The following is a 256,991-nucleotide window of genomic DNA, read 5'->3' on the forward strand; positions in this document are numbered from 1 at the left end:
AAACTACCATAAGTTATATCATCAGTGAGTAGTTGCAGCTCTCTTGATTATTTTGCAAGGGAAATCTTGTTCCCTTTGAAGCTGGTGGCAGAATAATTTTGTGAAGGTCTTTGATCTGGCACAAGTTGTTTTCAGTATAAATAATCAGCATTGCAATACTGACTGAAATAGCAGAGTAGCTTTCTTATAGAGGGGAGGGATTTGGTAGCTTCTATGGGAGTATCAATGCCATCTTTTTCATTTCGTAGCTAGTTAAAGAAAGTTTACATTTTTCATCTACTGTGTTTCATTAGAGCTAGAGTAAACGCTTTCTCATCTAGAAAATGTAATTCTTTAATTGTTATTCCTGAAGTGACAAATATATATATAACTGTTACTAATTGATATCCAGCTTTCCTCATTAGTTCAGCTGGATTAACCTAATCTGTAGGAAGTTGTATACTTAATTTGCTCTATGCAGTTTCTTCTTTAAAAAACAACACACAACTAATACATTGAAATACGTAGGGCATTATATCTAATATATTTCTCATACTTAAAAAAAGATCTTACAAAATTCAGGCAATTATTAGAGGATATTAGGAAAGGAAAACTAAAACACAGGGTAAATACGTAAGTCATCTGTGTGCAAAACACCTTTGAGGAGTTAAGTGCCTGCAACTTCTTTTCCTTAGCTAGTTCACAATGGCTGAAAATCATGAAATTTGTTTTTACTCCTTTAGTGATGATAAAATGACCAAAATGTTGATTGTGAGAGAATCATCGAAGTTCCTGCTAAAACAGGAGCTGTTAATGGAAGATAATCCTTTTTACTACTCAAGTGGGACTTCCAGATGCAAGGTGAAAAACAGTATTGAGATATTTATGGCTGAAGCGTTGCTGCTTTGTCAGGAGTTTTACCCTACTCTGAGAACAGCTGTTTGGGGATAGGAGCTAATGCAACTTGCTGCTTTCTCTTCATTTGAGAAATCCAAGTTGACAGAGGGTAGAGTGAAAGCAGCCCTTCTTTCTGCAGTGGTTGAAGTGCCACCTTCACAGTGACTTGGAAGCTTGTGGAGAGCGCTTGGTTCCTTTTTGTTGTTCATATGGGTAGATGGAAGCTCGGATGATTGATCTAAGGGAGTAACAGAGCTTTCTTGACAAGCATGTTACGGATATCTAGGCTAAATGCAGCATCTGCAAATCTGTTGAGCTTTAGGTTGCATGGGCAAGAAAACTTATTGCCTCACAGAATTTGTGGGTTTGGGAGGTAGGAGTTTCATCTGCTCTGCAAAGCAGCAGTGAGGCAAATTAAGGGTAAGTGGCGTGCCTTGTCTGTAGATGAGTGTCAGGCTCTGGGGACACCAGCAGCTCTTACAGTCCCTGTCTGGCCTCTCCCCAGCACCCCACATCAGCCCCAGCCCTGGCAATGCCACAGCAGGGCTGGATCCAGCTCCCCACGGCCCTGCCTGACCACCCTGCTCCTGGCTGCCCAGGCCCTGTCCTGCTGCCCCTGGGGGCCTGCACCACACGGGTGAGAGCTGGGTTTTGAGGTGCAGGCTGAGACAGCATTTCAAATGCAAAACATGAGGTGTTCAGAGCTTGCATAACCTGTGTTTATTGTGGGGAGGCTGGAGTGCATGCGCAAGGTCTCAGGTGGCAGGAAGGGATGCTGCCTTTCAGGGACTCCTAACTCCTTTTCAGCTGTGTAAATTGTGCCTGGTGTGAGAGAAAGCCAGGCTGCTGGTCCTCATTGTTACCAATGACCCCATTGGCTAACACTTTCCATTGGTAGACCTTAAGCATTTCACAGAACTGGCTGGTATCTCACATTTTAACAGCTGTAGGAGCAGAGGTGTGAAGCAATGCGGTAAGGTCATGCTGGGAGCTGGTGGGAGAAGCAGGTCCCACTCCAGACATCAAAACGCTGTGCTTGTGAATAGGGTGCTAAAAATGAGAACTGGCCAAAGATGGATTTTTGTGGTGCTGGGTCTGTTGGCATTGTAGCTACACAATAAACACCTGGAAAATGGACCTGGGTCTTCACAAATGCAGCCACTGGTGATGACTACAGATACAAACTTCATGTGTTTATCAGTCCCTGGGCAAATTGCTCAATGGAAGCTGGAGCTTTAAATTGTTGATTTCACTTTGGAAGTGGGCTTTGTTTCAATTGACCTGCAGGCATTTAGCATGAAAATGCACATTCACATTAAATGGCTGACATTTACTTTTGTTGCAAAAGCATTTCATTAGTGCATACAGAAATATGCCCTTAAATTGTAGGGAGGGGAGGAGCTAGGGTGTTCAATTACTGCAATTTAGGTTTTATTTTCTTAAAATGAAATGCTCTTAATGCTTCAGCCAAGGAGAATCTCTGCCTAGAAACCTTGTGAGACTTGGAAACATCGCACTAATTACAACCTTGCACATGGAATATTCTCACACACACACCCACCCCAAAGAGCTCTTAAGTTTTGTAGGAGGGCATCTGAGCGCAGGAGGCTTTAAAGAGATGCCATTCCCTCCTGGCATGCACACGAAAATCCAGAGTGAGTAAAAGCACATGCAGACAGCAACCCTTCCTCTTCCCACTTCCCTCCTCTGCCCAGGCTGCCCTGTGCCCTGTCCCTCCCATGCACCTTCCCTTCCCGGGGTCCCACCTGGGGCAGCGCTTGCCCCATCTGTCCCTCTGTCTGTGATGGACTTGGTTTGTCACAGCACGTATGCAGCTGCTCTCTGCTTTTGCTGCCGTGCCACAGGGCCACTGTGTTTGGATTTGGAAATGCTAAATCCTGTTCACACTTCTCAGATGATGGCAGAGCTGTCAGAGTTGCACAACTGTAACTGAATTTTCAAGCTTTTACTGAAATTTCTGATCTTATTTATATTTTGGCTCCAGTCTAAGGGTTGGTGCTGTTTGCATGGGTGAAAATAGCTTAGAGAAGGTGAAAAGGAAAAGATGCTTATAATTAAATTGTCATAATCCCCTGCCTCTCTGTTCCCTAGTGCTCAGCTCCTGCCCTCATGCTGTCCACCCTGCGCTTAGTTACCCATTTGCACTGTCAGTTGAAGTTGGATGTGCAGCACGATGACAGTACTCTGGTCTGGAGAGATCTCTTGTTTATGCCGGAATCTGCAAATAAGCTTTTAAATTGTCACTTTTAATTTTACATCTATCAACTGCTAAACCTACCCAGAGGCCATGTGAAGGGAGTGAAACTTGGCAATAATGCTTTCACAATGTTGTTTCTGTTGACAGTGCCAGAGCACCATTTGTTGAAGGTGGCTTTTACTTCTAATGCTGTTATTGCTGTTGATAGTCTCCACAAAGAGCAGCAGAGCACATCTGCAGGCCAGCTAATGCCCAGGCAGGGTTAGGGTTTTCATTTCTCTAGTGCTATTGCAGAAGAAGGGCTGAGATAAAGAAGGGAAAGGCAAGAGATGTGTTAGATAAAAAGCTTAATGTAGACAGAAGAAACAAGGGAAGAACACAATCAAGTTGAGTATCTGCTGAGCAAAAATGATGGGAAGGAAAATAATTGGTTGAAGAGACAGATAAATAATGATTCCCCTACCAAAATAAATGAGAAATGCTGAAAATAATGTAATGATAATATGTTGTTTCAGCAATCAATGCAGTAATGTCTCACTCTTGCAAAGCATTTCATCAGTAGGCCTTGAAACACTGCAAAGACTTAGATCGATGTTGGGCCTTAAGGTGAAGGGGCATGGCTAGAAACAGACATTGCTTCTCACCGTGGCCTTGCCTGCAAATAAAATGACATTGTTTTAATAATGTGATCAGACTGGTGTGAGACAACATGTCATTAATGTTCCTTTCCTAGGAAGAAAGGTTTATCATGATTTGGCTGAGCTCATTATAGAATTTATCCTTTAAAAAAAGGCACAAACAAACAAACAAAAACCCTCTGAAATTAAAAGGTTTTGTACTACAACAGTTAAACCCGTGTCCAAATCATTTATGTTAAATGGGAATGGGGAAATAGCCTAGATGGAAGCTTGGATGGATCCTGGTGATAATGTCATTTCAAACACATGTACATAAATACAATCTATTCTGCAATAAACCAACTACATTGTCTCATTTAATTTAATTAACCACAAAGTCATTATTTCTTACAATTAAAAAGGTGTATGAGACAAGCAGCTGATCTCTCAAGCACCCTGGCTGTACTTAAGGGAGAAATTTCTTTGACAGGAAATGATTGGAGACTTTTCAAAGAAATTGCCTGAGCCATTAGGCAGTCTGACATCAGAGGTTTCAAGTGATTAATGACTTCAGTGGTTTCACCATAGATTTATTTGATACCAAACAGCCACTCTGTGAAAAATACTAACAGAGCGTCATTAATTTCTCCACAGTTCATTCTATTAAAAAATTGCATGGCTAATGGTTCTCAAATACCTGCTACGAGACATTTTGGGCTGCTATAAAATGAATATAATGCCAAATGTGTGTTTCTTTTCAAGTGATTGTGGCTGTGCAGTAAACCCCCACGATGGAAGAAGGCTGAGGAGAGATGGGCGAGGGCACTGTGCACATGAAATTCAGGGAATAATGCAAGGTGTGACTGACCGTGGCTGTTGCAAAGCAAGCTGCCTTTATCTCAGCACAAAGGGGGAGAGGATGATCTTTGTTTTACATAAACAGCCACCGTCAGTCGAGTGGATCAATTGGGGATCTGTTTCTCCCTGAGTTAGCACGACCATTACAGGAGAGAGTGAATACATGGCTCAGCCCAATCTAGAACCTTAAAACAACAACAACAACAAAAATTAACAAAAGGATTTTGAAAAAAGCAATATGGTCTGATTTGGCTTTAACCTACATATTCCTTCCCTGTGACTGGTGATGCCCAGTGTCATGAAGGAGAGCACATTATAGAGACCAGTAATGTGAATCATGTTGGTATTGTAACTGACCTTTGTACTGCAACTACTGTATTTTGCTAAGTGCAACTTACATGTGTATTGTGTTTTCAGTATGTTTTGTATCACTCTGTTAAGTCAGAAATCTCTTGTAACATCAAATATCTTCAAATAAGTAAATTTGATATTAAACATTTTGCCCTCTGCCTGTGGTATATATAAAATAATCTTGTCAGAGAGCATTGGGCTCTGACAGTGATAAAAATCAGTGGCTATTCTGGTCAGTTTGCTTCTTTTGAAACCTTCAAGTGAGTTCTTTTTGACAGCATTCAGCAGCAAATTCAAGCCCAGTCATTGAAACATCATTATAAAAGCTATAGTACAGTGCAGGGGATTTAAAGAAACTTGTAAGACAGTCACACAAGACCATTGCAGCTTGGGCAAAATGGATATCACAGCTGTAGTACTATTTCTAGCTTAACGATGAACAAGTAGGCACCAGGTTCCTACTTTTCTTGTTTCCTGCTCATTTCACTGTGACGTTTCCTTAGCTTTGAGCTAGATAACATGGCTCATCTGCTGGGGGTATCTCTGCTATTCAGAGTGGGCTGCTTGGCTTTGATGGTTTATTTTGTTTAGAAGTTTGTTCAGAATGAACTGTCATGTAGGAGCTTCAAGGAAATCAGAGTAAATATTTCACCAGAAGTAATGTAGCAGGGATATTAGAAGGTGGTAGTTAAAATGGAGAACCGTCTGAATGTAAAGTAATTGTTTGTGGAACGTAATCACATGGGAGCAATTTTTCTACTGTCTTGTGATTCTACTTTGGGAGGAAAAAATGTACACTCCAATGACAACCAAAGATATTTTTGGTTGGCTAGACAGATTTAATTCATATGATTTGCTTGAATGGTATAATTATGATATTAATTTTCATCATGTTGCCTAAATACAAGTGCCAGAAACAGAAGACTGAATTGGCAGCCACTGAAATACAGTGAACCCACAGGAAATGTCTCAGACTAAAGCAATCTACAGATTAAGAGTGAGTGGGAGTGAAGCATCAAGATAAAAGAAAAATATAATCTATGGCAAGGAGAGGAAATCAAATTAAATACAGATCTCACCTTCATTGCATTTTACTGGCTATGCTTACTTTTTCTCCCAAGAAAATCTCAAAACATATTAGCCCTAAATTTCTTAATGACAGGGAATTCAAATATTTCTGATCATTCTCTGGCATAATGTCTAAAAAAAAAGTCTTTAGCTGCTGAAGAAATCCTGCTGTTGTAGATAAGTGGGACTGAAGACTCCTAAAGACTCAGAATAGTCTTAAGGCTGATTAATTAGTGAAGAGAATGTAGAGCCACACCAAGGATGGATAAAAGTGTGCATGGCTATTAAAAATGAGGCTATATATCCAAGTGCTGGTATAGCTTCTAAGAGTACTGGGATCTTAGCTGTAAATTTTCAAAAATATTGAACGACGTAAAAAGAATGGAAATTCATCATTTGTAGGATGTAGGAAACTTTTAAAGATTTCATGCTTAGTCTTAGTTCTTAGTCTTAGTGTATGAGGGACTGAAAAGATTCTCAAAATCTACTTTCTTCCTCAGCTTTTCTGTTTTATCAATGGATATCAAGTCTATCTGTGGTACTTCTGGAGTCAAATAATTGTAACATGTACAAGCATACTCTAGAATGTGCATACATATCGTTGCTGTGGGAATTTTTACTTAAGGATGTGCAAATACATCAGTCTGACCTCATTTTTTTTTTAACTGATAAATAATCTAGCTAACATTTGAAGATTACACGGTAAGCATGTTGAGAGGCACAGCTGGATAGCTTACAGACAGACAAAACACACTGCCCATGAAAAACAGGTTATAAAATTTAAGGAAGACATTGCAAATTGAATATGGGTCTGCTACAGAGATAACACAGAAGCCAATAAAATAGTGACTCATGGGTGTCATGGTAGTCACTTTATTTCTGAAATGCTTAAGTTTATGCTTGAGCTAATTCCTATCATATTAGAAAACTGAGATAAATGAAGAGATTAGTATACCATTTTACAGTGCCTGAGTGCTCCTGAGAATTATCTGAGGACAGTTTGGTCCCAGGAGGAATATTCCTAGGTTAATGGATAGAACCAGGTGAATGTTGTTAGTGGACAGGCTGTAAATATACAAAAAGCTGAATTTCTCACTGCATTCTTCGAAGTTAGCAGTCAGTAGAAAGAATTTCATAGAATATTAGGGGCACACTTAAAAAATCAATGTAAACTTTAGATCTCCTCAATTATTTTTTTTTTTACCCCACACTGTAAGATATGTTTTGTTCCTTATGAAATTAGATAATATGCTTGCTAGAATTTGGTCTACAAGATGCTTGTTTCATTAAAGGAGTTGATGGGTAGTCAGTTCAGAAATGTCTTGCTGAGTTTTTCTGGGTTTAATGTACTCTTTCTATAGTTTTATAATGATATTTTAGAGCTACTGTGAATCATTTGAGTTTGTGAGTAATTAACCCCTCTGGAAATGTGACTCTTAAGGATGTCTCAGGTTGAATAATCATAAAATGAGTCATTGAAATTGGACACATTGGGAATATTTTGAGTTAATCATCCAAAAATCTGGAGTCACTGTTAGAGCAGATAATGACCCAAAACATAAGTGTATGTGCTTCTATGGTATGTGTCATGCAGGAAAATAAAAAATATCTGAATGAATCTAAATTAGTATTGTATCCAAGACAGAAGACTGAGGACTGCAGTTAAATTCTAGGACTGAAATTTTGCCAAACAATAGCCAAACCTAGTAATCGTAAAGCATTCAACTGCAATGAATAGAACATCCTTTATTAAATCATTTCTGTACTGATATAAAATGCTATTTGAAGATCCACTTAACTGTTTTTATGCATTCATTCCCTTTTCAGCTCCCAAGAACTAACTTATCTTTCTAAAACTACAAACACATAAAGAAAACACTTCCTGCATCTGAAGAATTATCTGCTTATTTGGCATTTATGGATTCTGAAAGTCTGCAGGAGAAAAAATGCAGACTTTGCAAGATGTTTGACACTTTATAATTATTGTAACTCCAAAACATTATTTGTACGAATAATAAGTCTAAGCAGCAATAAAGTATGTCTGTTTCCTCTAGGTTTCAGCTCTGGAAGTATTTTGACAGTTGGATCCATGGTACGCCTCTACATGTGGGCAGAGTTGTTTTTCTTTTGCTGCCGAAGCGAGGCTTTTAAGTTTGCTACAAATCTCATCTGTATGAGCAGATTTTCCTACTAAAAATCCTTTCTTATGCTCTCATTTTCTTCACACGGAAGGAGAGGGTTGCTATCCTGATTTGTATTTACTAGTTTCACCCACCCTCTGGAAATGGTTTCACTACTATTAGAGGGGTACCACAATGTCAAACACTACTTGCTGTAACAAAACTATGACAGCTGGGTCTGCAAGACAGAACTCTCCTCTAATCTTGAGCTAGCACACAGCCTGACACCACTTTGATCACTAATGTCCTTTTGGAGGCTATCAGCTAGGCACTGAGCTTGTCTTGAGCCATTCTGAGGGCAAGTTTCCCCTGATTCTGGTGTTAGCTGTTATAAATCATGACCACTAGAAGAAGGAGATCACCCCAACAACTGATAAGGTTGTAACAAAGCCTCTTGGATCTTTTCTTTTTTTTTGTTTGGGAATAGAAAGTATGTGATGATCTGTTCTGCCAACCAGGGGAGCTGCTACCTAAATCACCACCAGATAGCCAATATGAGAATTGTGGGAACTCCTGGTTACATTATAACTGTGACTTAGAAAGAGAAGTCACATCTCAAACCAGTTCAAGCCCAGAAGTTGAAGGCAAGTATCTGGAGAATTCAGCATCAGCTCCAAGATATCCACTGTGGAAATTTCTTTCCTTTGACTGCTTATTTGTGATCACAGGCTTTTTCACTTTTATACTCTTCAGAGGATAGGTAGCTACTGTATAAGGAAGGATTCATAGATAAAGTTTTCTGTCTCTGAAAAGGAACAATTCTAAAAGGGAGATGTTTAGATCTTTTTTATTTTATTTTATTTTTCCAGTTTGTGGTAAGATAATTGTAAGTAACAGCTTTCACTGCAATTCAGAGCTTACTGGTGTCCTGACATCAAAAAGCTTGATGGTTTCATGCAGTTTGGTTAAGTGGTCTACATTTCAAAGCTTTTCCAAGCCCTGTTAGGTTGGGAAGCTCATGAGCACAGACTTCCCTGTAGTGGCTGAGCAATTGTGCTTGTCCTGCTACAATGGAGGAACATGTAGAGGAAAATCGAAAGTTCATTTACCTCACCTTGTCAGTCAAATTTATATTTCTGGTGTATTTTTCTAAGCTACTTATGATAGGTATTAATATACAGACTTTTTGAGTAGTAACTTTTTGCACTTTAGAATGACCATAATTGTTAGGGGAAAGGACCACTCCATATGGCTTTGTAGAAGAGATTTTAGGTGAGATCATGTGCAACTTCACAATGCACTTTTTGCAAACACTTTTCAGGAATATCAGGTCTGCTTCAATCCTCGAGTTTGAAGAAAACAAACAAACAAACAAAACACAACACAACACAAACAAACAAACAAAACAAACAAAAACCTAAAGTAAGGACTTTATTTATTTATTTTTAAAAATGTCACTCAATAATATGTTACCTGAATGGCTTTCACGACCATTTTTTACACTCCTACCTATATTTTGGGCCTTTCAACTCAGCAGAGATCTTTTTAATGGTGATACAACTGCACTTTAATCTCGCTGTAAGGGGGCACATGAACAGATGCCTGTTTAATAGCAGGTCAAAGATTTTGTTCTTAAATTCTGGTATACGGGCAACTGTTATCTTCTCTGAGCCCAAACAATTCTTTGTGCAGCAATATTAAAATGTAAGTTAAAACTGTTTGATGTCACATCTCCCACAAGCAAATATGTAGGTTGGAAACTATGTTGTGTCTGCAAAAGAGCCTTTGTTGATATTTATGTTCCCATCCAGCTTATGTTATCTATTAGACTGCACCACCATCTGGTTGAATTAATGACTTGTGAAACTCGCCTTCTAGATGACAGACATCACAATGTGACATTTTGTAAGGCAAAGTAATCCATCTCCTGTGTTCCTTCTCAAGAGAAAACTGTTATTTCTTTCCAACTCTTTTGCAGAACTTGCCTTGAAATGGAGCGAATGTGTGGTCCTTAAAATGGTTTAAAACTTATTTGCATAAGTAACTTCAGAAAAAACAAACAAACAAACAACATGGGGAAGTTCCAGAATTAATAGTGACTGTGTGTCCAGGGTCTATGCAACCTGGATAGCATGGGAGAGATCACATTAATAAGTGGCAAGTGTGAAAGAACTGCTGTGACTCAAGACTGCAAAGTGCCCCTGAAGTTCAGCAAAGGAACATGCAAGTTGCGCTTGTGATGTTTCCCATCTTCTTGATCACTAGAGATTTTAGTGATGGTATTGATTATTTGGGCAATACTACAGACCTCTATATGAGGTTGCTTTTCCTCAGAAACCTTATTGAGTCATACAGTGCTTCTGTCTTCCTTTGCTAGTGCTTTGTGCTTTCACTCAGCACAGAGAACATTTTTTTTTTTTTTCTAGCTTCACCTCTGTCCTTTGGTAGAAAATCTCTTGCTCTCATCTTCATTATATTTGTGAAGAAACAAAATAAACTTTAATTATTGTTTGCACATTAATGAAACTTTCATTTTTTGCCTGGGCCTAGTTGAAATGTGCTGCATAACTTCAGAGGCCTTACAAAATTCCATAATAGTTTTGAAACACTTGTCTTTGTCTGATATTACCTGTTGGTACATCCAAGAGTTTGAATTACAATTGAAGTTGTCTTTGCAGTGTGTGTCCTACAGTACTACACTAGGCTTGAAGAATTCTCAGTTACAAATCTACCCAAATCTACCACAGTCATCAGTCAAGCCTTTTCAGCTGTCTCTCTTTCCCCTGGGTAATAATGGTAACAATAACCTTCCTTTGGAAAACAAAACAAAACAAAACAACAACAAACAAAAACTTCTGAGACCTACTTAAAAATGCCAGAGTGGTTCTGGTTCCTGTATATAAATATTGTTGTATGCATATTTTTGCTATTCACAAGTATGTTTCAATTAATGTATTTGGAAAAGCTCTCTGGAGGTCAGCATGTGAATTTTGCTTTAAATAAATGGGCTAATGGAAGATGTGGCTAATGTAAATCTTACAGATAACCCTAGCTCAGTGTGGAAGTCAGCAGTTTTTGCACGGTTTCTGCACCTGTAATCTCATCTAGAAAGGCTGTTCAATTTCCTGTCCCTGAAGCATTGCTTTTTCTCCATTTTAAGTCAGGTTTCCATTGATGCTGTGTATGCTGGAGCTGGTTTTACTCACCATCCTGCACAACAGCTTCTGCTCAGGGTCCACACACTTGCCTGAGGAGGCTGCAAGCAGTGAGCATTTGTGAGGCTTCCTCTTAGATGGTTTAGGCTTTGAGGGTTGCAACCATCCTTGCTGAAACTTCTCTTTAAAGACATTTCTCTATTGCCCTTGTTCACCTTAGAGGTGGACAACTGAACAAATCTCATAACCTAGGCCCACTGCTAATTCTCAGCTGGTCCCAAAAGCAGAGAGGAATTTCTCATGCCTCACATGAAATCATGCTTTTCCTTAATGATAGCTAAGAAGTATTTGTTACAGGAAGAAGAGGCAGCGACATCAACAAGCTCCTTCCTCTCTTTTGTTTTTATTTCATTTATTTTATTTATTTAGAGTGATTACTTCTTGCAGACCAAATTTATTATGTCCCTCTGTATATCATGACCTTCTCATGAACAGGCATTCTTAAACAATGCTGAATTATGAATGATGGCTTCCTGACAGCAACAGCTCAGATCGAAATTTCAGCAAATGTCAGACATGAGGTCAGAATCTATCCGAGTCCTCAAGGAAAAGGAACTCTACTAAACAGGGTAAGTGCCTACTCACTTAAGCAATTTGTTTGAAGTCTGTATGCACGTACATGTGCATGTTCCAATGCTACTTCTACAAACATTTTCTTTCCATTTTAAGTGGTGTATCATAAAAAGATCCCTCCAGCCATAATGCTTTTGGTGTGACAGAACTAACACATAATTGATACCACTCCAGCAAGTCCCTGACTCTTCTGAGTAGCCCTTCTCCTTGTGAGTAACCCCCCTAACTGCAGTAGAAATTGCTTTCACTAGTAAGGACAATGCATATGGCCACATGGGGGTTCACATTCACTACAGCATGTTCATGATTAATTTTCCCTATGGAAGATTTCAGAGAGGCTGCTGAACAAACCTGTCTCCAGTAATGTATGCTTATGTGTGCACCATAATTTTTTTCTCTGCAACTTTACACTATTCTTTGTAACTGATCTCTCAGAATGGAGGCAGTGTGCTTTATAAAGAGAGCTTCTTCTAGGAATTCTAGAAGAATAGCTTCTTCTGGAAGAATAGCTTCTTCTATTTAAGTAATAAATATTGTAGTGGTCTGGTCTGGAAGCAGATTTCTTTCCCTTTGTTACAGTAGGCCAGAACAACTAGATCCAATTGTGCATAAGGTCAAACCCTTTAAAGATTATAATAAGCTTATTGTGCTTATAGATGCATCTACTTCAATTGGATAAAATTATACTAATCGTGTGAGCATTAGTTTTATGGGTGAGGGAGGAAGATTTGGATATGTACTGTGAAATTCACTGTACTCCCATATTGTAAAAGCAGTGGAGCTCCTGACCACCCATGTCTTTCGTAGACACTTTCACATGTTTTAAAATGTACTAAAGAGGTGTCCTAAAGCCAGTGCTGTACAATACAAGTCTGGTCGTTATGACTTTCCTAGAGATACCTTAGTGATGTACAGCAGTAATGGCAAAGTTGTGGAGAAAAAAAATAAAAAGGCTGTGCTCATCCGTTTTAAATACATCCCCTCCCCCTCTCCAATTTCCCTGCAAAACCCAAAAGCAAAATTCCTGTGGTTAATGGCTTGATACAGTCCTTGTTACTGAAGCCTGTAGGTTTTTACTCCTTTTTCCACCTTGGTACTAGGTAACATTACTGGCCACATACAAGGATGTTTGGAAAGTCCTTTCAACACTGCTCATAATAGAGGTTCTCTGTTTAGGAAACAAACTCCGTCTTTGATCAGTAAGATCCTTTTCGCCATTTGATGTTTCTTCCCTGTGCATTCCAATTTCTCTCTGCAGCTGAAAAGATCATTGTACATGTTGTCACAGTAATAATATTATTACAACATGGTAGCTGAGGAGCAAAGATACGGCAAAACTTCTAAGGAGAAGTGACATTCTTTTTTTCCTAGGCCAACTGATACAGCCAGGTAAAAAGCAGATTAGATTTAGACAACATGCTTTTCCAGGAATATTAATTTGATATTGTTCTTGGCTGTAGTTAAAATTCTCCCCCTCTAATAGGATTATAGAAAACTGTCTGTCATAGTAGGGCTTAAAATGTTTTATCAGTGAGAATACACATTTGTTAGGGGTTTTAGCAAAGCTGCAAAGTAAATCCTGATAGAAAGAAGTATTATGGGAATTTACTAACTGGTCTTCGTATGGACAACTCTTTGTCCATTCATAAATGCATTCTCATTGTTTGTGTTATTCTTACAAAAGAAGATGTAGATGTTAGTTTTTCAAAATATATCAATTAAAGGAATGCAAAGAAATCAGAATGTTCAAAGGTGACATCATACAAAAGCTGACCTAAAATAACATGTAGAACAGATGATGATTTCGGAACGTTTTGCTGTTGAACATTTGGCCAAAACACATACAAAATGAGCACAGAACATTTATAGTAGTGGGGAATAAGGGCTGCCATTATACACTAAATACCAATGTTTTTCTCAGCTCCCTTCTTCCTTAGGAAAAAAAAATAAATCCATTCTTCACATAGACTCTACTAATGGAGCATGAAATACTTGCAGAACTGACGGCAGTGCATAGAGTGAGGTATTTCAGTCAGGTGGTAACTGAGTGCATTTGGAAGATAACAGATTTATCTTGTAGGTATATGACACGATAGCATTTTCATAGAAAGGGTGGTATAGCCTAAAGGCTGATTCCAATGCAACTGCTCTGCTAAAATCTGCAGAGCAGAAAATGAGTGGAGTGTTGAAGTGGAGGGGTAAAGCCCTGTCATTTTGGGAATGAGAGGGCTTCAAAGGGAGCAAAGAAAATGCACCAAAGGATACGTGTAAGAATTTCTAAATGAAAGCACTTAAAAACTGGATTTTTGAACAGAGGCAGCTCTATTCTTGATGTGTGCTTTGGGTTGGGGGTAAGGGAAAGAGGAGCTGCTCAGAAAAGGTCTTTACCCTGCTCTCTTGAGCACGGCTTTCTCAGATACAGCAGCAGCATTAAGTAACAGCAGAGTTTCAGCTCCACCCACAGGGCCAGAAAAGAAAATGCAAAGCCATCAGATGAGTACAGCTAGCTCAGGGATGTTGTGAATGAGTCTGCATGGCTGTACGGTTTGCACTGTTGTGGCAAATAAACAGGCAATAGAAAACTAGAAGAGAGGTCTGCTGATGGTTTTTATAGTGAACCCAGGAAAATCATAACACTGTTTTCCTTCTGATCTGTGGATAGTAACACTATTTCTTCTTAATGTTCAAAATGCTCGTTATTCACTGGTCTCACCCATTGCTTTTTCTCTATGTTTCTTTCTGAAGGCATCTATCTCTCTCTATATATATTTGTCTTTTCCTGTATTAGGCCTGTTTACGAACCTCATCCAGAATAATTAGCCTTTGTGCTTGTAGATCTTAACTGTGACCAAAAGAATGAAGATGAGAATAAATCTCACTATTGAAATTCTCACTAATGTGAAGTACAGCAGAGAGGATAGTTCCATCTTTTGGCTTTGATTTAAAGGCACGGATTGTCAATTACTACATCTTCACAATGATTGCAAACTGCCTTTGAGGTAGTTAAGACTGTTTGCTTGAAAGCAAGATTAATGTTTAGCAGTTTATTCTCCACCTGAAATCATTACCCACAATGTAAAGCATCAGTACGCTTCTCTTCAGGGCTCACTGAAAGAAGGTAAGGAAAGAAGAAATTTCTACCTGTATAATAACAGAATGAGGCCAGACATTTTCAGTTCTTTGTGCCATGTCAGCAACAACATAACAGGCTCTGCCTCATCTCTGTCTTGGTACATCTGGCTCCTTGTGCGCTGTAGGCAGGAAACGATGAAGGAGTTAACAGCCATTGCACTAGACAGACTGTGGACTGTTATAAATTCAGTGAACAGCCTGGGGGCTTGAGGCTGAAAGATAATCAGGAAAAAGAAAAAAAAAAAAAAAAAAGGAAAGGAAAGGAAAAATAAGGCGAAAGGCTTGGGAATACCTTATAGGTTCACACATAAAAAATATCCCCTAATCCTGCATCTAATTGTGTAAGTGATAATTGTGTAAGTAATAATCCTTTATTAAGGAAATGATCCCTCCCTACTCTACTTAAGGAGGGACTACGTTAATGAAGAAACTAGCAAATAACTGCATCTATTTAATTTCTACTTACTTCATTGCATCCAGTTTGGACAGTGAAATAATAAGCCATTTCTACTTTCTCTTTGTTCCTTTTTCCACTTTCTGGTTTCCCAAGTGACATCAAGACTCAGGCTTGTCTCTCTTTTTGACTAAAGGTGAGCAATGAGGCAGAATTTAATCTGGAGTGCATGGTTTTGCACATTTACACAAAAATGCACACAGTTTTGCATGTTTTTAATAATTTTTACTTTTGATAAGTCTAGCTAACTACATTTTGAATAAGTCTCCCTAAAGATCACAGAATCATAAAGGTTGGAAAAGACTCCAAGATCACCCAGTCCAACCAATATCCACTACCAATATCACCCACTAAACCACGTCCCCTAAGCGCCGGGTACCAGGTCCAACCTTTCCTTGAACACCCCCGGGGACGGATCGATTAGTTCTGTTTGGTTTTAGTAGAGTTGATTGGACAGTTTTATGCTACCGTCGGTAAACAGCTTCCTCACCAAAAACGCAAGTTTACTTAGGGAGGATGCAAACACCTGTCCTGCTCGGAAGGTATTTGCCAGGTGTTGGCCAGGGACACAGTGCTCTATTTCTTTTCCCATTTGCTCTAGACAGCTGTGCTGTGTAAGGCGTGAGTGAAAACAACATTTATTCCGCAGTAACAGGTCTCGGACAAGAGAGGTTGTGAATGGCCCCCCGCATCCTTGCATCTCCCGAGTTACAGCGCCGTGGCTACACGCGGACAAGACGGCGCTGCCAGTCGGCGCCCGCTCCCCTCTCACACGGGCCGCTCCCGGCGGGCTCTGTCACCCAGCGCCCCCAGCACCCCCGGCTCAGCCTCGGGGGCCACCTCTTCCCTCCCAGCCGCCGCCCCGAGCCGGGGGCTGCTCCCCGGCAGCCGGCTCCCGGCCGCAGCCTGGGGCGGTGCGGCGGGCAGGCCCCGCGGGCCGCAGATGGCCGCCAGGGCGCGCTGCGGGGCCGGCCCCGGCGGGAGCGCCGCTGCCGGGCGGTGCGGCGGCTCCCGGGGGAGGAGGACGGGCTGCGGGGGGCTCGGCGGCGGCTCCTCAGCCCCGCGCAGGGGCCGGGAGCTGCCTCGGCCCCGGTGCGAGCGGAAGGAAGCTCCGGCGCGGGGCCGAGCGAGGGAAGGGTCCGGGGTGGAAATTTACCGGGGCGGCCCGCGGTAAAGAGAGCGGGCGGGAGGCGGAGGGAGGGGAGCATCGCCTCGCCTCGCCTCGCCTCGCCTGGCGGGCAGAGCGGGGGACCAAATGCCCGTGAGGAGGGGCGGCAGCAGCCACCGCCGAGAGAGGAGCCAGCCGCGGCGCAGCCCCCGGGAGGAGCCCGGCCGGGATGCGATGGCCGCGGGCAGCGGGCGCCGGCCGGGCCGCCGGGCGTAGGGCGGCGGGGCTGGGCGGCCCCCGCACGGCGAGGGCCTGATGCAGGAGCGCAGCCCGGCGCCGCGGCGGCGCTGCGGGAGGAGGAGGAGGAGGATGGCGGGGCTGGCGTGGAAGTGGCCGCGCACCCGCCTGCCCGTGGGGGCCAGCGCCCTGGGCGTCTTCGTCCTCTGCTGGCTCTACGTCTTCCCCGTCTACCGGCTGCCCGACGAGAAGGAGATCGTGCAGGGGGTGCTGCTGCAGCAGGGCAAGGCGTGGAGGAGGAACCACACTGCGGTCGCCGGCTTCAGGTACCGCCGGCTCAAGGGCGGCCGGGGACGGGCAGCCCCTCGCCGCCCCAAACTTGGCGCCGTCCCTCCGCTCCTGCCGCCCCCTGCCCGGCCCCGACCCCTCCTGCCCCGCCAAACTTTCGTGGGGGGCTCGCCCCGGGCCGAGCGGGCGAAGGGCCGGGCTGCAGCCGGGTGCCCCTGCGGCAGGGAGGGCTTCCCGGGCGACCCTGGCCTGAAAGTGGGCGCGGAGGAGATTTGCCTTCCCCTGAAACCCGCTCGAGCGGCTGGGTGAAATGCAGACAGCCCGGGGGTCTCCATTCCCCTACCCGCCAGGTGGGAAGCTGGGTTTTCTCCCTGTCCTCTGAGCAGCAGGCGAAAGGTCGGGGTTAGTGGTAGCCGGAATGCCTGCAGAAAGGCTCCCTTTCTTTTGTAAATGCCAGAGTGAATCAGATCCCGGTTCCTAGGGGCTTCTGTTCTGGCGCACGGCGCTACTTGGCGTTCTTCGTTGTTTTGCGAATGCAGCTCAACTTGTGTTTGCTGTGAACTGGAGCCGGTGTGTGATTGCTTAGTATGTTGTCCACTGGGATAGCAGAAACTTTGCAGCTTTTCAAAAGCACACCCTTCAGCACCTGGAGCTTGCAGGAAATAAAAGCAATGAGAGATGTTAAATTGGTCTGTGTTAATAGAAGCTAGGCCTGAAAGAAGTCCTCCCTTAAATACAGAGCTAGCAAAAAGGTTCTGATGTAGAATCCTTGTTCTAGAGCACAGGGTAGAAAACTGGAAGACACTGGGTTGGTCTCAGTTATTAATCTATCTTAATTCTTTTGTGCCACAGATTTACATTTTTAGGTAGATTAATCGTTTTTAAAAAAATTACCCTGATAGGTGATATAAGGGAGAGCTTGATGCATTGTTTTTCATGTTTGTAAACCAAATGTTGCTTTGAAGGTTGACAAAGCTGCTGCAACTTCAGTTTAAAAAATATTTTTTAGTCTATTTCAGCCACATGGTTTACAAACAAAAAATGTGTGGCTTCTCAACTATTCCACCTGCCCAGATGTTTTTTTCCACTGTCTAGGTATAGTGGTTATCTCAAGGATGCTTATGGAAGAGAATATCTTTCAATAAAGTGAGTTGTGGTTTCTCATCTGTGTCTTGCTCAGTTGGCGCAGTGCTAAATACAATGAACTTTAAATCAATCTGCTTTAGGAATTCACGCTTTTTTAAAGGAAATTTTCACTGGAGATATGTAGTGAATATACCAAAATAGTCAAACAATAGTGATGTAGAACTCTGTATTCTTGCTGCATAGATTTGCTGCTCTTAACATGGGTAGAAAGCTAGGAAATTGAAGTCCTCATCAGGTAAACTTCTCTATATTGTAATACAATTAACAGAAACAACGACATTCTTTGCTACCATTCTTTTCTTTTTATGGAAGAGCATTGTAAAAGCTCCAGGTTTCAGTTTGTACTGGAACCTCTATGAATGCAGGTCTCTGTTTTAACTGGTCAGCAGGTATAGAGCTTTGTAGACAACCTGTGTGTGGGCTTTGAAGTAATACCGCCTTCCACAGTAGCCTAATATTGGGTGGGTTTTCATAAGATAGTATCCTTATTTAAGAAGGACATGGATTGCTATTCTCCCTACCACTCCTGCACGCAGGAGGTTGTGAAACAATTTTGGCTGTGCACAGTTCTGAAGAACAAATCTGTACTTCTGCTAAAAATCCATATGAGGAAGTAGAAGATTTCCCATTACTGATTTGTATTATACAATGCTTGCATGTATTTCTTTGTATAATAGTATATTCTATAACATGGTACTGGATAGGTGTTCAAACAGCCAGGTTCTTGCTACTTAGTGAAAATATCTGACACCTCTGCATCTCTCTTCCTATAAACTCACTTGGCTCCTATTGTTGAAGTAGATGATTGTCCCCACATAGTTAACTTTATCAAAATATATTTTTCAAAACTAGGGAGTGCTGTTCCCTTTGCATTCTGTGCCAAATTCAAAGAGCTCTTCAGTGTGTAGCTTAGCAAGGTCAGAGAAAGCACCTCTGCTAATGTGGGCTGAACCCTGGCAGATGAGTGCCAGCAACTCCTTAATCTCCACAGAGGCTCCTTCTTCCTTCAGAAACCCTATAAAAAGGTCTGGCCGATGTATGTTCTTGTTTATGCAGGTACATGCGCTGTCTGGGTGCTTGTGGGATGATTTACGTGAGGGTTTTGTGTTTGAATATGGACTCACTGAGTTGTTTTCCAAATCTAAACACCTGTGTAAATAGCCATGTGTTTCTGAGGCTATGTCCTTCACTTGCAGTATGTGTTGCCTTCTGCATCTGTGAATAAGGACAGGTTGTGAGAGTTACAAAATGAGCAGGATTAAGCCTTTGGCTTCCGAGTGAATCTGTGTTTAATGCATGCTTTCAGCCTTGACTCTGCGTACACGACTTCTGTGAGTAATTCTCGCATGATGTTTGTGTGCTTGGTCCTGCTGGCATCAGTGCAGTGGGTGTCTGCGTAGCAGTTGCCTAGGTTCTTAGATGAAGGAACAAATCCTGAAAAGCCTGAAGATAGAGTTGAGGTTATTAAGAGCTCTTGGTCCAAATCCTTTCCACAGTTGACAATAGCTTCCTGTAAAGCCTTCAGGTTCTGGGCATTCAGGGGTAAGCACAGCCTGACAACAAATTATTGCTATTAGCATCCTTTAAATTTCAAGTCACTACTGGCTGAGGGCAGTCAAACTCTGCTGTGGAAATATCTTGTCTCCGACGAATGCTGAATAACAGTCTGTCAGTCAGACGGCAAACTGCTTGATCCTGGGCTGCCCGCACTACAAAGCGGTCAGAATAGGAATGAAACTGTCATTAGAGTCACTAATGGCTAACGTGTCTAATTTACCTACAGTATAATGGCTTGTCATCCTCTGAGGTGTTTAACGTTATTGCGCACTAATTGTTTTTACAGATTGCTTAGCTTTTTTAAGGTCTTAGTGCTGCTTAAATTATTTAGGCAAGAATTTTGTTAATTGCTGTTTGTTATTAGTGAAACAAATTACATTCAAGAATACCTTTAGGATCATTTTATTTAAAATTATTGCAGTTGATGAAAGGCAGAGCTGAATCTTCCCATCTGCTTTATGAGCTCCATACAACCACACATCCCAAGTGCTGTGTGTGTATCTGACACTTCTTCATTTGTCAGCCAGGGCGGACTCCTCTGAGCAGTCAGAAACCTTGTGTGGAAAAACTTCTGTCCTCCTATGAGGACAGATGAGGGAGCTGGGGTTGCTCAGCCTGGAGAAGAGAAGGATTTGGGGAGACCTTATTGCAGCCTTTCAGTGCCTAAAGGGGGCCTGCAGGAAGGAGACTCTTCACCAAGGGAGTGCAGTGATAGGACAAGGGGGAAGGGCTTTAAATTAAAAGAGGGGAGATTTAAATTAGACATTTGGAGGAAATTTTTCACTCAGAGGGTGGTGAAGCACTGGAGCAGGCTGCCCAGAGAAGCTGTGGATGCCCCATCCATGGGGGTGTTCAAGGCCAGGCTGGATGGGGCTCTGGGCAACCTGGTCTGGTGGGAGGTGTCCTGCCCATGGCAGGGGGGTGGAATCAGGTGGGCTTTAAGGTCCCTTCTAGCCCAAACTGTTCTGTGAACCGGCTTTTGACTGTCAGAGCTCCCACTGCACTAACTTACATGGTTCAACGGTGTTTAGTGACTGAGTTAGAGGTTAGAGGCTTCCTCAGGAAGAGATGAGACAATTGTGAGATGAGGACAATGAAAATGATACCCTTGAGATTCGGATCATGTTGTTACTTCTGCTGCAGCAGCTTTGTGTGGTGCCAAAAGGTTCTCCAGGGTTTATTCTGGGGGTGGCTTGGCTGAGCTGGTGGCAGACATCTCCTGTGAACTCACCATTGGTGACCTGCCTCCAGTCCAATGCATCTGCTACAACTTGGCTCTGCTCCCCAGTGCTGTCCCCCTGTCCCTAGATCCACACTGGCTCTGCTTATCTTTGCAGGTGGCTTCTCTGCTCCATTTTCCTCAGGTTTGGCCTGTTGTCCATTTTCCAGGGACAGAGAGGTGAAGCTACTAGCTTGAAATCACACAGAAGTGGCTGAATATCCAGGCAGAATATCCAGGCTTGATGGACTGTGGTGCTTTTGGTCTCTGCTCTTAACGCTGTGTAGGTGTGAACAGAGTGCGTGAAGGTTCTCCTATGGTTAGCTTCAAGTGCCATCCAAAAATAATGCTGTGTCACCATCATGTGTGGTGCCAGGTGGGTCTTCCTACTGTGATCTGTCAGCTGCTCTCTGCCAGCTGTTAATAGCTGTACCTCACATACAATCACAGCAAACACCAAAGAACATCCTCTCCTACAAATCATTTTTCATTTTTAGGTCGTGTTAATGCAGAGCTGGTATTCCAGGTCACCTCCCAGTCTGGGTAACATGAATGCTATTGCCAAGTCAGCAGGAGTTCCTTCAGTTCAGCTGACTCTTCCTTCTCTTTTGATGCAGGCACTGGAAGTTACATAAGAGGTGTGATCCTTACTGGGATAATTCGAGGCAAATCTGAGATAAACCTTCATATTGCTCAAGTTGACTACATAAGAGTTTTGCCCTGCTTAAGCAGCTTTATAGGATTCTAAATTATTGCTGCTTGTTTCACTGAGATGTGAAAAATGAATTTCGGATTGGAGCTTGGAAATGCTGGGTTAGATTACTTCTACTTCTGTGGCTTGTGGAGCTCTATCCTAAAACCATCGGGTTTGAACCGTAGGTTCAAATGTGCTTCAGCAGTTGCCAAATCCAGCTTGGTTTTCTCTCCTGACTAGGTGTTGCTACTGCATGCCTATATTTTTAACTTACTAACATTTTGAGTGACTTTTTTTTTTTTTTCCCCCCCATTATGTTTGTTGCATTTCGTGGCAATTGTGTATTTGCAATTTGTAGTTTCTTAGCATCTCCATCTGAGCAGGGAAGTTGTTTTGGCAAGGAGGTACCAGTTTGAAAAGCAGGTTAAAGGTGAGAGGAAAGAAGTGTTCTTGCCCCATACTATTATTTGGAGGCTGTGGTGAAGAAAGCAAGTTGCAGAGAGGTCTAGGACCATACCCTCAAGGTCTTTACAAGTCTTCGGATACCTAAATTACTTGAAAACAGTAAGGATTAGTTGTCTGAGTTAGTTCAAAGTGTCTTTGCAGTTTAGGGCTGTGGTGGCAAGATTGAATTAAATTCAGGATTCCTGAGTTCTTGCTCGTGGTATCCTTCCTTGCCCATAAATAGTTTTTTCTTACAGACTTTGAATCTGTCTTCCACAAGCAACATACAGTTGAGTTCCCTGGTACCAGTATCTGCTCTTGCAGAGATTTTTGCTTGTTTGAATTTGTAAAGATTGTAGTGCTGCCAGCATTTCTGGGAGGGTGTAACCAACTAAGACTTTTGCTGTTAGCTGGGAGCATCCAAAGGCCCAGTGCCAGGCACCAGGGAACTGGAGGAACAGAGACTTCAGTGGAATTTTGGTTACCAGACTAGGGCCCTGAATGTCTGGTATGTGCGTACACAGATACTGCTGGATGTACATAGTTTCACATCTGTGTTTTCCCCTTTCCTACCTTGTAGTGAATGTAATGGTCACTGAATACCAACCCAATATATATCTTGTGATTTATAGCTGTGCTTGTAATTTTGGTATTCACAGCAGTGAAGCAAACAGCATATTTGATGTATGTTCAATGACATATAAAAAGACTTATTTTTGAGACTAGCTCCTACTAGATAAATGCATGGGAAATGAATTGTGTGTCCCCCTTTAGAATTTATCTTCCCACAGTGAGGATGAACCTCACTGAATTGATGAGGCTGTTTGGACTGCAATCTTCTGTTTTTCCAGTTTCTAAATATCTTAAAAATGTTTAATTTAAAATCTTTGTATATATTTTCATCTTTTTTTCTGTATGCTATGTGTGGCTTTGAAAATACAAGAAAATTGCTCTTAAAGTTACACACTACTGTCAAATCATTTTAACTTAGCTGTGTGCAGTTAAATTCATGCTGAAGCACGTTATCTGTGTTATGTAGTATTTGCAAACCTCTGCAGAGATTCAGGTTTCACTATGTCACAATTTTTATGCATAGAAAGCCAGGGACAATTCTTTTCTTGGGCCTTACAATCTAAACTGATTAGATAAAGGGTGGAGTGGGTGATGGCATTGGTAAGTCACTTAACCCTAGCGAAGACTTCTTCCAAAAGAGTAATTATTACAGAAGGTCTGAGCTTCAAAAAGAAGCTATACCTGTTGCTCTGGCAGTTGTTTTTAAATCAACAGATTGAATTGTTTTTACTTCTCCTTCTATTTCATCAGCCTCTTGAAAAGCCCTCTTGAATTTCTTCAGTTAACAATTATTTTTTTTTTCAAGCAGAAATGTGACTACAGTGAGGTTTTAAAACCTGGTTGGAATGGCTGCACAGGAATGGTTACCACCTTTTTGTCTTCCATGTTTGCTCTGAGCATAGTTTCATCTCCTGAGTGACCATTTTGTTTATCTTTGTTTCTTTTTGCCTCTTAAATATCTTCCCAGCCTTATGCTGCTTGAAGTCCTTCTCAGCTTTCAAGGGACTCCCAGACTCCTTGCATGGCTCCTGTTAAAATCATCGCTGCTTTGAATGCTAATTGGATATAAAGAACATGTATGAAATTATTTGCTCCTTTATCTCTGTCTCCTACTGAGTTTCCAGTCACCTTCAGACTCCTGAATGTCACACTGATGCTCATGGCATGTGTCATTCTCCATTTTTTAGGTACCCTATTGTTACCTATCACACTTTCAAGATAAACTATGGACTTTATGTTAATGTAGTAGCAATATAAGAGATCTACTTACCAGGTTTCCTCTGCTCTGAGGGTGCATTTAAAAGCTGCTATGTAACTTGCCTGTATTTTAAAGAGTGCTGAGAAAACAGATCTGCTATTTTGCTTGCTTTCTTGTGGGAAAACTTCCTCTGTCTATTTTTGAAATGTGTGGAGTGGCCAACCTTGTAATTGAGGAGTAACTGCTTTGTATTTCCTGTCGAAGATGAAAGACATACAAAACTTTTTTTTTTTTTTCCTTCCAGTGAAGAGGTTTTAATGTTGTTCTATGTGCTTTGCCTTGGCCGAATTTCAGCTCTTGTAATGCTGTTTCATCTGCTGCAATATCTGGAGTTTCCATCATATACGATGTTCTACTTGCACCATCAGCGATGCTTTATAGCATGTCCCAGTGCAGGGCAAGGAGGTATCTACCACTATAAGTAATGCTCAGGAGTGCCACAGGGTTTGAGAACCAGTCCTCAAAGCACTCAAATATGCACTTAAAGGGTGATTCTGAATCCAGGGCTCACCAATGCCTGCCTCTCTCAGTGAAAGTCAGTAAGACTAGGTTTAATGGGATGAAGACTCTCAAGTTACTCAGCTGTGTTTAAATCTTTACTTTTGATTGCCAGGAGACTTAATTCTGTTTCCCCATGTACTTTTATACAGGTAAGGAAATAGAGTTATAATGGAAGTTAAGGAAAAGTCTCTGTTAAAAGGCTATCACTCTAACTGAACTTCCTGTCCAGGTCACAGCTAAAATCAGTGAGGGAGTTTTAGGAGTAATTGCTGTTCTCTACTGAGGTTGTTTATACTGTGCCACAAGCTTGCAGAGGGACATTCCATGCTCTGAAGGATTTTCAGTCTGAGAACACATATAGTGAGATTTATCCCAGTTATGCAGATGAGGAGTTTTGATTAATGGAGTAGATTTCCTGCCTGTTACTACAGTTCTTCCTGCAAAGAAATACCTGGGCTGTTTGCTAGTGACATGCCATCCAACTGCTCTCTGGAAGAAAGATCCAAGTACTTGTGCTGGGGATTTGGTGAGTAGTGTTCCTTCTTGCCACTCATGGCATCATCTAGAGGTACCAGCTTACTACTGGGAAAATGCTTAACTCTTTTCTGTAAATCTTTGTCATCTCTCTAGGGCTTCTACTGAAGCATTAATTTGTTTAAAGGGAATAGAATAGGTCTTTATTCAACATACAGTATTGACTTGAGAAATGAATATTTGTTCTCAGGTAGTAACTTACAGTTTACATTTGTTTTCCCTAACAAGTTGCAATGTTAGAAAGCAGTGATGTAGTATGGTTCTGAAGCATGGAGGATGCTTTTGCATTATATCACATAGGATTCTTTGAGATGCATACTACTGCCTGACTTAAGTCTTTCCAAAGTTTCTGCAAATGTTTGCTGCAAGTGGGAAGTAGTGCACGTGAGTGTTTGGCTATGCTGAGGATAGGCAGTTCTGTGGTGTGTGAGTGAATCAAGGTGCAGGGAGTTCCTCTAACACTTCGATAAGACCATGTGGGCAAATAAAATGCTAAAGACATTGCATAAGCAGAAAGCTGTATGTTTCTGCTTGATCCAAATATTTCTGCGGAGCAACAAGATTTCTGGAAAGGTCATTACAAAGAAACAAAGCTTTAAAAGGGAGGGAAACAGACGGGGAATCTTCAATGAAATTGCAGCTGTGTCTTGAGCTGGCAAGAGGGAAGAAATGCTGTTCTGCTAGGGAGGGGAAAAAGGACTCTGCACAGGGGCTGAAAATACCGATTTGTGTTAGTGGAATTGATTGCAACCCAGATAATACAAGGAAGAGCAAAGAATATGTTTGAAAAAAATGCATACTGGGTTTATTTTTTTACTTGCTTTTTATTGGACCTTCGTGATTTTTATCACGTTAATTAAGAAATACTGATGCGATGAGAAACTTTGCACACAGTGTCTACTTATGTCTGCTTGCATATGCATTTCCAGCACTTCGGAAGAATTATCTGTAAACCAGATAGCTCATCTGTAAGTTCTGAGAAAGTTTATACTTTAGACATAGCTGTTCCTTGTTTAAGCAGAAAGGAGTTTAAAATTCTTACTCTGGAGGTCTTCAACCAAGAGTACTAAGAAACCTTTTGCCAAGGGCCAGGGCTTCGACTTTTTTTCTGTCTCCAGTCTCCAAGACTCAGCAGTGAGGAGATGCCCACGTGCAGAATTTCACCTGGCTTGGTGGTGGCTTCACCCACCTAGAGCAATGCAGGAACAGATCCTGAGCCACATATGCTTGCAGTTGATATAACATTGGGAATACTGCAGAAACTGCTGTTGCCCACCCTTTTAACAGTTATGTTAAAAGGGTGGGCAACAGCAGTTTCTGCAATCAAGTGAAACTATGATGGTCTGGATCTTTTCTGCAATCAAGTGAAACTATGATGGTCTGGATTTCATGTAATGAAAACAAAGAAGGAGTTTTTTATGCCTCAGCTACAGTGAGGGGCTTGGAAGCATGAATGGGGGTTTATATGCCAAAAGGTAAATATAAATCCATTGTGGGTTGTTGTTTTCCAAATGCCTAATCTCTGTGCCTTAATCATAATTCTGGGGGCCTGACTCATGGCTTCTAAATTGTAGGGGTTTCTATAGTGAGAATTACATATTAACCTATAATTAGATGCACTTTTTTTTTTTTTAACAGAAGAAGCTGCAACAGTGAAATGAAAAGGAGGAAAAAAATCTGGGCATTCCTTTATAGGGCATGCTATTAATTGAACATTTTGTCTTGGCACCCAGTAAACATCTAACACAAACACACTTGCTGAGCCTTATGGACAAATGCTGAGCATCTCAGGGGTTTAGTATGCCCAGTTGGAAGAAGCAGTAAAAATGCACATGAGATATTTATTCTTTCTATCCTACTCCAGTCATTGCCTTTAAATGCTTAAGCATGTCCAGAAGGGAATGGCAGAGCGTAGCACTTGAGTTGTGGATCCAAAAATGGTAACAACAACAAAGAAGTAAACCTATCATTAGAGAAATCATGTGTTTCGATAGTTCTGTTTAGACAACAGAACAAGTGAAAATACTTATGTAGTGTGGTTCAGTAAATGCTAATGGATCCAGCCTGTGACAACATGTTTATTTTTGCCTTGTGTGTTTGCTGAGTGAACATAGTGCTTTCTCTCATTTTGTTTAAAAATCCTGTTTTATGCTTCCCTTGTCAAACAGACCATTGCTGGTAAGAGTCTTCTACTAAGAGGCTTGAATCTCTTCTTCCCCCACCTCACCTGTGGAGGAATGTATTGGCTTCCCTGAGCACTCATAACACAGATGATTAAGTTTAGTACAAATTCTGCTTTCTCTTCTGCTGTGGAACTAAAAATCTACATCACGGAGAAAGGCAAAGTTGCCTCTACAGTCTCTGGGGTGAGTGGTTGTGGTAGGGGGTTTAGTGGGGTGAAGGCTCTTTTCTCTGTCACATACCCACAATGATGCACAATGTGTGTGTGCAGCAAGCCTTCACTTGAAATCAGGGGCCAGCCTAGAGGAATAGGGGTGTGCTCAGGACTACAAATCTTAAGTTCTTTCCTGAATTTGACTTGATCATTTGGTTTCAGGTGTTGTCTTGTGTTTCTCTGCAGTGTGTCCTTTGAGACTCTTCCTCCTTTTCATTTAAGATCAATAACTTAGTTTGCCTTAGATGAGTTTAAAAGAAATCCTAAAAAGCCTGAAAAGTAAGCTGTTTCCTCTCATGAAATGCACCTCAGTCTACAGATATTTCTTAAGCAGTATGATAACTGCTAAGAACAGATTAGCTTTCAACAAATCTGATGAATATATAGCTAGGCTTTGTTATTTCATTTTCACCTTTTTTGGTTCTAAAGCAAGTGGGTTGAGTGTATGAGGAAGGAAAATCTCCTGGATTTTCCCCGGCTGGCTCTGGAATAGGCACCAAGCACATAAACTTGATTTAAAAGTATTTTAGAACCAACTTTCAAGCAGTATTCCTATCTTAAGATGCCTAGTTGAAGACTGAGTAGGCTGAGTGTGGTTCAGAGGTCGGTGCCAACACAGAAATATTTTTTTTTGACCATGGGGCACTTTACTCGGCACCTGGCCTGATGGCTGCAGACGGGTCCCACCTATTTCTAAGAGGAAAACAGATCCTAGCCCAGGAATTGGCAGGGCTCATTGAGAGGGCTTTAAACTAGGTAAGAAGGGGGGGACAGGGATGAAATAAGGCTCATTAGAGGTGTACTGGGGGAACAGTGTCAGGGCCAGGGGAGAAGGCAGTGGTCCAGCTGAAGTGCATCTACACCAATGCACACAGCGTGGGCAACAAACAGGAGGAGCTGGAAGCCATCGTGCGGCAGGCAGGCTACGACTCGGTTGCCATCACTGAAACGTCTTTAAAAGACATTTAGATATAGAGCTTAGTGATGTGGTACAGGGGAGAACTTGTTAGTATTCGGTCAGAGGTTGGCCTAGGTGATCTTGGAGGTCTCTTCCAACCTACATGATTCAGTGATTCTGAGTGGTTTATTTATTGAATTTTTACCTTTATACTCAGAGTTAGCAGATTTTTCTTGCATTAATTGCTCAAAGAGTTTAGGATTTTTGCTTGCTTTGTCTAGCAGTGTATTTTAAATATTGATACTAAAAATTGATAAACAGAATGTTATTTGAGAAACACAAAAGCAAATTGCTTTATATGTTTTATATATACACATTTTATAATGTAGTATAAACGTTGTCAGCGACTTGGGCATTCTGCTTGAAAAAACTTACAAGTTTATTTACTATGAAAAATATTTTGGGTACTTTCCCTGAGGAAGCTGGTAAACCCTTCTTCTCAGAAGAGTACTAGCTAATGTTCATCATTTATCCAAGCCTGTATGTTGTAGTGTGCCTTGATAGCAGTAATGTCTTGCCATAATATCTGGACCCTCCTGGTCTCAGAAAGGAAAAGAAATGTTACGCACCTGCAGGCGTGGAGCTTCCTTCAGGGTTTCTTGCTTCCTTTCTCTCCCCGTGCCCTCAGGTCCCCCAGGCTGCTGTGATGTTGTCCCTTGTGAGCTTACTCGGAGGCGGCAGTTCAGGAGCTTCTGGCTCAAGCATAACTGAATTCTTTGGACCAACTCCAAAATGACCCCGGTAGACACCATAATCTCTTCCCATTTTAAAGAGCAAGTTGTTCTATAAACAGCAGTGCTAATTAGGCTCAGTCTGTGTCCCAGTTCCCTCCACTCCTTTTCCCCCCGTGTTGTGTCCATCACGCAGGGGCAGTGGGTGCTGGCCAAGTAGCCGCTGCTCACAGGCAGGGTGTGCAACATGGGGGCTCGGCCGCTGTGGGGAGCGTATGCCTGGGTCAGCTATTTTTCTATTAGGAAGCGTGTCAGAACCCTTTTGCCACGTGAAAAGAAGGGATTGTGGAATGGGGTACTCCACCAGGAAAGAAAATATATCTGCTTGGAGGGCAGGGTGGGTGATGGTGAGGTGGTGAGAGGGTGATGGTGAGGTGGTGAGAGGGAAGGGTCCTAGGAAACTGGAGGGGAGAAGGAAGGTTGGTAGGTTTCAACACAACAGAGGCAAGTAGATTTTAGCAGCAGGGGCACTGAAGAAGAAGAAACAGTAAAAACAGAGAAAGTAAAGAAACACTTAGGTGAAGCAATATATCAAAGGAAGAAAGACTGTGGTTAGGAAATTTGAGAGCAAATATGTGGATAAATCAGAAAGACAATCAATTAAGAACAAAACATTCAATGAAGCGGGCAATTTAAGAACAGTTCAATTGGGCAAGACAACCCAGGGAGTACCAATTAAATCAACATGGATTAAATTACTGTAATCTCAGTTGAGAAGATCAAGTATCAGATGGAAGCAGGTCACTTAGGTAAATTGTGGATCCAGTTTGAATGGGCTCTGCAGTATAAGAGAGGATATGAAACTGGAATAGGAGAGGGCATTTTCATGCCACAAGATAGGACATATGGGAATCATTTTTCTCTAGAGATGGCTGTTAAAGCAATGAGATTTGGAAGTGGAGTGATGAAATATGTGGAATACAGCCCACTCACTGCAGCTATCTCTGGTACCTGTCCTACTTCAGAGCCATGGTAGGGAAAATGTCCATATGGTTAGCAATAAGGCAGCAAAACAACATTTGTTGCTCTGTTTTTTTTTTTTTTTTTTTTTCTTTATTTTTTTCCCCCTCCATTCTGTGTTTGCATGTTGCCTGTTGCCAAGCAGACAATCCACAAACTTGGCATCTAGTGAACTGTATGTATGTTGAGCTTTAGACTACCTGCTGGAACACCAGCAGCTCATGCTTGGGGACGATGAATTGATGGACAATTCTTTGCTTCGTGTGTCAAAAACTGGGGATTGTTACTACAGCTTGAGGGTGAGACTTTACAACAGAGGCACTCTTTTTTTCTCTTTGGATGTTATCCTTAGCATTTCTGCTGAACTGACTTCCTACTTGGTGCTCTAGTAGAGTCAAGCACATGGTTGACATTAAATTGATGCCCAGATAGTGTATATTCAGCACTGTGCTGAGCAGATCCAGCTTTTCTAGAACTCCTACAACACCTGCATTTGGATAGTTTTGGCTCCAAACTGTGGGACAGCTCTGGGAAGCAGAGTGTTTTGGAGCAGACATGGAGCTTCCATGCTTTTGGTCATCAAGACCCAGCATATTCTCCACACTGAACTTGCTGGGCAGGAGGCAGAGTGGAAAGCAATGAAATTCTGTGTCTCAAGTCTTGTATGCCTGTGATTTTTGTTCTGAAATGTTTACTTCATCTAGCTTCTGCCCCAAATACAGCAGCTTTCCCATGTCTGTGAAAAGACACTCTTTGGGGCACTGCAAGGCAAACTTGTGAGAAGCTTGCAGCATAAATCGGTCCATAGCTTTGATTACAGCGTGTAGGAGCACAGAAAGGTCTCTAGTAGGACTAGTAGATCAGGTCCATTGAGGTTCCTGTCTCTGTCAAGGGCTTGCACCAAATGTTGCGGAGAAAGTGATGCAACAGATAGGGGTATGTAGTAAAATCTCTCCCCAAAATAATATCTCACGTTCTTAGAGTACTGAGGCTATGAGTAACATAGTTTAATACCTTGTTCAAAATTACTCTCGTCAATGGTAACATTCTTGGTGCCTGCATAAACAGCCAGTCCCTTTTTGAAACATGATTATGCTTTGAAAATTCAGGTGTTCTCAGAGTGCTCAGTGTTCTCTCATCCTTCAATATATGCTTCATTCTTAGACTGGTATTTAATTGCTTTAAAAATGCATTTCCTTTTCTGTTGGTATACACTTTTGTACTAATTTGTTTATTTCTTTGGTTTATTTTTAAATTGTTACATTGCACCATTAAACAAAATGCCAACATACTGTTGAAAATGAAATAGCCCATCTTCAGCCTGGCAGTAAACAGTTTAATCACTGTGGAAATTGAATTACTGCTCTTTAAATTTTTTAATTATTACTTCTGAAATATGATTCTCCTTTCTAAATAACTGCTTGAATTTCTTGATACGAGTAGCATGGACCAACTAAAAGTCATTCCCATGGTTAAATATGACTCTCTGTCCTGTCTTCTAGACTTGAAAAGGTAGGAACTGGACTGCCCCATTGCTGGATGCTCTCAAGCACTTGGTGAATTTTCACCAGGTAGTTTCAGGGCTGGGAGCTCTGAATGTAATGACAAGTTCAGTCAAATGCGTTCCCAGAAAGCAAACGTTACTTCACCTTTTGTGCAGTACACGTCATGTGGGTGTGATTGCCAAAGTTTTCTTACAGCAGTCATGGAGACTAACATTTAGCTGTGTGACAGGACACGTTTCTCATGTTTACTTGGTGGCAGGAAGAAAAGCCACAAAGCCAGCAACCGTGCTGGAGTCTGTTGTCACTTCCTTGTGAAATCAGTCCACAGCTGTCCCAGCAAAGCGGGCAGGAGGGGCTACAGAAAGAGAAGGCACCCCCAAGAAGGGCTACAGCATCTTTGGGCTCCATCTCTGCTGAGAGACCCTCATTCTTGACATGTAGTCACCACAATAGCGATAAATGATGGAGCTATGTCTAGTCCAAACTGATGAGGTCCAGACCAATCAGTACATTACAGTCACAGGATGATTTGGGTGTTTAGGGGCTTCTGGAGGTCTGTAGCCCAACCTCCTGCTCCAAGCAGGGGCAGGATTGTTCCTCATGGTGATTACCTAGTGAAGATAGGGTGATTAGGTGATTACCTGATGAAGGTAGCAAGTTGGAGTAGATACACTGGACCTCAGCTTGCCCCCGAGTTGCTGTTGAGTGGGGCACTGTTTGTTGGAGTTGTGCAGATACCACACAGTTCTCCCCGAGCAGCGCAGCTCCTCTTCCCCTTTGCAGGTCAGTGGGATGTCTAGCCTGAGAGACAGCGTGGCTGTCAGGGTTTCATGTCTAGTTTGTAACTGTGGGTTTATGAATCTCCCTTTTAGCTCTTGTCAATACTTAGTTCCAAGCCTTTTTTTTTTTTTTTTTAATTTAGTTGTCTTTGGATTATGGATACTCTGTGGAAGCCAGTGAGGCTAATTAAATGTAGGATTTCAACAGTCCTTCAAGCAAAAATAGTTTCCTGTGATATGTGTGGCTGTATATGTCAAACACTTCAGGTTTTGCTTTTGTTTAGAGCTTCATGATGTTGCACTATATATAATTCTCAGAGGCATCATAAGGTAGCATGTTTTGCAGCACTGTATTATGCCAGGCAGCTATCTAAGCAGCAACAGTTCACCTATTTACTGCTTGAACTCTAATGCATCCTGTTACCAGGTGTTTGGAAATCTAAGAAAAACAGAAAATTCTTGACCATTAGAGCAGAAAGAGGAGGGAAAGTGAAACCCCAAACTTAAATTCTCTGACAGGAACATTTCCAATAGCTGTAGGAAGCTGTTTCATAGCCCTGGGATCCTAAAGTGTCTCAAAATTGTTGCCTCGCTGGGAGTGCTTGAGCAGAGGAGAAGGGGTTCTATAGCTGGGGGCAGGTCCAGCAGATGGCAGAGGCAGGAGAGGTAGATGGAAAACAAATATCTTGGCAAAATAAGGCAGGAGTCAGAGCATGTAGTAATCTCCATGATTTTGTGTTTGACAGGCTTCTAGGAATTCTTTTCTTGCATGTAGTGTTTAACAAACTTGCTGAAGGCCACCAGATTAAAGGGGTGAAGTTGGATACATTGCTTACATTGCTTTTATTTTATTTATTTATTTATATTGCCAGGACTTCAGGCCTTAAAGAACTCAGTACATAAATCATGTTTATCCCCAGGGAAGCTGTTTGATTGCTCCAGGTAATGGAGTCTGTGCATTCCTGACTTCTTCCCAGCAGCAAGGAGCATACTGCAGCAAACTATTTAGATTAGGATAGACAGGGACATAGTTCTTGTCCCCTCTTCACCTGTTCTTTTTCACTGCCAAGCAACTTCCTGGTTTCTACTGCTACTGCTTCTTCTATGTTTAACCAGTTGTGTCCCCCAAAACACTGAGTATTGTGGTCTGTTGTGCAACCATGTTTGCAGCGAATGCTGCCAAATATGAGTTGTTTAATGGTAATGGCAAAATAAGGTGCAATAAATTGGAAGCTGGAGTTGTAAATGTGGATGACCTTGGTGGCTGAAACTATTTGAATTATGCCAATACTATTTCAGAGCCCTGACAAGATGTAGTGATATGCTTGGGAAATTCTGCGTGCTTTGGAGATGGGACTTTTGGAAACTGTGCTTTCAGTGCTATTTGAATTTTTGTCCTGAAAGGCCAGATTTATGTTGTCTGATTACACTGGCAAATTCTTTATAGCTGGTTTGGGGAAGTGTTCAGGGGAGCCCTGCCAGCTCCTCTTAAAGTCTGGAGTATCTCAGGTGATAAGCCTCTGCATGTCCTTTGAAAGCACCACTTCACTAACAAATGCAGAATATGTGTTTAGAGGACATGCAGAGTGCTTAGGTCCTAGCTAGCAAGTGTGACCTGGGAAATTCTTGATATTTTATTTACTGTGGAATCCAAACATACAGCTGCAGTGGCAAACAGGGAACTGGTGCTGTGATTCCAACCAAAGGGAACTGGCTCAGGATAGGTTGCTAGTGAAAGAGTAGCATGACTCAGAAATGAGGTGTTGTGGATGGGAACTGGGAAAACTTCTGCTGGACTCTTCCATCTCTCCTGGTATAGTCTAGGCTATTTTGCAGTAGCGAGCACTGATGAGAATGGAGGTCTGAGCATGAGTTAAGTGATCACAGGAGATGTTTTAGGTAGAGTTGTCAGTAAGATGTTGTGGGGAAATGGCAGAAGTTTACTTCTGCATTTGTATATAATCCTTTCTAGTAAAGTGCTGAAGGGAGTTAGGTATGATGGCAATTTTTGTTCCTGAGATATGTTCAAAAAAACCCACTTTCCTGTGACTGTGCTCTATTTTAATGATGCATAGTTACCTTTATATATGGCAAATTGAGATTCATCACACTTACTTTAACCATCTGAAAGACAAATTTCTCTGTTAATACTCCTACAATAGCTACCTCCTGCTATAAGTAATAGAGGCACTTGCAAACATGGATAGCTCTCTTTGGCTTTAGGTACCTGTTTGTAGATGATGAGTAAAAGCATCTCAGCTGACCTTCCCTGTAAGACCAGACTGAGAATCTCATTCCAAGTCAGAGTTGATAAGATCCTTTCTCATTTTAGTAAGCCTATGAAATAGGGAATAGCTTGAATTTAAATATGATGGAATTAGATGAGTGTAAGATTTCCTCTAGTGAAGTCAGAAAAAAAGTGGCAAAGATAGAAAGTACTGGAATTGGAGCTTCTAATGAAAAAAAGTTCTAAACTGAATGTGCCTTTCCTTTATTTGAACCAGTTTTCTACATTTAGCAAAGGATTTGCGTCTATGAAAACTGATTTAATAACACCTAGTGGTCAGGCAAGATTTAAAACAAATTAGCAAAACTGCCTCAGAAATTAAGCTTGTAACAGCAAATAGCAGAAGTGCAAGTTCAAGATACACTTCAGTTAAACTGGCTCTGTTTTAATCTGTGATTATTCTACCTTTCATTTTAATCTGCTAGAAGACATCTGTCACTACACAGAAGGATGGCTGATTTCAGCTCAGTGATCTCTCTGGCTACTTGGCCAGACTGATCATCAGCTGTTTTCAGAAGTGGTGTTGATGGCTGCAGCAGCTCAGGCTGTAAGTGAAGTCCAGTGTCAACGCTTCACAGTGCATTAAGTCTTGGCCTTGATCCAGAATTGGACAATTACAGCTTAACTGGTGTATAATTCTGGGTATACAGGGGCAACAAAGAACACAGTTTTGTTGATGTTGTCCTTTTCAAGATACCTAAAGCAAGGTATTATTTGGAATTTATTTATTTATTTTCATCCAGTAGGAAATGTGACTTACGTGATTGAAATCTCAGCCATACTCCACCCCCTTTCTGAAATGTCTCATTGTCCAATTTTATCCAAATTTGGATAGTAGGTAGTTCCTACAGCTTTCATGAAAAATAGAAGCCAGGTAGAAGAGGGAAATCAAAATCAACATTTTCTGTTTTGTTTGGCTAATCAGCTTGGACTGCTAGGTGGCAGGGTATCAAGAGTGTGCTTCCCAACTGGGCGAATCTTGCTTTGTTTCCTAAACAACTTGAGAGTTACAAGATGTGGGAAGCAGTTTCTGAAAAGTGAGTGGAACAAGTATCTCTTCTAAACTGGACTTCATTCAGCTGTCTATTCACATCTTTGACAGGTTAAAGCTTCCCCCCAAGCATGCAACTTCTTTTTGCCTTTGAAGATACATGTTGCTCTTTCATGTCGGTTCATGTGATACTTCTACATTTTCTTCTCTATCACATGCATAGGCAATGGCTGTCTGGTTACCTGCAGTTTTTGCATCAAAGAGCAATCTGACTGACCAGCGATGAATTTTTTCATTCCCCTTCATATGTATGATCTTGGTTTTGGACATTTCAAGGTATTTAAGTCTGTTTCATGCAGTTAAAATAGGTTTCCCTGGTCCTCCTTTGAAGGTCATGACTTTAACTGATCAAATTAGTAAAATGCTCCCTATGGACTTTCTTGGATTAAAGCACAGAGATGCTTTTGTGAGCAGCATTATGTAATACTTACCAGGCTTTTATCTGGGTTGCAGAAGCAGGTGGAGAAGTCACTGTAGCGTGATAATTGATCTAGGTGGTGTGTATCATTGTTCTAGATACTGCAAGCTCAAATGTAAGATTAGAGTGGCTCAATTTATTTTTAGTGAATCTCCTCCTCCTGGAAGAATACAGTTGCCTTGCATCCTTGCTGGAGCCGAGTACTACTTTGTGATTGTAGCTGGGCAGAGCAAGCAGCAATTTTGCTGAAAGAAACCTAGAAAGTGGTAAGGCCAATGTGCTTTTACCCCCTGTAGCAGCGCAGTCATGTATTCTAACTTGCTCACTCAGAATTTCTGACAACTGCAAGACAGCAATTCATTAATTTCACCTCATCTCTCAAAGTGGCTCTTCTCACGACAAGTTTATAAGATGTGAGGAAAAAAAAGCATATAAAGCAGTTAATCCATTCCCCCTTCTGCAGTTCAATTTGCCTCTGAACTCTCTCTGACAAAAGTGCCAGTTCATGCACTAATACCATATCATCTTTCTGGCAGTCTGCTGACAGGGCTGTATGAACAGAGATGGACGACCATCACATGATGCTGCTGCCAGATAGCTTTCTTGTGTGAGGTGCTGCAGATGGGAGAAAGACCTCCAGTCCCTCCCTTGTGGCTTGTGATGATTGCAGAAGCCTTGTTAAATTTCCTAGGGCCTGGAGCAGTAGTTCTGGCTTCCTGGCTTGAATTCATCTACCAAATGTAGATGTCTCCGTCCAAGGTAGTCAGTCTCTTTATGGTCATTGGAGAGGAAATCAGTGTGTTTAGCTTGAAATGAATCACATCTTGAAAGGAACTATCTCTGCTGAACATGAAGCCCTAGAGTGACTTGCATAGAAGCATTTACATTTCAAATACTATAAAAGAAGTGAGATGAACCCTGTGTTTTCCTGGGATGGGCACTGAAATGCAGCTGTCATGTTTAGGGGCTGCTGATGGTGGTATTAGCATTGTGGTCTGGTGCAAGGCCCGTGAATACCACTGTCATGTGAGGTCATTTGTCTTGAGCAACCCATGCTTCTGGCCACTGCCCAGAAACAGTCAGCACATGAGCAAATTCATCATTTCTCAAGGAAACGTGGCTGTTAGTCACAGCGCCTAGGCGAGAAGACAAGTCACTGCTGCTGTCTCTCCTGGATGTGGTTGAGATTTCTTTGGGAAGAACACATGCAACTTGGAGGCAGCCTGCGTTCCAGTAGCTGCATAAGTAATAAAGCTGTGTTACAGTACTGCTTTTGCTAATTGCAAGTCAGAACTTGTAATATTGTGATGGTTTCCTTTTATATAGCTCTTTATACATCTGGTATAAAAGTCTTAGAAAAACTTTATCTGAATGAATACCAGAATTCATACATTATATTTCATACGGTATGATTTGTGTTTCCAAGCTCGTAGGTAGTGCTTTGTGCATGGCAGTTTGAAGCCAGTTTACATGAATCAAAATGTAATTCTGTACAATATTTCGGGGAAAAGAAACTAAAAGTTCTGTTTCAATAGCTTTCCAGATCAAATCAGTTTGTAAGTAAAAGAATTGACAGGAGGAAAGGTAAACTTAAATCTTGTTAGATGTTTAGGTAGACCTCTATTCTCTGGGAAATATCCTGACTACTTCTAGTTTGTGAACATCATTCAAAAACCAAGGTAGTCCATGGCAAATTTGGCTTTATCTGAGTATTGTGCAGTTCAGTCCTCTTCTTCACTTGAAATACTAATGAAGATACGGAATACATTGATAGGATGCTATTAAAAGAATCAAGTCTGTTTACAGTAGTAGAAAAATATATCCTTTCAATTACTCTTCTTAAAATGTAGGATTTTGATCAAAGAGAGAATGCATAATCAACTAAAGTGACTACCTTCACAGCTGAGCCACAGTTCAATTTGGATAGAGCAGAGTATAGGCAAGTTTGAGAAAAAGAATAAAAGACTTCAGATCCTTGATGGTTTAAACACTAAATCTATCTTTCTTTGCTTTGTTTGTTTTGGAGCGTAGAGGAAAAATGTTTTCCTTGATACTCTGTACATTTCTTGAAAAAAGAGATCATTTGTTCTAAGTTACATTAAAAAAAAAAAAAAAAATGGGCAAAACCAATAACAGATTAGGGTGGTATGATGCTAGGTGACAGCTCAGATTTTGCCTTGTGCAAGATGGTTTGCACTGTGCCAGCCTTGTAAGGATACAGGGTAGCCCAATACTCAACATTAAAAGTCAGTTTTACTTTTCTTTTTCAATCTGGAAAGCAGAACCGCTAACTGTACTGTGCAGGTGGCACCAGATGTTTTGTTTAGTGACTTTAAAACAGTGAAAACCCCAAAATACAATACTCTAAAGTTACATAAAATACTTTGTTTCCCTTTTGGGCACCTCAAAAAGACTTGGAAGAAAGTTCTAAAGGAAAAGATACTGATGATGCAGAAAAGATGGAAGTGTTTAATTTCATAATTCCCCCATTCCACTTCCCTATTAATCTGTCTGTTTCAAATTATTCAAATCTTTTGTTATTAAATTTCTCACTTTAACAAGTCACAACTCTACTACTAAACTAATGGATGTAGTTCCCATGAACTGTACTTTTTTCTAAGAAGCACCCATGGTTTCTGCAACCTTTTTCTTTTCATGCAGGTTGCAGGTCTATGCAGTTTAGTACCTGGTTTGCTTCTGCCTGTGATTTTATTGTCTTGATCTCTTTCCTCTCTTGAGGAATGCAGGGAAAATGTTACATGACCATTGTAAAGTCCAGAGAAAAGGAATTGATGCAGGGGGCATTGAAATAGTCTGAAAGTTTCATAACAAGGAAAAATATATCCATAAATATGAGGACAAAAACTGCTGTGATTTCAGTCTTCATAAAAATTTTATACTGTAGAAATCTTGTTTGGGAAGTAGGACATAGAGATAATCTGTTCTGCTCTGTGGTGTCCACTCCTTTTCATATTTCCTTTTCATTGCATGTTGACCTATTCTTCAGGCTTAGGTAACCGGGGACTTTTCAGAAATGAAACTCTACAAAGTGATGCTCTCTTGATTTAGATGTCCTGTGCCTTCAAATGTTTTTGGCAAATATCTTGATTTTAGTTGTAACTTAAACTAGTGTTGCTTCCCCACCCCCAAAATAATAATTTGTTGTGTTTTTATGAATATACAAAGCATTTGCTTTGGCTGTTCTCTTGTTTATTTTGGACTCTTGTCCGTGATGTTCTTTGAAAAGTGATTTTAAGATCATATTCTTGAATTTATTTTTAAATTTTATCTCAGGTGGGATAAACTCTACTATAGAGAGCAGTGGCAGTCTCTCTAGTGGCAAGAGCCAATTTTGTTTTTGATGTGAAGGAGAAAGACCATGTGGCTCTGTGTTGTGTAACTTGACGCGTTGAGTGCACCCGTTATCTGGTGATAACAGAAAGGCGACAGCTTCTTCCTTCCATCTTCCTAATAAATTCATGGCTCTTACTCATGTTCTTACCACAGCTTTCATACAGAGGCAGTTAGATATATGAAACAAGAGCTTCGTGTGTGGGATATCTACCCTGATAAGACAAGACTGTTACATTCCACTCAAAGATTCTTCATACCTGCTGTCTTCTATCCTTCCTAAGGTGCAAGCTAGCATGTTTTGAACACAACAATATTGTAAACCCCATTTAAGCTTTGAAGCTTCAGTGATTTCTTCAAGTTAACCCCTTGTTATAAGTGTTAGGTTGACCTTGTTTGGAAATAAAAATACAGTATGTGACCAAACCCAACTAATGATGTTTTTACAGAATATTTAGAAGCTGAATGCAAAATGCATCCATGAGCTCATGCAGCCACACTGACTGCAAACAAATCCATGATTTTACTGTTACTGAATGGTTTATGTAGCCTTCTGTAGAGTCATAAAATTCTCAGGCTGCCAGCTCAGAGCAAAAACTGGCCAAAACTGTAGCCTTTATGTGACTATACGAGAGGACTCTTTTATGTCTGTAAGCATTAGCCACTGCCTGCTGTTGGAGATGGGATGTGGGGCTAGATTTTTTTATGTTCTTGAATGGCAATGGTCGTTTAATGAATGAATTCAGAATGTGTCCATCTGTTAACTTGCACAGATAGATGCTTGACCCTCCACATTTCTTTTAATCAGTGATCTTCAAGTGAACGTTAAAATTTCCACATGAGAAAAGGAGCAGGGCAGTAGCTGATCCAGGAGGCAGGCCCAGAGATAGACCAGTCTGAGTGACCTCCTAAGCTTCCTAATGTCAAATGTGAAATCTCATTTTTAACAAATCAGAGTGCAGGTTGCAGTTACAGATGGATGCCCTCATCCTGGGAATCATTGGCAGTCACAAGGAGCACTGAATAGTTCATTGGATAAATGTGTTTGGACCTCAGATATGGGATGCATGGGCAATAGCAGGGAAGTCATTTTGTCCCTGTAGTTGTCAGGGGTTGACTACCCTAAAAATATTATTTACAAGGCTTCATATATTTAGAGGTAGATTTTGAAAAACAGAGAGTAGCCACGAGAATGATGGAAGGAGTGAAAAGCTTTGTTCAAAGTTGAGAAATTCAGGAGATTATAGCTTTTCCACTCATCACAGGGGAGGGTGAAATCCTAGAAGTGGAGGGATTTTTTATTAAAAAAAAAAAAAAGAGAGAGAGAAAAGAAACAAAATTGAAGTGACAAAAATTCAAGCTCTGAGCTGGGTGTAAAATTGTAAAAAGAAAGATTTTCACTATTTAGCAACAGTTTCACTATTTGTGCTCTCCTCTGCCACCAAAACTTGGAAAAATGCGTGCAAATATTATTCTCATAGAAACATTACTTTGAAGAATTCCTGGTTTAGAGAATATCAGGATTAGATTTTGAGCCTCACAGTGTTGGTGAGACCAGTTCAGTTTAAGAGCTGACAATGATGCTAATCCCTATGGGATTTCTGATGGGGCATTAGTGCCGGGTTCCTTCAGCATGCCTGTGCTGGCAAGTAGGTGCGGATTGAGTTCAGGAGTCTGAGATGCTATCGAGAGAGGTGTCCTCCTGCCTCTGCTGTGGGATGTGTCGATGGAAGCAATTAAACAACTACACTGAAAAGGGGTTGTGCAAACCTTTGCTACAGAACCCAAATGACCACCTGCACGTTGGATGTCAGCAGGGCTGCCAGTCTTTGGCTGTGTGTGAAGGCCCTGTTTTGAGTAAATAGCAGCTGAAACTCCAAGGGCAGATTTTTTTTTTTTCCCTGGGTATACAGATTCATATACTCCCAAAGCAAAACATGGGAAGTTGAGGCAAATGTGAACTGAAATGCGAACAAAAGGATGTTTTGTCAGACCAAATGCTGCAGTCCTGTGCTGTCATCTCATGGCTCTGTTTTCCAGTCACCAGATGTAGGCTTGTACTATACCAGTTAAATCCCAGCAGCTGAGCAAAATCTGACTAAAGCAGTTGGTTTGACCTGTTATTTGTATCTCAAAGCAGAACCTGAACCTCAGTCATAAATTTTTGCCTTTGCACTGGTGCACTGCTCTGCACACCTGGCTGGGGACCTGTGTGTGGTTCAGCAAGTGTGTGGGGAGGATTTGCTGTAAAAGTGCTGTCACCCTGGGGCAGAAAAAGGGGTATTGGTAGTGTCAACAATCAGGGCACCTGTAGGCTGTAATAATCTTTGTCCCTTCTTCTTTCCCCTGTATGCCATGCTGTGCTGTGTCACCTTTGCCCATTGCTCTATTTAAGATCAGGCCTAAGCCCTTAACTTTAGGCCTGTCAAAGAGCTGGAGAGGTTATAGTGTTGTGCTGGGTGTACAGGAGCTGCTCCACATGTGGAGAATCACAGAATGGTTTTGGTTTGGAAGGGACCTAAAAAGTCATCTGATTCCACTCCCCTTCCCCCCTTCATCATGGGCAAGGGCACCTCCAACCAGACCAGGTTGCCCAAAGCCCCATCTTACCTGGCCTTAAACACTTCCTGGGATGGGGCATCCACAGCTTCTCTAGGCAACCTGTTCCAGTGCATCGCCACCCTCTGAGTGAATTTCTTCTTTATATCTAATCTAAATCTACCCTCTTCTAGTTTAAAGCCATTCCCCTTTGTCTTATCCCTATACTCCCTGATGAAGAGTCCCTCTCCAGCTTTCCTGTGGAAGGCCTCAGTAAGGTCTCCCTGAAGCCTTCTCTTCTCCAGGTTGAACAACCCCAACTCCCTCAGACTATTCTCACAGGAGAGATGCTTCAGCCCCTTAATCATCTGTACTGGGTCTGGCTGGAATGTTAACTTTCCCGGCAGCAGCCCATACAGTGCCGTACTCTGTACTTGTAGCTGGAACAGCAGTGTTATCACACCAGTGTTGTGTCTACTGCTGAGCAGCAGTGGCACAGCATTGAGCCTTTCTCTAACCCTCCTAGGGGGTGGGCAAAAAAGTGAGGAGAGAAACATCACTAGGGCAGCTGAGCTAAACCAATCAAAGGGATATTCCATACCATGTGGTGTCACACTCAGCAATAAAAGGTGGAAACAGGAAGAAGAGGGGAGGGGTGGGCTCTCATTGAGAAGACGTCGGTCCTCCTCTCGAACACCGGCTGTGTGCATTGAGGCCTTGCTTCAAGGACGTGGTCAATCATCGCTCATTTGTGGGAAGTAGAGAGTAATTTCTTTCCTCTGCACTTCCATATAGCTTTCATTTATTTTGTTTGTTTGTTTTCCTCCCTTTTTTCCCCTTTCCTTTTATTTCCCCTTAGTTAAATTGTTTAGTTCATGGTAGTCTTTATTTAATTATTATAATTATTTCCCTTTAATGAAATTATCCTTATCTCAACCCGTGAGTTGTTCTTTGCTTTACTTCTCCCCCTCCTCATCTAAAGGAGGGGGAGTGAGAGAGCGGTTGTGGGGTTTAGCTGCCCAGCACGGTAAAACCACCACAGTCCTTTTTGGCGCCCATTTGGGGCTCGAAGGGTTGAGATAACAATAGAATTGATTAAACGCATACAACTAACACGCTTGCTAGTAACCATGTTTCTTGCCCTGTTAATAATAATGGCTTTGTTCATATGTCATGCAATTCGTGTCATATTCTCCTTTCTCCTCTATATCCGATCCGACAAAGTGCTACAATCTGTGTTCACTTTTTTTAATTCGTTGTGCTGCCAAGCACTGACCTTGGTTTTACTCTGGAATTCAGGCTCTGCACTGTTATCATTTGGGTCCCATGGAAACTATCTTTCAGAGAATATTCAGAACTACACTGCCTTCCTTTTCTCATCTGGACACCAGTTTATTAATAATATCAGGAATGGTACCTTTCCCTTCTTTCACAGTGGGCTAATTACAACAGTTTGGGAGTATTTTGAAGATCCATCTGTAACCCATGTATTGCTATTTCTAATTCTGAATAACAGGTTTCATTTTCTCTCTAAGATTAGTCGATTGTTTAGAAAACTTATTTGGGAATCTGTCCCGAAACAGTCTTGTGGTGAGTGGCACGGTGTGTGGGATGATGTTAGCAGATACCTGTCACGAGTGTCTCCTCCAATAGTTTTGAACTTCACCCCTGAGCAAGTGCTAAATCCTAAAAACTTGGTAGAATGTTTGAGAGTTGTATGTCCTGACCCTGATAATGCCGGAGAACAACAGCTTGCAGCATTGTGCTGGGTCCTGGCTTATTCCTATCAAACACTGTTTAACATCATCCAGCAACTTGAAGAGAGGGAGGAAGTCTCTGAATCTGATGACCAAGTAACACATGCTGTGGCTGACCCAGAGGACCAACCAACTATGGTATCAGTCGCCCCCATAGTCAAGTCAAAACAATGGAAACGGAGGTCAGCTCGTTTAGTAAGGGAAGAAGGCTCTCCTAAGAAGGAGGGAGAAGGGGAATTGGCAGGCACCTCTAAAGCAGAGCCATCACAAAAACAGCAGGAAGATGAGACGGAAATCATAAAGGAATCAGAAATCACTCGATCCATATCCCTGAGTGAGATGCAAGAAATATGAAAGGATTATGGTCGACGCCCAGGTGAACACATCCTCATTTGGCTGCTCCGATGCTGGGATGCTGGGGCCAATAGCATACAATTAGAAGGCAATGAAGCCAAGCAGCTAGGATCCCTCTCTAGAGAAAGGGTAATCGACAAAGTCATCGGGAGAGGAGCACAGGCCCTCAGCCTCTGGAGACGACTCCTGGCAGCTATCAAAGAAAGATATCCCCATAAGGAAGATATTGTATATCACATAGGCAAGTGGACCACTGTGGAGAAAGGTCTCCAGCATCTGCGGGAATTAGCTGTGCGGGAGATGATTTATAGTGATTTGGACAATGCCCAGACACCTCAAGACCCCGATGAAGTCCAGTGCACAACATCCATGTGGCGTAAATTTGTGCGGAGTGCACCATCAGCACATGCCAGTACCCTGGCAGCAATTCGCTGGGACGAGGGGATGGGACCAACAATGTATGATGTCTCCTGCCAGCTTCAACAATATGAAGACAATGTCTCTGCTCCGCTACAGTCCTGTGTCTCAGCTGTGGAGAAACTGTCTAAAGGACTTGACAAGCTCGTGGAGAAAGTATATTCCCCCTCATCTAGACAGAGTGATACTTCAGCCACTAAGAATCAGCATTCGCCTGCTTAAGAGAGAGAGTACCCAAGACGTACACCACGTGGCACCTTGTGGTTTTATCTGCGTGACCATGGGGAAGATATGAGGAAATGAGATGGTGTACCTACTTCAATCCTAGCTGCTCGGGTACGTGAACTGAAAGGAAATACAGCAGCAAGAAGAGGGGCTCCTAAAAGAAATGCTGCTCCGGTTTCTATTGGGCAGTACCCCAGAGGCAGTAGAAGAGCTGATGTTATTCTTGACCATGATGAAGGGACCTCTACCTCTCATTTGCAAGAATTAAGTGGCAGACACTCCAGCTAGGACTAGAGGGGCCCTGCCTCTGGCCAGGTAGAGGAGAGGGATAACCGGATTTATTGGACTGTGTGGATCTGATGGCCTGGCACATCAGAACCACAAGAATACAAAGCTTTAGTGGACACTGGCGCACAATGCACCTTAATGCCATCAGGCTACCAAGGGACAGAACTCACCTGTATCTCTGGAGTGACAGGGGGATCCCAACAACTATCTGTACTGGAAGCTGAAATGAGTCTAACTGGGAATGAGTGGCAAAAGCATCCCATCGTGACTGGCCCAGAGGCTCCGTGTATCCTTGGCATAGACTATCTCAAGAGAGGGTACTTCAAGGATCCAAAAGGATACCGGTGGGCTTTTGGCATAGCTGCTTTGAGCACAGAGAAGATTAGGCAGCTGTCTACCCTGCCTGGCCTTTCAGAAGACCCTTCTGTTGTAGGATTGCTGAAGGTTGAAGAACAACAGGTACCAATTGCTACTACAACGGTGCACCGACGGCAATATCGCACCAACCGAGACTCCCTGATTCCCATCCATGAGTTGGTTCACCGACTGGAGAGTCAGGGAGTAATCAGCAAGACTCGCTCACCCTTTAATAGTCCTATATGGCCAGTACGAAAGTCTAATGGTGAGTGGAGGCTAACAGTGGACTATCGAGGCCTGAATGAAGTCACGCCACCACTGAGTGCTGCAGTGCCGGACATGCTAGAACTTCAGTACGAACTAGAGTCAAAGGCAGCCAAGTGGTATGCCACAATTGATATTGCTAATGCATTTTTCTCCATCCCTTTGGCAGCAGCATGCAGGCCGCAGTTTGCCTTCACTTGGAGGGGCATCCAATACACCTGGAATCGGCTGCCCCAGGGGTGGAAACACAGCCCTACCATTTGCCATGGACTGATCCAGTCTGCACTGGAGCAAGGGGGAGCTCCTGAGCACCTTCAGTACATTGATGACATCCTCGTGTGGGGCAACACAGCAGAAGAAGTTTTTGAGAAAGGGAAGAAAATAATCCAAATTCTCCTGAAAGCTGGTTTTGCCATTAAAAAGAGCAAGGTCAAGGGGACTACACAGGAAATCCAGTTCTTGGGGGTAAAATGGCAGGATGGACGTCGCCATATTCCAATGGATCTGATCAATAAAATAACAGCAATGTCTCCGCCAACTAGCAAAAAGGAAACGCAAGCTTTCCTAGGCCTCGTGGGATTCTGGAGAATGCATGTGCCAGGCTATAGTCAGCTTGTGAGTCCTCTATATCGAGTGACTCGAAAGAGAAACTATTCTGAGTGGGGCCCTGAGCAACAACAGGCATTTGAACAAATCAAACAAGAAATAGCTCGTGCAGTAGCCCTTGGGCCTGTCCATACTGGACCAGCTGTGCAAAATATACTGTACACTGCAGCTGGGGAGCATGGGCTCACCTGGAGCCTTTGGCAGAAAACCCCAGAAGAAACTCGAGGTCGACCTCTGGGCTTCTGGAGTCGGGGCTATCGAGGATCAGAAGCCAATTACACCCCAACTGAAAAAGAAATACTCACAGCATATGAGGGTGTTTGAGCTGCTTCAGAAGTTGTGGGTACAGAGGCACAGCTCCTCTTGGCACCGCAGCTACCTGTGTTACACTGGATGTTCAAAGAGAAAATTCCCACTACACACCATGCAACTGATGCTACATGGAGTAAGTGGATAGCGTTAATTACACAGCGGGCTCGAATGGGAAAACCCAATCGCCCAGGAATCCTGGAAGAGATTATGGACTGGTCGGAAGGCAGAGATTTCGGAGTGCCAACAGAAGAGGTAACCCGTGCTGAAGAGGCACCACCATACAATGAGTTGCCAGAAGACAGAAAGCAGTATGCGTTGTTTACTGACGGATCCTGCCGTGTGATAGGGAGCCATCGGAAATGGAAAGCTGCTGTGTGGAATCCCATACGACGAGTTGTGGAAGCCATGGAAGGGGAAGGTGAGTCGAGTCAGTATGCAGAAGTAAAAGCTATACAACTAGCCCTAGATATCGCCGAAAGAGAAAATTGGCCAGTATTGTATCTTTATACTGACTCATGGATGGTGGCAAATGCTCTGTGGGGGTGGCTGCAGCAATGGAAAGAGAGCAACTGGCAGCGCAGAGGTAAGCCTATCTGGGCTGCTACCCTGTGGCAAGATATTGCTGCCCGGGTAGAAAACCTGGATGTTAAAGTACGTCATGTAGATGCCCACATGCCCAAGAGTCGCACTACTGAAGAACATCAGAACAACAAAGAAGTGGATCGAGCTTCGAAAATTGAAGTGGCTCAGGTGGACCTAGACTGGGAACGTAAGGGTGAGCTGTTTGTAGCTCGATGGGCCCATGAAACATCAGGACATCTAGGGAGGGATGCCACTTACAGATGGGCTCGTGATCGAGGGGTGGACTTGACCATTGAGGCCATCACACAGGTTACTCATGAGTGTGAGACCTGTGCTGCAATCAAGAAAGCCATGAAGGTAAAATCTCCCTGGAACAGGGGGAGATGGTTAGGGTTTCAATATGGTGAGGCCTGGCAAATTGACTATATCGGACCACTCCCAAAAACTCGCCAAGGCAAACGGTACATACTCACCATGGTAGAAGCAACTACTGGGTGGCTGGAAACATACCCTGTAAACCATGCCACAGCCCAAAACACTATCTTAGGCCTGGAAAGACAAGTATTGTGGCGTCATGGTACACCAGAGAGAATTGAGTCTGACAATGGGAGTCATTTCCGAAACAATCTTGTTACCTCCTGGGCAAAGAGGCATGGTATTGAGTGGGTGTACCACATCCCTTACCACCCACAAGCCTCTGGGAAGGTTGAGAGGTACAATGGACTGTTAAAGACTATGTTACGAGTATTAGGTGCTGGGACGTGGAAACAATGGGACACAAATCTACCAGAAGCCACTTGGCTAGTTAACAATAGGGGGTCTGACAGCCGTGCTGGTCCTGCCGAAACAAAACCCCTACACACTGTGAAAGGAGCTAAGGTTCCCGTAGTGCATATAGGAAGGTGGATGGGGAAGGCAGTGTGGGTTGCTCCTGCCTCGGGAAAAGGCAAACCCACTCGTGGGATTGTCTTCGCCCAAGGACCAGTGTATACCTGGTGGGTCATGCAAAAGAATGGGGATATCAAGTGTGTGCCTCAAGGAGATTTGACATTGAGAGAAAACTAATCTATAATCTAAGTTATATGTTGTAGGAAGATGCTGTAGGATCAACGACAGGTCAACTTTGCAAGGAGCCGGGCAGTGCAACAAGGACTTGAGCTAAGCTGGTGCTGGTGTCCAGACATCCAACTCCGCCTGCCTTGAGTGGCCACTTTGGCAGATGAAGACCTAATCATCAACAGTTCTTATGAACATTTTCCAAGAAAGACCTATGGAATGAAAAGATACACCTGCCTATTAATCCTGTCCTGTTAAATCCTTGTCCTGTTAAAGGACAAGGGATAATGATGAGAATGCTTGTATGCTAAAGTATGGGGATCTGAGTGTGACACAAATGTTATGGAATAAGGGGTGGAGGTTGTACTGGGTCTGGCTGGAATGTTAACTTTCCTGGCAGCAGCCCATACAGTGCCGTACTCTGTACTTGTAGCTGGAACAGCAGTGTTATCACACCAGTGTTGTGTCTACTGCTGAGCAGCAGTGGCACAGCACTGAGCCTTTCTCTAACCCTCCTAGGGGGTGGGCAAAAAAGTGAGGAGAGAAACATCACTAGGGCAGCTGAGCTAAACCAATCAAAGGGATATTCCATACCATGTGGTGTCACACTCAGCAATAAAAGGTGGAAACAGGAAGAAGAGGGGAGGGGTGGGCTCTCATTGAGAAGACGTCGGTCCTCCTCTCGAACACCGGCTGTGTGCATTGAGGCCTTGCTTCAAGGACGTGGTCAATCATCGCTCATTTGTGGGAAGTAGAGAGTAATTTCTTTCCTCTGCACTTCCATATAGCTTTCATTTATTTTGTTTGTTTGTTTTCCTCCCTTTTTTCCCCTTTCCTTTTTATTTCCCCTTAGTTAAATTGTTTAGTTCATGGTAGTCTTTATTTAATTATTATAATTATTTCCCTTTAATGAAATTATCCTTATCTCAACCCGTGAGTTGTTCTTTGCTTTACTTCTCCCCCTCCTCATCTAAAGGAGGGGGAGTGAGAGAGCGGTTGTGGGGTTTAGCTGCCCAGCACGGTAAAACCACCACATCATCTTTGTGGCCCTCCTCTGGACTTGTAATAGTACTTCCATGTCCTTCTTGTTCTGGGGCCCCAGAGCTGAACACAGTGCCCCAGGTGGGGTCTCATGAGAGCAGAGCAGAGGGGGAGAATCACCTCCCTTGCTCTTCTGGCTGTGCTGCCTTTGATGCAGTCCAGGACATGGTTGGCTTTCTGAGCTGCAAGCGCACATTGATGGATCATGCTGAGCTTCTCGTCAACCAGCACTCCCAGGCCCTTCTCCTCAGGGCTGCTCTCAGTCCATTCTTTTCCCAGCCTGTATTTGTGCTTAGGATTGCCCTGGCCCAGATACAAGACCTTACACTTGTCCTTGTTGAACTTCATGAAGTTCACACAAGCCCATCTCTCAGGCCTGCCCAGGTCCCTCTGGATAGCATCCCTTCCTTCCAGCCTGTCAACCACACCACGCAGCTTGGTGTTATCAGCAGACTGGCTGAGGGTGTGCTCAATCCCAGGGTCCATGTCACTGACAAAGATGTTAAACAGTGCCAGTCCCAGTACTGACCCCGGAGGAACGACACTTGTTACTGATCTCCACCTGGACATTCAGCCATTGACTACAACACTTTTTGAAGAAGTTGCGATAGCGAAAGGTTACTTCCTGTTTGACAGCCTCTGGTTTAGAATTGCACATTTCCACTATTAGATACTATCTTTGTCAGTCTGAAGATGTTTGGTATGCTTGATGTAGCCACTCAGTCATTTTTCACTGGGACCAGTGTGAAATCAGGGTAAGATTTAGCATTAAGTGGCTGCAAACTGAAACCAAACTGAGAAGTTTGTTAGCTTAAGTTCAAGAATTAATAGTCTAGTATTTTTACCTAAGATCTTTCACTGACGGTGCATTTGAATTTTGGTTTAGGTTTTCCAAGGTTGTCTGGCTTCCTCTCTCCTTTTAGGTGGAAAAGGGTGCATCTATATTAGCCCTTTGGTGAGAAGTAGGCTTTTCAGGCACGTTTCCTGATTGTCTCTGTTTACCATGCTTTGGTTAGGCACGATATGCCACAGCCACTCACAGGCTCTTTGTGGAAGCAGACCAGAACAGGTCTGCAGCAAATCCCATGAAAATCATATAATGTGGGTGTAGGATCCTTGGCACCAACTATTTCACTCTGCTTCTTTCAGTGTGCAATGTCTGCTGATTTAACCTCAGCAAAGTGTACCGGATGTGGCTAACATCTCAGAAGTGCTGTTCAGTTCCCACCTTGAGCAGAGGTTGCTGCTTGAGTTGATGTGCAATCACTTAAGTGCTAATAGTGCCTTGCAGTTAATGACCTGCTTGGTGCCCAATTCAGCCTGATGTCTTGGATGCCTGAAGTGAGATTCACATAGTAACTTTTATCCTGCTTCTCTCACAAGTGGGATTTGTCCCTAAGTGCTCTCAGGTCTGAGCGTGCAAAGTGCCTTTTAAATACCAGTATTCAGGTCATTTAATTCCTCTCATATGCAGGCCTCCTCTGAACTGGAGATAACTTTGAGTCAAAGTACATAATTTATGTCCTGCTAATGAATCAGTGCTTGCAGTGAATTGAAATCCTTGACTAAAATCTGCTACAATTTTGCAAATTCTACTGTAACACTTTAGCTGAATCAAGTTCATCAAAATTTGTCCAGACTCCTTCAACCTGAAATTGCCCCACTTCAGTTCCCCTTTGAATACCTTTTTCCTTCTTAATGTGTATGTTTATGGAACATCTCTCACTTTATAATTTTTGGATTTGGATCAGAAAGAGAGACTGAATAATGTGAGACAGTTATAATCATTCTTTTGTGATAGAAAGCATGTGTGTTCACAAGATTTTTTGTGCTAATACATGCAGGTGCATAATACTTGAACTAGTGACCTGCCTATCTCTGGCCTTTGGGGAGACACCTACTGCTTTTTCATAATAGATTTATTAATGAAGAATGAACTGGAAGAATGCATTTTTAGGGAGAGGGAAGAGTGTATATATATCTCTAGTCAGATGATTAGGGAAAAAAAAACACAAACACATACAGAGAGCTGTTCCTTAGCTTATCCATTTACCCTGGTTAAGGAAAGATCCATTAATATCCATTAATATAGAACATTCCCTAGTTACTTTTCTACTGGGTTATCGATTATTTTTGTTTCTTGTTTAGATCGGATTTTCAATGAAGATATGAGTTGCAGGATTTCAGTTGGAAATTTTAATTTTGCTATGCAGTTGTACTTGGAGGCTCCAGATGATCTTTGATTACTCTATACTTTCTTGAAAAGCTGCAGTAGTAATAGAAACAAACAAACAAAAACAAAAAAAGGGAGTGAAGGGAAGAGAAGCAAAAGTTATTTTCTTTCCTAAAGCTTCAAACTAGAGTTTGTTGAAAGCCAGACAAATCTCTGTGCTCAAATTTATTTGGAAAAATACTCCATGCCTGATTTAAGCTGCTTTGCAAAGATTATATGGCAAGCGATTTGAAATTGCCTTCAGTTTGATTTCTGTGTTTCGGTAATGCAGGAGGATGATGGGAAGCCTCTCTGGTTGCAGGTTGTCCTGGTGGTTTTTCTGGGAATTGGGATTGCCATTCTGGCTAAAGCTCTGCTCTGCTCAGAGGGAAACAAGACAGCTCTTCAAGGGGTGGTCTAAGGGTAAACAGCTCCAGAAACTGTGTAGTCTATCAGTAACTTAAGGTCATCATTTAAAGTTGACTTGCCCACTATTGATTTACACAGATGGAGGAATTCAGGTGCAAATATAGGGCAAACACATGGAAATGAGTCTGCTCATAGCCCTATGAGCAGAGGACGCTCTGCAGGCATGTGCCTCGTACCCTTGGTAGATAAGGTGTGGGTATTTGACAGTGTGTTGCCCTGAAAGGGACAATATATTGAAATTTTGAGCCACAAAGCACCGTGGCATAAGGTTCTGATTGAGTCTTTGTAAAAAGCTTTTGATTCTTTGGCTAATTGTGGGGATGCAGGGGCTGATTGGGCTGTTAAAGGGTAAGAGCTTCCTTGCAGCTATTCCTAGAAACTGGCTGCTGACTTACAGCAGAATGTGGCCCTTTGGTGATGGCGGGGATAGAGCTGCTGTGGAAGATAACCAAAGCAAATCACTAAACTTCACAAGAGGGAAAAGCTAATGAGTGGTACTAATTCCTATAGATTGCTGCTTGTCATGCAACATTTTCAAGCTGTTTCCTGTCCTGCAAATATCAGAATGAGTATGCTCTATGGCTTTCACCACATTTTCAGTTGAAATATGTATGTAAAATAGTATTCACATAGTTGCAGAAAAGTATTAATTTATGGCAAAATCTGTTTTTGACAGGAAAAATACTGATCATTTCCATATCACTTTATAGAGGAGAAAAAAAATAGTAACAGTAAGACTTTGAGAAAAAGCTGGAAAAAAACACGTATTTGTGTGAATGACTTTTTCATTTTGAGTAAAATCTCCTCTTTTGCAAAGGAGGAAAGTTATACAAAACATTTAAGTAGTCACTAATAACAGATATTTTTCTTCTGCCTACCATTTGCAGCTCTTATACAGCCACTAGAAATGGCTTCAGTCTTGTTAGGATTCACTTTAAAATAAACAGTAAATTAATATTTCTTATTAATATAATAACAAACACCAATACATTAAAATACTCTATTGACATAATTGTGCAATGTATGGTTTCACATTGTATCTATTATATATAAAAACTAATATGAGCTTCATCCTTCCTTTAAAGAGCTACCCACATGCTGGCTTTGGGATATTCTTGCTCTGCAAATGTCTAGAGTTTTTCACCATTCTGTATTTCAGGATAATAATTGCTGAGCTTGCAGCAATTTTTACAGAATTTTTGCTAAATACAACCTCATCAGCTCTTAAATTGCTACTCAAGCTCAGTAATAGCTATTTAGGGAAGTGTAAGTGTAAGAGGATGAGAAAAGGAGAAGTGTGTATATATATATGTGTGTGTGTGTGTGTCTGAGTATATATATATATATGTATCAAACTGAGATGACTCAAGTTGGACTTGAATCAGGCACTCCAGGCAGACTCTAATACTGCTGTGAAAGTTGCACAAGGATATTTAATAACAGGAAAGAGATGCCAAATTTTTCCATCCTCAAGTTTATGTAACTGCAGGGTTTTATATAAGGCCTACCGTTCATGAGTAAGGCTGGGTTCTGAATTTTCATATAACTCATATTTAACTTTGAAAGGTGCTTCTCTGATTCGTGTGTGTGTTGGAGAATCTAGTTGTTTATTAACTTGAATTGACTGAAAAGGATGGACTTTGTTTTGCTAAATCTTGTTTTTATTTCTGTGCCACTCAAAAGTGAATGGAGGGTTTAATTTTTAACTGGATACTTTTAAGATTTTCTAGAAAAAAAAAAAAGATTGTTGGCCCTTCTTTAAGTAAAAATTAAAAATTAAAAAATGAGGAAGTTGCTAAATTCTAGATTCTGGTTTCTGAATTCTCTGTTAGCATCTGTTAACTGATGTGCAATGTCACCCATGGCACATCACATTGCTGTGAAAATGAAAGGTTTGCTCTGTAGCACCCAGGAACTGCAGGCTCTTAGATGCCTGAGTCATCACATAAATATGGGCTTTAGATATGGATCTGCTAGAGCTCTAACTCATTTCTTTCTCTTTTATTTTATTTTATTTTATTTTATTTTATTTTATTTTATTTTATTTTATTTTATTTTATTTTATTTTATTTTATTTTATTTTTTTATTTTTATGTTTCTAGGAAATTGCTGGAAGACTGCTGTGATCCTGGGCAGCTCTTTGTGATGACAAAGCTGAACTCCCCCATGGGAAAGAACCTCTGGTTTGATGGGGAATTTTTGTATTCTTTCACCATTGACAATACAACTTACTCTCTCTTCCCACAGGTTGGTAGTTTTCTTTTCTTCTCACTTTAAGTATTAATATACTAAATGGTAATGTGGTACAAATAAGTTACCTAAATATTCATCAAGAAATAGGCTGTATCTTCATTTGTCAATTCAAAACAGATTTTTTACTTCTGTGCTCTGAAAATTGCAAAATAGCTGCAATATTTCCCTGTCCACTTTCCAGATGTATAAATATATATATGAGTGATGAAATAGGCCCACCAGTCTTGATTTTCAAAATTATAAGTTCTGGCTATTTTTAGAGTGTGATTTCTGGTTTTCTGGCAGTGATTATGCTCATGGACTGTGGTTTCAAAAAACGAGAGCCAGAAACTTCCTTCAGTTCAACAAGGACTGCAGGTCTTGCATAACCACATGTCCCAAGAAGCTGTCACTGTAAATACAACATCAAATCTGGCAAGATTGACTCTGATACTGTGTGAGCTGTGTGTGTGCTGTATGAGACAGGGCTGTGAGGTTCATGGAGGTGCATCCTGAGGAAAATTTCCTACCATAATATTTAAATATCTGCTAGTGTCATTGGCATATGCCTTTTTTTTAAAAAAAAAAAAAAACCTTTTAAAGGGCAGCTTCTGGCCTGTGTTTGGATCCAAGTTCAAACTGGATCAGTTTCATTGATGTTAGTGGATTTGCTGCCACATAGTATGGCTGAATTTGCCTGGCTTAAATTAGAATCACAGAATCATAGGATATCCTGAGTTGGAAGGGACCCACAAGGATCATCAAGTCCAGCTCCTAAAAGGAGTCTCCAAAAGGAAAAGGTTTGTAGAGAACTAGATTTTCATCTTGATTGCCGTGATGCTGATTATCTGGAATAATTCCTTCTACCTTTCCAATTCTTATGTAGGATTGCTTCCCTTTTTGATCAGCCTGATAGGGTGTGAAGGTGGTTTGTGTGAAGTTGTCCGAGTTAACTCCAAATAAATGAATTTTGTTGATGGCAAGCAATGTAAGCACAGTAACAGAAGCAGACAATATTATTTAGTTGATTCTTGTTGCATTATGAATACTAGAAATAGTTTGTTGTTTTTCAGCAAAAGTGTTTTGAGTTAGGTGCATTCTTATTGAGTGCTGAGAATTTGTAATATTGATCTAAGCTGCTTGTATTTTTAATATATGAACTGATGTTAAATGAGTTTATGAGTTTATGACTTTTGAACGTGGAAGGAGAGAAGTTTTATGTTGCTATAGGTTTAAAGAAAGCCAACCATCTGAACATGTTCATTGATTTACATGTTACTTCAATTTCTTAGATTAAAGGTATAGGTATTTTTTAAGCCTCACAGTCAATGTTGAGTCATTCACACCAGACTTTTCGTTTATTGCTGTTTCAGTTACATGTGTAGCAGAGTTCTTGTTTGTTAAACTCATGGTGTGAATAAACATCAAAGAGGTTGTTACATATATATACCTACTTCTACAGGGGTTTCCAGATCTCAACAAAAGGGTTATGACTTTGAATTAGTTTCTTTTGGTGGATAAAGAGTGACAGAGATCTAAGATATAGGGAAAAGAGACCAGAAGGGCCATTTCCTGTGTTAATGTGGTGAAACAGCGTGAAGCTGCATCCTCTTCAGGCTACTAATCTGCTCTTGTGTCATTTTGTTGTGTCTATTGCAATGAACCAGGTAATGGACCTCTGCTTCTCTTACACTAAGCATTCCTCAAGTCTGTTCCACTGCTGCAGGTCCCTGTAAGCTGAATAAACAAGTAAATGTCTGATGTGTGCAGAGTGTTTTTGCTGTGGTATAGCTGGGAAGAGGCAGCCCTGCTGGAATGGGCTTTTCTTCCTGCCTTTGAGACTTGTAGAAAGCTTATAGTGTGTCCTAGTGTAGCAGCTGTAAATCTTTTTTATGATGACTATTAATGACTGTTCTACAGTGTTGCACTGTTGATTGGAGAAAACGAAACTCCTTGGTAGAGCTTTAAGCTCTGTGCCACACAGCTGTTGACAGCAACCACTCCAAATACGTATATCCCTTTCAACAGTTTCGAAAACCCTTACCTGGGCTGGTATAGAGAGGTCATTATATTTTGTGATGGATTTGAAATTTCATATTTGGTTTTGTCAGGATTAAAATCTAGCACTCTGCCCAGTCACAGTGGTATCCTACATACTGTCACAGAAAATTGCAGAGTACTGGATGGGCTCCTTTGGAGAGGTAAATGCTGGTTAAAGAGGAGTCATGACCTTGGGAAGTCTAGTGATTCCCCACCTCCCAAGCCTTTTCTACAAAGATTAGCAGTTGGCCAGATTGAGAGCAAGAGTCTGGGAAGCCCTGGAGAGACATACAGGGGGACAGCATGAACTAAGGACTTCAGTGTCCCTAGGTCCCTTTGGCTTGACAAGCAGGCTGCAAAGAGGATGGTGAGGTGCTGCTGGGGTGGTGGTGAGAAAGCTAAATAGTTAAGATGTTCCAACTCCAGAACAGTGCTAAGGACAGGTTCTGAAAATGTTACTCAAATGAATTGGCAGGCAATTCATTTCTGACATGTGCTACTCACTGCTACTTCCTCTTTTCTTGTAAGTGCTGCTTCCCATAACGTAATGTATTATTCCTGGAGGAATTTTGTAAACCTTTATCAGATGAAATCTGGCCAACCTCAAAAACTTAGGAAGATTTATTTGCAGTAAATTCTTAAATTAAGTATTTTTCTACCTCTTTCTTTGTTTAAAGAAAAACACCAGACTATATTTTTCAGGCCTCTGCTTTGAAGAATGGTGTCTATTAGCTTAGTAGCAACAGGCAAGCAATTTTTGTGTAGATGAATATTCCTTTCAAAAGTATTCAGAAGCTTAAAACCACTTACAAAATATGGGTAATACTCTAAAACACTCAGGGGACGCAACAGGAATGTAAAGGACTGCAGCTATGTTGATATAATTGAAAAAATATTTCCTCCAGAATAAATAATAATAATAAAGGCTCCATCCACATCATTCTGCTGGGCTTAAGCCTTTTGTGCTTGCAGAAGATTTCTCAAAACCTTAACTGGTTATTAACTTAAGGATAAAGTAACTCAAAAGTAAATAAACTTGCTCTATTTGATGGAATGGAATAAGCTGGCCATGCATCAATACAGAATTATACAGCACTAAATATCACAGAACTTAACATGCAAAATGTCAGTTATTTTTGAATGTGAGCGATTCAAAAAATAATATTTTTCTTCTGAGGAATCTGTAATTCTTCAGTAGATAAGATAAAGTTCTTATAGCTGGTTCAACATTTTTTGATAGATTGCTTTTCCATTGGAAAAATGCTATTTTATCAAAATATAAATATCAGTTAAATGTTTTTTTTTTTTTTTTTCCCAAATTTTCTCTGAAGTGAAAAGGTTGAAAGGTTTTGGTAGTGTTATGGTATTTGATTTTACCATTGTTGGAACGTAATATTTCAGCTGATATTTTTGTCAACTCTGTTGCTAGCTTTTTTTTTTTTTTTCAATCTAGCTTTTGAATGACCCAAGAGGAAATATGAAAGAGGAAATTAAAAAAAAAAAAAAAAAAGTGGAAATTGAAAGATTCAGAGTTTCATTTCAATTTATGAGAAAGAAATTTGATGTTGCAGTGTTTTGCATGAACCAACAATTATCGTTGCCAGTAGTGCCTCCTCCCTTCTCTCTCTGTGCCATTTTCCTCTGATTTCTAGAATAAAAGTTTTTGTATTTGCTTGTTTGTTTCTGAAACAAAAATGTTACACAGGCTGTAATATCTTTCCCATGCTGGAGAGAAAAGGCTAATGGTACATTATTGATACCCAACAGAAGAAGGCAAAGGGTAGTAAGATGTATCTTGTCACAGAGCATGACCTTAGGTACGGTGAGGGTGGAGACCTCACCCACATTGAATCTCCCAAAACATTTTACAGTGGCACTGTCTGGAGCTTTTGGGTAATGCAGTATGCATTCAATTAAACTGAATAAATGGAATGCTGACATTTCTTGACAGCAACTTTATCATATTGCTTGGTGTGATCTACAACATTATTTCCCAATCTTAAGAGACAAAAAACATGAAGTCTGCATGTGACCATTGCTATAGGCTTAATATTAACAAAAGAAGGTTATTTTAATGTGTACGTACCAGTTTTCTAAAGCATTTCACATGGGTGTAATGTTTCAGCATTAGCTGGAACTTTCAATACCTAGCTGGGGGCACTGAGGAGTCAGAGATGCAGATGGTTCTACTACAGGCATCATGGTTGGGTAAACCTCTGAATAGCCAGGCTGTGGTGTCTCAGGTTGGCCACTAAAGGCCATGGGTGACTTGTAAATGTGTTCCTCCCCATTGTAGTTCAAATATTATACAGAAAATGGAACTGCGTGTTGTTAAGTGCTCAGGAGTCCTGTCCCTGGCAGGACAGAAACATGCACGCTTCTGGATCTTCAGCCTGGAGGTTCCATCATGTAACTCCTGTTGCATTGTACCAAGGCATGACAGAAGCTATAACCAGCATTTTCCACCCTTTATCATCTGACTAAAATGGAAGAAACCAGCCTTCCATATATTCTACCCAGTAACTTTTAGTTGCTGTGAGTAAATGTGACCATAACCACAGGAGCAGCTGGGCTGTAACTCTAAGCCATGGGAGAGGAAAGTAAACTAACAGTCACCTGCTTTTAAGAAAAAAGCAAGCCCTTTTCAAATATTTTCTGAAAGAATTTTGCACTCCTTGAGGTCTTTTTCTTCCTCAGAGTTTCAGAACTGAATTTCAGACCATCTTTACTATTAGGGAAAAAAACCTCACCCTAGTATTTATCTGTCTGTGCAAATCATATACTTTTTTGCTTGATGTCAAAAGCTTATATTAAGATTTTGAGTAGAACTGAGATGAATTTTTGAGGTCTCCTCTCCCCTTTCCCAGAAAAAAAAATAAAATATTTAAATCAAATGGGACTTTTAGCTCTGCTATGTAAGGAATTATTTTGGAGGGGAGAGAAGAGAACAGATTTCAAAAGAAGTTTCAAATCTTAAACTTCAACTTTTTAATTTGAAAAAAATAGCTCATTGATTTTTTTTCTTATTTTATTGTATTCCACCTGAAGCAATTAGATATACTTAGTACCAGTAAATTATTTCAAATTACTATAAAAATGATTCCCCACCTGTTCTACATCATTTCTAAGTTTCATCTGCAAAATATTGTCAGACGAAAGAATGGCTGCTTGCAATGAGTGTCTCATGAATAATCATCAAAAATGGCTTATGAGAAATCCAAAGGAAGTAGCTTCAAACCACAAATAAATTTGGGAAAGCTGGCAGCTGTTTCCAGATATATTGCTTTTCTCCTGATCACAAGGTCTTTCAAATTATTAATTGGAGTTTAATGTTGAAATTCTAGTACACAGTATAAAGGCAGGTAAAATGTTACTGCTTTACTTGTAAAAGTGGCATGGAGACATTCTCTGGCACTTTCTAGGTTATCAGGGTGCATGTTGTATTCTGTAACAGCTTAATGATTAGGGTCTGTGAGTTGTTTTGACTGGTTTTTGCCCCAGAAGGTAGACTTGATCCAAAAATTGTGTCTAAAATGGCAAGCCACTCAAAGGAAAAGGTTTAGAATTTGATGGACTGCACTGCTGCCAGAACATATGAAATGACTAACTTTGGTGTTGACTTTGGAAATGCTCTGTTCTTCCGTTAAGTGTTCTGTATATTTTCACCAACAATCCAACTTACTGAAGTACGCTGTTCTTAGCAAGCTCTGTAATTAATTGCTGCTTGGAGAAATAGATTGATATATGTGATTGATTGATTGATGTCATACGTGTCCTGATTTTTTTCCTTGACGTCCTGGGTAGGGAAATGAAATGCCCGCAGACCTAACATTTATTGAGCCACTCTTATATTTTCTTCCATTAATTCTACTATCTAAGTGGTACTTCCCTGACTTCTTTTGTGCTGCCTTTAATTAGTATTTGGATGAGTTTCTTGCTAGTGTCCCTTTTATTTTCCTCCTCTTTTTCTCTATTTTTTTTTCTTCATCAACTTTACTGTAATATAAATTGTCTGTCTTGCTTGGGTCTTACATTCATTTAATCAAAACAAAAATATTCTTGCAATATATGGAAAACATGAAAATGAGTAAGGGTAGTTATATCTCGTGAAGAAACATGCCCACATTATGAATGCAATTAAAAAAAGAGATCTGAATTGTTGGCTTCTGAATAGCCTAAGCAATTGTGTCAGATAGTGCCTGTCATAAACTGGGAAATGAAATGCTAAATATAGAGACCTGACGAATTTTGGCCTTTTAGAGCATGAGTCTTCGCTTCAGTGCTGGGTAATCTCAGTAACATCAGGGTAATTGAGATCAAAAATCTCGATTAGTATTTAGTTAAGTGAAACCCCTACCCTCACTTTGATTACTGACTAATTAAGAACTGTGTAATTGGACCATTTTGTGTAGCCTGTTGGCAAACCAGGAATATGGCAGCATCTGTTATATCCGGTCAGTTAAGCAAAAGCCATGGTCCATCTGAAACTACTCCATATAGACGAGATGCGAACATGCCTACCGGTGAAAATTAAAGTTATGCTAAAAAGACTGTAAGATGCAACATACATAATTTTAAGTAATTATGAGAGGCTGGGCAATGTGCTCTTGTTGAAGCAAGTTACAGCAGACCAATGAGTGGCTTTCTGGCCCCGTTGATCACCACATGTGTGCTTTGGTCTCTCTCGGCTTGCCAAAATGTGTTCAGCCAGCCACTCAGCCAGACTGCATTTGGTGAGTGTGATTTATCTGCCTCGAGTTTGTTTGTAGTGGAGTTTATCTGCACATGCCAAACTGGCTTTATCTCAGTTAACGTAAGTACATAAATAGACGCTGACCTTTCCAAATGTAGCAAATGGAAGGGAAGGGAAGGATGGCGTTTGGTTGCAAAGTGTTAGTTTGGCCCAAAGGCAAAAGCAAAGGGTCCAGCCACCTTAGCTCAACATCCGTTTCCAGCCTGAAGTGACAGGGCATCAATCACTTTCTGTCCTAGGTAACAGAGGAGCTGATCTAAGCACACCCCAGTGCCTTTTACAGACAGGCCCTTGGGTGTTCAAAAAACCACATATCAATCCACTGCCATTTGGGATTAGGGGGATGTGAGGGTGTGGAAGAGCAAATGTGGTTCATCTTCTGCATTGATACTGAGCAGCGCTTAAAATAGCAGTAAAACCAGTGGGATTGTCATGGAGCCTACTTCAGACTGAAGGGATATGAGGTATTTTCAACAGGGTAGTTCAGCCATGAGAGTGTTTTAGCTTCGAGTGATTTTTGAATATTGGAAAACACTTGAAATAGCACAGCTGATTTATTCATTTCTATTAGCACCCCAGGCTGTATGGTTACTGAGTTGTCAATACAGGCCTACTGAGTGTGAAGAGGCCGTGACAGGGCTGGGAATGTGGGCAAGGCTGGGTGATGTGGGGCTGTGCTGTCCCCAGAGAGGGGGCCCCATGGAAGTGCATCCCCTGTCAGAGGCAGTGAGGATGCACAGCAGAGTGTACTTGCACACGTTTCTTCTTGTTTGCTGCGCAACTGAGCTTTTCTACTTCAGGAGATATTTTTAACATCTGGAAGACACCGTTATGAATAAAGCCATGTTATGTTGTGGGACTGCAAAGCTCAGAGCAAAAAGACTCTCCTGAACCCAAAGAGGAAGAGGGCAGTGTGGGCTAGGACAACTGGAGAGGCTGTACTATACCATGGGGATTTTATGGACTTTTGGTCAGTCTTCAGCTGTTTCACAGGAACATAAATTTTCTGCTTCATAAGCTAAAAATGTCATAAGCAGAAGAACAATTAAAGGAAGTGGTTACAGATGAGAAGCTATAGGAGCAGTGAGCTTCTCATGGCTACAAGTAATTACAGGGCATATGATCTGCTGTGCTGAGGGATAAAAATACAAGTAAGAGTTAGTCCTAACCTGCCCAAAGGCACAGCAGTTAGATTTGGTTTGTTTGGTTTATGGTAGCTCTATATAATGGATGAGAAGCTAAAAGGAAGTTTTTCTCAATGCATTTCTTTTTTCCTTTTTCTTTTTTTTTTTTTTCTTCTGACAGTGATCTTTTTAATATACTAAGACTTCCACCCACAGGGCAATGAAAGCTTTGCTTCTTTGGAAGTAGGTGTCTAAACCTTGGGTAAAATTTATCCTTTATATTCTGGCCACTTATTATATATGCTTATTATCAATACTTATTATCGACAAATTTTAGTATAAAGAGTCACCTTGTTCAGTCTCTAGACTTCTTAACATAAATGTGACTATACATTTTGATTATTCAGTGATTATATTGGATTATATTAATTTGCTGTATTTGGTAGTTAGATTTATTTTGGGGTGAAATACTTCTAAAATAGGCGTAAAATCAATACTGGTTTGTTTGAGACTAAGGTTTGATTCCATTCCTTACCACTTGGCAGAAGCCTGAGTAGGGATTGATGAAAACAATACGTAATTGCATTTTTCATATAGTAGCCTGGTTTCTCAATGTGACTCATGTAAATTGTACCGGAGTGTAGCAGTATATCAAATGATGTTCAGAAAGCATTTCACCTGCAACAAAGATGTAGTACCGTTGTTCTTCCAAGTGTTCCTAATTATGGGTGGAAGAGCAGCTTAGCAGAGTCTGAAGGCTTGAAGAAAATCAGGGAAGGCTACACTACTACAGAAGCTATTAAAAAGGGGTAGCATGGTTACAAATCTTGTAGGAGGATTATGTAGTGACTTTCAAAAGAACCTTTGTGCCTTCTTGCTTAGGGGGGAGTGTAAGCCCAGCTTTCCATTTAATGAGAAATCTGCTGCAATGCAGTTGAGGAGTTGACTTATGTCACTGGGCATGGTAGATTTAAAGTCCTTGTTACCTGTTATAGTATGGAGGAGAAGGACTGTTGTTCTCTTTCAGAATAAATATTATCACGTGAATGGCTCCTGGGAGGCAAGCATTGGCTTCCAAATGGTGTTTCAGGCACTGGAAAAGCAACACAGTAGTATTTTTTGTACATCAGGATGCACCAGAAAAATCCTGTGATGCTGGACATGCATGTGAAGTAACATTTAGCTTACTGTTGCTCATGTGAAGAATTCAGGCTGTTTCCTTTTTCTTGATCAACAGTCTTTTTCAGAGTTGCTAGGGGAGATGTTTTTGACAATGAAATTGGTGCTGCAGATTGTCTAATGGCCAAAAACTACCCATATGAGGTGATAATTTTGTGTGTGCTGGCTAAGGGGATGGATTGTAGTGGCAAGATAACTGAAAGCACTGGTGTCATTCCAGTTGAAATGAGTCCTATTACAATGTTTAACAGCCTTGTGAATCTGGACTTCAGTAATATAAATGAGTCCCAATGCAGAATGCTGTGACAAATAGTTCTTTCCAGCACAAAAGTGGTATCTCTCTTTTTTTTTTTTTTTTTTTTTTTTTTAAAGACTATCTTAGACACTTCCATGAACAGTGGGCCTTTGGGGCTGGTGACATTTAGCAGTGGTAGTTCAGGTATGCTATGTGCAAGGGCAGCTTACATATATTCTGTCTGGCTTTGCAGGTGTTTTCAAGGAAGAATACTTAAGAATACCAAGACTATGGTTGAGGCTCACTGGCTTTAGTGCAGTCCATCAATCCCAGGAAGGCTGCTGCAGGTATTCACAGGATGTTTTCTTATAAAGTACATTTTTGCCAGCAACATATTGCACGTTTCTAAGTGAGCCATTGATCTATAAGCTGAAAGTCAGTCACAAAATCTCAGGGTCAGGGTTAGGCTGGAGGTTCAAGGTTCCTGGATGTCAGCAGACTGGCTGCAGCACAGCTACCTGAATATTGCCTCATATAGACTGTGTTTCCAATGGCTGTATGTTTCTCTGTGTAAAATTACTGGCCTAATCATCTCCAATTACAGAAAGCTCAGATGGAAGGCACTGGATTCCAGATGGTCATTTGATCAGCTGGGAATTCCCTGAATTATATCCCAAATACTGCTCTGTGAAAGCAGTAATGTTTTCTAAGAACTCCAAGTCACACAGATGGACTTAGGTATCTTTGTACTCTGGTGTGGGAATTGCACACTACAAAAAGAGCAAAACATACACATGTTGGGGGGCCTGGCTTTTCCCTTTTTTAAGAAAACATGCCTATGTGAGAAAGGGTAGAGAGGTTTTCTTCATGAATAAACTACCTGTTTTGGTGTGAAGGAGTAGTACCTGTGGATGGAAAAGCCTGATGTAAAACAGCTCTTGGAGGTCAATTGTCTTAGCAAGAGCCTACTGCCTCTGTCTACCTACTGCTGACCCAGCTAGTCTGCCTAGCACAGAAGTTGTATAGCTAAGGGTAAGCAGATGAAGTCCATAATTCCTCACATCCTGTGCTTGATAAGTGTTTTATCAAGCTTTATTTTATCAGGCTTTTGTTTTAAGACAACATCTAGATTCATGGAACAATTTAGGCAAAAGTGTATTACACTGAGAAGCAAATGTGTTGCCATCTCATGTTGATGGGGCTATCTAGTCAGCCATTCAGTCAGATAGGGATTAATGTACTACGTAATGCTGATAGAACAATTTCTGATGTGTATAACATCTTCTTACTTACGGTTTTATGGGGTGTAACCAAAGTGTCTGCAACCTATTAAGTCCTATGGTAATGAGGCTTTCCTACAGAGACCAAAGGAGAAAAGTCAGTGCGGTGAAGGTGATAGCAACGACACTAACATTCCTGCAACCATCTGTGGTATACATAGGCAGGGCAGTGCTCTCAAATATCCCTCCTTGCTCACTTTTTTTGTAACACCTCACTGATTTTGTTGTATCTAGTTAAGTACATAGTTGGCTGCAAACTTATGCTGGGGAATGCCTAGCAACCACACATGTTGACTGGGAATATGCTTGTTAGCTCCATCCTGTACCTGCTGTACTAGGACAAACAGCACCAGTTATAAAAGAACAAGTGCTCCAGATGTATCCCCTCAACTCGGAGACACCAAACAGAAATCAACACGAGCAAGCCTGTTTTCATACAGTTCCTTTTGCACTCAGAAGCCCACGCAAAGAAGTGCATTCAGTCACAGCACGTAATCCAGACATACAGCACCCTTTATAATTTTACTTTTACAAAGCTAGGTTTTTAGGGGAAAAAGCCTTGCATCTTCACATAGGGATTCACTAGGCAGTGCTACACCAAAATACAGAGGTACTGATGTCGCGTTCTGATGGTATCATGTTGAAACCTGCACAGAACAGTTGTCTGTTGGGGGGGGGAAGGAGGAGTATTCAGAGGTCACAGCCCTCTCGCCTCTGCCCCATGGCAGACAGCTCTACCTGGGCTGTACCTGAAAGATATTGTCTAATAAATGATTACAGCTTCCACTAATGGGAATTTCACAGACAGTCCATTCCACTACTTCTCCGTCCTAACATGTGGGACGCATTTCCTGATGTCTAACTTAGGGTTACCCCATAACATAAGATTTTTTTTCTTATCTTTTCCCCATATGACTGCTAACAAGACTCCCCACAGTCTTTTTCTCTAGGCTAAACGACGTCAACTTTTTCAATCAGACTATTTATTCTAACACACTGAACATTTTTGTTTTTCTGATTGTTTGTAAGGAAGATGTGTGACAACTGTGTGGTGATGTTAAAAAAAACATCAAGGGAAAAGCACTTTATACTCTGAAGGGCAGAACTTACTGGCACCTTTTTGCTGTAACAGGCTTGTGTTTAGTGTTGCTGTTTATTCCTGTAGCCAAAGATCACTGGGTGTTGCTACTAATGAGGAAAATCTAGTGACCTGACAGACACGCACAGCTTTCTCCCTGATAATAAAGATAACTCAATAACTGAGGTGTCATCATCTTTCCAGGGTAAGATCTCTGCAATCACAGCTCTGACAGTCTGTTTCAGCTGATCTTGTCCATCAATCCACCTCAGTAAATGTTATGCTGCTGGAGACAGACAATTGTTAATGGTCAGTGCTCTACCCAGGGGACACAGTGAAGACTGCATGGAGCTGCTATTGTACCTCTATTTCTCAGTTTATAGAGTCAGACTGAGTTAGACCTGCCAGCAGGGCATGAAACAATAATAAGCAATACTTTGTTAATAATTTTTAATTAGGTTGTGACTGTGACAAGAATGTAGAATGGGAATGCGGAGCGTGTTCTATATTTTAGGTAGGCTAGTCTTTTTGTAGGCAGACCATTTTATAGCTATTCATCCATTCAGACATCTCCAGCCTTTTCCTTAATCTAAAATCCACTGGCTTGTCTCGCATCCTTTCCCTTGCTGCAAGACTTGGCACATGCACAGTGTAGCTTGTTGTTCAGAAGCAATGCTGCGAATTTAAGTGATGGGATTAGGCTTAATAGCAGACAGTTTAGGTGAAAGGAGACAATAAATGCAAAGGCTACACAGATCTATTCTGTGATCCAATACTATGCCAGAAGGAGAAATGAGAAAGCCAGAGATAAATAATCTTTGGTATGACTATGATGCTCTTTATAGCAATTCCCTCAAGCACTTCACAGTCATTCCAATTCAATGTATGGTGTTGCTGCACAGTAAAATCTATTCCTAGAAACCTCTGCAGACAATTAAAATGATCAGTTTTGCATAGGGAATATGTGGAGAAGAAATACTGCAAAACTCATTCTTCCTGTGCAATAAACAGATATACATGATGATCCACTATCCCTTTTGCTTTACACATGCAAAGAAAAGAAGAAAAAAAAATAAAGGAAGAGGCCTTGAGGACCCTTGTGATATTCTGGACCATATGTGAATATAGCAGATAGGAGCTCTTCTCTACTCCATGTCATTAAGCAAGGCCTTTGGAAAGTGGGACCACATCAGTTTAAGATCTTCAGCAGTGCTTTCCTAGCTCTAGTCTTGACAGAATTTCTGTATTTTCAGTTGCTCAGTTTAGGGCCTGTTCTTTGAGTGTTATCCAGGGCTGGTACGTCCTCATCCTAGCATGGCAGCTGTGACTGTGATTGGCACAGCAGTTGCACTCATCTTTTCAAGGCAGTCCCTCAGTGAGAAGTGTGGGTGCTGGATTGTTATGCACCCAAAGACGCATGGTGGGGAAACTACCTATTTCGCAACACAGATTGTTGCTGAAGTGAAACATGGTTGTGTCAAAGTCAATAGCAGAACTCCAGTTGACTTCAGCATAGCCAGGATTTAGTCAACAGTATCCACTTACAGAGTACAGTTCTTCTAGGGACATGTAGGTTTGGTTTTGTGGCTTCTTTCTGGGTGACATAAAAAAATACTTTTTTTTTTCTTCCTCCAGTTCTTGGCTTTTACTAGCTTTTCCTTTCACTGAATGATTTATCTTGTTCATCTAGTCCAACTGAAAAATATTGTTTTTTCACTCACCTTGAGTGAAAGTGCAAGGCAAATTAGAATCAGCTCTTCAGATGAGGTAAAACGGAGCTTTTTGACATTATTCTTCTTTGTGTCCATCCCAAAAGACAACATCCTTTATGTTACCCATGCCAATAAGCAGGGTATTATCGTTGACTGATGGTTCAATGAGTCACAGAATCATTAAGATTGGAAAAGATCATCTGGTCCAACCATCACCCTACTACTACTACTACTGTCACCCACTAAACCATGTCCCTAAGCACCAGATCCAACCTTTACTTGAACACCCCCAGGGACGGTGACTCTACCACTTCCCTGGGCAACCTGTTCCAATGCCTGACTGTGCTTTCTGAGAAGAAATGTCTCCTAATTTCCAACCTAAACTTCCCCTGGTGCAACTTGAGGCCATTCCCTCTAGTCCTGTGACTAGTTACCTGTGAGAAGAGGCCGACCCCCAGCTCCCCACACTTTCCTTTCAGGTAGTTGTAGAGATTCCTGGCAAACAGTCTACGTGCAAGTCTTGCAGAATCTTTGCATGCTTTTCTAGTTGTCTGTCTCTCTCAGTGAGCTGTTCTTACTCTAAAGCTGTTAGTTTTGTAGGGCAAAGGCAATATTTTTTGTATGCCTATATGCTGGCTGGAACCATGGAGTCCCAGTCTGTGCACAAGGACAGTGCATGTAGTGATCAACATTACCATATTAAAGTGTGGTCGCCCATAATTTTTTTGACTTCTGTTTTTCATTTTGGTTTTAAGAGGTACAGAGATCCTTGGCATGTGACCCAGTGAGAGAAGAGAAATCACATCTAGGGCCCTGGTTTCCTGAGGTAGTAGTGGAAATGTTATTTTTCAAAAGCTTTTTCTTCAAAGTGTCTCAGATACTATCCTTCTCAGGTGTGAATTTATCCTGAATTTTCATGAGGAAGCTCAGATTGCCATGTGTTTTTTTTTGTTTTCAAACTGAATATCTGATTGCTCTGGAACAGACCATCTGAGAGTGAAAAAGATGCAGAGGAAAACTATGTAGTGATAATTAGCAATGGTTGCTTTTCTTTAAAGTTTGATATCTGCTCCCACTGGACACTTGTAAGGCTGAATACTATTCTGAAACCTGCTGTTGTGTGAAGCCTACAAAATAAATAACTTCTTCAGTGAAGCTCAGAAACTTTTTTTTTTTTTTTTTTTTTTTTTTTTTTTTTTTTTTTGTAATTTCAAAGGTGCTTCTTTCATCAGAGATGAAAAATGTGGAGGCAAAGTCAGAAAGTGTTTGGGGCGGTTCTGCTCCAATGTAAATGAGAGTCTTCCTGATGCCTTCATTGCTAGCGTTTTGATCCTTCAAGGAGCATAGCTGTCAAACTCCTGATTCACAGTAATTAGGCATGCAAGAGATTATCCCTGTTTTTATTCTTTTAAATGTAAGCTTTCAGCCCTTCTTTCCATTTTACAAGCACTCTAAATATCCAAGCATATCCAATATTACTCTTATTAACCATGTACACTTGAATTTCACACTGATTTGGTTTATACAATGCATGTTAATAACTACATTCGTTATCCTACTTTTTGCCTACTTTTTTTTTCTTCTCCTACTTGTGAGTACTTCTGGGTCTGCACTTTGTGTAGCTTTGCACTTTATTCTCTTTGCCAGCCTTAGTTGAGGATAACATTTGTGTAGGATAAGGTAAACTGAAAGGCCGACTTGACATGACAGAGGCAGTAATGACTTTATCAACTCACTTTTGGGGATTCTAGCAAAATGCTGATTGGACTGGGAACGAAGATTTATTGTAACATGCTCTCTGTGAGTGTATATTTACAAAAAAAGTTAACTTGTAAAAATGGCACCTTCTTACTCAACAGAAATTGAGGACTTCTCTCATTTCCCCAAGATTGGTCTTTTCACTGAGAAAAGTAAGTTTTTGTTCCTGTCATTCCTTCAGAGCACATACACGTACATCTACAGAAAAGCAAGTTAGATTGTGTATTTTGCCATGCTCCTAACTAGTGCTGCCAGCTTGATAGTTTTCTTTTCATCATACATTTGTTGGGTGCTAAGATTTTACATGACTCTGTTATCTACTCCATAGAGAGAATCTCTGTACTCTTCTCCATAGAGCTGACAATGCACAAAGCAGATCAAAATCAAACCTGATTTACAAAGTCATCTAACGCAGGTCTTGATTTCAAAAATTATGTGTTCTAATAATAACTCACTTTGTCTTTAAGCTTGTAAGAGCAAAACTCTGTCTTGCCTGTTGAAACAGGATCCTTCTGTGCCTGGTGTCTGACTGAAGGGGAAAAATGTAAAACCACTGTACATATTCCTTTGGTTTGATAGCAGCAGAGATTTTCCTAATATAAAAGTAAGGTGAACTAGTACATATGCTATACTGTAGACATATCTGTGCTTAATCCTATTACAGGTAAGAGAGTGAGACCAAATCTGTATTTTAAAAACCCTATGTGTTCCAGTGTACTCTTGTGTTAGCTCAAAGAGAATTGCCGTCTAGCGTGTCCCCTTGGACCAGTGTCCCCTTTTCTGTGTAAGATTTCAGTCTTCTTTCCTGCTTATTTTACAGCAGTGTAACTTTTCTGGAGACTGTGGGGTTACATCTCTTTTATACTGCTGCAGGAGTTTGGATCCTGTATAAAAATGAGACAACCTCCTTCTGTTTAAGTAGATTAGCCAGGTACTAGTGTAATTTGTATACCTGGTGTGAAATTCAAAGTGTTTATTCATTCTAGAAATGAATTACAGCTTTTCGTTGTCAATTTTTCAACTATAGAGTGATGTACTCGTGATTGGTGTCAGATAGGGTTTGCAGTTGTTTTCCTAGTGCCTATTCCTTTATTGTGTGTTTGTTTGTTTGTTTTTTAATTTTCTCAAGGTAATAATGTGTAATAATGTTCTCCTGTTATTTTGACAGCTTTATTGTGGATTTGAAGGTATAAAACCACAGATAAAATAAACTTTGTAAAGGGAGGTAATATATATATACATAGGTATACATAGATATATTTTTACTAAAGCAAGGTAAGTGTAGCTATTGTAGTGCACACTTTCTCTGCGGAGGCCACAATACAGACTTTACTGTTGTCCTCTGTTTTAATTTTTGGATGGGGAAACAATTTTCTAAGATGATTAGTAAAAATTAGAACAGAGCTACAGGTTAATTCACATATTTTTAATGCTTTTTAAATATTGGTACATTCTTCATTTACATAATCTAAGCCACAGAGTTTACAGTCTTTCCTGGTATAACTCAGCAATTAAAGAGGGACTCTTTTCCCTTTCAGATTAGTGGAATTTCAACTCATCTTCTATGCTGGATGCACTAACTTCTGAAATTTAACTGGCTAGTTTCTAAATTTCATCAAGCAATGTAAAGTCAAAACAGGCAGAGTATTTACTTATCACAGGCAATAAAAGGTGAAATGAGGATTCTGCAGAATGACTACACATTCAGTCAGGGCTTTTGATTAGTTGGCATTTACCTAGCTTCAGCTGAGTTATGTGTTTCTTTTGTTTATTGCTCCATAATTAGAATCTTGTTGCTCATACATATTTTGTGATTTTTTTTATTTTTATTTTTTGCCTGCAGTGAGGCGTTCTCTGTTATGGCATTGCCCTATTTTAGTCATTGTTTCTTCTTGCCTGCCTGAATGTGCAATATCCCCTCTTGTCATCCTTCTCCCATAACTTTTAAGATTATAGGTACATTACAATTTCTTTCTCTAATTTTCTCTCTTTTTTTTTTTTTTTTTTAATATTTTTGATCTTTTTTTAGATCATGAAACTACCATGCACAATTCTGAGTCCTTTCAGTTAATGTATTATGATATTTGTCTGTGGAACTTTGAAGTAATTTTGATATTATTTAAATATTCTGCAGATAAAATTTTTGGAAACCATATGAAATTATTTTGTTAAACATCTCGTTGGCAGGCCACTTATGGCTCATGTTGAAATCTCCTTAAAGCTTGAGTAAATACAGAAAACCTAAGATGTGTAGCACTCACAGTTTGACAGTAATCCAAATCAGTCACTGTAACAGCCCTTTTACCTGTCAATTTAAGAAGTTTCTTCAACCTTCTGGCAAATGGGTCAACATCCCATCATTTATTGTTGTACTTCCAAGGAAGCTAAATGCATTATAACTTGCAAAAATTTGACAAGTATGCGTGTGGCTTTAATGAGTAGCCTTTTCACCAGAATTCATGAAAGTTCTCTTTCAAGAAGCATTTTCTCTGAAATTACGCTTTTAGGGCCTTTTTTGTTTCACTAACATATGCCTAAGTACCATTTACTGGCACGGTTCTCCAAATTCCTGTCAGAAGGAGTCAATTTAAAAAACACGGTTTTGTACTTTTAAATTTGTCTTTTGATTGCTATATCTGTGTTTTTCCTTCAACAGATGTCTAGCTACTTAGTCAAGGGAGAAAAAAGCTGTCTCTGCAAAAAAGATGAGCTGAGTAAAAATTATTATTATTTTTTAAACTTTGACTGAGTGTTAAGAGCAATTTACACTGTGCATTGATATTCTTCCCACATGTTTGGGACTTGTAGGGAATCATCTGTGATAGTTTCATTTGAATGAGGAATAGGAACTTTAATTTGAGGAAAGGAACAGAGAATAAATCAGTTCCAATAGAGTCTGTCTTGCAGCTTGTAGGTTCCCTGTGATGTCAAATTCCTATTGCCTGTGCTTGGAGCACCATGAAAAGGCTGCTTGCAGATCCTAAGCTGAGATGTGATGATTATTATTCTATCAGCCACACTTACTTAACGTCTTTCTTCAGATATTTTTGACACCTACAGGTGCAAAGTGCTCTGTGTCATCATCTCGAGTGCAGGAGACTTTTAAAGGCAGCAGGAAGCCTTTAACCCAACCTGACCTCCTGAGTAACTCCAGCTGTAGGGTTGCATCGAGCGATTCTTCAGTACAGGGGTGATGCTTCAATTGCAGTGTTACTGCTATGAGGCTGCAGTTGCTGTGCTGCAGCACAGGCACTGCTTCTGGATACAAAAGTCTCTTTATGTTTACCATACCCTTAGCAGTATGTTCCAGTAAATAACTGCTGCGTTCAAAAGTCTGTATCTTATTTCCACCATCCTTGGGAATAGAAATGTGGGAACAGAACTTCTGGCTTTGCCTGCCAGACTCGCAATAACAAAATACATCACGATAGATTAAAACATAGATTTTTAGAAAGTTTGCTATCAGGGTCTACCATGCAAATGAGACACATGAAATATATTACTTTACCAGATCACTCAAATGCATGAGCAATCAAAATATAAATGAAATAAAACACACATCCAGATTGCAATCAGAATACTGAGAACATGAGCCATGATCCTAAATGTAAAGTTCACTGTAGAAAAATATAGTTTTTATAGAGAATACATTTACATTTATATTTCTACCCACAGGCTGCTTGAGCTGTTTACTGAAAGATTGATTTTCCTTCCTTTTGTGCTTTAGGTTCTTTAGAGCGCTACTCTGGCTGTGCAAATGGGTAGGAATTACATCACTGTCTAGAGACATTGAAAATCAGGATCTATTGGGTGTACAATCAGCTGTGGGTAGCATATTACCTCATCTGCTGGGTCAACAAAGAAAACTTGCTTTTCTATTATGTTTATTGCAAAATCATTGCAATATTTGTTCCTTCATTTATGTTTGTTGTCTCAACTTCATTCATTGTAATTTCAACTATTTACTGCTTATCTCTAGCCATAATAGTAATAATAGTCTCTTATCATTACACACTCTCTCTCTAGGTATAAATATTTTTTATATATATATATATATAAATATAAAATTACATCATTCAATACTTTGGAAGTAATTGACAATATTGTATCTAGCAATGAAATTTGTATTAAAAGCTCTCCATGTTATGGCTTGATATTTTTTCCTTATGTACACACGCATCTGTTTAGGAATTACAGATTTTTATTTTATTTTTTTACCTAACTAAGGTGTGAGCTTTACATTAGAAGTTTCCTTCATATTGACCAGACCTACAGGCCTCAGTCAAAATCTAAACCTATTTTCTTTGTTTTTTCTTGCTTTATTTTTAACTTTCTCTTTTTCTTCATCTTGGAATACATTTTTGTATGTTGCAAGCAGGAAGGAAGGGAAAAATGCCCAATGCCAGCTGCCTGAGATCATGCTTCCTGCTCTGCGATGCTCTTTGAAAGCTTGTCTTTTCACCATTTACTGACTCAATGTATGAAACCATGTGCAACTCTTCCCTGCGTTAATCAGTGTGAAGAGGCAAGGGGGAGCTTGTGGGGAAGTTAACTGTACAACAGTAGCGTATGTGACTACATGTGGTATTAGTGAGAGGTTTCTGGGAGGTGAGGCTGCAACTCCTGGTGGAGTGGTGTTTCACTGGGTTTCTCTGAGCACAAGAGAACGTGACACACAGTCATGACACACAGTCAATTGGCAGCTTCTCTTTCTCTTTAACACCCCCTTTGCTTGTCAGGCAAGCTCACTAAGGATGAAAATTCCTAAAGCAGGAGGATGGCCAGCTTGTATATTGATGGTCCCATAGTGGGGAAATGTCATGTAGGAGGGGACATATACGTGAGTCACATTTGTAATATCTGAGGCTTGAGAAGCCTGAGGAAATGTTTCATCTCAACCCTAGATGACATGATAGGGTATGGCTCCTGCCCTAAGACACGCGGATTTTGTTCTTGTTCTGTTGTGGGATGAAATCTCTGGGTGTGCAGTGAGTTCTTAGCTCCATGTAGCTTAGCTCCTGTTCTGTATCAATTACTGCGAGTTCAAATGGAGCTGTAGCATTTATTTGAGGTATGGAGTTTAAATGTCTGAATTGTAAGCAGGAATAGAAATGATTTAAACAAAATACTGTAGCCTGTGACCCACAGCTTTGCTGAACTAGATGTGAAAGACTTACCCATTTTGAATCCTAATGTGGAACCATTGCTAATTTATCTTTAGCATAGTGTTTTAAAGCAACCTTCTCCTTGTTTTTCTGCAATACTTGGAGTGCAGTATCTGTCAGTCCTGTCTACAGGTATCTTCTTCAGGCTTAATGAAAAGTGAATTTTTTTGCTGCTGAAATGAAAGCTGTGCAACTAGACTTTGTTATGAACAAAACTACAGGCTGTTAATTCATTAATATCCATATTTTTCAACTGAATCCTAATTATGAAACATTAGGAATTTAATGGGCTTGGAAGATTTTCATGCAAAAACTAAATGAAAATCAGTAGTTTTGGTAAAGTTTTCCTTTGGGATTTAATTCTGAAAGGAAATTGCTTTTGAAAGGAATGAAAATATTACATGTCTGAACTTCTATATATTAAAACTGATCTCTGTTATCAGACTCTCTAGGCAGTTTTCTGTAGTGTTTTTACTCTGCTGGATGTCCAAGGGTGTAAGGGAGTTTGTCTTGTGCTGAACCAGTATCTGTATTTTCAGGTTGTCTTTTCTGTCATCAAAGGTGGCAGGTCTTTCACTGCAGCTCAAGAAGGGACATTATCTTTCCTCTTCTCAGTGTGATAGCATGAGGCAGGTCAGAAACATGGTCTTCACCATCAGCTCATAGGCTGGATTATGACCATTGCTACTATCATTCCATACGCGGCCATAGGATGTTTGTTCCTTGGCCTATATACCCAGGTGCTCTTCTGTGCTGGCCTGGATGTTTTGTCAGACAGCATCCTTCTGCAGGTGGGTATGCAAAGAACTCCTGGTACAGTTAGATCAATGTCGTGGTTTAACCCGGCTGGCAGCTAAACACCATGCAGCCGTTCGCTCACCCTCCCCCTTCCTCTCTGGGACGGGGGAGAGAAATGGAAAGTGAAGCCCGTGAATTGAGATAAAGACAGTTTAATAAGACAGGAAAATAATAACAACAACAACAACAACAACAACAATAATAATAATAATAATAATACAATGATGATAATACTACTACTAATAATAATATGTACAAACAAGTGATGCACAATGCATTTGCTCACCACCCGCTGACCGATGCCCAGCCTAACCCCGAGTAGTCCGGCCCCCTCCCCCCAGCTAGCCACCCCTATATATTGTTTAGCATGACGTCAGATGGTATGGAATACCCCTTTGGCTAGTTTGGGCCACCTGTCCTGGGTCTGTCCCCTCCCAGCTCTTACTGCACCCCCAGCCTGCCCGTTGGCAGGACAGAGCAAGAAGCTGAGATGTCCTTGGCTTGGTATAAGCACTGCTCTGCAACAATTAAAACATCGGGGTATTATCAGCACTCTTTTCATCCTAAGCCAAAACATAGCACCCTACCAGCTACTAGGAAGAAAATTCTGTTCTAAGTCCCGTACCACTCTAAGTCTTCAAGTGAAAACCAGACCTAGCGCCATCCTTCCATCATGCCAGCAGCTCCTTGGGGTAAGCTCTGATGGTTTTGGAGTGCCCTGGAGCTGGCAGTGTCCTGACCCGGTGGGTGGTGACTTGGGCCAGCCCCTGCCTACCTGCCCCAGGATGTCCCACTGCAAGAGCAGCTCCGAACTAGCATAAGCATGTGAGGAACAATATATATTGTGCTGTTGTGGGTGAGCCTGCCTGGAACAGGAAATAGGACTAGGTATCCTGACATCCCTCCCAGCTTGAATTACAGTGTGATGCTGAAACCAACGGAAGCACCAACTGGATGAAAAAAGGTGTCCCTTTAGGTGAAATTTCCTTTGTTCTGTAGTGCCATTCAATAGGCATACCATTTCACCAGTGTGTATAATTTAATGGACTTCTAATGTTCAGATTCTGATATATATACTGCATTACTGAGACTTCAGTCATAGGTTGGGTTTAGCCCCTGAGGTCTATAGCTGTGTGGAGGAGCTAGCCCCAAATGCTCTTTTCTGTTGGTTTGCAATAAATGTCCTATTCTGTTTGTTTGAGGAACCTACACCCACATATAATGAAATGATACTTTCCCCATTTTAATCTTACATCACTAGGTATTTTACTGCTGATGTAGAAAAATGTTATTCAGACAAGTTCATGAATTACTCCCATGCCTCTGGATCCATGCTATACTTTTGTCCAATTCAGTAGTGCATTTAAATGAACCCACAATTTCTGCAAAGATTATATTACGTTGAATTTTTTTTTTTAATGTTTCCAGGCAGCCCAATATCATCAAGCTTTTTCTTCTGATCATTACCTACAGCATACTCTTTGAATGCTTTGAAACAGTAGAGCTCCTGAAATGGCTCCTAGCTAACCTTTCTCTGTTGTGGTTTACTTTGCTGTTTATCTCAAATTACCAAGCTGGAACTAGGGGGTAATTGTGTTTGTTTTGTTTTACTGAGAGAAATAACAGTAAAAATATCTGCATATGTTTTGTAAAACTTGGAATTTTGGGAGTTTAAAATTTGGTTTAGAATATTTAGATAATTCCTTCTTACATATAAGATAAATGAAACGTTCTTAAGAGGCTTAAATTTTTTTCGTTAATGGAGGAGAAGAAAAACATCTGGTAGAATTATTAAAGGAAGTCAACAGTGCTTCCATGCTGCCAGAAACCAAGTTCAGTGTTTAAATTCCACTCATATAATTGGAAATTTCGTAGAGAGATCAATCCTTGCTGGTTGTCTTTGATGTCTTTTTAACTAGTGATTGTCGATAGATGTCATTGATTTATCAGAACTATTTAGAGGTAAAGCAAAGGCAAGAATAATTTTTTGATTAGTGGATCTTTTCAGAAGCACATTGTTTAATATGGCAGCTAAAAGAAAGTGTATTGTTTTTAAGACACCTTAAAAAATAAAAGCAAAAATCTTTAAACTTTTGTACCTATCGCATGATAACTAAATCCATCTTTTGGTGCCAGCAGAAGTTGAACTGATTTCCTATGCTGCAGCTCTTTATTCACATTAATGGGATCAGAGGGCCCTCAGGAATGCAGAGAGCCATGCCTTTAACTGTTATTGTCTTTTATACAAAGAAGTAGTATTGGAAGCCCTTTATATTTTTTATGGGCTGAAACTGACCTTATTTATTGCATATACTGTGTGCTACTAATAGGATTTAAAGAGATTTACGAACTTTTTTTTTTTTTTTTTTTCTTTTCCCTGTAGCAGGATGGGCTTTTGGTAAATCAGCCACATATATGCAGTTGGGCTTCCTGGCACCTTCTTCAGAGTTCTCCTGCTTGCTGTCTTTCCTACCCCCATCCATGTTCAATGCAGGCTATTATTGCATTTCACAATTGTTTGTATTCTGCTCGTGCTATTGCAGCCACATTCATCCTCTATCAGTTCTACAGGGTTAGGAATGATCTCAAAATACTTAGGAACTGTGCGTTTGATTCTGGATTAGTCTTTGCAATGACCTTACATAAGTATGAAACAGTGTTGTGAGATCCTTTGCTACTCATGGAAAATAAGTGGGTAGTACCTCTTACTAATCAATCAGTTGGTCTTGCAAAATTCCCGAATATTTTGCAATCTTTAACTGCGCGTCGTTCCACCCTCTCAAAAGAGAATAATTCAACATGTGAGTACATTTTCTACTTTTTCGTACAACAGGTTTAAGGGAGCAGATAGAATTGGAGGACATTGTCACTGGGCAATCATATTATTTGCATTATGTATGCATTTCTCTAACTAGAGTAATATAGTTAATCACTTTACTAAAAATTTCGTGCCTGAAAGTTAAAATGAATGCCTACATACAATAACTTCCTTGGCTAGGAAATGGTATACTGCAATGCAGGAGATTAATTTAAAATTTTTCTACTGCATTTTTTTTTCAGGCTTGCAGAAGAACTCATTAAAATCATATAATAACTACTCTTGTTGTTTAATAGATGTGCATAATATTAAAAAAGTATTTTTTTCCCCTGAAGTGATGATGTGTGCTTGTTTTCGTGGAATATCTAGTCAAAACTCCAAAAATTTTTAAATTCTTTTTTTTTTTTTTTTTTTTTTTTTTTTAATACTTGAGCCTAGAGGCATTGTATCAATGTAACCATGGCATACAGCATTTGATATACTTGACTTTTTCTTGTATGCTCAGACTTGGAGTAGATTAAGAAAGGAATGGGAAAAGTGGAGGATCAGCAAACCCTTAAAAAGCAGCATCTGAAAGTAAAGTCTCCAAATTCAAAAGATAAATGGTTTCTGCCAAACAGTGTTCTGCAATATTAAATAACCACTGGAATACCTGTTATGTTTAAGCGTCTTTCTGCTGTAGAGTGCCAGTGAACCAGAAGATGAATTGCTGTCCCACGTGTATGTGCTGTAAAGTGTGAGCTTGTTAAGACTGAGTCAGATGAATTCTAAGCGAAAAGGTGTTGGCTGTGTAGCTTTTAAGGTGCTGGCAAAACAGAGCAGGCTTGAGAATCCCCCACAATGGATGGTGTTTTCCTCTAAGCTCAGCATGGCATCTGATGTTGTCAGGTGGTCAGGTGAAAGAAAGGAATTGTTGAGTGTTTCTGTGGCTGCAGGCAGAGTTTATTGATTCATCCTACAAATAGAATTTTATCCTTATTGTCACACAGGATAAAAAACAGAGTTATTCAAGTGTGTGGAAAAGTGTTTAGGGAAGCCAACATAGGCTTTTTTATTTATAAATTCTGGTCAAGATGCTTTTGAAGAAAGTAGTACATTATTCTTCCATTTTGTACAGTTTACATGGAACTGTGTTTCTCCATAGAAAATCTAAACACAGCTATGTAGAACGAAGCCTAAGTTCTCCCTGTTATGGAAATCATAGAATTACAGAATATCCTGAGTTCAGAGGGACTCACAAGGATCACAGAATCACAGAATTTCTAGGTTGGAAGAGACCTCAAGATCATCGAGTCCAACCTCTGACCTAACGATCATTGAGTCCGACTCCTGACTCCACACACCACCACCCAAAAGCCAGCCCCGACGTCTGAGAGCATTGTCCAAACACTTCTTGGACTCCAGCCAGCTTGGTGCCATGACCATTGCCCTGGGTGCCCTGTGGAGCCTGTCCCAGTGCCCGACCACCCTCTGGGTGCAGAACCTTTCCCGAACACCCAGCCTGACCCTCCCCTGTTGCAGCTCCATGCCATAATGTTGGAAGCTATAACATCTTTCAGAGTAGGAGAAACCCTCCCCACACCCAATAGGTTGAGTTCCTTTTTGTAATTAATCATATTTCCTTTTTCTTATTTTTATTCAAATTTTGGGGGTCCTAGTGCATTGCAGGTTATAAAGTTTGGATCCAAAAATCTTACAGAACTTTGGAATTTTTCAACCATTAATATTACCTAGTCATACAATTCACACAAAATAGAAGCACTCCCTTCCCATTCCTGGAGTATTCACTGTTTAAAATACTGTTTATGATACACCCTTAGTAGTCTGTTTTCTAAAATAAACCATTACAATTTCCAAATATGAAATTTTTCATAACCCTGCATTGTGCTATCCTGACTGCATGAAGGCTTATTCAATTGAATTAAATGCCATGGTAGCAATTTGAAATGTTCTTTTAATCCACTGCAAGTGAGTACTTGCAGTGACTTCATGCTGGGTGGAAAGCTATTAGAGAGCAGACCATTTTGAAGTTCCTGCTAAGTACAGCTTGGACTAAAAGTAACTGCCAGCTACTTACTGGCAGTACATATTTTTTTGTGTGAATATGTAGGCATGTTGCAGAGTGTTCTTTTGTATGTGACTGCTCTACAGTTAATATTCCATGTATCCTTTTGGATATAAGAGGTTTCCCTGCTGCGGCAGAGCACTGTGTTCAGTCTCCTAATTGGTCTTTTGCAGTCCCATGCGCTCCTGTAAATACAAAGTGGAATACTAATCTCCTGAAAAAAACATACTGTCTGAAGTAGGTATTTGCAAACAGCACAAAGTTTACGTGAAATCTAATGTTTAATTCCACTTGGATCCTTGATAAAGACTCTGCTGTTACGGCTGAGACATGCTTGCATGACATTACAGAGAAGCTTGTTCCACCTGGACCCTTTCTCTTTTGCATGAGCAGTGAGTTTCAAGTTTCATAATGTGTCAATTGGCAGTGCCTCTGTGGAGCAATGAAGCTATTAAAAAGAAAAAAGAAAAAAAAAGCAGTAGCTGGAGGTTCATTTTAGGGTTTCTTTCCCATCTCCTAAGGGGATTTCATAGCCACTGTAACAGTTTCTTGCAGTAATTTCTTTGTAATCAAATATTAGGGTTTGGTAGTACCTGAGTCCAGGATTTGGAAAACCAAGCTCAGCTTATTTTCTAATAATTAGCATGCACACAAAAAGTCAGCGTGTTACATACCTGCGTCAGTCTGGCAGGAGTTTCATTCTGATCAGTTGCACAGAATGAGTATGCTTATACCTATCCCTCTATTTTGTGACAGTATTACCTTATGGAAAACGCTTTTGGTTTGCTTCTTGCTTAACATTTCACATATTAGTGGAGCACAGAGAGCTTTATATGAGTTTAGTAATTCTCAGTGGAGCATACATCATGATTCTGACAGATTCTTTGCATGCAAAATATAGGTTTCAGCAGTTTCACTAATGTGCTTCTGCAGTAGAACTTTGCATGAACACAAAACAATTTAGATTTCCTGAATGCTTTATAATTCCTACCAGTCACTGTGGTTTCTTAAAATGCATGCATCTTCCAGGCCCCAACATTCAGTCAAGATTTATGATAAAGATTTTCTGCCCTTATGGCACTCATACACAGATGCTTTCATTCTAACCCATTTTTCTTCTGCTACTCTATGTAAAAAAGACTTCTAAATTACTATTAAAATATTAGATGTCTTTCCAACTTTGTGCAGTTATTTCAATCAGTAACTATAAACAGAAAGGCCAGGTGGAAAATAGGGGTATGATAGAAAATGTCTGAAGTTATGAATTACTACCACACATGAGACTTCTTATGTAACAGCACAACCAATTTTAATAAAATCTTCCTGGAAAAAAGTTCATCTTTTATTTTTCAAAAATGATTAGATGGTGTTTAAGGTCCTTTCCAATCCAAACCATTCTGTGATTCTATCATCACAGGACTGTGGCAGGTCAGCTGAAAGGGACAAGTGAAATGCTGGGGAACATAGCCACTGTCCCCATTCCCTTATAGAAGACACACTATCCCTGCATGAGTGATGCTGATGTTTTTTGGAGAGTTGCTGTCAAGCTGTCATGTCTTCCTACTTGACAGCTCCACTGGAGGAAGAAAGGGCCTATCGGACTGGGAATGATTTGTAAACAATAAAGAAAGGAAGAAGGAGCATTTGGCACCCTACCATGTTTTACAGTGTAAAAACCAATGCCACGTTACCTGTAGCTGACACAAAGAGAGCTGTCTTTTCAACTGTCATACTCTTCCTTATGCAAAAGTGCAAGAAAGCAACATTAAGGGCTAAATTTGGCTTCTTGTTAATTTTCAGTATTATGTTGGCTCCTTAGGAACACTGGTAGAACCAGGCAATTTTCCTCAAGGTGCTTTATTCTCAAAAGGGACAGAGAGCAGCCCCATGCTCATGGCAGCGTGGCTGGGAAGAGCCAAGCATGATGAGCTGCACCCCTTGATCACCAGTACTGCAGTGGTGAAGAAATGTCCAAATCTCTCAGCAGAAAAGCCTCCCAGCACCACGCCTGGGCCATCTCACGCTCCCCACATGCACAGCTCCCTGAGCCCCCAAAACCCACCACAGCCACCCCCCGGGGCACATGTCCCTGGGGCACACCTCACCTCTGCTGCAGCAAGTGCACCTTGTGGGGCCCCAACTGCCTGATGTGGGCAGGGCCGGGGAAACACCGGGTGGTGGCTGTGGGGATGGGCCCTGAGAGACGCTCCCAGCAGTCCCAAAAGCACAAGCCAGCACCCAAACCAACTGGTCACTTGACCTCCAAGCCTTGCGCACCCACGCAGTGGGAGTCTAGGCACAAGACAGGCTGGGCTGGGTCAGGCACCCAGATATAAGCCGTGAGGGCCACACGACACAGTCCGTCGCTCGGTCACGTCACAGCCTGTTGCTCAGTGGTGTCACTGTGATGACGCTTCTCTTGTCTGTTTATGTCACAGTATGATTGTTTAGCAGACTCAATTCCCCAACTGAAGTCTACTTTGAGGGCCATTCTGTGTGTTAAATCTGCATGCTTTTTTAAAATTTATTATTGTTTGGAGGTTCATTGTTGATTTAAAACTGTCACATTACACGTCTGAAGGTGTCCTCCTGTGCACCTGGGGCTACCGCAATGCCACTTCCACCCTCTCCCCTCTCCTTTTGTCTTCTGCTGGGTACCGGCATTTCCTGGCAGGCCACGAGGCCTGAGCCGTGTCTACCCAGAGCCCTGTCGGGTGCCCTTGTATCTCCCCTTGTCCTGTCCAAAATACCAGGAGAACTTCTTTGAAAGCAGTTTCCAAAGTTTCAAGAACTCCAGACATTTCTTGCTGTCCTGGTTTCAGCTAGAATAGAGTTAGTTTTCCTCCTAGTAGCTGGAAGGGTGCTTTGTTTTGGATGAGGATGAGAATAATGTTGATAACACACTGATATTTGAATTGTTGCAGATCAGTGCTTACACTAAGCCAAGGACTTCTCAGCTTCTCGCTCTGTCCGGCCAGCGGGTAGGCTGGGCTTGTAGCAGGAGTTGGGAGGGGATAGACCCAGGACAGGTGACCCAAACTGGCCAAAGGGGTATTCCATACCATCTGACATCATGCTGAGCAATATATAGGAGTAGCCTAACAGGAGTGGGGGTGCCGGCTGCTCAGGGATAGGCTGGGTATCGGTCAGCAGATGGTGAGCAATTGCATTGTGCATCACTTGTTTTGTACACATTATTATTATTATTATTATTAATTTATTTGTTATTTCTGTCTTAATAAAGAGTCTGTCTCAACCCACAGACTTCATTTTCCTGTTTCTCTCCCCCATCCCAGAGATGGAGGGGGGAGGGTGAGCGAATGGCTGTGTGGTGCTTAGCTGCCATCTGGGTTAAACCACAACAGTCCTGGTGCCCAACGTTGGGCTCGAAGGGTTAAGATTATGACAGATCTGACCAGAGTGTGTTAAACATGAATTGGTAGAAGTATTAGACCTGCTTAATAGTTGCTAGTCACAATGTTGATTGCTTTGATCTTAGGTCTGCTGTGCCTGGTTTTTTGGGCTCAGTGCTGGGGCCGGTCCTCTTTAATATCTTCATCAATGATCTGGATGAGGGCATTGAGTGCACCCTCAGTAAGTTCGCAGATGACACCAAGCTATGCGCGTGTGTCGATCTGCTTGAGGGTAGGAAGGCTCTGCAGGAGGATCTGGATAGGCTGCACTGATGGGCTGAGGTCAACTGCATGAAGTTTAACAAGGCCAAGTGCCAGGTCCTGCACCTGGGACGCAATAACCCTAAGCAGAGCTACAGGCTGGGAGATGAGTGGTTGGAGAGCTGCCAGGCAGAGAAGGACCTGGGAGTGATGGTGGATAGTTGGCTGAATATGAGCCAGCAGTGTGCTCAGGTGGCCAAGAAGGCCAACAGCATCCTGGCTTGTATAAGAAGCAGTGTGACCAGCAGGGCTTGGGAGGTGATCGTCCCCCTGTACTTGGCTCTGGTGAGGCCGCACCTCAAGTACTGTATTCAGTTTTGGGCCCCTCGCTACAAGAAGGACATCGAGGTGCTTGAGCGGGTCCAGAGAAGGGCGACGAAGCTGGTGAGGGGCCTGGAGAACAAGTCTTACGAGGAACGGCTGAGGGAGCTGGGCTTGTTCAGCCTGGAGAAAAGGAGGCTCAGGGGCGACCTTATCGCTCTCTACAGGAACCTCAAAGGAGGCTGTAGCGAGGTGGGGGTTGGTCTGTTCTCTCACGTACCTGGTGACAGGACGAGGGGGAATGGGCTTAAGTTGCGCCAGGGGAGTTTTAGGTTAGATGTTAGGAAGAACTTCTTTACCGAAAGGGTTGTGAGGCATTGGAACAGGCTGCCCAGGGAAGTGGTGGAGTCACCATCCCTGGAAGTCTTTAAAAGACGTTTAGATGTAGAGCTTAGGGATATGGTTTAGTGGGGACTGTTAGTGTTAGGTCAGAGGTTGGACTCAATGATCTTGAGGTCTCTTCCAACGTAGAAATTCTGTGATTCTGTGATTCTGTGGTTTTCCAAATTGAGTTATTTGGCATATTACTTACTGTATGTGTTCCCTGTTGTGCTGTTTATCCTTTTGGGGGCTGGTTTAGGATCATTGTTTTATTGTACTGTGTTACATTGGCTTATGATATGATAAAATGTCTGGTTATGAGACTAACCTAGTATTAGTACTCAGCAATGTCATCAACTCTGTACTTTGGAAACCATTACTCAGAAACTATCAAGAATTACACGTATTACCTTTTTTTTTTTTTTTTTTTTTTTTTTTTTCAGGGAGCCAATCTATGGAGGGAACAAGGGGAGATATTTTTTCTTACTTTTTCACTCTCCCTTTCTCCTTCACCCCCCTCTTATTCTCTGGGGTAGTTACGATAGTTCTTCAAGATTTTGAATATCCTTGGGATGTTCAGACCAGCATGTTGTTATTGTTATGTCTCCTGAAAGACCTTTAGATTTTGTTTAAGGATAAACAACTACTTAGGAATGCTATCCAGGGATCTGCCCTGAGGCAGATGAGCGGCAGGGAGCATGGGACGATATGGGCAGGTATCTAGAGCAGTGGGCACCTCCAGTGCTTTGGAAATTCACCCCTGAACAACTGCAAAATCCTAAAAAAACTGGTAGAATGCTTGAAAAAGAGGTGTCATCACTCTGGCAAAGAGACACAGATCACTGCAATGTGCTGGGGTCTGGCCTATGCCTATCGAGCTGCGATCAATGCCACTATAAACCTAGTGACAGACCCTGTGGCCACTCCAAGTCTTGTGACAGGCCCAACGGCCACTCCAACCCCTGCAGCCACTCCAGCCCCTATGATGGACCCTGTGGCCACTGCAGCCCCTGTGGCCACTGCAGCCCCTGGAGCCACTCCAATCTCTGCAGCCAGTTCAGCCCCTGCAGCCGCTCCAGCCTCTGTGGCCACTTCACCCCCTGTGGCCACTGCGGCCCCTGTGGCCACTCTGGCTCCTGCGGCCACTCCAGCCTCTGCGGCCACTCCAACCCCTGTGATGGGCCCAGCAGTCATCCCAGCACCTGTGATGGGCCCAGCGGTTGTTCCAACCCCTGTGGCGGGCCCTGCATTTAATCCAACCCCTGTGGCGGGCCCTGTGGCTGGGTCAGAGAAATGAACTGTAGCAGTGCAAGTTGCCCCTGTAGCCAAGGTGAAAAAATGGTTTAGAGAGTCAGATCGTTTAGAATGCAGAGAAACTCCTGCTAAGACTAAGTATGGAGAAGACGAGACTGGGCAATCAGAGGAACAAAATGAAGATGATGTCGCAAAAACAACAGTAACTACCCAAACTGTATACCAGCATGAGCTACGAGAGGTGCAAAAAGATTTTGGTCAATGTATAGGTGAGCAGCTTGTCACCTTGCTGCTTTGGTGCTGGGACACCGGAGTCAATTGCCTGGAATTAGAAGGCAGGGAAGCCAGGCAGCTGGGATCCCTTGCTAGAGATGCAGGCATCGACAAAGCAATTGGAGATGGAGCACCAGGTTACAGCCTCTGGAGGCGTCTCCTGTGAGCTGTGAAGGAAAGGTATCCCTTCAAGGAAGAACTTGTATGTCTACCAGGCAAGTGGACCACTGTGGAGAAGGGAATCCAGTACCTGAGGGAATTAGCCCTACGGGAGGTGATTTATAGGGAGCTAGACAATGAACAAATATCCACGGATCCAGATGAAGTCAAGTGTACACGACCCATGTGGCAGGAGTTTGCACAATCATCATATGCCAGCTCATTGGCAGTAATGGCCTGGAAAGAAGACTAGGAACCCACAATGGACAAATTGGCTAAACAACTCTGGTAGTATGGAGAAAGTCTCTCTTCTTCCCTACAGGCTTGTGTCTCGGCTGTGGAGAAACTTTCTGAAGACTTCCACCAACTTAAAGACAATTTATTTTCCTTCTCACCTGTACAAATCAGTGGCCATCAACTGAAAGAGAATAATTTGGAGAAACTTTCTGAAGAGGTCCACCAACTTAAAGAGTTTATTTTCCTCCCCACCTGTACAAACTGCTGTCTCAGCTATCAGGGGTAAGCATACTTCTGTGCAAGAAAGATGATATAATGGGTACACACCCCATGCCACCCTCTGGTTTTATCTACATGGTCTTTAAAAGAGGTTTAGGTGTAGAGCTTAGTGATATGGTTTAGTGGAGGACTGCTCAGTGTTAGGTCAGAGGTTGGAATAGGTGATCTTGGAGGTCTTTTCCAACCTAGATTATTCTGTGATTCTGTGAAAAATTGTATAAACATGATAGTTTTGTGGTGATAGGATGATGGTAGATTTGGTGGTGGCACTCAGCATTTGGTAGAACCAGGCCATTTTCCTCAAGGTGCTGTATTTTGAAAATGGACAGTAAAAGCTGAGCACCTTTTTGAAAATTCAGAAATGCTTATTTAAAACCCATTTGATTTTAATTTATGCTCCCAGTGTTTTCAACGTTTTTGACATCTTCAGCATTAAATCAGAGGCTGAACATTGTAATTTTTCCTGTTTTCCCAGTGAGGACTCAGTTGCTGATTAACGTCTTTGGCAGTGAGTGGGCAAAAATTAATGCATTAACAACCTAACAATGAAATCAAACTGAATTAGAATAGCATTATCTAAAATAAATTTTATTTTGTTAGTACTATGTAATGTTCTTTTAACTGATGACAATGATTAATTTCTACTTAGATGAATGATGAAACTAATCAGGGAATTGCTGGATAGATGCTCCATTAAATTACTCCTATATTCAACTGGGAGTCTTTAATCTGTTGCTCTGTGTGCTTATTTGTCATTGAATTTGTAGGGGGATGTGCAGGTTCTTCTTTCATTTACATAAATAGGAACTAGAACATCTTCATTGGTTATCAGTAGAGTTTCATTGTTTTGAACCAGGGAAAATGAAACAACAGACCCTATCTATAGTTTTCTTTCAAGAGATGCCTTCTCTCTAAAAACCAACTCATGAACCTTTCCCTCCCCCCCCCCCCCTTTTTTTTTCTTTCTAATTTTAGTTAAGGGTATTTGCAAATTATGTTGTAATGATTGCTTAAAAGTGGGGGTGGGCTGATGGCTTATTTTTACATTTTCTCTGTTACACCAAATAAACAGATGCTGCACTACTTTTTCTTGTCCACCCACGAGAATCAGGCTGATAATTAAAATATTATTAATGAAGAAAAATAACAAATGTGTTGACAATCAAAATAACACAGTTTCAGGAAGCTAATATTAATGGAAATGTTTTTGTTGCAACTTTGCAATCCAAAGCAAGAATTTGTCAGGCCAGTTACAATTCAAAGGAGAAAAGCAACTGAGCTTTTTGTGAGTATTTAATATAAATGACAGCTGGGTCCCCAATATGTGAGAACTTCTATTGCTGTTAAATTAAGAACTGACAATTTGCCTAGGAAAGAGTTCCACTGTGGGAGGTGAAGAGGGAAAGCATTAGAAGTTTTTTGTAAGTCCTGTGAAACATGTTTTGCCAGTAATAGAAACCTAGAAGCAATTTTGGTTTTACTATATGGAATTCTCTCCAAATAGCACCATCACCTTAAAAATGTAACATTAAAAATTGCCTGCTACTGAAATTCCAAGTATCTCCCTAGAATATTTTACAAAAAAGTAAAAATCGTTTAATTCTTGAGCCAGTTGTAGCATTGTTCTACCTCTTCAATCCTAAAACAGCATGCAAAAAAATGAAGATGGATTGCCCACACTGTGAAGATGGCATAGGATTATTTGGCATGGGGAAAAAAACAAATCATTATTGGAGTCCATCTTCAGTGTTTTTCACTTATAAATGAAAACAAAGCTAAACAAAAACACTCCAGGTTTTGATAATAAAAGGTTTGATTTCAACCTTAAATCCACAGTCTGTACCCTGATAAACCAGTGGTAGGAACAACAAGTGGATGCATGGAAACATCTCAAATGCCCAGTAGTGGGGTGGAAAGATTTTAACAAGGCTAGTAATTTGACCATGTTAGGGCTGGAGCTTCCTTATGGTTAATTGCATTGCAATTTTGCGTAAGCTGTCTCCTCCTCATATTTTGGTCAGCCTCAAGGAAGGAGTGAGCTGAATGCTCATGGGAAGTCACAGAGGAAGCCCACAGCACCTTGGCTTTGAAGAGTCTATAAATGTCTTTATCTGTGCTGTCTGTCCTGTGAGCATCCTTTTAAATATTAAGCGTTCCTGCTGCTTGGAGGCATTTCAGTTGCTTTTACCCTAATGAAGAACAATTGCTTAGCGTGATCTGGGAGAAACTCATATTTTTTATTTTGCACATGACTGTTCTTCAATGTTTTTCAAACCAATGTTTAACACTAGTAGTAGGGTGATGGTTGAACCAGGTGATTTTGAAACTCTTTTGAACCTTAATGATTCTGTGATACGGAGGGAAGTGTGCCATCTGCACTACCATCCTGCAGTGCTTTGAGCATGCTGCTGCTAACTGGATTAAAAAATGGTGATTCCCAACAGTTTCCAACCCAGGAGTTGGTTTCTTCTTCTTTGCCTTTTGCAGATAGACAACGAAGCCATATGTTTTGGACTTGCGTATAGGCAACACTTAAGTCTTGTATGATTTGTGTATGACCAGACAGTTTGTTTCTATAAATGGGCTCAGAACAGAGATCCTGAGTCTGCAGTTTGAGCAATAATACAGTTTGTAACTTGAATGCCTGAAGAACATTCAATGTGCAAAATAAAAAAATACAAGTTTCTTCCAGAGCATGCTAAGCAATTGTTCTTCATTAGGGTAAAAGCAGTTCAATTGCCTCCAAGCAGCGGGGACACAATTTTATGCCAGGTTAGGCCATAGGTGATTTTTGTTTGTTTGTGTGTTTTTCTGCGCCTTCTGCTTTCCTTTAGCTCCCTCAAGTCATCCTGGCAGGCCTGATTTTGCTCTGTTTTCTGTTGGGCTCTCCTAAGGGCAAGAGTTTCAAAGCTTCATGTGCTTTTGGAAATGAAAGTATATATGAAAATGAAAAAATATATCCAAATGACAGCTAGCATTATCATCTCTAAGCATAACAGGATATAAGCATCCCTTGAGGGACAGCAATTCATCTCAAGCAATATCAAAGGCTGTTTGCAACTCAGGATTCTGAAGCATTTAGTAATTCCTAAATGTTTATTTTGGGGGTATAAAGACATTCAACATTTACTGAAGCCACAGAAGTTATGTGACAAGAGTGTTCACAGCTCTTAAGTTAATGGCTTCTGCCTTTGTCTGTGATTTGTCATAGCCTTGCCTTTGCATAGTTAGCTGTCTTGGAAAGAGCTCTGACATACCTTGAATAAGAAAGATACTGTTATGTATAAAAACTTAACCCCCAACACAGCATATGAGCGCTCATTTGGTCAGGGTCACCTCAGCAATGAGAAGTCCTTTGAATTTCAGTATACACTCCGTGTTCGCTTACTGGGTAAACTCAAAAATGTTCTTGGTAAGACAGATGTGGGGTCAGAATGCAGCTGCATACTGAGTATTGCTCTGCTGTGCTATCCCTGGGTTCTCAACAGTGACTGGGCCTCAGGAAACTACAATTGATTTTTCTGTTGTAGCATATGTTAAACCAGAATTAGGATATGCAGAACGCTTAGATTTATTTTGTTAGAAAGCAGGTTGTAGCTTCATACTAGCTGAAAGGAATCTAATTTGCTGAGAAAAGATGATGAAACAAATACATCTAAGAAAGAAAATAAATGACAGTAGAAAAAGTCCTAACAAATACAGTTTGTGCTGTAATGCTGGGTCTGTTTTCTAGACCATGTACACTGTTACAATGCTTGGTGAATACATTATGCAGTGTTAGATGTTGCCCTGTACATTTAAGTGACAATAAGTACTGCTACCGTTCCAGCTTGTCCTCCAGGACAGAATAATTGTTTTGCTGTGCTGCATCCTGTCACTGTGGCATTTGCATTCTCAGAGACCCAGGCAGTAACTTCTGTCTGTGCTGCAAAGTCAGGTTTTGACAGGTTTGATAAATAAAAAATCCCTGCACAATATTTTGCATGAGGAGAATATTAACTGTTGTATTGTGGACAAATGCCATTCTTATAACTATATCATGCTACTTTAAATTCCCATACTGTTCCCCCCCCCTTTAAAAAAAAAAAAGTATTTGCTGGGCTGCACTGTGATGTATTTACTGGGCTGCACTGATGTACTGTGTGCTGTTTAAATGACTGTCCCAACCCCACTAAAGATGAATGACTTGAAGCTGATGTGTAGTTAAGATCCTCTGAAATGAAGGATATACAAATCTCATTTATCACTGTATTTGATGCATAAGATAGCACAACAACTTGACCTTGCAATTTAATGCCCGTCTAACCTGCTACAAGAGCTCCTTAGTTAAAATGATTCCTTTCTAATTTTAATTTATGTTATGTTTAAGATGCTGCTGTCAAAGCTCTAAATATCTTTGCCTAATGCTTCAGAGTGACCAGTCCCAGTGACAGAATGATGGAGGGATACCAGGCGACTCCTGAGGCCCAGTGCCCTCCTGTAATCATGTTGTTCCTCCTTCCTTCCTTTATTCTCCAGAGCTGTCTTTTGTGTATGAGCTCCGGAATGTCACTTTCATGTTGTTTTTTCCCTGGTAATATTTTTCCCCATGTGTCTTTGCAGCTTGGCTAGAAGACATATTTGGACTGCCGTCGTTGTCATTACGTGCATCATGACTTTAAAACTATGCAGTTTTGCTTATGCAGAAATGTTATAATCCTTTGTGTCATATGTTTGTTGCATTCTGGTTTGGGGAGTGGGGATAAGAACTATCCTGTGTCTATTTACCACCTAATTTCAGGACTTTTTTCCTAGCTCCTAATTCTGCCTTTTCTTTCTTCATTTTGAGCCCTGCCAGCTCCCTGGGTTCTCCAGGAGTGGCTGCTACAAAGATGTATGTATTCTACTCAGTAAAACTGGTCCTTGTTTTGTGTTGCTAGGCTACACCCTTCCAGCTGCCACTGAAGAAATGCTCTGTGGTGGGAAACGGTGGGATTCTCAAAAAGAGCGGCTGCGGCAAACAAATAGATCAAGCAGATTTTGTCATGCGGTAAGACAGAAACCTCAATGACAAATTGTCTCCCCTTCCCCCCGCTCAATCTCTGACTTTTCAAAGCTATTCAGTTGTGATTAATCAGTTATAATTTGCCTTGGGTACTTTCTTTCTTCCCTTTGCAGGATGCTTTACACAAGTGATTGGGGAGTGAGGAGAGGCAATAGAGAGTTTTGGCTGGCTTCTGCAGATACATGTGTACTGTGGGGGTAGTGTGCAGATGGATGCATTGAGGTTGTGACGGCCTCTACAATGTCATAGACAGGGACTTAAGAGTTGCTTTTCTTTTTAATTATGCCATAATAGACAGGGTCTCATCCTGTACTGTGCTTCATCCTCCACAACTCTAAATGCCATCATATGAAACCCACTGAATTAATGATGAGTAGATACTGATTCATAGGGCAAGGCTTAAGAAAAAAGATAGAACAAGCTAAAACGTTTCCATGTTTTTCCTCCCTCCAGATTAATTTCTGGCTGACTGGCTGACAAAAGGCCAAACCTCTTTTCCTTGATGCCATTTTGTTTTTAAGTTCTCCACATATCCTTTCACTCTGGCCTTTGTGAAGTTATCAGAATCTGTCAGGAGTAATGCTGAATCAGCTACAGCCTTCTTGACTGAATTTGGCACTTTCTAGATCTGCATTCTCTAAGGAAGAAAGACAGAAATTAGCTTCTCTTTGTTAAACATGAACAAGAAAAATATTGTGAGGGAGAAACTGGAGTACTGCTTCCAAAGAGATGAGAGATGTAGTTTCTTTGGGTTTTGAGGTACATACATAATGACCTCCCACTTTAGCAAGTCTCCTTGTTAAATCCTGATAGCTTACTACAAACTCATACAAATTTGCTGTAAACTAAACAGTACTAATGTAATTTCTGGTTTGGATCTCAAGGAACAAAAATACTTTCAATGTTAAACAAAGAAATACAACAAACTAAAGACAAAGAAAATGTATATTTAGAACCTTCACAGAAGAGAATATGTAAGGCACAGGGGGAAAGACTGTGCTGATTGCTGTTACTGCAAAACACCTTGGGTGTTCCAGAGACTAAATACAAGAAACTGTTGGGTATGCCATGGTAATTTTATGTAGATGCAATGGGAAGTTGAAATACCATAGGAGGAATCAGTTACAAAGACAATAGAAACTTTTTTTTTTTTTTAAACAGCTCTTATCACTTGATCAGAAAAATGATTTTTATTTTTTTTTCTCTCCAGGAAGGGTAGACTAGCCATTATCTGTACCAAACTTATTTTGAATTGTAAAGAAGTGGTAGGGAAAATCCTGCAAAAATTCCAGTAACTGCTGGCAGGCTGTTTTATATTAGTGATACGCAATCATGTTTATGGAAAATGTTTCAGTTCTTTTGGGTAGAAGCTAATATACCACTGGGAAAAAGTATTTTTGTAGCATGTGGAAGATAGGATTTAGCAGATCTTTTCTATATCTGATTTCTATAATCTGAGAGCTGAGAGAGAAAGAACACAACAACTTGTGTAATATCTTACATTTTTTCATAAGAAATTTGTGTGATGTCTTTTAAGTATTTCTGCAGTGTGAAATAATTATGCTAGGTTTTGCCATTGTTCTTTTCTTCTATTCATATTGTTTTTGATTTCACTTATGACAGAGCTTATGGAAATACAATTGCAGCCATCTTCTTTGATAAATTGTAATCACTAGGGCTAATTAATGAGTTTAAACTGCATCTCGTTGATGAGAATCTTCTACAAGCACAGTTGTGCCGACATAGAGACTAAAAAAGCAGTAGTTTTCAGGCCCTAAGGCACAGCACACTGCATCTGCAATAAAAAAGGTACATGACATACGGTCTACATGTTTAGTTAGTGTGGTTATCATAGGCTTTTCTTGAGATACCTGGCTGTTTTTCAAGTTTGTAATCCTTATTTTCAGGAAGGTTTTTTTGATTTGCCCTCTCTCTTCATGCCAGCCTGTATTTTAAGAGAAGTGTTGGGTACTGAACTATAAACAATGTTTTTGTCTCTATTTTGACAGAAGAGACATGTTTTCTTGGCATTAGATCGTGAAGAAATATTTCTGTGTCTAATGATTCTTCCTGTCCTTCAGCTGTCTCTGCTGTGGTTTGTACATCTGCCAGAAAGAGGGTTTCATTCCAGGGAACTTGGGGGGAGTTCTCCAAGCTGTTGTTGGTGAATTTGTTCCAAAACTAGAAGCCACTGACTAGTGGCTGTCACGGTTTGGGGAGGCCAAACTGTTATCTTTTCATTACAACGTGATGTGCCATCTAGCCATACCAGCCCTGGTGGAACTGGGGATATTAAATATGGTACAACTTTTGGGGTTTGTAGACAAGTCCAGAGAAACATTGTGTTCAGTTGCTGTAGGTATTTATTGTCTTGATAATGGCCAAGGTGCCACAAAAGAATAAAAATGAATATTTGAAATCGTGTATTAAATTCATATTAGTCCCTAGTGTTTAGTAATATGTGAATACACAATATACAAAAAGCTAGATAACCACATAGCATCTAACAAATGCACATGGCATTTCCCCGCTAGGCTGCCTGGATTCTCTGCACCTGTAGGAGATGGACTTTTCTCTGGGCCAAACCCAGAAGAGGCATTTCTGCCCTGTGAAGTTTGAAGGATCCCTCTCATTTCACTCCTGAAGGTGTTGCTACCTAGTGAGCTGGAAGTTCTTAGATGTCAAAAAGGCACACATGGACAGCTGTGCTTGTTGATATATTTTTTCCCCCAAAAAAATCTGTGTCTAAGCAAGGAGATACAAAAGACCAATATGTTCTCCTCTTTCATTTATGCTCATGTCAAAAATGCTGGCCTCAGACACTGTCCTGGTACTTCCTTCTTTCATGTACATGTACATGCACACTCATGTACTTACTCCTTAGTACCAGGAGCAAGAGTAAGATAATTAAAAAGGTGTGTTTCTTAGGATGAATCTTCTACTTGATGCATTCCTCAACTACGCAGGGCTCAGCATGCTGCTGACGTGTTAAAGAAAAGGCCAAGAAGTTTCTGTTGATCAACTGAATTTGTGATGAGTTTTCAGCTAGATACTTGGGCTACTTCTTAGTATTTCATGCAGAATAAGCTGGGAAAGAGATTTACTGCTAAAAGGAATTAGATGTGTTTAAGTAATGCATCTGGGACTGGTTTGTGAAATAAATTTCTTTATTCATATGTGAAGATGATAAAACTAGAGGCAGATCTCAGTCCTTTACAGTGCTTTTAAATAAACTTCAATCAAAAATCAAAAGCTTCTTTAAAGCTTGCCCTAAAAGTTTGTGTTTATTCAAATCAGAGACCATTAAATTGTAGCCTAACAGAGGTCATCTATTCCATCCCTTTCCTCTGAGGCAAGATCTTGCTTCACAAATATTTGTTTGACCTGCCATTGAAAACTGCTACTGAGAGGGTTCCTACACACAACCTCTGCAGATAGTATTATGCTGATTGATTTGTATCCTACTCAGTGCAGGTATAGAAAACAACAAATTGATATCTTTTTTTTTTTTTTTAAATTATTATTATTTATTATTATTATGTAAACCTTTCTCAAATTCTAAAGTTTTATCACTCTTTTTTCTGGCTTCATTTTAAGTTTTCTAGCTTCTCTTAAATTGTGGTAGATCAAATGAGAAGCTGTTCCCCAGCTTTTTGATTGTGATGCCTCATGCACATCTTAACAAATACGGTCATGAAAAGGAGCAAAGCTTTCCTGGAAATTTTATTTTTCATGATGAACATGGTTGAATTAGTCTGTTACATATACATAGAATCATAGAATGATTTGGGTTGGAAGAGACCTTAAACATCATCCAGTTCCAATCCCCTGCCTTGGGCAGGGACACCTCCCACTAGACCAGGTTACTCAAAGCCCCATCCAGCCTGGCCTTGAACACCTCCAAGGATGGAGCATCCACAGCTTCTCTGGGCAACCCGTTCCAGTGCCTCATCACTCTCTGAGTAAAGAACTTCTACATTATATCTAATCTAAACCTACTGTCATTTAGTTTGAAGCCATTACTTCTTGTCCTATCACTATACTCGTTTGTAAAAAGTCTCTCCCCAGCTTTCCTGTAGGCCCCCTTTAGGTACTGCAAGGCTTCCTTAAAGTCTCCATGGAGCCTTCTCTTCTCCAGGCTGAACAACCCCAACTCCCTCAGCCTGTTGTCACAGGAGAGGTGCTCCAGCCCTTTGATCAAATTTGTGGCCCTCTTCTGGACTCACTCAGAAAACGGGTCTGTATCCTTTTTATATTGAGAGCCCCAGAGCTGAACTCAGTGCTCCCAGTAGGGTATCACAAGAGCAGAGCAGAGGGGGAGACTCACCTCCCTTGCCCTTCTGGCTGTGCTGCCTTTGATGCAGTCCAGTACATGGTTGGCTTTCTGAGCTGCAAGCGCACATTGATGGATCATGTTGAGCTTCTCGTCAACCAGCACCCCCAGGTCCTTTTCGTCAGGGCTGCTCTCAGTCCATTCTTTTCCCAGCCTGTATTTGTGCTTAGGATTGCCCTGGCCTAGGTGCAAGAGGACATACATTTGACTTTGCTGTCCTTCATGGCATTTTCTGATAAAGTGAATTTAAGAATCTGGTTCTGATGGCTGGTATTTGACTGTATTCTAACACATGCAATGCACTGTTCTGGTGTTTTTAAGGAATGTGGGATGTTTGGCATTAAGAAAACTGTATGAAGCATACTGTGTGCACACACTAGCACCCTCACTGGGCACCAATACCACACAAACAACAGCACGTGGAGGTACAGCCTTCAGCCTGAGTAGCTCCTTTGCTGCTCACTGCCACGACACTTGTGTGGAACCATCCTGCCGCTCCTGCGGAGGCCAGTGAAAATATTCACAGGGCAGCAACCGCTACGGGAGCAAGGGCTTGCCTTGTCATAAAACATGTTGTCCCAGAGTTCCTGGAGTAGCACCCAGAAACAGCCCTAAAAACTGAACCATGGCTCCACAGGTCCTGCTTCTCACTAGCTTAGGAAACGGGCCTTTGATTTAGTAAGATTAAAAACTAAATGGAATAAGCAACTGGTTGTTGCTGGACTCGAGGGTGACCAAACCGGTCTGCCTGGAAGATGAACACAGAGATATTGCTGGAGAAGAGGAGTGCCAGAGAAAGTGTAATGGTTTACATGGTGAGAAATGAGGTTGACTTTCACAGGAGTATGACCTGCAGCAAAGAAACCTACGTCTCCGTAGCAATGGGAAGAGACATGGTGAATTTGAAATAAGGGCTCCCTGCAAGGCTGCGGGCCCAACCGAGTCCTGGGCGGCCTGACCCTAGGCCTAGGGCAGCTCCTGCCCAGCATGGCAGCAGCCAGGTGCTGGCTTCCTTCCTTGCCTTGAGCTCTGCTCCTCTGGACTGTGCCGCATTAAGGCAGGGAAACCAGCACAAGTGCATGGTGATCTCTTGATTCTGTGGCTGAGTTTAAAAAATCGAGGGCAAATTTGGTTATAATACAGGCCAAAACAGTTTTTGTTTTTTTTCTGGGGGGGGGGGGGGAGAGGGAGGAAACACCTCAAAAACAACCCAGCAGCACTAAAACACAAAAGACTTGTTACAGAAAAAATCCAAATTCTACTTTTCTCTGAGAATCTGTGTTTCTTTTTTGCCCTTTTTGCATTAAAAATATTATCTGTATCCTTGATTTTAAAAAGTTAGACAACTTTGAAATGGAAAATACTGTTTTGACATCCATTTTTGGTGTCAATTTAGTGACCATTTTAGTTGCAATTTGTTGAGTGTGTTTCTCCTAACTGTTATTTCTACAGCAGTGCACAGGCTTGGATACTGCTTGAATGTATTTTCACCTTTATCTATTGCTCCTTCCTTCTTCTCCCAGATCTTTACTCAGAAACATTTAGGACTGTGCATTGTTTGGAAACTTCTCTCCACTTCTGTTTTTCAGAGTCTTGTCTTTCTGCTTGCCATGGTAGATCTGCTTAGTCACTTAATGGTTTTATGTTATCACCTTTCCCACCAGAACAGGGCTGTGAGAGGACTGATATGCACATATTAGATAGCCACTTACATTTTTTCTGTTTTCTTTGTAAATTCTAGTATGCTGAAGACTACCCCACAAAGTTAAAAAATTCCAGTTGCCCATTGCTTACAGAACATATGTAATGCTTGTAAGACATATGTAATGCTTGTGCTGCTACAGAGTGATAACAGTCATGAGTGTGATACTGGAAAACAAAACAAAATAAGTAAAAACTTTTCAGAACTTGAGAAGAGGTCAAAAATGTTTATGCTATAGATAATAACAGTCTCCTTCACCACCTTTCAACCTGTCAGAAATGCCAAGTCACTGTCTTTGTTTTTGATTAGTAGTTATATAGGATAGGATCATCTCTGCAAAAGGTTTTGTTTCTACAAAAATCTGGTACAAAAATGTCCTACAGATTGTTTCTACCCACAATCTGGTACAAAAATGTCCTATTGTGCTTATAGATGTGGTATAGTAGGGAACATTGGTAGCTTGGTCTAGTATCTGTACAGCACTTTCACATTTTCTGTCAGCTTGCAGTTTTTGTTTCTGAGTACTGCAAATTTTCAGACTTATAAAGACTGAAGTGGAAGCCTGTCAATCCTGAATGCCAGTTAAAATCTTGAATGTTTTTCTGTGCACAGGTGCAACCTTCCTCCACTATCCAGCGAATACAGCAAGGATGTTGGAACAAAAACCCAGCTGGTGACTGCAAATCCCAGTATAATTCAGAAAAGGTAGGGAGCATATTATTCTTTCTCTGGACTGGAGAAATCAAAAAGAAAAATGCTTCATCTGTGTTATAGATATTAGTGTGCCAGAGTTACGTTCTTCTCGTGGAAAAGGTTCTGGAAAAGATGAAATGCACATTGGGTTGTTGTTAGGTGAAATATAACGAGATCTTTTCACTGTAAGCATGGAAACTAAGGGAGAATGGCTTCCTGCAGAGTTATTTCTCCTACCATACTCCCCTCAGTGCTTGCAGCTCCCTACTTTTAACTGCATGGCTGGCTACATGCCAGAGGAGCTTTGGCTACTTGTAGTCTGGGCACATATTAATGGGTGGTCCAAACTAGTATGCTGGTGGGGTCAGCTGGCTGCTGCATCCCACGGTTAATGAAGAGGCTAATGAAGGAGTCACTGATTACTTCTGTGTCCTTACTCTCTGTTATTTGATATTGACTTATGGGTACAAAAAATATTAGAATAGAACTGATCAGCAGGTTGTGATCATACAAGCTGTGCTTCTTAGGAGACTGGGATAAAATTTTGTTGATTATTTGAGTTGGTTGAAATTTTCAAAATGTCAGTAGCTGATGAGAGAGGGGAAGAGACAAGGAAAAAAAAAAAGTCGGTGCCATCTCTCTGATTTTGCCTTGCTGAATTTTAATTGCCATGTTACTTGTTTTATCACCTGGAATGAGATCTGGTAGTAACCTGCCATGCTCACTGAAAAACACAGAGAAAAGGCAGAAACCGAGAGTGAGCAGGAAATGATTAGGCATAAGAGAAATGTATAATGGAGGTGCTGGGAGGTGAGAGATTGTGAAAGGAAGCAAAGTAGTGGAATAAAACAAATACTAGAAAGCCAGGTGTTTGAGAAAGAAAGGCACACAACAGACCTGGAATTTGATGTTTGTTGGTATCTAAATGTAGTATTTTTCCTCTGTCAGGAACTGAAGCGTTGTTTACTTTTGTGTGTGGAAAAGATGGGTTGTACACCAGTCTTGGACATATGCCTTTTCTTGGAACGGAAAAGGCAGGGTGAGCAAGAGGGAAATAGAGAAGTCATCAACTTCAAGAGCTGATTCCAAGCAGAGAGTGTCTGAGCAGGGGAAGGCACAGAAAGGCTGTTGGGATAAGAAGAAAGCAAAACGAGCAGAATTGGCAGAGAATGGCACCACGTGCCAGGCAGGAAGAGGGAGCTGCTCAGGGCAGTGGGCCCTGAGGGTGGGGATTCTGAAAATCCTATGGAAAGTACACAGCTAATGATGTTGATTTAAAAAGTGGGTTGAAACGGACAGAGGATCAAATGGAGGAAAGAAGATTATCTTTGCAATAGCATCATGGGTAAAATGAAGAAGAGCAGTGGGAAGTACAGAGCTTGCAAAGGGTTTTACAGTTGCCAATGCAGGGGATTATTAAACTCATGGACATTTTCTGTCCCTCACACACCTCACCAAGGCTTAAAGTGGAAAGCATACCATACTTAATATTTTTGAACAGAAAATGAAAAGGAAAAAGATTTTTATTGATGTTAGAGGAAAAATATGGAACTACACTAGAGAGACTGTGGAGTTAACCAGCAAGGAGGAAAGGAAGGAATGAGTAGACGTGAAACAATACTCTGTGAGAGAGGGATATCAAAGGGGGAGTGGATGGGGAAGGAAAATGGAGAAAGTGAAAGTGAGGAAAGAAAAAGAGATCAGAAAATGGGATTGTTTCCAATGTCAGTTTTCAAAATGGATGATAACAGTGATGAAAGACCTTCGATAAGAAAGTAATGTGGGATGTATATGTGTGTGTATTGATTAGATAAGAAGATGTATAGACAACTACTGAGAATGAGATAAAGAACAAACCCACAGTGCTGAAAATTGGCAGAAGCCTCCTCAGGCTTGAAGCTCTTGAGAGATCTGACACTTCCTCTGCCTGTTCAGAAAGAGTTTCTTTTTTTTTCTTTTTTCTTTTTTTTTTTTTTCATTTTAAATTATATTTGACTAATCTTTCTTGTAAACTTATTATTTTGCCTTCTGCATGTTAAGTTAGAATTTGATAAATGGTGCAAGCTTGGAAGTTAAAACACAAGAAAGGCTACTACTCTCAAAAAATAATCAATTTCTATGGAAAGAAGCTTTTTAAGGAACTAAGACTGCTTGTAAGTCCAGACTTTCATGATATTCAAGGACTTTCAGACTGGTGACTGATATGTATCTGTTTCTAAGCTGTAAGTTAACTAGCTTCACATAATGGTATTATTCATTATCATTCTTCCACTGTCCTCTTGTCCTTACTTTGAGTAGGTTGATATTGATGAGGCTTGACATCTCAATTATCTCTCAAGTGTGTTATGGCAGATTTAGTGAATTGGTCCTGCAACACCATTCGTTGCTTCTAAAAGATTTATCATTGCTAGATAATTTATGATTAGGCATGTTGGATAGGGCAAATTTTTCATACCAGGGATGTGGAGGCAGTTTTCTCTGTTGTTTTAAAATCAAAAGGATTACCTATAGGAAACTAAATTGTTGCCAGTAATTATTGCTCAGTGATATCTGAGCTACCACTGTTCCCTCTAGCTTAGAGCCATAGGATGGGACAGTAAAAACTTTAGTCTGGGAGTACATCGACTTTAGTTATACTTTCTAAATGCTGCCTTTTGCAAAACTTGAAGTTGGCAAATAATAATAACAGACATAGAGATCGAGTTCCTACTTGGTTTTAAGCAGGAAATATAACTGTGCAAGTAGTACAGTTTTACGTGTAAAATATGGTGCTCAGTTCTAACTTGGATTTTAAAAACTCTGAGGAATTTCCTACCCTAACTTTGCTTCATATTATACATGAGCACTGACAATAGAATTATCATAGAAATTTCCTTAGCTGACTAGAGGACTCATGATGACTGCCCTAATTTCTTTTTTTATCTAAAATGTGTCACAGGCATCTCCCTTCAGTTAGTGCTTTGAGCTTGTGTAAAGCTTCCGTTTCCACTTTACAGTCAAAATTTACTTCCCTGTCAAAGCCTGGATTGAGGTTGTAATTGGGACTGAAATGTTGTGAAAAGCTACTTCTGGGATCACCACAACGTTCCCCCCTCAATCTCTTCTCTCCCCCTGCCCATACCTTAATCAAATAGAGGACTGTAAATGGGTTGATGTTTCCGATTTTCCTTGATGTTTCCAGTTCATTCCCCTACCTCCCTAGTCAGCTATGAGTAGTGGCTGCATATCACTGCTAGGAAGAAGGCAGTGCAGTAGTGAGACCTGTGATGTGCATGTGGCTGTTTTTAGGCTGCATGAAAAAATGAACAAAGTAACGGTGTTTACAGTGATGGTTTTATGTATTCTGAAAACTTGCCTACAGTTGTGGAGTGGGACTAGTTAGAAGATCACATGTGGACATAAAAATGCTTATGTAGATAGTGGCGATCTTTGATCAGTGGTAGAAGATTTTGACTAAGTGATACAAAGGGTTACTGTTAAGGATGTAGATATTACATGTTTCTGAAGTCACTGTTTTAGGGCTATTTAAGAGAAGCAAATTCTAGCTTTCTTATCATATTCAACATCTTTGGCAAATGTCCTCTAATAATACCCTTACATTTTGTCTAATGTTTCAGTTAAATCTGCAAACAAATGCTGTTTGCAGCAGTCTTCCTAGTTTCTAGTTGCCATGCCTTCCTACTCTGTCTAACCTATGCAGACATATATCATCATTAATGTGGATATAGCTGTCTAAATAGATGTTTTCCCAGCATTCACTGAGTTTCAGATCTACTGATGTCTGTTGGTGAGTATTTTATCCACAAGCTGTGTGCGTTCCTGACCTGTGTAGTAATAATCTTATTAGCAAATGGCAAATGAACATAGTAACATTATTTATGATAATTCAGCATTGTTATAACTAACAGAAGTCCCTGAGTTACGTAACACACTTACTGACACTGTCTTTGGGACATAATACAAAAACCAATTGGATTGTGTGAGGCTTTTCTCCCTTGTCCTTTCAGGGTTTTGTGTTTTATAAGCATCAATGGTGCTTGAAGGAGCACACTTTGCACTCATGAGAGCACAGACAGCCATGCAGCTGCTCTGTGGGCTGATGCTGTTGTCAGCTTGAGCAGCAGATTGTGAAAGGGGACTTGGAGTCATTGCCCTTGTAACCCCCTCTGCATGACGAGTGATTAGATCTGCTCCTTTTCCTGGAGAAGACCCTCCCTAACTCCTGCTGGCCTCAGCCCTCCCTGATGGATAGCGGTATGTGGTAGGAGAATAGTGGGGATTAATGCTGCTGGTCTTGTAAGAGAAGACAGCCCTTCTGTTGAAAGGAAGAGACAAGGTGCCCTTCCGTACCTCCAGCTTCTCTGTGGCTGGCTCGGTGCTGTGGTCCCAGGTGTGGGAGCTTGGTGTGTGCAGAGGCTGCAGGGCTGGGCTCTGAGGCAGCACTGTGCTGTCCCTGTTTGATAACCTTTCACTTCATTGAGAATAGTCACTTGGATGAGGACTGGGTAATATCTGTATGTGTTCAGGGCTTTGGAGTCACCATAATTAGATTTGTTATGAACATTTCTGTGAAATACCTGCACTGTCTGCTGTCAGAGAGGGGGTGTAGGCGATCCGTATGTCTGCTACTGCAGTGTGTCTTGTTGCTTTGAATACAGAACACACTGAAGAGTTAGCTGAGGTGGTATTGACCTTCACTGTTTGAAATGTGGATGTTTTTATTTAAGTCTTTATAGTGGAGTCTCTCAATAGTTGTATAACATTGCTAATGGAAATAGTCTGACTGAAACTTTAAGAACTAGCTTTAGGGTCACCCATCACTCTTGGCAGCTTGGTATGAACTTCTATTCACTGGGTGTGAATATTTTTTTTTTTCAGTAAATTAAATCACTTTTTTCATCTCTGATAATTGACAATTTTTTTCTGCCTCCATTTCCTGCACTGAAGCAAGATGAAGGAATGAGACTAATGGCTAACAAATATAATGATTCTGCCTGGAAGCTTTGAAATGTCAGTTAAATATCGCAGTTGTTTATTAGGTTCCCACAAAATTTGAGTGGGATTAAATTGCTTTCCAGTTCTCCCTGCATCTAAGAGCCAGCTAATAATCTTTCTTGGATTCAGTCCTGAAGACAGCTTTGAGTCCAATTGACTTAAGCCATTAGGAATAAAAAGACTGAACTGAGACAATTATTTAATTTAATAAAAGCTTCCTTCATCTTTGATTAAACAGATGTACAGTTTAAGCCCTGTTGTTCATGGCCCTGTTGCTCACATTCATAAAAATGATGCATCAGAACTTCTCGAGTATGTCTCCATGTAAAAACAATATAGGAAGGAAGGAAGGAAGGAAGGAAGGAAGGAAGGAAGGAAGGAAGGAAGGAAGGAAGGAAGGAAGGAAGGAAGGAAGGGAGGGAGGGAGGGAGGGAGGGAGGGAGGGAGGGAGGGAGGGAGGGAGAGAGGGAGAGAGGAAGGAATGGAGGAGGAGAAAGAAAGAAAAAGAAAGAAAGAAAGAAAGAAAGAAAGAAAGAAAGAAAGAAAGAAAGAAAGAAAGAAAGAAAGAAAGAAAGAAAGAAAGAAAGAAAGAAAGAAAGAGAAAGGAAAGAAAGAAAGAAAGAAAGAAAGAAAGAAAGAAAGAAAGAAAGAAAGAAAGAAAGAAAGAAAGAAAGAAAGAAAGAAAGAAAAGAAAGAAAGGTATTGAAGGGATATCCATCTTGCTCATCTCTTGTTCTTTCTTTAGCAATCAAGGGGATGAGAGGTTCTTTCCCTGTGAACTCATTTAACTACTGGATTTTAAATAATTAACATAGTGGTTCTTCCTTCATTCCTGGTACCCACTGTTGAGTATAGCTCAGGTTATTCCACTGAGAAGCACTCCAAAGTGTTAATGATCATTGTTTCCATTCACATCACAAAACTGCCCTTTTATGTTCTACAGGAGTCTGAGAATGTCTCTGCCAACAGCAACGGGGTAATATTTCTGGGAAACAGTTCTTATGGGCAAGCTACAAAGTACAACAAACATTTCTGTATAAGTGGGTGCTTGGAGCCTCATTGGCTTTTAATCAGTCTTTTCCATAATATGAAATTCACCTGAAAGCTTCAAATTTGTTAGCAACTGAAGCCGTAGTTTTTGTCTCTGAGGAACACTTATTTTTGTCCTCAGCTAAGCAGAAAAGGAAGCCTGAGTGAGGTGATGAAAAGGACTTGCCAATGTTGCCATCAGGCCAAAGGCAGAACCAGGAAAAAAATCCAGAATTTCTGATTGTCTTTTGTGGTTTATTAGCTGGTACATAGAAAAATGTGGACTTGCAACAACAATTCATGCTGCGACGAGGATGATTTCATGTTATTATAGCCATGCCTTGAGCAAAACTCAGTTTGTTCTCACTTTCTGAGATGCCCCATTTAAATCAATGGCTTTTGCTCTATTTTCTGCCCCCTCTCTCCTTGATTGCCAGTGTGGACAGGATTATAATCTATTTTAAAGTAAGAAAGAGATATAAAACACATTTAAAAAACAGTAATTTATTGTGTATTTTCTTTTGCTTCTCGCAGATGAGTTTTAGATGATTTTTCCTCTCAAAAGCTGCAGAGACTGACTGCAAAGTTATACTTTTTAGGTATCACCAAATCCAAACCCATGTAGGAAGACATAGATGGAACAGTCTTTTACAGTGTAATCAAACATTCCTAAATAATTTGGTTAATTTGAGTTAAGCCCCATACATACAGTTACAGTTTTGAAGTCAGCTTTTGAAATCATAGCAGTAGATTAGTCACACTGAAAGGCATCTATTTTCTCAATACAAATATGCAGCCATGCCATGTAAATCGGCATTGCAATTTAAATTCAAAGCTGTGATGAAAAATTAGAGAAGCATTCTGAACTAAACAGAATGCTATCCAGAAGAAGCAAATGCAGAGGCCTCCTCTCAGTAAGGAAAAAGCAAAAAAATGGGTGAGTTATTGGCTAGGTGGCATTTCTGCAGAAAAGAAACATGTCATCTTTGGTCAGTGCCTGAGCATGAATAAGCAGTATCCTACTATTTAGATGATAGCAAATGCTATGTTTGGTTATCAAAAAAAATGTAAGACATGGAGAGGTACATTTAAGCCCAGCCATGCCTCGGCTAGCGTACTGTGCTCAGATTTGGCACTTTGTGTTTGGTAAAACCCCGAATACCAAGTGCCAACTGTAGAGTGGAGTGAAAGCAGAAGCAAGAAGATCTCTGAAACCTGAGCCCCAAGGAAAGGATTGCTACATCTAGAGGTATCTCAAAACACATCAGTGGCTCCAAAGAAAAGTTTCAATTGCTGTTGATGAGATGAGAAACAATGGGATGAAATTTTGAGGAAAATGAGAAATGAGAGGAAAAGTTAACCAACAATCTGGCTGTGGAGAAGGGGAAAATAGGAAAGACTGAGGAGAGCTATAACAGTTTCCTGGGGTGCTGCTAGCTAAGGTGACTGGAGGTGAGGCAATACTTCATCAGGTGAAATGATTACTAGACATTAGAAAGAACATCACAGAGCGTGCTGTGAAATCCATCTAGCTTGTGTTTAAATGCAGGTCTGATATGTTTGGCTGACCAAGTAGAATTTCCCCTGAGACGTAAGGGCAGGCAAGATGATATTTGGGGGACCCTCCATTCAGTTAGTCTTCAAAAGGTTCCATGCTAAAATAATTGAAAGGACTAATTGATAATGGGGTGAAATGAGACACAAGTGAAATGTCATGAAATCGTAGTTTGATGCTCTCTCTTAAAAAAAATTCAATGTTTTATTAATGATTATCATAAAGCAAAAATAGAAGACACGAGGTTTAAAATAATCCATTTGGATTTCTGATAGGAAACTCCTCAAATTTCGTTGCTAATGCATATTTACTGTAGAAATAGAAAAGCACTATCTTACATATGTATTTGTACATCTCCTAGTTTAATCTGGGATTTTGGTGATAATTATAGTTATCAGTATTGCAAATAGCATTTTAATTGCAAATCTTTGTCTTACCAGAATCACCAGTACTTGCCAGGATGTGATGATATTCATTAACACATTGTCTCGCACATTTTCATTTTCTTGGCAAGCCATTGCAGGACAACTTGCTTTTTCTTTTTCCCTACCTCCTGCTGTCTTAAGATAACTGTATTGAAAAGTCTACCAGCAGTACCAAACAGAAAGACAACCAGCTGTCTGATTTTCCATTATTAGGTTTGTGAAATGCGAGAGGTAATGTATGTCCTTGATCAAGAAATGCTTTTAATTAGGGTGATTTTCTTCATCCTTGTACTCCTGTGGAAGAACTTCATATGAGAGCTGCTAAACCTATCGCCTGTATGTGGAATAGTGTACCCAAGTACTGCTATCATATATAAGTATGCAAGTAATTTTTCAAAGAAAGTGAAATAACTTGTATTTGTAATGTTTTTCTGTATCAAGCAATTTAATGTCATGTATGAGCAACCCAAGTTTATTCAAGGTTGCATCTCAAAAGTTTTAAAGAAAATAATCCCTGTTTAAGTAACTAATCTTTCTTTGCAGTCTGTGGGTTTAACCCAGATTTTTCTACTGCTACTCTTGTATTTTTTCAGATATTGATTGGAAAAAAAAAAAAAAAAAAGCAAGTGTATCTTTTAAAGTGAAGATACATGACTTCCTGCAATCTAGAAGAGAAAAATAACGAGAACACAGAAAACCACTTTTCTGTGGTCTGTCAGGTTGACATCCCCTCCTCCTCACCACCACCCCGGAAAAAAACAAAAAAAAAAAAAAGAACTTCCACTTTTAATAGTATCTGCTGCAGTGTGATACCATAAACTTCAGAGAAAGACTATATATATATATTATATATATATATATAATATTCAAGAGACTGTCACAGGAGTGCAAGAATTATCCTAATGTGCTGAGCCACAAGCCAAAAGCTTTAGGTAATGTATAGGCATCAAAGAGGCAGGGAGAGGGGTTAATTATCTATTTTCTCATTAAACAGTGCAGGGGATTGCTGGGAACGAGATAATCTAACTGATGAGGCTGGTGGGTTTTACTCATGTAAATCTCAGCTGATTTGTGAGATTCCAGCACTGCTGGCCTCCAGCAGAGGCTGATGGGCAGTAGGGAAATTAGTTGCTAGGTTGGTCAACAAGAGCTTGTACCATAGAAGCCTCCTCCTAGATTTTATTTTGGCACTCTCAGCTGGGGAGGACAAGATCCAACCAATCATTTTCAGTTAGAACTTGCTATAATGAATATGAAAGTATTTGATTTTTTTTTTCCCGACATTTTGATGTTGTTTTCATAGTCAATACTTCCCTTCCTGTAAACTCTGGAAAGATTTAATTTTCTATTGCCAAAATCATTTTTTTTTTCTCAATAAACATGAATTTGCATGGAAAACCTAAATCAGTATAACTTAGAATAAATGCTACAGGAAAGGGTGAAAGGAGAGAGAAAATCCTATATGGAGTCTTTTAGAGGTATAAATGATTGTAGCTCCCACTGCAGTGCTTTACACCAACCAAAAACTTGACACAGTTTTTTCCTTGTCAGGGAAGGTTTGTTATTTTGTTCATGGATCCATTGGCTGGACTTGCCCTCCAAGGTGAAAAATCGCAGGGGGTGTGGATGAGGCACTCTCTTCTTCCCTGTCTGCTCTGGGGTCTAGGTAGCCTTTTCTGCCCACCCTTAGTCCTGGAAGTATAGCCTGTCCTTTAAGGAAGAAATGTAAGCAAGTTGATTTATTGGAAAACATCAATACATTTGTTGTTTTTTATACTATAATGCTTGCCCTATGATGAATGTGCAGTTAAAAAATCTAGGAGTGTGAGGTTGTGATTCATTAAATAGTTTTTATAAGCAAAAATTGAGCTGAATAAAAGGACAATTCACTTGAGTCAGAATGTTAAAAACTTCTCTGTTTTTCTTACAAGAAGATGTTGTTGAATTGCTAGAAATGAGTCACTGTAAGCATCAGAGAACATTTTTCATCAGCAGCCTTTTATGTATGATCTAGAAACAGAATAATTTTTAGTGAAAATACACCTCCAAGTAGAGTTGGGTTTATTTTATTTTATAGTGAAACCGCTAGTTTTCTGAACAGAACAGTTGTAAAAATTGGTATTTGCATTTTATTGCTTTTAGTTTACTTCTGTATAAATTTTGGGAAGTTGACAGCTGTCAGATTAGTGTTTTTCTTTTATTTGTTTAGATAAATGTTTAGCTGTGAAGATCCTTGGAAGGTAAGTGATACACTTTCTTCAGATGTGACTGAATACCAGATCACTTTGTACACAGGAAGGTTGGTTAATATGGCATAGGGCTTTCAGTGAGGGTCAGCTGTCTGTTAGATGGGCAGACATGGGGGTCGCAGTCTGTTTGGCCCTCAGGGCCTATTCCCGGTGCTGGCTCTGAATCATGAGTTTCTCATGGTTTCTCATCATGGTTTCTCATCATTTCATGGTTTCTCATCAGAGAAAGGTCTGTTGTCAGAAATTTGAAGTCAATTGTAAAAGGATGCCTGTTGCTTTCTGCATGACACATTTTTGTTGTCATTTTGGGTCAGATGAATACTTAACAGTTGGTCCCATCTCTGAGATTTTATGAAGATTTGATGCTGAGCACTTCAACCCTCTCTCTTAAATCATGAAGAAATTCATTATTGGTTCTAAGGGAAAGGAAAGCATAATCAGAAAACTTTCCAGAAAAATAAACAAACAGTCCTTTGGAGAGGAACTGCTGTAAGAAGTTGAATCTAAAGGGATGAAGAGAGGATTAGAAAAAGGAGGCTGAGCACTTCTACCCTATCTCTAAAATCATGAAATTTATTATGGGTTCTAAGGGACAAAGGAAGAGGGAGTTACTTCCCTTTCTTGCATGTAATGTAGTAGTAAAAAGCTGTACGCTTTATCTTACTGACTTGGACACTTGTCTTGTTTTATCTCTGTAGTTTCCTGTGAGTTACAGCTGTTAGATTTTTTATTTTTTTATTTTTTTTTTTTTCCCCAGAAAGGTTGATGCTACTTAAAACAGCCTCATCCCCTTTCTTAATGCTCCATATTAAAAGCTGGATGTTGACCAACTATATTTTACTTGCTTATTGTTTACCATTTCTGTTCCTTGGATTTGCTACTCTAAGTACAAGAAGCAAACTGTTTTAGAGGAAATGTACTTGAAATGTCTAAAAATAATTGGAGAGGTAGGGGAAACAGAGCACTAACAGCAGAGGGGAAGAAACAATATTCTAAAAACACCTACATGCTACATTGAATCTTTTATCTTTTATAGTTTTCTGTTTCCATTGGTTTCTTTGTGTAAGGACTGAAGGGCACCGAATCTAGAAGTTGCAATCTTGCAACTGCAAGACAATACTGTGACATCATTGATGAAACTAGAATTTGACTGTAAATACACTGAAAGAATGAGGAAGAGGTAAGCTACAGCAGGTCTAGTGCCCAATAGTGAAGGAGTTAATGCAGAAAAGATGAACGTTTAGTCCTGACAAAGGGTTTAGAACGAAAGTGAGAATGGAGAACAAAAGGTTAAGGGATCCCTAGGTAAATCAGAAATTAAAGGGATTGTGAGATCCTTTCTGGAGTTTCTAAGTAAGTAGCCAGAGCATTATCAGAACCACTAAGGAAAGATCTTTGGTACTGTTTTTCCACATGTCCCCAGAAAATAGGGAAAAAAAAATATTACCTGTATTAAGAGAGCGAAGAAGAATGAAGGTCAGAAGGAATTAGTTACTCTGACTTAGTTGGTTAGTGTACTACATGGAAAAGGAGTGGAAGTGATTAAACATCGAAGGAAGTATCTAGATGTTCAGAAGGCCTTCCACAGAAAGCAAGAAAAAGTTAAATGACATCAAAACTGATAAAAAAGTATAATGAGGGATTAAAACCTGTTTCCAAAGCCATGGTGTATAAGGTATGAAAGTCAAATTTTCCAGTTGGTGTCAATAATTTATGTTTCATGAGAAGAAGTCTTTAAAACTGTAAATAGCTTATTGCTGAGAACTCCAAAAAGTGAATCTAAACTCTGGTGGGGAAAAAGCATCAAACAGCTTTACTGAGACTCATTACTGTATATTAAAAGGTCGTCAGAAGAAACATTCTGACTTTTTTTTGCAGAGATGTAGTGGGTTTACGTGGCAAGGTTTTGGTAGCAGCGGGCCATATGGGTGGCTTCTGTGAGAAGGATCTAGAATCTGCCCCATGTTTGGTAAGGGCCCCACTGCTGACCAGAGCCGAGCCAGTAAGTGATGTTGTTTGCACCTCTGTGAGAATATTTTAGACAGGGAAAAAAATGCTGTGATACACAGCAGCTGGGAGAGTGAGAGGAGTGAGGAACAGCCTTGCAGGCACCAAGGTCAGTGAAGAAGGAGGGGGAGAGGTGCTCCAGGCACCGGAGCAGAAGTCCCCTGCGGCTTGTGGTGAGGACCATGGTGCTTGGCCACCCACCCAAGTTAAACCACCACAATTTGTACGCAGGCCGACAGAGTGAACAATTAAGTGTACGTGTATATGTGAAATTGGTAGAGTATTTGTGGAAGCCAGCATTTCAAAGCAAGATGGCACAGATAAAAAGACAGATGACTTTTTTTTTTTTTTTTTTTTTAAATGAGTAAATTATATTTGCGAAGAAACATAAACTCAGAACTGAAGGATTTGGTAGCATATGACCAGGTCATGGCTTATTCATGGAAAACTCTGGAGACCTTCCAGGTGTAGCAATATGGACAATATTCTCTCAACAAAAGAGGTACAACAGGTAGTTTCCTCTTTATTCATCATGTCCAGAAAAAGTTTTGCTTCTTTTTTTGCTTCCTTCTAGGAGCATGTACAGTTTCTTCTAAAAAGCAATAGTAGTATTTTTGTAGCTGTTGTAGTTTAGGGGCATAAGAAGTAAGGTCTGTAGGGAGAGAGAACATTAAGTCAAAATATAGACAAACATTTAATCATACAGAAGCTCTTCCACAGAACATAAACAAGAAAAAATGCCAAATGAAAAACCATCAGTTCTGAGAACTATTTCTATTTTTCAAGATGAATCACCTGATCCAAGATACTACCTCTCCCTGCAGATCTCACCTTGTTTATTTGCTGGAGAGGTAAAGTCATAGGTTTTATATTCATTCTCTTATGCTCTATCCATACCCTGGAAGTGTAGCAATAGTAATCCTCTCAAGAGTTGACCTCAGACCTACAGAAGGCAATGGAGTCATGACTGCATTGCTGTTACAGGAAGAACAGCCAAAAGCACAACAGACACCAGTATGGTCAGATCATGCTCCATTTTATTACCCAAATAGCCTAGCTTTTATAGTGAACTTAACAGGGGCAGATAGTGTCTGGCACTAGATTATTGGTCAAAAGCACTCAAGCAAACAACTGCAAGAAACAACCCCACCTGCAAGAAATCAACCCCCTTGTGATTAGCAGTCACGTAGACCTTGTCCTTGAAGCCAGCTGCTGGTAACAATGTTTTTCTAAATTCCTCAATTGGGCGATATGGGAACACTGTCATGGGAACTTCTGATAGTTGCCCTGGTAGCTTGGTTTGCTCAGCTACAGCAAGCCGTGGGATCTTTGCTGTTTCAAAAATCCCTCAACACATTGCAGTGGCAGGGATGGCTCCAAACCAGACAGAAGCCAAATGTAAGGCCTCTGTCCTGGCAGTCTGTGTCTTGCCTTCATGAGTGATTTGGTAGTGCAAGCCTGATTTGGTTCAGAGGACGTGCTTCAGCTACACCTGAAGTTGGACTTAATGGATTCATGCCATGGGAGAAAACACAGTTCTGTTTTTCATGGTGTCTCTGGAGTAACCAGAAAGAAACAGTGAATCATAGTTGTAGAGTGTTCCTTTAAGGGTTTCCCTGGTCTGTGGGGATGGTGCAGAGGAACTCAAAGTGTAATGTGTGTGGTACAGTGGCATCCGTTAATCTGCCTCATCCACCAAAGAGTTTAGCAGCAACAAGTCCCCTGCGATATTATAAGAGGATATTAAACTGTGGTTGCTAGTGACAGGGGAGACAGTCTAGTGATGAAACAAGTTTTAGTCTCAGTGGAGCTCCTGGTTTCGTTTTGATTGTCCAAATAGAGAAAATAACAGAGATGTCTACATTTTGGGGAGTGATAGGAAAGACAGCAGAGGCTGTCATGCTTATTTGTAAACATGTAGGACTGTTTTATCAGCCTATGGTTTAATTTTCTGACTTAGCTAGAAATACCTTATAAGAACACATCTACTGCTTCTATGCTTGGGCTCAAAGCAGGTTTATATACTGGTTGATAGTACCAAAGGGTGTGAGGGTCTGTTGAAAGAACAATTCTTCCCTGTTCCTTAATTTCTGAGTGAAATGAAATGGAAATGAGTTTAACAGCTCATGGGCCATATGTTGTGCTTTAATTTTTATGCTTCTTCTATCGTGAATTTTTAGGCCCCTTTCTTGTAAGATGGTCTTACAGGCTAGCAATAACCCTCACTGACAAGAGTTTAGGGAGGTATGCAATATATGTGGAGAGAATGTGAGAGGCCCTGAGGAAATCTTTCATTGTTTTTGCCTCATTTTTTCCCTCTTATGCAATCCAAAATTCTTTTACTTTTTAGTCCCATGACTGAGGAGTTGCATTAATTTTGGACTAGTAGGAAAGATAGGGATGAAGTAGAGTAGGTGTTTAAGAACAAAGGCTGCAGTGTAAGTTGGAAAATGCTCAGAATATGTGACATTAGCCACCTGACTAGGCAACGATTCCCCTTGTGTTCTCTATCTTCCTTCTTTCTTTTTCTTGTGCAGTGATGAGCTCAGCTGGACAATGTAGCCATGTGCTTGAACTAAACAGTGAAGACTTCCCCTGATTTCCATCAGCTTGCAGGACTAATGAAGTACTATAGTTTGTAATAGAGTAATATAGACTTACACCACATGGTTGTATATACTACCCAAGAGAGTTGCTAATGAAATATTACCTTGCCAGACAAAGATTTGTCTAAAACCTGTAGGTAGATTTTACATACCCAAGTCTAAGCATGTAGTTCCTAAAATTCTGCTCGCTCTCTGGAGAGCCTGAATGGATGCAGATTTTCATAGCTAAATTTACTTGCCCAAGTATTAAGTGAAATGCTGCAAATATGCAATTGAAACAGCCACCACCTTAGCAGGATTGAGTTGAAATCTTTTTTTAACAGCTAAGCCTGATTAAGTTTCACAGCAACACAGAATGAGGTTGTAGTGGACACTTGGAGGTCATCTTATCCTATGCCCTACTCAAGTGGGGCCACCTGGAGCTAGCTGCCAAGACAATGCTCAGTTGGCTTTTGAGTATCACCAAGAATGGAGAATGCACAAACACCCTGGGCAATATATTCCAGCATCTGACCACCTTTACAGGAAAAAAAACAACAACAACAAAAAACAAAACAACAAAAAAAACAAAACACAACAACACCTCTTTCCTATGTTTAAATAGAATATTTTGGTTTCAAAAATCAGGTGTCTGTATCCTTTGAGGTGTCTCATTTGATAGGTCTGCTTAGATGTGCATAGCTGAGAATGCTAACAGTATCTGCTAGGACTTGAACAGAAGCTCCATGATATAACCATGCCTTCTGTGTAGAGATTTTAGTATTCTCCTTCCTTTTCTCCCCTCTGCTGACACCTGTATACTAGTTCTTTCTTTGTACTTGCTCTTCCATTTTGTATACAAACATATATCAAGGTGGCATTCTCCTTGTCACTGATACTTTAGGTCATGTACTCTTTCAGAGATGTAAAAAATAAATAAATTGAAATCTAGTCTAATGCATGTAGAAATACCCACAGTGCTTCTTCCACTCACTCCCAATGACGATATTAAAGACAGAGCTGAGGAAGCCGACCTGTGGAGCAGCGAGTTGAGTGGCACTGCTCTGGTGTATCCTGACTGGAGATAAATCGAAACTGACTAGAAAGAGTAACTGCCAAAATGAGTGAAAGACAAAATTTAACAAGCAGAATAAAAGGGCAGAATGTAGCTTGGTTCTTTGTAATTTATTCATTATTATTTTTACAAAGGTCAGTTCAGGAACTGGAAGATCTACTTACGCTGTAAAAGGTAAAAGGGAGTGTTTCTTAGATTCACTAAACTAAACTTTGGTCATCACGTAGATATTTGGCTTGCTGTTGATATGCTGAAGGGTTGCTGTTCAGATATTTCTGTACAATTTATATCCTACCTTCCACTGTGTTTATTTCAGACTAAGCTCTGGGGGAGGTAGCTAGATTTGTATTCTGACAGTAGATTGGTTGAACAATAGTCAGGGCAAGAAAAGAGTAAACATTAAGCCTAATTTTTTAGGACAGGAAGTGAATTATAAAGCAAAGCAAAACAAAAACACACACATACACCAAAAAACCCAACACACCAACACACAAGAAAATCCTACACATCAACAAACTAAACTATTAGTTAATAGCAGGTGTATTATTCAATTCTGTGAGACCTGGGACTTAGAAGATAGAAATTTAGTCAGTTATATATCTATTTGCCAACTAAAAAACAGGCCAGACTCAGGATCAGTAGCAAGTTTCTTCTTAGGCTCCCATTATTTGTAAAAGATACAAAGGATGAATAGTCAGGAGGGTAGCCTTGTAAATCTGAATCAGACTGGACCTAAGGTGTAATACTGAGCTAGATTATTGATAAGAAAATTATCATCGTACACATAACAGCCCTTTTCCTGGATGCAAAGCACAGCTGTGTGAACCAGTAGAGCTCACTGCTCTTTAAATGATTCATTACAGGAGAAGGGCAGCTCATCATCTGCACATGATCTTCCCATCAGCTGACCTAGCTGAGGCTTTTGCAGGGACACGCTAAATGGATGCATATCCCAGGACTTTTAGTCACACTCTGTCCAGCCGTATGTCTCCTGGTCATGCTGATTTTCATCATGCTGTGGTCTAGGCCAGTAAAAGTTAATGTAAATGCAGAACAGACTTAGATCACTGACTGCAAACTGCTTTGAGGTAGAACAGAAATAAAAACAAGCCTTTGGATTGGCATGAAGGTGTCTGGATAGTGCTAACAAGTGAAATGTGAGGCAATTCAGAAATGTAGTTTCTTCACTGGTTGTCTTCTGGCTCGAGTCCCTTCATGCCTTGTCCCAAACAGCCTTGCAGTGACTCACGATGTAGGCTGTTCTCATCCTCTGTGTCAGGCAGGAAGGAGCCTTTGGAAAAGCTGCAAAGTGTGAGGGTGGTACTAAGGCATGTTTGACAGCCAGCTGCAAGGTTTAGAGATGGCCTTCAGGAAGGGTTTCTGACTGTTGAACATGAACTGTGGTGGAGAGCAGGAACTAATAGGCTTGTTTGTGGGGCATGATATAAAAGTTTTCATCTCTGTCATCACTTCAGAAGGTGTTTATTTGTAACTGAAATAAGTTTAAGTCAAGCTGCTGTTTACAAGCTGTTGTGGAGCAGTTAGCAAGGCAGATGAAATATCACTGCCCTTTATTTTCACCTAAGGTAACAGGAGCGTGAGGAAGCAATCACAGCCAGAGTAAAAGTCCCGAGCAGCATTTTCCTGGCTCTTTGCCAAATGTTCAATCGTAGTTGCTTGTTGTAATACCTGGCATGCTAAGCAGGCTTATATTCCTGGCTACTCATGTGATCTCTTTTACGAGTATTAAATCTGCATAAAAAGATTAATGGGACCTGCCAGAGAACCTGCCTCTGTCTACAGAGTTGCTAATTGCTGTTCACACATTGTCACAATATTGTAGGGTTTGTTTCTCATCTGTGATGCTTATTCCTGATATAAAGAGGCACCCACCAAGTGGCAAACTTACTGTCCATGCAATTTTCATCTCACATGGACTGGCAGGACCCTGAGCATCCCACTTTCCCACAGACTGGATAGTATCCATCAGTTAGTTGTTCAAGGACAACAGCCACAGCGCAGAAAGACCTTCACCATCCTCCTTATTTTTGTTAGTGTTCCTATTCCTGAATGTTGCTAGGTCAGCTCAGTTCTGGAGTAATGTTTTCTCTCCCTCTCATTTTGCTCTTTGCAACCTTGCTTTTAAATGCATCTCTGTGAAATGAAGCCTTAAATAACCACCATTAGCAACAGTCCTGGACACCCATGTAAAAAAAAAATATAAATTCATCAGCGGTAGTGAATGTTATTTACTTACTTGAAGTCAAGTAGGTGTAAGATATTAAAAGACATATATATATATATATTTAATTTTCCCCCGTGTGTGCTTACTAGTTGCAAATAATTCTCTCCTATACAATAAACTGTTTTGCAAGGGGCTAATTCCACCTCCAAATGGAACAAGGCCTGCACCCATAATAACCTTCAAATTATGTTTCATTGTCTTCAGGTGGCTCTCATAAGGTTCTGCTGTCTCTGTTAAGATAATGGAGGCAGGGCAGCTTAGGCCCTGACCCACAGTTTTCAGTTTGAATTTTGCACTACTCAGAAAGACTTTTAATTCCCTGAAGGACAGTTACTGTTGAGTGTGAAAGGATCATTGCAGTGGCTAGGGCAGGAACTAGAAAGTGAGATTTCTGTTACGTGCTAACTTTCTGATGTCAGGAAAGGTTGTTTTGCTCCAGATCACTTGTTTGAAAAGTTGTCTGCAAGGCCAAAAAAGTTGTCATAGTAGGAGTTGATTTTAGAATAAATGTGTACAGAGTTCTGGTGACCTCAGTTAGTCTGCAAGTGACATCCTTTGGCTAAAGCTGAAGCGATACTACTTTTGCTGTTGCAGTAGGATGTTGTTCTTAGCAACCAGGGCAGGGATATTAAATAATCTTGTGCCAATTTTCTATTTTATGCTTTATTCTACTTTTCAATCTGGTTTTATATGTGAAGTAGTATTATGCAACTGGAAGGGTGTGTGAGGGATGAATCTAACCTTTAGAAAGTTTCCGTCCATCTCCCTTCTCTGTGGATGAGATAGCGAATAGCTGGTCGAGCAGCAAGCACAGTCTGGCTAGCCAAATGGCTCATTCAGAGCATCCTTACAGCCTGACAAAGAGATTTGTCAGCAGTGGCTGTTGGTGCTGAAACCAGGGAAGTATGGGAGGACCAGCAGCTGCTGTATGGTACAGGGAAGGGAGCTGGAAGAGAAGGTGGCATGAGAGTGGTTGAGAGATGCAGAGATCTAAACCCTAGGTCCACTTCTCATCTTTCGTGCTCTATTTTTCCCCCTTTCCTCACAAACCATTTAACATACTGAACAGATAATACCACCTCTCTGCAGTTTGAAGCAAAACTATGTAGATACCATAGAAGAGTTTGCAACTATAATGCGTGTGACTGATGAGGGGCAACGTGTGCCTCTGGTGAAGCATGTATTCCCTCTGTTTCTCTGTATTGCATGCCGACAAGTCATGAATATCCTGTGGCAGCTGCCTGAAAAGGACTCACTGCAAATTTCTCAAAAGGTACTTTGCAACTTCCTTTCATGCCATTTGCCAGAAGTTTGAGTCATGCAAAGTGACTGAGTGGCTGCATCCATAGACTGTAATCGTGAAGTGCAAGCTGTTCAGGCAGCTCTGACAGTAGCAGCCTGAAGAAAGAGGACATGGTAGTACATGATGAACTGACTGCTTTCAGGATGGTGGCACACTAATAGAGCCAGGCATATGTTGTCACCATTTTTTCTGTGCATATCCTTTAACTTGCTAAGCAAAATTTTTCAGACCTAGATTTTTCTTCCCTCATTACATTAACTTATAATGCATATGCACATTTCTTCTTAAAACATTTGCCAAATCTGTAAATCTGCCCTGAATTCTGTGGGGTTGGGAAAAAAAAAAGTTGTTAAATAAAGAATTTTAAGATAAAGCTGTTTATAGGGCAGCAATACTTAGGCTATCTCCCATCTTGCAGCAGCTTCGGACATCATTCTCACTGAGAACAACTTGAACATGGAGGATTGAGTGCTCATAACAAAGCGCTCACAAAATGCACTACACAAGTCATTTCAACAAAAATACATTTTGATCACACTTGTGTGTGTGTGTGGACTGCTATTGGCTTGTTTAGCAGTCCTATCAAAAACTATGCTGTTGGTTTACTTGCTGTGCCATATTCACTTAGCTCTGAGTCATTGTGAGTTCAGGCAGAAATTATCTACACACATCTTCTTTGTATTTAAATCATATAAAGCAATCTGCTTCATGGCATGTAAGTCTTGACTCAAAGATCTGGCTGGATTAGCAATGCAGGCACAGCTGGAGTTACAGATAATGGATAACATCCTCAGCTGGTGTATTGTATTCACTCTAATTCCAGTGAAACCAACAGAGCTATACTAATTCCTACCATCTGAACAGCTATACTTTTTTTGCAATTGCTCTCTTTCTCTCAGCTGCCAAAGCTTATGTTTGGGCCTTTGTGCCTCTCCAACAGAACTTAATGATATCCCTTGTGCCTGAATAGGGCAGAGTGCCCTATAAACAATAGGTTTTCTTGCAAATGATTGAATATTAATGCTAGGAGGTGCTTTTGGTTTTCCTTCAAAGCGAGGTGTATGCAGCACTTCTGGAGTACCAGATCTAGGTCACTTGTGAGGTATTTGTGATTTTTATGAGAGTTTTCTTTTGTAATGAAGGTAGCATTAAACTAAGGATTGCTATTTAAATTAGTAATTCATGAAACGGTGTCATCTTGTAACCCTTAATTAATCAGACATTTCCTGCTTCCTTTACCATTTTAGTTAGTTACACTTATGTATCTGCTCTCCAGATGTCTGTCTACAATCAAACACAAACAAATACAAATTACTGCCGAAATTTATAACATACAAGCCTATCATTCTTAAAGACACAGGATAATAATTTCTGAATGATTTCCAAATGGTGGAAAATTTTCAGTGCAGAAAGTGACACTCCAGCATTACTTCTGTGTCTATTAGAAAGAGTAGGATTGAAGTAATATGGACAAATGAAGCACTTGTTCCAATGTAATTTAATAGCCTTGCATTCCATGTGATAACATAGACAATTTCCTATTGTAAGTGCAGTTGTTCAGTTGGGACAGCTGTAGAGCTTTGGATCCAGCTGCACTGCAAGTCATCTCACCTAACTGTGAGCATCACAAAGCCTAGGGTATCCTTGAGGCTTATGCAGCTGATGGGAAGAGAGAAGAGCACCCTGTGGAGATGAACTGCTCTCTGAAGGTGCTTTATTGCTCTGAGCAGACAACGGGTACTTAAAATGACCTGTTTAGATTAAGATTGGTATTAGCCTTTCTCTCTTGTGTTAAAGAGAATAGGCAAGAGCATGTATGTTTTGGCTGAGAAAGTGCCAAAAGGAATTGGTTTGAAAAGCAGTGTCCTTAATCCAGCCTAGAAGAAAAGCAATTTATAGACAAGGGAATAGGAGATTTCCACTGTCCCAAATACTGGCTGGGACCTGAGGCCTGATCCACATGAATTTGAACTGAAATGTTAGAACAGTTCCTTAGCCTCCCTGCTGCATATTATCCTTCTTTCCGTTGCAGTGACATCTAAAGAGACAAGGATGCAATCTGCTAGGCAATGTGTGAGTAAAGAACAAAAGGTAGTTTCCTCCCAGGTTGCTGGCACTCTCCATCATCTCTGGCTATCAGAGATTTAGGTTGGCTTTAAACTGATAAAAGAAAGGAGAAGCTGCCTTGCACGTGAACAATGTTTACAGCTACTGGGTCACATTTTAATTAGTATGTTTGATAACTACCAGCAGCTTTCAATTTAAAAATCCTGTTCTATATCACAAATTTTGATTTATTACTGTTGTGCAATAAACTTAATGTGGCTCTTGTTATCTGCTTGCTAGCACTGTGGAAACAAAAAATTGTTTGCTAATGATTGTTACTGCAAAGAGACCAAAGCAATCAATCTGCACATGCCATTCCAGGAAAGAGTATAATAAACCCAACTCTTTCTGTTATATGAGTATATATGCATGTCTGACAGAGTTTACTTCTGACAAACCAGCCTTGTTGCTGTGCAAATAGCTGGTTATTTTGTTACCTGGAAGGTCCAATAAATAAATAAATAAATAAAAATAATTATTTTGAGTTGCAAGAAATGTTTTGCAGGGATCAGACCAGAGAATTTCATTTTGTTTTGAAGCAATAAAAGTATTTCTATTTGAGGAAAAAATGAGAACTGAAATACAATTTAAAGTGAAACCTTGGCTCTATTTTGTTTAGAATATATCAAAACAGCTTGCTATTTTTCCCCTCCAGCTCTTATTTCAATTTCTTCTCCTGAGTTATATTGTTTACATCTACATGAATTTGTGGGATGATTTGGATCTAATAATTTTGGATAGAAAGTTCCACCAAAAATGTTGCCTAATTCCCATCAGTTAAGGTCAGTAAACAGAAAAAACAAAAATCTGATTCAAACTCTTAATAGTCTTTTGTGCTCGTAGTAGCAGTTTATCTCCCAAATCTTACTCTGCATTTGCAAATATGTCATTAAGAGTAGAATATGGGTCTGTTTTATAGGAAGCCTAAAGCTAGTAAGAACAAGAAGCTTTTGTTCAAGAAGCAGTTGAAGTTGTAATTTCACATTATTTTTATTCAGCAATGAAGAGATCCCTTCTAGCCATGATTAATATTAGTAAATATCCCAATGTCTCCAAAAGGCTGTCACTGTTGTTTCCTGTGTATATTGTGGTGTCTATACCTTTAAATTCATGTGATTTCTTTAGAAAGTGTAATCGGACATTTTTATTGTGTATAGCAGGGAATGCTGTCCAGTATTTTGAAAGACGATGTTTTGACGACTACCCATAAAACAGCAGTCTGCTTCTGGCCAACAGAATTCTAACGTTCATTTTTCTAGGAATCAGCCAGCCCATAATACACACGACAGCAGTAACATAGTATTTATTAAAAAAAAAAAAAAAAAAAAAAAAGAGGCTATACTATTCCATTTTTAATTCATTGCAGTGCATTTACAGACTCCATAAAAGCTTTAAGCCATAGTGCACATTCTTCTAAAAGGTTAATGCTATGACTAAGGAGATGTGCTCTAGTAAAGCAGCCTTTGCTCTTAGGTGCAACTTTGCAGCCTTACAGAACGAGCACTGCTACCTGTTTTGCGCTAATGTTTTTAAGTGTTGTGCGTACAGCAGTTCCAATATTTGAACAATAAAACTGAGGAGTAGCCCTGTCACAATAGTGACAGTATAATTGGTGTTGCCCATTATGGTTTATGACTTTCTCCTGCAGCTGAAGGTAATTACTGATATATTGGTCACCTTCAAAGCCAGTCTCAGGTATAGATGCAGGCACCATCAGTTCTGAGCTTCATTGCAGCTCAGCTCCATGATGAAGTTTTCTGCGTATTTGTGGTATGCTGCTAATTGATTTGCTTTTGACTGGACGCTTTGGTCAGTTTGAGTGTGAGGAAAAGCTCCTTTCCCTGCTTTGTATTTAAAGGGACAGAGTGGGTGCAATCTCTGCAGTTTAAAACTACACTAGGAGTGAGAAGACAATAGGTTAATTGATTATAGAGAAAAAGTTCAGTCTTTTAGCTGAGCACTAGAAGTGACACCTAGTAAAGAGAGTCTCAGACTGAAAAAGCCCATACGGCTGAGCTGGGTGGATGGGTTACATGTGGCAGCACTGCCTACTGCTTCACTGTGTTGTAGCAGAATTGAAATATGAACCTATATTCTCTTGGCAGGGCATTACGAGGTCCTAATCCCCACCAGCTTGTTACTGAATTATGCTATGAACCAAGAAAATCAGCTTTTCCTTGTTTGCTTATTGTTCTAATGAGTTAAAAATAAGCCAAATAAGTTTACACTTCTGAAACTTTTGATGTTTCAAAAAATAAACAAACAAACCAATTAACAGATAATCAGCTTATTTACAGATTTTGAATCACTGACTCAGGTTAAAGCATCTTTACAGTAGTTGATGAAATCCCTCAGGTTGTCTGTTCTTCAGGTAAACTTTACATTTCTGGCCCTTTTCCATAGAATCACAGATTCAGATACAAACACCTTATGCCTTAGGCATGTATTTACTTAGAAAACACTTGAGGTAGATTTAAGGGCTACCTGTCTTATCTTCTTGCTACTGATGCGAGGCAAAACTTGTGGAATTTGGTGCATTTTCTGTGGCTTTTGCTTAATTCTTCTCTGAGTGCAGTGCTAGCAAACTGGCAGAGCTTTGCACTGAAGTTTCATGTTACTGACTTTCCTTGGAAGTAGTAACTCCTAGCAGGATGCAGGAACAAACTGGAGAAGAGGTCATTATATTTTAAATCACCACATTGAATGTGAGTCAAAGCCTGCAGCAATTCTGCTAATCCATCCAACTGTTTCTGTTTAGCTTTCCGTGGTGTAATGTAACCCCTTTTAAATAATCATCCTTTTTTCTTGTCCTTCCTATAGGGCATCAAACCTAGAAGTGTTACTCTTGTGTGGCTGATGGTCATTTACCTCTATCAGCATCAGTCTCTTGTTGTTGTAACTTAACCAACATCATCAAAAAAAAATCAGCCCTGAGACGTAAGTGATTTGTGATGGGTATACATTGCTTAGGGGGAGGAAAAAAAAAAAAAAAAAAAAGAAAATAGGTACTGGGAACTCATAGTTGTTCAGTGTATGATAGTAGGACAGTTGCAATAAGCCATGCTGTGATGATATCTGGAGGCAACATTATACATGTAGTCCACAATTTTGAACACTCTGCAGAGATCCTCGCTATTTTTCAGTATCCACCATCAGTCTGTTTGCTTCAGCACTGTAAAAGCTTACATGCTCTTACTGAGAGTTCCTGGTATAGAATGAGAGGGAAGAGCTTACAGTAAAGTTTTTTCAAATCAGCAGAAGTGAGAAATTGATTCCTGAATTACACAACAACCATGCTAGCTAGGGATGGGTAGGAAACAGCTGTTTTCAACATCAATGATTTTCTCCCCAGATAACCCTTCATAAAAATCAAAATACCACTTTTTGTTATTCTGATGATCTTACATAAACACATGAGTCAGAGTGCTTAAGGACTAAAAGGGGAGTAGAGGTGGTTTCCCTCTCTGTTACACCAAGCCCTTGCTTTCTTCAGCCCTAGGCTAGTGCAATATTCTGGATTCTGACTGTCCAGACTTATTTAGCAGAGTCACAGAGGAAAGGACTGTGTGTCCACCTTGCTTCTGGCAGTACATCTGCCCCTCAAGAAAGAGATACTTTGAGCAACGGTTTAACAATGAAGGTGAAACCGTTAAAAATACTTGGCCTTTACATTTTGTTCTGCACTCACTTTTCCTTTACCTCAGTACAAATTAAATGAAAGAAGTTCAATAAATGTATGCTGAAGAGATTTGGGAGTGAAAGGTGTTGTTTGAAATCCCTAAGATGATTAAAGCTTATTTCCTAACTTATCTTTGACTCAATTACATTAGAGTTTGCTTCCTGTTGGACGTTGTTGCCTGGGAAGCAAAAGCAAATGCCCATGGGTCCACAGCTAATAAGTCAGTTCCTTATTGGTTTTGGAGGCCTGTTTTCAAAGCAGTCAACAAAATCAGTTCATGAAAATACTGTGTGTGTTGCTGTGTATTATTTTTGTTATAAGAGGCACCTGTGTGTTGTCATACTGTGGAGGATGTCAAATCATCAATGAAAAATGGGGATATGAAGAGGAAGAGGAAAGCACTGGGAAATGAGGTCTTGTTAACTTCTGGGTGTTCATGAGATGCTCTTGGAAGGTAAGGAGGAAAGGCAAACAGAGGAGAGAAAAGAAAGGGAAGCTGTGTGAAATACTGTGTGGTGTAGGTATAAGCTCCAAAATAATTCATTAGAAAATGTTACGAAATTTCACTTTGTGCTAAAAGTCAATTACCAAGGGTTCCCTAGAGAGGTGTGAGTTTTTCTGGATGAGAGCATGTTACTGAACTATCTGAGTTTAATTGTTACTTTGCTGGTGTTCCCGTAAGCAAAATAAATGGTTTTGCTGTCATGATTGCAACTCCGATTTCCAACTGAATGAAATGTGAGAAATAAAAATGGGATTTATTTACATAGATATAAATCCAAGTCCAGCAGAATTAGACATTTGCAGTAATGGTTAGGCTACGTTTTCTTCCCCAGAGCTGTGAGGGGAAGCCATTATTTCAGAATCTTAAATCTTTGTGAGCGTGTTGCATTATTTAATTTTTAATTCACTGACATTTGGTCATTCGTGCAGCCTGAAATCTCTAACAGACCACCAAAAAATCAGTCTGACATTGGCCTAGCTACAAAATCACTTGTAAAGGCCTCTCCTCATCTACATAACAACAGAGGACACCCTTGGCATATCTGGCTATCGATGAGGAAAAACACTCCCAGTCAACCATGATGAAGGCTAGATCAAAGGGCTGATCAATATTTACTGTGAAGTCAAACCTGCTCAGGTAATGCTCTGCAGTACTGACCAGGAGACAGATTCTCTCATTTTTATGGTTTGCTTGTTTTTCTTTTAGTGTGAGTGAGGCAGGTTAGGTAGACAACTTTCTAAACTTGCTGCTGGGGCTTTTGGCATAGATGGAGCAAGTGGACTTTGAGAATCTTTGGGAGCAACTCTGATGGCTATTGTTACTCCTTGTTAAATTCTGCAGAAGCCACTTGGTTCCGCTGGACAGCAGGTCTCCTTGGGTGACATAATGAATCAATAATCGCAGATGTATCCCATTTATTTCACATCAGAAACAGTTGGATGCAGTCTGATTTTTTTTTCTTCCCTGTTTCTGCCCTTTAAACCTGCCAGTCACCGGTGACCATCCATCTTCAAATAGTTTCCCGAGGAACTTGGCTGGTTATCCTTTTCCTTTTCCACGTATTGTGCAGTGTTTAAAATACACTGCCCTTCCTTGAGGCTGTTTGTTGCCTGTGTGCATTTTAATTTGTTTCTCTCCCCTGTGGCTTTAAGGACCCTTCCTCTGAGGAGCTGAACATATCCTACAATGTGCCATGCATTTCCTTCCTTCTCTTCCCCTTATTTCACCCAACAGTCTCAAAGAGAGTAATGGGAGTAGAGGATGTGTAACAACACAAGCAGGCCCAGGTCCCCATTTGTAATCAGTAAGCTGCATTATGGGCATGTACACAAAATACATGAATAAAGACGTGAAAACAGCAGATCTACAGCTGGGGTGAAATTGTCACAACTGCAAACTGGAGCAGCTGTTGTATAAAAACAACTAAACTACCTCATATTCTGTGGCACTTTAGTTATAGCTGCATGAGCTATGTTTGTTCTCTACTGTTTGGTGTCTCAACAGGACAACAAGAAGGACTTCAAATGCCTGAGCAGCAAAAGAAAGACAAGTAAAAATGTGGGCCCTCTGCTGAACAGGGTGGGTGTCCTTGTGGTGAAGGCTAGAGAAGGCAGAATTACTAAATGTTTTCTTTGCTTCAGGAGTACCAGACCCTGGAGACGAGAGGAAGTCTGGAGATAGGATTATTTTGCCTTGGTTGAGGAGGGTCAGGTTAGAGTTTAGGTGAACTTGAGACCCACAAATCCATGGGCCCTGAGGGGATGCACTCACGAGTACTGAGCAAGCTGGTGGATGTTATTGCTAGGCCATTCTCCATCATCTTTCAAAGGTTGTGGAGAACAGGAGAGGTGGCTGAGGACTGGAAGAAAGCCAACGTCACTCCAGTCTTCAAAAAGGGCAAGGAGGACCCAGACAACTACAGGCTAGTTAGCCTCACCTCCATCCCTGGAAAAGTGACGGAACAGCTCACCCTGGTTGTCATCTCTAAGCTTGTGGAGAAAGAAGATGATCAGGAGTAGTCAGCCTGGATTCCTCAAGGTGAAGTCATGCTTAACCAATCTGATAGCCTTCTATGATGGAATGACTATCTCGGTAAATGAGGGGAGAGCAGTGGATGTTGTCTACCATGACAAGGTAGGGCTTGTCAAGGCTTTTAGCAAGGGCTAGGCAAGGCTTTTGACACCGTCTCCCACAACATCCTCATAGCTAAGCTCAGGAAGTGTCGGCTAAATGAGTGGACAGTGAGGTGGATTGAGAACAGCCTGCATGGCAGAGCTTGGAGGGCTTTGGTCAGTGATACATCCCAGTTGGAGGCCTGTAGCTAGCAGTGTCCCCAGGGGGTCAGTGCCAGGTCCGGTCTCATTCAACTTATACATCAACCTGGATGAAGGGTCAGAGTGCACACTCAGCAAGATTGCTTATGACACAAAACTGGGAGTAGTGGCTGATACACCAGAAGTCTGTGCTGCTGTTCAGAGAGAACTGGACTGGCTGGAGAGTCAGACGATGAGGAACCTTGTGAAGTTCAATAAAGGGAAATGCAGGGTCCTGAACCTAGGGAGGAATAACCCCATGCGCCAGTACTGGTTGGGAGCTGACCTGCTGGAAAGCAGCTCTGTGGAAAAGGAGCTGGGAGTTGTGTTGGACAATGAGCAACCACGAGTCAACAGGGTTGGCCCGACACTTTTGGCCTAGAAGCCCAATGGTATCCTGGGGTGCATTAGGAAGAGTGTTGCCAGCAGGTCAAGAGAGATTATCCCCCACCTCTACTCAACCCTGGTAAAGCCACATCTGGAGTATCTGGTTCTGGGCTCTCCACTACAGGGGAGACGTGGAGCTTCTGCACAGTCCAGTGGAGGACTACAAAGTTGGTTTAGGGGACTGGAGCATCTGTGTTATGAGGAAAGACCAAGAGAGATGGACCAATTTAGCCGGGAGAAGAAAAGACTGAGAGGGGTTCTTATTGATGCATACAAATATCTTAAGGGAAGGTGTCGAGATGAGGCCAGATTCTTTTCAGTGGTACCCAGCGATGGGATAAGAGACGACAGGCACAAACTGAAATACAGGATGTTCCACCTGAATGTGAGTAAAAACTTATTTACTGTGAGAGTGACAGAGTGCTAGAATGTCTTGCCCAGAAAGGCTGTGGAGTCGCCTTCTCTGGAGATGGTCAAAACTCACCTGGATGTGATCCTGTGCAACGTATTCTAGGTGACCCTGCTTGAACAGGGCGGTTGAAGTAGATGATCTCCAGAGGTCCCTTCCAACCTCAACCACTCTGTGACAGTGTCTATAAGCATGCTTTGTTTACCTTCTTCAACTGTAAAATTTTTATTGTGTAGGCTATGTTGGGGACATTAACAACCATTTCAGACACAACTTTCTAAGCGTGATAATAGTGACAAAGCCAGAAAAAAAAAAAGAAAAATGTCTTAATCATTAATGATGTTTATAGGATTATAGGCACCATGTTGTCCTGTTCTTAATTATAGTGTCAGCTGATTGGCCCTATGGTTCTGTTTACTGAATTTGGCAGAGGCTGGATGAGTGGAGCTAACTGTTCAGCATTGGGCCAACATGTAGCTTGTAGAGACAGCGGTGGAATCCCGGGTCTAGATTAACGTTCATTGGTGCTAGGAAAGAGAAAAATGATTTTGTTCAGCAGAGGTTAGCAAAACATGGAAAGGTTCAGAGAAGCCCTGCAGCATCTGAAACCTTTGGGAACAAACCATAGCCCAGAGAAGGCAATGGAGAGATTTTGAAAAGCATTCATACTTGCATATAAATCTGTGTCATTTTAGGTCACCTTTGTCTTTCTCACCCTCTCACAAACTAAACTCAACCTATGACTCCCTTCTGCTTTGCACATCACTAGTTTTATAAATCGATTTCCACATCATTTCTTTTTAATGTTTTGTTAGGAATTTGCTCACTGTGCTTTTACACAGCATCTCTCAAAGCATCTTTTCTCTGGCTCTGACCTCAGCCTGTTCCTAAGTGGTCTACATAACCTTTGCATCTTTTTTTCTCTTCTGCTTGTTTCATTATATGACAACCCCAGCCTTGCAACAAAGACAAGATTAGCAATATAAATGGCCTGCATCTGTGAGTTGATTTTATTCTGTGTAGTTACCTCATTTCATAACATGCTCAAAGCGCTCCAAGGTAGAGATAATTTTGCACTTTTTTTTTTTTTTTCCACAGTTAGGACAGTGTGTTAAATAGATCAAGTGATGTATTAACAATGAAAAAGCTAGAGGATGGGCCATCTGCTGTGCAAGACCTTGCCTTAGGGAATTAAAAATGGCGTGACGTTATTATACCTGATCTTTGACCACCTGTGCTTGTGCTGTACAAGCAGGCTTTCAGACTGTGCTGACGGGGCTTTGTTTTTATTCATGATTGCAGCTGCGATGTCTTCATTGCATTCATGGTGGAATTGTTTGTTTTTGTGATTCCTGCCACTTTCTGCATGATAGGCATCTCCACACATGTTCTTTCAATATTAATTTCTGTGTCTAAGTGGTTAGAGGTGAAGGAGATTTTTAAATGGCCATTCTTCAGGAGCAGCAGCTGATTCTTTGCACGTCTGACAGACTGTCATTGACTCCAAAGGGTTTGGATAAGGTCCGAGACGCCTCTTCTCTTTCATTACTCCTTCCCCTGACAACCATGCGTGTTTCAAAATGCTGCTGATGGACTAATTGTGCGATAATTGAGAAAAATTCTGGAGTGTGTCCACTGAAGTCAGACATGACATCAGCAGCATTATTCAGGCAGAGGGAGCTGGGTCTATTGTTCTTCTGACACCGCACACTTCCCTTGTCCCAAATTAGTACAAGGTAACTACGTCAAATGTGTGATATGTTTCAATACTAGGTGCAGACTCGGCAATTTAGGCACAGCACAGGGATTTGTATGTGGTCAGTGTTTGCACTGGCAGACGTTTTGTCCTTTTCAATAATTCTGTTGTCTATCCAGCTCATTTGGTGTAAGATCCTGGCACTAGATAAGGCAGTTCTTTGCTGGCAAACAGATTACTTGTCATAATATGCTCAGGCTGCACTGTTGCTGCATAATATACCTATCCATCATCTCTTAAATTTATGAGGATAAATGCCATTTCTCAACCTAAGCTGATATTGATCTTCTCAAAAGTACATTTACCTGGAATATGTATCAGGGTAATATTGAATTAATCTTTTTTAGGTTTAGATAACTTCATCCCAGTGAATTTCTTGTTGTGACAATGATGCAGCTGGATAGTAAGTCCACTTACATCAAGTGATGACAACCTCACTTTCCGGGGAATTGTTACCATATATTTGATTTATGCACTGCTTTAGACAACAGGAATTTCTCGTTGGGATCTCTGGGAGTGGAATCAGACCCTTCAATTTGCAAAACGTTATTGTCTCTTTTCTTCTATATCACCTGTTTTTAGAGCATGACAGGGTGTTTTCCATACATCTCTGTCTCTGAGCTGTTGGATTCTACATGCATTTTAATGCCCGCTTCTGGCCATTTTCTTCTGGTCTCATTATAGCTTTCTCTGTCTTTCTCTGAGCTGATGAGGCATGTTTTTTATACAGTGCTTTTTTGCTCAGTCACTCTGAAGATGCAACCTGCTTCGGAGATCTGCTCCCTGCCATACGGCCAACAGAGGTGAGCCTGCATCTGGGGTCAGCAGTTCAAGGGTTATGAGGACTGCTTGCTCACTAACAGTCCCTGTTCATACCCTTTTCATCACAGATGTGCATGATTTGCATCAGTGGCAGCCTTAGTCTAAAATGCTTCCCTTTTGCTTCCTCCAATTGCAGCACATCCACTTTTAAAGGTGTTTTAAATCTGCACACAGTTTCTGCCTTTGATTGGCACGTCTGGAGAATTGCATGGGGGTAAGCCTGTTACCTCAAGTACCAAGCATGTTTTGCTGGCCTTCCTCCTCATTAACTATCTTCATGAACAGCTTCCATGCACATGTTGCGAGGCTTCTCCCTGGCTGTTACAGCATCTGTTGTTTAGGGCAGCAGTGTTTTGTTTTGGAGCATGCTTTCCTCCTGGTGTGTCTGTGCGTGGAGTAAGGCAGCTGTGTCCTCATCACTGACCAGTCTTTCCTCCTTCTTACTCTGATTTTCTTAGTCTAGTGCTCTTAGTTCAGTGTCTTTGGAGTTTAAACTAAATTTTTGTGTGTATGTGTGTTCTTTTTCAATACAGTGTTTGTAATTTGGAGAGGGTGGGTCAGAAAACAAGGGTCTGTTTTTTCATCAGAGCTCTGAAGCTGTGTTCATCATGCACCAGGGAATCTACATGTATGTCTTTCTTGTGCCTGTGATTATAAAGCATTAATATATAATAAGTGTGATTTTGAATGTATCTTCTTAAAAGGATTTCCAGAACCTGGATTATTATTGCTCTTCTTGTTACAGGAAGTAGGACTGGGATCCATAACTCTTTTGTTTTGTTTTGTTTTGTTTTGTTATGAAAAGGTCCTAGGCTTTGGTGATGAGGTTGCAACTTATGGATAGCCTGGTGGTACATTTTCCAGAAGATTAATTAATTAATTGAAAAATACAATTTACTACATTTCTGTAGGTTCCTTTCAAAGCTGATTTCACAGTTCTTATGAAGACAGTAGTAGTTTATCCAATAGACAAATTGGTTAATTTTGGTGTTTTCTAAATGGTCTACAACAAAGATAACCAAAAGTCCAGAAACATGCATAAAAAAGACAAAGTCAAAGCATGAACACAGAAAAGGAAGGCAGTCAGGAAATGTTTTGTATTGCATCCCTCTCCGGGATGTACTGAAGACACATCTATAGATAAACATGACACGCAGGGTAACAAATCCAAACAGAGCATTTTTTGTTGGCTTCAATTAAAAATATTTTGGGAAGTTTTATTCTTTTCGTTTGTCTCCATGTTACTTTGTCAGGTCTGTGTCTCAATGTGTTTTGATTTTTTTATCTTCCTCTTTTCTTACCATTCCACTTTAGGATTTCTTCCATCAGGAAACCTTGCTGGAATACCCTTAGCAGTCAGTGTGACCTTTGTTGGTCAAGTTTGGTTCCTTCCCTATTCTTGTTTATGTCTTTTTCCTTTTCCTTTCCCTTTATCTTTATTATTATTATTATTGTTATTGTTATTATTATTATTATTATTATTATTATTATTATTATTATTATTATTATTTTTCCCTTCATTGAAAATGTCCTTGACCAGATAGCCTTAGAGGTGCAAATACTGTCCCTCCACGTTTACTACATTTTGCCCTGTTTGTCCAGGAACTAAAGAATAGTTTTTAAATGAAATAAAACTGTGTAGTGTCTTTTCTCAATATAATCTTTAAAGAAGAAAAAGCTTTTATAAAACTGGTTGCTGAAGTATTTATTGAATTAATATGTAAGAACCATATGGATGGTATACTAAGGAATAGAGAAGCACAGGCGGCGTACACAGACTTGTGCGATTGTTCCAACAACACGAGAAAAAAAAAAGTAGCAGCTGAAAATAATAGATTGGAGTAGAAAGAGGAAATAATATTTTGTGTAGGCTAAGATAACTGAAATTCTAGACAAAAATATCTTAACACGAGGGGAAAGAATGTTACGGGAAGTATATGCCAGAAGTATTTTCTACCAGAAATGAACATCCCTTCCTGTACCTCTGCACTCAGAGTTGACGATGAATTGTTCACTTTGCATTTGTCTCAAGCTAGCCTTCAGGATCCTCAGTTTGCTCTGCCTTGATATTACCCATCCAGATTTAGTACCAAGTGCGGATGGCATTCATATGGGCTTAATCCTGTCTTTCAAATCATGTATCCTATCTTAGCCCATTAGCTTCTTTCAGTTCTTCAGCACAGTAGGAAATTGAAAAATCCTTTGAGGAAAACATCATGCAATCTCCAGCACATGGAGAGTGATTTAAATATGTTGGCAATCTTGTTTTTATCCTCTTCTGGTACTCTGCAAGAAGCATAATACATTTTAGCTGAGCTCTGATCCATTGCCTAGAAACATCAAAATGGGAGGTGAGGAAAATCCTTACTAAGAAACTGAACTGCTGGTGTGCAAAACATAAGAAAGCTCAGCTTCCCCCCTGTCTTCCTACCATAAAGAAAAGGCAGTAAAAAGAGAGTAGCTATACTTACAGAAATAAGGAATTATGATTTCTGTACATGCTTTTTGGGTAGAACTTTTATTTTTAAGACAATTGACTAATTGTGGATTTCTTGTTAGCTAAACACATCTGATTTTGTCTTTGCATTTTATATCAGCAAATGCACTCATCTGTAAAAGTAAATAAATAGTATTCCGTCCCACATGAATCTCCCCAGCTAAGTTAGACAAGTTCGAATTTAAAGATTGAGTTTCTGTATCATATGTAGCTTCTGGGGAAAAGCTGAATGATTGAAATTAGTTCCGACTGTTTTATTTGGATTACATAGCAAATGGCACAGACTGCTTTTGTACCAAGTTCAGCTACTCTCTTTCCAAGGAAGTTTGTTTTAATTAGTTTTTCATGGCAGTTTTCTACCATCTGGTCTGGAATGTATTACAAACATAACTTCTACAGGATTAGTTAAATGAGAGTTGTGCCACCCTAATGCTTGCTTTCTACTTCCTGTCTCCTTTTTTTTTTTTTTTTTTTCCTAGCAGTGATTCTTTTTTAAATTTCTGATTTGAAAGAGTAAATAGTGAAAGCACAGTGATATTCAACATATGTGGAATATCAACATATGTGGTAGGTTAAAGCCGATTTACAGCTTTTTTTCATTTTGGTTTCATCTTTTTTCCACAATAGCTGGTTTGTTGGAAGAGGAAATGGAAACTTGCCAAAAGCTCATTCTGTTGAGACAGAACCAAATGGTACTTCTGAAAGATAAAGCAGGATGAAGAAAATCAAGCTGTCAGTATGTATAGTGCGGTTTAACAGAGCAGAGATTAATGTAGTTCTCATGGAGGACAAATTTCCCCAGAATAAATTAAGAGTAGAATTTGAATCCACACATTTTATTTTAGTAGCAATGAAAAAATAATAGCAATTTCAAGTGACTCTGAGAATAGAGGGAGAATTGGGTGGAAAAATGGATTAAACCGCTTCTATTTATCAATGAAGTCAATTCCTGGCATGTGGATTACACAGAGAAATTTCCTAGTGTACCAGCTAAGAAGACTTAGCAAAATTATCTCTTAAGCCTCAATTGATTCTTAGCTAATTTATACTTCACTAACAACAGCCAATAATCTTTAATCAGATGTGTAAATAGCAAGGCAGATGCTTAATATTTTTATGCCACTGAACTATCAGGATTTATATGAAGGAAAATGTGAGAGTGACTTGTTCCTTCATTGTATGTAATAACCTACTATTAACTACTGGATTTCTTGGTGAGTTGTGGCTTGTCTATGAATTCTCAAGGCTGATGTTAGAGGAATGTAAACAAGGAGCTTTTCAATACAAATTAAGATTTTAAGTTAGCTGGAAGCTTTACAAAATCTTGCTGTATATTGAGAAGTGGATAACTGGTAACCACTCTTCTTTTTTTTTTTTTTTGTGAGCTTGTGAGTAAGTATTGTGATCCTAGAATTTTGTTGTTTACCACCATTAGTTTTCAAACACTACAAAGGATTTTTTTAGTGAGCTTTCTGTGTGGAAGGTAGGGGCTGCTGGTCTATCACATATATGTCATAAAATATAGCGTGTTGTGAAATTTCAGAATGTTGTTGTAGAAGAAAATTAAGGCTTTTTTTCATGATTCAGGGCATCAAATCTGGAAGTGACTACTTGAATCTTGCAGGAATTCTCCCCAAGGAAACAAAATGCAGGAAGATGATAGGCAGGATATTTTGGGTAGGAGACTGTATGCATATGGATGTTGTGAGCATGTGAATGCATATAGCAGTACACTCAGAATAAATGTAAAAATAAAAAGCTGTTGACAATGAACAGATTGTGCTGTAAAGGATATTAGACAATACTCTGTCCCCTTCTGCTACAGTGGGGAATATTGTTGTGAGGCTCCCATTTTCTATCCTGCCTAGGGTCCTTCCTCCCTGAGATAATAGCTTGGGGCAGCCTGAGTGAGACTGGTGCACTTCCCCTTCCTCAGCATTTAGTGGCCTTCTCCTGTTTGTTTCCTGCAGACAGAATCTGAAGCATAAAGTTTACTCCCATTTTTGTATGTGAATCTGGCAGGAAAGCCAAGTGGCTTGGCTGGCTCAGCTCAGCACATCTGTATATGTGCTGTACCCATGCATAATCACAAACCTTTTATAAGTCTGGGAACTTGCAGTAGCAAGGTGTTCAGGGCTTTGCTTTTAATTCCCCCATAAAATCCAAGACTGGCTTTTGTAGGCATCCCTAAGGCAACCACATTGGTTGTTCCTGGCCAGTGAAGTTACATCAACTAAAGACAGGTCCTCTGGCTCCCTCCCTGTGCTGTGGTAGACTCCCAGTTGTAGTCCGAGAGCTAGCCTGTGACAATGGCAAATTGTGGCTTGTTTCTCATTTCTGCTGCTCCACATGAATGTGCTTCTCTTATCCGATGTGCGTTGGAGATATAGCTACACCTGTAAATAAACGAGGGCAGGGACCAATTCATGGCTCCAATGCCAAGTAGCACAGAGAGCACAGACTGACCTACAAGGGCATTGACTGAGTCTCTGCAGCATATTTGTCTTGGAGAGAAGTAGCTGGAGCACTTGAAACAGAGCCAAAGGGTGAGCTAACAGCATTATGCTATGTGAGCAATCAGGAATCCAGTACTTTTACTTGATTTGGGGTCGTTTTTAATTTAACAGAGACGACTAACCTCTCAGTACTATTACAGCACTATGTCCCCAGCAGTTATTAGGTATAACTATACAAAACTGTCATCCTGAAATGATATTTGCACAGGTTGCCAGCATTCTTTTGGGTATATGAATGTTCAGAAGGTGGCTTAGGTGGTTAAGGTGGTAGTGTTGCTCTCAGTTTCATCTACATTTGGCTTTCAGTGTCTCAGCCTGTGTAGGTCTGAACCAAAGGGGCACTTAGTGGTACAGAGCTACACCAAACCAAAAGCATGCATCAGGTCTTATAAACCGAGACCACTGAATTTGAAGCCATTTTGTCTGGGGTCTGAGAACTGGAGTTTGAGTGTCCTGGACTGTAAAGGAGAAAAATCTAACAAAAGTGTTGGAAGAAGAACTGATCTCTGCATCTGTGCTGAGCAAGTGTGAACAGTGAGTTTGCTCATAGCTTTTGAATTGCAAGCTACAGATGCCTTCTTAAGATTATCTGTATTTTTTTTTTTAATGGCAAGCATCATCTTAGTTTAGAGGCATGAAGACATTGGTGATAGCCCTGATTTCTTCTGCTTTTTTAGCAGCATCTGACAGTTGTAGCATTTGATTCTTTATTACAGGTTTTATGGTGGTTACAGGATATCAGAAAACATTTCAGGGCTGCTGGAAGCTCCTATAGAGCCTTCTGAAGTTGTCATTTCTTACAGTGAAGGATCCACTGCAGGATTTCCAACAAATTTTGCTCTGCAACTTCTCTGTTCCTCTTGCTGTTCCCCACTGGCATCTCAGCTCTGCAAAATGTCTGCAGTTTACCCGTGTCCCAGCCACAGCAGAAACTGTAAACCCAGGCCATCCCTCCACTCCTTTGTTCCCATGCCTTTGTTCCACGTCTGTTGGGGAAATTTGTACAAGTTACTACATCCAACAAAGTCGTACACGAACAATTGCAGCTAGATTTTGCTGAAACAGGTACTTCTGCTGGGCTGTCCCCAGAGACCTTGGTGGTTGGTATACTGAACTAGGTCAGACATCTGCCCTGCATATACCTCTAGCAGTACTTCAGCACTTGAGGCTGCAGAGAATGGTACTGAGAAAAATAAATCAGAGAAATAGCTGGCATATATTGGGTGAACTATTTTTGTCAACTGGCTTTCTGGACAGAAATTCATTAGGCAAATTAGTATGCCCTCATGCAAATTGTTTATGCTTTTGACTCCATGCTCCTAGGTACATTGAGCAGAAAATGGAACTGGGTATAGCTGCTGAAACAGAGTACATGAGACTTTTCTGTCAGAGCCTGTGTGTTCATGCAGTGTGCTGTCATATTTTTTGCCACTGTATACTCCAGCACTGTTACTGCCATCCCTCCTTTCTCCTGGTACATTAAACAAGCATGGCTTGGGAATGCAAATGATTATGCTGAATGAGTTGTCTCTATACTCTTGTGCATCCAGGTAAGATCATAGTCTTTAGTTGTATGTTCACAGTGTGCTTCTTGAATACTGCAGTGTACTAGTGGTTTCTGAAATTTTAAATATCTGGTGTATGATATCATGAAGTGAGCATTTGATAAAAAGTAGTGTAAATCCATGGATATCAATGCAGTTGTGTCAAGCATCAAAAAGCATCTTAATATTTGTACTTAATTTTGAGATATTTTTCAAAATAGAGAAACATTTTAAAATGTGACATTCCTGAGGTTGTTCTTTTTAAAATAAGAAATGCAGGTTTGGAGGGAGGTGAAAGAAATGTTCTGATTTTTCTGACAAGCAGGACCAATTTGAGAAGAACTTCTTGGTATTAGAAGCAAAGTGCTAGAATGCTGGAGCACGTAAGTTTCCTGACTCTGGTTTGGCAAGGCAAAACAGCACTGTGCACTGTGGCTTATTAGAGTAACGGCAATCAGGGAAGGGAAATTTGGCCTTGAGGCAAATTCAGATAAAAATATGTTGCTTGTTGAAAAGTATATTTGTTCTTCAGATCATTATCTGGATAAAGAGAGCTTCAACGGTTGCTCCCAAGTGTTGCACATCACTGTACAAGGTATTCTGGCATATTTCTGTAAAACAAGAGGCTAAATTCCATCAATTTTACTGTGTGATTAGCTGCTTTAGGAATATCTTACTGAGCTGCTAGGGATGTGAAGGTATAGCAGCCAGAGCAACTGATGGCTAAATGAAAACCGTTGGGGAATGTAACCATTTCTGCACCATTCCTCAAGGTAGGATTTATGGACATGACTTTCTTTTGTCCCATGTGATTCATGACTAAGCTCAGGTTCTTCAGAGCCACTGGCAGATCTGACATTTACAACTGCCTTCAAACCTACAGTAGGGCCTTATCTGAAAAGTGCTTTGACCTTATCAAATGGATGCCCTTAAGACATCCTGTTTTCATGTCACTGCTTTGTGCTGTGGATCCCTAGCCATTCCTTCCTCCTCACTCCAATATACCCTTTGGCCTGGTTGCCCAGTTCAAGTCTAAGGGTTTTTCAGGTAATGTGTTACTGATGCTTCAGGGAGACAAACCGCTAATGGATAGCTTTTGTTCCTGTTTGATTATTCACTAATGATTTAAAATAATGGCTCAATCTATGTTCACATCTTTGGTGTTTTTTGTAATCGCATAAAGCATGTGGAAGTCATTTAGTATTAATGTGATTGTCAGAAGTCCTTGGATAGAATTTCTATTGTAATTCAATATTAATTGCTCTGAGCATTAAAGAAAAGGAGCTTATTTTTTGTGCTGCCTGAATCTGAAAGAAATCTCCTTAATTCTGTAGAAGGCTGAACTTGTTTTCCTTAATCATTTGAACGTGAACGCCTGTAACAGCTGATGTTCTTTAGGTTTCAGGGAGGCAGGTAAGCTCGATGGAGTACAAAAAAAGGAGTTTACAGCTCGATTGTTGTTTCACATACAGCACTTGTTGGGAAGGTACTTACCATCTCCTCTAAAACCCATACAGTGTCACTTCAATCTAGCTCCTGTTGTAGTAATATTTTGATACATCCTTGAAGGGAATTGGTGCGAAAACCTCAGTCAAACAAAGAAATGAAACTAGAGCTGGATGTATTTTTTACTGACTAAAACTTCCCGATAGTATAGTTTAAGTTGTCCCCAAGCAATTTACAAAATCAGGCTGAGCAGTTTCAGCTGAATGACATAGAGCTTGGTTCAGAAAACTGCCCAAGGCAGATGTATTTTAAGTGAGAGGAAAATAGTCACCCCAGTCACTGAAGTTGTGTTAGGTCCAAGTTCGGTTTCCTTTCCAGTCTCTTATCTGGTAGGAGGTAGTCCTAACCATCAGGAAAAGGGTATGCAAGGTTTTCTTGTCTGGTAGTTAAGAATATGAGAAGGTAGGACAACATCTGTATTAGTGTATTATGAAATATAAGAGACGTAACACTTACAGATATGTGACACAGGAAGAACATGGACTGCATTTACAAAGCTGCTCCTATATAATGCAGTCTGGATGCCACTGATCCTTCTCTGACATTTGAAAACAAAACACTCTCCTCCACAAATGCAGAGAGGGCTGTAAAGTAGTCAAGGACAAGAACTGCCTTTCAAAAGTATTACTCTTCTCCTAGCAAACAAAATTAATTTCCTGCTACCTTAAAGGAAAAAAAAAAAAGTTAATTTTTTAATTTATTATTTGATTTTTTACTTCTTTTGCACTGTATATCCTTTGAATTAAGTTAATGAGGAGAAGAAGATGAAGGAATTCTAGCACTTTCAAAAATATCAGAACAGTTGAAGAGATTAGCAAAAGCTCTAGCATATTTCAGCTATGTGTACTGTGCTTCTTTTTGAGACTGTTCTAGTTATTGCAATTTAAATTGAGTACAGGCTGTACTACCAGACAAGGAGAAACCTTGTCAGTTTAATCATGTTGAGAAGGAATTTAAGCAGCATTCTTGGCATTAAACACCATGCATCTTAGAAAATATATCTGGATGATTACTCAAAATAGTGGACTCTTTAACATATCCCATACTGGAAGGACAGTGCTAGGATCTGTCAAGCCTTAAGAAAAGGTAAAATAAAGTTGACATCACTAAGTGGGGGAAAAAAAAAAAAAAAAAAAAAAAAAAGGAGATTACTGGAAACACAGAAACATCCTACCAAAAGCTGAAGTTGTTTCCAAACAAAGGAAATGGAAATTATTATAATATGGCTGATTAAATATTAAATATACATATATGTATGTGTGTGGCAGGCAGAAAAACTTTTCAAAAGTAACTGACTAGAGGAGTTAAAATCTAATGCAAAATCCTCCTTGCAGCAACAGCATGAGCCAGAAAAGCAAAAAAAAAACCTACAAAACCCAACAACCCCATCCCCACCTGCCATAATATGTGTATGGTCAATTGATGATCAGGTAAAGAAGAACTGCTTAGAGAAGACACATCCATTGCAGAAAGGCAGTTTGCATTGCACTGTGCCTAGGTGGCCAAGAAGGCCAACAGCTTTCTGGCTTGTATCAGGAATAGTGTAGCCAGCAGAACCAGGGAGTTGATCGTCCCGCTGTGCTCTGCTTTGGTGAGACCGCATCTCGAGTACTGTGTTCAGCTTTGGGCCCCTCAGTACAAGGACATTGAGGCCCTTGAACATGTCCAGAGAAGGGCTACAAAGCTGGTGAAGGGCCTGGAGCACAAGTCCTGTGAGGACCGGCTGAGGGAACGGGGGTTGTTTAGTCTGGAGAAGAGGAGGCTCAGGGGAGACCTTATTGCTCTCTACAACTACCTGAGAGGGAGCTGGGGGTTGGCCTTTTCTCACAGGTAATTAGTGATAGGACTAGAGGGAATGGCCTCAAGTTGTACCAGGGGAGGTGTAGGAGACATTTCTTCTCAGAAAGAACAGTCAGGCACTGGGACAGGTTGCCAGGGAGGCGGTGGAGTCACTGTCCCTGGGGGTATTCAAGGAAAGGTTGGACGTGGCACATACGGACATGGTATAGTGGGTGCTATTGGTGGTGGGGGGATGGTTGGACCAGATGATCCTGGAAGTCTTTTCTAACCTTAATAATTCTGTGATTCAATGCTTCTATGCTTCTAATTACGTGAAAGTAAACAGCAGGACTGGACTCACCCATGAGTATTGAAGGAACAGTAGTGTGTGTTTCCTCACTTAAAACTGCCTTGGTACTTGAAGATAAGTAGGTATCAAAGGAACACTGATGTTTAAAAATAGTTCAAATAGGTCTGTAAGACCGATATTTGTACCAACCCAATTGGTACAGACTGTATTTTAAGATATTATTAGTGAACATATGGATAAATATACATGCTCTTGTGGAGAGTCAGCATTGTTGACTCCAAGGGAAATTTTAGCATGTAAAACTTTTAGAGTTCTTGAATAGATCACCAAGTATGTGGATAAGGATTGTCTATAGCCAGTAGAAAAGTCTATTTGGATTTTCAAAAGGCTTTTGACAAAGGAATCAAGGCAATCATGTTGTAAGAAAGAATGTACTGGTAAAATAATTGGTTACAAGGATGAAGAGAAGAAAATATTAGGCAAGTACTTGGAATTAAGATTCACTGGGCTTACTACACAGATAAACTACACCTGTATCAGAAAATCTTCGGAGCTGAAAATGCTTGGATGTGGACAGAGTTCAAATTTACTTGTCATATTCTTAGTCTTTCCCAGGTGTTCATGTATGAGTTGCAGAGTAAAGGAGAGGTGCTTTCAAAGATCTAGTGTGCAGCAAATCAACACATTTCAAACATCTGTTGAAAGCCTTGAGAAACATCTGCCAATGTTTCTAGGCAGAATTGAACAGCACCGGAATTGTGGAGAAATATTGCTGTAAATTGACATTAAATGAAAGTGAAGTATTTTTTTTCTTCAGAAGGGACATTTTTAAAGCTCACTCACTGAAGCTGGTGCCTTCAAAGTCTAGTGGCACCTGCAGTCCTTGGACTGGCTTGAATTCTCCTGGCTCATTTCTAGAGATTTCAATGATGGCATGGACTCTTGTGCCAAGATCTGGAAGGGGTTTTGTTGTCCATTGGATTGTCAATGTGTGTTTCACTCTTTTTCCATCTTTTTTGCTTTGTGTCTGGCCTCCACTAACCTAACTGCTCCAGAGCAATTTCTCACCTCTACTGCTTGTATTCAGTTGACTGCTAGTTCTCTGCTCAGTAGCAATGCTTATTGTCCCAGGGATGCCAGAACAGGTGAAGTTGCTTAGGGGAAGCAGCTAGTAAAGGAACTATTTTTGCAGGTTTTATAGTTTTGTAAATTTATTTTACCCTGTTTAAAATATTGTAGATTCATCCCATATTCTTGTGGCCTATGAGCAACTAATTATCAGACTTTTAGTTGACAACATTCTTTAATACAGATCTTCACTCCAGCTGCAGGCAATGTGACATGACCTCAGGGACCACCAGTGATCCATATACTGTAGTTTACAAAACATTTCTTAGGTGATCATATTCGTAAAAACAAAACAAAACAAACCCCACACACAAACAAACAAAAACCCCAACTATCCTAGCTACAATTGTGTCCTAATGCCTATCAAAGCATTTACTTCTTAAAATAATTTCTCTTCAATCTGCACTTTTTGTTGCACAGGGCATTTTAAGAAGAAACATTTTAATTCAAATATTGTTGGTTTTCTATATTCAAATTTCTTTGGAAAGAGCTATAAGGGGTTGAAGAGAAGATATAGCTGAATGTCAGCTTCACTGACATACAAAAATTATTAATATGCTAAGGAGGTCATGATGTTGAAGGCTTAGTAAACAATCAAGTATACCTGCCAGAAAGTGTCCTCACTTATGAATTAGTCTTACATCACTGTAAACATAGACGTAAAAATATATGTTTTATATTTGGGTTATAAAGCATTTAAGGCCAGAATGAACAGACAGGAAAGCTTAATGTTACTAACTTTGTATTTGCTGCAACGCTATAGCAGGCAGTGATCTCTTGAGACTCAAGTCTGGACAGCACTGGGGTTAGAGACCTAAAAGTACAGGGGATACTGCACTGTTCTTTTCCTGTTTGGTTGCTCTCCATAGACAGAGTGGACTGTTTGAGAGACTGCATGTTAATAAAGAGTAAATTTTCCGAAGACTGTATTTTCAATATTTTTATGTTGTAATCCTAAGATGTCTGGAGCTATATAAAGAGGAAACAAAAGTGATCAGGCCAAATTTATTATTCTAGAACTTAAGGGAAGGATAGCAGAAATGGCGTTGCTATAGGATTCATGTTCTGTTAGAATTCTGTTTTCCTTTAAAACCTGAGAAAATGTGTGATCTGATTACGTTTCTTCTCAGTGGCTCACTCTGGCATGCAATCCAGTAAAACTGAATGCTAAAATATCAGGCTTAGTTCTATAACTTTTTTTCTGGTTGATTTCTTTGGTTCTCATTTCATTGGTTTTCTCATTCTCCAGAATTTCAGTTGTAAGTGCTGTGAAATATTCAGAAGATTTAGAAATACTAGGGAGCAATTTCATTTCTACAATGCAAGTAGTTTACAGTCATGCTGTTCTGCCTATCCTTTTATATTACTTCCACTTCTGTGTGATTATAGCAGCCGCAATCTTCAAAGAGTCAAACTAAGATGAACAGCTCATCTTTTGAAAGCTAAGATTCAAACTGTCAGGCAACAGAATGGATTGATGTTTAGCTCTACTGGTTTTGGAAAGAGTAGCTATTAAAAGCACATTCTAATTTGAGTTGGCAGAATGAGGATCACACACAGTCCCAAAATACCAGTGAACACTGATTTTAATGTTTCATTGCTTTGGTGTATAGGATAGCTCCATGTTCATTGAAAAATAGAGTCAGCTTTCCCTTGGCACTATATATAGTATTCTCAGCATGACTGTGTAAAAGCAGTAATTGGTGGAGGTTTAGGAAAAAAATACCACAACTTTAATTAATACAGAATCCAGTCCTATGAGCTTGCATCTTCAAAGGGATTAGAGTCTACATCTGCAATGTCTAACTGGACTTGGTGTGCATCAGATTATTCTGAAGGTCATCTGGTAAGGACAGCAAGTCGTTAAAAAACAGCCTGTCTGAGAAAAATATATTCTGCAATCAATGTTGAAAGAGCGTGTCTCCTTGCTTTGGGGATTTTGGAGCTGATGGTGGGAGTGAACGTAATCCCCGACCTGGAAAAAAGCCATTGAAAAGGTCTGCAGAAGGAGAATCAAGCTAATTTGTTTGATTTTAATCTTTGGGAGCGGAGATGAGAGCATAGCACAGGTTTGTCAATGTTGGAAGCCTCTGTCCATATGAAAGAGGAGGCAGCATGGAGTCTTGGCAAGCTGTGTATAAAGGCTGAAGTAACATGAGTTCTGGGAGGAAGGAGCATCTTCACTGAGAGTCTGAGTGGAAGATTTTCTGCCTTTGGGTCTGTAAAGGGCAATCAGGTGTGGGAGGGAGGAGAGCAAAGGGAAAGGAAAAGATGGGAATAGCATCACCCCAGCAGTGTGGTCAGTTCTCAGCTGGGTGACCATGCTGCTTGTGGAGGGACCCACAGTGAGAACAGGGGAGAGCTCCTTGTGCAGAGGCCATTTGAAATGAAATTAGGCAAAGTATAGGGATCTACCACCAGAATAAAAGCTCCTGTATTGATGAAGAATATTTGGCATCTCTGATTTTATTGATTTAATGATCAGTCTTTATGATTGATCTTGTTACTTCATACAATTCCTAACCACTCTCAAGTGCATTGCATGCCTGATTTTGTTGTTGTTTTATTTGAAGCTCTGAGCGTACTACCACTGAGATTGGAGCTGGTTTTGCCACTGACTTTAATGGGATTATACTGAATCTTAAGTAATGTAGCTTTCCCTAGGCTAAGTAAACAAGGGTTTGTGTAGTTGGGGAATTTGGGATAAAATGAGAAATAGGGTGAGTTAATGGTACTTAAAGTGTTTTTTTCTGTCTTCCTGTGTGGACAAGTAAAATAGTCTACCTTGCATGTAATGCATGCCAAAAGTGCCTATGCGGAGAATGGGTGCATGGAAACCAGTGTGCTGTTAATTCAGGCACAATCCATGGTTCAGTAACATTGGCTACAAGAGCCCTGAAGGGGTGAATAATCAAGAAGTGCATGATATGAATGAATGTGTAGGGCATTAAAAGGGGCACCACTATTTGAAAGCACAAAAGCACTCAGAACTGAGTGCAGTAAACTCTCGTGTCACAGCAGTATGGGTTCAGATGTGTGCTTGCAAGCTGACTCGTGACACCAGCTGTAAGCATATTCCAACAGCTGCAGCAAATTGCTTAATCATTCCTGGCTAATGCTGACATCAAATTATCTAAATAATATCTGTAAGGTTATCCTTTGACATAGGGATAAATACACAAGTCTTTATGGGCCTTATGCTCAATTCCCCTGAGTTCTATTTATCTTAATTCTAAAATAATACACTATTTCTTTGGTGTTTGAGCTGCTGCTCCCTTCATAGCTCTTTTTTTTTTTTTTTTTTTGTAAGTCAACTTGCAATTAATCCAGAATGCTGAACTTGTGATTTTGCAGATGCCAACACAGTAAGTGACTGAGATATCATCATAGGCATGAGACAGCGGCTCTCAGGGGAGATGAAAAAGAAACTGAGATGCGAGAAAATGCTGCCGTTATTAGCTGCAAGTAGGTTAGCTCAATATCACTGCAGCAAGTTCTTTGTGGTTATGGAAGTCATGTCTTAGTACCAGAGAGCAGTCGTGTCCCAAATATCTTCTAGAGGACATCAATAAGAACATTAAAAACAGACTAAGAACAAAACAAAACAAAACAGTTAATGCTCTTAAGTCTTTGATTGTACTGTCTTAACAATGCACTGTCTCTGGCAGTTTTCTCTTGGATGCATTGTTCTCTCTGAAAAAGCTAACCACATCTGAGGGAACCTTACAGCTCGTATAAAGGAATTTGTTTTTCTTATATCTATGCAGCTGTGCCTACATGTGCCTTTTGCAAGTTGTGCTTTTTAAGTTGATCTGTCATATGGACCTGACAGCGAAAATGTGTTACTGAGGCTTTCATGTGCTTGCTGGCCATTACTGCGTGTAGTGGAAGGGAAGCGCCCAGGCTGAGCAAGCTGTGATCTGCTTTCACCACTGTTCACAGTCATTGTCGCCTCTCTGGGCTGCCGTCAAGCTGCCGGGACACATTACTGCAAATTTCCGAACAGCTCTTGTCTTCTTCAGGTGCTGCTCAGGGCTCAGGAGATTCCAGCTCCAGTATTATCTAAATGCTGGCAACCTGCCATGAGTTTGTAGGAGCTTGACTGCAGAAGGTCAGAGGATGACTTTGAAAGCAGTTTCACTGCTTCTTGGTCACAGCCAAGTTGTCGTCTGAGATGCACTCTTGCACAAGGAGCTGGATCATTTGACAGGTTTATTCTGAAGACCCATGAATGCAGAGGAACTGCACAGCTGCCACTGAGAATACTGAATGTTCAAAACATGTAAGATAGAGGTAAGCAGATATGGACTGGAAGTTGAACAGAGAAGCACCAAGGCAATGAAGAGACTGGAGGACCTCTCCTATGAGAAGAGGCTGAGAGAGCTGGGACTATTCAATCTGGAGAAGAGGAGGCTCAGAGGGTTCTTATCAATGTGCATAAATACCTGAAAGGAGGATGCAGTGAAGATGGAACCAAGCTTTTCTCAGTGGTGCCCACCGCCAGGACAAGAGGCAATGGGCACAAACTGGAACACAGGAGGTTCCACCTAAACACCAGGCAGCCCTTCTGTGCTGTCTGGGTGAGGGAGCACAGGCACAGGCTGCCCAGAGAGGCTGTGGAGCCTTCCTTCCTGGAGATCTCCAAAAGCCACCTGGACGTGGTCCTGGGCAGCCTGCTTTGGGTGGCCTAGCTTGAGCAGGGGTTGGACCAGATGGCCTCCACAGGCCCTTTCCAACCTCAACCCACCTGTGATTCTATGAAACACTTAACTAGGAACCGGTGGCTCCTTACTCAAAGAAGGCCAGGCAAAAGTATTGGCACAAGGGAGGGTGTCTGTGCGCCCATCCGGATGCAAGGACTGTACCAGGATGGCAGCATTCATGCCAGGTCAAGCAGGAAGAAACCATATCATCACATTCACGCATACGCCTCAGAGCTGATCAGATGCAGAGGAAAAGCCCTCCTGGTCTCTCTGTCTTCACTGTCTGCTGAGAAGGATGTGGTATTGTGCCCCAAAAGCCACTGCTGGAATGGGATTGCCTGCAGGACTCCCTGTCTGCATTGGTTATTAAAGGAAAATATGCTTGAGCTTCAAGTACAGTATCTTAAAAACTTCTCAATGTGTAGCATTTGTTCCTAGATTTCTCAGTTTCTAAGCAGCCTGTGAAAAGTCAGAAAGCTGGACAGAGCTCCTATTTTTACAAACAGGGAACAGAAAATATCACTTGCTTCTGATACCTCCCCTCATGAGGAGTGCAAGATGGGCAGCAGCTTTTTGGCTGTTTTAGGCTATCAGACAAGCCATAATCAGCATGTTTTATGCTTCTGCATGGGCTCCTGGCCACCCGTATAATGTCCATCTGTTGAACGGGGCATGACGCCTGGCAATGGGGCAATCTAGATCACTTGCAAAAGGCACGGTTTTCCAGGAAGCAGTGTTCCTGAAGGACAGCCTGCAATTTTGCGACAAATGCCTTCCCTCCTGCGTGAAGTTCCCCCCTATGCACCATTATCATAGCAGTGCCATTCACTTCTTGTTACTTCTAAGGCATATTGGGAAATTCATGTAGAATAAATGTAAATGTGTTGTGGCAATGACGGCAAATGAATATTCAGAGACAGCCCTGTCTTTCTATGACTGTATCTGAGCATTTTTAATGTATTCATCTTTGAGCTGAACAGTGCTTTTCTGTGAATAGTAAATTTGCTGAATAATGCAGCTGTAGAATAACCATATCTATTTGCCATCTGAAGTGAAAATTGTTAACCAGCTGTAAGTGGAAAAGGACATGATTAAACCCGACTTCCAGGACTGGCGGAGGGGCTGTCTCTTTTCCCCTGCACCAAGGAGAAAGGACCCCATTGCTACAAGACAGTGGGAGTTGTGTGCTCAGGTTCCCTGTGTTGTGAAAGGAAGTTTGAACCTGCATCTCCCACCACCCAGTGGGCTCCCTGCATCATGGAGAGTGATACTTCTAAAACCTGCTACAGACCCTATTCTACCTTTTATAAACAACTAGAGAGTTATAAGGACAGGGTCTGAGTGTATAAGTGAATATTGAAAATATTAAGCTAGAGATTATTTTCCCCTTCGGTGACTGTGTGTCCTGATGAAAATGGAAATGCTTTGCTAGGATTGGCCCAACTCCTAGACCTGATGATCTGACAGGGTGTTCTGGGAACAGAGAATGGTAAAGCTGTTTGGGGGAATGCTTACTTAAAGGTCTGAGAGGGCCCATACAAGAAGGCAGAGCCAGATAATGAATTTTTGCTAGGGCACTTAGGTCTTGGCTGGCCTTCTACTTATCTTATCTCTTTCTACAGAAAAGAATGCCAAATTCAATGTTATGAAATTATTATTTTTATTATTGTTATTATTATTAATATTTATTAGTAATAACTAATATTTATTAGTATTATTTGCTTTGTATGTTCAGGTTGAATCAATTTCTTTGAAGGGGTTTTGTTAAGTTATCTGCTCCGTGCAGTAGGAGCTGGTCTATAGAGAAGAACACTTAGTAATGAAGATCCATGCAGATCTCAGAGGGTTTGCTTCAGAACATCTCTACTTTAATTCTACCTGAAGGAACTTGGGGCAAATCCGGAGACCAAATATTGCACTTTGAAAATGTCAACAAAACCTTTTTCACTTCCTATGAATATTTTGAGTTTGCTGCCAGAGCAAAGACTTCTAAGAACTTGACGTGTTCATGAGACATTTCTATGCTGTGGAAGCTGTATTTTTAGTTGGCAATTGCATTCAGCTGTAATTTTATCTGGTGCTTGTTGTGGTCATCTGGCATCCTATTCAAGCCCGTGTATCATGACCTACTGGTGCTTTGAAGAGTATGTGGATTCTGGAGAGGAAACAGGTAATCAGGGGTGAATCATAGTGAATTTCCCATGCAGAGGTATTCTCCAGTGTAGCCCACACCTCAGAACAGCAAATGCTCTGGTTACTTAACAAGTTTGTGCTTTAGGTATTGTATTTTATCTGTCACTCTGGTGACAGTTCTGTCAGTTACTTCCAATGGTGCTTATTCAGGGTACTTTAATATTTTACTGAAGGTGGTTTATTTAATGTCAAACATCAGTGAAGGCCTTGGTGTGTGTGCACAGCCTACAGTTTCCTGCCAGATGTCTTGTGCATCTTGGCATGTCCAGAAGTATATGGCAAGGAAAGATTATATTCTTGATAAAATACTGGTTTTGGACTAAACAAATTACTGAATTTTGTCAGGACTTTCCCTGGGTTCAGGAAAGATGTGCAATGAGCTAAAAATCTGTGTATGAAGAGCAGCTCATAGCTGGATTTTGAAACAAGCAGAAAATGTTTTGTGTTATCAACATGCTTTTCTCTCTTGTTTTACAGGTTCCAGAATCTGCTTTGGTCTCGAAAAGCATTTGTGGACAGCGTGAAGGTGTATAATCACAGCTACATCTACATGCCAGCCTTCTCGATGAAGACAGGGACAGGACCCTCCCTACGTGTCTACTACACCCTGGAGGACTTCGGTGCCAAGCAGGCAGTGCTTTTTGCCAACCCCAATTTCCTGCGTGACATTGGCAAGTTCTGGAAGAGCAAAGGTATCCATGCCAAACGTCTTTCCACAGGACTTTTCCTAGTCAGTGCTGCCCTTGGTCTGTGTGAAGAAGTAACAATTTATGGCTTCTGGCCATTCTCAGTGGACCTGCACGGGAAGTTTATTAGCCATCATTACTATGACAATGTCTTGCCTGATTCTGGATTTCATGCCATGCCGGAGGAATTTCTACAGCTCTGGTTCCTTCATAAAAGTGGTGTACTGAGAATGCAGCTAGAACAATGTGAGGACCCTTTAGTCACGTCTTCTGCCTAAGGATTGTAGCAGTCAGTTTGGAAGATCCAATAGTTTTTAATTTCCATGCTCTCCAACAGAGAGTTCTGTTTTTCTGTTGATTCTTTTTAAAGGGAAAATAATCACGGATCTGCATGGACCGTACAAATGCTACTTGAAGGCCAAATGGAGTACGTCCTTAATGTATAGTGTTTTATGGAACTGGGGTGGGGGGAAACAAATCTCTCCATCAAGTCCATTCAGCAGTATTGTGAAAATAATGTCATGAGCGACACAGCTGAACTTTCTGGGTGATATTTTTAAATGACCAGTGCAAAAAGGGCATTAAGGCTCAGAGAGATACAGGGCCACCCACAAGCTTTTGCTGACAGTGCCAAATATGACTGTCTGTACAAAAATCCATTTCATTCCAGATTGGCTCCTCATACAACCTCCCTTTTTTCTCTTTATTTTCCTCTGTGTGTGTGGAGTGGGGTGGGGGGCAGGGGTGGCTATAGAGGAAAGTGTGTGTGTTGTCAAAATTCTTTGTTTCTTTCTTTTTCCATTTTTCTGTTTTCCAATGGAAGAAAGGGGAAAGGTGTGAAAGCCAGAGGAGCTGAGTACCATCAACTGCTCCAAAAACTTGGGAGAGTGAAGGGTGTCAAGAATCTGGTAGAAGAATGTCCTGGGAATGCCCTGCTACTGAGAATGGATGTATCTCCCTGTTGTAGGCTTTATCAGGATAGTTTAGGTCATTGCACTTTCAACTATGCTAATGCTATGCTATGGGCAAGAGCTGGCTAAGGGAAATTGGTTTGAAAATAAAACTTGTGTTACAAAAGCAGAAGTGAAGTGCAACAAGATTTCAGTTGACCTGCTGCAAGATTTCCACAGTGACTTTTGTAGCAGGGATTGTTCCTGGCCTGTTTTGCTGTCCAGCCTTTGGGATTAATTCTGTGTTCATTTGGACTCCAGATGTTCACCGACTATCAAGGGGATTTGAGGTCTTTAGTGGAATGCAGAATGAGGTTCTCCATGTGCTTGAAGCAGAAAAACTGCAGAAATGAATGTGTCATTTAAAATGAGCTGAAACTTTGAAAATCCTTTCTCTTTGTGCAACTAGCTCTTCTGTTTGGATTGTAACATTAGCCTTAAAGACTTGTACTTTTCTTGCAAGATTGTCTCTTGTTAAAGAGAGTCTGAAAAATAAAACAGCCTTTGGGAGCACTAAAAAAATACATAGCCAGCAAGAAACAAACAAACAAACAAACAAAAACCAAAAACAAACAAACAAAAAAAAAAAGCAAGGAAAAGGCAGGCACTTACATAATGCTGCCTTTCTCCTTGCAATCAGTGAGTTACATAAGTGTGCACATTCCACTCCGGCTGCTCCGGTCAGTGCAGTGCCTAAAGGACTGTTTTATTTTTGGGTATTACTTGGACAGCAGATGATCCTATTGCCATATAAATGAGAAATCTTTTGGCTTGTTTGCTTTGGTTTAGCACTGTAGGACAAGAAGAGAAAACCAGCTCAGTCCACAGTGCGATTTCAGCTGCAAGATGTTATCACCATTAACTTTAAAATCCAAACTAATGTTCTCTTTCTTGTACTTCTATCATTAGTAGCTGAAATTCTAGTCAAAGTGTTGAAACAACAAAACTGTCATCAGGTTTCCACAACAATTTCCTCTGCTACCTGTTTTAGCTCCAAAATGCTAGTGTTCTGGGGGATGTGTCCTATCATATGTTAACAACCTCTCTCTTTGTAGACTACCAGCTGCAAGTTATATAGATATAATTAAAAAACAAAACAAAAAAAAAGAAAAAAAAAACAAAAAAAAAACTTGGCTCTTCTTTAAATATGAATAATTTGACTATTTATGTAGGACACTGAAACAAACAAAAAAATTACTGTTTTGCTTTTTAAATGTGTTTCAGAATAAAATCTTTCTAAATGTGAATATTCCAAGCATAAAATGGGCATTGTTCCTCAGGATTACAGTGCAGTTCTAAACTGTGAAGTGGAGATTTGGATTAAATGCTGCTTTAGAGATTGTTCTGATAAAATCTGAATGTGCTTCTATAACCCATTTTATTACAGTCCACTTTTGCTTATGCTTGTTTAAAAGTACAATTAACAGACCAATAGCACATCATTTTATAATTCATTCACTTGGGTTATGTTTGTCTTGTCTATAATGTGGATACTCAGCAAGGAAGGATTTGAAAGCAAAATATTTTCTTTACTGGCAAATTTTTACTGAGCTGCCTTTCTTGAAGAACAGGTGCCTATATGGTTTTTATTAGATGTATCAAGCTTTGCACTTCCTGGTGCTTTAAAGATGTTATCTGTGAAAACAACTGTCAAAACGTGGTGTTTTAAGATGGCACTTAAGAAGGATGACAATGTTCCCTTGGGTTTGCAGGGGAATGAGGAGAGTAGTGAGAACTGCCTCTCTGCTGGTCACCATTTGGCATTTGTACCAGTGCTTGGGAATTCAGTTTTGAACCCCTCTGATGGTTATCCAGCACTTTGGAAATCTTTTTTCACTTTGGAAATCTTTTTTCCCTTGTTCTGGGAAAATAATCTGAGTAGTAGAAGAAGAGAAAGTGAGGGTTTTCACAGGAATGACTTCATACTCAGTGCAGTATTTCATAACATGTCTTGTTTATGTGCAACCAGTGCCTTGGGTATCTGGGGCTGTTTCATTCCCTGTCTCTGTAAGACTGAAGCAGACTGAACCTGTAGCCTGTGGTCTTTGTGAGTCTCTTTTGATGTCTGCAATACTGAGGTTTGCAAGATGATAGGTTTAAAAAAATCATGGGGACAGAAGAGACCCAAACGGTGTGTGATAAGTGTGGCTGGTGTTGAAGAAATCAATAATTCTCTCTGTATTTGCATTTACCTATAGTGAATATAACTGCATCTTCAAATGACAACCTTATTTATCAGGGAAGTAAAGGCTTCAAGGATAAATATTTTTCTGTAAATTTCAGAAGACTGTCAACTTAGGAAAGAAGAGAATCAAAAATAAATGTCCCTTTTGAGAGCAAGTCTACAGTGTGAACTCAAAAAATACCTGCTTGGTTGATTTGTCAATCCATGCAGACACTGGCCAGCAAGTAGACTTTTAACCTACAAGTAAAAATGGGATACAGGAGGGTACTGTAAGTATTTTGTGGCAAGAGCAGTCACAGAGAAAATGAAAAAGCATCTGGGAATGTGAAAGTGGCAGCTGCCTGACAAAAATCTCGGAGTTAATGCACTGCACCCTTTCTGTTGCTTAGGGTGAGACTTACCTGGTTTAGATCTAGGGGAAGTGGGTCATGTGTATAGGATATGAAATGTAGAATTACATGTAAGGGATAGAAAAAGTATCCCATTTTGGGAGGAAGGCTACACCACAGAATAAGACTACTGTTCAAGCACAGGTGCAGTCATACCCAGGAGGCTAATATAGGCATTAACCAAGAGAAATCAGCATCTCACAATTATAGCAAACTTTGGACAGAGTAATTACATAATTCTGGAATTTTCCTATTGGTTGATTTCAGCCCACTGATAATAGTGCCCTTAAGTCTTGTGTTGCTATATTTTCATAGAATCATAGAATGGCTTGGGTAGGAAGGGACCTTAAAGATCATCTAACTCCATTGCCCCTGCCATAGACAGGGAGGGATTCCACCCACTAGATCAGGTTGGCCAAGGCCCCATCCAGCCTTGCCTTCAAGTGAATTTTCCTTTAAGTGAATTGAAATCTTAATTTTATTGGTGAAATTCCCCGCTCTATCGCCTTTATTTCTACTGCTAGCTGCTGAGTTTCTCTGGAAACTTGTGCAGCTAGAGCTGCACAAGTCTGTGCCAGGTTAAAAGCTACTGCAGTTCATCTTCGATAAAAACTAGTTTGGGCTTGCCAAACAATTTGCTAAGGTTCTTAGTTATTAATTTTATCATAGAGGTGCCAAGATACAGAAATGTTGGAATCATTGCTCTGCATAGGAAATACTGCCAATTATTTGTAAGATTAGTGAATTAAAACCCTTTACAAGAACTGTGCATGGGGGATATTTGGCACTGAAATCACTCTAGGCACAATCTTTTTGGGTACTTGTGTGTTTTTGAGTAAAATAAGGCCAATGTACAAACTTGTTCTAAAGCTATGTAAAACTCCTCCTTTCTGTTTATTATGAATATTTTGAAGCTCACTCTAAAACAGATAATCCAGCAGACTAAAATCATAAAAAATGATTATATGTGCTCATGAGAATAAAAATTTTTATAAATTTCACACAGACCTTTCTAAAATTTAAAAAACTCTTCTTTGTGAATGCTGTATTTCTGTATTTTTGCTGATATGAAAATTATCAAGTTTGGGGTGAAACAATTACAGAAGCCAAAGGTCCAAGCCTTTGTTACAGCTTAACTTCTGTAGAATATAGCTTTTTTTTTTTTTTTTTTTTTTTTGACTCAAACACTTTCACTGTTTGTTTCACTTGTGACATCGGAGTGGTGTCATAGAATCATAAAATCATTCAGGCTGGAAAAGACCTCTTAAGATACCTAGCCCAACCTTTAACCAAGTACTAAAGCCCACCACTAAACCACTCTACTAAGTTCTATATCTACACGTTTCTTGAAGACCTCCAGGGATGGTAACCACTTCCCTGGGCAGCCTGTTGCAGTGCCATACAACCCTTTGAGAAAGAGAAATTTCTCTTAATATCTGACCTAAACCTCCCCTAGTGCAACTTGAGGCCATTTCCCGTCATCTGTTGTAATATTCACTGCTGAGTTTGCATCTTTGTGGAAACTGAAGCTAAGCAAAGAATATGCTATTTTAAACTGAATTTCTGTACTGTGGTAGTTGCATAAAATCCTCCATACATATTCATGGAACTGGCTTAATATCTGGCTCACTCTATCCCCTAATTAACAATGAGAATAGGCATGAGGAAACTTTTGATCTAGAAAAGAGGACAGTGAAGGAGGTGAATGCTATCTCATCATCTGCTGCCTGCTTTGGTTTTCTTCTTTAGCCTGATAGATTAGTAAGTATTGGAACAAGTCCAGGTTATACAAAGGATAAGCAGTTCCTGAAGAGCTGGATGAGGATGGAAAAAATGAAGATCACATCATTGGTGTAACAAATTGGACTGTAGCAATTTTTGATAAAGATCCCCAGTTCTAAGCAACTTTAGAACATTTTGTTTTGTTAATGACTTTGAAAAATGGACTGCCTATGACCTACCTAAGGTTTTCTGCAGGAAGGCAGCAAAGCAAAATGCGATTGCAGCTATTGCTATGAGATAGGGAAAATTATTAAACAGAAAAGGAAATACAATGGAAGTATGATGGCAAAGAATCCATCTCTCCTTCCATTCCCCTAGAAACAAAAGTATAATGGACTATTATCCTGAGTCACCATTTCCTTCTTGAAAGGATATGGTGAGATTTCTGTTAGATTATGTTTCTTACTAAAAAAAAAAACATCAAACCTTGTTCTGAAATGCCTGGTCCCCTGCTCTGTGGCTATTTAGGGGATGTTCTGGTGGCTGTGGCTGCACTGGTGTGCTGTGACCTCTGTAATGGGATCTGCATCGAATATCATGTGTTCCCTTCAGACCTCCATCTGGGATCATCTTGGCTTGTATTTATGCCCCAGGTCATCCTAAAGGACCTCTTTGCCATCTCCTTTCTACTGGCCATCCTCACTGGGCTTAGAAGTGTGATTAAAAAAATCAGCCATGAAGTTAGCTAATATACTTCATCATTTTGAACCATGTGTTCTTCAAAAGCGATTGGTATATCCAATAAGAGTTAGCTGCAAGTTGAAAATATGACTTCTATTAGGTAATGATAATTCTATCACTGGAGAACAAACAGAGGATTGAAGAAGGCTGTGTTTTTCTTACCAATTGTAGAATAACTTCTGCTCCTTGAATTCCCAGAATTTGTCATTTGGAATTTATTGTATGTTTGACTGTTTAGTAGTTTTCGAACAGAACAATTAGACCTAGTGGCCTGTTTGTTAAATATCAGCAAACTAATTTTTCTAAAGGAAATATAAATACCCAATAGGAGGCATAACCTATTCTCCCTAGCTGATATTTCCTTGGCAGCAATGAGAAGTTAAACAGTTACTTATTCCTCCCTGATTATTCATTTCCTTCATTTTTTATTACAGCAGGTTGAGCCCTAGTGTATTCAGCCTCTTTAGCTTAATGTATAGACTTAAAAATGAATCTCACTCTGTCTTTTCAGCTGTGAAAAGAGGTTCAAAAAAAAAAAAAAAAGTGTTCTTAATTGAAAACGGTTATGTGGGTTCTCTGCAGTCAGGAGAGAGATGGGCACCTCCAGGTGGTGATTCGTGCTTTTTCTGAACATGGGCTGTATTTATTGAGTCTCCATAGGATTGTGAAAACGCCCCAGCTGTGTTTGTAAGGCTAAGTGGTGAAAGGCAAGACATAAGGATTTTTTTATTTTTTTTTTGCCAGTGCCACACAGTTTGCTTATAAGCATATATTGCTGTGGCTTTGTTGGGCATCTGAGACCCGTTCCCCACAGCCTGCATAGATGAGACCAGCCTGGTCTGAGGAGTTCAGCTGAGTGTTGAGTTCAGCACTGGCAGTGTTCAGCAAGTAGTCCTCGCCTGTGTGAGTCAGCAGGCATGGTCAGGACAGCATGGACTGCTGCTTGCAGCTGGTGCTGGGCAGTTACTGGAGCGACTCCATTTGGTTCTGCTGTGGGTGCGATTCAGCAAGTGCTATTGCAGAGCAGGTCCTAGAGGACTGCAAGGTTAGCATTCTCCTTCTTCACAGCCAGAAGTGCTGGGCTTGCTGGAAAGGATCCATCTGGAAACCAGCCTGCTTCTCACCCCGAAACACTTTTGATCCCTTGCAAATCTCAAAAGTTCTTTAACATAATCCCCAGGTACACCCTGCTGCTGTTGAGTCCATCAGCATTTTGTTGAGATGAACATTTATCCTATTTTGGTTCCTCTAAGGAAAATTAAACAGTAGCACACAAACCACCTAGAATTTGCTGTGTTGTTTGGTGTCTTCACCTTTCAAGTTTCTTTCAGACTAGATAAAACTATTGTGAGTGAATCCAAAGCAGCTTAAGAAAGCATCACCACAAATAATTGTTTTCTGGGTTTATGAATAAGCCTCTGTTCAATAAAACATGAAAGTACCTTTTGAATAGTTCATGGTGATTTCTAATTGTACATTCAATTAATTGTTTTGCTCAGATGGGGCCCATAGCAAAGATGAGTTGCCTCATTTTCTGCTTATTGGAAGGGGCAATTATGAAGGCATAATGTATTTTAGACTAAATTCTTAACAGGAAGCTAGGAAATCTACATATTCCATGAGAAGCTTTGTTTTTGTTTGATTACCTTTGTAGTAAAGGAAACATTTTCACTAAAAGCAGATGCACAGAGGAACGGAGATTTTGATTGTAAAAACGTTATCTGGAGGACTGAGACCCAGGTTTGAGGCTTGGAGATCTCAAGACCAGGATCTCACCATGCTGCAAGAGTGCTATAAGCCCATTTCTTTTTCTTCTCTGCATACGTATATATTTATATATATATTTGTAGAAAATGCTTGAATGCTTTATTTATCCCTACATTGAAAATAAATGCTCCTTTTTTTTTTCTTTTTTTTTTTCAAGAGTGCAGGTTTTCCTTTTAAATATTCATAGCATTTAGTATGCTCAGCAAATCTTACAGAAGATGTCTACTTTATAGGAGAAAGCTGTTTTGGAGTAGTCTGGCAGGGCTCCTGCAAACATGCATGTTGAGTGCTGCCTCTTGAGTTGCAGAGTTTCAGCAGGCGGTATGGAGTGTGTGGCACTGGCAGGAAAGAAAAGATGTTAGTTGCAGCTCTGCCTGCTCAGCATCTCCTCTATCCTGAGTGGCTTTTGTCAGTTATGTGAGGGCTCCTCAAGTATGGACTTCAATCCTGAAGATCACATGTTGATCAGCTTTAAAGGACTGGGCTTTGAATGTGCTGGAAACTGAAATGAACATTGAAGTGACTTAAAATGAGTCTTCTGTGGTCATACTGTTGCACTATCAGTATATTAAAGCCGTTTTATCTGAGTATGAGACTTATATATGTGAAGGGGACAATGAAAGGTGAACATCTGATGATGCATAGGGCAAGGACTTCCAAAAAACACTGTGTTTTTATTTATATGAATAATGAAATCTCCATTGAGCCAATATTGAATTAGGTCAGCATTCAGTGCTCTTGAAATTACTAACCCATAAGCATTTTCAGAAGTTCTTCCCTGTGCAAGCAGAAATAGGAGACTTTTGCTTTGTTCATGCTCTTCACCTTGCATTAAAAACAGACTGAAACATCAATCAAAACTCTTATTTATCCTTTTTAGAGGTGTTTGTAAACTATCCAAATAATATATAGGCACACAGTTATACAAATATAAAACAAATAGATAATAGACTGAAGTTTATAACTCAAACACTACTGAGTATATTTAAGAATTACTTTTAAATAATTTATTGAAAAAAAAAAAAATCACCCATTTGTATATGAAAAAGCCTCCCCCCCCGCCCCCCAGCCCTTAAAATTTTTTTTTTTTGCTATAACACATTAGTAACTGACCAAGTGGTTTTCAAGCTATTCAGCACTTCCAGCTTTGCTACTCGAGTCAAGAAAAAAAAAGAGAAAACAACTCAGGAGAGTGGTTCAGGTCTTCTGAAGTCTGTTACTATTTATGTGCTGCCATTTAGTAGTGGTGTCTAAAGAACTAGATGAAGATCAGAACCGAGATAAAAAAGAAAGAAAGCAGTCTCTGTGGTGAAGAGGAGATACAAGCTTATATGTCAATATCTTTGATGAATTGAGACCCAATCTTATTAACAGATATTATGACTTTATTCTCTCGCTTTTCATTTTCTCAGTTCTTATGGTACTGGGGAGGAAACCTGCTAAGTCCACAAGTTGTTTCAGATTTCCTCTGCTCTGTTTATTGACTGCAGTGAACTTTCCTCTAGGCACTAAATCTAAAAACACAACACAGAAACAGAACATTTTAGGTTTATTAATGTTGAGTGTGACTAAGCTTGTATGCAGTATTTCATGTCTTTCTAGTATTAATTACTGTATTAACTAGAAAGTAAAACAGAGTCTTTCTTATTTCTGGTGGCACTTCTCTGAGTGGTTGATATCTTTCTTCCTGCTGTGGCTGCTCTCTCAGGTGAATGGTGATTACATTTAGCTCACTAAGAGATGTTCTAAGAGTTAGTTAACTTACATTCTGAAAGTAATGTGAAAAAAAAAAAAAAACAAAAAAACAAACACAAAACAAAACAAAACACCAAAAACATATTTTATAAAATAGTAAGATTTATCTTTTTTGAACGCTAAAGCAAGCAAGCAAACAGTGATTTTTCTTTGACTGAATTTATGCTTCCAGGTTAAAATCCACCCTCATGGTTAGTAGGTGCAAGAACGACATTACCTTCAGATAATGCATAGCTTGTAAGAAAGTGAAAAACTCATGAATTTTAATGAGAAAAACAGGTTTTCTTCTCTCTGCCCAGACCCTAATTTATAAGCCAAATTCTCCACTCTCTTCTACCACTCCAACTCCAATCAAATCAATAGAATTGCATAGATTTTAATCATCTGTCTGTTCTCAAACCTGAGGGAATTCATCCTATGAAAATTTTAAATAAAGCTGTTTTAAAGTGGTGCCAGGTTATGCTGCTTAGTTAAAGGTACCTATTCTGTAAGCTACTGTTTTTTGCTTTTTTTTCCTCCCCCCTACAAATGCAGACCATGAGTGTTTTCTACTATTCCTTGATTGTTGTTGTAAGGCAAATATCTTACTGCATTTCAAACATCTGCTGCACTAAGGTATCACAGTCTGAAATCAAATTATAACCTTAGTCATGTCCTATATGAGAAACCATTTCTGTAAGTTGCATAGAAGTGATGCGTGTGTTGCTCAGTCTGCCAAGTATATTGTGTGAGCTGGATGAAAATGAAAAAAGGGTTTTGCTTCAGTGTGAAACCTCACCATTGAGTGACTGTATCTGAGAATTAGATATCCTCTGGTAATTTATAGTCTGTGGTGGATCTGAAGGCTACTGATATTTCCACTCATTGTCAAATAATTTTTTTAGACTTTGATGATGCAATGATATGATCTTTTTCCTTCTGCTATTCCAATACAGTTTTTATTTTCTGATAAGTTTTGCAGGGAAGAAATTGTCTTTCTTATTTATTTATTTCAGTCTGCCTGTAAGTGTCCAGGTTTCAGCTTAAATTGCCTGCAGTCAGATCTTGAATTTTTGCATTAATCTTTGTGCACCCATAGTAAAATCTGGCATCAGTAAAATGCAAACTCATTTCCAAATTTCAACCTCAATACAAAAGGATTCTTTAATAAACCTTCATAATATTGGCCTGTCACTACTGAGATATGAAAATGTTTTTTATTTTCATTGTATGTCTCACAACAGTTACTAGATTAGAAAAGGACGTAAACAACTGAAATTAGCATGTCTACTTCTCTGTGTTTTTGGTACATGTATTCATTGACATTTTTGTTTGTTTTTTGTTTGTTCAACTCTGACTGTCTTGCAGATTCTCATGAGAAATGTGTATCAAACACACAATGTAATGTCATATCTCTAAATAAGAAGAATGCACATCTATCATCTGAGAGAGCACTTGCATATTTTTTTTCACTTGGGAATTAGCCTATGCTTTCTGTGTGTCCAATATGTAAGTTATTTCTGAGTGTAATGTACAGGAATTGCACTTTGTAAGATTTCTGTTCCTCTCCAGAGTTACTAGTACTCTGCATTTTAAATGAAGGGTGTTTAGCACTTTTCTTGAGTGATTGACTTTAACAGCTGTGCTGGGGGGCTGACTCCTGGCTTGTAAACTTCTAGGGCTTTGGGCAAAGCTCAAGAGTGCTGCTGGGGCTGCACCTTGTGTTGTGCAGAGGTTGAGGTAGTGCTAGGGGCTGAAGGCTGGTATGAGCAGCTCATTTCCAGCGCCAGGCGTTGGGGACCAGCCCTTGGCCAAGAAAATCCTCATCCTGCCCTGGGACCTGAGCTGCAGCCTCCTGAGCATGCTGAGGGACAAGCCAGCAAGTGTCTGGGCTTCTTTTAACAACAGAAGAAACTTCATGTGCAACTGCTGTGGTAACCAAATTACTACCCTTCTTCCTTTGTTGTAGAAGGGAAGATGGTGCAAAGCATTTACATGCCATGCTCTAGCCCCTTACAGGTTGAGGTCAAGAAGTTTGAATGTGCGAATTTCAAACGTTTGCTGTGAGCTCTTATTTTGCACTCAAGCATAGGGTAGATACGTCTCCTCATTTAGAAATCTACATTTTAAAAAAATGTATTCAAGGACAAACTTGGGTATCTGAGTTAGCAAATGAAATATTGTAGAGTCATTTACAGCTCTGGCAGTTCAAGGTGACACAGAAAATATGCCTTCACGTGTAACTTTCAGGACTTATTAGATATTATGTTTCCTATTTATACAACACACCTTGCTTTAACCTGTGCCAGTGCTGGTTCCATCTGGCTATTTCTGAAAGCTCAAGGGAAAAGCAAACAAACAAAGATATGAAGGAAATTAAAGGTGCCTCGCTGTGGTATTTTTCTAGAGTGGTACATTGACTTTGATAATGAACTGTGAAATGTAGCATGTGGATGCTGAATGTAAAAGACTGCATGTGTTTTTCTTTTAATGTTGTGTCCACGAGGTGGATTATTAGTATGAGCTCTGTGTTGTGAAAACACTGAAAAGAAATGTGTGAATGGAAAGAAGATATTTCTAGAAATTTATAGACAACTGTATTCTCTTTGCTCTATCTCCTTTTTCATGACCAGACTCAGATTCTGGTAATGTAAGCTTTACCATTACAATGGTAATAAACAAACTCACAAGAGGAGTATCTCTCTTCCTAAGGTCAGATATGCTTCCTGTTAGCATTGTAAGGGAGTATCTGCACTTCCATCAGATCACACCTCTCAGGCTTGGGCTGGCAGGGATGCATTGGCTGGGACATCAGTGGGGCTCACTAATGATGCCATGTCACGTGTCTCCTGCCTGCAGAGTTCTAACATCTGCTGCCAGACCAAGAAGTAAGTGACAGTGGTTTATTGCAGTCTTGAAATACTTGCCTGGTCACAGGGGCTTAGGGTGCCTGCTGCAGCCTCTGGGGCCTAGGGAGCCTCTGGTGTTTTGCTTTGGGAACAAAGTAGGTTGTTTGAATGAGAGCAGCGGAGAAAGCATAGCTTGATAGGCTTCTGCTTGCCTCCCCATGTAGCTGCAAGGTCCCTGCTCTCACTTTCTCTGTTACACCATCCGTACATCTCAGACCTCCTGCTAACATATGTATCCTCCCTGGTAACATCTGACCCTACTTGCAAGGCTGGTTATGAGGGGAGGCTTGTTTGCCCAGGGCTAGCCTTCCTTCTGGTGGACTGCTCAAGTATGTGACACTTGAATCAGTGGTGAAACAGAGCTTAATTTGAAACACCACACACACATGTTTAGCAGGAACTCAGTGTTTGGTTGGCACAAGTTGACTTGGGATCAGTCTGTGGCAATTACAGTAATGCCGGTGTACAGGAGCACAGGGAGGACAAACAAGGTGTCTCCAGTCTTTTAGGAACTGGGCATAACTGCAGATTTTGTTCTCTCGCACAAGACTGGCATCAGCTATTGATGACATCACTTCTAAAGGAGCAATGTGGTGTGGGACTTCAGTGTTAGCTGGTGATTTTTGCCTTTGGGTTATGCTAGTATTTTGATTTGCATTCCTTCTTATCTTACCCACTTTATTGAAAAATGTGATGGTGATGTGGTAGTTCAATGTCTTGAAATGGTTTTAAAGTGGATAAGCAAACCATTATGCCTCTGAGGCTGTGTAATTTCATGGATTTGTTTTACCTCCAGTGACTGACATGTAACATTTATTGTATCATTTAATATGTATGTAAGCTTTACAGGCTGAGTGGTGTGTCAAAATGATGCGAGCACTTGGGTAAACATCTCTTTGAATCACCATCATTTTGGCACGCTCGGGGCAAAGGTACTTGTGTTGAGTGTTTTAAACATCACAAAGTGTGTTGCTGTTTAGAGTCTTGTGATTAGGTTTTCAATCTAATTCTCTCCAATGTAGCAAATGTTTGCTGATGGCTAACACTGTTACAAGGACTAAGGGGTTGAATTTCTTTGCCTGGCAATAATGTATTTTCTATTATGTCAATAGAATATGTTCATTTTCAAGTAGTGTGCAGTGCTCCTTTGAAGAATGTCTCTTTTTTCAGGTGGTTTCATAGTGACTGTACCCCGATATGTGTAGATGTCTCTCAATAGCAAAGATTGCTTTGTTATTGAATGTATTATTTATTAACAGTACCTTGTTGTCTTTTTCTAGTCACATTTTACAAAATATACCACAAGCATCTCATGTGATTTTTATAAGGAAATCTTATTTATAATATTCATGCTAGCGGACAGAAACAAATCACAGTTTTATAGTAGTTCATGCCTTTTTTCATAGCTGAAGAGTCTTAATGAGCATGATCAGAAGGGACAAGCTCATTGTTTTGTTTAACTTTGATGGAACTTTTCAAAGGTAAATGTTATGCTATTTATAATTTGGACTTACTTAACAAATAAATATCTCCATTTTAAGAAATGAAAATATCACTCGTGGGACTTCTTTTTATTCTTTTTCACATTCTCTAATTCAATATTTCTAAACAATGAAGGTCATTTCCTCCTCCTCTTTATTTTGTCCTGTATTGTCACATCAAGATTTACATCCCTTGTCCTCATCTGATATTTCTGTCATGTTGGTTATTCTGTTTACTCAGTTCCTTCTCTTTTTAGCTTAGTTAGTGAAAGACAACTTTAATTGCAGTATGTCTGAGGATTAACCTGGGACTAAACTTTTTACTTTCTCAGAACAACCCCCAGAAACAACTTCAGGCTCACATCGAAATCCCAAGTAGATTACAGCCATTTTGTCAAAGAGGTTCCCATTCTACGCTCAAATCAGTGTAACTGAACCGCACTTGCTTAGACTGGATGTCCCCATACTCAGTCTAATACTTGCATAAGATATTTTTACTACATTTCAAAAAGCAAATGGTGGTTCTAGATATCTGAACATCTAATTGACCAAGTTTAGATGTCTTTAGATTTTCAAGCCAGATTTTCTAAGTGCAAATTTTCTGTGCACCAGCCTCTTTGAGATAGGTAGAGTTTGACTTCAAGATTGTTTTGAGATTACGAAAATGCCCTGTCTCATTTGCACCCCTCCTTTAAAACCAATGGAGGATAAATGATGAAATGGTCTTGACCATTCCAGGAACAGCTGGAGTAGGGTTTCTTATCAGGTAGAAGTAATCAGTTGATCATCTCTTTATCTTCATTTTATTGCAAGATTTATCCATAGAAAAGGTGGTCTTTGCTAAGAGAAGATGAGAAGACAGAAGCTACTTTGCCTTTAGCTGTTTATTAGCTATGATTGTTCTATTTCAAAAAAAAAAAAAAAAAAAAGCTAACTGAAGTTGTATGAGAAACAATTCAACTTCCAGTTGGAAGGAGTCCCAGTGACTATGGTTGTATTAGAAATCCTCACATAATGCTGTAATGCTGTCACTTATCTTGACTCTGTAGCACTTTTACTTCCTTTCCCTAAATGCATTTTCATACCCAGTGAGTATGTTCATTTTGCTTACAAAGTGAGTTCTTCATTTCTCTCATTTAGTATTTCTCTGTTTTCAGAATACACCATCTCTCTCTAGGTCACTCACTAGATTTCTCTAGTGAGAGAATGTAGAGGGACTGCTTGTTACGATGAGGGGCAAATGTCAACAGAGGCTCACAAGATGACATCTTCTTTCATACGAAGACTTCTGCCAGGTGAGTTGTCAGTGGGTGGCAGCTTCTGCACAAGGGCTCTCTGTTGTTTATTTGCTTGTTTAGTACACATTTGCAATACTGTCTTGGACAGTGTGAAATCTAGGTCAAACCTCCATTTCCTGAAGCTACATTTCCCTTTCAGCTGGTGAAGTGTTACTTGAGAGCTTTATCTTGCAACTACTGTTTTTTTTTGTTTTTTTTTTTTGTTTTGTTTTTTTTTTTTTAATTGATTTTTTGTTTTTATTTTTCTTTGCTTGGTATTCCTTCCAGAATGGAATCATACCTTAGCTATACCCATGACAAAGCTATTTTTTCAGACCTGTGTCTCTTCTTCCTAGTCCTTTAACCTTGATAACCCCATTTTCATTCCTTGTATGAAAAAGTTCTGTGGAAAGGCAAAATGACTACAGTAACAGTACCTCAGATGCCCTCCATCAGGCTATAATAGGAGATGCTTGAATGTCATAGAGAATGTTGTTGCTGCTACAAGACAAGTTTGCCAAATTCAGGAAACTTTCTTGGTATCTTACACCTCTTATGCCCAGAAATCCAGCCCAATTTTACATTTCCAGATTGGAACAGGTAGGTGAGGGAGTTCTTTAAGCACTTTGACTTCTGAGTGTCTGTTTCCTTTACATATGTTCCCAGTTCACCTCTTCATGGCATTTTAGTGGAAGTGTTATGCAGTTTCTATTACTTGATCTCGTCGTCTAGTACAAAATACACTTCAGAATGAAAAGACCATCTGTCAGTGAGAACTAAAGTGTAGGTATAATGATATTAAGGAATGCAGCTTAAAGATGTTCCCATCTGGTATAATTCTGCCTAACTCTAACTCTGTTCTGAAGATATAGGAAGTTGTTACATCAGACTTTTGCACAGGGAGCTACCAGTTGGCTGGAGCACTTTTGTTAAAGTTTGTTCAGCAATGAAGATATTTTAGCCTCCATCAGGTAGTAGATGATGCATGTAGTGCGTTGTCTTCCTAATGACCAGAAAGGTGCTTTGTATATAACAACTTCAAATAAAGTTTTTCAGAAGACATTCACAGGGGACTTCAGAAAGAGTTCTTTAGTGATTTTTGTTACAAATTGCCTGCTTATGCCCTCATGCTGTTTAACCTCATTATGTCAAATGGCTGCTGTCTGTCAACAAGGACAAATTCTTCCCAGTCTCACAGATGTTAAGTTAAAATATTTTTAACATATTTTGAAAAATGCTAGAAGAGAGAATTGGGCTCTTGAAAACTGAATATGGTTGAGTGCTTGTCACAAGTCACCATGACTTTGTTTTGCTATAGCTGGTTAGGGAATATTTCAAGTGTACTACAGCCATAGCAGATTGTGTTATGAACATGTTGTTTAAACTGATTCTTCATAAAGCATTTCTCTGTGTTGCCCATTCAGTGTGGTAAATATATTCTTATCGTGTCCTGCAGCTTTTTCTCCATCTATCAAGCCAAAGGCCCTGAATCCTTCTCCAGACTAAGACTCCTTAGCCTATTTAGTTGTTCTTAATGAATGTCATCCAGTAATCTTGATTATATTTGTTGCCCTTCCCTGTGTTTGTTTCGGGTTCTACTTCTTACTTTTGAGATGCAAGGATTAGAACAATATCCAATGGATATTAAATTAAAGATGTGTCTTTTCACTCATCTGAGTGTTTGTTGAATTAGGTTGGATCTTAGGAAGAACTTCTTTACCGAAAGGGTTGTTAGACATTGGAACAGGCTGACTAGGGATGTGGTGGAGTCACCATCCCTGGAAGTCTTTAAAAGACGTTTAGATGTAGAGCTTAGGGATATGGTTTAGTGGGGACTGTTAGCGTTAGGTCAGAGGTTGGACTCAATGATCTTGAGGTCTCTTCCAACCTAGAAATTCTGTGATTCTGTGATTCTGTGAATCATCTTACTCATCTCCTTTTTTTTTTTTTTTTTTCCCGGTAACATCAGATCTGCAGGTTTTGCTAGGATATCAATTGAAACTAAGTTTTTGTCTTTTTTGTTGTTTTGTTTGTTGGTTTGGTTTTGGTTGTTTTAACGTTAATGTCAATGTTAATGTTCTGTTTCATTTCTATGCACATCCTGTTCTGCTATGAGAAAGCTTAAGATAAAAGTAGATTTCTGACTAAAGAGAGATCAAAATTGAAACATTTTCTATTTGGATGTTTGTAGAAAGAAATTATTTTACAAAGACACAATTGTTTTGTATCAATACATTTGCAGGGCTTATTTTCTAAAGAAGAGAAAGATTAAATTTCTTTACCATGAAAGATACTGTGAGATGGAGTTGTTGACTCTAGTTTACTCTGCTAAGGCCTACTTTTATTTTGTAGCATTTAACAGTAATCAGACTGTAATGTGTTTTAGTCTTTACCAAACCAACCTGATCCAGTTCTCAAAGATCTTCCTGTAGTATTTTCAATTCTTGATCTGTCAATTCATCCATTTTGTATTTTTCCTTTATTACATGTCCAGAAATAAGTGTAAAAAGTAGGAATTTTAAGTCTATACCAGCAATGTAGGTAACTTGCAAAATGTTAAAAAAAAATTGTCAAGAGCATGTATGTACTACCAAAGAAAATTCAGTATTGCAAAAAAGATGCCAGATAAATGTCAGCCAGGATATACACATAGATTTCTTGGAAATTTGTAGTCATTATTTTGGATTAAAACTGCTGATACATATGTACTTGTTAAAATTAGTCTATAGCCATTTTATTATACAAAAATATTTCGTAAGCCATAGAGGAGTTTCACAAGATACAAAACATTCTTTTACTGTGTTATGCAGGCTTACTACAAGAAAAACATTATAGATCATGAGGATATTCAGCAGATATTCAGCTGCTTCAGAAATGATCTGTCATAATACTAAAAATAAAGCGCAACAGTGTATGCCAAATCATCAGTGTGTGTGGTGTCTAAATTTAAAAATAAGAATTTTAAAATAAAACAAAACACTTAAAATCACGTGAATGTAACACTTTCCAGTAAAGAGATAAAACTCAGAAAATATGCATGGGAAAGACAACAGAAAGTTCAAAACAGTTCTATCACAATCTCCTTTATAATCCCATGCAAAAGCTGAGCATTTTTATCTTGGGTTGATGTATTTTCTAGAGTTCCTTTTAGAATACAGATCACTTAAAAATTGTTTCATTCATATGATTAAAAAAAAAAAAGCTTCAATTTGAAGCATGGTACAGGTTGAACATGTATTTTTTGCAAAGACAAATTAAAAAATCCCAAAACCCATCTAATGTAGATGAGATGCCTTGCTCTCAGCTGGGTTTCTTCAAGTTCTCTGACAACAAATCTACAATCCCTTGCCATTGCAAACACTCACTGGCTACTGACAAATGCTCTACGAGAAAAGTCACCCTCAGCGACATATTAGACATGTCTGGGAACAGGCAAATGACAAAAACATGACAACAAAAGGAAATTATGAGCGACAGTGGTATGGCCTTAGGTTCATGGATTGACGTACCACTTTTGGCTTAGATTACATGTGGCCTGTCAAATGAGGTTTAGCTCTTGGAATTATTAACTGTCTGGATGAATTATTGTTAGAGATATCAGCCATCAGCAAAATTATCATTACGGCTGATAGAAAAAACGCAAATGCAATGCTTTTCATACGGGACAGACTCCAGCAGGCTAGAGCACAGCTTTTGTAGCAAAAGGGCCTGAGCTCCTGTGGTCAGCAAACTGAATGTTAAGTCAACAGCATGTGCTTGTTATGATGAATGCCAACATCACGGTGTGGTAAGGAGGATGAGAGAGGGGATTTTTCCCATGTGAGGCAATTTTGAGTCTGCTTCTGGAGTATTGTGCCCAACACTGGACTGCCTGGTATAACAGATACTTAAAAATTGGAGTGAATTCATGGATAAGGGGTGGGAGCACAGGACACCCAAAGAGAGCGGAGGTGGCTTTGTTCATCCTGGAAAAGAGAAGTCTGTAGGGGCAGTTAATGGTGCTCTTCAGCTTCCTGATGGGACAGCGAGGGGCAGGATAGCTAGATGCCTCTCAAAAGTACACAGCAAAAGGATGAAAGACAGCAACTACAGGTTGCTGAAAGGGAGCCTGCTATTAGGTATAAGAAAAAAAATCACTGTGACAATTGTCCAACACAGGGCCGGGCACCCAGGCAGGCTGTGGGGTTTCCACCCTTGGAGATGTTCATCCAGAATGTGAGTGGGAAAGGCCTGAGCAACCTGCTTGAACTTTGAAGATAGCACTGAGCTCCAGATACCCCTTCCAACCAGCGTTATGCTGTGAGCAGTGGAGTTGGCAATAATATTATTGTGTGACAAAGCAGGTCCCAGAGGGAAAAAACTAAAACTTTTATGGATGTAGGGTGCTACAGCAAGCTCTGTTCCTGTGACATGGGACTGCCAAGAGAAGGACTCGTGTTTTCCATGAACTGCACGAGACCAAAGCAACTATATTTTACCAATAGTGTTACAGAAGAGGGCAGAATGCCTGCCTGAATCTCTTTGCCATTTCAGCTGGACTTGTGTAAGAGACTTCTTTGGATATTGTAGCCTACCAGTGTTGAAACAAACTGTGATAGGATTGCTGCTATTCCTTCAACAGTCTGTTGAAGACTGACAGACAATGAACTGTCTGTTCAACAGCCTAGGGGACCTTGCTGTTTCCTTTTGCAAACCTAACTTTTGCAAACCTAACTGGTCTTTTGCTCAAGCTGGACACGGAGGAGTATGATCAGGTGGCTTACTTCTTCCATGGGCAGTATGTGCTGGTAGGAAAGCGTGTGAGAGTGGCTGGGACTGGGGAAAAGATGCTGTTTCCTCTGAGTTTCTGTGGGATTGGGGCCTTGGTGGGTGAGGGCTCATTCTCCATTTGCCTGTCATTTGCTGTGTTCACTGCTCACTTTCCACTCAGTTCCCATGCTCTGACCACAGGCTGCACATCTTCTCAGCTCCCCACTTATTTCCACCCAGATCCCCATGGGTGCTGCTAAAACTGCCAATCTGCATTAAAGATATTTGACACATCAAGGCAGATGCTACAGGGAAAATGACACAAGTAGCCTGAAGGAAGAAAATTCTGTTTCATCGGTGTGTATTTTGATGGTATGAACTGTGGAAAGCTCAGGGCACCTCCACTGCACATATACATACATATATAAATATATAACTGTTTATTCAGTGTACAAAGCAGAGAAAAAAAAAAAAAAAAGAAAAAGGAAAAATTATCCAACTCAGTATAGACACAGGGGAAGTGGAAGTGGAAGGAGCTGAGGAGTGAAGTTACATGGACGAACATAATTATTGTATTTTCTAATTCTGAAGTGCTTCATTTCATGATTTAATGTTCTTTGAATGTAGTCTTTTGTCTTTTTGCATATAACTTTATGTACATTTACTCAGACATACATTAGTAATTTTGAGTACTTGTTAGGGAGGCAGGTATAATAAGTAGAAAGCAGGGGTAAATGCGTAACCTTAGCTTAATGTAATCCACTGACCGTTCCTGTATAAAATTTCACAGGTACCCAGCTGTAGGTAGGTTGTGAATCAAATCTAATTATTCATACTAAGGCTTAGCAGTGTTTTATCTGCATGCACTCTTCTCTGACAGTCTGTACTCAGGTCTTTAGACTAAAACAGAAGAGAGAGCACACTAGCCACAAGCATATGAGGGTGTGAAGAAAATGAGAGCAGATAAGACTAATTTTGATCTTCATTCTGCACTGAGTTTGTCCTCCTTTAGAACTGCTCAGCAGCCTCATCAGCTCCCCTTCCCCTAGATTTAGCCTTGTAGTGATAGAAATTCATGCAGAATCTTTAGGTGAAACTCAAATACAAATAATATTGTTTAATAATACTAATGTAATATTATAATAGTGTAACATGAGATGCTCTTGTCCCTTTAATTTTCTTCCTTTGACACTTCTACTACTTCTTGAAGCAGTTTATCCATTAGAAGTACAGATATACTTTCAGCATTGTGCAGTATAGTGTATCAAAATCAGCATTAAGTGTGCTCCTCTTGCACACATTAGTGCCTTATATTTTAAAGTTCACTTCATGTTTGTCTCAGTGAAGTGTGTGGTCTTCCAATAAAAAGCAACATTGGGAATGCCAGAAACTGCCAAAATTAAATATGACACCCTGGGAGGAAATCTGCCCCCTTCTCTCTCCAAATAGAATAAAGCCTAGCCACCAAAAGAAACCCAGCCCTTACTTATTTTTCAGAATATTTTGCTCTTTATTTTATCTTGTAACAATAGCTGGTACTACATATCCTGGGCTTAGAAACACAACTGAGTTCTGCTTCTTCACAGGCACTCAACAGATTAGGTGTCTCGTAATAGCACCTAACAGTAACTGGGTCCAATACTCCAGCTGACTTTTGTAGTCTTACTGTATCTCTCCCAATCAATAGCTATCAGTAGAAATGAAATATATTGAAGTATTAGCTGTCAAGAAGCATCACCGGTAGCTGTTGTGATCCCATTCCCAAAGTAAAGTTATCAGATAGCCAGACCTGGGCTGAACTGACTTTATTTGATGGTTGTGTTATCGATCACAGCCATTGAAGTAGACTACTTCGAAGCTATGAAAGTGATGCTGGAGGCACACAGCTGTGGGATGGAAAGTCACATGATGGTGCTGATTCTGTTTGTCTTGCCAGTGTACTGTACATCTCAGAGGGTCTGGAGATTTCTGCTGAAGCCCCCTGAGAGTCCACTGCTATTGCTGTAAAAGCACAGCACACCTGATGCTTGTGAGCTCCTCCAGTGACTCTGAAATCAGCTGCACCTCAGCATTCACCGTGAACTTCATTCTCTTTTGTGTTTGTATGTCTCACTGCAAAATCTCCAAAATCATTTCAGGCACCTGTCTGTATACGGTGTGCTAGAAATGGTCGTGAAAGAGAAAAGCAATACTGTTTCTGGTTTACCACTGCCCTACGTCTATGCTACACTGTGGGCTGCTCCTCTTCATCCTAACTCCGTAACCTTGTGTGGCAGCAGCCCTGAGTGAGTCAGGACTACAATTCGTGTGTACCAGAGTGTGCTGTGCAGTGTAATAATGGGGAGAGAAAGAGGAGTGCAGAAAAACAATCCTGTTAAAAGGGTGCTTTTGTAGATGATGACAATGTCATGCTTCTGACAAATATTGTTATCCATCCATAATCCAGATGGGTATTAGCGGCTGTATGAGCCTGTCATAAAACTTAATATTTATAAAAGCATGTGCAGTTCTGAGTGCATAGATCCCCTGGGCTTAATTTTGCAAACCATGCTGGCACCAAGCAGAGCTCAGAGCAGATGTATTTAGAAAGTGAAAACAAATATTATGCAATTTTTTCCACAAATGCCTGGCACAGGCGGACCACCTCTAGTATTTACTGACAGCAGTACAAACCAATTGGACAGAGCAGGATAGCTGATATAAAATACTCAATGGCAGAAGGAAGCCTTGTAAATAAAAACAGTTATCATACGGTATCATGGGTGGCGTCTCGTTGAACAAGCGCATGTCCTCTGCCAGGACACCCCTAAAGCAGCGTGTCTGACAGAGGTGTCACAGGCAGCCAGGACGGGGCCTGGAAGCATTGATAAAAATTTCTTTCATATCAGGTGAAATCCCATGCACAGTAATTACAGTGCTGCCATGGGATCCTTCAGAAAATCAGATATTTTTTTTTTGCTGCTCCCCCCATTTCAATGCCAGTGATATTAGCATTTCAAATAAAGGCTATATACTCAAAAGATAGCTTGGGAAGCCAGCTTGGATAAGGCCCAGCGGTCTCAATGTGTGTTAGTGAGTTGAGCCAGTAATATTTTTATTACGATGTTAGCCTTGAAGAGATTGCTGTCTCTCATGTCTGCTGTTGAAGGTTGTCACTGACTCTCACTGTTGTTACTGCTCCATCAAAGAGACTGCAGCTCTGTAAAGAGGGATGGCTTGAAAAGGTCAAGGGAAAAAGGATTTGCTGGCCATGGAAGTGTCCTGTCTGTGCATGGGGGAATCATCACTTTACTATACATGGTAACAGACTTGACTGACTTCTGTGACCAGGGTTATGAGCACTTGAAAAGAGGTAGTTTCTTCCATCTCTTCCATGTAATTCAAGAAGAGTCTCATAAGCAAGGTGCAAAGTCCTCAGCTGAACAGGTGTCACTTGATCATACTGGAGAAATAATATATAGTCTCTGGAGCCAGCAGGTTAATATCTGGAGATTAAGGAAGACAAAGTTTATGGAGGTGGTTAAATAAACCACCCAGCATAAATTTGGTGGTAAAATTGATTTGCTTATGTAGGCAGGGTTTGGGAAGGTATCTGTGCTGCAGATGAGACAGAGAGGCTGTTAATAATAAAGCATTCGGCCAGTTCAGAATATGAAGCTGGTTGATTTTTGTATCTTTTATTTATTTATTTATTTATTTATTTATTTATGTTTCAGGTAGCTGATTTTCTGGACTGAAGTAATCTTTGCTTGGTACAGGTTCAAGCCAGAAAGAAAATCATCTTTTTGCTGTTGAAATAATGGCCCACTATGCACAGCGATAGCCTCTTGTTTGACTCATTCCACCAGCAATACTCTGGCAATATGGAAGCAAGTAAAACAAGGTCTTTAGATCTTTGCTTCTTTTCTTCTTCCTTTTGTTTGAATTTTTTAACTTTTTTTTTTTTTTTTTAATTCGTATTAACTAAATGTCTTGCTATTATTTACACATTCTTTAGACTTACTAAGGAGCTAAAACAAGGACCAACTACATTCTGAGTCAGTTTCCCATCTGTGTTGAAAAGATTGGGTATTCAAGGCTCTCACTTGGCTCCTGTCCCCAAAATGCATTTTGTGTATATTCTCAGATGTGTCTCTGTCTTGAAAATGCTGAACTTGAATCCAGTTAAAACTAAAAGTTTCACCAAACAAAATTTCAGGAAGAAAAATTGGATATGTTCCTTGTGTGGTGGAAAAGCTGGACCTCTTTTTGCACATTTCTTAGAGAGCAGGGCATTTGCTATTTCATAACTTGCCAGAGTAATGTTTTCTTCTGCTTCTCATTAAGAAGTATGATGGTTGAAGTCTGTCTCAAGGTATAACACAATTAGAAGGAATGAGTTCATATTTTAAACCATTTCCAATAGTTCATAAGCTTTTTGCCATGCAATTAATGAAACAGAATAAGAACAAGATACTTCTGATTTCAGTTTGATCACGAACCATATAAATCTGACGTGAAAATGCAAAAGTTCACTTCTGTGCTAAAGCAACTTGTAGACAGATGGTTTGGATTTAAAGAGTAGCAGAATTTCTGGAAAAATTACACAAGATTAATAAAAATGCAAGTTGAGTTCAAGCTCAGTTCATGAAAAATCTAAAGGCAAGAGAATTAGAAACTCTACTTCAGTTTGGTTTGTAAAGAACAGAAATGGAACTGCCAAGAAACATATATTGAAAGATCTTGTTTCTCATTTATATTTCTGTTAAAATTTCTGGGAGTTATACATATCTTTGTAGGCACTTAATATTGATGTTATGTTCAGATTATTATTTTTTAAAGATTAGTATACATTTAACCTTCAGAGACAGACTTCCAGAGTAAGATTTAATTGTACTCAGTTACTACCAGAGCAGAGTTGGAGAAGCACATATGAAACAGAAATCATCAGTGGAGTTTAAAGTTGAAAGTTATTACTTTCTTTTAACTTATCCTTTTTCAGATTTGAGAAGCTGAGTACTAAATACATGATCTTAACCTATTTTTTAAAAAAATAATAAATAAATAATTACATTAAAGTCTGGGTTTTCAGAAGGATCCAGTAGTGGTTTAACTAAGTTCTGTGCAGCTTCCAAATTCAGCCTGGGGCTTTGCTGGGACCTGGTTTTCAGCTGATATCTGTTTTACTCTTTTTAAGAATGCTCTTGGACAGGTTCCTCCACTAGAGCTCTCAAAAAAATGATGTTTCCAAAATCACTAAAAAAAAACAAAAGAAAAAAACAGGTGGCTTTGGGGATGATGTTTTGTTTTCTTTTCCTGAAAAACAAAACAAAACAAAAACCAGATATCCTCTACAGAGCTCTTACATCGTTCTGCAACAGTTAGTACTTTAGTAAATGTAGGGGTCTCAGGGGGCAAATCCCACATAACTGATTAATTTAACCATTATCCACAGCCATTGACACTGGCTGACATCTGAATGCCAGTGGGAAGTTTGTATAACACAGGGCTATGCAAAAAGCTTTTTGTCTAAACACGTGAGCTGTTTGGCAGCTGTGCAATGACTGCAATGACTTGATGGTAGCAGTGGATGCCAGAGTAAGAGATTCATTTCAGTAGGTTGCGATGGGTCAAAGTGTAGCACGACAAAGTGGCTTGTGGTGTTTTGGGTTCTCCTCACTGGATTCCCACACTGGAGAAATGAGGATGAGTTATGATCTGCTGTTTGTCATTGCCAGAGACTTTATGGCTGCCTCTGTGCTAGTAAGCTCCATGGTGCCTGCGTTGGCTCCCAGACATAGGAACCTCATCACTCATACCAGTAAGCTGTCAGTACAATCCCACACCTTTGCCAGCTGGGGCCCTCCCAAATGGTTGCCAGGCACAGTTGAGGAAATAGAGCAATCCACGGATCATTCCTCAAAACATTTTTCATGTCATGTCAGTCTCTTGTTTTGGGCAGGATTTTCTTCATATGGATGTGGGCAAGACCAGTGGGAAATCATTTGGCATAGTTCATTGGTATAGATGTAGTCTCTGGGCCCAAAAGGTTTTGGAAAATGATAATGCTTTTAGTTTCTTTGTGAGTGTGAAGAAAATTGTTGCCAGTAGTTATGGTAGGCATAAGCGAACCAAAAAGCATCTGTAAAACTCTCATATTCTTTGAGATCAGAGCATGGGAATTGGGTCACTTACAAAAAGAGGTGAAGTAGTTTGGGACTTGTGTGAAGAAAAAGTGGTGGATTGGTTGGGCTTTTCTTGTTATTGTTTCCACACCTGACTTTTGACACTGACGTATTATGGTGTGGAGTGCCACAATATCAGCCCTGAGGGGTCACACAAATTACGGGCTTTCTGTTCGTGGACCTGAGGCACAGTGCTCTGAGTATGGGAGCAAATTAAGCTGTACAGTCACACGCGCTGTCTCCAACTACATGATTATACATTCTACCTCAAAAGAATATAAAAATAAATCAAAATCAAAATATTGCTAGCATTTTCTGTGGTATATGGTATATACCAGCAGGTACCTCAGTAGCAGTATTTGAGCTGACAAGATACACAAAGGTGTCTTTCTAACTGCTGGGAGAACTTCTTGCACTTCTCCCCTAGACAGACGTGAACTACAATGTGGAACATGGAGTACAGTGCTGTAGTTTGAATTGGGTCAATGCAGAGCTTACCTGCTTCCCCCTGCCTTACTTGCGTCAGCAAACCATAGACTTAGCAGACTTTAGATTTCCTGCTCCATCCTGCCAAGAGGGTCCTTGGGCAGAACATGGGACGTTCAGATATTTGCAAGATGCACATTACAGAATCACAGAATTGTCTAGGTTGGAAAAGACCTCGGAACTGGAAGATCACCTAGTCCAACCTCTGACCTAACACTAACAAGTCCTCCACTAAACCATATCACTAAGCTCTACATCTAAACTTCTTCTAAAGACCTCCAGGGATGGCTGACTCAACCACTTCCCCGGGCAGCCCATTCCAGTGCCTAACAACCCTTTTGGTAAAGAAGTTTTTCCTAATATCCAACCTAAACCTCCCCTGGCACAACTTTAGCCCATTCCCCCTTGTCCTGTCACCAGGCATATGGGAGAACAGACCAACCCCCACCTTGCTACAGCCTCCTTTAATGTACCTATAGAGAGCAATAAGGTCACCGCTGAGCCTCCTTTTCTCCAGGCTGAACAATCCCAGCTCCTTCAGCTGTTCCTCATAAGACTTGTTCTCCAGACCCCTCACCAGCTTCATCGCCCTTCTCTGGACTCGCTCAAGCACCTCCATGTCCTTCTTGTAGTGAGGGGCCCAAAACTGAACACAGTACTCGTGGTGCAGCCTCACCAGAGCTGTGTACAGGGGGACAATCACTTCCCTAGCCCTGCTGGCCACACTGCTTCTTATACAAGCCAGGATGCTGTTGGCCTTCTTGGCCACCTGAGCACACTGCTGGCTCATATTCAGCCGACTATCCACCATCACTCCCAGGTCCTTCTCTGCCTGGCAGCTTTCCAACCACTCATCTCCCAGCCTGTAGCTCTGCTTGGCGTTATTGCGCCCCAGGTGCAGGACCTGGCACTTGGCCTTGTTGAACTTCATACAGTTGGCCTCAGCCCATCAGTCCACCCTATCCAGATCCTCCTGCAGAGCCTTCCTACCCTCGAGCAGATCGACACATGCACCTAACTTGGTGTCATCTGCAAACTTACTGAGGGTGTGCTCTATCCCCTCATCCAGATAATCGATAAAGATACTAAAGAGGACCGGCCCCAGTACTGAGCCCTGGGGGATGCCACTAGTGACTGGCCTCCAACTGGATTCAACTCCATTCACCACAATTCTTTGGGCCCGGCTACCCAGCCAGTTTTCAACCCAACAAAGCATACTCCAGTCCAAGTCGTGAGCAGGCAGTTTCTTGAGGAGGATGTTGTGGGGAACAGTGTCAAAGGCCTTAGGAGTGTGTAAACAAGCCATTAAGAATGGAGTTGTCACAAGAAAGAAGCTCTTTCTGCAGCAATTAAGATGACCTCTACAGAGCAGTTAGATATGAGAGGATTGCACTGGCATTCATTTACTATGACCTGATAGAAGAAGGTCATCTCTTGCAGTGTGCACTTGTAGCTACAGCTGGTAGTCAGTTTTGGTGTAGGGGGGTTACTCTTAGTTTTGTAGTCATGCTGTTCACAATTACAGCAGTGACCAGGAAGAAGCTCTTAGGATCTGTGTTTCTGCAGACGTGGAAATTATAGCTAGAGATTCTCTGACAAAGGACATGGATAAATCTGTAAAAGGAAAAACATGGCTAATAAACACAGTTCTGTCTGAAGCAGGTGTGTTCAAGACTAACTGGAGGAACAGCATCAGTGAAATGTGTGAAGGCAGAGCAATGTTTGAGCAAGTTAACCTGTTTTGGAGAAGATCATGTTTTTGTCTAATCAGCACTATGATTTATTTTTTTTCCATTTATTTATATATTTTCATGAAATGCAGACTGAAAATATCGGGAGGATAAGTCTTTGGACAATATTCCAAATATGTCCTAGCTGGAGCAAAGCAATAATGCAGGGACCCACCTTTGGTGTTTCCCCTCTTCCTTCTCTACATCTAGCTGGTGTCAGCCCTGGCTCTAGTTTTGGTCAGCAACTGAGGCTGACTCAGGACTGGCTCAAGGGAGAGATCCTACAGGGATGGAAGTGATCACCTAGTGACTGGCTTGAAAATGTTTCAAGCAGTTGAGAACAACACATTTCAGTTTTGCTGAAATATAATTTTTTTTTTTTTCAACAATAAAAATGAGGTGTAGTGGGATATCCTATTCCTGTGAGGAGCTCAGAAGAAAATCAGTGGAAATCGTTTTTTGCTTGATTTTAACTAGCTTTGAAAGAGTGAAGGAGGACCTATATTCACTTTCTCTCTTAAAGTCACCCTCCTGCAAAGCTGATGCCATCTATGTCAATCTATCTGTAATTTAGTCTGCAGCTCATTTTTTATGTGGATAGGTACAGTCTCTTTCATTTTTTGGTTTACTATTTTCTTCTCTCGCTCTCTCTTTTTTTTTTTTTTTTTAATTGTTGTTGTTTGTATCCACTTCAATCATAGTTTACAGTTAAAAACATTTTTTTTTCTCTTCTGAAAAACAAAAACAAAACAACCAACCAACCAAAAGAATGACAGCTGTGGCATGATGTTCTGAAGGCTGCAGGGAAGCAGAGGTCCGCAGCCGGTCCTCAGCCCTGCTACCGAGGTTGCAAACTCATGCTACTGGCACCCAACATGGGGTGGGCGGCTGCTTGCTGGGGTCTTTAGTTCAGCTGGTAGCAACTCTCCAGAAACTGCACCTGGTGGTGATGCCTTTGGGTTAGCACGATCTCGTGGCTGTCAGTGAGGGTACAGAGCTGCACAGGAGGCCACAGATGCAGCAATGTGATCCAGGTTTTGAACCAGAAACAGTAGATCCCATATTTTCTCATACTAACAGGTTGCCTTCTGCAAGTCTTCCACTGTGTCTAGGTTCCAGGCTCAGAGTTCTGATATTATGCATGTCCCAATGCATCTGGTGCAATTATTTCTCTCACTTCACTTTTCAACTGTTTTTGGTTTACTACCGTGGCTTTTCATTTACTTTTCCTGTATTTAATGCTTTTCAACACAAATATCTTCTTAATTTTTATTTTATTTATCTAAGGATTTTTTTGGTCATTCATATTCCTATTTTATTTATCTCAATTTACATTAAGACCATTTTCCTGTTTGCAACATCGGTTTATTTGTAGCATACCATGACTAGTCTGCTGTAAGTAGTACTAGAATGATTTATTTTGTGACCAGAACTGCAATTTGCCTCCTTCCAGTTCCTAAATTAGCTGCCATCTTTAATAAAGTCAAATGTTTTACAGCACAAAAATAAAATATCTTCACATCTATTCACCTCTGGGTTATCCTTAGTCCTTTCCCTGCAGCTGCTTTCCTGGCTGTGGAGCTCCCAAGGAAATACTGCCACCCGATGTTGCAGACAGGACCAGTTTTGCTAGTCCAAATCCAAACTCTGCAGTTGTGCTCAGCCAGATATTTTATTTTATTTTATTTTATTTTATTTTATTTTATTTTATTTTATTTTATTTTATTTTATTTTATTTTATTTTATTTTATCTGTTTGGAGCACAGATGTTGAAACTGCCTGGGCATTTTTCAAAGCTGGCTCCTGTCGTGTAGCAGCTGACATTACCCTCACTGGAGCATAGGCAGAGCAGTGAAGATCTCTAGGGAGAAAACTGCTTTCTGGGGAGCACGTGTCCACATCAGCATCCTCTGCCAGTGAAAAGCACCTTACATGGGACTGGAGCAGGAGCAGAAAGAGGTGAACTGGAGCAGCCCTTCACTGCTCTCATCATATACTTAAATACAGCCATGCGACTGACAGGGATTTTTCTTCCTTTCAAAGGACAATTAAGCCTTTGTTCTTTTGTTCTTGCTCATGTTAGCCTAGTAGAAGTGGAGAAAATAGTAGCAAAAGAGTTATTTTTCTGTATATTCATTACATTATCATGAAATCAAAGTTACTCACAGGCCCAAACTGCCTGTAGGTTACTGCAGGTTATTGTGAGGTTATTGTGCTCAGACTGACACTGTATCTCAGTACACAGCTCTCTCATGGGAGCAGTGCAACAGCACCCACACAGAAGTGTCTTTCTGCAGCACTTATTCTACTCTCCCCTCTAAAAGGCAGAGTTGAAAATGTGGGAGTGGACATTGAACAGCCTCTTGAAGACAGTGGAAATTAAGGATCGTTGGGCTGCTTGGTGAGGTTCCTGTGAATGTGAGTTCAATGCCATCCTTATGATGCATGTGTGTGGTAAGCATATGATCCTGGAAAAGAGGAGTTGTCTTTACTTGGATAGCATGCCCTACTCAGGGAAACATGCTTTTATATGTCCCAGTGCCAGTGTCTCCACAGGAGAAGGTGCTGCTTTGGGAAGAGCTGGTGGCCCTTGTATACCCCATCTGCGCTGTATTTCAGGGGCTGCCGAGTGCTTTGGAACAATTTTGAATGGAAAGTCATTATTATTTTCCAGGCATTACTAGAAGGATGAGAGAAGCACCTGGTTCTTACTATATAACAAACAGTGATACATACTGCAGGCTGGGTGCCATAGCTTCAAATGCCTTGCTCTGCAGCCGAGATATATCTTTTAATAGTATATGTTTTTACAACTCCCTGGAGTCCTGCTGTTCACTTATTTGATTTGTTTTTGTCTCTCATTTCTCTCTCTTTTTCTTTTAATGTCTCAAGACCTACTTAAAAGAGAGAGGAGTTTTTGTTGATTTCCTTTCTAGAACAAGCTGACAATCCTATATACCAAGACATTCCCCTGCACAGGTATTCTTACTCTTTGAGTCTCTTTTGGTTCATTATGTGTTGTTTGGGAGGAGGTCTGAAATAAAATGTGATAATCCCCTGACTATCATCTCACAATACAGGTGTTGACACTGAGGCATTCACCAGCACATGTAGCCTACCCCTACTGGCAATGTTTTGCTGGGCTATCGAATATCTGGGGTCCCTTTTTTCCTCCATCGTGCAGCAGTGCACAATGAAATAATTCCTGTAGCCATTTCAGATGGCATTTTCAAGCCTTAGATTGTGATCTGCAGGGAGGTGGGATCTTCCCCTCTCCTGTCACTGATGTTGAAAGTCTCTGCCTTGCATGTTTCTGCATGGCTAAATTAGCAGGTCCCTCCGCACTCAAGCAGGGCCAGCCAACCCCAACATCCCTGCCTCTTTCTGCACTCCTTGGACAGAGGTAATTTTTGATTTGGCAAAGCATTAAATTTTCTGACTAAGAAATCTGTGAAGAAATTGGAGTGTCAGCAGGTAATTTTATAGCTCTTAGGTTTCTTTCTGCAGCTGTAAATAGCAGAAGAGGCAGACCAGGACTTGTCCCCTCTGAGGATTCTAAATCCTCAAGTGATAAAAGTCAAGACTGTAAATCCTACCTGTATGTATTTTCAGCTAATACTGAAAAACAGATTAAACCAGTATGTTATAATTAAAAGAGATATCTAACAAGCAGAACCCTCTGGACAAAATGTGGTATTGTACATTGACTAGGAAAGCCTGCAGAAATTTTTACTTTTTATAACTTCAGTGACAGGATAACTTGTGAGTGGTATTTATTAAAATAGTGATCTTCTAGATGCTCTGTTCCAGAACAATAAGTCAACCAGCGTATCAATCTAACACATTTTTGAGAATCGACCGACAAGTTAATAACTTGGGTACCTTATTTTCCCTATAAGGGAGAAATAAATATTCTAAGAGGTCTGGAAAAGGGTTGACTAGTTTTAATGTATTGAACCAATTGCTTTTAGAGGTCACCTCCTGTGTGTGTGAAAACAGTTGGACTGTTCCACTGTGTTCACTTGACACATCATCTGTATTGTTTTACTTTCATGCCTGCAAACAGGAAAGTACCAAAAGTGCTGACCTGAGAGCTGACAGTATCTGACTTGACCAAAGAGCGGCAGGCCCACACGGCCCTTTGAGGGAGGGGAGGCCTCTGTGGGAAAGAACTGCATCGGGAGGACCACAAGCAGCCCTTGTGCACACAGGAAACGTGGTGGCCATGTACATCTTAGGCATGATACCTGTTGACTGCTCACCTACATCAGGAAGGAGCTGATGTCATGATCATTCCTCACCCTCCCCTGCACCTTAACCCTCACTGAGAGCTTTTCTCAAAGAGAAGACAAATCTCCTGACTAAATCCCACAACCTTGTTAGGATGGATGTTACTAATGTGTTACTAATGAGAAAATTATCCAGAGAAGGAAGATAATGTGTCAGGTTTGTCTGAGCCACAGTGAAAACCAAGGTCACAGCTGAAATAAAAATATAGTCTCAGTTTACATGCCACATTCATCAGTGTGAAACACATAACCTCAGCAACTGAAAGCAAACCAAACACCTGGTTATGGAGTGTGCTCTTCTGCTTTCCTGTGCTACCCTGTAGATTAGATGCAGGAAAGCCTCACCAAGTATTTGCTCCAGAGCCACAGAAATAGTCTTCACACTTATTGTCTCAGAAACTGTGGTCATACGAGAGCAGATAGTGGTGTCATCAGAGGTAGAGGCTGTGTGCAAGTATTGTGAGCAGCAATTCTAGCTCTGCTGGTGACACAGCAGCTTTGGTAGAGGAAAAAGATCAACTATAATTTTCTTTCTGGCCAGTCTCTTTGTAGTAGACATTACAGAATAGATCAGTGCTCTTATTCTCTTAGTGCCATGGTTTACACCCTACTTGAATTCCTGATTTGCTGCCTATCAAAAAGCTGAATTTAAGCACTTTTTTAAAAAAAAAAAAAAAAAAAAAAAAAACATCTTCAGGGGTCTGAACCTCTTGAGTGTTCTCAACAGCCTGTGTTGGGTTGGATCCCTGCCTGTCCAAGACTTCTGCATAAGGCACTAGGAACATCTGAGATCTCTGCCAGGGAAATTGGCAATGAACACTGAAAGATCCTGCTGTCCTATTGCAATACTTTGTTTAAAATTGGTCTGTAATGGCCTTCATCATGTGGAGACCTTCCCCTGGGAGCTGTATTAGAACATGATGCTCCCCAGCATTGTCCTGGTTGTACAATGGAGAAATGATACACAGTTGAGAGGCACTGCTCAGGCTGTGTCCTGTTCCCAGTGTTGTATCCCTGGTGCCAATTTTAGTCTTTTACAGTGCTCAAAAAAAACAACCAACCAACCAATAAAAAAACGGTTAGGAAACCAACAGGAAACCTGTGAGTTTACTATTTCCAATACTATAATGGGTAACTTTGCCCTTCATAAAGAAACCTGAAGGAAAGAACGGCTTAATTAAGGTATAGCAATTATTTGAGGCAATACCAGTTTTAGCCACGGAACCTTTGGAAGGCATCACAGTAGGTATTACATGATATCTTATATTATCATGTCATGATCTCAGTCCTAGCTGACGGGTTGAAGGAACCATAAACCCTACCTTAGTATGATGGTTTTTATTTTTATTGTTATTATATATATATATATTTGTATTTTTAAAGATGGCCTGTCAATGAGAGTAACAATAATTCTTGGAAATACATGTGGTGATGAAATAATTTCACTGATGATGTTGTGCACCTCATTTTAACTCTGAAGTTATCTGACTTCATGGATTTCATGGTCATTGGATCTTCTGCCACCTGCTAGGTTGAAGAAATCAGGATCACTGCCTGCCTGTAAGGTTGAAGAAAGCTATATTTGTACTTATTTGCCTCTACATAAATATATGCAGACCTATGATCATTATTCTCCTACTGCCTGATGAAATTTAAATTTGAGCTCCTCAACAGTGTCTGCAGTATGTATTGTAGTCCTTTAACAACTCAAGATAGCTTTTTCTCAGCCTTTTACTTTTTCAAAAGCTTTCTTGAAATGTGGGCAGCAAAGCAGCTTGTAGTATTCCTAAATGATTTGTCCCAGTACTAAATGCAGATTTAATAAAGTATGAACCATCATTGTCTGGATTTTATCCTAACAGAAGGTTATATTTTAATTACATCAATTCATGAAGAAGTTTTTACTTCCTTCTTCATAGGGCTTATTAAATCATTTCATATACTGAGAGTCTAATATTCTTATAGATCTCAAATGTCACATCAACTTTAATGGGTGTGTTTAGATTGCAGTGCTGTTCCACAGACTATGCCTAGGCCTCAAAACATGATCAAAACTTTATTAAGTTAAAATGTAGTCAGTTACTCTAAGCATGCTTCTTTTTGCTACCAGCTAACTGAGTCAGTTGAACGATAACTTTGGTTTGTACAGTGCAATCACAGCAGCCACACTAATATAGGCAAAAATCACAGGGCAGAAAGCAGCCTGTGTTTCAGCATAAGCAATCTTATACTCTTATAGTATGTATGGGAAATTCCGTCCAATAACTTAAAATGATATTTTTATTTTGTTCTTTGGATTTTCCACATGGTGGATGTTTGGCTATTACTTTTAGCTAGTCAAACTGTTTTGCATGTTCTCCCTTTCCCATGCAACGTGACCCTCCATGTAAAACAGAATTTATGGTGCAATAGTCAGCTGTGCAAATCTGTTGAGATAATCAAAAATGGGAAACTTTTTCAGCTGTCAAAAACGGTTGACAACAATTGTCTAAATGGGTAAATTACAATTCTTTTGGTAATTGTTATTAGTTTAGCCTAGAGCAATGCAGATGTTCTGCTGTCATGAAAAACAGATACTTGGAGATGGGAACAATGGGCTCAAATTAATTGTCTTTTCAAGTGAAAAACATACTTGGGAAACATCAAACATTTAACTAATGTCACAGAACAAATAATGAAATCCCTTATTCCAATGTTACTGCTACTACATATGCTGTAGATCTAATGTAATGATGTTATATTTTATTCATCCTGTTACTACCTTTCTTTCTTCCCAAAAATGGCTTTTCATTGTTTTATGTTCTGATTAGCTGGTCATTTAACAGACCTGGAGGAGAGGACAAGCTAATCAGGTGGTGTAAACTCCAGCTTCCACCCTGAGCCACAATACTAGTACTTTGATCCCTTACAGATGTCAGCAGGCAGCAGGACAGTAATGCTACCAATTTCCTTTCCTTGTTAATCATGGCTGCAAGCATGGAATCTAATCTTTGTGGCAGTAATTCCATTTGAAACAGGAAATTTTCCAAATTAATAAGTTTCTTATGAAATCTCTCCTTTAGTTAGAGTATGGCATCAATGCTTAATGAATTGACATGTAAGAAGAACACATTTTATGTGTGACAGGGCTGAAGAAAATATGAATTGCTGTTTCAGATGGTTATAGCTGTGCCTCAATTCCGCTGATTCATGAGACAACCTACAGCCAATGGGTCATTGTTTCACACAGGCAGGCTTGCGTAAGTTCATAAAGAATTAATCACTAATGATTTTACATTATAAAAAAAAAAAAAAAAAAAAGGAAGAACAAAAAAGCCTAGTAGTCAGTGGGAAATTATATTTACAGGCACCCAGCATGCTTCCAAAGGTAAGTGAAGGGGGACTAGAGCCAGGGGACAGAAATGAAGTCTGGCAACATTGTTTTAAGATTAAAAAGATTTAGAAAAATCTACTATTGGCTAAATATATTAATTTTCTTTTAGATTTTAAGCAGAAATACAGAAAGTTTACTGCTGTCAACACCTAGACACATCTCAAAAGTCAGTTCCAAACCTGAATCTAAAGAGAGTTTTACTGAGAACCACTTGTTTACCTGGTTCATTTTTATTCATGAGTTTTCTGGTATATTTCTTACAGAGGGGTTTGATAATAAAGATATAAAAATATACTCCAAGTTTAGTTCATAAATGGCCTTGACAGTATGACGTAGCGTCAATCTACCATGACAGAGCGATTGTGCTGGTTTCATAAATATTTTGGGCTACCACTTCTACCTTTTTTTTCTTCTTCCATTTCTCTTTTTTCTCTGCATTGTGAGATCCTGCATCACATCCTTAGTGTTTCCCTGTGGAAAAACATGTTGAGAAGTCCTCCCCACCACAGGGGCAGTCAATGCTCTCTTGTATCCCAGTTTCTGACTTTTTTTTTTTTTGTGCTCCTCAGAGACAGTTACAGCACTATAGTGCTTCTGTCTGTTAATGTTCTTTAGAAGGTGCTGGGATAATTTCTTCTTTTTTTGTTACAACCTAGAGGGAAGTTACATCAATGGAAATATAAGAGCACCAGCTATGCTTTTCCCTTATCCTCTACTCCTGTCTGTATAGACCTCATTTAGAGTCTTTCTACCAAGCTCCATTGCCATTGGAGGAATGCTTCATTGCCATTGTAGTCCCACATTGTGTTTTTTTTTTTTTTGGCAACATCAGTTAGTTTTTTGGCCACAGCTGAAACTCAGCTGTGGTATGAAATGCAAAAGAGCTCATGTGACAAATTCACTTTTAGCAATAGAGTTTGTATATATTAAGTCTTGCTTGGTCCTGGTGCCCAAGATGCAAAAGAGAAATAACAGGGAAGATGAAACATGGTGAAATACAGATGAAATAACAGCAGTTGGGATCCATGCTTTGCTAATGCATCCTTGGTACAGAGCCAGACCTACACTGCAATACTGAATCAGTGAGTAAAAATAAAACCTAGATGCCACAACATCCTCATGATCAATGTGCTCCTTTGCAAAGACCTAGCTTTTTCTACAATAGAAGTAATGATTCAATTTCTCTAACACCAAACCATGAGCTGTCTACTAAACAAAATTAAGTCAAGGAAAGAGAGAAATCTAATTATCACACATATAAATCTTGTTTTCAATAGTCCATATCTGGAAGTTCAATTTTAAGTGCAAATAGCTGTAGGTCTAATTTAGTGATAATACAAGCTACTTACGAAACAAAAACAAACCAACAAAACAGACCAGATGAGTCATGCTCCTTAGTGTATGAAGTTACATTTAATTTTATATTGAAATTATTGCATTATAATCACATTAAATTATTTTGTTTTAGCCAAAAAAATACAAGTCTTCTGTGCTGTTACTGGTTAGTAAGCAACAGTGGTTGGAAATCACAAAACTGCAAGAAATCATTTCCAATTTTTGAAGCTTTCCTAGTGCTTATAACAGAGGTAATATATTGACTACTCCGGTTTATCTTAACACTTGATCATGTTGCAAGTGATTTCATAACTCAAAAGGGATAAAGGAAGGTTTCTGTAGGTCTCAAACATCTGAGTCACTAGATGTGTGTGGTACATACAGAACTTCTTATGGGAATAAGTTTAGTATGGGTGTAACAAGGCATGAAGTCTTTCATATCCATTGAGGACAAAAGCTCATTTTGTAATCATTTATTTTGTAATCAAAAGTATTCAATGCATGGTTCAAAACCACTGTGTTGTACAGAAGCAGAATATTTCAGTTATGATACAAATAGGAGGCTTTGATGTAGAAAGAGAAACTTCAGTCAGTGCAAAGTAGCAGCTTCACAGTTCTAAAAATATGGTAATAGAATAATTGAACTGATGCATTGCAAGCACTAACCCTTAAACTATGTTTCTGGAAGGGGGCAGAGAAGTCAACATATTTCACTGTGTGTTGCTGGTATTTAGGCAGGTGGGTCTCTTGTGTTTATACAGGTCTAAGTTATTCATTGCTTAATGCACATCCCCTTGTCATTTTGATTGATCAGTCCTGATAATTTATTATGCATGGTTACTTACAGAACTCAATTTGAAAAACTAAGACAATGAGAATTAAAGCAAAATAATTCAGAAGGTGTCATGTCAGTTTTTTTCCTTGAAGTAGTCTTCACCCATTGATCTTTTCTTTCCTCCTTAACTAGTGATTTTAACAGACCTAATTATTTTTTTTTTAGTTCTTTGTGAAAAGTGGTGAATTCTGTCCAGAGAAGGAAAGCATTCATGTTAACTTGTCTCTTAGAGCTTACCAGTGTAGAACATTAACTCTGTATTATGAGTTTTTGGCCCCACTTAAATGAATGCTGAAATCAATACTAAAATTGCATCCACTGAGTGTGATTAATACAAAACAAGCAAAGCGCATCAATAGTGGTGTTCCTCTTACATCAAAATATAGAAGGCTGAGGATATTAATGCCCAGAGACAAGAAGTAAATGCAGTTCTTTCAAAACGCATGGGAGAAAATAATCTTCTATGTGTATTATAAAGTAATCTCTAATTGTCATTAGTTCAATTACAGGAAGCTTTGTGCTAATCCTCTTACTTCTTGTCCAGGAACTATTCATCCAAAATCTGTGAAGAATCATATTCAAAAAGTGCAATTCTTGTGTCACTGGCATTTCCTGGGCTGCTCATTATACAGTGTTTGAAAATCCCAGGAAAAAAGAACATCGCTGAATATCCACAGGCATGTTTTACCACACTGCTGCTGCTGGAACTGTCTCAGCAAATGACAATTGTAACAAACAGAAGATGCATGACAAAAAGTGTCAGAACTAGAGCAAACCAAAGCTGGAGAAAGAATAAAGTCAGAGGGACAAGCAGGAATGGCAAATGCATGCATAGGTATTTAAGAAGCGAGTTTCTTTTCAAACAGAGACACATTAAACAGGACTGATATATGCCTGGTTTACACTATTGTCCCACATATTCCAATCCAGCTCCAAGATCTAGTTTCTAAATGCTGAATTTTCCTTTTTCTTAAAAAAAAAAAAAAAAAAAGCTGTGATCTGCAAATGGTAATATCTTCTAGCCTTACAATGTTTTTTGCCTACTCTGATATTATCATGGGGAAAATAAGGTCTGAATCCAGCCAAACAACGTATGTTCAGCTAACTCTCAACCTCCAGACAGTATTCAGGACTCTTTTGGAAGGGATTAGTTTTAATGGATTTTGCTACTTTCTGCAGTGATTTCATACTAATTGTTAGTTGTTTTCACTTTTTTTTTTTTTTTTCTCTCTCTCTTTCTAATTGAAGTTCTCTGGCTTTTACTTTTATCTATCAGTTCTTACACTGCCTTTTCTAAGCAACATTAATAAGACTAAGAGGACATTGTCTGAGATGAATGTAACATCTAGAAGACTCCCTCCTTCTTCAGCATTCAGTTCTGAATTAATCCACTGATTGCTTCAAGGTTTAACTCCTTTATACATGGATCTAATACAAAAAAATCTACATGTAAGTATGGTTGAATTCATATTGCTAAACCTCTCACTTTTTGGGAATATGATGTATAAAAGACTGGTGGCAGGCCTACATCTCTTTTATTTTATTTAAAAGAAATATTGATAGAAATGTTGAGGAAATATGAATTTTATCAACAATATTACCTATAAAGGAACAGTGGTTTTGGAAGAGAGTGGAGAGACAGAAAAATATGGTCTTCATTACCCAGTAGGTAAGATGGACTTTATATGTGTGAAACTGATGAAGAATCACAAGAAAAGAATCAAAAATCAAAAGAATCAAAGAAAGTGACAAGAATGACAAGTTCAGAAAAAAAAAAAAAGTTTGTTTTGTCTGTATCGATCCACTATATAAACCCTATCTATGTCATCTTGTTAATAAAAATTCTTGTACCAGCTGAATGTCAAATGAATGTTCTGAGATGGAGAAAATTAATTTGTCCTATACATATTCTGGACTAGATCCAAAAAGAGATTTGGTCACTGCACTGAACTTGTGTTGGCCCCATTTATGCTCAGATAGTGCTACCTAGTGCTACTTACATGTGAATATTAAGTAGCTCTGAAGCACCTGGGTACCTTAGTTCACATTGCTAAGCAGTAAAAGCATCTCTCAGTTTTTACCGTCATTACTCACATTCATCGTGCAGTGCTCTGCTTCTTCCCAAATCCCCAGGGAATGCTGACATACTCCCAGCCGCTGCACTGCAAAGAACCTGCCTGCGCTTTCCCTTCAGAGCAGCAGCCCTGGCAAAAACACTGCCACACACTTACAGAAGAGATTTTGGCTCTGCTAATACAGGCAAGAATAACTATCCCAGGTGACACATGAGTAATAACACTCTGCTTGTTGCTGCTTTCAAGGCTTACCCATACTCATTTCCATCATCTTTCCAGGAAACACTAGGAACCACAGATGTGAGAACAATACAACAGGAAAATTCCAAACCAAAGCCAAAAGACCTTCCTCAGATCATACCTGCTGTCCCATCTCACTGCCATGAGCATTAGCAGCTGGATGTGGTAAGGTGGCAATGCCAGCAGCAGCAGGGAGGCAGGAGGTCATGAGAGGAGGGAGGGAATGGCTAAGTATAGACAAAGACCAGAATAGCATTACCTCCCTCTCCCCTTGAAAAGTTGCAGAAACTTTGATATCACCTTGAAGAAGGCCTTCCAACCTTACAGAAGTAGAAGTAGTAGTTACATCCATCTCCCAGGGAAGATGGATGCAGCTAACAGACTACTCACTTAGATAAAGCAGCACAGCTGTCTAGCATCTCTTTGCAGCATGCATTAAAGTAATCCACTTTAATGACCCACCATCAGGCACTTCCCTAATAGATGAGAGAGGAAGGCATTCAAGGTGGGAAACAAATCACTACAGGTGCACAATGAGGATGTGAAGGACAGCAGCATAAGCTCACTTCTTATTGCTAATTGCCTTGCCAATAATGTCTATGTTTGAACCCTGCACAAAAAGAACAGTTTATACAAGTGTGCTTTCATCCATGAGAAATCTCAAAGAGCACTGGCAGCGTAAGCTTTTGAAAAAACATGGCTAGTATTAGAAAAATGTCGTGGTTTAACCCGGCTGGCAGCTAAACACCATGCAGCCATTCGCTCACCCTCCCCCTCCCTCTCTGGGACGTGGGAGAGAAATGGAAAGTGAAGCCTGTGAGTTGAGATAAAGACAGTTTAATAAGACAGGAAAATAATAATAATAATAATAATAATAATAATAATAATAATAATAATAATAATAATAATAATAATAATAATAATAATAATAATAATAATAATAATAATAATAATAATAATAATAATACAATGGTGATAATAGTACTACTACTAATAATATGTACAAACAAGTGATGCACAATTGCTCACCACCCGCTGGCCAATGCCCAGCCTAACCCCGAGCAGTCCGGCCCCCTCCCCCCAGCTAGCCACCCCTATATATTGTTTAGCATGACGTCGGATGGTATGGAATACCCCTTTGGCTAGTTTGGGTCACCTGTCCTGGGTCTGTCCCCTCCCAGCTCTTACTGCACCCCCAGCCTGCCTGTTGGCAGGACAGAGCAAAAGGCTGAGATGTCCTTGGCTTGGTATAAGCACTGCTCTGCAACAATTAAAACATCGGGGTGTTATCAGCACTCTTCTCATCCTAAGCCAAAACACAGCATTCCACCAGCTACTAGGAAGAAAATTCTGTTCTAACTGAAACCAGGACAAAAAAGAACCTGAAAGCACCATCTGGTCCATTCTCGTATGCCAAAGTCAGATCAAGTCTGACCTGAGCTATATACATAGGCAATTTTTCTTCTCCATGGTCACCTCTGTCAAATCTATTCCAGTGGTTTACTGTCTTCATGATTAGAAAGCTTTTTATTTATTTATTTGTTTGTTTGTTTTTGTAATGGCTACCATAAATCCCCCTTACTGTAATGCAGTCCCATTACTTCTTAAAACTGATGAGCTCTAAACTTGGAGAACCAATTATCCTCATCTACTGTATTTGTCTTTTGTGTGTTTGAACACTGTCATTGCAGTGTTCTTCTTTGATTGAACAGTCCTGATTCTTGCCTGGAACAACGCTGCATTTTAAAATACTTTTGTTGGCAGGGATCAAACTCCAAGAGACTTTCATGACTGAGATGCACCTTCCCCTCTATTATTCTCAGTGAGTTGCAGTTATCTCTGTGGTTTGAATAATAGGTTGTTACTCCCCATTTAAAAGGAGTACTCTCCTTTGCACTCTCATTTTATATTGTGTTATGTTGTTTTATATTATGCTATTTGTGTTTGCACTCACTAACTCTTTTTGAGCAATTTCTGGTCAGTTCTGCATGGCATTTTTGATACTTCACACACAGGGCTGCAATTTCCTGCCTGCTGTAGGAGCGCAAATGCAATGGAGATGCCTCAAGGCAAATTGGATTTCAGAATTTTAAAATTGCTGTCTATGTCCCCTTTCTAGGAGGTGCAATATGAAACCAATGCCAGTAAATCCTATGTTATTTCTGTAAAAATAGTCAGAGGAATTTTCACTACAAGTAGAGTCCATGGATAGATTTGTTTATTTTTGTATAAAGGGCCTCAGTTCACTTACAAATGAAGTTCAATCCCATTTTGTCAGTGTATTGCAGGGTAGTAAAATGTGAGCAGAGTGGCAGTAAATTCTCTCTAATATATGCATATTTATTTAGCTTTAAGTAGCTTCATGGTTCCTGGTTTCATAACCTCCCTTAGCTGCTTATTCTAATGGTTATAAAATTTTTCTCTCATTTAATCTAAATTTTCCCAACTGCAGTTTAAGCTCATTACTACTTGATCTGTCTTCAGTACTAATGAGAAAATGTTCCTGGTCCTCTTTAAAGCATATTTTTGTCCATTAGGAAAATATTAATGTCTCTTCCCAGTCTTTGCTCTCCTCTGCTGAAAATCCTCAGTCCTCAACATTGCTGGGCCTTTTCTAGGTCCTTTGTTTCTTTCTGTGAAGTCTTTAAATTGTGTCCCTTAAAGCAACACACCCAGACCGTAAATGCAGTACCTGCTGGTAAGTTCAGTACTCCTGTCTGGGAGCCAGCCACCACCATGGAGAAGTAACTTGTCTCCTGGTCTATCAACACTGCTCCTCCAGGCAGCACAGCAGAGTGCTAATGACTTGTGTGACAATGCCAACTTGCCTGGAGTTATCCACTGGGATAATAAGATCCTACCGTGTTACCATTTGCTATCTGTTGGCCAGGAACTGACTATGATATGACTGCTTTTGGTATGAGTATTGGTTGTTTCATTGTTCCACCAGTTATAGATTTCTGAGGCTGAAAGAACAGATTTTGTCCAGCTGGAGCAGGTAAATCCACCTATCTTTAATCCCTTAAATAAAGGTGATCTGGGACCTGTGAAATATCCAGGGTGAGAATTCTACCTCTATGCTCCTCCACGGGACATAAAGGACATTGTGGTGACCCGCTGGCTGGCTGGAGGAATTTCCTGAAGGCCTGGTGTAGGACCCTTCAGGCAGTAAGCAGGGGCACATGAGAGGTGAGATCTTGGGGCAGAGCCCAGAAGCAAGTGAGGAAGCAGACCTGTGGTGACTATTACGGTGTGCATCATCAGAATGGTTGAATAGAATCACCTACCATGTCTTTCAAGACTGTCAAAATGACATGAGAGGCCATTACCAGGGCAGCCTGCAGAAGGGAGAGCTTTGCTTTGTCTCAAGAGGAGTAAAGTGGGATAAGAACCCAGCAGTTTTGCAATGCCACACTGCGGGCTACGTTTCCGTCTGGCATCACTCAGCTTTTATCTTCAGATATTTAGAATGGCTGAAGATTTGGACAATGTATATACCTGTTTGTGCATGTACAAATGCATTAGGTTCACATAAGATGTCTTAATAGTGATGCTTAAGGCCTCTCTTTTATAATATCCTCATTTCATATGAATTCATCATCTTGTTGGATGGTTATCTTTACAGCAGTGGTTACTAAAATGTGGCAGTATGCTAAACTGCTAAGAGATTCCATGGTGCTGTACTCTCTTGATATCCTGGCTCAGCCTTGGACTCCTGGCATATTATTTCTGTGTATAATTTACAATTCATCATGCTTTGTCCTTTGGGAAAGGATTGCCATTAAAACCAGAAAAGTTGCAATTAAATTTATTTATTTTCCATTCTTGGTAATGGCTCACTTTTAGTTAATGAATTGGGAAAAGTACATGAAATTAATGGGGCGAGGTGTAGTCTAACTGGAAAGCAGGGAATGCGCTTCTGCTGGTCCTGTGATTTCTTCACAGGTGAAGGTCAGGGACTTGCTGACTCTGGGCAGATTATGCTTTGTAATTCTTGTTCCCAGCTGGAAAATAGCACAATCAGTCCCATGACTTGTGGGATTGGAAGATATTTTCAAAGCAATTGGGCCTTTAACATCCATTGCACAATAACAGATGCCTAATTCACATTTGTCCTTTAAAAAAAAATCTCTCCTAATTACTATCTTACTGCCTGCTAAACCAGAGATAAAGATTCAATTTATTAAAGGATAAGGAAACATTAGGAATCCTAACCCTAAGAGCTGCTCGGCAGCTAAGGGTGTACAGTTTTGGACAGGGACACCAGATCTGCTCCTATTTGCAGCTCTGCTAGCAGTGCTATAGGGCACTGAGCAAGCCACATTTCCTTCCTGCTGCCAGCTAGGGGGTAGGCAACTGACAAAGTAACATTTGATGCCCATATTGTGACCTCTCTGAAGTTAATAGGTAACAAATACATTTAATATTTTTGCAGACATTGTCATTAGTCATTTTCTTCAGCACAGTTGGATTGTACTGAATTTTTCAATCATTTTATCAGCTGTTGGCTTTGCTAAAGTTTATTGTGTCAATTCAGGTGTTTTAAAAATAAAACTTTCAAGTATTGTTTTGGCAATGGCTAAATAGAAGTAGAGAAAAAATGGGACAGTGTTCTTTAACAAACATTAGCCCCTTTAATAAAATTGAACCTACCTGTTCTACTTAGAATATGTGGTTAGCTTGGAAACATGGCTGCAGCTGTGACATGCAGAGTTAGGTGAGTTAAGGCTCACAGGGGAAGTGACTGCCTCTTGTCACAGATGATCCAGTATGAGTCTGGGAAGCAATGCTGCCAGCAGAGCGCCTGCCTGAGCAAGAAGTAGTATGCTATGAAGTCTATGTTTCTCTCACAAGATTTCATTATGCTGCTTCCCCAGCTTTATGGCTCTTCTTAAGTATGGATCCTAGTGGACAGGGATCTGTTTCATGAAAAAATGAAAAAGAAAAGAAGAAATTTCTTTGGGAGGCTCGGCTCAGAAACGAGACTCATAGCAGACATAGCATGTCTTCCAGAAACAGCCCTGTGAGGCTGTTTTAAAGTACTTATACAAGATTGCCTGTGAAAACTGATAGTGTACCTGAATCAAATAACAAAATGGTTTGTTTTGTATCCACCCTCTCCCTCCATTTTATCCTTATAAATACTTGTTGTGCGGGAACAAAAGTGAAGGAGACTTATTGAAGTCTGAAGTGATTAAGAGATAAGAATATACCCATAACTGGGACACAAGTTGAAACAAAAACCCTTCCAGATTGGAAAAAAAAAAAATAATGGGGTGGAGACTCATCTATATCTGAAGGCAAAAAATGTCTTTACCAGAAACTTTAACCAGGTTTTGAAGTGCCCCTGTGACTGGTGATACTGTTTTCATTTGTGTGCTGTGTGCTTTATGTTACCGCCCTTTTAAAGGCTGCCCTAGAAGTAGGGATGGTCTGTGTTGTGGTTTAACACAGCAGGCAACTGAGCACCACATAGCTGTTCACTCACTCCCCTCATTGGCATGGGGCAGAAAATCAGAAAAAGGTGAAAAATGTGGTTGAGGTAAAGACAGTTTAATAGAACAGGAAAGGAATGGAATAATAATGATTATATTGATTAAAAAATATACAAAATATACAAAACAAGTGATGCACAATACAATTGGTCACCGCCTGTCAACCAATGCCCATCCCATCCCCAGAAAGCAGCAGACACCCTCCAACTTGGCCAACTGCCCCCATTTTTGCTGCTGAGCACAATGCCTGCTGGGATGTGATGTCCTTCTGGCCAGATGGGTCACCTGTGCTGGCTGTGCCCCCTGCCAGCTCCTGGTGCACCCCCAGTTTCCCTGCTGGCAGGGCAGCATGAGGAGCTGAAAAGGCCTTGGCTCTGTGTGAGCCCTGCTCTGCAGCAGCTGAAACATCCCGCTGTTATCAGCACTATTTTCATCACAAATCCAAACCATAACACTGTAACAGCTACTAGGAAAAAAAAAAAAGTTTATCTCAGATGAAACCAGGATACTTTGCCTTATCTGCTGACTCTGAATTTTTCTCTGTTTTAAAAGTTAAGTTTCTAACATTTATTTGAATACATTTTCGCTTGAGTTTCAAAGCCTTTTGACCCCCCCTTTTTTTTTTTTGAGAGAGAGCTTATTCTAGGGTAAGTTCAACATGAAACTGATTTAAAGTATGTCAGAGCCCCAAAGACAACCTTCCCCCAATCTGTCCTCCTCCCCTTCTTATAGTGTTATTGTTCTGTTATTGTACTGTTTTCTAAGACATTAACTGATGAGAGAAAACACTGCTGAAACTCCATTTGTTGCCATTTGGCAATGTCTAATAAACAGTAGGTGAAAAAGAAGATGGTGTGAAATATCGCTTGCGTTTAGTGTGATAATTGCAAGTGGGAGTCTGATCTTGCTTCCTTTAAGTCAATGGGGAAGCTATGATTAACTTAACTTAGACCAAATACTATTTTTATTTACTCAGTTGGCTTCTTGTAGATAGCTTTTCATGAAGCACTTCTGGGAAGAGCATTTAGAAACCTCTTCAGCTATGTAGAAATTACTTTTCTGTTCCCTAGTGGCTCTGTTTTTGACAGAAGCAGACGTGGGAGCTGGCACTCAGAAGCTGTGGGAAGAGCTGAATAACATCTATCCGAGGGTGACAAATTTTGGTTAAGTTTTGCTTAAAGACACGTGTTATCTAGATCCAAAGAGATCAGAATTTGAGGTCTGATCCACCTCCAAGGTCCTAGAAGAGGAGACTCTCTGAGAAAAGCCATGCCCTGCTGTTTGCTTGGGGAAAAGTTTGACCTGTGTTTATCAGCAAAATGTCTTTTGTATGTCAAGGTTATTGCAGTACACAGAAGAAAATGAATCACATAAAACCTGCAGTCCTTCCTGCCTTTTCCAAACTACATTATGAGAATGTCTGGACATCAGAAAATATCTCATCTCCATTGTATTTTCAGAGGTTGTAACGTGTTCCTAACAGCCTAGCAAGATATTTTATCGTTGACTCATTTATTATTTAACATTGATACTTTATCGTTGTAATACTTTTCTTTAGACCTCACACCTGAAAGAGAAAGCATCCAAAGGTATGTGGTATCTGGAAATAAGAAAGTACTGCCTGGAAAATCCAGAAATAGAAATTAATATTAATTATGGCACTGATTAAATTATTAGGAAGGTATAGGCCATGTTAGCAATGAATGTGCATAGAATTGTTTTTTAGAGAAACAGTTATATAGAATATTTTGAAATCTGTTTATCTATACTTTAGTGTGGCTAGGCCAGGTTTTATGTCAGTCTAAACAGAAAACACAGACCTGCTTAGTATAGCAGAGATGTGATTTTCAAATATACCTCAGTTTTCACATGATAAGTTCTAAAGTTCAAAGCCATGTAGCAGCTTAGGGTCATTTCAGGCAATATAAAGACTGTATAGAAGCTTGCAACAAAAACGAATATGAGGTGAAGAGTGACAGGTGCCTGTACTGGTATATGTATATATAAACTGGAAGTTAGTGTAGCAGTAAGCACAATTTTCCAGTAGTATCCCATTATGTTTTGAAGAAGTACCCAGTGGCCTTCCTTCCCACATATTTGAATATGTCTCCTTTCCACAGGTTGCTTTTCTTTTTTTTTTTATTCCAGAATTTTAATATATGACACTTTCTGTTTCCATCTTTCTCTGACTTAGATGAGACTGAGAACTGTGTCAATAAAATATTTCAGGAAGGAATGGCCTCCTTGATTTAAATTTATGTAGCTATAACCCGAGAGGTAAAAAATAGCATAAAAAAATATCAGTATTCTTGTGCCAGCAAAAGTAGATCTGGAAAAATGGTCTGGGCCTGAGGAGGTGGCTACAAAAAGGAGCTGTTGGAAACTGTCCCTTAGTCCTGGTTGAATATACTGCAGCAACTTCCTAGCTTTGTCATTCCATTTTTGCTTTGAAAAAGTCCCAAACCAGTTATACTGTACCATAAGCAGAACATCTGCTTTAGAAGATACATACCTTTTGGTGAGGGACTGTGTGTTACTCTCAGATTTTATTTACCTATTTATTTTTTGAAAGTACCAAGATTTTTGATGTTCTGCACTGGAAATAAAAAGCTGACTACTACTAAGCTTTCCCTATCACTTACAATATGAACCTCTCAATATCTACCTTCCAGCTAAATGTTGTTATTTTGTTTCCCCATCACACTCCACCATGAAATTGTTACATAATATTAATAGATGCTTTATATAACATTTCTGAAATGCTAGAAAATGTGTATATTTAATAGTTGCCATCAGAGGCTTCAATATATTATATAAATGAGGATAATGGCGATCTGGTAAGATATATTCTTCAGTAAAGTTTCCAATTCCTCGCTGGTTTAACAACTTACAGTAGCACAGATTTTGTGTTTGATGTACACTTTGAGTAAATTATCACATGTAAAAAGCCATCCATCATCTCTCCTTCTAATACTACCTTTACATGGTATTGTCTTTTGAGAAGAGCCATTTACGTACTGATTTTGTACTCACAGAGAGCAAACTGGTTTGTGTCATGAAGCCCAAAAATGTCTTTTTAGTTGACATTATATGACTCTATATTGATATTTGCAACAGAAAATATGTGAATGTGAGCTTGAGATTTGACACCAAATTCATATAATTTGCAGTTAATCCTTCCATTGTAGTAATTTATTCAGAACAAGTGAAAAAGTTATTGCAAACATCCCTGAAAGCAGAATAAATAGAAAAATATCTGGATGTTGAATGTGTAGAATTAAAATTCAGATTCTTGATTATCATTTTGTCATCAGCCATCTGATAGGGATCCTCAAGCCACTTATTACTGTAGATTTCCTTCAAGATCCCAGTGACCAGTCAGCTACTTCTGCTTAGGATAAATCTGTGGCATTCTTAGCTATTTATTCATTTTCAATATATTTTTTTTCCTGTTAGCTATTCATCTGAAACAAATTGACATTTCTGAATAATTTGTTTGGATTCTTGTTGCACCTGCTGCTGTTTAGAATAGTTAATTTTCCTGTATGAGCAATGCAAGACTTCTTATTGATCACATCAGTGATCAATATCACTGTCATCATTTCTGATGATATGTCATCATTTCTGTAGGTCAAAATGGGATACAAAACAATAATAAATATACTTTTAGGATGTATATTTTTGCAATATATATTTTAAAAACAGTATAATTCTAATACTCTTAGATACATTGAAATTCCAATGAGTTGTGATAAGGTACTTAAATAGGTATTAAACGTTTTGGCAAAAAGGATCTTCTTCAGATTTCAATCTTTTCCAGTTTTGCTGTGTAGTGAAATGAAGAATTTTGGAAGCTTCCCATTAAACAAAATAAAAATAAAAAATCTTTGTTTCAGATTACTCAGGGGCTTGAACTTGAAGCTCTCACATTGCAGTAACAATGTGCAGAAAAGGGATGACCAGCTAGCTCCAGGATTCTTTATGCAGGAGGGCAAAACTGCTCTCTTGGTTCTCGAGGCACTGGTTTTGTATCCTGCTGTTAGCTGACCTGGGCAGGGCACCCTGGCTATGCTTTTTTCTAGCCAGCCTCACCTCCATTTGTCCTCTCTTTCCTGATCCTTCTGTGGATCTAGGCCGCTACTTTCTCCACAGTCTGTCTGTGAAGAGAGGGTGCACAAGGCACTAGGATTCAGCTGTGCTGCCCTTCCTCTCCTTCTCCTTAAGGATGCTCTTACTACCCTGAACAGGAGGGGAGCAGGGCTGGTGCTTGGGGCCCATGGCTTGGTGGGGCTCAGACGATGCTGTGTTGGTGGAAGGGTGCCCAGGCCCAACTGGTCGTGGAGCAGGGTCTGCAGTCATGGGTCCCTTCAGGAGGTCAGATCTGACAAGCAGGGGGAAGAGATGATTTGGGCAATAGAAAGAGATTTGTATTACCCATTGCCACTGTCCCCTCAAACACCATTGGGCTGGTGTCCAGAGGTTTAATGGCACTATACCTAGCAACGAGACGTTTCTTGATATTAATCTCTTGAAAAAAAATATCTATCATGATATCCCAGAAAATGGCCAAGGAATGATATCACTGATTATACCAAATTGGCTGAGAACCTGAGTTTGCCTTTCTCGTATTTTATGTTAAATACTATTTTGTTCTTACTTCGTTGGCAGGCTTTTGACCAAATTTTTTTAGCATATAAGCAGTATCAGTTAATGAATTCACACATAAGGGAGAAGCTTAGCATCTTGCTCTTCTCCATCCGTTCAGGAAATGATTGATTTTATACAAAGGTTTTAGGCTCTATTTGCCTAAACAGCTTTCATTTTTTGGAACCCTCTGAGTCTCTTGGTCTTTGGTCTATTTGCTGTGGGCTTTTGTGCCAACAGCAGTTTGCTGGATTACGTCTTTGCTTGTCTGCCTGGAAACAGAGTCTACCATGGGGATACTGCAAACTGCTCTTCCACATGTTTGATAGTCCATCTTGGAGAGCTGAGCTGATACTTGCTGGATATCACTGCTCTCTTAGTCTGGCAATTGGCTGGTTGGTGCTAATATAGTTTGAGCAAGAAGCAACTGTGGGAAGGAGCAGTGTACCTTTTCACCTGTGCAGTGAAGACATTCCTTTCTCTCTTGGAAAGCTGCCTGACTTAGGGACATTCATTTCTCTGGCAGTCAAGCACTGTGATGCTTTGATGTTTGATTTGGCCAGGAGGAATTGGAGCTTTCAGGGTAAACTAGTAGGGCATCAGATCCCAGTAGGTATGATTAAGAAACAAACAAAGAAACAGAAAAAACGGGGTGTGAGAGGATGGTAGTAGCACACCATCCAAGATATCACTGAAGAGTTGAACAATGAAGGTGAGGGTACCCATATGATAACAGGATTTGTATTTTTTATGCACTGCTAGCATGTCAGCTGCTCCATGTGAATTACCTTGCAACATAGTAAATTGTTTGTCTATTTATTTTTCCTGATTTTTTCTTTTAATTTTCTTAAACAAGCTGATGCCGAATTGTATATAAACTTGATAAATACATGTCAAGATGACTCTTATCTAATATTTTTTTCTATGTACTTGAGTGGGCTATATAATTAATTAGTGAGGTATATTTAATTTACTTTACGAGCTTCTTTGTCAATTGTCTGAGCCAGATGCTGTTTTCACATTTTATATCTGTGTTGACTTAATCTTTTCTTTGGGGAAGAAATTACATAATGACATATTGACATATTACATAATGACAATTATTGTAGCATGCCTCTTTACATTAATATCTCAAATCCTTTCTATTTCCTTGTATCACACATTTCTTCTAGGCCTTTTATTCTGTATTTTCTCACCTTGTGTATGGTCCCTGTTTCGCATTACCTGGCTGTCCAAGTATTATTTGTCTATTTTGACCTTTCTTCCTGTGGATGAATGTGTTCACTTCATTCATGTTCTCTCTCATGTCTTGCTTGTGAGGGGTTGTCTGCTGCCTTTTTGCTCTCATTCTCATCTTCTAATTTTTATTTTGTAATTCAGCCTTTAGCCAGCTTGTTTGGGGGAATAGTTGAGAGAAGCAAGGTTGAAGCTAATTTTCATCTGAATGCAGTTATAGATCTGGCGTAAGTTAATTACCCTTGTCTACTCTATTCACACTCCTGCATTTTCAAAAGGCCTTGGCTATTTATACAGTGACACCTATTGCTTGTTCTGAAAAGGAGTTTTTCAGTTTTCAAGACTAATATCTTTTTTTGTTTGTTTGTTTGTTTGTTTGTTTTAAACCAGTGTATGTTGAACGCTAGGACTTTGCTGACATCTAATTTTCTTTGTGTGGAGACCTGCTGACCTGGATGACTCATCAGCCTGCTGGCTTTATTCTTATTTACTACTTCTGGGTAAAAAGGTCAAGCTGGGTTATGAGCCTAGTTCCTGGAAATTTTTCTGAGGAGGAAGAGTGGTGGTGGAGGCCTTTGAAAAATTCCTATCTGGCTTTAGTTCCCTAAATTCCTAGCTGGATTGTTGAAAGTAATTTTTCAACATCTGTTGGGATTTGTGGATGAAAGGATTTGAAAAACAAAGTTGTTCTTGTCACACAGGTACATGTACCATCACACTTAGGAGAAGCTGCAAGTGAAAGCTCATCTGGCTGCTTCTGCTCTTCCCTCTTCTTCTTCTTTATTTTGTTTTGTTTTGTTTTGTTTTGTTTCCCAGTGTAAATACCTTATATTTGGAATAATTGTGGCCAATTTTCTGGACTACAAAAATGCAATCCTTTGAAACTGATTTCATAGTCACATGGGTGGAAGGCTTCTACATTTCTCTGTCTTCTAAATCTGATTTCCAGTACCCTTCCACTTTAATTCCAATATTCAAATAAATCTAACTCTCATATATTTAATATCACATTTAGTGGGGGCATTCTTGCCAACTCTAGTTCATTGTGTTTTTGTCAAGAGGTGCAGCATGTAGGCTGCTAGATAAGGTTATGAGCTGGTGCCTGGGACCTTTGCTCTCCTCTCTCACTGGCCCATGGTGCAGCCTTGCCCTCTTCATCTTTGTTTCTGCTCTCTCCCTTTGTCTGGTCTGTCTGTTTAGACAATAAACTTTTTTTGTTTTGTTTTGGTGTGTGTGTTTTAATATTTTTTCATGTTCCAGTTTTACAGTACCTCCATCACTTACAATCACAGAGGGAGCCCTAAGGTGTAGTTGTAATGCTAATCTTTAAGAATAATTCCATGATTCTGCCATGATTCTGTGAATAAACTGGTTTCAGCTGCTTTGAATGACTGTCTCTTCTTCTGAAAAGGATAATCCCCAGAAATAAGTAGGCAAGCACTGCATATAATTACTCCAATTCTTCAGTTTTTTTTTTTTTTTTTTTTTTCCTAACATGAATCAAAACTCTCTGAGACTTTTAGGAGGCAAAATTTTTTGTTCACCCCACCTATTTTACAGTCTGTTCAACTTCCTACTCCATCCAGATGAGGCCTGAGCAGGACATTTTCAAAAGCTCACCTCCTCAGTTCCTGTCATGGTCAAGAGCAGGTCAGAACTGGGGAGTAATTGCTTTGAGTTGCCCCCAGAAAGGATCCTGTTATGATGGGGGGAACCATGAGAGTTTGCCTCCCTAAATTAGTTGTAGCTTCATGATATTACTTCTTCAGAACTGTGCTTTCTTCAGAGTCTGTAAAGGTGTTTTTTTGTGTCTTTATTAACATGCAATCCCTAATGGGAAACATGATTACGGAGACAAATTACAGTTGAAACCAGTGCTCTCCCTCTTTCACAGCTGATCTAAGACTTGCAGAGCAGTTCGTCTCTCTTACATTGCCTTGCTGCTTGTGTGATATTCAGACTGCCCATAGCCATGCTGCATGTGAACAGAAGCTGCAGTCATTAGTTATAATATTCTGATATGGCGTGTGTAGGGGTGATGGCGTTTGCTCACAGAGCCTTTACGACTATACAAGGTGAGGTTTTGAGCTGCCTTGTTCACCTACGCTCATCTAAATCCTTTGGAGAGCCTGAGACAGCACTCTAAAGATAATAGAAAAACTCCAAATTCACTTGTGCTAAGGTTCTCTTTAAGTCAGATTGAGATCAAGGGATTTCATAAACCTCCAATGCCTCTTGCTTCTGTGGAGACTGAGCAGTACATTGGACAATCTTGTACAGCTCTGTGCAGACCTTTTCGCTTCCACGTGCACCCTTTCCTGTCTTCAGGAAGCCTGTGTCACCTGCAGCATGAGGAGGCAGCAGCAGCAACACTGGTTTTCAACACGTGTCCTCCCCAGCTGAGCACTAGGCTCAATTTTTCTTTCATTCTCGTCACCTGAGTCGATATAATGTTCAGTGAACCTTGGCCCAAAATGAATTGGCAGTGCAGCCAGAGCCCTGTGAGGGAGGGCAGCTGTGTAGGCAAGTACTGTTCAAATCTGCCATGGGAGATCAAAACAAGTTGGAGGCAGTGTCCTGGATTAGTTTGTCAAGTGACATGGCTACAGGACCTTTCTAACTGTACTTGTTCCTTTTCTACCAGCATGTCACAGCTAGTTTAAATTTTCTTGCCCTTCATACAATAATGCCTAAAGACTCTTGTTTAGAGAATCTGAGCTACCAATACGACTGTCATTTTTAGGTGCAGGAGATAAAAATATTCTTTCTTTCTAATCAATTTATGTATTTCCATTTGAGTTTATAGGATGAGAACAAGGTCCTGCCTATGGATTTTAGGATAATGTCTGGTGTTAAAATTCATCTCCATTTTACAAGAGTGCAAATCTGAGTGCTCTGTTAATTGCTCTGCATAAAAGAAGGGCAGGACAATAAAATGTTATATTCTAAATTTGCCAGAACACCAGGAGTATTAAAGAATGAAGAACTGAGTTTTTCTTTTGTCAATGGAATAATAGTAATAATAACAATGTGTTTTTTTGTTTGTTTGTTTGTTTTTTGGTCTAAGAAAAACAATAATAAAAAAGATATTGTTTATAGTTGTCCAAAATATTTTTGTTCTGTCTCCTAATGTTTTGCTTAATTATAATTACTGAAATACTTTGAAGACTTAGGCATATCTTGAAACAAAATATTTTGTCAAGGAGTCTGAAAAAGGACACACTGAATTTGTCTTCTTTCTCTCCCATTCATGTCCATTACTCCAGAGTAAAAGTCCTTCTTGGCTAAAAGCATTTGTTGGATTTGACAATGGCTGCAGTTGTAAAAGTTCTGACAAATGTCACGCAGCCTTTCCCCTGGGATCATGGAGCAATATATATGGTCCCTGTCATACCAGTAAGAAAAGAATAATAAAGGGATTTTTAAACCTGATTACTTGTTCTTCTGTCTCTGACACATGCTCTTCCTGTTGTACAGTAACTTTTTTTAAACACTGAATTTTCAGCCACAGATCAAACTGTCTCCCTGGTACCATTAAGATGCTCCTATTGCTGTCCATTTGAGCCAGGAACAAGAACACAACTGCCCTGGTTTGGGGTTTGAGCCCTGATTTTACTGTTTTACTGCAAACCATGCTGATGTGTACAGCAACTTGTTCTATGGCTGACTCATCTTTGTTGAGTCATTTCTGTGTCAGTGTGGAGTGGCACAGAGGGCAATGAGTCCCCATATGTAGCCTGTATTTTAAAAAAGAAAAGGAGAGCATCAGTATCCTCCTCAGCTAAGGAGGGAACATCTCGGGGTGGTGTGCTACCTGGTCTGATTTACTTGTCCTCCCACAGCGATACTTGGAGCTATGATTGAGAGCATCATAGCTGAAATTGAAACTCAGTCTAGAGATTAGGGTTGCTGAAAATGTATAAGGGCAGAGTCTTGAGTTTTAAGCATCATAGAACTTTGCTTTGGAAAATGTATATGCTCCTTTGACTGCATTATTACCACAATACTGTATGAATGTCCCTTGAAGTTTAACTAATAGCTCTTTTAATTTTGCAGTACTGTTGATATAAGCAACAAAGATTAAGCTGTGCTTTAAGTGCTTTAGCGGAGTTTTTCTAGTAGAGTTCTTTAGTGGAGTTTTTCTGTAAAGTTGACCATTTCAGTAAGGTCAGACATAACTTCCTTTCCTCTTTCTGAAGTTTCCTGGTAGATTTTTGGAGTTATTTTTGTCTGGTGGTTAGTTTGTGGTGTGAGGGCTTGCAGGTCTCTCTCTTGCAATCTTTGGCAGGCTTGTTTGAAATGTCGTAGTGCATTTATTGTGAGATCTTGGTACAAATAATTTAGGAGGTGCTCTGTTGCAATGCATTTGTAATAGAAAAATAAATGCTTTTCTTCCAATACATTTAAGAGAATGTGCTACTTGTTTTTGTTTCTGCAGAATTTACTGACACCAAGGCTCCACGAAAGCTCATGGCTCCCCAAGGGGCTTGTGCAAATATGTTTTATTTCCACTCAGGATTTTTCTCAATTGAAACCAAACATTTCATGTTGTGCTTTCTCTTGGAAGAGAGCAGTAAACAATGCTAGAGGATACCACTTAAATACTTCAGCATGAGTGCATCAGGTGTTGTGATCCTACTCAGTCCTCTGTAAAAGCTGTTTGTATGATTTCAGAGTACCGTGTATGGGGCAAGTCTATTGGTTTCCTCTCCTGCTTCCTGCAGAAAATCTGATCTGTATGGGGATAGGACCTGTCTATCAGGAGCTTTCTCTTCCCAGTGGAGGCTGATGCACAAGGTCATGTTGGAAGTGATGAAAATGGTGGGATCTTCTTGCGGTACTACCTGGAATATGATGATCACACCAGTGAAACAACCCTGGAAAGGGCTGTGTCTGGCCAGTCCCTTCCCCATTCCATCATTCCAGGTCTCCAGGGCAGGGCAATGTATGAAGGTTATGTTTTTCTGTGGCCTAACCAGGACTGATTCTGCAAGACTGAAGATTAGTCTACTGGAGATACTGCAGCACTCCAAAAGTAGTGGCCATAGCTTTGGAAGCATTTTGCATCATGTTGCATGAGAGGTATGATGCTACAGTTTGCCTTACTGACTGAACATGCAAAGTGGTTCCAGAGCAAGTATTTCTAGTTCTATATGAATCCAGATGATGGGAGCAAAAAAAAATCCTATATTTCAGCCAAAGTTTTCTTGAAAGGCTTAGAAGCCTTGAGGAGGAATCATTTACGTCATCCTTAATTGTATCCTGGCCGACAACTGTCAGATCCCTGGGTCTTGCATAGGAGAGAAGAGAAAGGGAGATCTCAAACACAGACAGCGCTCACATATGGGATTTGACTCTGGGACCAGATTTTTCAATAAAAGACCAAACAAGCACCTTTAATGCAAGTGCAAAATAAGGACTTTGAGAAGAACTAAAGGCTTGGATAAGTTCATTGTCAAATATAAGGAACTGTCCTAAAAGCCTTTGTTCTTTTCCGCACTATAGACCATTTCATGCATTTCTTGTCAGTGCAGGGTTTGTGACACCATCTATGTCACATGGGCAACAAAACTTGCACGTTTGCCTTTTGTCTTGTGCTGAAACTTCCTTGGAAGCTTTGAGACAAATTCTTGCACCCTGTAGGATGACAATAAGAGGCAGCCATAATGGAGAATAGCCTCAGTTTCAAGTACAAGCACTGCTCAGGCATATATTATTGAACACTACTGCAGCATCATATTTACCTTCTTTGTTTATAGTGGACTTCATTTAACTGGAAGGAAAAATATCTGTGAACATTTTCTAGTGGAACAAATCAAGGTTCCTTTCCTGACACCAGTGAATATGATGATATTCACTGATTGATTGTCTATTTTAGCTGCCCTGTTATTGTACTATTGTAGCTGCTCTGTACTTATAGGGATTGATGTATTGACAGAGTTATCTCACACAACAGTTTTCTCTAAAGTGCTTTAGTAGTTTTGTTTCAATAAACTTACTTAACATGTCTTCATTACTATACATCACAAGTCACACTCCTCAACACAAGTCACACTCCTTTAGCCCCAGAGATGTTAAACAGGAAGATATGCTCTTTAAATGCAAAATAAAATCAAAGTTCAGAGAGGGCAAAGAGGCATTAAGACAGCTAGTCTGATTTTCTCTGCCAGTGCAAGATCATTTCCTGAAAAAAGACATTGTGTATGCATGTGTGTATGTGTGTTTACATTTGAATATAAAATATACGCATTTCTTCTTTCTGTGGAGAATATATTATCCTACCCTTTTAAAAATGAACACTGACAAGACGTTGCTCCATAAAAGAGAATCTACTGCTATTTATGTTGCTAATGGCTGTCAATGTAAGCAGTAAAATAGAATGAATACATTAAAAATTAATTATTCAGCAGCACCTGCTGGTGTCCTCAGAAACACTGCCTCATATTTCTGGCAAGTGTTTCTTATTGCCCTAAATTTTTTGCTACCTAACCAGACAGTGAGAAGATTACGATACAAGGAAAGGAAAAAAAATATATTTTCTTTTAATAGCCCTCAATTCTTTTTTTTTTTTTTAATTTTATTAGGATAACATCCCTCCCTAATGGAGTTCTTCCTCTCCAGGGAGCAGCAAACCAACCACAGAGGATGTTGGTCCCATCTGTGCAGTAACAATTAGAAGCATTTTAACTCTGTATGCAGAGGGATGAAATTACATTATTCATAAAGTGATCCCTTGCAGCTGTCTGGCGTTACCTCAGTTTGCCTCCTGGATTTGGTTCTCACTCCCTTCCAGTAAGTGGCAGCTATCAGCAGCTCCACGGCCTCCCCTGGTTGCCTTAGCTCATGCCCTAGAGTCAAGGAAGCACCACCAGTTTTAGCAACAACACAGAGCTTTAAAAATCACTTGTATTCCATAGGTCAGTAAGTTACCTACTCTGATTCCCTTGTGGGCAAAATTTCCATTGACTCCACTGAGAACACATAAGGCTGTTATCCCATTAGGAGCTTTTCTGCATTATTATAGAGCTTCTAGTATGGCCAATTTGCCAGGCTGGTTTAAATTCTGGTTTGGATATTTCTGGAGCTATTTTTGATGCAGCATTTTTAATCTGATCTCCATGCACACAATACCAACCATATACATGTGGTATGTTTAAGACTTGCAAGTATCCATTTCTAATGAAAAGACATTAAATTTTTCCCTTCTTTTCCCCTGCTGACTAGAAGCAGCAGGTTCCTCCAAATTTGCTAGTTGTAATTTCTGGTCAGCCTCAGAACCACTTCTTTCCTCTAGGACACCAGAAATTACAAAAATGCCTGTCTCTTTCCTGGGAGTGGGTGGGTTGTAATTTCTATTTAGTATCAGCTCCTGAAACTGCCCTTTTCTAAGGAACAACAAAGCCAACATGGGGCAGTGTTGTCCCCAACTTTACCAAGACAGCTTCAGTGGAGACAGGAGAAAAAAGATCACAGAAAAGAGAAGGCTGTAAATCATTTACTATGAAAGTAGTGCCACTTTACTATTAAGTGACATTATCTGTAAATGTGGATATTTGTTATTGTTGTTGTTTATTTTCACAGATCATAAGAGTTTGTTGTTATAGCAGCTACAAACCTACAGTGCTATGTTCACTGGTGAGCTGCTCAGCACTGATTCTGTCAAAGTTTGAGTGTATGGGGAGATATGCTTGCTCACGTAATGCTCTGCACACTCAAGCATAGCTGTTAAAAGAAAACATCTCAGAATCTCATCAAAAAATAAGAGCTAAAGGATACAGTTTGGCTCACACAGCAATGCAAAGACATGCATGAAAGTAGGTACTTCTCTCACAGCCTTCTGTGGGTTGCCAAAATAGAGGGTCAGGCTGACTATATATGTGGAGCTTTGGCTCCACATACCTACCAAGTAGATAGAAGAACCAAGCTGTGGTATGAGTTGCCCCTTACCCCAGCCAGGGAACAAGGTACCAGGAATCTTAAGAAAGTAGCCAATTGTCAGTTTTGGCTTGTAAACTGCTCACTCCACTCTCCCTAAATCTCTAAATCAGTTGATCTCTGAAAAGGGCTACCCTATCAACATAAAATCCACATCAATTTGTATGGGATCTAGCAGGATTATTCTCAGCAGAAGGTTGTGTGTATGATGCTATATATAATGTAATGTCCGATGTCCCTGTTCTACAGATATGAAAATGAGTGAAATAATGCCAGTGAAAAATATTTATTTGTTGCTGGAAACAAAAAAAAAAAAAAAAAGAAAAGAGAGAAAGAGAGAAAGAGAGAGAGAATAAGCCTGTAATGTTTTGTACCTTCGAGAAAAGTAGTAGGATGAGTGCTAGCTCTAGCTTTCAGCCACGCTTGCACTAATTCCATGTTGACAGAGTTTGCCTATGTTTGACCTTGGAAAAGCTGGGGGTCATAAAACAAGAAGAGAAACCATTCAATTAGAGATAATAGGGGAAAAAACAAAACAAAACAAAACAAACAAAAAAAAAAAACCACTATGGTACAGAGCTCATGTTATGACCTTGGTGACTTTTCTGAAAACAGAAAGTTTCTACTTATCTGAGTTGTTTTCTTAAAGAATTCCAGATGTCTAGCAAAAAATGGTTGGAGTTGATGGTCTTGAAGGTCTTTTCCAAACTAGATGATTCTTTGATTCTATGAAACAATTAAGATACTTGTTAAAGTCCACTCTGAAATCACTTAAGTCCTACCCTAAGTTGTTTTTCCAATTGAATCCCAGCCAGACAATGAGACTAGATTGATTTCTTCTCATGCAAGCATCTAAACTGTTAGAGAGCACTGCTTCCTGAGAAATGACTGAAAACAGGGGCCACTAATTATTACTCTTTCAGCCTGCTGCAAAACTCAGCCATCTCTCTCTGTACCCTCTTGTTTCAGGTTGTCATTAGGAATGAATTGTGCTGACAAGGGCATCCTCATTATGATGAGGCAAAGTTTCTCCACAAAGAAATGAAATTCATTCCGCAGAGACTGAAAGCAAATCATGTCCGATGACTCCATGACTAAAATGAAAAAGTTAAAAGGAAGGAAACAACTGTAAAGGTAACAGGGCTTCTAATGAAGTATTGTGAGAAAAAAGCTATATTGTTAATGAATATCAAACTTTATGAATCAGAAGAAGACATAGGAAGACCTGAGTATAAATATTGCAGTGAAATATTTCTGAGTGTTTTTCCCATTCTGTCTTTTCTGCAGCTGCCAGGCCCCTGTGGGATGAGATCTAAGCACTCGCTGAGTTTAAACTAATTTGTGGAGGGGAGTGGGGGGAGGGGAGATATGGAGCATTCATTGCTCTCTCTGAGTTGCACAACAAAATAAACGTGAAGGAAAGATGTGTTAGCTTGGGGAAAAAAAGAATCCCACTGGTCCAATTCTGCCAGGCCTTAAGACAGTTGAGACCACAGGTGCCATTTTGGAAGATAATTATATTAGAATGGAAGAACTCTTTCTTTTTCCAGCTTGACAGTGCAGCTTTTTCTGTTTTTCCCTTTGCTCCACAGTGCAGATAGTGGGGCTCCAGGTTAGGTGTCAGGATTCAAGTATGAGGGGGAGTTTGAGAAGATGGGGATGACTAGAGGGCTACCAGCATGGACCGGCTTCCCCCCAGCCAGTGCCCAACCTCTGCTGTCTGCTGTTTTGTCATACAGAGGGCAAACATTCCTCTGAGATTTATCATCCTGTTAATTAAGCAGCAGCTGCAGCCCTCCATGTAATTTCATCTGCGAGTGGCATGCACACTGTTTGGAGAGCTGTGAATTCCCTAGTCATCAAGTTTCTCTGGGTGTGAATTTGCTCCCCCTGATGCTAGAGCACTATATAACAAACTGTCAAAGCTCAGGCTCATTTTACCTTAGCATTCTTGTGAACCTTAATTGCATATTTGATTTGTTTTGCATAAGACAAATAAATATAGTCCAGGGGCTGAAATATCAGCTTCTGCATAAACACAGATCATGTAGTTACAAATTATTTTCTTGATAGTGATACATCTCCAGAATTAGTTTTTTGGAAGGTGCATGTGCAAGACTATACGTAATATTTAGACTATAGTTAGCAAGCTGTTTTTGTTTGCTTGGTATTTAAACACTTCAAACTGAATACATTATTAGATTTAGTATATGTTAGGTATTTGGTTTACCTATTGTCATTTCCTTTTCCTTTGTCATTTAGTATATTAAGCTGAACTCATTGCTGTCATTGCCTTTGATGAAAGAAGTTCAAATCAGATTTTTTCTAAACCAAATGCTGTGGAACACAAGGCAATGAAGTTAGCTCTGAATGAACATAGTCACATCAATATGATAATTTTCCTGAGGTAAGTGGCTGAGACACCCATGTAATTAGCTCAGGCACAGGTTAGCCAATGCTAGTACTCCAGTACCTAAATAGACAACACTGCTGGGATCAGGCTTCCAAAGCACCATCACACATACCTTTCCATCACCCCAAAAGATACTGAAAAACTGGAGAGGGCTTCATAAATCTATGCCAAAGTGACTACTGGGCTTGAAAATCTGCATTATACAGAGAAATTTAGAAATTCAATCAATTTAGCTCAACAGAGAGAGAATGAGGGCATAAGTTGATTGTATTCTTAATCAAATAGACTTTAGACAGAATTGTGGAAAAATAAGGGTCCAGGTAAAAGGGTGGGGGGAGGGATTCACCTTTCCAAATGTAGATTTCCAAGTGTAGAAACACACCTGAGTCTATATGTCTTGGAGTTCAGATACAGAGATACTATACAGGTGATAAATATACATCTAGTACATACACCTCCATGCCTGAACAACGTTCATTTTTAACCAAAGAGAGAACAAGAAAGAACTTGTCTAGGTCACTCTTTAGCTGATCTAAAATAGGTCAACTTAACTGTGCTTTGGCAATGCCTGTTTTTTTTGTGTGTGTGTGTGTGTGTGGTTTTTTTTTGTTTGTTTTGTTTTGTTTTGTTTTGTTTTGTTTTTCCACTGTCTATAAAGAGTCTATCTCAGGCATAGGTGTCTAGAAATGAGAGAAGAAAATTCTGCTCACAATGTACATTTTGAAACAATATGGGTCACTGTGACCTGGAACATGTTGCAAAGGGAAGGGGAGAGATTTTTTGTACTGTTTGCTAGTTATAAATCAAGACTGGCTACTTTTTCTTTTTTTTTTTTTTTAGATTTGGTGTTTTCCTCAGCCTAAGCTCTATACAAGAATTATTAGGTAGGGCATTTTGGATGGTGACATGTAGTTGTTACTATTAAAGCTATTGAAGTAATTTCAAATAATTTCATTGCCAAAAACCTGAAACACTGATGATAGTAATACTATGGAAGGTTTTATGGAAGCCTTGATTTCTATGTGCAATATGCTAATTAGAACCTGACTGTGCTAATTTGTCAGTATACCTAATTCAAACTAGTCAGGTTCACTTTGGTGTCCTCACACACAGACATAAGGCAGTAGGTTAACAAGTAAATTGTTTTTGAGCATTTTCTGGTTTTAAAACATAAATGACACTAGCAAAAGTTGAAAAGAAACATTAAGCTTTAAATACTTTTTATCTTCACTGAGCACAAATGCATGCAGTTTTATCAACTAATGTAAAAATAAATTCTAAGCAAGTAGAGACATGCCAATAAAAACGTCTCAGTTGCTAAATCCTAACCAACTGCAGAACTTTTTGTCTTGCTAGAGAAGAAACAGTAATAATAAAAAAAAAGTTATATTTTCTATTAAGCTTCCTTTTATGGCTTGCAGTCAATTTATATGTCTGTATGTAATGCTGTGGAATACAGAGGTAAAAACGTACTGTCTGAATGTTCAATTCACTTTGGGAAAGCTGACAGTGATTCTTGATCAATAACAATTCACTGTTTCGACTAAGTGTGAATGTCACAACTGAAATCGGCTGGTAAAGCCTGTGAGGAGTTTCGGTCCATATGTTGCCTTCCACAAATACACTTTTCTTTTGAGGTGCAGGAAAAAAAGGTAATTTTCATTTACAACTATCAGCTAAAGGGTGTAGGAGTTGATCTACCTGGCAACAGGTTTAAATGTTTTCTAAATTTTAAAATTATTTCTCCAGCAAAGACCATTTGTCAAATGAAAGGCCTTTCTCAGTCATTCTCATAGTCTATTCATCACACTCAGCTTGTGCTGGCAATTGCTGCTGGGGGCAACTGGAGAAATGATCAGGTCTGGCAAGTGGAATATTTCAGTAAGTGTAGGAAGAGTCTCAGGTTTGTTTAGCTGAACAAGCATACAATGAATTTGCCTTTTTCCTCTTATTGAAAAAAAAAAAAAAAAAAAGTAAATTAAAAAATGCAATTGTCTTTACTAAAAAGTCTGTACCATGCAACTGACTGTACTATGGAATTAGCACAGCTGCTAAGGAGCACCTGCAGTTTCCAACCAGACTCATTTTACGGTGCAGGTGCATGTGTCTGCAGGATACATACACTCCATTAAAATGTTGGATGCAAACACTTGCTGAGAATGAGCTAAGCAACCCCCTATGTGTAGCACATGTTTACAGCCATCAAGCTGGGATTCAAGATGCCTTAACACCAGGGACATGTACCCTTCTCTGTACAGTGTTAGGTGTCTAGGAGTTCGAAGGGGCTATGGTGAGAAGTCAGAAATGCCATAGGCCCCAGGTTCCATGTCAGTCCTCCCTCCTGTCCACCCCTCCACCCCTCACCCCCCCACACCCCTTTTTTTTTTTTTTTTTTTTTTTTTTTTTTACAGGGAAAACTGAAGGCAGAGCACTAGGAAGCAGATAAATTCACTGGATTGAGAGATCTTACCTGCAGAATGGCAATGGGCTGAGGGGATGGCTATGGCTGTAATGCAGAGCAGCAACTGCAGAAAAATGGAGTGTCAGAAGTCAGAGAAGTTGTGCAGCCCAAATCCTGATTCCTCTCTGAGGCATTCTGAGCCTATAGTAGGTGGTATGGAGGGATTACGATCTCTTGCTAAGCATTGCTAGCAGATACAGCATGGATAATCTAGGCCATTTTAATTAGGAAACTTGTATGCCTTTCCAGCTACCTGGTCTGGTTTGAGCCAACACAGGTATTAAAAAATTCCAGTTACTTTGTATTTACACTGAAATAATACCCAAGGAGATGATTGAAGTGCCATGACCTGAGTGGTTTCACAGTGCAGATCACCTTTTCTCTGGTAGAGAATGGTGTCAGACACAGTTTTATAAGGGCTCAAGCCATAAAATGTCCAACCAAAGGAATTAGAGCATAACAAGTTGGCCAACCAGTCTGCCAGTTTATGTTAACGTGGCTTTATATGTATAATTACATCATTAAATGGTGCTGCATAACATACGTGAGTATCTGCAGCAGCGTCTTCAATGCTTCAACAGATGGCTCTCCGATCTCTCAGCCAGAGGCAACTGGAAGTAATGATCCAGTCCCAAAATATGAATGAGCATATTCAGGTGGCTGAATACACATTTAGTCAGCACAGCTGGGTGTTAGTCTCCTACATGGGCTGAGGGCTTGAACTTCCCTGAACAAAATAATTGCTTGTTCTGACTCACACACTCATTTTCATCTAAAAAAGTTGCTCAGGATGTGTGGCAAGGATTTGGTTTCCCTCAACCAAACTCAGAGGAACTTATTTGGAATACTACATATATAGTTAAATCCAGGGCTAGTGCCTGTGAATTACAGGTGGAAGTAGAAGCTAAGAGGACCTAGTAATGAAACAAAAAACTTGAGTTTCTTTTGATCCATCCAAACGGTGTTAATTAGATGTATGATTAACAATAATTGATGAGGATTCACTAATCTTTCCTCTCTCACCCCCTTCCCCCTCTGAAATCACATTTCTTGCAAGCATCAGAGCGTGTATATTTTTGGAGAAGGACATTTGAAAAAACTAAAAGAATATGTTATTTTGGAAAGCACAAGGAGTTAGACTTCTAACACCACCATCTCTTCTGGTCCTGCCAGCGGGGAGTCCTACCTGCCACAAAACATAGGAAGATATAGCCTTTGGTACATTTCCAGGCATGTTGCCTCATGCTATTGCCACCAAGAGGCTGCAGCAGAGAAAAACACTCAAGAGTTGCTTAGAAGCTATCTACAGTTCCTTAAAAGGGAGCTCTTCTGAAGGGTTATCTGAGCCCTCAGATTTCCCATGTGGTACACAGCATGAGAGAGAAACACAGTACTCTGGTGTAAAGTGAATTCTAAGTGCCACAGTTATATACCAAGTGAAGCTACTATTTTATTAAATGAGAAAACAAACCTGAAATGCCAACATGTATGGGTACCCAGCACCAGTTCTCACTACGGTCTTTCCAAGCACCATAAGAGGAAGGTGGAATTAGTAAACAGGTTTAGCAGATCCCTTTTGATGTTCCCTGTAACAGCTAGACACATGATCTACTATCACAAGATATTTATTGGAGGTTAGGGAGCCACTGTGTCTGACTATGAACTCTTAGGTTTGAGTTATTAGAGGGTCATACTAGGCAACGTTATTTTACCTTCTGGCGATCAATCCTCCAACATTGCTGTGAACTTTGTTTATAGCATAAAAAGTAAATGCCTTCTGTTTCAACCTTTTGGTTAAAATGACAAGTAGAAGTATTAATCATAATAATAAAAACCAAGGTTTCTGTACAAAAAGCTTGGTGACTGTCATTTGTCAGATAAATAAATTTTTAACTAAACCTTTTTCTCCATTTCTTGTCTTCCACCACTGTTTAAACACATCTGATAGTCTTAATTTCACTCAATATGTCTAAGCACATAGGTTTTCTTTGTGACATCATAAATATGGGTGGTCTCCAAGGGAGATTTACGAGCTAATAGGTTTCATATGTCCAAACTGCAGCCTGGCTTCTGCATACATACTTCCCTTCAGCTTCACACCCAAGCTGCTCATACAATATAGTGACAGCGCAGAAGAGGGAGGAAGATTGTGACTGAGGATCACAACCCAGCATAGCAGACAGCCCTTTCTCTCAAAGTCTGAGAAAACGCACACATGCAATCTGGGATGTCAAATAGGCCCACATGTTGTTGTGTCTTCATTGAAAATGTTTTGGGTCTAGCATCCTGACTTCACTTCAGGGAACATGAAAGCATTTGCTAACAAGGAATTCTGGAACAGCTTGGAAAACTTGGAATTTCTTTCTCATGTAGATCATCTATGCAAGATTTGATAGAGATTTTTTTAATGGACATTTGTCATAATTATCAACACTTTGAACTTAGCATTCACGCTTAGGAAAAACATTTTGACAATGTGGGTTCTCCCTATGGATCAATCTGATAGTTTAAAAGGTTATCTAATTTATTGGAGAGAAATGAGTTTTGTAATGGCTTTCCAAGCAATAAATCTAAAGGTACAAAAGCTTTGTTTCAGTCACTTTTGAATGAGCTGCAAACAATATGGCCTCTGTGTCTTCAGAAATTGTTTTGAATCTGTAGCTGCTCTTTTGAATTTGTGAGAACAAGAAGTATTGCCAAGGGTATTGCCAAATCTCAGCTATACAGATCTGTATTATACATTTGGTGCTGTTGTGTAGGATTATTTTTCCAGTTTGTGGACTGCTTTATTACTATGATGAATGCAGTGTGAGACTCATGGATGAAGGAAAGTCAAATAATTGCTGACTATTTCTTCTGAAACATTTGTGCAACTTGGAAGGTAATGCAGTGACTGTTGCACACATCGTGCAGTGGAACATATTCCTTGTTACTGACTTGCAAGGCCACTGACTTTTTTTTTTTAGAGTTGTTGCTTTTTAAAGTCCATATTTGAAAATATTACCAAAAGTTACCTTGTGTTGCATCTGTCATAAGCCATTTTATGCAGGTAGAACATGCCTTAGTCTGTTCTGTGAAAGCATAGGGTGAGCTGTGTGCTTAAGGTGGGGTTTCAAAATGTAGCTTCAATGGGAAGCTGAAGTTCAGTAGGGCTTTGGTGTCAAATTCCAGTAGGTTCCTTTGAAATTCCAACTCCAGTAATTTGGCAAGAGGTAATAAGATTCTGTTTACTTTATTACTGAATCTTAGCAGTGCTTGTCTCACTAGGAAGGCCCCATTTTGGGACAGAAGCAAGTGTATGCCTAACTGCACATGAGTAGCCATTTTGACTTCATTATTTAAGCACATGCACAAGAGCTTTTGCAACATGAATACTTTCCTGAAGTCTGCTTTGGGACTTGCTGGAAAGTGTGCAAAATATTGTTTAACTTATTGAAGTGTCATAAAGCTTATTTAATGAAGAACAACTACGTGCTGTGTTAGGAGAAACTGCACAGGTATTGTAGGCTCTGTTTTCTATATAATCAAAGTATACTGTATAAATTGCAGGTTTTCTGTATATTCTACTATTTTATTAATTTTGCTTTTTGTGATCAGATCTTTAGAAATAGTTATGCCCCGAATGCCACTGCCATGGGGTGGTTTTTAATATCCCTTTTCAAAATCATTGGAATCAGAACAGTCTGAATTTTTTAGTTACAAAAGGAAAAAAAAATGCAGTGGAATAGGTGAAGAGAACAAGTGTGCACTTACTTCTTGTTATACAAGAAACAGAGTGCACCAAACAGGCTTATGGTGCTGCTCCTGTGAGACTTCTTCTTGGAGCTTAGACACAGATGCTCTGAAATACTCAGTATTTACCAAAATGCAGGTGCCTGCACTCCTTCAGTGCTGTGGGTGTCCAGTGTACTTGTACATTTATTTATTTTTTTATATCTTCAAAGAGCACTGTCATAATTTACCAGGTTATGGGGGGAAATATATCTAACACTTCAAAAGCCTTGAGACATTACTGTAATAGTGGAGGGATAAATACTTTACAAGAGATAGCACTGTAATAGATTGCTCTATTAGAAATCTGTGAAGTGTGTTGTCCAATGATGTTAGTCGCCTGTCTCCACTGAAGTTGAACTAATGGTCTGGGTCCTTTATCTCCATGTTTTCAATCACTATTGAAGCATAAAGTTGCAGCACTTTGTCAGATTCTGGGCATTACACCACTGTCACGGAGGTGTCCTGATTGGGTGTTCTGTGCAAGAAAAAAAAATGGCAAAAATGTGATTTTCTATACAGTTGTTTGGCTAGCTTCACATACTGTGAACACATCACTGCACATTAATAGGAGCCAGGATAATTGGATGGGGTGATTAAGAATTAAAGTCATCAAATTAGAGAACAGGAAAATCAATGTGCAATGTTCAGCACAAGACAGATCATGCAGGGGGAGCCAGAATTCGACCCATCTCTTCCTAACTTAAATGGAATCTGGGTTGTACGTTTGTCTGTGATATATCCAGATGTAATGGTATCAAACCAGATCAGCAGAGATTTAAGCTAAAGATATAGTTCCTTATTCTTTTGGCACAAAAGTGAGTATTTACTCATAAAGGAAGTGAGAAGTAACACATCCCTGATTTGCCTTTCCTTCAGAGCAGATGCTCCTGATTTATGTACTGAATTATTCATATCACAGTGATTTGATATGAATCACTGTGAATGCAATGTCATAGGAACTCTGGGATTCTTGATATGCCCTATCTTAAATAGATGCTGCAGGGAGTATAGATTTGTCACTGTGATTGTTTTAGATGAGGTAGCATTTACCATTTTTACAAATTATTGTTTGCATTTTTGTAATGACTGTTATTTATGCTAATACACAACAAATAAATATTGTTCAGAGTTTCTTAGCCACCCACACTTTGCTGGTTCTGTCTGTATGGATGCTGAAGTAAAGAGGTCTTTGTGAAAGTGAACATTTGTGCTAGAAATGATACACACAGAAAAAAAATACAGAAAAATAATGTTATTTTTGCCTGTAATTGATATCTTCCTATCTGAATGCTCCAGAAGTTTGAAACTATACTTGCTAAGGGTCCTGCAGTGGCCAAAATCTTATGTAATTTCCATGTATAAAACTGTCATGCATTTAAAATCAGGTGGAAAAGGGATATTTTTAGGATTAGATGAAAGTGCTTAAATGTCTCATACAGTATGTATGTACCACTTACTGCAATTGGGAATTGATAAAAATCAATAATTACAGTTTTGAGGATAAGAGCTCTCATCTCCAACAGCTCTGGAAAGCTTCCACTTCATTTTTGCTGTGTTACTCAAGACCACAATGTTGCAAAATCAAGTTTGTTTGGAAGTAATCCTTTTTCCTTCTTTCTGTCTTCCTTTCTGTTTTGTGTCTCTATCTCAGTAGCACAGCTGAATAATTTCAAAGTGTAAATCCTGTTTTGGAGATATGAGAGGCTGACTTTCAAACCCTAGGTGCTAAAAATCTTGAGATGCTCAAACAAACCCTAGTAGATAAGGGTTCAGAACTGGGGACAGTGAGGCAGTACTAGTCCCTGTGGTGTACCTGTGCTTCACAGCAGCAAAGCATTTCTGTGGCTAGCACAGTTAACTCACCATCCTTCAGCTTAATTCACTCTGATTTTAAATCACGGTCATGGGTTTTGCTTAATATAATTTTTTCTTCGAGGACACTTATTTCCTATTTGACAGTCCCTTGTGAAGGCACCAGTGCCTTAATGTGCCTGTATTAGGCATGCAGCTGCTACACACTTTCCATTGGGAACAGTGCTTTATAATTTATGGATGTGCTTTTTGAAGTAATAACTCAAAATTACATTCTGTTTTATTTAATCTTTTTTAATTGGCATCTCTGAGGCTTTGCAGGAGTCTGGCTGCAGATTTTCCACGTTCTATTGGATTATTATTTTTCCCCTTTTTTTTCTTTTTACTATTAACTACTGCATGCAGAGAAAAGTACACTCTTTGACAACAGTCCCTGCATGAAGATTCTTAATTAAATTGTACGCAGCATGTTGTAGAAATTGCACAGTTTTGGAGGCATGAGGTGCACGTATAATTTGGTATTTTACATGACAGCTTTGCATTTCAGCAGGATTCCAAGACACTTTCTTTGCCTCCAACATAAAATATTGTAAGAGGAAATGATCTAAAATGTGCATATACTTTGCTTCTCTTAAGTTTTAATTGCTTATCTTTCTTAAAGGTTTTTAAATAAGCCCCTTACTGTTGATGTTAGTATATATAACACATTTATTCATGCATACAAAATAGATTTAGGATACGGATACATTTCAAAGTCACAAACACACACATCCATTGACACATGACTCCAGCTGCTTTATTTAGCAGTTTAATTAAAGCAAACAAACAAACAAACAAAAAACAAACCAAAACAGGAAAAAAAAAAAAAAAAAAAAAAGAAAAAAAAAAAAAAAAAAGAACTTTCAAATGGAAAGGGGAAGAAAAATGTGAGCAATAATTCCCATTCATCAGACGCACTTTGGATTTCTAACCAGTTCTATCCATGGTGCTTTATACCCATAGTATCTTCATTCATTCTATGTGCATGCACATACATATATGCATGCATGCCAGAGAAACACAGAGTGCTAACAAAGGAGAAAGGAGATTTTAGGACTATTCCTCACTCCAGAATATAATACCTCCAGGCTCCTTCTTTTTCAGAATAATTGCAGGATAGTGGTTGACTTCATCACTTTCATTTTTGTATGAAAATACTAAATTAGCTCCTGGATCCTGTGCCTTTACATGTACTTAGCTAGTGTTCACGGATGATTGCTTTTTCCTGTCTGAAAGCAGCTCTGAGTTATGCTGATGCTCTTTGATCTCCCTTTGACGTAGTGTCTACAACCCTGGTACCAATTAGGAGACGTTTTCAGGGCTGGCAGGGGAAGGCCACCAGCTCCCATGACATGGCTGCTTTCCCTCTGGATTTCTCATCTTCCTCTTTTCCAAGAGCAGCATTTTCAGACCCACAATAAGAAGCATCCATCCTCTTCCCAAGGAGATGAGCAGCCTGCAGTCATCATGGGGAAAATGCGTGGGACGGGGATATTTACTGGGCTGCAGGAGAGCAGCTTGCAAAGAATGAGTGTGCAAATGTCTCTTCTCACGTTTCTCTCCCATGTCCCTGACATGCCTGTAGCAGTCCCTGTGAGAGAAATCACATCACAGTTTTTGAAGCCTTTTTTCACATTTGTGCCCCCACCATCCAGTGGGACAGTGGGAGGGAAAATTGACAGTGAGTTTTACCTGGGGCATGCTGTGCTGGCACAGGGGAGCTCTCCTTTTCCTTTCTCTCATTTGAGTGATGCTTGCAGGCAGGCATATGGGTCTGAAACCTCCTTCAGGGGCTCTGGTGGATGGGAAGTGACCCCTGCTAAGATGCAGCAGACCTGCCGCTCTGCATTCAGGTGAGCCTTCCCTGCAGCCCTGCTCCCAGAGGAAGCCTGACTCTGAGGCAGTGTGGGGAGCAAAGAAAACAGCAACATGATCTGTCATAACACTACGCAATTCTCAGCAGAGTACAGCCTGTAATATAGATTTGCTTTTAAGGATCTGGCTGTGAATTCAGGCCTTGTAGGGAACCCCTGGCTGAGGTCCTTGCAAAGTACGGATGCTACAGTGTTACTTACTCATAGGCCATCCACTGTAGTGTAGCAGCTGTATCTGCAGATGTGTCCCCTGTGGTGTGACCTGCGGGGCATTCTGCCAGGAGATATCCAAGCAAAGCCATGACCTGCAGCTGCATAAAAATAATAAATCTCCTTTAGTAAACAAATAGTAACAAAAGTCACTTCCATAGTCAGGCTGTGGCCTCTCACTATGTCTTGTAACTTGTGCAGACTGGATGGTTTCCTAAACTGACTTGCAAAGTGGAAGCTCAGCCCAGCTTTGAGTGAAGATGTTGGCTCAGGTCTGTCCTACCAGTCCATCTATCCCTGCACTTCTCGTGGTCACTCACTATTCAGTGAGATCAGACAGTGACAGATGCATGTTTTTACAGATTAAAGCTATTACCCTATGACATCTGTGTGCTTTCAAGATTAAACAAATGTTACATGAAGCACAAGGCAATCAAATAATGCCAGTTCCTACCTCTAATACATACAGATAATTGTAAACAGGAAAAATCTATCAGTTTTTGGTGTCTACTCCAGTGACTGACAGGCATTCACTTAGGAAATTTCTCTATTGGTCCTGCATACTAGGCATAACAGAGATACCCATTATTTATCTCAATGGAGAAGATTTCATGCCAGTCTAGCACATCTGGATGCAACTTGAAGTACTCAGATACCCTACAGGGAATCTGAAATAAAACCCTGCCAGGCGATCAGCCAACTACTATTTGCAATAGGCTCAATATCAAACAGAAACAAATTTTCTGTTGTATTTTCCTCAGAAGGGAATACATTCCCCAGCCTTCAATATCCGGGTCTCTGACCAATCACTAATCTGGCATAGATATTTGATGGAGAAAAGCAAATTTGCAACACTTGCAGGATAGTTCTCTTGGCTGTGCACCTCTTTCCTGCTTGTGTACTGATAAAACCTTGTCCTACATCTAAAAAACAACCTCCTTGCTAACATTATAATTGCTTACTTTTGAATCAAAGGTCTCTATTAAAAATCACTGTGATCCAGTTATGCCTGTTACTGCTTCCCTGAAGTGAGCTCTTCAAAAAGAAAAAAAAAAAAAATAATTATTAGGACCTTTATAAATTCAAGCAATCTATAAGAACAGCTCTCTTCATTATTTCTGCAACTAAGTTTTCTCTGCAGTGTAGGAGTGTGTAGGAGGTAATTCTTGCAGGGAGGTAAAGAAAACCCTTGTAATCTCAGGAACATGCTAGAAAACTCCAATAAATGCTTTCAGCACAAGATTTATTTATTTGGCCATTTTCAATTATTGCAAAGAATAGGACAGAAATACATCCACTGTAACCAAAGAGGAGCAAAATAGCAGATTTTCTGTCTCCCTACCTTGATATGAACATCTGGCTCCTTAACTCTCCATTTTCATTTCTGGTGACTGTGTTTTGGTATAACTTATAACTCAGGAGCTGGACTCAATGGTCCTTATGGGTCCCTTCCAACGTAGTATATTCTATGATTGATCCTACGCACTTTGTTTATCTTGAGCAGTTTTTAAACATGGTTCTTCTCAGATCTCAAGGACCTGGCCTGGATCCTTTGCTTGCATAAATCCATGTTAACACACGTAGCTAGCAAAAGTATAAAGCCTGTATCTGATCCTTATCCAACCATGGTTTTTTGTTTGTTTGTTTGTTTGCTTGCTTTTTTTTTTTTTTTTTTTTTTTTCCTCTTAGGTAATCCATGTGAGGGAGGCATGTGAGTGCTTTGGTTTTCAAGCTAGCATTACCTTGGTAAGGTGGACATCCTTACTACACAGCATGCATTTGTTTTGGTTTGGGCTATAGGGCTAGAGGCTCTGGGCTGCTTTCTGATTCACTGTTTTCCCTGTGTATTATTAACAAGTTGATATTGATGATTTGAGTGGGATCCCTCTGGATGCTGTGCACAGAGAGGCTGATTCATTCCACATAAGAACCTGACCTAAGCAAGTGGCCTTGTGCAAAAGGAAGGAGACTTATCTTCCCATCAGTCAAAGAGGAGGAAGTTTCCCCAGTAAAAAACATTAAAGAACCTCCAACCTCACTTGAGGCTTAACCTCACAACTGATATTCATTCAAGCACGCAGTCCAATACACTCCAATTTAGATTTTAGATTAATTTGAGCCACTTGTTCATTAAAATAGTAGCTAATTAATTTTGCTGGTAGCTATATTCATTTCTCAGCAGAATAATAAGATATCTCTTTCCTACTAAATCAAACCTGCATGCAGTATATCAGAATGAACAAGACCATCTATTTAATTTCCCAGGCATTAAATAATTAAATCTTCCTTCCAGGGGAGGACAGTGTGCTACTGCCACTGGTGAACAGATATGACAGAGATATACTTTCTTAAGGGAAACATGCAGAGGCTGAAATATCTCCTATCTGCATTTGCCCTGGCTTATCTCCATACTTTGCATTTATTACTAATGAATGCTACTAATTAACTATGTTAAAATACCTCTCTCAAGGGAACACAACATATCTGAAGTGTGATATTGTCAAGTGCATCATTTCAGGATATGTGGAGCTACTGTTTGTCGGTCTTCCAGATAAAGCCCATGTGCAACACACTGTGCTGGAAAGCAGCATGAGGAGCGCTGTGGGAGGAGATGCCCCAGCCAGAGAATGTCCTCTAGTAACACTCCTGTTGCAATATGCTCACACAGGGCAAAGTCACCCCCCCAAATTACTCGTTTGTCATGTTAATCTTGCCACGAGAAGTGAAAAAGGCTCCTGTCAAAGTCAGTATAAACAAAGGGGACAGGTATTAGCTTCATCCTATGCTCTGTGTTGACCAAGCTGAAGGAGAAAATGGCCTTTTGAGCTTTCCTGACCATGGCAGGGCTCAGGTTAGCTTTGTATGTGCCAGCATGATGCTGACTAAATGGACTGAGGAGAAAAACAAGACTTTACCTGCCTTCCTGGAGCCCATCCTTGGGTATTCTCTTACAATTGTCCGTAATTACAATTACAGTATTGTCCGTATCAGGAAATAAATTGGCTGAAATCTTAAAATGCAATAGTGACATTTTTTAAATCTGAGGTGCTTGTGTTGTTTTGGCAAAAGCCTGAAATGAAGGAAATTTCATTTCATTTTTTCAGGATTGACTCCTCTAATTCGTGTCACAAACCACCCATGACTGGCAGAAGTCTATGGGAACCAGAAGTTCAGTTAAGCAGTGTAAAATAGAAAAAGGAGAGAGGAAGAGGAAATTAAGTTTTAGAAAACACTGGAAATAACATGAGAGCTCTACCATGCAGTGGAGTGATGTTTATGTAGCTACCTGGAAGAAACTCAAGTGTCCTGATGTTTGCCCTCAGGATACAAGAGAGATACATCAAGATTTGTTCAGGAAAGAGAAGTTACCACAGGGAAAGTCATGACATACCATCTATTGAGATGGAGATAAAAGGTGGAAGGCAGGATGTGTTTTAAGGACTGTAGTCATCATGATAAAAGGCCTGTGAAGCTGACCTACATGCTTTTTTTTTTTTTTTTTTTTTTTTTTTTTTTCCCTACTGAGACTTGTTTTCATTTGTTCTGTTCATGGCCAAAAGATGCTTGGTCTGATCAGCTGAGGGACAAATTCAGGCACTATTTCTCATACCACTGGTTCTTATACCAATGGTCTGTGTCTGGCCCTTCAGCTCAATTAACTTATTATTTATTTTTTTTCTCTAAAATGTTTGTTTAGCTTGGCACAATGAAGATTCAGTGTAGCTAAGTGGGAGGACGTAAGGAGGGGGAATAATGGTGTGTGTGTATTTTCCTGTAGGATTCAGCAAGTGGTGCAGGGTTAATGACCTGTTTCTCCTTATGACAACTTGTGAACATATCATCCTGTCCCACGACAGAGGTATAACTGCAATCACACAGCTCTTAGTAATCTTCTTTATTGAGATTTTTGTGGTAGTTTATGGATTGCATAGTAGGGTATGCTTTCCACTTCACATAAACAGTGTACTTGTGATCTATTAAAAAGTAATAAATGATAATTCTGCAAGTCTCAAGTAAAAGTTCTGAAAAGAGAGGACAATATGATCCTATTGGTACCTATTCAGCAAAGCTGACACATCAGGGGCTGGGCAGGATAAGATGTTCTTAGAAGTTGCTGCTTAGAAAAATATATTCCGAAGAAGATAAAAAGCTGGAGAAAAGTAGCTTCTCTGGCTGTGATGATGCTCGGGAATTTTATTGTTTTCTTTTGTTGTAAAGAGAGAGATCTAGATAGAGGAGTATTACAAAGATAAGTCAAAGCTTTCCCACTTGAGCTGTTGCAGCTTCAGAAATTCCCCAGGCTGGTAATTCATGTCTGATTAATTGGGTTTTAAATCACTTTAATCAATACTTAGTGCAGTTGGCCAGCACACCCAACAGGTTTTATTCATTCTAGCAGCAAGAAGCAGACACTGTTCCCAGCTACTCTGCCTCCATATATGAGGCCTTTGCCACAGAATGGCTGCACAACACCTGTCCATTGAGTCCCACTATGAGGCTGGAGGTCTTGGGCTCCACCAAATGAGAAGCTTCAAAATGCAATTTGGGTATGTCTGTTATGACTTCAGATTGCCATGCTATCATAGCCACGGTCATGCATGAGTGAAGGCTGATCATTAGATTTGTACTAACACATTTTCCTCTTTGTCCTCATGGTTATTAATCTTATATGTAATTCCTTTATATACTTACAGACATTTTCTTTTAATCTAGGTGAACAGTCTGTAATGTAACTATCTTAATCTGTTGCATGTATTTAAATCCATTATCTGATGACTTTCTGATAGCAGTGTGGAAGAAAATAGGATTGGATCACCACAATTAGTGGCAAAATGTCTCAGTGCCATTCATATGAATTATTCAGCTTACTTCACAATCCATAAAGTTACAATCATTTTATTATATGAGAAAACCAATGCATTAGAGACTATGGAAAAGATGAGTTACATGTGAAATTTGAAGCTTTATTAATACCATTGCTTTCCATCAACATTTTTTAAAATCCATCCTGACTTTTTAAGAGATCATAATACTTCATCTTTCCTCGTCCTTCGCTCATGAGAATTACTTGAGCAGTACATCTTGATACATAATAAAATAGGTTTGCCAAATAAAGGGTAAGCATTAGCTTTTCTGGTCAAGTTTCAGATTCCATTGCATGTATATTTTTCATTTTTGTCTGAAGGTAGACAGTCTTATGTATCATTGCACTCCAGGGGAAGACGGCTTTTTTATTAAATGGTTCATAGTCTTGCCAGTATCAGAATGACCCAACATTTCATTTACATCTCTATTACGTTCATAACATTGTGCAATGCAGTGGCTGTGGTTATATGATTTGTCCGTGTTTTTATGTGCTTATATGGCATGCCAATGGCAAAATCTCTTGCTGAGTGATTTCCTTTTGATACAAAAGACTAATCTGGGGACATCTGTATATAACCAGCATTAGGTTAAACCAGAGTGCTGTTGCATTCAATAGTCCACTGCAGCATACGGATAAGGCTTTTATTCACTGTATTTCTTACTAGCAGTAGAAGAAATTAAAATTTTCTACATAGATGAACATATATTTTTAAGGGTGATGTGGCTTAGCAAGTCTCCATCAGCCACCTGAGCTCCCACAATTAGCAGTGTGTTCTTCCATTATAATTAAAAAACCTAAAAGCATTAGTCCAAGCTGTCTTTATTCTTGTGACCATATACTGACTGTGATTAAGCATTTTGGCCCAGGAAGCCAACAGTATTCTGGGTTGTACCAAAAAAAAAGAAAAAAAAAAAAAAAAAAAAGTGCAGCTAACAGGTTGAGGGGTGTGATTGTCCCTTTCTATCCTGTTATTGTGAGACCCCATCTGGAGTACTGCATCCAGCTATGGGGCCTGCAACTTAAGAAAGTCATAAATCTGCTAAAGTGGGTCCAGTGGAGGGCCACAAAGATGTTCAGAGGGCTGGAGCACCTCTCCATGAAGACAACCTGAGAGAGTTGGGGTTGTACAGCCTGGAGAAGAGAAGGCTCCACGGACACCTCACTGCAGCCTTCCAGTACCTAAAGGGGGTCTACATGAAAGCTGAAGAGGGACTCTTTGTCAGGGAGTGTAGTGATAGGACAAAGGGGAATGACTTTAATCTAAAATAGGGTATAAACTAAAGGAGAGTACATTTAGATTTAGAAAAATCTTCACTTCTAAATAATTTAAATTTAGAAATTCTTCACTCAGAGGGTGGTGAGGCATCAAAACAGGCTGCCCAGAGAAGCTGTGGATGCCCCGTCCCTGGAGGTTTTCAAGCCCAAGCTAGATGGAACTTTGGGCAACCTAGTCTAGTGGGAAGTGTCCCTGCCTATGCTGGGGGGGATGGAACTAGATGGTCTTTAAGGCCCCTTCCAACTCAAACCATTCCATAATTCTATGATTTACCTTAAAACGTTGCTTCTTTTTCAAGTAAATAGTCTAGGTTTCAGTCTCTAAAACATCAGAGTCTAAGATAACTCTTCTTATATTTACAAGGAGAAACCCCAAGAAACTTTGTCTCCACCAGTGAAAAATTCCAGTTACTTTTAGGAAGCTTGTTCCTAAACCCTTCACAATCAGGAAACTCAGTCGCTGTGCATGTGGCATCGCAACCACTCCACAGCAGCAGATTACTTTGCCAGTCTGTACTGTTCTCACACCTGAACACACAATAAAAAAAGATGATAGATTTACACAGATGTTTCTAGAGTGTGTACATCTAAGTATATAAAGCATCAGCATATTACCAACTGAAATACTTTTAGCTTGATTAAAATCCTTCTTGGTTTGAGCTTTCATGACTTCTGTAATTCTTTTGCTGTTGTCTTCCATATCTTTCTATCTTGTACTTTTGTCTGATATTACTATTCCTTCCCCTTTTCTGTCCATGCCATCTATAATGAAAGAGAATATGACAAGCCCAGGTCATGGGTGGGAAGAATCAGAAAAGAGCACAACTCTTGCAGAATATTGAACATCCTCAGCTTTCACAACCATTCCTTTCACAACATTAAATCCAGTCTCTGCTGGGAATAAACATATCAGCTCTTTTCTAAATATAAATGAATAAATACCACAGTTTAGGGGAGAAAATAACAGGCAGGCAGCCATGGTGGCAGGGAGACTTCAGGTACTTCAGGCAGTAGAAGTAAAATATTGAAAGAATTTGCTGTTATAATTAAAAATTGCTGAGAAATAAAAGCTACTCAGTGAATCCTAGTTTCCAGACTCACCAGAGCATACCTGTACAGTGATTCACTCTGCAACACATTGTGTCCAGTAGAGACCCTGTGGTACATTTTGGTTTAGTTTATAGCAGTTGAACACTTTTTCCTAAATCTCTGTACCCTGTGGTTTCTCACTGTCGTGGTTTAACCCGGCCGGCAGCTAAATACCACGCAGCCGTTCGCTCACCCTCCCCCCTCCCTCTCTGGGACGGGGGAGAGAAATGGAAAGTGAAGCCCGTGAGTTGAGATAAAGACAGTTTAATAAGACAGGAAAATAATAATAACAAAATAATAATAACAATAATAATAATAATAATACAATGGTGATAATAGGAAAGTAATAATAATATGTACAAACAAGTGATGCACAATGCAATTGCTCACCACCCGCTGACCGATGCCCAGCCTAACCCCGAGCAGTCCGGCCCCCTCCCCCCAGCTAGCCACCCCTATATATTGTTTAGCATGATGTCAGATGGTATGGAATACCCCTTTGGTTAGTTTGGGTCACCTGTCCTGGGTCTGTCCCCTCCCAGCTCTTACTGCACCCCCAGCCTGCCTGTTGGCAGGACAGAGCGAAAGGCTGAGATGTCCTTGGCTTGGTATAAGCACTGCTCTGCAACAATTAAAACATCGGGGTGTTATCAGCACTCTTCTCATCCTAAGCCAAAACACAGCATTCCACCAGCTACTAGGAAGAAAATTAATTCTGTTCTAACTGAAACCAGGACATCTATCCACCCCTTATTCCATACCATTTATGTCATGCTCAGGTTACACTCTTTTCCAGACATTCTAATTAGTCACCTACAGTAGTCATAGTAGTGATAACATACAGTATTATATAGTAATTAACATGGTACAATTCAGTTCATGGGCTATTCTCACCCAGTATTAAATCTCCTTGAGGTACACACCAGACCTCTCCGTTCTTTTGCATCACCCACCAAGTGTATCCAGGTCCCTGAGCGAAAACAATTCCACGAATAGGTTTGCCTTTTCCTGAGGCGGGAGTAGCCCAGACTGTTTTACCCAGCATATTTCTTACATGCACTACGGGAACTTTATCCCCATCTACAGTACGTAACAGGTTTGATTGGGCAGGTCCAGCTCGGTTGGCAGATCCCCTAGTATTGACTAACCAGGTGGCCTTTGCCAAATGCGTATCCCAATTTTTGAATGTCCCAGCGCCCATTGCTTTCAATGTAGTCTTTAACAGTCCGTTGTATCGTTCAACTTTCCCGGAGGCTGGTGCATGATAGGGGATGTGATACACCCACCCAATACCATGTTCTTTGGCCCAAGTGTCTATAAGGTTGTTTCGGAAATGAGTTCCATTGTCTGACTCTATTCTTTCTGGGGTACCATGTCGCCATAGGACTTGCTTTTCAAGGCCCAGGATAGTGTTCCGGGCGGTGGCATGAGGCACAGGATATGTTTCCAGCCATCCGGTGGTTGCTTCCACCATTGTAAGTACGTGGCGCTTGCCATTGCGAGTTTGAGGGAGTGTGATATAATCAATCTGCCAGGCCTCTCCATATTTATATTTCAGCCATCGTCCTCCATACCAAAGAGGCTTTGACCGTTTGGCTTGCTTGATTGCAGCACATGTTTCACAGTCATGAATAACCTGTGCTATAGCGTCCATGGTCAGGTCCACCCCTCGATCACGAGCCCATCTGTATGTTGCATCTCTACCTTGATGGCCTGAGGTGTCATGGGCCCATCGGGCTATAAATAATTCACCTTTATGCTGCCAATCCAGGTCCACCTGAGCTACTTCAATCTTAGCAGCCTGATCCACCTGCTGGTTGTTTTGATGTTCTTCAGTAGCCCGATTCTTGGGCACATGGGCATCTACGTGACGTACTTTCACAGCCAGGTTCTCTACCCGAGCAGCAATGTCTTGCCACAAAGCAGCAGCCCAGATGGGTTTGCCCCTGCGCTGCCAGTTGTTTTGCTTCCATTGCTGTAACCATCCCCACAGGGCATTTGCTACCATCCATGAATCGGTGTAGAGATAGAGAACTGGCCATTTTTCTCGTTCAGCAATGTCTAAAGCCAGCTGAATGGCTTTCACTTCTGCAAACTGACTCGATTCACCTTCTCCCTCAGCAGCTTCTGCAACTCGTCGTGTAGGACTCCATACAGCAGCCTTCTGTTATAAATGGCTCAGGATTCAAATTAGGATTAAATAAAAAAATAGGATTTATTGAAAGAATATAAAGGAATAGAGGTAAGCAAACAGCGCTGGGTGCACCGGGAGTCTCCGCTCCACCAGGACGCACACCAGTTACATCAAGCAGCTGATTTTTATGCTCCTAGACTAATACATATTCATTACTACTTCTAAAAAAAATAGATTATTAAAATTAGCTTCCGGGGTGCAGTCCCTCCTACTGGAGCATGCGCAGTCTCCTCTGGGGTCTCTTCTGGGGGTCTCTAGGGGTCTTTCATGCTGAAGGCTCGTAGTCTTCCTCTCCCCCTTTGTACTTACTGGGCACCATCCCAAGTTTACGGAACATCTTCTTCAAGTCTTGTCTCCCAGCCGTCCTTCAGCTTCTTTCTCCTTCCTCTTTATCTCTCGGCACCCCCTAACCAGATACCAAAGATCCACATAGTATCCCATAACAGTCACTAGTTGTTATCAGTTGTTCTGAAACTCCCAGACACACGAGTAATTAAAACATTCTTCCCCAGCCATTCACAGACACATCTATAGCAGTGTTAGAAATAGAAGTCCGGAATAACAAAAGCAAACAGGTTCATAAATTTAAGAAGTAATAAATTGACTAGAATGAGGGGGAGACTGGGACACACTGCATCTGTGGTTCAAGAATTAAATTGCCAGTGCAGGGCCCAGAGGCAGACAGGATTCAAACAGAATTGTTCTTTATGGACACGAATTGTTAAAACATTCCTCACACTTCCATCTCCGATGCTTCCCCACAATACGACAGGACCCATCAGTGAACAGGGCATATTTCTTTTCATTCTCTGGTAACTGGTTGTACAGTGGGGCTTCTTCAGCACGACCCACCTCCTCCTCTGATGATATCCCAAAGTATTTGCCTTCTGGCCAGTCCATAATCACTTCCAAGATTCCTGGGCGACTGGGGTTCCCTATTCGAGCCCGCTGAGTAATCAGTGCAACCCACTTGCTCCATGTAGCATCAGTTGCATGATGCGTAGAGGAGACCCTTCCCTTGAACATCCAGCCTAGTACCGGCAATCAGGGTGCTAGGAGGAGCTGCGCTTCAGTACTGACCACCTCCGAAGCAGATCGAACTCCTTCATATGCTGCCAATATCTCCTTTTCAGTTGGAGTATAGCGGGCCTCAGATCCTCTGTATCCCCGACTCCAAAACCCCAGGGGCCGACCTCGAGTTTCCCCAGGTTCTTTCTGCCAGAGGCTCCAGGTGGGGCCGTTCTCCCCGGCTGCAGTGTAGAGCACATTCTTTACATCTGGTCCTGTTCGAACTGGCCCAAGGGCTACTGCATGGACTATTTCCTGCTTGATTTGTTCAAACGCTTGTCGTTGTTCAGGGCCCCATTCAAACTCATTCTTCTTATGGGTTACTTGGTAGAGCGGGTTTACAATCAGACTGTAATTTGGGATGTGCATTCTCCAAAACCCCACAACACCTAGGAAAGTCTGTGTTTCTTTTTTGTTAGTTGGTGGAGACATAGCTGTTATTTTGTTGATCACATCCATTGGGATTTGATGACGTCCATCTTGCCATTTTATTCCTAAAAACTGGATCTCTCGTGCAGGTCCTTTGACTTTATTTTGTTTTATGGCAAAACCGGCTTTCAGAAGGATTTGGACTATTTTCTTCCCTTTCTCAAAAACTTCCTCTGCTGTGTCACCCCACACAATAATGTCATCGATGTACTGCAGGTGTTCAGGAGCTTCCCCCTGCTCTAGCGCAGACTGGATCAGTCCATGGCAAATGGTAGGGCTGTGTTTCCACCCCTGGGGCAGCCGATTCCAAGTATATTGGACTCCCCTCCAAGTGAAGGCAAATTGTGGCCTGCACTCTGCTGCTAGAGGGATGGAGAAAAACGCATTAGCGATATCAATTGTGGCATATCACTTGGCTGCCTTCGATTCAAGTTCGTACTGAAGTTCCAGCATGTCCGGCACTGCAGCACTCAGTGGTGGCATCACTTCGTTCAGGCCACGATAGTCCACTGTTAGTCTCCACTCGCCACTAGACTTTCGCACTGGCCATATGGGACTATTGAAAGGTGAATGAGTCTTGCTGATCACTCCTTGGCTCTCCAATTGACGAATTAGCTTATGGATGGGAATCAGGGAGTCTCGGTTAGTGCGATATTGCCACCGGTGCACAGTTGTGGTAGCGATTGGCACTTGCTGTTCTTCGACCCTCAGCAACCCCACAACAGAGGGGTCCTCTGAGAGACCAGGCAAGGTAGATAATTGTTTAATGCCTTCTGGCTCTAAGGCAGCTATACCAAAAGCCCACCGGAACCCTTTTGGGTCCTTGCAATATCCTCTTCTAAGATAGTCTATGCCAAGGATACATGGAGCATCCGGGCCAGTCACAATGCGGTGCTTTTCCCACTCATTCCCAGTCAGACTCACTTCAGCCTCCAATACAGTCAACTGCTGAGATCCCCCTGTCACTCCACAAATATAGATGGGCTCTGGTCCTTTATATCTCGATGGCATAATAGTACATTGTGCACCGGTGTCTACTAAAGCCTTATACTTCTGTGCGTCTGACGTGCCAGGCCATCGAATCCACACAGTCCAATAAACTCGATTGTCCCTTTCCTCCCCCTGGCTGGAGGCAGGGCCCCCCTAATCCTGGTCAGAATCTTCTTCATTTCTGTGTTTGAAGGACTGTCTGCTGGAAGTTGGAGCAGCAAACTTTTCAGAGAATCCCTTTTTCTTGATTGTTTTCTTTTGCAACTCACGTACCCGTGCCTCTAGGGTCGCTGTAGATTTTCCATCCCATTTTCTCATGTCCTCTCCATGGTCTCGTAAGTAAAACCACAGGGTGGCACGGGGTGAGTACCCACCATATCGTCTTCCTTGTGTGGATGAACGCCTACCCCTGATAGCTGAGACACTGCTTTGTACAGGTGCGGAGGAGAATAATCTCTCTTCAAGTTGGTGAACCTTTTCAGAAAGTTTCTCCCAAGTGTTCTCTTTTGGTCGGTGGACACTGGTTGGTTCAGGTGGGGAGGATGATAGATTCTCTTCAAGTTGGTGAACCTTTTCAGAAAGTTTCTCCACAGCTGAGACGCAGGCCTGTAAAGAAGAAGAGAGACTTTCTTCGTACTGCCGGAGTTGTTTAGCCGCTTCATCCACTGTGGGTTCCTCATCCTCTTTCCAGGCCATTATTGCCAATGAGCTGGCATATGATGATGGTGCACTCCGTACAAACTTCCGCCACATGGGTCGTGTACACCTGACTTCATCTGGATCTTTGGATGTTTGTCTGAGGTCTGGATCCTCATAAATCACTTCCCGTACGGCTAATTCCCTCAGGTACTGGATTCCCTTCTCCATAGTGGTCCACTTGCCTGGTAGACATAAAAGTTCTTCCTTGAAGGGATACCTTTCCCTCACAGCTGAGAGGAGACGCCTCCAGAGGCTGTGAGATTGTGCTCCATCTGCAATTGCTTTGTCAATGCCTGCGTCTCTAGCAAGGGATCCCAGTCGCTTGGCTTCCCTGCCATCTAATTCCACACAATTGGCTCCAGTGTCCCAGCATCGGAGCAGCCAGGTGACAAGCTGCTCACCTATACAGCGACCAAAATCTTTTCGCACATCTCGTAACTCACGCTCGTTTAGGCTTCGGGTAGTTACTGTTGATTTTTCGGCATCCTCATCTTCCTCCTCCTGAACCCTTGATGGCCCAGCGTCGTCGTCGTCGTCTCCATCGTCTCTATACCTAGATTTGGCAGAAGACTCTCTGCGTTCTAAACGACCTGAATCTCTATACCATTTTTTCACCTTCTCTACAGGGGCAGCTTGCACTGCTACTGCTCGTTTCTCTGACCTTGTTACAGGGTCTGCCACAGAGGTTGGAATACTCTCTGCAGGGTCAACTTGCACTGCTACAGCTCTTTTCGCTGACCCAGCCACAGGAGCTGGAGCGGCTGCAGGAGCTGGAGCAGCTGCAGGAACCGGAGCTGGAGTGGCTGCAGGAACTGAAGTTGGAGCAGTTGCAGGAGCTGGGACTGGAGTAGCAGCAGGAGCTGGAACTGGAGCAGCTGCAAGGAGCTGGGACTGAAGCGGCTGCAGGAGCTGGGACTGAAGCGGCTGCAGGAGCTGGAACTGGAGCAGCTGCAGGAGCTGGGACTGAAGCGGCTGCAGGAGCTGGGACTGGAGCGGCTGCAGGAGCTGGAACTGGAGCGGCTGCAGAGTCCACCGTAGGGGTCACAGTGGCCGTTGGATCTGTCACAGGGCTTGGAGTGGCCGCAGGGTCTGTCACTAAGTTGATAGCAGTATCAATGGCAGCTCGATAGGCGTGAGCCAGGCCCCAGCATGTTACAATGATTTGTGTTACTTTGGAACTGCCAGAATCATGACACCTTTTTCTCAAGCATTCTGCCAGTTTTTGAGGATTTTGCAGTTGTTCAGGGGTGAATTTCCAAAACACTGGGGGTGCCAACTGCTCTAGATGCCTGCCCATATCCTCCCATACTCCCTGCCACCCACAACTATACTGCCTCCGGGCAGATCTCCGGACGAGCTTCCTAAGTAGTTGTTTAACTTTAAGCGGAACCTGAAGTGCATTCAGGAGGCAGAACAACAAGACTATGCTGGTCTGAGTATCCCAAGGATATTCAATATCTTGGAGAGCTATTGTAGCAAGCTCGGAGGGTAAGAGGGTGGTGAAGGAGGAAGGCATAGTGATCCAGGAGGATACAGGGGTGGTGAAGGAGAAAGGGAGAGTAATCAAGTAAGAAAAAATATCTTCCCCTTTCCCCTCCACAGATTGACTCCCTAATGGAAAAAAAAACAATAGGTATAATTGCTAATAGTTTCCAAGATACAGTTTCCAAAATACAGAGTCGACGATGTTACTGAGTACAAATACCAAGTTAGAGTCATGACCAGATATCTCATCGTCTCATAAGCCATTGCTACAACACTCAGTACCATAATGATCTGAAACCAGGGCCCGGAGAGGATAAACAACATGACAGAGAGCAAATACGGAAAATAATGTACTATAATACTCAATTTGGAAAACAGGCACAGCAGAGTTGAGATTAAAGCAATCAGCATTATGACAAGTGACTATTAAGCAGGTCTAATACTTACACCAATTTTAGTTTAACACACTCTGGTCAGATCTGCCGTTATCTCAACCTTTTGAGCCCCACGTTGGGCGCCAAAAAGACTGTCGTGGTTTAACCCGGCCGGCAGCTAAATACCACGCAGCCGTTCGCTCACCCTCCCCCCTCCCTCTCTGGGACGGGGGAGAGAAATGGAAAGTGAAGCCCGTGAGTTGAGATAAAGACAGTTTAATAAGACAGGAAAATAATAATAACAAAATAATAATAACAATAATAATAATAATAATACAATGGTGATAATAGGAAAGTAATAATAATATGTACAAACAAGTGATGCACAATGCAATTGCTCACCACCCGCTGACCGATGCCCAGCCTAACCCCGAGCAGTCCAGCCCCCTCGCCCCGGCTAGCCACCCCTATATATTGTTTAGCATGATGTCAGATGGTATGGAATACCCCTTTGGTTAGTTTGGGTCACCTGTCCTGGGTCTGTCCCCTCCCAGCTCTTACTGCACCCCCAGCCTGCCTGTTGGCAGGACAGAGCGAAAGGCTGAGATGTCCTTGGCTTGGTATAAGCACTGCTCTGCAACAATTAAAACATCGGGGTGTTATCAGCACTCTTCTCATCCTAAGCCAAAACACAGCATTCCACCAGCTACTAGGAAGAAAATTAATTCTGTTCTAACTGAAACCAGGACACTCACAGCAAATGACTCTTTCAGCAGTACTTCAAGCAGCTAAAATGGTTCATAACAGCTCACATCAATGGCAGCTATTAACACATTATTCGTTACTTTTCTCCTTCAGTACTTCATACAGTAAATGGCACAGCTGTTGTCTTCATGCAGACAGCAGTGTTAGAGAAATGGAGGTGCTTCAAGACGGTTTCAATGGAAGTTGTTGTGTTGTGCTTTTTTTTCCTAACCACATGATGTTAGACTCAAATCGCTGAGGTACAGTGTCCTGATAGGAAAGCTCCACACTTCAGATGTCAAAATAAGCACCCTCCATGCAAGTAAATGATTAGATGATATGACAGAGGTATGAATCTCAGTGAGTATCCATTTGTTTGACTCAGGAGCTTAAAATGTATTGGTGCAGCTATGCTCCCTTAAAAAGTTTTTGTCAGTACTATTTTAGGTCCTATATCTGAGCTAGTCAGAAATTGAAAGAGTATCATAAATAGTAGGTGGTAGGAAGAGTGAGACACTTAGCAGCTGAAGCACATATCCAAAAAAATAAAGGATTGGGGGTGTTGGGATACCCTTAGATTTGTAGGAATTCAAAGGAAATCTAATGGATCATAGGAGAGCAAGCAGTCAGAGCTTCTGTCTCTGCATAAGTTATTCCTATTTCAGGGCCTTAACTGGATTCAAGATGTAGTCCTGAAGAAAACAAAGAAAAATCTACCTTGATGTTTTTGCAATGTAAACAAGTTAATGATTTCTTGACAGTAGGCTCTTGGCTTATCCAGTTCATTTCCAGTTTTCTTCATACTTGCAGCTGCTGAGGATTATTGCAGATGCTGTAACAGACTGATAAGCATTGTGGCTGAAGCCCCCAGTGAAGAAGTTCAGTTTGCTTAGCTTGTTCATTGAAGATGAGACTCCTCTGCCCTTCAGAACTGCCTCCCAAGGGACTCTACCAACCAGTGTCCTGAGCAGCTCAAAGTCAGCCCTCCAAAAGTCCAATACAGCGGTTTTACTGGTCCCCTTCCTGGCTTCTCCAAGAAGGGAGAACTCTACCGTTTCGTGGGCACTCTGCCCAAGACAGCTTCCGACCATCACACCTCCCACCAGTCCTTCTCTGTTTGTGAAGAGAAGGTCTAGTGGGGCATCACCCCTGGTAGGCTCACTAACCAGCTGCGTCAGGAAGCTACCTTCCACACTCTCCAGAAACCTCCTAGACTGCTTTCTCTGGGCTGTGTTGTGCTTCCAGGATACGTCAGGGAAGTTGAAGTCCCCCACGAGAACAAGCGCCGACGATTTCACAACTTCTGTCAGCTGCCTGTAGAATACCTCATCCATCTCCTCATCTTGGTTCGGCAGTCTATAACAGACCCCCACCAGGATGCTAGCCTTGTTGGCCTTCCCGCCGATCCTAACCCACAAGGACTCAACCTTGTCATTCCCAGCCTCGAGTTCCACAACATCGAAAGATTCTCTAATTTAGAGAGCCATACCACCACCCCTTCTGTGCTGCCTGTCCTTTCTGAAGAGCTTATAGCCAGACACTGCAATAATCCAGTCATGAGAGTGGTCCCACCACGTCTCCATGATGGCAACCAAGTCGTAGCCTGCCTGCTGCACGATGGCTTCCAGCTTCTCCTGTTTGTTACCCGTGCTGTGTGCATTGGTGTAGATGCACTTCAGCTGGGCCATTGCCTTATCCCCCGGCCTTGCCATTGTTCCCCCTGGCACAGCTCTAACAAGCCTTGTTTCAGCCCCATCCCCCTTCTCAATCAGCCCCACCAGCTCCTGGCCCAGGATCCATTTTCCCCTTAGAGATAGGGACCCGTCTGCGGCCATCAGGCCGGGTGCCAAGTAAAGTGCCCATGGTCAAACAAAAACAAAATTTCTGTGCTGGCACCAGCCTCTGAGCCATGTGTTTATCAGGTGGGCTTTTTGTGTCCTGTCAGTACCCCTCCCTGCCACCTATCCCCAGGGATAGACAAAAACACCACCTGTACTCCCGCTCCCTCCACTAACCATTCCAGTCCCCTAAAGTCCCTTTTGATGGCCTTGAGGCTTCTCTCTTCAATGTCATCACTGCCTGCCTGGACTATCAAAAGAGGACAATAGTCAGAGGGGCGAACCAGGTTAGGAAGCTTCCTGGCAATGACCCTGGCCCCAGGGAGGCAGCAGACTTCCCTACGGGTAGGGTCAGGCCGACAAATAGGGCCCTCTGTTCCCCTGAGAAGAGAGTCTCCCACAACAATCACCCTTCTTTCTGTCCTGGTGGTGGCAGTCCTGAGGCGTGGAGTCGACTTCCTCGCCCTAGGCATCCTCCTGGGGAGACTTTCTACCTTTTCCTCAGCTACCGGTCCCTCAAGCTCCAGGGCCTCAAACCTGTTGCGTAAGGGCACCTGGGAAGGTGGGGCCGGTGGGGTGGGGGGGGCATCGCCTGCGATGTCAAGCAGGGACCTTTCCTCCATTCCTCCTCAACTTCCAGGTCCCCTCCCTCTGCCTGACGGCGACAGGGCAGGGGGTCCACCCCCATTTGGGGTGTCTCACCACGGTACCTCTCCTTGAGGCCCTGCAGGAAGTTGCTCCACCAGTCTATCTCCCGCTCACACTCCCTGATATCCCTCAACCTCTCCACCTCCTCCTTGAGCTCGGCCACCATGCGGACCAGGTCATCCACCTGCTTGCACCTCACACACACGGTGTCTCTGCCTCCCGCCGCTGGCAGCAACAGGCTCAGACACTCCCCAAATCCAGTGACCTGAACTGCTGCATTTTTGAACGGGCAGTCGGTCTGGGTGTGTACTGTCTTTCTGGAGACCGCACCATGCCTGGTGGAAACCATTGCAGCCTAGCTAACGGGAGGCTGTCGTTTCAGGAGGTGTTCGTATGGGCGGGGGGGAGCGCTCTGCCCTTCCTGCTCGCCCTGCCTGCGCGAACTGACGCGCCCCGCCCTGTTTGCCCGCCCTCACGAGGGCTGCCGGGTCCTGGCGGCTCCCTCAAGTAGGCTCGATGCCGGAAAAATTAGCCCTGCCTGGCCCGATCCCCCGCTCCGCTGCAGAACGCATCTGCCCCGGAGCCGATCGCCTCGGCAAGTGGCAGTGAAATGGCGGTAGCGCCCGATTTAAATAGCCCGCCGCTGACGCTGCTGGCTCCGCCTGCGCCACGTCAGCCTCCCTAACGAGGCTTAATTAATTATACTTAATAAGTCCCTATGTTTCGCTGCAAATACCTCTAAACCTTTGCGTGCAGCTTCAGAGTCCACCTTGGAAGTTAGCTCAGGGTAAGCTATTGAGCTATACATTCACAGCCTAGCTGAGTCAACGTTAGCTTATCCAAACAAGCAAGCCTGCAGCCAGAACTCTGATTAGACACCACAAATGACTGGCTTCCTTTCAATGCTCCATCAGGCCACCAAGCCTGGGGTCCCAAATCTCCCACCCTGGTCCAGGCACCAGGGTGGCAGAAACTCATAGAGTGTTGCATGCCCAGATTGTGTCCTTATCAGGAAACTGAATCTCCCGAACAAACTAGCTCATCACCTGTAAAACCTCTTCATTCACTTTGTTACTAGTCCATACTTTTGCAGCCAAATTACAGCCAAACCTTGTAGACCAAATCATCACAGGTATATTTCCCCTGACTAAGATAATGCATGTACACTACTGCTGGGTACCACAGTGATCATTTCTGCATGGCTGACTCTGAAGCATTGGTGCTTGCACAAATATATGTTTCAGTAGCAGTCTTTGTACATTTTAAAAGAAATCTATGTTCAAAATAATCAGTTATGGGCATATGTAATATGTTTTTATATGTTTTAGATGAATATACAATTATTCACCATGAGGTTCCTGGTCTCCTTAAACAACCTTTGATACAACTTCATCATAACATTATCAATGGTTTCATTAACACAATCATACTTCCGCATTGCAGGGTTATTTATTTTGTTAGGCCCTGAAACTGGTTTCTCTCATAGTTATATTCCTGTAGTCATGAGTAACCAGCCACTCAAAATGTCTATCTATAGGCCTGTGCCTGCACTCCCTAAACCTCTCCTACCATCTCATCAGAGTTTGCTCTACACTTTCTTATTTTAGGGTCAATGATATTTCAGTCTGCATGGTAATAGTAGTTTAGAAGAATTTATATAAACCTTTGGTAAGCGTTACTAATACTACTTAGCTACGTCAGTATCACAAGGACATTACCAAAATTGCTTTACAACTCTATATAATGTACAGCCATGCCTACCACCTGCTTTTCTGCAGATGCTAGCTGGCTTTTGTTTTGCAATGCTCCTGCATTCTCCTTCATCCATCTACTCCTACATCCATCCACTCACTCATGCTGGAGAAGTGAGCTGGGTTAGGCTTAGAGTGTCCTCACTTATTTTCTTTCACATCAGTCATTTTGGGTGGCCTCATTTTATTTTTGCACAGTTTATTCTACTTTAAATTTTCCACACTGCACCCCCCCCCCCCCCCCCCCCATTTTCTCTCTTTTCTGAGTAGCTATCCTGATTACTATTACAGTAATTTGGTTCAGAAACTGTGGTGTCCCTGCTGCTGTCCATTTGTGCAACTGGGATATTTGTTTTTCAAGACTGGCATCTTCAGTGTTCTCTCACATAGGCTATGTTTTTGTTTCTGCACAAGGTAAAATAAAGGTTGTGATGAGCAGTTGAAGTTTCAACTGTGAGATGTGGGAATGCTGCCAAGATTTTCTGTTCAAGAATCAATATATATGTATGCATATATATTATTCCATTTAGTTCACTTTGTAATCAGTCTGAATAGGCATGTATGTATTGCTTCCAGGGTCCATGGTCTATTAGATGAGAATCATTAAAATATTATCCCCATGCAGAAAAAACTCTGCAGTGTTTCTGCGGGAAAAAAAAAATGTTGCTGGAGGATGAGGCTGTATAAAAATTATAAGCTGAATATATTGTTTTGATTAATATTAAGATCTATTAGCCCCTTTCCTGAATATAAATTTTCATTTTCTTTTGACAAGCATCAATGGTCAGGTCATCTGCTTTTGTAAATGATCTGATTGCAGACAAGAACTTATTCATGTGAGCCAACCCCCCAGAGCCTTTCTCCATATAACCATAGCCTTGGTCAGAAATTCACAGCTATTATTAGAGATTGATGATATCCTAGAAAAAAGAAAAAAAAAAAAAGTTGTACAAGGGCTGCCAGACCCAAATTCACTGTCAGCTCAGGATGGCTGGTTTTGATCAGTGTCCATGACACAGAGATGAACTGCATGAGCTGTTTCATGGATGGGGGCAGAGTTGAGACATCCTTTTACCTGTCCTGAGGGCACTGGGAGGCACTACCAGCCCTGACAACCAACCCACAGCAAAAGACAGGGAGGAAAGAGTCTGCTCTCCATCTGTCAGGGTACCTCCAAGGTGCTCTGACACCTAGAAATTGGCTTTACTGTAGGAGAGCATCTATGATTACTTTCAGTTCCCTTCACAACGCTGAGCAACACATACTGTCATTGCAGGTATTTTCTCTCGTGATGTGCTTCAAAAGGAAAGCTGTTCCAGTTCAAAGGACAGTTTACAGACAGTATCTCAAGGGGGATAAAGAGGTATTCATCTTTTTATGATTCGTCTTCGAGACAACCTAATGGATTTATAGCTGTGCATGGGAGCTAACAGAGAGCTGCTAGACTGCTAGGCAAATGAAAAAATTGCTGCCCATGTTTTTCATTTGGGTAGATAGTAGCTAAAAGTGAGGAGAAAAAGTATTTTCTCTTCATTTGAAACTGGCTTTTTTCACAATAAAGGATAACAGTATCAATTTCTTATTCCTTAAAACAACTCCTGTGATAGCATTTCTTCCACAAATTGAAAAACCCAGACTAAGCTATGTTTTTGACAGAAAAAAAAAAATGCTTATATCTTCAGAAAATACATATTTTGTTTGTTTATTTATTTATTTATTTATTTATTTTTACTGTTGTTGGTTTGACAATTGAGGAAACTGCACCATTTTTATAATTTGGATTTTATTGTATTTTAAAATGGGTAAAAATTCCAAATTACTTTAGCTACAGTGACCATAGATACAGTTAAATTGTCTGTATTGATACTTTCACTACTCACAATTATGTCACCACCATGGTTAGTTATGGAATTTTACATAATGCGCAGCTACCTGAAACAGCTGCATGGAAGTTTTAACTAATAAAGGTTAGGGTTAGGGTTAGGGTTAGGCTGCGGCATCCATTAGGGCTAGGGGATGGGTTAGGGTTAGGGTAAGGTTTAGCGTTAGCATTAGGTTTAGGTTTAGAGTTAGGTTTAGGTTAGGGTTAGTGTTAGGATTAGGTTTACTGTTAGGTTTAGGTTTAGAGTTAGGTTTAGGTTTAGGTTTTAGTGGTTAGGTTTATGGTTAGGGTTAGGTTTAGGGTGAGACTTCGGGCATTTTTAATGTTTCTTCATAAAACCCACTGTGTAAATCCTTTCTGTGACTTTTCCTGCAGTTACCTCACTGTACCTTAGTTTACCTAATTTAAGCAAACTCCAGTACACCGTAAAAGCACCCGATGCCATCTGAGCTGTGTGAAATAACACCTGCAGGATTGCACATCCACAGAAAGGATTACTGACACCCACAGACTTCTGTGGGACCAGAACCAAGTTCTAAAAGGACAAACAAACAGCAACATCTTTTGTGCAGCCAAGACACTTACTCCTGGCATCTCTTACTGGCTGCAGTGTGATTCCTAATAGCTCAGTGCCCAGCACTTGTTTAAGTTCACCTTCTTGAATCACCAGCAGAGAAAAATACTCACGTACCTACCTCCAGGGTTTTGCAGAGATTGATTAGTCAATAGACCACATTCTGGACACCCTCATTCCTCACTGAGCTTAGCATTTTGAATGTCATTTGTACTAAGTAGTGTGACTATATGCCTGTTACATATGGGGATGCTGTTAAGTAAAGTGACTAGAACCGCTGGAGATGAAAATGGAGACTGAAGATATTTTTTTCTGCTAGAAAATACCACCTTATCAAAACCTAGTAGTAGTCAGCAGAAGTAGTCAGCAGAAACAGGCTAGTTCCAGTGTAAATGTTCTCAGACTGTACAAGAGTAGCTGATCTAATTTATGTACAGACCTGGACCACTTTGTATGTCGTTGAAGGAAGTTCACTTTTCTTTTTCACTTTTCTATGTGAATATAATGCCTGCCCCAGATACTTGTTACCCAGATACAGTTACTTGTCAAGTAACTGACTGGAGTTGACTTTTTTTTTTTTTTTTTTTTTTTTTTTTTCCGGAGAAAAATCTGTAATGCTTTACTCTTTGGAAAAGATACTGAGAAAAAAAAAAAAAAAAAAAAAAAAAAAAAAAAAAAAAAAAAAGACCAAATGATTTTCTCTGCAGCCTTAATTATTTATTTTAAATAAATTGCTAGACTCTTTTCTGAAAGACAGTTTAGAGGTGTTGAAATTCTAGGATACTTCTAGTGGAAATAAGATCACCTACAATCAATGTCTGGTCAGCTAAACCATGCATTCCTTTATCACTGTCATGCATTTCAAAAGGAATGCCACACAGCAGAGTATTGCAGAGAAGAGTTTGTAATGATGACGTTTCAAGCTGCCTTAGTTGCACATCTAGGAAGCTTTGTGGTCTTTTCAATTGTTTCCAATGTAATATATGTTATTCTGTGGAAAAAAAAAAATCTTAGCTCATTTAGGCTTAACACCCAAGGGACTGGACAGCCTGAATTGGCTAATTATATGGGATTGTCTCCAAATAAAAGAACAGATCTATATTTATGTTGGACCAGATGAATACATGAGGGCCTTTCTTTTGATTTTAATAGGTTTTGGGAAGATGTCTTTGCATTGGAAATCTGCCTGGTACAGTTGATCAGTAGGTTTTTGGAAACGTTTTATATTTCAGAGAAACAAGAAAACAAACAGTGCTACCCTAAACAAACAAACAGCTCAAACACAAATTAATAGTAGAATAATTTCCCCGAGCCAAGAATCAGGATTTCTGAGTCTGATCTCACTGTGCTGCCTTTTGTTGTATTATGCCAGAACTCAGTAACTCAGATACTTGTATTTTTACTTTCCAACTTTAACATTATTCTCTTGATTTCTTTTCTTTTCTTTTCTTTTCTTTTCTTTTCTTTTCTTTTCTTTTCTTTTCTTTTCTTTTCTTTTCTTTTCTTTTCTTTTCTTTTCTTTTCTTTTCTTTTCTTTTCTTTTCTTTTCTTTTCGTTTTCTCTTCTCATTCTCTTCTCTTCTCTTCTCTTCTCTTCTCTTCTCTTCTCTTCTCTTCTCTTCTCTTCTCTTCTCTTCTCTTCTCTTCTCTTCTCTTCTCTTCTCTTCTCATTTTTTTCCAAATGCAGCCACTTATCCAAATAATAATAATAAAAATTCTCTTAGCCCTCTGTAAATCTTGACTGGGGCAATTATCCTAAGCCCACATTGATGTGTGATGTTTCACTTGTTAAGGAGACTAATCTAAGCCTGACAGACTCTGCATCAAGAAGCATTTATAGCTGTCAAATCTAATGAAAATCAAGTGATTGATCTTCTAGGTAGCAGCTGCAGCATCCTCCAGAAACTAATTTAATATGAGACCTGTGGCAAATACAAAGAAATAGTGTTGCTTAGATGCTCATTTTCCTTCCCATTTTTTTCTTTGGTTTGTTTAGACACAATGGGTGAAGAGAGGATAATAAGGTTGTTGAAGCAGACGTGAGAGGAGAATTTATCCCATTAGGTATAGTAGTATTCAGAAGGAGCTGGAATGGATTAGCCATTTACAGAATCTCATCTACTTCAGGGATTTTGTGTCCACACTACCCATAAGTTGCAAATATTTTCCTGACAGTGTTTTGGCTGTTTCTCTCATGCATTTTTGATGCTGAAAACAATTATATTGTTAGCAGATGGTGGATTTGGTGCTCCTGTAAATCCTGAAGAGATCGCTAGCAAAAATATTCTGTTATTTGTCTTGCCACATGGCAGATTTAGTTTATTAATATATTCAATATAGCAAATCATTTGTCAGATTGCAGGTGTTTTAAAGACTTTCTTGTGATTTGGTCTGACTGGTCTCCTGGGTGTGTCAGGAAAGATGTGATACAATTCAAATAATCAACCTACATCAACGGATTAGGTTCAGTATGAGAAAGAGATCCTAAAAGTATCTTGCTTCTTTCAAGGACAAAATCATCTTGACTGTGACCCTGTATCACAGTGGATCATCATTTTTTATCAGTATGTGATTTAAAGGTCAATTCTAAGTGATTTAATTCCTTCATTCTCTTGAAAATTGCTTACATAAATTAGGGGTTTAATATATTCTTGCTGTTTTTTGTTTTTTAGTTTAGTTTGTTTGTTTGTTTTGTTTTGTTTTTAGTAGTCCCCAAATCTTAGACATTCATCATTTTCATAGTTCCCATGTGGTTCTATGTACCAATACAGTAACATGCAAAAACACTGAAGCTGTCTGGATGTGCCTGTGTGCAATGCTCACATACCAAAGCACCATACTCCATATGTGTAACAAGACTTTTTAAGATGGTTTCTGGAAGGCTGTTTTCCATATTGACTGACTAGTTCAAGGGTTTATGTCGGGTTATCAAATCCAAACTACACTTGGACAATATTAACCTGAGCATGACAGGTAGAAACAGAAAAGGAGACACAAGCAGTTTCTGTCAGTACTGTGAAAGAGAGTAAGAAATGCTGCCACGTACAGATGCCTTCAAATATGTAAAGTTTGAAGAACTTTTTAAAGAATAAAAATTGCACCTGTGCACATTAATTGGCAAAGGCTTTGGGTGAAGAATAGAAGAAGGTTATGAGGACTGCAGGTAACTAGAGACAGAAGGTAGAAGAGGTAGGAATGAGATTAATGTGGAGATGAGAGTGAGGGAAAGATACTGGTGGACATGGAAAGGGAGCTGCATGAGCTGGTGGGGTCTCAGGTGGAAGAAAGTGACTAGAAGCATCTTTCCAAGGCAGAGGCATGGCTGAATAATTCTTCTGTCCTCTTCTGCTACTCATAATTCTCTCATAGCTACTCATTCTGCTACTGTTCAACTCTGGACATCTCCTTGTTAGAAGGGGGAAAGACTGATCTACTTTCATTGTTGACAGCATGCAGGCTGATGTCAAGAGAAGCCCACAGCCTGCATGTGGGAAATTGGCCTTGAGTCTGGGAAGGTCTTCACCTACCTTGAACCTGTTTATAGATAAGAGTTTATAGATAGGAGCATGGAGGACTTAGCCTCAGGGTTCTGAACACCTCTCCAAGACCTCCATCCAAGCTATCGTTGCCTTGTATAACTTTGTGTCTTGCAATTCTCATTACCTCCCTCACAAAAGAACACAGGCTCTTTTATCTTTCAGAGGTGTGGAGCGGAGTGAGAGAGATGAAGTCAGCAGGAGATGAAGTAGCAGTTACGGGTTTGATTTGATGTCCTGTGATAAACTGCCAGTAGTGATATCCCTACAGAGCAGTGAGAAGTGTCAGCCAGCAAGGATCAGCTTTTTCTCTGTCTTTATGTTAAAACAGCACACAATCACAAGGGAGTGGTGGAAGTACTGGAAGGGGAATGAGGGGAAGTACATGTTGAGGGGAAATTAGAGAAGAAGAGAGAAATGCCAGTTTCTCCCTGTTAGCTACCAGAATGCTAGCTGATATGCTGTCAAGATCTGAGAGCATTGACCAAGGCTGTACCTGCAGGGATATATGAATCTAGACTTGAACTCAGCCTGTCCCTGCTGTAAGCTACACCAGTGCAGACCAGATCTGAGTCAGAAGCACGTGCACTGCAGCGCTCAGGTCTCTGCACAGACTCTTTTCCTGAGAGTGGACAAGGTTTGAGAGAGGAGGACCTGAGATTCCCCACCCTGTCTGGGTGCTGCATGGATTGGGGCAAGCCAGTTTGCTGCTCCTTTTGCTCCTCCATGCATAATACTGAGACTGGGATGCAAAGCTCAGGTCTGCCTGTGTACTGCAATAGAATTGCCAGCATCAGGTGGCCATAATGAGTCTTCATATTGACAGCTAGCAAGAAGGTCACAGACTTAGGAAATGTTTCTGTTAAGAATAATAGGAAGTAAAAGAAACCATCTCAGAAGTTCACTAATGGAAAATCCCACCACTGTGGAGTCAGGGTTTCTCAGTGCTGCCCAGCAACTTTCAAAATGTAAAATTCCAGCCTTCAGTAGCAGAAAATGACAAACTGTGATGAATAACACGAACTGTGCCCTCTTTGAGGAATGATAAGATAGGTGCACAACATACATATTTGCTTCTTGTTAATGTGCAGATTCATGTAATACTGCATCTTACTTCTGCAGTAAAGATAGAACATGGAAATAAATTGCTATACCCATCCTAGTAGCATCTTCAGATTGAGGAAGGATTTTGCTCAGATTCGGGAAACATTAGCACACTTTACTATCACTCTATGAATCTGAGAATGAACAGATTTAATATTTATATTGTTATCTAAAATCAGGATCTTCACATTGTAAAGGTCAAAACTGATTAGGAAGATTAGGAAATGCATTCAAGCACTACTGTTTACCACACCTTAATTTATGTATTTATAAATGAAGGAATATCTATTAGGCTGAGCTCTGTTTGTTGCTGGTCAGTAGAGATATGCCCTAATGGTAGAACTGACTGTTCACTAAATGAATATGTAAATGCCATAAATCTAATTTTGTGCTTAATTAGAAATTAATTCAAAACAATCAAAATATTATCTACTTGCTTAAAACTAACCACTGGCATACTGCCCAGCACAAAAAGTACACTTCTAGACTTAAGTCTTAAAAATAAATAAGCATTACATCTGCATTACAGTGTTTGCTCTTGGCTGGCTGCATTGTTTTTCTGATGCATTTCTCTTTCACATTTTACCAAAAAAGAAGCAAAAGTAATGGAAAAATCACCTGAAGATTTGAATATATCTACATCAAATGAGAGTGATGCAGTCATTGCTTATTATGCTGTCTGACAACAAGGGCAGAAATCTGATGTTAAAATTTCACAATAAGCAGGATAAATAGCTTTACAAGCCAAAAGAAAAGGAAAACACCTAGTAACTTTGTAAGATGTTTGCACAAATCATAAATATGCTTTTGAAGATCTATCTGATATTAAGAATAAAAGAAAATCGAGATTACACTTACATGTATTCATTTTATATATTCATATATTCATTTCCATATTCTAAAGCCATATCTTCCATACATATGCAACTTCTGCACACACATTTAATGAGGCCATACATATAACTATCTCATTTTTGTATTCAGCAATCAAGAACTGTTGCAGCAATATTCTGGCAGCTTGTAACATTTAGTATTTCTATTTCCACTCCGAAAAAAGTATCTCATTAGTCAGACCTCATAATGAAAAATTCTTCATTCACGCATAAACATACTGTTCCCACTAAACTCAGTACTATTTCCCAGTTTCTGAATTTCCCATTTTTTTTAATAAGAAACAATGTACTATACACTTGCAATCATGTAGGATAGTAAGAAACATTTTTAAAATAAATATATGGGTTTGAGCCAAAGTGTGGGATATGCCTGAAATCTTGGAGAAATGTGAGTCTGGGTTGTGATATTTGTATGTGTTCTCTTTATTTTACTTATGTAAAGGATCATTTTAGGAATTTCACTGCAATTGATTGTGCAGAAATGAGAAATGAACCATGAATTCTTTCTCTTCCAATAACTTTTCTTTTTATCCCTCACCAAGATACTTTTTTTTTTTTTTTTTTTTTTTTTTTTAGTAATAATAACAGAATGGCACAAGTATAAGAAATAATGATCAGAAAATGCAGGAAATTGAGGGCAATTCTGCAAAAAGTAGCTGGAATTCTAGATCTGTAGTGCTAGCACTAATTTGCTCAATTTTGCATTTAACCTGTTGGCCTTCAGGAACACTTGCTTTTCTTTAGAGAAAAATAAAATAGCTCATGATGTTATTACTAACCTGCCAGGAAGAGAGACTTTTGAAAAAGTTGACTGATTAAAGCTCACCTGAAGAAATAATGCACTTAGTTAATACAAATGCTGTTGTGAATGGAAGTTATTGAAGCTGGTTGTGCCTTGATGTGGTATGGAACCTAATGACTCAAACAATATTTTTAAAAAATGAGCTAATAAATCACTCCACATTACACTTTAATCACGGTAAACTTTGTGTCTTGGCAAGGTAACGCTGAAAACAGAGCCAGCCAATGAAAAATATTAAGCCTAGGGACCTAGATGACATTAAGGAGCTCTTAATGTGGATACACAAATTTAAAATTTGATGTGGTTATTGGCCTAACAGTCTCTAAAGGTTATCTGTCTAGTTAGTCTAGATCAGATTCTGATTCTCTAGCCATTTAAAACAAGGGCAACTATTTCAGTTCTGTTAGACCAAGGATTTTTTGATGTGGTTACAAATAATATATGATCCTTCAACTATATTCCAGAAGGTACAAAGATCTTGGAGGTCTTACCCTGCATTTTCAAGGCAGAAAATTATCATTCATGAATGGTGAATAGAAGACACTGTCACTGTTCATCAGTTAACTTTTGGGATTGTCTGGTACCCTCATAAAAAGCAGCAGATAATGAAGAAAAAAGACTGACCTAGGTAGAACACTAGTTGGATTTTGCTGGCTGTTCTTTTATTACTTATTTAGGTTGAAATTTTGCATTTAAGATATGATTCAGAAAGATATGATCTTGCACTGGCAGTTACCTCATCACTATTTTAGCTCCATTCTTTTAAATGAAGTTTTGCATCTACTTTTTCTTGCTGTTTACAGGACACCACGTATATAAAGACATCATTCATCAGATGAAACTATCAGATTCAGATTTGCACAGTGGCCCTACTGTTCAGTTCTGAAATACAGAACCCCAGAACACTTCAAGTAGGAGAGGAACTCAGGAGAGCATCTATTCGCAGCCCTGCTCAGGGCTGCAAAGTGCCAAGTTGGATCAATTTGCTTAGAGCCTTGTCCACTCTAGTGTTGGATCCATTGAAGGATGGCAACTTCACAACTTCTCTGGATGACCTGTTCCAATGTTTGACCACCCCTATGGTGAAAAAGATTTCCAAATATCTAACCTGAATCTCCTTTGTCACAGCCTGTGTTTGTTGCCACACATCATTTTGCTGTGCACTGCTAGAGAAGAGTTTGGCCTCATCTTCTCTACAAATACCCACTAGTTGCGTAACAGAAATTAAGTCCCTCTTCAGCCTTCCTTTCTCTAGCCTGAACAAACTCAGTTCTCTCAGCCTCTCCTTGTCCATCATATGCTCCATCCCTGGTCATCTGGGAGGCCCTCTGCTGGCCTTAACCCAGTCTGCCAATACTCCATAAGCAGATAAGAAGAGGGAATATTTCTCTTTTCTTCATTTTTGAGGGAAAAAGTTGCTGCAACTTGAATTTAAAAAATAGCTAGTGTAATTTGTGTTACCTGTATGCAGTTACTCTATAAATATGGATTAATGAATATATATAGAAACAGAATCTAATAGTGGTCCACCTTGTGACTAATTTTACTCAGCTAATGTCCCAGTTTTGAATGCCTCTCAGAGAAAAGAGCTCTTACAACTGTGCTCATGTCAGCTTGCAGAGAAAACAAGACTGGTCAAATTCAGCTTGCTTTCCACATCAGTTTTGGTGTAGTCCCAGCATAGACTGTGAACACCCAGGAGCAGAGGCAGAGACTGCTGAAGTCGTAGTCTGTGCACTGTGTGAGCCCACAGGGACTGATCACATCTGGGATATCTGAGCATGACAGAGATTTAGCCCTTGCACCTGGGCAATTGGTAGCTCACTACCCATTGCCCACCTCAGCAGATATCTCCCCCTTTCTCCCTGCATTGTACAAGTGTTAAGCTTGTGGTTAGACTATAGGATCTGTGGAGCCATTTGTACCTTTAAATCTGTAAAAAAAAACCAACTCGCATGATGGAAGGAGAGAATTATGAGTTCTGCTCAGTGTCAGGAAAAGATCTATGCAGCTGTAAAGCTTCTGTTTCAAAAGCTTCCTTTAGAACCACAAAAAAGTTTTTTTGTTGTTTACCCCACAGCCAACAGTAAGACTTAAACGCAATGTGGCAGAGAATGACCAGTTCTTCTGCCGTTGTTCTTAACCATGTCCTGACTCTAACAGAGAGGACTGTAGTGCAATAGGGATACTCTGCTTAAAGAAAAATAAAAGTCTTCCCTGTGTAAAATCTCTATGCTTTGTATGTTCATATAACACGTGGCCATGTATGAAAATCTCATATGAAAAACTCATAAGAACAGAGGAGAAATATAAAAGTTTGCAGATTACTACGCAGACACATGAAAAGCAAGAACAAGCACCAAACATTTTCACTTATCTGGTCTGGATTTGGCATGCATTCTCATTTGTATTCCTATCACAAATGATATAAGTCTGTTAGAAAAAGTGGAGAGGTAACTTCTCTTTATGTTTCAAATAATGTGCCTGCCCAAGCACAGCTAACAGCTCTGTGCACTACCAGGCTATACTGGGTCTGGCTGGGAAGCAGCCGTCTTTCTTCAGAGCAGCTCCTGTGGTGCTCACCTTCCTTTTTACCACCCCCTGTTTTTCCTGCAGCATTTTATAGCTCCTGTCTAATAACTTGCAACAGAGTGTGTGCTGAAAGTGACACTTTGGCCATAACCTTAAAATAAGTTAGGCTGGGGACACTGCAGAAGGGCTGTGGGGCTCAGCTCAGTTCTGTGAGGAGTCTGAAGCTGTTCAAGGGAGTGAGGAGCATGCTTGTAACTGCATATGGGTGCTGCCAATCAACTGGGCATGAGGAAACAGTCCCAATCCTTCACCATGTCAAAAAATAACAAGTCCTTGATAACCTGTCATGCCATGTTTGTGTTTATCACAGGCTCCTCTCAGCCGCTAGAGAGGTGCCCCTTCTTGGAAACAGGTTGTTGTTTCCTGTTGTGACCTTTTGCCCACAGATAGGAGCCTTGCTGCAACATAAGGTCTGTACTGCTGATACAGGCCCAGCAGCCAGGCGGCTATCATTTCTGCATGCTGTCGGCATTAATGATACCACCTAAATGATAGGGTGCAGCTCAAGGGCCCATGGAGTGGCCTCCTTAGGTCAGGGAGAAGTAACACTGTGGTTGATCACTGCCTGGCTTCCTCCTGGGACAAGACAGGTGCTTGCAGAGTTGCACAGTGGGCTGGATGAAGGAATAGCCAAGACAAGACTAACAGCCAGACTTACGCTGCTGTGCGGCAATGTTTCAGCTGGCCATTGGTTGCCAGGAGGTCATGGACAAATGAGATGTGGTACAATGGGGCTGTCAGCTGTCCTGAGTAAGGCTCTCCGCAAACTCCTCATGCAACATGGGGACTTGGAGGCCTCCAGTCCGTGGTGGCCAAGGTGGGCTTCCCTCTGGCATTTTATAAGCCTGAGGTTTCCAGTCCATGCCCTCAGATGTAAACTGCACTGCTTCTTACCTCAGTATCCTCAGATCATTTGGGTCGGACCCACCAGAGAGCTGGCACAGGGTGCAACGGGTTGCTTGTGGAGCGCTGTCTCACTGTAGGTATGGACACAAGGGTTCCTCTTCCCCTCAGTACACTCCCACCAGTTTTGGACCAAAAGCCTTCACCAAGGTAGATGTGGTTAGCTCAGCTGCTGGTTCTCTCAACTGCTGGATTTAATGACAGTGTGTGAGTTGACAGGGTAGCATTTGCCATCAGTCCTCCTAGCTCTGTTTTTTGTGTGTGCAGTGATGTTCCACAGGGTGTTGATTTCTGTCGGACATAACTCTCAAAGGCTTTTTTGCTGAAATTTTACTGTCTCCTTATAGAATACTTTAACCTACTATTGGAAGTGTACTTCAAATATCAGGCAAGTTTCTCTGTAGTTATGCTAACAAATGAAAACAGAAACAGTTGGCATCACATAATTGCGTGTACTACCAGTAAAAATGTGACTCATCAGGTTCTGTTATTTAATCCTACCCCAGCAAGCCTGAATATTAGATATGACAATAAAGATAAACAGAAGATAAACAATGCCTCCAAGGCCTCTCCTGTCACCCTGGGGACATGGGAAATTCTCAAAGCTACCCTAACAGACAAGTACTTGCCAGGGAGACCAGTCACCTGGCTGAGCCTCCCTACACGTTACACAGCTTCATCTCTATTACCTCAATGAAAGAATGAAGGTTCAAATCTTCATTTGCTTTTTGTTTGTTTGTTTTTGTTTTTTGTTGTCTTTGTTGTGTACGTGTTTACTCCTTGAAGGCAAACCATCACATGCCATTGCAGGACAGGAGCTGGTGCAGTAGCTGTCACCTTGCAGCCATGGCGTTTGCCTGCAATCTCTCCATAAGATACAGCTCTGATGGCAGCCCTGTTATTATTAGCTGTATCAGTTGTGGCTGTGGCACAGAATATTGTTGGGCAATGACATGTTGTGAAAGGTTCAAAGGAGGACAGTCAACTTTATAATCTGACATGCCGTAAAAAATAAATAAATAAATAAATAAATAAAATAAAAAGAAATGACTGCGCAAATGGTTGACCTTTTTCACAGTATACCTAAATGTGGGTGTAGCCACTACAGATAGCAAACTTCTGAAATCAGAGTTGTTAAATCATTGTACATGATTAGGATTGAACTATGGGACAATGAATGAGGGCTTCTCTGCCCACATGCAAGAGTCCATGCACTTTGAGAAAGCATACCAGGCAGAGAATCTGCTACTGGAAATGCAAAGCTATGTAATGCCCATTTGTGTGTAGTGATTTTGGCTAAGCCATACCTCTTGACAGCTGGGATAAACACAGTTACAAAACAGTAAGTTTTGTAACACAAAACACAAAAGTTTTGTAACACAAAACAGTGATAAACACAGTTACAAAACACTCTTTTTTTTTTTTTTTTTTTTTTTTTTGAATTATTTAAGGCAACAGAAAGCAGTCACTCACCAGGGCAAGGATACAGATGGGAGAAGGTAAGAAGGAGGTAGAAGGAGCTGGAACAAAGCAGCCCAGAAATGCAGTGTCCACCTACCAAGTGGTATTTTCCTTAAACCAGAAAGGCAAAACTCAAAATTTAAGATTGCTCTTCTGCTAGCAAATCTCTGTGAAACCTGCTGGTAAAATGTGTGCTCCATCTGTACCCATAGCAGGGCCAGAGAACAGGACAAAGACAACATGCTATAGAAAGAAGTTCCTTAGATCCTGTGGCAGAGATCTACGCAACAGACACAGAAATTCTTCAGGATTAGCTTGCCATGCCTGTGTTTATCTGCTTCAAAACGTGTCAGTTGTAGTCTGCATTCTGTGTTGTAATACAGCAAAAGTGGGATGGAGGACTTGGTATGGCATTCTTTAAACCCTTTCTACTGTGCTAACTTTGAAAACAGAAGTTTGTGCCCGGTCCTGCAAGGAGCTGAGTACTCTTTTTCCTTAGCTCACTGCATTCAGGATACTGCATTCTTTCAGGGACAGACCCTATTTTCTGAGCATAGACAGGATGTGAGAAGGAGCAGCAATTTCAGTTTACTTCCCCTGGATTTACATTATGGGTGCTGAAAACAGAAGCTAGTGTAAGAAGTAATTTAGATGAGGTAATAGAATTGGAATTTTCCTTGCTACTGTATTGCTTCTGTTTTACACCTTGGCCATTTCATTTGTGAATGATTAATTAGGCTCCAAGTGATTAGATTAGGGAAATGTGCTGACTCAGAAGATAATAGGAATGTATGAAGAAGTGAAAGGGCCAAGGCATAGTAAATATGCAATGTATTTTACAGTGAACTTTTTTGGCTACATCAGTGTAATAGTTCTCTTAACCTGCATTAAATGCATATGGCTGGAACCACAACTGTAAAACAAACCTCTGAAATCTCTCTGAATTTCAGACTAATCCACAGAAGCAGGATTCATTATGTCTCCAGGTGTACCTAGTGCACCTGAAGTACCCGAAATGAAATCTGTTGACAGAGAATAGACTTTTAAGGAATTAGCTCATAAAATATGAAGCAATGGTAACTTAGGTCTTCAGATCGGGAAGTAAAGAGAAAAATGTTGAGTTTGTCACTACTAAGAGATCCTCCAAATTCTGCCTGTGCATCAGTGTCCACGTGTTTCTTGTATCCTTTTTTTTTTTTTTTTTTTTTTTTCCTGCAGAAAGAGCTAGAGACATTATGCAGAGGCCCATCCAATGTTCCGTCTTCCTCAGAAATAAAAGTATATATTCAAAGCAGCTAGGTAGAGATGTCCCAAAGACTGACTCAATTACCTCCTGAATGATTCCTGTCTCCCCTCATTGCTAGTAATAGAAAACATGTCCCCAGAGTGTATTTGACATGATTCTGATCCCCACCTGGCCCTGCATAACTGACTTTTCTGAGGATAAAGGGCACATTTTTCAGGCTGAAGCTGTTTAAGGGCAGCTTTATAGATGAGACAGTTGAAAATATCAAGGCTTGCTGACTTCACATTTCTTTGACTAGTAGACTGGCAATACTGCCAAGAAAGAAAAACAAGTCACTCCTATTATACTAATTTTTCTGGAAATTGGATTAGAAACAAGCATGTACAGAAGCTGATAGCTGTCCTTCCTCCTTGTCTGTAATCTCAATAGGTCAAGTATTGGAAGGACATCTCCATCATTAACTTCTTACCCTGGATCATGGGAGCTACCTTTGGTAGTCAGCTTATGACTAAACCTGTATTATTATTTATGATAAAACAAAAACCATGACCTTGAGAAATTTCCAAAGGACTACTTTATTTTAAAACTAGATTTGCATGCAGATTTGAATACACTGAAGGACCTCAGTGGAATATCTTGTAGGAGGTTTTCAACAGGAATAATGAAGCCACTGGCTGCCTGGGGAAAAGAATGTAAAGAAGAGTGAAGCTCTGTTTACAAATGTTTGTCTTATCCCATGAGATTTTGAGACCTAGATGAACAAAAAAAAATAAAAAAATCCAGTGAAAAATCAAAGTCTGAAGGTTCTGGAATCACACCACCCTAAAAAAATCAATTAGTGGCAATGGAAATGAAAACTGAAATATTAAGCATTTGAAAATATTTTGATTCAAACCAGAGCTATTTATTTTAATATGATACATTTATATTTCAGGTTGAAAAACATTAATGGTGATTTCTACAGATTCAAAATTTTTCAAAAAACACATTTCATAATGGGCAATGAATTGAGAACTATGTCTTTCCTGCAAGTGCCTTTTTTTTTTTTTTTTAATTATTATTATGATTATATTATGGTTATGCATTTTCCATGGAAAAAAATTGAAATCTTCAACCATTTCTAGTCATGCAACATGTAGGATACAAACCAATGTGAAATATCTGTTTAGAATTTGTGATATTTTTTTTTCTGTACTCTTCTTATGGAGATAGATGACAGCTTAAAAAAATGATTGTGCTTTAGAAGTTCCTCTGTTTTTAAGAAGCCTCAGGCTGAAATTCTGAAATACTTTGAAAACTGGTTTCTTGACATCACATAATTGAAGCATTGGGAATCAGCTTGCACTTTTGAACATTCAGGCCACTGCATATTTCATAAAATGAAAATCCCAGTCACATAAAATAAGATACTGCTTCCATGGAAGTACAACTTGTTCAATAATCACATTAAGCAAATTTTATGGCAACACAAAATGGT

General features: G+C 40.4%; 1 protein-coding gene across 1 annotated transcript; it reads left to right on the forward strand.

The window, feature by feature from the left end:
• Window positions 1–16,792: 16,792 nt before the first annotated feature.
• ST8SIA1 (ST8 alpha-N-acetyl-neuraminide alpha-2,8-sialyltransferase 1) lies at window positions 16,793–162,646 on the forward strand. The gene is made up of 5 exons (XM_082778595.1): window positions 16,793–17,153; window positions 54,017–54,161; window positions 91,589–91,698; window positions 98,361–98,453; window positions 148,539–162,646. The coding sequence occupies exons 1-5, from the start codon at window positions 16,906–16,908 to the stop codon at window positions 149,023–149,025; spliced, it is 1,083 nt and encodes a 360-aa protein (XP_082634721.1). The 5' UTR covers window positions 16,793–16,905; the 3' UTR covers window positions 149,026–162,646.
• Window positions 162,647–256,991: the final 94,345 nt, after the last annotated feature.

The sequence above is a fragment of the Aythya marila genome (genome assembly GCF_965140915.1).
Source record: "Aythya marila genome assembly, chromosome: 1".
Taxonomy (NCBI): domain Eukaryota; kingdom Metazoa; phylum Chordata; class Aves; order Anseriformes; family Anatidae; genus Aythya; species Aythya marila.

Excerpts from the sequence above, each read along its gene's own strand:
- ST8SIA1 (XM_082778595.1), top strand. The coding sequence starts at position 16,906 with ATGCAGGAGCGCAGCCCGGCGCCGCGGCGGCGCTGCGGGAGGAGGAGG. Across the intron at positions 17,154-54,016 it reads ACTGCGGTCGCCGGCTTCAG|GAAATTGCTGGAAGACTGCT; the intron begins GTACCGCCGGCT and ends TTATGTTTCTAG. Across the intron at positions 91,699-98,360 it reads CAAGCAGATTTTGTCATGCG|GTGCAACCTTCCTCCACTAT; the intron begins GTAAGACAGAAA and ends TTCTGTGCACAG.